General features: G+C 48.4%; 6 protein-coding genes across 9 annotated transcripts; 2 read left to right on the top strand and 4 right to left on the bottom strand.

The window, feature by feature from the left end:
* Positions 1–19,282: 19,282 nt before the first annotated feature.
* LOC144719480 (anaphase-promoting complex subunit 15-like) lies at positions 19,283–23,443 on the top strand. Its single transcript, XM_078595439.1, has 4 exons — positions 19,283–19,605; positions 21,246–21,305; positions 21,771–21,905; positions 22,812–23,443. Exons 1-4 carry the CDS (start codon positions 19,486–19,488, stop codon positions 22,854–22,856), a joined length of 360 nt encoding a protein of 119 aa, XP_078451565.1. The 5' UTR covers positions 19,283–19,485; the 3' UTR covers positions 22,857–23,443.
* Positions 23,444–24,829: 1,386 nt separating this feature from the next.
* Positions 24,830–123,583, bottom strand: DNHD1 (dynein heavy chain domain 1). The gene is made up of 44 exons (XM_078595453.1): positions 123,253–123,583; positions 120,446–120,531; positions 113,114–113,366; positions 112,340–112,498; positions 111,505–111,708; positions 111,053–111,163; positions 110,326–110,482; positions 109,672–109,923; positions 108,060–108,203; positions 107,206–107,311; positions 105,723–105,889; positions 104,465–104,699; positions 97,313–97,470; positions 96,485–96,610; positions 95,882–96,158; positions 95,431–95,558; positions 94,646–94,844; positions 93,964–94,055; positions 93,051–93,243; positions 91,931–92,056; positions 82,298–82,395; positions 79,007–82,063; positions 78,386–78,656; positions 76,926–77,031; positions 75,699–75,888; positions 74,241–74,586; positions 72,071–73,784; positions 71,357–71,571; positions 66,715–66,913; positions 65,959–66,061; positions 63,962–64,111; positions 63,305–63,496; positions 59,910–60,873; positions 59,157–59,261; positions 58,287–58,487; positions 57,063–57,244; positions 55,589–56,626; positions 37,629–37,809; positions 36,527–36,622; positions 35,641–35,911; positions 34,500–34,591; positions 29,742–29,894; positions 28,257–28,951; positions 24,830–26,563 (listed from the first exon to the last, which is right to left on the bottom strand). The coding sequence occupies exons 2-44, from the start codon at positions 120,525–120,527 to the stop codon at positions 25,889–25,891; spliced, it is 14,463 nt and encodes a 4,820-aa protein (XP_078451579.1). The 5' UTR covers positions 120,528–120,531; positions 123,253–123,583; the 3' UTR covers positions 24,830–25,888.
* Positions 123,584–126,869: 3,286 nt separating this feature from the next.
* On the top strand, positions 126,870–155,946 carry LOC144719502 (uncharacterized protein C21orf58-like). The gene is made up of 10 exons (XM_078595491.1): positions 126,870–126,967; positions 127,926–128,070; positions 130,964–131,036; positions 132,033–132,103; positions 142,500–142,748; positions 148,276–148,396; positions 151,003–151,124; positions 152,563–152,804; positions 154,016–154,092; positions 154,725–155,946. Exons 2-10 carry the CDS (start codon positions 128,008–128,010, stop codon positions 154,748–154,750), a joined length of 1,044 nt encoding a protein of 347 aa, XP_078451617.1. The 5' UTR covers positions 126,870–126,967; positions 127,926–128,007; the 3' UTR covers positions 154,751–155,946.
* A 10,001-nt stretch (positions 155,947–165,947) lies between these two features.
* Positions 165,948–195,419, bottom strand: GARS1 (glycyl-tRNA synthetase 1). The gene is made up of 17 exons (XM_078595479.1): positions 195,088–195,419; positions 192,044–192,145; positions 190,985–191,087; positions 190,481–190,622; positions 189,389–189,477; positions 188,784–188,860; positions 176,700–176,845; positions 175,511–175,660; positions 174,654–174,816; positions 173,759–173,923; positions 172,989–173,095; positions 172,169–172,315; positions 171,155–171,240; positions 170,376–170,485; positions 169,675–169,768; positions 168,226–168,416; positions 165,948–167,374 (listed from the first exon to the last, which is right to left on the bottom strand). Exons 1-17 carry the CDS (start codon positions 195,382–195,384, stop codon positions 167,252–167,254), a joined length of 2,292 nt encoding a protein of 763 aa, XP_078451605.1. The 5' UTR covers positions 195,385–195,419; the 3' UTR covers positions 165,948–167,251.
* A 6,914-nt stretch (positions 195,420–202,333) lies between these two features.
* Positions 202,334–245,810, bottom strand: LOC144719463 (uncharacterized). Of its 4 annotated transcripts, none has more exons than XM_078595397.1 (6): positions 245,588–245,807; positions 244,383–244,564; positions 219,992–220,126; positions 214,522–215,010; positions 206,721–206,884; positions 202,334–204,083 (listed from the first exon to the last, which is right to left on the bottom strand). In XM_078595397.1, the coding sequence occupies exons 2-6, from the start codon at positions 244,414–244,416 to the stop codon at positions 204,003–204,005; spliced, it is 903 nt and encodes a 300-aa protein (XP_078451523.1). In that variant the 5' UTR covers positions 244,417–244,564; positions 245,588–245,807; the 3' UTR covers positions 202,334–204,002. The 4 variants fall into 4 exon arrangements, with proteins under 4 accessions (XP_078451523.1, XP_078451544.1, XP_078451533.1 ...); XM_078595418.1 differs by having other exon boundaries at positions 245,681–245,807; XM_078595407.1 differs by lacking the exon at positions 245,588–245,807 and adding an exon at positions 245,531–245,587.
* Positions 245,811–249,232: 3,422 nt separating this feature from the next.
* NUP35 (nucleoporin 35) lies at positions 249,233–259,927 on the bottom strand. The gene is made up of 9 exons (XM_078595385.1): positions 259,755–259,927; positions 257,557–257,724; positions 256,964–257,076; positions 256,213–256,288; positions 255,509–255,659; positions 254,718–254,787; positions 254,125–254,253; positions 253,081–253,242; positions 249,233–252,449 (listed from the first exon to the last, which is right to left on the bottom strand). The coding sequence occupies exons 1-9, from the start codon at positions 259,765–259,767 to the stop codon at positions 252,372–252,374; spliced, it is 960 nt and encodes a 319-aa protein (XP_078451511.1). The 5' UTR covers positions 259,768–259,927; the 3' UTR covers positions 249,233–252,371.
* Positions 259,928–260,202: the final 275 nt, after the last annotated feature.

Raw genomic sequence — 260,202 nt, 5'->3', positions numbered from 1 at the left:
TGTGGCGCGGAGTACGGAGTGCGGGACAACCCAGGTGCCCGGACCGTGACCACGCCGCCACTGCCTTACCCGAAACCCCCGCTCCTCAAGCCAGTGCGGCTGCGACCCGCACCTGCGGCGCTTTCCCCCCCCAAAACATATGATCGTAAAATAAATGTCGGGCAGCTGCGAATCCGTGCAGAGCGAGGGTCACTTGGGTGCATATCGGGGGTACATCGTAATGTCAGGACGTGTTGAATCGTGAAGAGTCTGTAACGGGCGCATGCACTCATCCGCGCGATTAGAAACTCTGCCATTCATTTGACTGACCACCAACGCCTATGAACATATCATCTGGAATGCGACAAATCGCAGATCTCGAAAGTTAAGCAGGTTGAGCCTGGATAGCGCTTGGTTGAGCGACTGCCAATGTTCAGCAGGCGTTACAGGCAATGGCTGCAGAGACACGTGGTTGATAGCAAAGGGCATTGCAGCAGAATATACGTTACTGTACTTCTATGCTTCCATGTATTCAGCAACCGACACTGACCAACATGGTGGTAGAATAACCAATGACTGGAACCAGCTGACATAACTCGCCTTGCTCATACACAATAGGCTGCGCAGGTTTTAATAGCAAACAGCAAAATTACTACATAGGCTTTCGCGACCAATACCATCCATAATAAAGTTTTTGGGTTAGATCGCGTAAATATATAAATGTGGAAGCGATTAATCAAATAATACATTGTTTAAATGCATGTCTATGAAGGGCACCATACTTCAACAGGGATTACCGTTGGTACGGCTATTTTAATACACACAATGGACAGGAAGGACAAGATAAAATGGCTTGCACAATGCGCATGCATAACGTACGTTGACTCATTAATCTCCCCCCCCCCCCGAAACGTGGTGCAAGAGCGCAGAAGCGTGGTTACCACATCTACGCCTCTATATAAGGAACGAAACAGGTGGACATCTCCACAAATCTGTCTGTCGCCTGATGAAGCTAGTTGTAATTACTGGCGAAACGTCGTGCTAAGTTTGTAAATGTTGTGGCTTGGCTCTCCAACACACCGGTGTGCTATACTAGTGACAAATTGGCATGTTCTGTTTACGTGACAACCCTTACTAGTTGGCTGTGTCGGGTGGTGGCGGGTTTTAACGACACATTTATATATTTACGCGATCTAACCCAAAAAACATATATTATGGAGCAAGATTACCATTCAAACTCCTGAGTTCAAAAGCGCGATGGATCACGAGGTGATGAGGCATGGCAACTACATTTGGGAAGCCTTCATCCAGAAGTGGATACATCATGGCTGATGATAACGATAGTCTTAAATCACTTTCCCTTAACATTTTTTTTTCATCAAAGTTGCGTGGATTTATTTATTTATTAACAACATTGCTTACATTTACTTACTGACCAACTCTTCCTCTGACCTTACCGAGGTGTATGCCCAGTGGCAACGCATCCTTTTCGGTCAACAGACAGATGGGGGAGGGGTGGGATGGAGTAGGAAGGGATGAGGTTACAAACTTTGCATTGCACGCTGGGTGTGTGCATATTAGATCGATGTATGGGGCGCAACTGGTGGTTTCCCCCGGGTCAACACAGGAAGGGTCAGGGCACTTTTAAACAGCTCTTGAATGTTTTGATTTAAAGCTTTCGTGACTACAAGGATTCATATTCTTGGTTCTTTCGGTAAAGTCACGTAGAAGGGAAACAATTAAAAAAAAAATTTTCTCACGACGTTTCGATTGCAACACAAGGAATCATCATCAGGTGTGAAACCCACAGCAAGAAAATTTAAAATAAAATAAAAAATATTGCTGTGGTTTTCACACCTGATGATGATTGCTTGTGACTTTACCGAAAGAACCAAGAATATGAAGCTCTTGAATGCTTAGCAGAAATCACAGTTGTCGCAACCAAACACTCCCAGATTTCTCCCAGTCACAATATGCGGGACAGTGGTTTATTACCATTTGGTTCATTCAGTACAGAATTTGGATGAGACATATCCGATAACTGCACACGTGTAAGTGGTAATCTGTGGGACAAATTCGCATCTCCGTGTTTTCAGTTTTTAACAGCATTCGTGGAAATTTCGACAGTTTTTACGTGATAACGTAACTCTAATCTAAACGTATGTTCGCCAAAATCCCGCAGTGCTCTTATCGTTGTGTTTTACTCTGGAACAATAAAGCACGTGGGCTCTAAATATAGGCGGCTGTTATCTCTGAGTCGGGATTGCAACGTGGCTCAAGAAGCGTGCTTCAATTCTGGGCGTGAGGGGTGAGGCTCAAAAGACAAAAAACTCCATCACATTTGCGACTGCACGCAACAATTTTTTGTTAAAGTATTGTCTGAGTTTTATGCATTTCTATGAGAGATTGTTCTTGAAATATCGTGAGATTTCCCTCCTTTTTTGTCCAGTGTCAATACGTTTTTTGTTGTATTTGTAATTTCACTTGGTTTAAAATAAATAGAGATGCATTGCGTGTACTTGTAATTATTATTTTTTGCTTCATCAAAAAAACTGACAATGCAGGTTTCGTGGTTTCCGTGCGCACCTGCTGCGACTGTGGCAGTACCGCACATATCCTAGAGTCCCCTCTGCTGCGGCGAAAGGCTATAATGATGAAGTCAGATTCAAAATAAATATTAATTGAAACTGGAGGAATCCGATGAGCTATGAAGCTCTTTTTCACAGATGTCCAGCCGAGGCGGGGAAGAACGTTACAACAACAACAAACAGTACAAACACGTGATAAGAGTGCACAAACGCTGACCGTAACCCAGGTGTTACACTTGTCGTAACACAGCTCAGCGTTCTTGACCGAGTTCAGTTGTCTCAAAGCATTGCCCGCCCAACTGGACCGCGATTGTTCAAATCATTCACTCCAAAGTCACACGAAAATAAAGGTTATTTAGTGTATAACGGGAGACAAACAATTATCAAGTAATACCGTGGAATTATGCTCCCCCCCCCTTAACCGTAGAGTTGTCTCGAATACAACATGTTATCTAATCCGTGTACTATTCACAACGAGAATGCAACGCTTAATTCCTGGTTCACCGCTGCCCCCGGCGAGAAGTTACCTGCCGTGTTGTCGCGATCAGGTGCACTGCTGACTGTGTGGGGGCCCTGGCCACCCGCGAATACACTGGGATTTTACTCGCATCTCTGTGAACGTGTTCCAATGCCCTTGTTGGTGATCCGCGTGTGTCATGAGAAAATACATTCACTGTTACTGCAATTTTTGTATTCACCAGGTAAGGCTCGCTGAGCTATATATAGGAGCTCGACTGGCCATCACAAACTATAGCTCAACGAAGTGGCTTTATCAAACACGTGAAAATTCATAACAACCAAATATTCTAAACGCATGTTGATCCCAACAGTTGGGGAGAAAACCCCGAGGACACGTAGAAAACATCCACACGGCGTACGGGGCTGCAGCCGATCTCTGATTAGATTGATGAAGCAGGTTTTTATTGTAAAATACGAGTCGACGACTCTCACTTCTTTGCAGTCAAACTATCCGTGTCTCGATTGACCTTCCCTGCCCCTGTTACCAGGTGGCCAATCCACTCGAAGACCCAGTGAGAAGCGATTATATTTGTTAATGAGTGGATGAGCCCGCATAGTTAGAGAGCAATTGAGGGAGATGTGGCCACGGCTTTGTCGACATTGCATGTTCTGCTGTAGTATTACGCCACCGATTTGGCACGGTTGGCTACGTACATACGACCGTGTGACTTCAACAATCCAAGGGAGCCAATGCGTTAAAGGATCAACCTTTTTTTAAATGTGGAAAATCTTGGAGTTGGCATTGATCCTGAGCTCTCGTGCTCTTTCCACATCTCAATTCTGCAAGACCTCAACCTTCCATCTGCACAACATTTGCATCCATGCCGTAATCGCATTGCAACTCCCTCCTCTAGCTCTTCCGAAAAATCCTCATCTCTAAAAAATCCTCATCTCTGAAATGCAGGTGATCAAAAATGCCGTTGCCATATCCATTACCCGCACACAGAAATTAGACCTCAACACTGCAATATTCCCTCCACTGACTGCCAATTTAATCTCAGATCAATGCCACGATTGTCCTCATGAACTCGCCCCTGCTTACCTCTCCCCTCTCATCTCACTCTACTCCCCTCCACATACTCTGAACTCCAGCAACCAAGAATTTCTGTCGAAGCCCCCAGTCAACCTTCGCTCAGTGGGAGGTCGCTCAATTCTCCTCTGGAACTCCTGTTCCCCCAGCCATCGGTGCTGTCCACTTCCTGTCCTTCTTTCATCAGAATATTTATTCTGGAGGAATCCGATGAGCTATAAAGCTATTTTTCACCAACAAACAATACAAAAACGCGATAGGGGTGCAAAGTACTGTCTAGGAAAGGTATACAAATCACCTTCCTTTAAGCCTCTGTCTATAAATTAAACATGCCCACTGTTTATGTACACCGTCTTCAGACGCGGTCGTATTTAGATACTTTATGATTCCAAATTGTATTGTATTAATTCTAGATTTGAAGCTTTTGTGACTGCAAGGATTCATATTCTTAGGTTTTTTCGGTAAAGTCACGTAGGTAAAAAACATTAAAAAGTAAAATAAAATGAAATAAAAATCACGACGTTTCGAAGGCAACACAAGCTTCCGTCTTCAGGTGGTACCGTCACAGCCACGAAAGCTGTATCAAGTATATTGATGTATTTTTGCGGTGGGCAATCTGATGTTTAATAAACTCTTGTGTTTGAAATAAAACCCCGAAACAGCTTGTTTTCGTGCCGCACGCCAAGTCGACATGACCCTTGCACTGCATAGACATGAAGCTTTCCGGGGTAAAACAATATATTTGTTTACCAAAATATTATATCGTTGAGTGTCATTCCTCATTTTTAAGTATGTTAATGTTTGCATTTTTATCCAATTCCTTTTTTGTGGGTAACGTTGTGCGTGGAAGGACCCCCCCCCCCCCCCTACGGGTGCAGCAGTTCGAGCTCAAAAACATAATTGGCTGTTTACACCATTGGAACCTCATTTGTCAGTAGCAAAATTGATAATTGTTTTTTTTACCCTTTTATCTGGCAACAAAACTGACACCTTTCTTTACAAGGAGTCATGTTTGCATTGACCACAATACCTGCAGTCGAAATGCAAACAAAAAACATAACTGATAATATATGCACTGTCCTTGAAATTGATTGGTCCACACCCGAGACAGCTTTCCTTAGAGCCTAGTCTCACATGGTGTTGGACCAGATGACTAGGCTCTAAGAAAAGCTGTCTCGGGTGTGGACCAATCAACTTCAAGGACAGTGCATATCATTATCATCATCATAGTTGTTTCTTTTTGTTTGCATTTTGACTGCTTGTGTTGTGGTTATTACAAACATGATGCCTTGTATAAAAGTGTCAGTTTTTGTACCAGTTGCAAGGGTAAAAATCAATTACTATATTTTTCCACTGGTAAAGGAGGTCTCATAGTGTGGCTGTGTTCTCTCTCACACGAACAACACGTAGCCCGGCAAATGTGCATCTCATACACGGCCAATCTCTGCGTGATCCATAAACCCTGCATTCAAAGTCGCCGCATTATGGACCGACGTCACGAGAATTGCAAACGCTCAAAAGGGGCAGCACTGTGTCTCCTAAATGGGCTCAGCGGCCAACAATTTTGCTTTCTCCGACTACTGGCGTGAGCCGCAGACGTCCTGGCTATTGGCTTCGGCAGAGGTTCAACAAAGGTCACTACAGGAGCTCCTAAAACGCCTTGTTATTCTGGACAACAACAAGGCATGAGTTTCATTATAGAAGCGAAATGTTAGCCAAAACACTACAGTCACCACACTAAGCGCCTGTCTGGGAAAAAAAATGGCCAGCCAAACACATGTTATTAATTGAAACGTCCATTAATAATGCTTTCATCATGTTCATTGCCCGCTGCATGTTTGGGATCGTTATTGTTGTAACCATGTAAACCCGCATTGCCTTCCTAGGCAACTGTGAACGTAAACTGTAATGTTGACATTGCATCGTACGATTTCGATTGACATGCACGCGAAGACAGGGGGATTCAACATAAAACTATAAACAAACTAAACTTTTTTTATTTTATCAGGTAAGGCCCACTGAGCTATATAGCTCTTTTTCAGAAGCGACCTGGCCACAAATGATAGCCCAACGAAATGGATTATCATGTGAAAGTGTATAGCGGCCAAATACTCTAAACGCATGATTCTAAATGTGGAGGGAAAAACCAGATGACCCGGAGGAAAATCCACGCGACCACGGGGAGAACATGCAAACTCCAAATATACTCCACGAACTCCTGCATCTCGCCACCTTGGCGTCAAATAAAAATCCGCACACCCCAGATGGCATAGGCCCCGTGCTCACAACATGTCATAAAACAAGCTCGTAACCATTGGGGCAATGTCTCCTTTTATTGTCCAGTTGGGGGGTCCTTTAGCGCTCATTATCTGTTTCGCTTTGGAAACTTATTGTAAAATGTACTCTGCACGTGCCAATAAATATAGCTTCACGAATTCAGTTGTGGCTATTTTAAGCCACCGATTGCCATACACTTCTAAGAAATCCTTAAGATGCAGTAACCCGAACAGCATTGGAGCACAACCGTACGTGGGTTGCTTTGACTGCAAAGTGACTTCCATAAAAGGAAACATGGGCCACTTGAATGGGTTGTATTGGAGGAAATGAAGATGAAGTGAGAGAAGCGTGTATGGTTTCTGCAGATGTTCTCCTAACAGCGCCAATGTTTGTATCAATTCGTTTAAAAACAACAACAGCAACACATTCCCGTCATCCATTCCTGTTCCACGGCTTCACAAAAATAATAGTAAAGGGTGCTTCACAATTGTTTTAACACTTAAATGGAAAAAGAATGGATAATACACTCTAACATGATAACAAATGTGATGTTAACAGCTTCAAAAGGTCAAAGAGTCTCCACTTGTTCGCCATCATTGTCAACACGTGCCTGGAATCTTCTCCAGGTGGTCTCCAGAGCCCGGAGGCACATTTCTTGTGGTTTTGTTGCAAATTCTCAGAAATGTTCACATTTTTTGAAGCACCCTGTATTTAAAAAATATTATTGTATTAAATTTCGATTTAAAGCTTTCGTGACTGCAGAGATTCATCTTCTTGGTTCTTTCGGTAAAGTCACGTAGAAGGGAAATAGTAAAATAATAAAAATAAAACATAATAAAATACAATTCTCACGACGTTTCGGCCACAACGTAAGCATCCGTCCTCAGGTGAAGAACAGGTCTGTCGGAAAGACAGCGTCTGAATGAACACCACCAAGCTTGGCAGCGTAACCCAGCTTAAATATACGCTATTGTATTGTTATAAAGGGGTGTCATTCATGTTCATTGCTTCTTACATTTGCTGAGGAACTACAGACACGATGAAAGGCAGCAGCTAGGCAGTGAGCCGGCGCCAACAATTACCCAAACTTTGCTGTCCTTTAGATAATATTAAGATGTTTTTAGCCAATTAATGAGTGTTCATAAACGTGGGAGGAAACCTGAGCAGCTGGAGAAAACCCCACGCGTTCGAGGGGGCAGCACTTGTCCTGCACAGAAGGGACTTAAGATATGAGCCCGCACTTTGCTGTATCGCCTGTGTCTCCTTTCGACCCCATGGAATGGCACCTCTTGGACGACCCACGCTGGGGGCGGTGGGGGGAGGTAGTTTCGCAACCTTTGTGCAATCCAACAACTATCGCTCGGTGACGCGGACGGATGACGCTCGGCAAGCCGCGGGTGTGACGCGCGCTGGAGGTGGTGGACGAGGCGGTCGAGGTGACCGTGAGAGACTGAGGTCTACGTAGATCTATCCGCTGTTGTTGTTGTTGTTGAGGTGGAAGTGGTGGTGATTATTGAGGTGTAGACGGGGGGCGCTGTAGCCACGCACAGCCATAGCGAAAGGTATACTGGATGTTCATATTCTCAGGTTTTTTCGGTAAAGTCACGTAGGTAAAAACATTAAAATTAATGAAAGTAAAATAAAACAAAACAAAAATAAAATTCACGACGTTTCGGAGGCAACACAAGTCTCCGTCATCAGGTGGGACCGTCACAGTGTTGAGCACTGCGTGCAGTCTTTGATCACCGCTCCTCCTCCCTCCCGATACGTTTCCATTCATTGGCTACCACAGCCTGATAAGCTCCCCCCCCTCTCCACCTCCCTTCAACTTGCTTATAAGGGATTACATCTTGAATCATTGCTTCACTTGATGCAGCTAATTCGGCTGTGACGGTCCCACCTGATGACGGAGACTTGTGTTGCCTCCGAAACGTCGTGAATTTTATTTTTGTTTTGTTTTATTTTACTTTCATTAATTTTAATGTTTTTACCTACGTGACTTTACCGAAAAAACCTGAGAATATGAATCATTGCAGTCACGAAAGCTTCAAATCTAGAATATACTGGATGTGGTGTGTGGAAATATCTTCTTGGGTCACCGACCGGATAGTGAGATGTAGGTGATGGTGGGCAACTAGGTGTATGTAATGGTTGATATCTGTGAAAAAGAGCTTCATAGCTCATCGGATTCCTCCAGCATAAATATTCTGATTTTGATGTGTAGGAAAATATAAATGGGTGGCTATTCCATCGCTGAGCAGTGGCGTTTCTGGTAAGCCTCGTATGGCGGAGTATGCATGGGCAGTGGTTGCTGTCATGTGATTCCTGTACTTCTATACTCTTTGGTTCTTTCGGTAAAGTCACGTAGGTATAAAATAAAATAAATTAAATCACGACGTTTTGGGCGCAACACAAGCGTCCGTCATCAGGTGGGACAACCACAGCAAGAAACAATTGCTGAAGTGGGCAAAAGGGCTGCTGTAACAAGAGGCTATATAGGTAAGAGAGGGGGGAGGAGCCAGGGAGGAGAGATAGAGAGGGGGGGGGGACTTCTCTCCATGATTCGCAACCACCCCCGGGTTTAATTCCTGGTCACTGGCAACTGACGTGCGACCGTGGAAGAGATGGAAGAGACCTCTACCAAGATCGCCCCAGACAAAGATGAGTACCCGACAAGACAGCGTGTCCAACGTTGGTAGTGTGGAGACAAGGGCAGCAGGAATTGGTCCTGTCTTTCCAATCTACTTGTCTAGCTTAAAAAAAAACCTCAAGGGCCACTCACTACAACTCGCCCCACATGCGTACATGTACGTATTTATATCTATCAAATATACAATTTGAAAGCCATCTGCTTATACGTGTACATTATAGGCGAAATTTCGGGAAATGGTCCTTCTTCACAGCACACAGGCCAGAGAGGTAGTAGAGTCACATTTCCGTCTCTGGCCTCTCTCTCTCTCGACTTTGACTTTTAAACAACTTTTATTGCCGCCAGCAGCAACATCACTGGAGGTGATTTCGATATGAAATACACAAAGTCACCAGCAAACAAATGAAAATAAACGCTACAAATCCATGCGCTGTGGCGCTAAAAGCACCGCGCACAACACGAAAGAAAAGCCACGTGGTGGTGGTGGTCATCGCGCACGCCACGGTGACGAGCGAGCGCTTCAGAAGGTGAACACGAGGGTGCCGTCCACGCTGGTACAGAGGGCTTTTCCGGCTCCCCAGCGTTTGAAGAAGACGTGCACATCACCGACATGTGTGTGGTACGCGTGCTCCAGCCAGAGCCGCGCCTTAAGCAGGCCTCTTGAACACTGGAAGCACAGAACAGCCGTCAGTGTCACCTTCCAGCATCTTTTTTCTCATTCTGTACATCGCCATTTTCGCCTGAGCACAGGCGAAGTTGGCGAGGTCATGGCGCTTGTTAGCCAGGTAAGGCATCACCCCATATACGAAGCTGCTGTTGTAGAAGGTTTCCTGAAGATGTCCCCCAAAAGGCGGAACATTGGTTTGAGCCGCTGGCAGTGTAAGTACTGGTGGGGCAGATCCTCGCGAGAGAGAGACAGACTCTCTGTACCTCTGGCTTCTCGATGTGATATAAAGAAGGGGCATTTCCCGAAACGCCGCCTATCATATACATTCTTATTTTCATTTTAAGGTCGCGGTGTTACCGACGCATGCGTTGAGTTGTCTGTTTTTGTTTCTTTTGTTATTTGTGCTCGTGGACCAACTACCAACGCAGCAGCATCACCCAGTAAATAATTTGCTTGTACACATGGGTGTGGGTGGATGGGAGCGATCGGCAATCGGCGAGAGGCGGCACGTGGTTTGGGAGGGTGGGGGGTGGGTGGAGCGCTCTCCTCGTGGGTTATGACCGTCGTTAATTAACTGTTTTCAAATTAATTATCGTTAGAATGAAGCACTCAATGTTTTTGTTGTTCCCGACTCGCTCGCCAGGGCATTCACTCGCGGCTCCTTTTCAGTTAACAACGAAACATAGAACAACATTTAAATCCCACACATGGGATGGGGGGGGGGGCATGATGACGACTGCAGCTTGGATGATTATCCCGGCCACTAAAACCCGGGATCGCCGTGTAAAGTGCGCGCGTGACACTTGAGCGAGCGGATGGGCCATAATTAAGGATCGAGTCTGGATTATAGCGGTTTTGTTTAATAAGTGCTGTTCTCTTGCAACCGGGAATGTATCTCGAAATGATCCATTAAGTAAAGCGATGCAATCACCCAATGAGTGGTAACAACGCGTTCTCTCCTGACATTGGGGTCGCGCTGCAAAGTGCCTGCTCTGCCCACCGTTTCCTCCCGACAATCCGCACGCAGCGCACACTGAGATGCGATATGCCTACGTACGTTGAACTTCTTTCACACCGCACGTAGATAACCGTGCTAATCGGAGGTGCGGGAGGTAAGGACAACAGACATGCTCAGAGGGATGACGGCAGCCGAAGGCCGGTGTCCTTTGTCATCACAAAACCACCCCACGCGTATCCGATGGCACGGTTTCTCAGAATATGACGCGGGGGAGCGAGAGATGGACAGGGAGGGAGGGCAGGAGTGCTGGCCGCCTGCAGAGATCGTCTGCGAGTGGCTACAGATGCCAATCCCCAAGTTCGGCGATGAGATTTGCAATTAGTTTAGTTTACAGTCCTTTGTCAATCTATTGCCGGAGGAAGGCCATTGGGGCGGTTTGCCGTGGCTGAGGTATAGAGAATTGTGCTAAACACTCCGCAACCGTTCGCCCGTGCGTATGTCAAAATAATGTTAAAAACAACAAAGGGAATCAGAGTGCAAGGTCTAAGTGTGAAAGTGCACCCGGAGTGTAGTGAATGAACATAATTCAAAGGGGCTGCAGGCATTACGTGCAAGTGCGGCAAAAATAATTTGACACGTTTACTCAGAGAAAACGTGTTTTTTATGCGACACTCCGAACCTCCGACGGCGTAGCTATCGAGTGTGCAGGCGGTGCAACTGCACCAAGCGCCACGCTTTGAAGAGAGCGCAAATTGGACGGGGGGCCCCACTAAAGTCCTTAGGCCAGGACTCATGCCAACCAAACTGCTTCACTGCTAAACTCACACCGCCCTTCGGGACTAGAAGTTGGCGGCAGTGATGCCCTTACCGATAGCGTAAGAGACATCGCCGTCATAATTCATAATCACACCAAGAGCTATGGACTACTGTTTTTGTTGTCCTTCTCCCGCACCTTCGGTTAGCATGATTTGATACGTACGGTGCGAAAGAAGTTCAACATACACACATTACATACAAGTATTTTGCTGTCTTTTCCTGGATTTTCTGTTTGCACATAGCCACATAGTCACTTTAAGATGTTCTTGGTTCTTTCGGTAAAGTCACGTAGAAGGGAAGTAATAAAATAATAAAAATAAAACATAATAAAATAATTCTCACGACGTTTCGGCCACAACGCAAGCAGCCGTCCTCAGGTGAAACCAGGTCTGTCGAGGCGACAGCGTCTGAAAAGCTTTAAATCGAAATTCACTTTAAGATGTTTTCTTGTTCTTGTTTTTGTTTCTTGCGGTTGCACCCGATTCAAGAGCCGAATGGCTCACAGGGCTATACCAAATAAATGAAACTGAAAAACTGAAAAAACAAACTGTTCAGCTCTGGTGTTAAGTCTCTTGTGCCTTCCAGTGATAGGACCACCCCACTGCAGTAAGTTGAGCGCATTCCATCTTGGCCATGCCACAGTCGCTTCCCGCACTTGTTCCATGAATGCACGATACCGCCAGTAATTTACAATAGACCCTGATGGGTGCAGAGATATGCATTCTAATGGAAAGCTGTTTAAGCTGTTTTGTGGGTTTTTCCCCCAAACGGTAGATTATATTCGCAAAGACAGTGTCAATTTGTATCCCAATTGTCAGAAATTAATGACTGATGAATTTAAAAAAGTTACATTTCATATGAGCAGCATCGTTCATGAAAATTGCATTTCACAAATCGCTGAAAACTCACAGACAAGCTGAAAGGTAGCAGCTACAAGGTGAGCCGGTGTCAACATTAGTCTAAGCTCTGGAGTCTCCTATATATTAAATGCAATCTATCAGGGAGAACGCACATACACACCTTGAGATCGTCCCTGTTCCATCTCCAAACAAATGCATCAGCAGGCTCAGTGACCACATGCACATTACATCTTAACTACAAATAACCTATTGCCTTTCTCTGGATAGTGGGTGTGGATTTGCTATTCAGAGATAACTGAGACACGCCTGACGGTTATATTTGACCAATTCTAAAAGTAGCGATCTATAAAACTTAATATAGTACGAGCAGCATCAACATCATCAGCAGCAACACACACTCCACTGTTCAATGCAGGCCTCCTCATGAAATCGCCGTCTCTGACGGTCCTGCAATGCACCACAGGAGCAGAAGTTTCCCCCAAATATAATTGCTGAGGGTACAGTGGGTGTTGGTGGGCATGATTTTCCATATCCGCAAATGTAGCTTATATTGTGCATACAAATTGAACAACACAGATGTGCTTGTATATTGAACTTATTTCGCACCGTACCGCGCTAATCGGGAGGTTCAGGGGAAGAACAACAATTTAAACACAAAAAGCAGTTCGAAAGAAATGAATTTTCAATCTCGATTTCAAAGTAAATAGCTCCAGTGGCTTCCTAATATCAAAAGGAAGAGCGTTCCAGACGGCCGCAGAAGTGCATCTGAAAGCGCGCGATGCAGTGACCGTCTTTGTTCGATGGTCAGCGAAAAGTCACTGTGAGTATGAAAATCCGCTGCATCTCACAGAGACTCTTCCATTGGTCCGTGCCACGTAACTAAGAACGATACCAACCACTAGAATCACAGAGTCTCATGGCACACTATAAGCAGTTCTCCAATATACCATTAATGAGTGATTGTCATGTGGGAGTGATTGAGTTGTAGGCAACCATGGAGATCTCTTTGGTGTTTTCATAACAAGTTACGTAGCCACATCACTGGGGAAACACGTGTATCAGATATGTATGAAGCTAAATCCACTGTTTATCATTCTGCTCTCTCGCTGAAAATGACCCTTTTCCCACCAAACTCTTCTCTCCCATTTCCTGACTCCAGCGTTTCCCCGATCCTTCTTTCTCATTTTACGTCTCTCTCTCCCTTCCACTCACTCACTCACTCAGAATCACCGCAAAGCTGACAATATCCTCATCTGTTTGTTCCAGCGCGAATCCAATTGCGGGAAAACACACGCACTCAAGTGAACGGTTATTACACCGGCAAATGCGTCCGATGCACCGAATAAACGGATCAATAATAGCCAATGCCCTGTGTGCCCATGCGTGCAACGTGTAAATGACATTGCAGGTTTCCCAGGCAACCTCGGAATTGCTACTGGAGGTGTAGGCCCAAGATTTTACAGATTATCTTTCAGCGCTTACGCGTACGGTCTTATGGTGAACAAGTGTCTCCTGTACTCATTCTCCGGAAACATCTCTGAAATCACTCCGCACATCTCCTGAAACACTTAACCGGGTACGGAAATTCAACGTCATACCGAAACAATATTGCTATTCCTCCATTCGGGGTCATCACTTACGCTCTCTCTCTGTCTGTGATAATGTGCTGCAAGCCAGGTGCATTATCCATAAGTGTGCTTTCCTCGTGGACAATAAAGATTGCATTTTCCTGCCTCCCCACGGCAGCGTTAATCGGAGCGATAATAACTCGTTTTTCATCGTCAAGCAATTCGAGTCCAACTGAGTGCACCGGCGTGGGCCTGATGTCTCCCACAACTTTGAGTTGCTAGTGATTGCACGAGTTACTCTAGAATTGAATTTGTGCGAGTTTAAAATTAAACCTGTCTGCAACCTACAACATTTTAGATCGACAAGTTTGGTGATGCGTTTCCCGTCAGCCCAAATTCAATTCCGACATCGGATTCAAACCAACCCGAGATGATATTTTTTGGGCTGCTGCCAACTCGAGTTGTCTAAACAAATATAGAAATGTGGTGAGTGGAGGTTAGGTGGATGGAGGGGGGGCATTGTGTAAGCGATGTTTAACGTGTGAATTTGAGTTAATATTTGTAATGGTTCATTTCACTGGGTTGCGAGTCTGCATGTTGAATTTTGATTGGCCTTCGTTTTGCTGTTCATTGTTTGACACGGGTTTTCCTTTCATCTGTGTGCATATAAAGCATCTATTTTTCAGATTAATGAATGCAAACAATTGCCCGACACGATTATTGAATTCATTTCGTTGAAGGCGCGTTCAACAAACGGCGATACATATTTCATACAACGCAATGTCTGAAATGCACAACAGAAGTACAATTACATACTGTACAGCGAAACGATAAAGGGCTGGGACAAAGAGTATCAATTCATGGATTCGGACTCCTTTAAAAATTGTGGCTGTCCCTATAAGCCAGCGAGATTCGGATGATTATGCCGGTGAGAACATCGTCAAGTCCTCACGACCAACATCACACGTGGGAATAAAGGTGAGACTTTGAAAACAAAGATTTTCGTGTTATCCGATTAGTCGAGTAGCCGTACCAATAATCGGTAGCGTTATCAATTTTATAAATGATTCTGATAGGTCATTTCTACAGCAACTTAAAACAAACAAATCTAGATTGAAAACGTATTTTTTTAGAACTACTGTGCGAAAGAAGTTCAACATACATACATAAAACTTCTATGCACATGGCCTGGCCTGCTACTTCGTGACCTGACCCAAAAGCAAATATGAATCACCTGTGCACATATTGGGCTTAATAATTATTTTGTATTATTCAGGGATGCAACTGCCATTGAGGTACATCGTGGTCCCTCGATCCTATCCCTGCCAATATGTGATCCATGGTGAACTCACTGACCCCCTCCTGATGTTACAGAACAAAAAACAAGAAGTGATATCTTGAAGTCACGACCCAAAGAGAGGCATTAAAAATGAACTGCTTATGCATCTAACATCGCTGACACACGACACCGTATTACGTTTCACCCGTACGTATTTCGTGATGCAAAGTATACCCATTTTATTTTTTCACTGGAGGCTACATGATATCCCTAACAAAGAACTGTCCTCAGTTTGACCTATTAGGAGGGGACAACACACTGTCATGTTTACTTCGTGCTCATAAACTTGTCGTTGACTAGCGGGATGTTGAAATGTGCCTGTTGGACAAAATGGGCAAAGCAGGCGAGCAGAGGTCAAGTGGGAAATTTGCATGATCAAACAGACGCTATTGGGGTGAAATCGGAGCCACGCTGTAATCGAGGTGTTAAAGTCCAGCTGATAGGTTGTGAGCATCAATTAGGGCCATATGACCTCACATTGTGGGTGGAATTCTCTAAAAAAAATACTCCCGCACACATTAGATCTAGTGCCCATGATCATGGTGTTAGTTGTGGCCTGCAATCATCGCACTCAGGTCGGCTGGGCTCTTAGCGCCGTGGGCTATCCACCGCGCCTCCTCTCCATCCCCCGAGTACAATAGTAATGTCATTTATTTGCTCACGAAAGCCTGACCCGAGTGTCCGAAATTATTTTTTCAAGAGGATCATGGTTCGGAAGTTTGACTGATTCCTCATTGGATGATTTGTATCTGGAGTGAAATCAGAGTATCCGCAGAATGGCAACTCGTGTGAGGGATTAACTTTAAAATATATTGAAGAGACGGATCAACAACCTAACTTGTTGTTCACAGGCCACCACATCCGTGCCTCCAAAGCACATGAGTACAGGTGTGTGTGGGACTACACGTGCAATCGAATTGGTAGTCACTTCGTCACTCATAATTAAAAGTAGAGGCACACAATACATTCTTTGGTGAGCAACGTTCCACGATTAAAGGTAAATGCAGTGTTTCTTGCATCTGATCATGTACGTGACTGCAATTTCTCAGTGCGCTCGCAGAATGGGCCTGAGTACAAGCACGCATTACACAGAGTACAACTCCTCTAACCGCAATGACGTGCACATAATAGGGACCTTCTCTCTATATCGTCTAATACAGAGGTCGGCAACCTGTATCTCAGGAGCCGCATGCGGCTCTTTAAGGACTGGAGTGCGGCTCTTGATATTCGAAAGAAAATGCTCTCCTTGTTATTTTGGTTGCCGAACCCTGGCCGTCATACCTGTCAACCCATACGATTTACCCGTATTCTCGTACAGGGAAATTGAGTAAAACACTTGTTTTGTGTGTTTCTCCCTTGTGATGCGACTTTTTAGGATGAACGTTGAGATGTATAAGGGCACGGGGTGATCACTACGGTCTGAATTTGTCTGTAATATGGTAGGAACTGCTAAGAGGTTGACAGGTATGGAGCATGGAAGTCCAGTTTTACCATAGACAGAGGTCGGCAACCTGCAGCTCCGAAGCCGCATGTGGCTTGTATTCACATGCATTGTGGCTCTTGAAATATTTGTTTTACTGAATTCGAAAAAAAAAATCTCTTCTTGTTGTTTTGGTTGCTGACCCATGGTCTAACACGTACACGAGCAGCCCCTTCTGCAATCCACTCCTGGATGATGGCCTCGTCACTCCGTGGTGGTTATTTTTTTTTACCATATTTCACCACACTGGTTGGTGAAGGTAGGGAGGAAAGAAGTACAGCAAAATGAATGGACTTTGATGCACTGCCCTCTGCTACCCACCACGCAGCATATATCTACGACAACAGCAATAACCACTGCTAATCTCAGGTGTTACATAAACTGTTGCTGTGCTCACGCCTCTGTGTGCCAAAGTGTGAATTGACAAGATTTCGCCTGGGCGCCAGTGTGTTTGTGCACTTAGGTCAACACGCACACACAATGACAGCTAGCCTGTCTCAATCAATGAACCTTACTTAGAATAGAACCAAGTTGACGGATGGATCAACAGAAGAAAAAGTATATTGCAAGCGCCTCCTTCACCAGCCCCCAATGACAAGCCAGACTAGTAAGGCATGGTCAATGCTCACTCCCGGTGTCGTGTGAAGATGCATTAATCCAGCAGTGTGTTGACAAATGGTCTTTAAATTATATTTATTCAGTACTTTATTTTGCAAGGGAGAATACAGAGTAAATTTGTTTGAATTTTTTTTCCGTACAAAATTCGGTGCAGATAGTCAGAGCCGGGTTCGTAGCGCGGCGTAGCGCTAACCGCTGTGCCACCGCTCCCCCCCCCCCCCCCCCCCGACTTACACACAAACACGTGTATACCAACACACACTCAACTCTCGTGTAGATTATTATTCAAAAGCCACGAACACTTCCTGAAGAGCTGCACTGTGATCGTCTTGTCACTATCAATTAAATCTGATCGACTTGAGACCGGTTTGGTTATTATTAGGACTAATCGGTGTTGTGTTTTTTGTTGGTTTTCAAACACAGAACTCGATGGAAAGAGATGACATTTGTATAACTCGATCTTGCGAATCTGTTGCCAAGCGGCATACAAAAGTGCCTTTAAGCTGACCCTGCCTATACTGGGACATCTGTGATACAAAAAGAGCTTCATGGTTGTTCGGATTCCTCCTGGAGTCGAAATCAAGATTCCGCCTCCTGGGAGGGTGTAACATCTCACCGCCATCGATTAAAATACACAAGAACAACTGTGGGCTGGTTTCCAACTTCAGTGTCTCATCAGCAGAGTGAGGCTAACTTGAATCAATGCCGGTGAACTGTCAGATGTAATAAGGACATATTTCTTAGAGCGCTATATTTGTTCCTGCCTCAGCAGTCCGCCTGCTGTATTTTTTCACCTGAAGACCATTGCTTGTGTTGCGATCGAAACGTCGTGATTTTATTTTCTTTTATTATTTTTCTTCTATCTGCGTGACTTTATCGAAAGACCCAAAGAGTATGAATTCCTGCAGTCACGAAAACTTTAACCCGCCACCACCCGACAGAGTCAATTCATATTCTTGGTTCTTTCGGTAAAGTCATGTAGAAGGGAAATAAATATATTTTATATTTGTATTACTTTATTATTTCCCTTCTACGTGACTTTACCGAAAGAACCAAGAATATGAATCCCTGCGGTCACGAAAGCTTTTAAATCAAGAGTCAATTTAGTTATTGTTTTGTCAAGTAAACAGAACGTGCCAATTCGTTACTAGTACAGCACACCAGAGGTCGCAACCGGGTACCCAATACCCGTACCCTACCCGATACCCGTTTGCAACCCTGGTGCGGCCGGGTACGGGTAGGCCGTGAGTCACTGGTGAGTAACCGTTTGTCACTCATTTCCCAACGTCTTGTCTCTTCTCACAATTCAAGTTCCTAGAATCAACCCATCCGTACCTGCAACATGGCTTCATCCCAGAGGTCGCAATCAGGTACCCGATACCGGGTACGGGTAGGGTACGGCCGGGTACGGGTACCCGTTTGCGACCCTGGTGCGGCCGGGTACGGGTAAGGAATCAAAACCCGTTTGCGACCTCTGCAGCACACCGGTGCGTTCGAGAATAAATCCACAACATTGTGAAATCTAAGCACGACGTTTCGCCAGTAAACACAACAACCAGCATCATCAGGCGAGAGCCAGATGTCGATGGAGGGGTGTAGATGTGATGACGTCACTTGTGAGCCCATTGGCCGTGGCACCTGAAGGGGTCTCACAAGTGACGAAATCTTGTTGATTTATATTAACGCGATCTAACCCCAACAAAACAAACAAAGCTCTATTGAGGATAATAATGGATCGCGAAAGCCCGAACGACTTACGCGTTAAAGTGAACGTTGTTTGACAGCCTAAGCCGCTTGCCTATTTACAAATCGCGTTTTATCATTTCGGGGGGAGGGGGGCGGGGTTATTTGTTTTAAACCGACGATTTTTGCGCAATCGGCTTTCCGTACGAGAGAAACGTTGTGGATTCGTCGAGACGCCCTGGGGGCAAACTTCCCCGTTGCGGCGATCCGAGTCGACCGTCGTAGCCGCCCCCGAGGCGCATTGCGTGGCCAAAAGTTCGCTCATCGACGTCCGGCGCTGTTTGAATTTCGCGTTGAGCGGCGCGCGTTGTGGGGCCGACGGGCTGGGGTTGGTTTTTATTGTTTGACTCGGGGTAGGCGAATCATTGTTATTTATCGGTTATAGGTCGGGCAATGTCCACCCTGTTCCCGTCGCTGGAGCCGCGCCTGGTGGAGGCGCTGGGATTCTCCACGGACGCGCTCTGCGAGGACGAGAGCGACCTCCTCAAGCGAGAGGCGCAGCACCACGCATGGGTACCCGGGGCGGGGTGGGGGGGCACGGGGCATTCATGGGGCATGGGCAGATAAATCGTGGGGCATTGGTCCCGGGGCCATGGGCAAGACATTCAGGAGGCATTTACAGGGCATTCAGGAGGCATGGGTACCGGGGGTATACGCAGGGCATTCAGGAGGCATGGATACCGGGGGTATAGGCAGGGCATTCAGGAGGCATGGATACCGGGGGTATAGGCAGAGCATTCAGGAGGCATGGGTACCGGGGGTATAGGCAGGGCATTCAGGAGGCATGGATACCGGGGGTATAGGCAGGGCATTCAGGAGGCATGGGTACCGGGGGTATAGGCAGGGAATTCAGGAGGCATGGATACCGGGGGTATAGGCAGGGCATTCAGGAGGCATGGGTACCGGGGGTATAGGCAGTAAAATCAGGGGGCATGGACAGGGCATTCATGAGGCATGGATACCGGGGGCATAGGCGGATAAATCAGGGGGCATTGTTCCCGGGGCCATGGGCAAGACATTTAGGAGGCATGGATACCAGGAGCATGGGTAGGGAAATCAGGGGCCACGAGCACCAGGAGCATGGGCAGAGGGCAATGGGTGACTGGGGCATGGCATTCAGGGGACATGGGTAACTGGAGGGGGAATCGGTGAGTGGGGCAATCAGTGGCATTGGGTGTCTGGGGTGGTTTACTCAGAAAAATCATGGGAGATAGGGTATCTAGAGGGCATGGGTACACGGGGTTAGGCATAGAGATAACCAGCAGGGGGGGGCATGGCCCTGTGTAGCAAGGAGTAGGTCCGGGTACCCCAGGACATGTCTCTAGTCATAGTCGTACAGACAGACAACCGTTTTGTCAAACACTGGATGATGACCTCTCCACGACGTGCCATTCTCGCGGGTTGATTTGGCCACATTTCATCACGCTGGTCCGTGCAGGTTGGTAAAGGCGGAGAGCATACATGTATGAAAAAATAATAGGTTTTACCCTTTATGCCAATAAAACAGGTGTTAAGATATTGAAACACCAAATATAAACCTTTTGCAAGGAATTAAGTCTGCATTAATCACACGTACTTGTGGTGAACATGCAAACAAACATGATCTGATATAATATGCATTGTTTTTTAAACTGATTGGCCTACACCAGAGAGTCTTCTCTAGGGCCTAGTCTCACCAGTTTCAGACCAGAGAACGCCAAAAGGCGAACAGTACAAAGACAATGTCACTGCCAGAGCATTTATAGCTTGGGGTGAGCAGCTACGAAATGGGACCCTTTTGCCTGTATCAAAGTATGAAAAAATAAGAATAGGTTTGACCATTTATGGAAATAAAACAGGTTTTCTATTCGGTGTTTGAACATCTTAATACCTGTTTATTGCCAGAAAGGGTAAAACCTATTCTTATTTTTTCATACTTTGATACTGGCAAAAAGGTCCCATTTTGTCGCCTACATGTACTTTACAACAATAAATTTCACTTGCTGCCATCTGATGCCCACAGCATATGCATATGCAGACCTGGACAGTGGATACCATAAATGAAGAATGGAAGGTTACTTTGAGTGTTAGTGTCAACATTTATATCTCTCAATCTCCTATTTATTACAGAATTTTTCCACAATATTCTGAAAGGCTGGTTTTTGTGTTCGCAGCTCCGTGGCATCGCGGAATGTAACAGCAATTTGGTGCCGATTGGTAAAACAGCCTCGGAGGTACTCTAGACTGCATGTTTGCACACATCATACTGAATTGTGTTCAAGATTTGATCAAACAAAAACATTTATATAAGTGTCCCATGTATGGGTAGTTTTATGTTTGACCAATTTCATGAATGAGTTTTTGGCTTCTGGGAAGAAACAGGGGTAATGTAAATAAAAATCCCATGCATGTGAGGGGGTAACATGCAAATCTTCACACAAATAGTTTCAATAATCTTATCACTTTACATTTATTGTCCAACTCACACTCTAACACTTTATATTCCCATGCAGCCTCCTCTCTTAATAACCAGGCTTAACTCTGCTTAGTTCCCGGGATCTGATGAGATCGGATGCATTCAAGGTGATTTGGCCATAAGTAGTAACGCCGAGGTGGATTTTCCCCTCTCGTTATACTACAGACAGCACGGGGATGGGTTTAATCTGAACTACTTTGATACCTGGCCATGTGTGCAAAAGCATTACGAGGAAGAGGAAGAAGAGGAGGAGGAGGATGAAGACAGTGAGGAAGACTCTGACGAGGAGGCGGAGATAGACGACATGGACGAAGTCAACGGCTACACAGACTCCCCAGATGATGCAGAGATCAACGAGGTGTGGAGAATGGCATGTGTTTTTGAATGTTGGATTTTCTTCATCATCACAGCATAAATATAAACAAAACCTGGCTGCACAAAGTTAATTCATTTACTGTTGCACATCAATTCAGTGTTTTTAAAAGAGCCCATTGATAATTATTTGCAAGGGAAATGTAGTTTGTCTTCTTGGTTCTTTCGGTAAAGTCACGTAGAAGGGAAATAATAAAATAATAAAAATAAAACATAATAAAATAATTCTCACGACGTTTCGGCCACAACGCAAGCAGCCATCCTCAGGTGAAGAACAGGTCTGTCGGAAAGATAGCGTCTGAATGGGCACCACTATGCTTGGCAGCGTATATTTAAGCTGGGTTGGAGGGGGGAAGGGGTGCCTTGACAAAGGAATTTGCATATCAAGAGGAATTTATCATATTTATGGGAAATGCAGATATGGGATTAGTCACTACTTGTGGAATGCGTAGGAGGTGGGGGGGGGGTTTCAAAGTCATATTATACCCGTGCATTACGCAGTATGCAGGATTAGCAGCATCAAAGGGAGGGAGTAGGGTTAGCAGTAATAGAGGGAAGGAATTTTAATAGTAAGGAGCTGCAGCAGCTAAACCACCATGTAAAAAACTAAAATATAAACTACATCAGTATCATCAATATACTAAATATACTCTCCAATAAGCTGAGCTACTAACAGTAAGTCATACATTACAATTCTATGTCGCAAAAAATATAATATGCCTCCAGCTAAACTTTTTTCTCTTACATCACACGGGTCTACCCCGTACTATATACTGCCATAGATAAACCCAACATTTAATTATATACTGCATTACTATACACCAATGTTATGCATTACTATACACCAAAGTTATGTCACATGGCCTTTAACGTAATATTTTGTTGTCCAAAGGTCGACATGGAAGGGAATGAAGACCAGGATCAGTGGATGATATGAAAGCATCCTCCCACATATGGAGTCAGTGCCGGGTCCTCTGGGTCAAATTGATAGTTTCTCAATCTCTGGTAACCTCTTACGCCACATGTCCACTTCCTAATACTACTGGCCAAGCCGTTACCTGGGGAGTAGATGTAACTTATGGGTTAGCGTGGTGATGTAAGCCTGTATGTGTTTTTTTCCAGTGGCTTGCCATGCAACAGTGCGTGATGAGTGAAGCTCTTTATCATGTGTCGATTACTGCTACGTCTCCATGAAATTTTATCTTTGTGCAATGAGTGGACTGTGACAAGAGTAAAAGAGGTCAAGAGCTTTTTTGTTATCTCTGGAAAAAATGTCACCCTTCAGAACTGTGCAATTCACAATAGAAAAAATATGAACAAGTGTGTGAATCAGCCAAGTATTGTCCCAAAAATGTTTCTTTGCAAAAGTGAATATATTGCCCAGAGGGATTACAAGTTTTAATGACGCTGATAACAGTTCATATATTTATTTGTATTTTGTATTACAGTATGTTACACACATACGTGGCATTTTGTTGAGCCCGTTTGATATGTAAACTATGAATAAATGTTATTTTATTGCAATGTAAGAGTTTACACATTTTCCTGTGCATATTACAAACACTATACCACTCGAGTGGAGACGAATTTCTCTCCAAACTGTTTACAGCACAATTATAGTAGACATTGACCAACACTGCGAGCACTGGGAAAATGGATCATCAAACACATTTGATTTTCTAAATAAAGACCATTCAGTGGCAACAATGGCACAAATTGCCTCAATGCCAAAGTGCTGGTACATGCTTTGTGCGTTACCAACAATGAACTGTTAATAAATAAGTACATTAATACTGAGTGTCAGTCGTAGATTTGTATGAAGCAATGAAAAAAAGTGGTCATGAAATAATTAATTTATGAGCACACAAAAGACAACGCCAAATGGAGAGCGGTAGTGTAAATGAATTCACACACAACGTGATTTATTTGTGTTGGTGTTCTTTTTGATTGGCCCTGATAATAACAATGAGCATTCTAAACTCCACATTCAAATGTTCCCACTACATGGCACATTGGAAAACAGCCACATGAGCAATTCAAAATGGCTGTCTAATTAATTGGTGCACACATCAAATTAACTGATTATTATACGTTTTAATTGGTCTGCATTGATGTAATTGAATCATTGTAGTCTATTAGTACGATAATACATTACATTTTGTTTACCGCTGCTGTTGATTTACAGGCTATTGAATGAGAGAAAAGCAATGCATTTTGGCTGAGAACAGCCCTAGAGCTGTGATTCTCTAAGTGTGATCCCTGAACCACCAGTGAGTCGTCTCCGATGGCTTCCATGTGGCCCACAGGCTGTTGCAAATGCAGGCTGGTCTAAGAATTGATGACAATATTTTACTTATATTCTCTGGGTCTTTTGGTAAAGCCACGTAGATAGAAAAAATGATCTAAATAATAATACCACGAAGTTTCGATCGCAACACAAACAATCGTCTTCAGGTGAAAAAAGAAGGGAAAATCTGCCGAGGCAGGCTGTTTATAGAGGTTTAGAGATGGACGGGGCAGCTAATGCCAATGTGGGAGAGGTCTCCGTAACCTGCAGGAGGTCTACACCAATCAAAGAGCTGTTTACACATGGTTTAGAGATGGACGGGGAAGCTAATGCCAATGTGGGAGAGGTACTTAAACGGAGCTGTGGGGGGTGGCCATTGTATTGAGAGATTAGCATGTCAACATAAGTAATTTGAAGCTCGGCGAGAGCTCGGACAGCGCAGTGGCCACATGGAGGTGGAAAAGAATGGCAAGCCGCCATTTACTAACGCAGCTATCGGTGGCTGTGTTACATTGACATGCTAATCTCTCACAATACAATGGCCACCCCCCACAGCTCCGTTCAAGTACCTCTCCCACATTGGCATTAGCTGCCCCGCCCATCTCTAAACCATTTATAAACAGCTCTTTGATTGGTGTAGACCTCCTGCAGGTTACGGAGACCTCTCCTACATTAGCAGCTGCCCTGCCCATCTCTAAAACTCTATAAACAGCCTGCCTCGGCAGATTTCCCCCTCTTTTTTCACCTGGAGACGATTGCTTGTGTTGCGATCGAAACGTCGTGATATTATTTTGATAATTTTTTTTCTATCTACGGGGCTTTACCGAAAGACCCAGGGAATATGAATTCCTGCAGTCACGAAAGCTTTAAGTAAAAATTTTACTTATACTTAATAAAAAAATTAAGTTAGGTAAGCTACCATGATTAAACTACTCTAAGGTTTAAATGCCCCCCCCCCCCCTAAAAAACCTGTATAACTGTTAAACATATTTTTTTTATGTTCCGGTGATATGAATAATTTTGTATTACTGGTATTTTAAGACAGAAGTGATTGCGTTTTGTCACCAGGGGTGAGGGGGGCTGGGTGGTCCACAGAAATGTTTGCATTGGCTGAGTGATCCGCGGGCCAAAAACGTTTGAGAAACACAGCCTTACAGGGATAAAATAAGTCCATTTGTTCTCAGGCAATTATAGGTTGTTGACTGCTCATAGTTGATCTTCCTTCAGAGCAACACAACAATACTAATATGAAACATTCTGAAAACTATAGGAGCTGGTTATTGAAAATATATTTTTATATTGGAAGTTTTTTAAATCCATCTTTGGCTTCCCAAGACATTAATCCCCAAGGCTTGCCTGACATGTAAGAATGAAAACCACCTGTTACTTTTAAATTACAGACAGCACTTAGGGGTAAAGATTACACTAATTACTCGTATTACAGCTCTCGCAATACTAGCTGGTGGGCTCTTTTCAAACGCACACCTTCGTCACTCTTTTAAACAGGTTTAAATATAAATTCTGATGGCCTCGGTTTGGCTCTTAAGTCAACCTCTTCAAATAGTATTAGCCAGCCAGCCTGAGGCAGATTGACAAGTGGTACAGCACCTGCTCTGATGGCTGCAATTTGCTGCATTAAAGCTGTAAATGCATGCAGCGCTGCACGTTCACCAAGCGCGGGTTCACTCAAGGGAGCAGGTAAGATGAACCCTCCTCTGGGCGCACACTGCGGGATCGACCATCGACGGCAGCTCAACATAGGCGACGACGTGAGACCCCGCAGGGCTGCCTCGGCACGGCGAGAGCACGTGCAGAGGGCAGCCGTAGACCGGGAAGAGACGAGCCGTGGCCGTTTCCCCGCTGCAAGCAGTTCCCTTCCTCCCGAGTGAACCTGCGCTTCTGGAGGTCGTCCTTTCCATCGGCCGTTGGTTATTCTGGAACCTGCCTTCCATCCTTTGCCTGTGGCATTTGGTTGACTGTGCGCGCCTTCCCTCCGGCAGTTCGCTGCTCGTGTTGGAGGCTGTGGCCGTCGTCGCGTGCAGTGTACCCGCCCAGGGGTCTTGATGGTGGCGCGATTCTCGGGTCCCATCCGACCAGACCTTAACGATCAGTGCGTCTACCTCCGCCCTTGTTTTCCACGCTGCCCCTACTGTCCAGCTGCCACCACTGCTGTTGCTTTTCGCTTGTGTGAGCGTGGCGCAGCGTAGCCATACAAGGGGCATGGCACAGGGTTGTGCGGAAACGGTCTCTTGAAGCGCACCAAATCGTGTATCCCACAGAGCGTTGTGCAGGTGCAGCCCCGTCAGGTAAACTCCTTCTGCAGGGGCAGCGTCTGGTGCAACAAACCCACTCAGAACCTGTACCCAACAGGAAAAACAAATCGCATCAATTATCAACAAAGGGACTACATCAAGTGGTGCACAAATGAAAGAAAACAAAGCGATTATTCATTATCGCTGCCTTATAACTAAAGTAATGGCAAATGACCCTCCTGCAGAGCACAAGGGAAGGACCACATCCAGTGTTGGCCTCACAGGTAAAAGACTTAATGATAAATGTGTTGAGGTCTTTAAATTGATTATCAGGCCTATGCATTCAAGAAACATTTGTTAGAATGTAAGTGCAGTATCTAAATAATCGTAATTTATGAAAAGTACTGGCATATTGCATTGTGACCTTGGTAGACACTTCATTATTGGCCCACAGGCCTGGCTTCTGTTCAGGAGATAAAATAAAGCAATGCTGTGGTCCATTTGTGTATAGATTGTTAACAATTGGGTTAACCACCTGTTTTGATGCACTGTGATGCAAAAGTATAGGGAATGTCTCAAAAAGCAGATACGGTTTAATGGGCAACACTGGGGCAGCGTAACACTCCAGTGATGCACACATCCCATAGTACAAATAATTAGTTCAAATTTTTGTACATATTAAGGATAATGCATTAAGTCAGCTGAGGTACACCACTGAGAACTTGGGTGTTTTTTTTATCCCAAAAGATTGTATCCTCACATGAACGAAAATACAGGTACAACTGCATAGCACTTACCAGTAAATTGAATTAAAATAAACTTCAACAATAAACGTCAATAACACATCAGAGAAAGGGGAGACAGAGCTATTTTTGTTATTTGCGTTTGTGCACGACCAACAATACAGCATCACCAAAAAAAATAGTACATTATAATTCATTTGGCAAAAAACAAGTTCACTGTTTCGAATCAACGTACAAATAACCGCGGTCATGTCAAAGCTTTTAGCGTGACATCATACGCGTGCAATTTACAATGAATGATTTCTTAGTTGACCACTTTTATTTCAAAGACGCATGTCACGGTAAATCACAAGCCAACGCACAATCACCAAGATCCACTCTGCAACCGCAATGAACGAGTTCTCCAAGACATCTCGGTCTTTTTAAAAAAATAACTAAGTGAGCTTATGTGAAACCGGTCAAAGCGCTGCTTTGTTGTGTTTAGTTTGTTGTCCTTCCCCTGCACCTCATATGAGCACGGTTGATTACATATGGTGCGAAAGAAATTCTACATACAATAAAAATTGAAGATACCTTTTTTGGATGTGGTATGGAAACGGGTCCACTTTCCGAAACATAGCTTTCAGTTTATGAGCAGATTTCATCAGTGACAACCACATTTCATCGCTGTTTGTCTAATATTTTCAGCTAAGTTAAATAAAAGAATGACGAGATCATTTGCACGCATGTCTGAAGTGACTGAACAAATCAATCAAAATCGTCAGATTTTGGAACTTCCACAGGGTTGAGCCTGGACGGTGCGAGGATAGGGGAGCCTCATGCACAGCAGGTGTTACACAATGTAGGGCTAAATTGTGGACAGCAGAGTGACTGCAGCACAATCCATTATTATATTCAACTTTTATGCTCCCATATCTATGCTCCTCGGCTTCAACAACCCACACTGACCAGCGTGGTAAAGTATGGTCAAAACAACCTCGATAACCTGCTCCATGTTGGGAGGTCCTCATTTAGTAGTGGACTACAACTATTACTACTACTGTATTTAGTCTCACCTGTGCATGAAGCACGCATCGATGCGGAAGTGTTTTCTCCTTGTACGCAGCAATTCTCATCAAGGAGATCAGGAACGTCTCCGGTCTGGAGAGCGCGGCGAGGTTGTACGAGACCACGTGGTCCGTGGCTGCGTACGCGCTCAGCAATTCCGACTGCCGGCTGAGCAGCCGCACCACAGGCTCTGTTTCCAGCTCGCGACAGCCGCCCAGGGCCCAGGATGGAGCCGCCTCATCCTCCTCATCGTCTTCTTCCACAAGCGGACACACTGACCGTTTCCATCCATCTTCTGACCGCAGTGACCACGCTCCTTCGAACGGCGCCATCGCGTGCAAACGAAAATCTTCGAGCTCCGATCGGAAGAATGACTTCAACGAAGGCCGAGTTCCCTCCACAAAGGATGCAAGGCCTGTGTGCGTTTCGTCCTCGGTTTGCCCAGGTTCTTCGGCCATGCACGCGTAGCCTCCTAAATACTCTGAGTGGCTGTCAACGGCCAGTCTCGGTAGCCACCGACGTTTCGGCCCCGGGTGGGAGGCTGGCATGGGCCAGTTGTCAGAAGTGCACATGCGGAGTTGTTCCGTTGCTTGGTGGCTGCGGTGCCTGGCATCCTTCTCTTTTGCGCCGTCACACAGTCCGAAATTGGACGGCTCTGGCTCAGTAAAGAAGCCCAGCTCAGAGGGAGAGAACGACGATGATCCTGGGAGTGATGGAGAAAGAAAAATAACAACAATTGTTAACTGTAGTACACCATAAGATCAATGCCTGTCCACTGACTTGATCCACGCTGTCACTTAAGACAAATTTAAGCCAATTCAGTGTAATTTTTTTTATCTGGAACAAGTTAATATATTTGATATCACCAACACAATAAATGTTTAGCTTTATGTCTGGTAGTTAACGTTAATTTTATTATTGTACATTGATCAGGATTGTTCACCAGATGAGGGCATTGTGTGTTTTGCTGTGCTTCAATTAGCAAATTGGTCCTTCATCTAAACACAAAAATTCTCCATAATAGAGGTTTTTGGGTTAGATCGCGTAAATATATGTGTCGTTTAAACCCACCACCACCTGACACAGCCAAGAAAATGCCAATTCGTCACTAGTACAGCACACCGGTGTGTTGGAGAGCCAAGCCACATCATTTACAAACTAAGTACGACGTTTCGCCAGTAATTACAATTAGCTTCAGAAAAAAATCCTCCTATAGTAAATGGAGGGTGTTCTCTGGGCAAAAAACTAATAAAAGAAAACATTTTATCTGGATGATGATGATAATGGTGAAGACTGATGAAAACAATAATAATAATGACATCCATTGACTGATGCCCTCTCGCCAGGTGAGGGCTTGATATTCATTATCCTTATGTGCAGACCTAGGATCCTATAATTAGACATTGTCTTGTAATCTCGTTGTGGAATATATTCCAATTTGGAAAACGTGACATATATACGAGTTTGACATGGGTGTCTCTGTCAAGAGCTACCTGCTGCGGCCGTGAGTGCACGGACGAACGCGTACACCCCACCGGCATGCAAGGCACCGCCCGGTCTGTGGCTTGGCAGGCAGTGCTTTACGATGCTCTCAACCACCTCCAAGTCCTGCCGGCGTGTGATGTACCCTCCATACACGACCGAGCCTGGGCACAGCAAGATATGAATGAACAGACAACAAAGATCTCCCGTATAGATTTAACAGGATTTTTGGGCAACTACTGTAAGTGAGCACCAATTATAATCAAAATCTTTATGAAGGCCGACACGGTAGAAGGAGTGGTGCGGTGACCACGTTTGTCTCCCCAGTGCTTATGTTTATACACTGCACCAGGTACCAATTTGAGGATCGGGGGAGGTCCAGGCCTGGTTCAGATATTCGCCACTGATGATGGCCAAATTCATAGCACAGTGAGTCAACTACTACACTGCCACTCCCTACACAGACACAGTAACCAATCACCATCCTGTGCCACTGAACTCTCTTTCAAGATCTCCCCTCATACCTCTCCACCATATTTACTCTACTCACGACAACAAACCGCCGCGTTCTACGGGGAACATCATAGCCAATTATGATTTAAACTGGTTGATAACATCCTTCCAATGATTGCTCAGTTTGTACCCATCTTCTTGGTTGATATTGTGTCTGTGTGTATATGTAGTATCTTCAATAATGGCGGGAGACGAGTTGACGGGGCAGCACTCTTTATTCACAACGGTTGCACACGTAACAGTCCCAACCGAGATAACACCTATGTCAGACGTGCCTGACTCGGCCACGTACTCCGTCTTCCCCGTGGGGTACGCGCACCTATCTCTGCCTCGACTCAGGCTCTCCGGCTACGCTCTCCCCACGGGGAGCTATCAGACCCCTCTTGTCAGACTACGGGTCTCGACCACTGGGCTACACAGCCCGAGCCCTTACAAGGGCGTCGGACCGTGAATCCCAAGGCCTCGCCTCTGAGCCTCTCAGAACCCCGGCCCTTACAAGGGCAGCGGGGCTAGGGGTCCCAGGGCCTATCTCTTCCTCCGTCTTCTGTCTTCACCGGTTACCAACTCCCCGAGTGCCCGCGCGCATCGCCCTACATAGCCCTCCGCTCCCGAGAGGGCGGAGCCTATGCGGACCGCGATGTGAGCACCCACTCGATGTAACCAATCACCACGCGCTGCCTCACGATCCCTCCTGCCAGCGCGTATCACCACTACATATATATATGGATGGCTTCATGAACGAAACTTTGTTGATAGCCAGTGGGCTTGCAAAGTACCTTCGTCTTAGAGAAATCAATTTCGTGTGAGCCCACCACATTAAAACAATGTTCCCATCCTACCACCTTCCGATGTTTCACACCAACACAGCCACTTCCGATGTTTCACACCAACACAGCCACTTTGCGCGCCGACTACCCCTCGGTTGCGGCTCTGCGATGTTCTGTTAACATGCTAATCTCTCATTAACATGCAAATTTTCACCTGGCAGCCCTTTGATTGGTGGAAAACCAACCACTGTCAGGGTGGCTGCCCATCACTTGCATTAACATTGGCTACTGACATTTGGGCTACGCCCATTTCAAACCCTTATAAAACAGTTTGCCTTTTCCTGAAGTCGACCGCTTGTATTGTGATCGAAACGTCGTAGTTTCATGTTATTTTCTTTGAACCTATCTACGTGACTTTACCGAAAGACCCAAAGAATATGAATTCCTGCAGTCACGAAAGCTTTAAGTCAATATTTATTCTCATGTTTATTTTTCTTTCATTTCTGTTTATGTAGGTTTCGCACGCATTTGTGTTATATAGTTACTGTAGTTATTTACATGTCCGTTTTTATATTTACTGTAGTTATTTGCATGTACTTTATTCGCCGGCCAAAATAAATATGCAGGCTAAATAAAGGCTCTGCTTTGTCATTCGTCCATTTTTGACTTTCGTCCATGCTCTGGTTCCTAACCAGACGAAAGTGCAAGGTATTCCTGTACTGTTATAGCTGAGCATCGTTTCTACGTGGCCGAACCAATCATTTTGAACTCTCTCCCACTGCACAAGTGCAGCATTCAATCACCATCCACTTTCAAACAGCAACTCACGGCTCTCACCTGTTCAGCCTGCCACCTGTTCAGGCCATCACCTGTTCAGGCAGTTTCCAGGCTACCGAATGAGGGACTTTTGAGCCATGGCGCCGTACCTCTGAGTTCTTAAATGAACATTCCGTACGATTCCAGAAAAATGTGCGAGTTATGAATCGCGTTTATTATTATTATTTCACCGGTTTGTGTATATTTTGTCACATTGGGGCAAATATTAAGAGAGAACACCTATTTAGGCCATCACAGTACACATCAATTCCATACACCCATCCATCAAATTCACCATGGAAGTAGAAAATGATGGCAAGCTACCATTCCTGGATGTTTTAATTGAAAAGTGACCTGATGGCTCGTTGGGACATTCTGTCTACAGGAAATCCACCCACACGGATTCCTATTTAAAGCCGATTCCCACTACCATCCAGCCCAGAAGAACTCCCTCATTAAAACACTACACCATAGGGCACGTTGCATCTCCGACCAGCAACACCTAGCCAGTGAGCTGGAGCACGTACACCAAGCCCTCAAGATGAATGGATATTCAAACCGCACAATACGCAAAGCTGTCTCCCCAACCATGGGGAGAGAACCATCTGAAGACCCAATCAAAACCATCACCTTGCCATACATAGCAGGTGTTACCAAAAAGATTTCCAAAATCTTGAACAAACACAAGATTCAGGTTCGATTCAACACAGTACACAAAATCCGTGATTTGATCCCATCTGTGAAGGATGTGATTCCTGACATGCAATACCCTGGTCTCTACAGACTAAGATGTGTCTGCGGTAGCAGTTACATTGGGGAAACCAAACGACATGTCTCGAACCGTGTTCGCGAACACAAGGCAGACTTGAAACACGGCAGAACCAATACCTCTGCCGTGGCTGATCACTGTTTTAACGCGGTGGGTTCACACGATATTGCTTTTTTCCGAGACCAAGCTACTCTGCAAACCTTCGAGCAACCATCAAAGATTTGTCCATCAAGCCATCCAGATATATAAACACAGACACAATTTCAACCGAGAAGATGGGTACAAACTGAGCAATCATTGGAAGGATGTTATTAACCAGGTAAAGTCATAACTTGCTGTGATGTTTCCATCCTTCCTGCCGTTGTTTAGCAGTTATTTCCGACTCTCTGAATTACATCACCTTATTAAATGTCTTTACAATAACAGACTAAGGTCTCACTAACATAGCCACCGCTGCTCCCTTTTGCCTCGATATAACGGTAGCTCTCGCTGTATAATAGGCTGTATTTCTCACTGGCATGGCCACCGTTACGGTGGTTCTCTTGCGTTGATACGCTGGCCTCTCACTGTGCAGCAGCCAACGCCGCAGCTTGTGTTGCCCACGAGGTGGCGCTATGCCCGGTCCTCTGACACAAACACGCTATCTTCCCATTAAACTTGTCTACATTGACATGCCAATCTCTCCCTTTGACGCAGCTGTTGTGCATGCGTGCGGCGACGGGACTCCTTTCCATCTCTGACCCCGCCTACTTACCCTTGGGTGACACCCACCTCAAACCTAAATATCACCTCTTGTTGCAGCAGTCCTTTCCTGTTCAGCAGTTCTACTGCACTATCTTTCCACCTGATGACGATTGCTTGTGTTGCGATCGAAACGTCGTGATATTGTTATTATTTTTATTATTATTTTTATATCTACGTGGCTTTACCGAAAGACCCAAAGAATATGAATTCCTGCAGTCACGAAAGCTTTAAGTCAGGATATTTATTGTCATGTATTGTGGCTTTAATGCGCGTGGTGGAGGCGGGGGGGCTGTGTACACGGGAGTGGGGTTGGGGGGGGGTTGTGAGTCGCGTGTCGTGTTGTGTGTTCATTGTTGCGTTCTGCTGCCCCGCATTATAATGCCGATCTCTCGAGGGCCCTTCGGGAGCTCCCTCGAGTACCTTCTGCCAGCTGTGGCGTGAGCGAGACATTGCGGAGCCTGCATTAATTATCTTTAACAACGCAATTGTTTATTTAACGTTTTGGGGGTAAATGTTATTTCATGCCACAATCCGGCTCAAACATGTTAGTGTGCTGTTAAGCATTTGGAATGTCTGTGCTTTGTTTCATGTGTGTTGGTTTTTGTCTTTTTTTGTATAATTTTGCTCTCTTCTGTCCTTCCCCCAACACCTCCGATTAGCACGGTTGGCTACATATGGTGCGAAAGAAGTTCAACATACATACATACATGCATTGTTTGCTTTTATTTTAACGTTTCACGAACTAAATTTACGAACCATTCGTGTATTGGTCTAAATTATTTATTTTTATACCTTACGTGACTTTACCGAAAGAACCAAAGAGTATGGTACACAAAGGGTTGAAGTGTCCAGCACCACACCCAGCAGTCTTTTTTTTCCTCTCCATTGCATACGCTGTTGACCACACCGCACAATATACTCATATTGGTTTGAATCGACCGAGGTTAATAGGAAGGTGGGCCGAGATAGTAATGGTCATTGAGGGTTTTCTTTAAAAGCCTGGATATTTGAAAATGGTTTTAAAGAGCATAGAACACATTTGCGAGCATGCAAGTACACATATTCAAACGCCCTTCAATAGTGAAAGAGAAACTCGGTTGAATAAAGTCAGATTTCTCCAGCTGAGGCTCACGTATATTTCGGCAACGATGACCACTTACCCAAGAGATACTCCAGTGCTGCAGAAAAATCCTGACACGTTTCGTTAAGGTGAGTGAATAGATTCAGCGCCATGATCAGATCTGACCGTGACCTTAGTTGGGGACAAAATACAAGTTATTAACAAATTAACAAATAGTATTACTAGAAAAGGAGAATTGTTATGTGCATTAGGTGCCAATACATTTGAAACCTTATTAGTGAAATGTGGAAGAGAAGGCCTAATATATCGTTCCATAAGAGCCCTTTGTGAATACACTGTTTGGATGAAAGTCTCCTAATGCCGTGTTGGTCATGGTGATGGTTTGACCATACGTGTTGGTCAGTGTGCGTTGTTTAAGGGGGAGGCCCAGACCCAGTTCAGATATCACTCGCCACTGATGTTAGCCATGATCCTGAATCAATGGGTTATTAGCGCAGTGCAATAACCACTGCGCCACCACTCACCCCACCCACAATAAATACACACAACAGTACGCAGAATTGCACATTATTACAAACATGCATAACAATTTAAAACACATAAAATCATACCTACATCTAAAATACACAGGTATATGAAATCCCAATGCAAATATAATGCATATTAAGAGAGCAGGTATAGATAAATGTAGCTTTACAAGATTTCCCAAGGTTCTATCAGATGACATTTAAAAACAATTTAACACATAGGCTTTCGCGACCAATATCACCCATAATAGAGGTTTATGTGTCGTTAAAAACCACCACCACCCGACACAGCCAACTAAAATTATACAATTTCACCACTCCAACATTCAACACCCTTATCCCTGGGATTTGGTGAAAGATTCAGAAGATCTGGTTGAAAAAATGTCATATGTTCCATAGAGTTTGGTGTTTTAAAACTAAAAAATACTGATCTCAGTGAGCATCAGCAACTATACTATACTCATGAGTCCTAATAAGGACAAAACTAGTCTGCAGTTCTCTCTCTCTCTCTCTGTCACTGCTGTCTGTCAATGAGTCAGATTTAGCCAAATGTATTTTATGGTGACCTCAGACAAGAGAACCACAGTGCAATGCTTCAGGAACGATGTTAATGGTTTTTGCATAATGCAAGAGGCTGAGCTTATTGTACACGGGTTTGTGCGTTACTTGATACGCATGGTGTGAGAGACGCACCACGAATACGGGCGCACGACCGCCGGGCGTCCGTAGCCTCGCCTGTGCAGTAGCACGGCGTGCAGGCGGGCCAGTGCCGTTGACCAGTCACGAGGGTGCAGAGCATGCCCGGTCCCCCCTGTCACCCTCCGTCCCTCCCAGCTGACCGCACTCGAGACGCCTATGTTGCTCGGCTCGCTGGTCTCGACGCAAAAAAGGCAGCTTGCCAGCTTGCTCGCGAAACGTGGCTGCGCACGGCACACGAACCTCAGCGCTCGCTCCAACACGATGCCTGTGGTGGTGAAATATGTTCCAAGGAAAAGCAAAGCAATGTTCCAGGCAAATATGCAACATTTTCCAAAGGTGTCAAAAATATGGCATGTCAACCACTACCAGTGTGAGGGGTGACTTTTGGTCCGCGCCTCCGATGAGCACGGTTGACTACGTACGGTGTGAAAGACGTTCAACATACATACAGCAAGCCAGTATGTTGCTAACATTCCATTGATTAATAAGTCGTTTGAAGTGGCCAAGTGGTTAAGAGGTCAGAGTGCAAAGCCAGCACTGCTGAGATCCTGGATCTGATTTCAGTTACCCATAGTTAAAACTGGTTCTAAAGCATAGCAAGTTTATGGGCTCAGACCAATCACCAATTAATTCAATAAAATAAACCTTTGATAGAGAAGACGTTTTATTTCTAAGCCTATGTGTGTCCCCCACCAATCACAATTCACTTGTTAAATCTTTGAACATACTCTATGCTGTAAAATATGGAGCTGTCACTTTCACAGTATTCAATGTCCTATTGAGACTAAAAAGAGCCATTATAAATTAATGGGGTATCTATACATGAATCAAACTGTAATATTCCAGGGCTGTCAAGGATGTGCGCAGAGATACCAAGCACCTGGCAGACGTGCGGCGCTGTCAGTTGTGGCAATGAACCACAGCCTGAAATCAGGGTGGACACGAGCATCTTCCTGTCCCAGCACAGTCTCGTCTTCTGCCAACATAAACACACGGCTCACGCATCAGCTACCCCTAAGACATCGCAAATACCTAGGTGACAGTCAAACAGTGTAATTTCACTCACAATCTCCACCAGTAGCGTCACAACTAATGGCAACATCGTGACCGCTGCTGTGAACTGCCAGCTCACAGTTTCACCCCTTGCCACGTGGATTTGATGAATCGTCATAAATTCACCAACATGATTTGTTTCAAGAATCAATTGTTTTCGTTTGCCTCATTTTAACCAGTCACCTGTATTGTTTATAGCAGTTTCTGGCTCATTACTACAGCTTTGTATCACCCCCCATTCGCCTAAATGTAATATTAGAATATCATTCTGACATCATTTGCATAAATGATGCATTCTTATACATGCAATTCTATGCGTGCACCTTGGGTGTAAATATTTGTTTTAATTTATGAATCGCTTCATCCTTTCACGCCAGCTATTCACAGTTGTGAGCCACCTGCAGGTTAAACAATTATCACGAGCTCCGATCTATCTACTCCATCGCTGGATGAAGGTCTCCCCAAGTCGTTTCGTGATACAACAAAATCTGTCTAGCTCCTGCATATCAGCTGATCCTCTTCTCCATCTCCTTGGTGGTCGTCCTCTCCGGCGTGTTCCTTTCTTTGGCTACTACTCGACATTAGCCTTGAGCGCTGGCCATCATCCCTTATAGCGACGTGTCCTGCCCAAGCCCACTTCATTTTCTTCACAGTCAATACGTCTCTCAAATGTGTTTGCGCGCCAATCCATGCGCTTCTCTCCCCGTCTTTAATGCAACTCGACACAAGCATACCTCTCCACGCTTCTTTGAGCACGTTTCACATTGTTCCATTTACTTTGTTGGCGACCACGTTTCCAACCTGTACGTCGTGGCGACTAACGTGCACCGATGTGATCACTCTCACATCGCTAATCGTACCGCTCAGCGCTGGCTGTGAATATCGCGGCCGTAACTGCACGTTACCGCTGGCATCGCCGTGCACCGCACCTCCATGGGTGAGCACTCGCTGCAGCAGCGACGCGGCGCGCGGCGGCCAGTCCCGCGGTGCGTGGCACAGGCCGTGCAGAACGAGCCACAGGCCCCGCTCGGCGCAGAGGTTCACCTCCTCTGCCAGCCGCTCAGCGAGCCGCTCACCTCTCCACCCCAGCGACAGCATCCTCACCGTGCCCTGCGCACCATTCAAAAGCAGCGTTTGCTTTCCTCCCTGCTACTTAGTTGTAGCCCTGGGGTTAGGGTGAGGAGTTAGGGTTCGGTTAAGGGGGTGCGGTTCATGGTTATGCACAAGGGTTTAAGGTAAGTGGGTAGCGGTTAGGGGCATGGGATATTACATTGGTGAGGACAGTTATAGGACCTAAGAGATCCTATGAAAACCTAATACTATACTCTCCCAGGCATCTGCTGTGGCTCCAACAATGGTATTATGTATTTTTACCACTGCCTTTGTATGACGCTGTTAGATGTCTAAGTCATATCAATACATTTTGACACTATATAGATTTTTTTTGCCAATTAGTATTTAGATTTTTTTCATCACGTGGGAAAAAGCCGGAATGGCTCTGAGAATTCCGCCACATATAATATAACGAGAGCAAATTTGTTGTTTGTACTCGGGTCATTATGCACTTTGTTAAGAGACATTCGGGATTTGGCTTCAATTGAGATTTTTAAGTCTCAACTTAAAACATTCCTATTTCAGAAAACTTGCACCTAATTTTATCTTCAGGCTCTTTCCCTCCTTTTTACTATTACCATTTGTAAATGTAATTGATATATTTTTATGCTTACTGTTTGTTTTATGCATATTGTGTACATGGCTCTGCGTTCCATGGATGAAGGGCACTATCCAAGCCTAATTTATTATTATATATGTGGCCCATCGACACCCTGGACACCCTTGAAAATAAGATATTCCATCTGAATGGATTTCCCAAGTGAAATATCTAACCTATATAATTAATTTTTTGTCTGTCTGTCTGTCTGTCTGTCCGTCCGTCTGTCCGTCTGCGTACGCTCCCTTGCGGGGGATGTAGCTCTCGGACCGTGGGGTTCGCCGAGATTAAATTTTGCAGGTGGGCATGCCCCCGGCCCCGCGGTAAACTTAGGCATTTCCGATTTTTCGTCTCTAAACTTTAAATCGGACCGATTATCGATTTAGTGTGATTTCTCTTTATTTGTTTATTTAACTCTTTATTTCTTTATTTACTATTGCCGACCGGCGCGGACCACGGCGGTTGCCCCTGGCAACGGGTAGCAACGCCTTCGCTGCGGGGTGGACGCCATTTTTAATTCCCGTTAAAAATATGTGCACGCATTAACACGCGACTCTGAGGTAAATTCATCAAAGTTTCACGTCCTCTTCACTCCCCCCCCACCCCAATGTGTGCAATTACTATCATAGGGTCGGTAGATAATAAAATTATAGCGATTAGACAGTATTATTGTAGCGCGGGGGGGGGGGGGTAACGGCCCCAGTACCCAGCCTCAGCCGGATGGGAAATCTAGGCGAGGTACTAGGCCTCGACACCCCACCCGTGTCAAGCAACGACTTTGTGGTATAAACTCGATATACCCAGCGTTGCCCGGGGGGAAAATACATTTAAAATCTTCTGAACACTTTAAAACATTACATACCAATGAAAATACAACTGTGTAATTACTTTTAAACCCGACGCGCCAAGAATCGATTCTCTGAATCGCGCAAAGGAATCAAAGGTTGTAGATTCCTTTAGAATCGGACGATTCCCGTTTACTATAAGTTGGTTATAGTCGATATAAACTGCTACGAACGGGAAATATCCGGCGTTGACCGGGGCAGAAATGTAATTAAAAACTCCTGAAAACATTAAAACATAACATACCAATGAAAATAAAACTCTGTCATTCAAAATGTAAACCCCCAACATGCCAGGAATCGATTCTTTGAATCGCACAAAGGACTAATCGAAGGTTGTAGATTACTTTAGGATCGCGCTGTTCCCATTTAATATAAGTTGGTTATAGAGTTGATATAAACTGCTACGAATGGGAAATATCCGGCGTTGACTGGGGCAAAATATAATGGTGAGGGTGTGATTGGTGAGGATGAGTAGTGAGTGGTGAGGGTGAGTGGCGGTTGTGAGTGGCGATTGTGAGTGGTGATTAGTGAGTGGTGAGGGTGAGTGGTGAGTTGTGAGGGTGAGCGGTGAGCGTGAGTGGTTGTTGTGAGTGGTGAGGGTGAGTGGTGAGGGGTGAGAGATTGGTTAGTGGTGAGGGTGAGTGGTGAGGGTGAGTGGTAAGGTTGAGTGGTGATGTTGAGTGGTGAGGGTTAGTGGAGAGTGGTGAGGGTGAGTGGTGATTGGTCAGTGGTGATTGGTGAGGATGAGTGGTGAGTAGTGCGGGTGAGTGGTGAGGGTGAGTGGTGGTTGTGACGGTGAGTGGTGAGTGGTGAGGCTGAATGGTGAGTTGAATGGTGAGAGGGAGTGGTGAGGGAGAGTGGGGAGTGGTGAGGGTGAGTCGTGAGGGTGAGTGGTGAGGCTGAATGGTGAGGGTGAATGGTGAGAGTGAGTGGTGAGGGTGAGGGGTGAGTGGTGAGGGTGAGTGGTGAGGGTGAGTGGTGAGTGGTGAGCAGTGAGGGTGAGTGGTTGTTGTGAGGGTGAGTGGCAGTTGTGAGTGGTGATGGGTGAGTGGTGAGTGGTGAGCGTGAGTGGTAAGGGTGAGTGGTGAGGGTGAGTGCTGAGTGGTGAGGGTGAGTGGTGAGAGAGTCGTTAGTTTTGAGGGTGAGTGGTGAGGTTGAGTGGTGAGGGTTAGTGGAGAGTGGTGAGTGGTGTTTGGTCAGTGGTGATTGGTCAGGATGAATGGTGAGTAGTGAGGGTGAGGTTGAGTGGTGAGGTTGAGTGGTGAGGGTGAGTGGTGAGGGTGAGTGGTGGTTGTGACGGTGAGTGGTGAGGGTGAGTGGTGAGGCTGAATGGTGAGGGTGAATGGTGAGAGTGAGTGGTGAGGGAGAGTGGTGAGGGTGAGTGGTGATGGTGAGGGGTGAGTGGTGAGGGTGAGTGGTGAGGGTGAGTGGTGACGAAGAGTGGTGAGGTTGAGTGGTGAGTAGTAAGGGTGAGTGGTGATGGTGAGGGTTAGTGGTAAGGGTGAGTGGTGAGGGTTAGTGGTGAGGGTGAGTGGTCAAAGTGAGTGGTGAGGGTGAGTGGTGAGGGTGAGTGGTGAGCGGTGAGGGTGAGTGGTTGTTGTGAGGGTGAGTGGCAGTTGTGAGTGGTGATGGGTGAGTGGTGAGTGGTGAACGTGAGTGGTAAGGGTGAGTGGTGAGGGTGAGTGCTGAGTGGTGAGGGTGAGTGGTGAGAGAGTCGTTAGTTTTGAGGGTGAGTAGTGAGGTTGAGTGGTGAGGGTTAGTGGAGAGTGGTGATTGGTCAAAATGAATGGTGAGTAGTGAGGGTGAGGTTGAGTGGTGAAGTTGAGTGGTGAGGGTGAGTGGTGAAGGGTGAGTGGTGGTTGTGACGGTGAGTGGTGAGGGTGAGTGGTGAGGGCGAGTGGTGAGGCTGAATGGTGAGAGTGAGTGGTGAGGGTGAGTGGTGAGGGTGAGTGCTGAGTGGTGAGGGTGAGTGGTGAGAGAGTCGTTAGTTTTGAGGGTGAGTGGTGAGGTTGAGTGGTGAGGGTTAGTGGAGAGTGGTGAGTGGTGATTGGTCAGTGGTGATTGGTCAGGATGAATGGTGAGTAGTGAGGGTGAGGTTGAGTGGTGAGGTTGAGTGGTGAGGATGAGTGGTGAGGGTGAGTGGTGGTTGTGACGGTGAGTGGTGAGGGTGAGTGGTGAGGCTGAATGGTGAGGGTGCATGGTGAGAGTGAGTGGTGAGTGGTGAGGTTGAGTGGTGAGGGTTAGTGGAGAGTGGTGAGTGGTGATTGGTCAGTGGTGATTGGTCAGGATGAATGGTGAGTAGTGAGGGTGAGGTTGAGTGGTGTGGTTGAGTTGTGAGGGTGAGTGGTGAGGGTGAGTGGTGGTTGTGACGGTGAGTGGTGAGGGTGAGTGGTGAGGCTGAATGGTGAGGGTGAATGGTGAGAGTGAGTGGTGAGTGGTGAGGTTGAGTGGTGAGGGTTAGTGGAGAGTGGTGAGTGGTGATTGGTCAGTGGTGATTGGTCAGGATGAATGGTGAGTAGTGAGGGTGAGGTTGAGTGGTGAGGTTGAGTGGTGAGGATGAGTGGTGAGGGTGAGTGGTGGTTGTGACGGTGAGTGGTGAGGGTGAGTGGTGAGGCTGAATGGTGAGGGTGAGTGGTGAGGGTGAATGGTGAGAGTGAGTGGTGAGTGGTGAGGGAGAGTGGTGAGGGTGAGTGGAGATGGTGAGGGGTGAGTGGTGAGGGTGAGTGGTGAGGGTGAGTGGTCAGTGGTGAGGGGTCAGGGTTAGTGGTGAGGGTGAGTGTTGATGGTGAGGGGTGAGTGGTGAGGGTGAGTGGTGACGGTGAGTGGTGAGGGAGAGTGGTGAGGGAGAGGGGTTAGGGTGAGTGTTGAGGGTGAATGGTGAGGGTGAGTGGTGAGGGTGAGTGGTGAGGTTGAGTGTTGAGTAGTAAGGGTGAGTGGTGATGGTGAGGGTTAGTGGTGAGGGTGAGTGGTGAGGGTTAGTGGTGAGGGTGACTGGTCAGGGTGAGTGGTGAGGGTGAGTGGTGAGGCTGAGTGGTGAGCGGTGAGGGTGAGTGGTTGTGGTGAGGGTGAGTGGCAGTTGTGAGTGGTGATGGGTGAGTGGTGAGCGTGAGTGGTGAGGGTGAGTGGTGAGGGTGAGTGCTGAGTGGTGAGGGTGAGTGGTGAGAGAGTCGTTAGTTTTGAGGGTGAGTAGTGAGGTTGAGTGGTGAGCGTTAGTGGAGAGTGGTGATTGGTCAGTGGTGATTGGTCAGGATGAATGGTGAGTAGTGAGGGTGAGGTTTAGTGGTGAGGTTGAGTGGTGAGGGTGAGTGGTGAGGGTGAGTGGTGGTTGTGACGGTGAGTGGTGAGGGTGAGTGGTGAGGGCGAGTGGTGAGGCTGAATGGTGAGAGTGAGTGGTGAGTGGTGAGGGTGAGTGGTGAGGGTGAGTGCTGAGTGGTGAGGGTGAGTGGTGAGAGAGTTGTTAGTTTTGAGGGTGAGTGGTGAGGTTGAGTGGTGAAGGTTAGTGGAGAGTGGTGAGTGGTGATTGGTCAGTGGTGATTGGTCAGGATGAATGGTGAGTAGTGAGGGTGAGGTTGAGTGGTGAGGTTGAGTGGTGAGGGTGAGTGGTGAGGGTGAGTGGTGGTTGTGAGGGTGAGTGGTGAGTGGTGAGGGTGAGTGGTGAGGCTGAGTGGTGAGGGTGAATGGTGAGAGTGAGTGGTGATTGGTGAGGGAGAGTGGTGATGGTGAGGGGTGAGTGGTGAGGGTGAGTGGTGAGGGTGAGGGGTGAGTGGTGACGAAGAGTGGTGAGGTTGAGTGGTGAGTAGTAAGGGTGAGTGGTGATGGTGAGGGTTAGTGGTGAGGGTGAGTGGTAAGGGTGAGTGGTGAGGGTTAGTGGTGAGGGTGAGTGGTCAGGGTGAGTGGTGAGGGTGAGTGGTGAGGGTGAGTGGTGAGCGGTGAGGGTGAGTGTTTGTTGTGAGGGTGAGTGGCAGTTGTGAGTGCTGATGGGTGAGTGGTGAGCGTGAGTGGTAAGGGTGAGTGGTGAGGGTGAGTGCTGAGTGGTGAGGGTGAGTGGTGAGAGAGTCGTTAGTTTTGAGGGTCAGTGGTGAGGTTGAGTGGTGAGGGTTAGTAAAGAGTGGTGAGTGGTGATTGGTCAGTGGTGATTGGTCAGGATGAATGGTGAGTAGTGAGGGTGAGGGTGAGGTTGAGTGGTGAGGGTGAGTGGTGGTTGTGACGGTGAGAGGTGAGGGTGAGTGGTGAGGCTGAATGGTGAGGGTGAATGGTGAGAGTGAGTGGTGAGGGAGAGTGGTGAGGGTGAGTGGTGATGGTGAGGGGTGAGTGGTGAGGGGTGAGTGGTGAGGGGTGAGGGTGAGTGGTGACGAAGAGTGGAGAGGTTGAGTGGTGAGTAGTAAGGGTGAGTGGTGAGGGTGAGTGGTGAGGGTGAGTGGTGAGGCTGAATGGTGAGGGTGAATGGTGAGAGTAAGTGGTGAGTGGTGAGGGAGAGTGGTGAGGGTGAGTGGTGATGGTGAGGGGTGAGTGGTGAGGGTGAGTGGTGAGGGTGAGGGGTGAGTGGTGAGGGTGAGTGGTGAGGGTGAGTGGTGACGAAGAGTGGTGAGGTTGAGTGGTGAGTAGTAAGGGTGAGTGGTGATGGTGAGGGTTAGTGGTGAGGGTGAGTGGTAAGGGTGAGTGGTGAGGGTGAGTGGTGAGGATGAGTGGTGAGCGGTGAGGGTGAGTGGTTGTTGTGAGGGTGAGTGGCAGTTGTGAGTGCTGATGGGTGAGTGGTGAGCGTGAGTGGTGAGGGTGAGTGGTGAGAGAGTCGTTAGTTTTGAGGGTCAGTGGTGAGGTTGAGTGGTGAGGGTTAGTGGAGAGTGGTGAGTGGTGATTGGTCAGTGGTGATTGGTCAGGATGAATGGTGAGTAGTGAGGGTGAGGTTGAGTGGTGAGGTTGAGTGGTGAGAATGAGTGGTGAGGGTGAGTGGTGGTTGTGATGGTGAGAGGTGAGGGTGAGTGGTGAGGCTGAATGGTGAGGGTGAATGGTGAGAGTGAGTGGTGAGTGGTGAGGGAGAGTGGTGAGGGTGAGTGGTGATGGTGAGGGGTGAGTGGTGAGGGGTGAGTGGTGAGGGGTGAGTGGTGAGGGTGAGTGGTGACGAAGAGTGGAGAGGTTGAGTGGTGAGTAGTAAGGGTGAGTGGTGATGGTGAGGGTTAGTGGTGAGGGTGAGTGGTAAGGGTGAGTGGTGAGGGTTAGTGGTGAGGGTGAGTGGTGAGGGTGAGTGGTGAGGGTGAGTGGTGAGGGTGAGTGGTGAGGGTGAGGGTGAGTGGTGAGGGTGAGTGGTGAGCGGTGAGGGTGAGTGGTTGTTGTGAGGGTGAGTGGCAGTTGTGAGTGGTGATGGGTGAGTGGTGAGTGGTGAGGTTGAGTGGTGAGGGTTAGTGGAGAGTGGTGAGTGGTGATTGGTCAGTGGTGATTGGTCAGGATGAATGGTGAGTAGTGAGGGAGAGGTTGAGTGGTGATGTTGAGTGGTGAGGGTGAGTGGTGAGGGTGAGTGGTGAGGGTGAATGGTGAGAGTGAGTGGTGAGTGGTGAGGGAGAGTGGTGAGGGTGAGGGATGAGTGGTGAGGGTGAGGGTGAGTGGTGAGGGGTGAGTGGTGAGGGTGAGTGATGACGAAGAGTGGTGAGGTTGAGTGGTGAGTAGTAAGGGTGAGTGGTGATGGTGAGTGGTGAGGGTGAGTGGTGAGGGTGAGTGGTGAGGGTGAGTGCTGAGTGGTGAGGGTGAGTGGTGAGAGAGTCGTTAGTTTTGAGGGTGAGTAGTGAGGTTGAGTGATGAGGGTTAGTGGAGAGTGGTGATTGGTCAGTGGTGATTGGTCAGGATGAATGGTGAGTAGTGAGGGTGAGGTTGAGTGGTGAGGGTGAGGGGTGAGGGTGAGTGGTGGTTGTGACGGTGAGTGGTGAGGGTGAGTGGTGAGGGCGAGTGGTGAGGCTGAATGGTGAGGGTGAATGGTGAGAGTGAGTGGTGAGTGGTGAGGGTGAGTGGTGAGGGTGAGTGGTGAGGGTGAGTGGTGAGAGAGTTGTTAGTTTTGAGGGTGAGTGGTGAGGTTGAGTGGTGAAGGTTAGTGGAGAGTGGTGAGTGGTGATTGGTCAGTGGTGATTGGTCAGGATGAATGGTGAGTAGTGAGGGTGAGGTTGAGTGGTGAGGTTGAGTGGTGAGGGTGAGTGGTGAGGGTGAGTGGTGGTTGTGACGGTGAGTGGTGAGTGGTGAGGGTGAGTGGTGAGGGTGAGTGGTGAGGCTGAATGGTGAGGGTGAATGGTGAGAGTGAGTGGTGAGTGGTGAGGGAGAGTGGTGAGGGTGAGTGGTGATGGTGAGGGGTGAGTGGTGAGGGTGAGTGGTGAGGGTGAGGGGTGAGTGGTGAGGGGTGAGTGGTGAGGGTGAGTGGTGAGGGTGAGTGGTGAGAGATTCGTTAGTTTTGAGGGTGAGTGGTGAGGTTGAGTGGTGAGGGTTAGTGGAGAGTGTTGAGTGGTGATTGGTCAGTGGTGATTGGTCAGGATGAATGGTGAATAGTGAGGGTGAGGTTGAGTGGTGAGGTTGAGTGGTGAGGGTGAGTGGTGAGGGTGAGTGGTGAGGGTGAATGGTGAGAGTGAGTGGTGAGTGGTGAGGGAGAGTGGTGAGGGTGAGTGGTGATGGTGAGGGGTGAGTGGTGAGGGTGAGGGGTGAGTGGTGAGGGGTCAGTGGTGAGGGTGAGTGATGACGAAGAGTGGTGAGGTTGAGTGGTGAGTAGTAAGGGTGAGTGGTGAGGGTTAGTGGTGAGGGTGAGTGGTGAGTGGTCAGTGGTGAGGGGTCAGGGTTAGTGGTGAGGGTGAGTGGTGATGGTGAGGGGTGAGGGTTAGTGGTGAGGGGTGATTGGTGGTGGTGAGGGTGAGTGGTGAGGGTGAGTGGTGAGCGTGAGTGGTGAGGGTGAGTGGTGAGGGTGAGTGGTGATGGTGAGTAGTGACGGTGAGTGGTGATGGTGAGTGGTGAGGGTGAGTGGTGATGGTGAGGGGTGAGTGGTGAGGGTGAGTGGTGACGAAGAGTGGTGACGTTGAGTGGTGAGTAGTAAGGGTGAGTGGTGAGGGTGAGGGTAAGTGGTGAGGGTGAGTGGTGAGGGTTAGTGGTAAAGGTGAGTGGTTAGGGTTTATGGTGATGGTGAGTGGTGAGGATGAGTGGTGAGGGTGAATGGTGAGGGTGAGTGGTGAGGGTGAGTGGTTAGGGGTGAGTGGTGGGGATGAGTGGTGAGGGTTAGTGGTGAGGGTGAGTGGTGAGGGTGAGTGGTTAGGGGTGAGTGGTGGGGATGAGTGGTGAGGGTGAGTGGTGAGGGTCAGTGGTGAAGGTGAGTGGTGAAGGTGATTAGTAAGTAGTGAGGATGAGTGGTGAGGGTGATTAGTGAGGGTGAGTGGTGAGGGTGAGTGGAGAGGGAGAGAGTGAGTGGTGAGCGTGAGTGGTGAGGGTGAGTGGTGGTGGTGAGGGTGAGTGGTAAGCGTGAGTGGTGAGGGAGAGGGTGAGTGGTGAGGGTGAGTGGTGAGTGGTGAGGCTGAATGGTCAGGGTGAATGGTGAGAGTGAGTGGTGAGGCTGAATGATCATGGTGAATGGTGAGAGTGAGTGGTGAGGGTTAGTGGTGATTGGTGATTGGTGAGGGTGAGTGGTGAGGGTGAGTGGTGAGGGTGAGGGAGATTGGTGAGGGAGATTGGTGAGTGGTGAGTTGTGATGGTGAATGGTGAGGGTGAGTAGTGAGTGGGAGTGGTGAGGATGAGTGGTGAGGGTGAGTTGTGAGTGGTGAGTGGTGAAAGGTATTGTCAAAGCCCACCGGGATTTGACAATACCTTAGTAGCTGTGTATATATGTAAGGTTATTAAGAAATATATTTTTCACCCGGGCAACGCCGGGTACTTCTGCTAGTATATCAATAAAATTGAGATATAAAAACTCAGCGCCTGTAGACAGTCAGAAACCTACTTCCTTGTACTGCCTTCTGTTAGTACCACCTCCTTGTGCCGTAGATGGATGTTTCACATAACAGGACCCTGCGGGGTGGGCTGGTAGGACCGAATAACCAAAGAATATAAACATAATGTATTATTACACTTATTTAGCCAGGAAAGCCCCACTGAATCTAAAGGTTTTTGTAGGGTCCTGCCAAGTGTTTGCAGTAGGGGGCGATGTTGCTACACGGACAGACGGACGGACGGACGATAACAGGACCCTGCGGGGTGGGCTGGTAGGAACGAATAACCAAGGAATATAAACATAATGTATTATTACACTTCGATTTAAAGCTTTCGTGACTGCAGGGATTCATCTTCTTGGTTCTTTCGGTAAAGTCACATAGAAGGGAAGTAATAAAATAATAAAAATAAAACATAATAAAATAATTCTCACGACGTTTCGGCTACAACGCAAGCAGCCGTCTTCAGGTGAAGAATGAGACACTACCAAGCTAGGAACATATATATAAGCTGGGTTGGAGGTGGAAGAGCGCCTTAACAAAAAGAATGTGCATATGAAGAGGAATTTAGCATATTCATGGGAAATGCGTAGGAGGTGGGCGGGGGGGTTTCAAAGTCATATTATGCCCATGCATTATGCAGGATCAGCAGCACCAAGGGGGGGGGGTGGTGCAGGAAGTAGCATTAACAAAGGAAAGGAATGTTAATGATATGTAGCTGCAGTTACTAAACAACCACGTAGAAAACTAAAGTATAAACTACATAAAAAACTAAAGTATAAACTGCATAACACCATCAGTATACTTACTATACTCTACAATAAGCTGAGTTACTAACAGCAAGTAATACATTACAATTTTACGTCGTAAAAATTATATAATATGCTTCCATCTAAACTATATTCTCTTACATCACACGAGCATATACCGTACTATATACTGCCATAGATAAACCCAACATTAAATTATATACTGTATTGCTATAAACCACCCTATACCTTATACATTTTAATAAAACACTATGTATTATTTTACCCACCCTAATGTGTATCGAAATGGTTTATTACGTCCTTCCAATGATTGCTAAGCCAGAATCCATCTTCTCGGTTAAAATTGTCTCTGTGTTTGTATATGTGGATCGCCTCATGAACGAATCTCTCATGATAGCCAGATGGCTTGCAGAGAACCTCTGTCTTGGAGAAGTCAGTGTCATGTGAGCCCACTGAGTTGTAACAGTGATCTGCCACGGCTGAGGTGTTTGTCCTACCGTGTTTCAGGTCAGCTTTATGTTCACGGATGCGGTCCGAGACATGTCGTTTGGTTTCCCCAATGTAACTGCTACCACAGAGGCAACTTAGTTTGTGGAGATCTTTTTTGTGACCCCAGCAATGTAGAGTAAGGTGATGGTCTTGAAAGGCTCCTCAACAGGATCCTTCTTGATGGTTGGAGTGATGGCTTTGCGGATTGTGTAGTCGGAGTAACCATTAGCCTTAAGAGCTTGGCGTACGTGTTTGCGTTCACTGGAAATGTGTTCATGGTCGGAGATGCATTGGGCTCTATGATATAGAGTCTTGATGAGGGAATTATTCTGGGATGGATGGTGGTGGGAATCCGGTTTTAGGTAAGCATCCGTATGGGTGGCTTTCCTGTAGACAGAGTGGCTCATTGAACCATCAGGTCTCCTTTTGATTAGGACATCCAAAAAGGGTAGCTTGCCATCTTTTTCGACTTCCATGGTGAATCTGATGGCTGGGTGTATGGAATTGATGTGGTCGAGAAATTGGTCTAGAGCAGGCCGGCCATGTGGCCAGATGACAAAAGTGTCGTCTACGTACCTCTTCCATAAGGTCGGGTGTAGAGTGGCAGTCTGGATGGCGTCCGTCTCAAATTTCTCCATGAAGATGTTGGCTACAACCGGAGATAGGGGGGAGCCCATTGGGGTGCCCTCAGTTTGCTTGTAGAAAGTTTCATTCCAGGTGAAGTATGTATTGGTTAAGCAGTGTCTCACCAGGGGGGGTACCCCAGCATTCAGTCCTTGATGAACCAAGTCTTCAATGATTGCGATGGTGTCAGGTACAGGAACCTTGGTGAATAAGGAAACCACATCAAAACTGACAAGCTGGTATCGACAATCAAGGGGATTGCCCTGTCTCCAGACGACCTGCTTGTCAGTTTTGATGTGGTTTCCTTATTCACCAAGGTTCCTGTACCTGACACCATCGCAATCATTGAAGACTTGGTTCATCAAGGACTGAATGCTGGGGTACCCCCCCTGGTGAGACACTGCTTAACCAATACATACTTCACCTGGAATGAAACTTTCTACAAGCAAACTGAGGGCACCCCAATGGGCTCCCCCCTATCTCCGGTTGTAGCCAACATCTTCATGGAGAAATTTGAGACGGACGCCATCCAGACTGCCACTCTACGCCCGACCTTATGGAAGAGGTACGTAGACGACACTTTTGTCATCTGGCCACATGGCCGGCCTGCTCTAGACCAATTTCTCGACCTCATCAATTCCATACACCCAGCCATCAGATTCACCATGGAAGTCGAAAAAGATGGCAAGCTACCCTTTTTGGATGTCCTAATCAAAAGGAGACCTGATGGTTGAATGAGCCACTCTGTCTACATGAAAGCCACCCATACGGATGCTTACCTAAAACCGGATTCCCACCACCATCCATCCCAGAAGAATTCCCTCATCAAGACTCTATATCATAGAGCCCAATGCATCTCCGACCATGAACACATTTCCAGTGAACTCAAACACGTACGCCAAGCTCTTAAGGCTCATGGTTACTCCGACTACACAATCCGCAAAGCCATCACTCCAACCATCAAGAAGGATCCTGTTGAGGAGCCTTTCAAGACCATCACCTTACCCTACATTGCTGGGGTCACAAAAAAGATCTCAAAAATCCTGATTAAACACAAGATCCAGGTTCGATTCAACACAGTACATAAAATCCGTGATCTGGTACCGTCTGTAAAAGATGTGGTTCCAGACATACAGTACCCTGGCGTCTACAAACTAAGTTGCCTCTGTGGTAGCAGTTACATTGGGGAAACCAAACGACAGAGGTGGGACAAAGTCATTTTTATGCAAGTCCAAGTCGAGTCGCAAGTCATCAAATTCATGACTCGAGTCTGACTCGAGTCCAAGTCACATGACTCGAGTCCACATCTCATAGGTGGGACAAAGTCATTGTTATGCAAGTCCAAGTCGAGTCGCAAGTCATCAAATTCATGACTCGAGTCTGACTCGAGTCCAAGTCACATGACTCGAGTCCACACCTCTGCCAAACGACATGTCTCGGACCGCATCCGTGAACATAAAGCTGACCTGAAACACGGTAGGACAAACACCTCAGCCGTGGCAGATCACTGTTACAACTCAGTGGGCTCACATGACATTGACTTCTCCAAGACAGAGGTTCTCTGCAAGCCATCTGGCTATCATGAGAGATTCGTTCGTGAGGCGATCCACATATACAAACACAGAGACAATTTTAACCGAGAAGATGGATTCTGGCTTAGCAATCATTGGAAGGACGTAATAAACCATTTCGATACACATTAGGGTGGGTAAAATAATACATAGTGTTTTATTAAAATGTATAAGGTATAGGGTGGTTTATAGCAATACAGTATATAATTTAATGTTGGGTTTATCTATGGCAGTATATAGTACGGTATATGCTCGTGTGATGTAAGAGAATATAGTTTAGATGGAAGCATATTATATAATTTTTACGACGTAGAATTGTAATGTATTACTTGCTGTTAGTAACTCAGCTTATTGTAGAGTATAGTAAGTATACTGATGGTGTTATGCAGTTTATACTTTAGTTTTTTATGTAGTTTATACTTTAGTTTTCTACGTGGTTGTTTAGTAACTGCAGCTACATATCATTAACATTCCTTTCCTTTGTTAATGCTACTCCCTGCACCCCCCCTTGGTGCTGCTGATCCTGCATAATGCATGGGCATAATATGACTTTGAAACCCCCCCAGCCCACCTCCTACGCATTTCCCATGAATATGCTAAATTCCTCTTCATATGCACATTCTTTTTGTTAAGGCGCTCTTCCACCTCCAACCCAGCTTATATATAAGCTCCTAGCTTGGTAGTGTCTCATTCTTCACCTGAAGACGGCTGCTTGCGTTGTAGCCGAAACGTCGTGAGAATGATTTTATTGTTTTATTTTTATTATTTTATTACTTCCCTTCTACGTGACTTTACCGAAAGAACCAAGAAGATATTATTACACTTGTTTAGCCAGGAAAGCCCCACTGAGTCTAAAGGTTTTTCTAGGGTCCTGCCAAGTGTTTGCAGTAGGGGGCGATGTTGCTACACCTAATCGGACGATACGAAGGGAGAGTGTGAGGCCTAGTTCTAGGCTTTACGCCTAGCTGTAGGCTTTAGGCCGCCGTGAGTTAATTTTTAATTTAAATGTTTTTATTATTTATGTAAAAGCTTTAAATTTAAATGTTTCTATTTAAAAGCATCAGGGAATGTAACATTGTTAAACATTAACTCCCTTGCACACACGCGGGGGTACAATACGAAGGGAGAGTTTGAGGCGTAGTTCGAGGCTTTAGGCCTAGCTGTAGGCTTTAGGGCGCTGTGAGTAAAATTTTAATTTAAAAGTTTTAATTAAAAGCTATCTCAGGGAATTATAAGGGAATGTTACACTTGTTTAGCCAGGAAAGCCTCATTAATTTAAATGTTTTAATTAAAAGCTATCTGAGGGAATTATAAGGGAATGTTACACTTGTTTAGCCAGGAAAGCGTCACTGAGTCTAAAGGTTTTTGTAGGGTCATGCCAAGTGTTTGCAGTAGGGGGCGATGTTGCTACACGGACGGACGGACGATATAATCTGTTGTAGGCTGGTCCACTTCGTTCCTACCAGTATAATCTATTGTAGGCTGGTTCACTTCGTTCCTACCAGTATAAGACTCCCACATATGACCGTTCCACCAAACCACTCCACTATCAAGCTGGATTAGAGACCATAATAGAGGTTTTACTGGTAGGAACCTCCTGGTTACACCAGCCCCCAGGAGATGATTGTGTCCGTCCGTCGTGCAGGGAGGGGCTGGTGGGGAGGGAGGGGCTGGGTGGGGAGAGGAGGGTGGGGAGGGGCTGGGTGGGGAGGGTGGGGAGGGGCTGGGTGGGGAGGGTGGGAAGGGGCTGGGTGGGGAGGGTGGGGCTGGGTGGGGAGTGGGAGGGGTGGGGCTGGGTGGGGAGAGGAGGGTGGGGAGGGGCTGGGTGGGGAGGGTGGGGAGGGGCTGGGTGGGGAGGGTGGGAAGGGGCTGGGTGGGGAGGGTGGGGCTGGGTGGGGAGTGGGAGGGGTGGGGCTGGGTGGGGAGGGGCTGGTCACCCCATGGTGCCCTCATAAAACTCAACGTTTAACCTACTCACGCCGGCTTGTGCCCACCCTCACAGTCGAGCATATTTGTGGAATACACCACGCCGCCATTGACCCTGGCCATTGACCGAGCAACCCAACGTTCCTACCAGCTCACTCCGCAGGAATGTGTTTTTGGGTTAGATCGCGTAAATATATAAATGTGTCATTAAAACCCGCCACCACCCGACACAGCGAACTAGTAAGGGTTGTCATGTAAACAGAACGTGGCCAATTCGTCACTAGTACAGCACACCGGTGTGTTGGAGAACTAAGCCACAACATTTACAATCTGAGTATGACGTTTCGCCAGTAATTACAACTAGCTTCATTAGGCGACAGCCAGATTTGTGTTGAAGTCCACCTGTTTCGTTCCTTATATAGAGGCATAGATGTGGTAACTACAGTTCTGCGCTCTTGTGCAAAGTGGGGGGGGGGGGGAGATTAATGAGTCAACGTACGTTATGCATGCGCATTGTGCGAGCCCTTTGAACTTGTCCTTCCTGTCTATTGTGTTTATTAAAATAGCCGTACCAACGGTAATCCCTATTGAAGTATGGTGGCCTATATCGGCGTGCATTTAAACAATGTATTATTTGATGATTCGCTTCCACGCAGCACTAAGTCGATAGCTTTTTTTTCAATTTCGATAGATTATCTAATTAGTCTTGGCCAGTAGTAGCTAGTTTTCCAAAGAACTTCAACATCATAAAAATCAATTGAGTGTCCTTGTTGGCACGCGTGTTCTGCTATTGCTGACAGTTGTATTTTGGAGTATTTTATTATTCTCTGATGTTCTTTTAGTCTCGTGATGATCATTCGTCCTGTTTGCCCAACAGAGCATTTGCCAAAAGTGCAGTTAATTCTGTACACACCTTCTGTTGATAGCTTGGGTAATACATCTTTTGTATCAGATATTAATTTCTGTATTCTATGTACCGTGGCAAATCGGACTCGGATGTTTTTTCCCCAAACATCTGGCTAGTTTATCAGTTACTCCCGCAATGTACGGTATTTTGGTCGTTTTAATTACTTGGGCAGTTTCAATGCTCGTGTTATTTGATTTGGTGTTAAACTGGATTAGAGGCGTTGGTATCATTTGGCTATCATGAAAAAAAATAGACAAATACTATTGTGACTTGTGGGAAATCATAATATTAAATAATATTCTTGGTTATTTCGGTAAAGTCACGTAGAAGGGAAATAATAATAAAAATAAATATAATTTTTTTCCCTTCAAATTTTATTTTTTTCTTCAAATTTTCTTGCTGTGGATTTCACACCTGATGATGATTGCTTGTGTTGCAGTCGAAACGTCGTGAGAATTTATATTGTTTTATATTTTTATTATTTTATAATTTCCCTTCTACGTGACTTTACCGAAAGAACCAAGAATATGAATCCATGCAGTCACGAAAGCTTTAAATAAAAAAATATTATATCAGTGCAGTATCTTCTACCAACAGGGAAGTGTGCAAGGGAAAGCACAATAGTTGTGGAACATTTTCCGACTCGGGGTTTGAACAAATGGTCGCCTTTGTAAATGACATCCCAGGATCTTTACATCTGTTCGGCAAAAAAGGACACACTGTCAAAGCTCAGCAACGTAATACTGGTAGGAACCTCCTGGTTACACCAGCCCACAGGGGATTATTGTGTCCGTCCGTCATGCAGGGAGGGGCTGGGTGGGGAGGGAGGGGCTGGGTGGGGAGGGTGGGGCTGGGTGGGGAGGGGCTGGGTGGGGAGGGTGGGGAGGGGCTGGGTGGGGAGGGTGAGGGGTGGAGCTGGGTGGGGAGGGGCTGGTCACCCCGTGGTGCCCTTATAAAACTCAACGTTTAACCTACTCACGCCAGCTTGTGTCCGCCCTCACAGTTGGGCATATTTGCAGAATACACACACGCCGCCGTTGACCCTGGCCATTGACCGAGCAACCCAACGTTCTTACCAGCTCCCTCCGCAGGAATGTGTTCAGACGACAGGATTCACACCACTAGGCCACTGCAACACTGCCTGATTGGTGAAGGTACGTATACGCACCAGCCTATGAATCATCACCACAACAACGTATATTTTGCTGCCTCAGCGATTAAGTACGCGATGATTGAAATTGTGTTAGGATGCCTTGCATGTGATGTTAAACCATATGCAGTAATGGTGTCACCTCAAAAATACTGTTGAGGAAGGGAGCAACAATTAATGTCAAACTATCCCTCTCTAATTCTGATTCAAGACACGTAGATGAGGCATGGAATTGCGTGCTGGAGATGGGGCATGGGATCAGTTGGATATATATGATTATTTTTGAAGGGGCAATACTGAACCAACGTTACAATCGAGGGAGAGATTTTTTTCAAGGGGTGTTCAGAGGTGGCTGATGATGTGGTTTCACTCCTTCTTAATTGGACAGGCTGCCCTCAAGCGGCATGGAGAGCTCACCTCAATGCCTTTACACTTGTTCTATTAGATTTTCAATTTCAACCGCATTATGTGTGATACCAATGTCATCAACATTCTGTGGCTCATCAATACAGACTGCTGTGTTTCTACCAAATCAAGTACACTGCGCATATTAAAGTCTGTCTTGAAAACTCACCTCTTTAAACTAGCCTTTACCCCTAGTCCTGGTCCTATACCCTGGTTCTCTTTATTCACTGCTTTCCATACACAGGGCACATTGGGATCTAAGGATGAAATGGGCCTTACAAATGTAAATTATTTTTAAAGTGAAACTGTTGCTGCCCCAGAGACAATATTTGAAATAAGACAAACACAGATGAATATTTTCTGAGAGAGAAGAAGTTGATAGTTTAGCCACATGGCTCTCTTCTGGATGCAGGTGTTATTACACAATTATTTTTTTGAATAAAAAACAAAAACAAAGCAGAGTAAACCTATACTAGTGTCAAAAATGCTAATTAAGTAAAAGCTCGCCTCAAAATTGTCGCCTTCCCATGCGTCATTCTGCTCCTCACCTGCACACTGCCACTAAGTTCCTGAAGGAGCTGCATCGGCCCAACGTCCGCGGTTTCCACCTCCTCCACCAGCAGTAGAACAGCGCGGGAACGGTTCGACGGTGCCGCAGCCAGCATCTCTGCCAGACTTGGCACATTCCGCTCTGCCACGTCCCCGCCCAGCCGGCTCACGGCCACGGCCGAAATCACGTCGGCGACACTGTCGGGGCGGAACGCTGTCCACAGTACGGCTCTCTGGAAGATGTCAAGATGCTCAAGCTCACGGGAAGGGACGGGGCCCAGGAGGGTCGTGCAACCACCCCGGCGAACGCCACCGCCGTGGCCGAAATACTCGCGCCACGCTCGCTCGTCCTGGGCCAGGCACCGTCGGAGATCGTGGAAATGCGGCAGGCGTGTCTCCAACTCACGGCACGTCCGCCACAGCTCACAGGGAATCCATCCTGGCCGCTCCCTGTGGTCCGATGGCACCGTCCCTTCCTCGCCCTCCCTTCCAGAGCCCTCTTCTTTCTCATCGCCCTCTACTTCACTGCGATCCTCATCGGCCAACATTCGAGCGAATAACGTCAGCTCTGCAGCGCTCACATCGAAGTCTTCAGCTGCGATCAGGAACGCGAGCATTCTGGCGTGCGCGTGCAGCATGCCAGGCGCGATCCACGCGTACAGCTTCTCTGTTAGCGTGTGGATGAGCTCCAGCGCTCTCACTTCAGGCACCGACAGCGCGGTGCCGTCGGCAAACACGAATGAATCGCACGCCGGTAACGCCCGCTTCACGGAGCTCAAAAACTCCGCTGCCGGCATGAAGTACAGCGCGTTCAAGTGGGCGGTGCGACGAAGCGCCGTGAAAATGGCAACGCATCGCCGGGCGACCGGCTGGTATGGGCGACGCGTCGCCTCGTGCCTCGCGCAAAGCAACTCCGTGTCAGACTGATCGTTGCGAGTCTGAGCCGAGTTTTTCTCTGTTGATTCTATAAATGGCACAAGCGATTTGTTTTCGATGAGGCTCGTTGGCGAATCTGCTATTTTTCCGATCAAATTGTCCTGAAATGCAAAGGGAAAAAAAACTCGAAAGTATACACCATTCTACTACTATAAAAATTAAGTTTAAGATACTTTCAGTTTGCACTGGTATATATGTATGTATGCAGACTGTATGTAGCCAACCGTGCTAATCGGAGGTGTGGGAGAAGGACAACAAACTGAACTCTAAAAGCAGTTCTAAATATGCCTGTTGCTTTCTAGCTTTCTTTCTCTCTATTTAATGAAAACAACAAACAATTATGGAATTAATAAAAGAAGCTCGTAAGCCGCATGAAAACATTTGACAAATACCGGACAAACCAGCACTGCAGCAAGAAGTTGGCCTGGTTACACCAACAAGGCAAAGTCACTGTCTGGAGAATATCTGACAGCGATGTCGACAACAGGCCATCACTTAGCGGCGGATCGAGAATGCTCGAGCGCATGCAGTGGTCACCTGCTGAACGCACGCCTGCTTGTCCAGGAAGAGGAGGTCGCGCTTGAGCGTGTGTTGCTCCCCAGAGTAGCGTGGCCGCTCAGCGCAGAGTAGCTCCTGCAGGACGAGGTCGTGCAGCCCCTCCGCCTCCACGGACACGTCCAGCACGCTCGTCACCTCCAGCAGCGGCTCCAGGAATCCCGCTGCAGACACACACACACAAAGACAGAGATCCCCCGTATAGCGTTTAATAGACGGTTGGGGCGAGTGCTGTTCGTGAGCGCTCATGAAGTACGGCATGGCGTACGAAAGGGGTGGTGTGGCCTGCACCGTGATCGGGCCGCCTATGTCTTCCCAGTGTGGATGTTTACACACCACACCAGGTACTCAATTAAGGGATAGTCGACCTATGTACTAGCCAATACAACATGGCACTCCCCCTGGTCATCATTAACAGTGCCTTATAACAGAATAATATATAATCGGCTAATGTTTCAGGCAATTGGCCCGTCTGCCAACTCTGACGCTAATGCAGTCCCCTGCATTTTTTTTTAAGAGGACTATGTCTGCGGCCTTGTTAAACACCTGCCCATCTCAATGTTTCTCCATTCAACGCTGCCGGGTCCAGAAGCAGGGTCACTGGCGCTGGCAGTGAGTCAGAGACAATGTACTGACTATATTCTAGGTTCTTTCGGTAAAGTCACGTAGAAGGGAAATAATAAAATACAAATATAAAACAATAAAATTCTCACGTTTCGACTGCAAAAAGTTATTGCTGTGGATTTCACACCTGATGACGATTGCTTGTGTTGCAGTCGAAACGTCGTGAGGATTTTATTGTTTTATATCTTTATTATTTTATTATTTCCCTTCTACGTGACTTTACCGAAAGAACCAAGAATATGAATCCCTGCAGTCACAAAAGCTTTAAATCAAAACGTACTGACTGTTAAGAAAAGTGAGCTTGGGACCTGACACATTGCGAGAAGGGATAATGGCCGGTGGTCGAGACTAATCACAGAGTGGCAGGCAAAGGAGGGAACATGCCCAAGAACCCGTTCCCCACGTAGGTGAAGGGATGCAATCACGCTTGTGTGCAGGTGCTCGACAGATTGTTGTATTGCAAGTCTATAATGGATGGTGACGGCTTGTGGAGGCCCTCATTCAGTAATGGGTAGATCATAAATAATTATAATTATTACGATGGTATGAAAACGATGACAGTAACAAAATGCCCAGGCTTACCTCCACGAGCAGCATGCAGTGCCAACGGCAGCGACGTGGCTAAGTAGAGTCTAAAACCAAGGCGGGCTGTGACCACCTGGCCCCCGAGTGTAAGGCTGCGCTCGCCCTCAGTCACGCCCCACGGCCTCTCTTGCGACAGGAGGTCCCTCAGCCAGGACGTGATATCCTCTCTCTCCACGTGGGTTATCAGCACAGTAGCTCCTGGAGTGCATGGGTACACAAAACATACAATGTAATTGGTAGCTGAATAAAGTGGCAATTTATAAGAGAAGCCCTGTGAAGTTGCACGTCAATCGTTTACATCTTTTACGATCCAAAGTCATAATGGGCAGGCTGTACTATGCACGCATTCAAGGTGATGTAAACCACTTTGCTGGCAAACTATGCCCTGCCGAAATGGATGCGAACCCATGAACAGTGTGCGAAATGACTTAAGTGTACATGGTACAACTATTTGGTCAATCCACTGGTGGATAGGGCCTCCCTACGCCATGCGGATCATGCGGGTTTTTTGACTACACTGAAATACGCTGGTCAGTGCAGGTTAGTGAAGGCAGGGAGCATAGACATCGGGACATAGTACAGTAAAATAATGGTTTCTGCTGCACTGCCCTCTGCTGCCCACAATGTAGCGCCACAGCCGATTATAGCACCTGTCTTATGCATGGTGGTCACCCATGAAAACTCAATTCAGGCACCCCTTCTTATGTTATAAAATTGTATGAGATTGGGTGCACTCTCGGTGATTTGGTCATATTATCAGAGGACTTAGTAAAGTGCGACAATAATTATATTTTGGTGGACAGAGAGCAGACACAATGTTCATCTCTAAATGTAGATGCACATCCACACGCATGCACACAAGATCACCTCTCTCTGCAGCTCCCACAAGCCTTTGCTCCAGTGCTGGATCTGTAACCATGAGCACCTGCAGATCACTGCCTTGCTGCTCCTCACCGCTCACACTGGTAGCTGCTGTGCACATGTACAAAGTGCACATAAGCACCCAATTAAGAGAAGTGGCTAAGCTTAAAATCACATATCACAGCAGCAGCATCATCATTATTAACCATGTGCGGCCTCATGTCTGAAAGCAACCCATCAGGTCTGCTTCTGTGGGTTTATTATAGATGTTATTCTTGCTCTGATTTAATTCATCCATCTGCTATTTAGTTATACCATCATGCATTTTCCTGTTTTTGGCTGCCATTCCACAGCGAGTTGTGTATAATAGAGACATATGTCCTAATCAATATATATCTTAAGACTTTTGTGTGTTGTAAGGTTCACCCACTCCTATTTAATTTAGTAAAGTGTCTACAAATGTGAGCAACTGTTGAAAACGTCATAACAACTCAAAGCATGTTTTGGTGGAGATTAAAAACAATGCCGTTTTAAAAGAAATTACTTATAGTGCACTGAGGTGATAATTATGACTTCCCCAGGAGATATTCTGTCTTTGTAATATTAGGAAGCCACTGTAACTATGCACTTTTAAATCTAGATTGAAAACTAATTTTTTTACAATACTTTTTGTGTTTAGTTTGTCGTCCTTCCCCCGCACCTCTGATTAGCACAGTCGAAAGAAATGCAACATACGTACATAGACATAGACAAATTTACCTGCGCTTGCACTCCGCTGTTGATCTGCTGCGTTTCTCTCCGAGGCCACTTCTCGCTCGATGAGCCGCACCCAGGTCGCCGCCTGCCCGTCAGGGTCCAGAAAGAACAGGCATCGCCGCCGTCTCACGTGTCGCGCGCACACGTGTGCCATCAGGAACGCCTCCCTGGCGCCAGCATATGACGGCAGATCTTCCTGATGCCATCTCTCATCCTCCTCCTCCGAACCCAGTACGTCTCGCAGTGAGAACGGCGTCCGCACGGGGATGACAGCGCCCGGTCCCGTCGTCGAACCTCCCTCGCTCACGTTTGACGTGACGTTTTCTTTTGGGTCGCCGTCACATGTCACCTGCTGGGCTCTGCTGGGAGGAGCCGGCGTGGAGTCTCCATCCTTGCCATCACCATCGAGGCAAAGTCGAAGCCACGCCACCAGAAGCCGCTGACGGGAAGCACCGTCGAAGGGCGCCGCATACACCGCGCTGGCCGACGCCAAGAGGGCGTCCCCGGCAGCGGCGCTCAACAGCGCCCCCGCCTCTCGGTTCAGCGACTCCCAGCCGCCCTTGTGCCTCAACAGCGCGGTCCGCAGGTGCGCGCCCTCTTGCAGGCGCGACCGAGCATCGTGGACGCGGGCAAGCAGCCCGTCCCGCGCCAGCGCGGCGCCTTCCAGCTCCTCGACTGCGTGCCGCCGCTCGCCGCTCAACTGCTCGGCGTGGAGGCGCCGGCGGCCCAGCGATCGCCGGGCCGTGGCCAGCGCGGCCTCGAGGGCGGCGGCCTCCAGCTTGGCGGGGCGTAGGAGGCGGCGCGTGCGGCCGTAGGCGTAGACGGCGCGGAGCCACGAGCACAGCGAGTCGGCGGCACGGCTCGACTCCCGCACTAGCGCCGGCGTGAGGCCCGGGTCGAGCACTGCCGCCTCCAGCCGCTCGAATGTCTCGTCTGTGATGCCGTCCTTGTCTAAGAACTCCAGGTCCTTGGGTGATTGCAAAATAGCATTCTTTCAAAAAACATTCAGTAAAAAAAACTCACCAATTTTCATGATTATCGGTGCCTTTTATATACTACCAACTCTTTGTGAATCCACTGCTGTATGGTGGCCTCCCCACCAATGGCGGAGCCAGGAATTTCAGGTGGGGGGGGGAAACCCCTCCAGCAATGAAAAATGATAGAGGAGTTGTTAGTAAGTAAGGACTTGTCCCTTGCTTTTTATTCGACGCGTGTGCGCGGATGGCGCAGCCATCGATCGAGGGTCGAATTCGAACCACGTTGTGTGATCGGCATCGCGCTCGCCTTCAAGGAAGTCGTGTACTGTATACGCAACTGCACACAATTCTGTGAGTCACTTATAACTGCTTTGCCATTACTTATTGCCAATTATGGACTCAGACTATTGTCCTATCATCTCATAGAGTCCCTGGCAAGTAATAATATGCTACACAGTGGCAGTGGGGGTCGCAAAATGCCAATGATCATTGGGGGGGCATGTGCCACCCCACCCCCCCCGGCTCCGCCAGTGCTCCCCACGCCTTGGTGGTCAGGAAGTTGTTTGACAGTACTTGACCACGCTGGTAAGTGCTGGTTGGTGAAGGAGGGGCCCCAGGACCGGGTCAGGTATCACTCGCCACTGATGTTAAAAGTGGCTGGGAATTGACTCAGGTCTCTGGGTTCATGACTCCATGCTAATTTCGTTATTAAATCGGTGGCTATTTCCTTATGCTCTAAACTTTTCTTTAAAACCCATCAGTTGACTTTCATATTGAAATTTACACGGGTCATAATGTAATGTATGCATACGCATCATGCTAAACACGGTTTAAATGTTGTATAACTCCAATAATTGGACCTAATTCATGAAGGAAAGATTCCACGTTCATTGTATCTATGTTTTATTCTATAAATATAATGGGCAGTTAAATGATAAAAAAAATACATCGGAGTAATGAATTAGCCAAGAAAATAAAATATCTATCTCTCAGCATTTGTAAATAAAATTACACAACAAGTTAAGCAGCAAGCCTCCTATCATTGTCATTATCATTGTCATCATCTTCTTGATTATACCCTGAAAGTCAGTAATAAGAGCACTATCTGTTAAGACTGCATCACTTTGCTAGTGGCGAGTATTGGTGATCCTATGGAAATTCTGGTTCCTACTTCATGAATTAAAATTACTTCTTATATAATCGATTAATGACACGTGAATAGAATCGTGTGAGAGTTGATAAATTGAGTATTTTATGCAAATGACATGAAAGGCACACTCTTGGGTTAGGTTTGTGCTCATAGAGTGAACAAAACTGCATAAACCTAACAGACAATAAGTATAACCCGTAAAAACAAAGTTTTTCACTATAAATCCTTTATATGCGTGGCAGCGAACTTAATATAAAGGATTTAAAAATATATTCGCCTGTGGAGGACGCGGGGATCGATCCCGCGACCTTTGGCATGGGAAGCGAGGGCGCTACCAACTGCGCTACTCCGCCACGGCGTGTGGAGGGGTTACGCTCTGGGCTCTTATACTGTAAAGACATGAATGCGTTCTATTTGAATATATGTAAAATACATTTTTTTTGCCTAAAAAGTGTAAAATTTTGGGAATTTTTTTTCACGAACATGAATTGTCTCGCACAACGAGTCTGTGTGCAAAATGTCAGCTCGATTGGATCACGGGAAGTGGGTTAAAAAACGACCGAAAGATTTACACGGTCGTAAGCAAGCAAGCAAGCACGCAAGCAAGCAAGCGAACTTAATATAAAGGATTTAAAAATGAGAAACAATACAAATGATGCAGTAAAACCAAGACAAAAAAGATTATTGGATTGAAATGTCACCGCAGATAATGAAATTCATAGATCCTCTGAAGGGAAACAACATTTTAAGTGTCTGATTGGAACATTGAAAAAAATGATGAATCTTAAACTAAAATGAACATCGCCAGACACAACACCTCAACATGGCAAGAGGAAAATGTCAACAGAAGGAACAATGGGAGAGAAAGGTGAAGCAGAGGACGAGAGGTCCTTTCATGCGAGCACTCACCTCCTTACTCACTCAAGTCCTCGCTCAGGAGCGCACTCCCACACATGTGCACACGAACAAAGACAAAGATCCCCCGTATAACCTGAACAGACTGTTGGCACAAGTGCTGTTAGCGAGCACCTATGACGGGCGGCACAGCACACGAGGGGTGGGTGGCCAGCACCACGCCAGACCGCTTTTATCTTCCTGGTGGCGATGTTTTTACACACTGCACCAGGTACTCATTTGAGGCTGAGTCGACCTAGGGGAGGCCCACGACCAGTTCAGTTTTTCATCACTGCAGCGCAGCATGCTAACCGCTACACTACCGCTCCCCACTCGCGCACACGGGCGCGCTCACGCAAGCTACCATGGGCACGCACCTGCAGGAAGTTTGGGCGCAGCATGAGTATACGCGTGTCCTCCCAGCCAGCGTGGCATCCAAAGAGGAGGCCCACGGCGTCCGCCACAGCAACTACAGGGGGTGGCGGAGCGCGGTACGAGCGCAGCTCCTCCACGTCGCGCGGACGCAGTGCGCGCAGGGCCCGCAGGGCCGCCTCGTACACCGGGCTCACCTGGAAAGGAATAAGGGGGAAGGAGAGACACAACATTACACGGCTCAACTGGGAGCGACACATGCCTCTAACTGCCTCATATGGCAGGCTCACCTGGAGGCAAACCGGCGACGGGACTCACGTGGGGTAGATTGGAAATGTGGCTCATCTGCAGGAAAAATGGGCTCACCTGGGAACAAAACACTGTTGTATGTTATTGTAACTTTCTGAACTGCCCCTACTGGACATCTGTAAAAGAGAACTTCAGAGCTCATCAGATTTATCCAGGATAAATAAAGATTCTGATTCACTGGCTCACTCGGGAACAAACCACACTCACCCAAGAGCAAAAACCCAGAAGCTGGACCAGTGAAATCTAGCACACACCAAACCAGAGGGGATGAAACTGTCGCTAAATGTATCTTATGTGTGTGATCAAAGAGGCATGAGCATGCGTGCCAGCCTATGTGATGCTACGTGGCCAACCTGGTTGAGTTGAGCTCGCATCTTCTTGCGCAGTGCTTCCAGCTGCTCGTGCAGTGCTGAGATGTGCTCCTCTGTCTGCCGGCATCGCTCCAGGGCCTCCTCTAGCTCACGGTGCTTGCAGTCCGAGGTGCTCTGCAGCTGCTGCACCAGCTGTGTGTATGCAGGTGTACGTATGGGGAACGGGAGTGCAGTGGTTAGTGTGCTGCGCTATGAACCTGGCGACCCGAATTCGATTCCCGCTCATGGCCAACACCAGTGACGATTATCTGAATCTGTCCTGGGCCTTCCCTAGGTCGACTCGGCTCCAAATGAGTACCTGGTGTGGTGTGTAAACATCGCCACTTGGGAGACAAAGGCAGCCGGGTGTGAAGCTGGCCATCCTCTCCCTCGTGTGCCGTGCCGGCCTTCATAGGTGCTCGCTAACAGCACTTTCCGCAACAGTTTGTTCAGGCTATAAGGAGGGATCTTTGTCTTTGCATGTACAGTATGCGCATGTGAGATTTTGTGGAGAGTGGTGGCGCAGTGTTTTGTGTCCTGCGCGTGTCCTGACTATGGCTAACATCAACAAAGGCGTTCGGGCGTGGTCCTGGCCACACATGACCTTTTACACTGTTCCGGCCTATATAAGAGCTCTTTAGTCTGTAAAGGTTCCATCGATGATCATTGATTTGTTTTCATGAATGTATTTTGTTGCGTAAAGAAATCAGCACCCAGGAGACAAAGGCTGTGGGTGTGCTAATAAAAATCGCCGAGATGACGGTCAATCCAGCTGACCAAACTGGATTTTTCATGTGTAAAAGCTGAAAACAACCAACTCAGCAGAAGCATTGCTTGCAGAAGTTTCCACTGATTTGTCAATGCTATTCAATGTGTAGGGGTGTCAGGGGAAGGATTCCCACCAATAGGAGGGTTAGTGGCAGGGGTGATCGAGGAGATATAAGGGGAGAACGGGCGGGAAGAGGGGGCCTTTGGCGGGAACGAGATTGGGACGGCTGGGGACAGGTGTGGATGGGAGACAAGGATTAAAAGACGAAACCCCTGCAATCTTGTGTCGGCTCTCCTTTACAAATGCATTCGCGTAAAAATGCACTCCAATCTCTGCAGAAATATTTTGCACATACATTAATACATTGCTAAAGCATATAAATACTGCATACACATATTCTAGATTTGAAGCTTTCGTGACTGCAAGGATTCATACTCTTAGGTTTTTTCGGTAAAGTCACGTAGGTAAAAAAAAATACTAAATTAAATCACGAAACGTCGTGATTTAATTTAGTAATTTTTCATTCATTATTTAAAAAAATTACCTACGTGACTTTACCGAAAAAACTTAAGAGTATGCATACACATACATCAACTTTAACAACCACGCACCACCTATGGTGTAGGTATGAGGAACCAAATAATGAATGTGTTCCTTTGTTGAAACATGGCGAGAGCCTGCTGAGATGTAATAGACAATTAACTGTTAATAGCAATCACAAATCCATACGTAACATTTTGTAGAATTGATGTGGCCTTGGTGACTGGAACAAACTGGTATGACTTAATGCATATGAGTCATTGCTGGGGAGGACACGGGCAATTTGAGCAATGAGGTGGGGTGTTTATCACTGACCTCTTTTGTCTGGAATCACCAAATTAGAGCTGCTCACTTATAACGCTTGTAAAGAAAAGAAAATCGTGCATACAGGACAAGGTCATGTCGTTTGTTCCAGTTTAAATGTGCATCCGGCATAACACAGTGCAGAGGTCGGTGCACTGGATGATAAGTCAGTTTTAGCAGAATTCATGTTCGGTTTCAGTCACCCACTGACTTCTCCAGAAAATGAACAAAGCACGCTTGTTACCAAATAAAGATTATAGACTATGTGGCATCACCATTTGTAGTCGGTAGTTGCATACCAACAGTGCCATAACACAAATTATATATTTGAAAAAATCAGCTTCAACAACAGTCAATACAAGTAGGTGTCCTGTGGGACGTGTGTCACCTCCTGAGATGATTCCAGCTCGGACTTCAGCTCGACCATCTGCTCCTCCCACTCCTCGACAGTCCGCTCCACCTCCTGTACTCGGCTCAAGGCAGTGCCGAGCCTGTGGATTAAAACAAGCGGTGATATGGACGTATGTATGTACGTTGAATTCCTTTCGCACTGTACGTAACCAACCGTGCTAATCGGAGGCGCGGGGGAAGGACAACAAACTAAACACAAAAAGCAGTTCTAAAGAAATTCGTATTCAATCGAGATTTTAAAATGCAAACCTTGAATGGCTTCCTAATATCGGCAGATCTGGGCTCCGATGGCGAGTCCCCTTCGATAACAAACATGATGACCTGGGAGCGTCTTTATCAGTAACTGTCATCAAGACCGTCCCCTCTACTCTCTTTCTCTTCTTGCCAATTATACCAGTTTTTTTCAGTGACTACTTTGAAACGGCTTTCTGTTAATACTGACTTGTAGAATATCACGACATTTCAACCACCAATACACAACACAGCGATTGTGATGTTGGATGTACCGTACGACTTTTTTCATGTTTCAATAAATTAATGTATATGAAATAAATAAAAACAACCAATGATAAGCGACAAATGGGAAGCATCGTTTGCTCAGTGGTAAATCGCATGCATTTTCAAAGCAAATACCAATTCCTGAGTGGTTTGCAGTTTATATTTGAACTTTTAAGATCATCATTTGAAAGCATGCATATTTTAAGTTTAGTTTTTACTAAAAAGCAGAAGTTACCGATGAATGCGCTCGTGCCGGTGCCTGTCGATTTGGTTGTGCAGAGAGAAGAAGAGGTCGACCGCGTCCAAAAATGCCTCGGGCGGGAAGAGGGCCTGAGCCCAGTTTCCGAGCGACTCCGACGCAAGAGTCTCTGCCGACTGGTGAACGCTCGCCAGCACGGCGCAAATCCTGTGCTGATCATACGCGGGGACGTGTACTGCACGCACACGTAAACGGTGATTACCATACGGGTGTGGACACTGACGATGTGGACACTGACAAAGGAAACTGAACAAAAATCTGAAGAGTGCACAAGGATGCGTGGAAAGGTGCATGCTTGTAATTAGACTGAGACGGGAAGCAGGACATGTGGATTAGAGAACGTACGCAAGTTGGAGCCATCTGACTGCTAAGTGCGGTCTGGTAGGACGCATCCTTGGAAGAGATGTTGTAGAGACGAACTACTGAGTGGCAACCGAAGGAGGGAAACATGCCCAGGTGGCCAACCACCATGGAGACGGAGCAATAAAATAAACTTGCGTGCAGAAGCTAGATGGATAATTACATTTGGAGACCATGAGCTGGTGACGGCTTGGGGAGACCTTCATCCAACAGCGGATAGATCATGGCTGAAGATGACGATGACATACGTGCACAAAGGTTCCCCATTTAAAATTAATGAAAGTAAAATAAAACAAAACAAAATAAAATTCACGACGTTTCGGAGGCAACACAAGTCTCCGTCATCAGGTGGGACCGTCACAGCCGAATTAGCTGCATCAAGTGAAGCAATGATTCAAGATGTAATCCCTTATAAGCAAGTTGAAGGGAGGTGGAGAAGGGGGGGGGGAGAGCTTATCAGGCTGTGGTAGCCAATGAATGGAAACGTATCGGGAGGGAGGAGGAGCGGTGATCAAAGCCTGCACGCAGTGCTCAACACAATGAATGGAGACGTGTCGGGACGGAGGGCGAGCGGCGATCAAAGACTGCACGCAGTGCTCAACACAATGAATGGAGACGCGCCGGGACGGAGGGCGAGCGGTGATCAAAGACATCACGTAGTGCTCAACGCAATGAATGGAAACGTGGCGAGCGGTGATCAAAGAACAATGAAGAGATTACTGTTAAACACTGTGGATGTTAACACTCGGTGAAGTAAATTAAAATAGTGCCTGTCAGATAAGATGGTCCAAAAAGTGTAATTAAGTCTTTTTTGCGTGGTTAATAACATCTTTCCAGTGATTACTGAGTTTGTACCCATCATCACGGTTGAAATTATGTCTGTGTTTGTATATTTGTATGGCTTCGTGTACAAACCTTTGATGGTAGCCCGGAGGTTTGCAGAGAACCTTGGTCTCGGAAAAGACAATTTCATGAGAGCCCGCCGAGTTGTAGCAATGATCGGCAACGGCCGAAGAATCAGTTCTGCCGTGTTTCAGATCTGACTTGTGCTCGCGGACACGATCAGCAACATGACGTTTTGTTTCTCCAATGTAGCAATCACCACAAATGCAACTCAATTTGTAGACTCCAGGATACTGTAAGTCAGGAACGACATCCTTCACAGATGGAATCAGATCACGGATTTTATGCACTGTACTGAATCGGACTTGGATCTTATGTTTGTTTAGAATTTTGGAGATCTTTTTGGTCACGCCTGCTATGTATGGTAACGTGATAGTTTTGGTCAGAGTTTCATGTGGTTGTTTCTGTCTCTCCCACCACACAGAAACAACCACATGAAACTCTGACCAAAACTATCACGTTACCATACATAGCAGGCGTGACCAAAAAGATCTCCAAAATTCTAAACAAACATAAGATCCAAGTCCGATTCAGTACAGTGCATAAAATCCGTGATCTGATTCCATCTGTGAAGGATGTCGTTCCTGACTTACAGTATCCTGGAGTCTACAAATTGAGTTGCATTTGTGGTGATTGCTACATTGGAGAAACAAAACGTCATGTTGCTGATCGTGTCCGCGAGCACAAGTCAGATCTGAAACACGGCAGAACTGATTCTTCGGCCGTTGCCGATCATTGCTACAACTCGGCGGGCTCTCATGAAATTGTCTTTTCCGAGACCAAGGTTCTCTGCAAACCTCCGGGCTACCATCAAAGGTTTGTACACGAAGCCATACAAATATACAAACACAGACATAATTTCAACCGTGATGATGGGTACAAACTCAGTAATCACTGGAAAGATGTTATTAACCACGCAAAAAAGACTTAATTACACTTTTTGGACCATCTTATCTGACAGGCACTATTTTAATTTACTTCACCGAGTGTTAACATCCACAGTGTTTAACAGTAATCTCTTCATTGTTCTTTGATCACCGCTCGCCACGTTTCCATTCATTGCGTTGAGCACTACGTGATGTCTTTGATCACCGCTCGCCCTCCGTCCCGGCGCGTCTCCATTCATTGTGTTGAGCACTGCGTGCAGTCTTTGATCGCCGCTCGCCCTCCGTCCCGACACGTCTCCATTCATTGTGTTGAGCACTGCGTGCAGTCTTTGATCACCGCTCCTCCTCCCTCCCGATACGTTTCCATTCATTGGCTACCACAGCCTGATAAGCTCTCCCCCCCCCCTTCTCCACCTCCCTTCAACTTGCTTATAAGGGATTACATCTTGAATCATTGCTTCACTTGATGCAGCTAATTCGGCTGTGACGGTCCCACCTGATGACGGAGACTTGTGTTGCCTCCGAAACGTCGTGAATTTTATTTTGTTTTGTTTTATTTTACTTTCATTAATTTTTATGTTTTTTACCTACGTGACTTTACCGAAAAAACCTGAGAATATGAATCATTGCAGTCACGAAAGCTTCAAATCTAGAATTCCCCATTTAACATTGCTGGATGCAGGGGCAAGTGATGTCAGTGAGTATTTACATCAAGGCAGCCGAAGTACCGAGTGGGAGGTGTGACCAGCCTTTAGGTCTGCAGCACTGATGATGACCACACCCCGTACGAGGTACTCACGTTAGACTGAGTCAGCTTCCAGATGCTAACTGCTATGTGTTCTAACAATCAAGCCTCGATTACAAAAAACTGCAACACAGTACGCTAACCACTACAATACTTCTCTGGACATGCACATATATAATGTTATGAGGGGTGCTTAATAAGGAAATTATATGGCACAGCAGAGAGCCCAATGTCAGCGACAAATAAAAATTGTCACCGTGTCTTTCAGGCATATATCAATTCATCCCTTATGATTAAATTAATGATCAGAATTGGGGGTTGCAATTCCATTCAAGAATAAATAAAATAAATAAATTATGACAAGTATCACTGTCTCCACCATTAGCCTAAATCTAACATTAGCATATACTTTCCTTGATAATTAGATCAAATGTAAATAGTAGATTCTCCCACAATTTGATAAGTGAATGCGAAGCATAAGAATCCATTTTTATCCACGAGGCAACGCATTGTTACATGCCTGCAGCCTTCTGTGCAGTACAATTGACTCTGACAATAGTTATTCGGGATCTGTGTTCAGGGATGCCAAAGAATGGATTTAGTCAGACAGAGAAAGACATCACGGACTGCGGTCATGTCGTGCGAGTCTCACAGGGGGCCCTATTGCCTCGTCATCTCCGTGGAAGCATTGAACGTAGAAGGGCAAAAGACAAAAATGAACAAGGGTGGAACAAGTTCAGCATGGGGAAGGAACATCGTGAGAACTTGCACTGAGAGAAAATATTGGCCTAAATTGAACGTCGACCTCCGAACTTGGAGTTGACACCGACAGATGGCTGGATGGCTGAATGGTAGCACGGTGGCGAGATGTTGACTACCTCGCCTGGTATACAGGAGGTCGTGGGTTCAATCCCGACCCTGACGCCTGTATATATGGAGTTTGCATGTTCTCCCTGTGATCACGTGGATATTTCTCCGGGTCCTCTGGTATTTCCCTCCACATTTAGAAAAATGCGTGTAGAGTATTTGGCTGCTATAAATTTCCACGTGATAAGCCACTTCATTTAGCTATCATTTGTGGTTCTGAAAAAGAGCTATACGGCTCAGTGGGCCTTACCTGGTAAAATAAAAAATATAGTTTAGTTTAAAATTGTGTAGTGACGTAGTTCGGAGACAGTAGTAGCGGGAGGCACTTTCTTTTATTCTTGCACACAATGGCGACTATACGCACCCTACGTGGGTGTACACTCTATATTTTACACACACAACCATCTATCGTCGGCGGCACTATCTAGCTAGAACAGTTGGCAGGCTGTCTAGCTAGCGGCGCCCAGTGATGGTGAAGACGGTGGCGACAATGGTGGCGAAACAACAGCACGGCGCGGGGACCCACTTCCAGCAAAATCCCCGAGCTCTCGCTCAGGACTCCCTCTGATGCTCCCGGCGTGGCCTTGCTCCGCCCTGGCCACGCCCCCTTCTAGAACCTACTAGCAGGTTCCTGGGGCTTCCAGATGGACCCCTCCATGAACTCTGCCCTAGTTATCTTCCCCCCGTGTATACTGTCGCCTGCTGACGTGCGTACTGCCGTACACTGCAGTTATCACTTTATGTCAGCAGCCAGCGCGATTACTCTACAATAGTAAAAATATATATATATACTGTAGTTTGGAATGGACGTTCAGCCTCATTCATGGCAGTGATTTTAAACAAAGTGGCGACCCACCTTTGACGGTCGCGTGCAGGAACTCAAGTCGGCGGCGCGCCACGTGAACGAGCGTGCGGCGCCCCCAGCGAGAATGCACGCTCACAGAGGTCGCCATTGTCACCAGGGACGCGAAGTTGCATCCCCGCGTGAGCTCAGCCTCCTCCTCGTCCCCGCTCTGCCACGCGTCCACCAGGGTCACGACGTGCAGGTGGTTTCTCACACGCCGAAAAAACCTTGCGGGGTGAGACAACGGTTCAATGTGGGCATTGACTAAAACAATGAAGTGAAATTTGAAAAGAGTGCAAAGCGTGGAGAGATGCATGCTTGGAATTATACTGAAACCGAATAGGAACACTGGAGTTCGAGAGCATACGCAAGTTAAAGACATCATATTGCCCGTTCAGAAGGTAAGTGGGCTTGAGCAGCCCAAGACGCTACAAGGGATGATGACCGGTGGTCGAAACTAACGATGGAGTGGCAGCCAAAATAGGGAACACGCCTGAGAGTACATCAATCACAGAGATGGAGAAATGAAATCAGCTCGTGTGCATGTCCTAGATGGATTGATGGTGACAGCTTGGGAAGGCATTCCTCATAGGCAGTGGATGATCATTGCAGATGATGACAATGACTATGTATGTGCTCTCCGAGATCAGACAATTTTTGTCATATGGATGCTGGATAGGTTGTGTGTGCTAGAATGAGTCTGAGTTGCACGCACGGTCAGCTCACCTTTCCACAGGGCCCTGCGATCTTCTATCGACCTTCGCCAGCCGGTCTTTGCTCATAGAGCTGCCAGACAGCTTTTCCGAAATCTCCTTCAGGTCGGCACTCGAGTATAACTCCGGGAACATCCCTTCCCTTGCCAGCGCGACAAGTTGTGCGTGCCACCGCCGAACCACCCAGTTTGTCGCCAACAAGACGGCTGGTTTAGCCTCGGCGCCAGCATGCCAGCAGGCCATCTTGATTTGCTGCCTCAGAGATTCATCTATGGTTGCACGACCCCCAGCGCTCGCGCCCTCCGCGAGTTCAAATACGCTGGCCCGGCAAGCGCCGGCGGCTAGCCTCACCAGCGCCCGACGGCCGGTGCAGGGGCCAATGCCGATCAGCAGAGCGTGGGAGGCTGGGCGGCAGAGCGCGCGGCACAACGCGGCCGCACGGCGGGTGCTCTCCTCCGTCACCCCGTCGTCGCCGGAACGCTTCTCCAGCACGTGGGCCAGCTCCTGCCACCCAACCTCTTTGTGACGAGCTCTTCCCCTGTACGGCAGCAACCCCGTGAAGGTGGGTGCAAGGACACTGCTGTCGCAGTAGAGGATGTCCCTGAACTGCTCGCCGTGGTGGAGGATGTCTCCCATCGTTAGTGGCAACTCTTTGCTGCCGGTCGGTGGCTCGTCGGCCGGCTTTTTTCTACCGCTTCTCTTGCCTGATCGTGAGTGGGCCATGTTCACGCCTGATTTGTTGCCGCTCGTACAGGAGTCGTAACTGCTCCGCACGGACCACCCTGTTAAACGTGGAGTTGTCACCGTGGCGGTTGTTCTTTCGGCACGCTGTGCATCAACCGACGCTGGTTTTGCTGGTTCATCTTGAGCGGCCAAAGAGTGGCCAGCCCGGAACAAATGGCTCCTCCCATCATCATTATAATCATCATCTTCAGTTTCACTGCCAGACATAGAAGAAAGATGAAAATATGTGGACATGTTGGCTTGCAGAGTGCTGGAAGAAGCCGCTGCAGATAATGCAAGCCCAGTATCTAAACTCAGCGCTGCTCTTCTGTGGTGTTGGGGTCGCTGGTTCGGAGACTCAGTTGAGAACTCCCCACTCATTGATGAAAGTCCAATAATTACATGTTTCTGCACTGCTCCGAGCAGGATGCCCTGGAAAGCATCCTCCCCCTCTGCCGTGCAGAGGCCGTCTCCGAGCGTGCGCCATGCCTCGTGGCTCCACAGGCGGACGAGGCGACAGGCAACTGCAGAAGGGCTCTCCGAACTTCGCATGCACGACTTTGGCGACACCGAGAGCAGGCTGCTCAAAACCTCCCCAACGGAGCTCAGAGAGAATGGACAGCACACTTCAGCTTGGGAGAGCTTTAGCCATTCCCTCATCTGCGAGATCACCTCCCATGTAGCTCTGACCAAGGCATCGGCCAGGCGCTCGGGGTGAACCAAAGTATTGGTCGGAAGTTCCTGCAGCCAGACTAGTAGCGATGGAACGCAGACCGTGAAAATGTGCTCCTCTGTCACCGCCGGCAAGGTGAGTGTTGTGAAGAGGTGGGCGAGACGTGCTGGCACAGTCCGGCTCTGCTCCCCATTGTTCACCCACGACGCCAGGATATTTAAAGGAGCTGAATAGAAACTCGCAGACTGCATGCGTTCAGGGTCGTACACAGATTTCATCGACAGCAGCTGCCGGGTAACTTCTACCAGAGGCTGGCTGCTAGACTTGACATCTGCAGAACATCAAATATTTGACTCCCACGATGCACACAGTTATGCATCACAATACACTGAGGATGAGCACCACTCGGTAAATAATATTGTGACCATGGGGCACCGTGTTTGTACCTTGGCGAATATTGACTCGGGAACAGACCAGATAATATCGCATGTTTTTCATGACGAAACATTTTTTTCAAAATAGATGTAACGAGTAATCAATTTGCCAGAAGTGCAAAGCTCCAAGAATCATTCAACTGAAGACGAACGTAATTCCAGCCAAATGGTCTTTGACACACAATACTATCATTTGATCCTTGTTGGACATATCCTATGTTAAGATTTCGTCATTGTGTTCTGCTCTGCTCAGACTCCTACCACAGCCAATTTAGGAATACACTTCTTATCTTTATAACCACAAATCCCGTGGAAATCCTACAATGATTTCAAAACAGAACATAATTACGTACCAACTTTAGCCAGGTGGAGATCATCCAGAAAAACCAGGAAGGGTGCTCGCTCTGCTCTAGATCCAGAGCCCAAAACGTTTTCTCCTTTGGCGCTCAAATTCACCACGCGGCTGAGGGACAATTTCTCCCGGAGAACCTGACGGAGGCGCGACGCCTTCAGGCAGGGCGACACGGCCACACGGTGCTGCTCGCCGCCCTGGCCAAACAAGTTCCTCCCTGGAGTGCAGAGTGACCGGAAGAGCCATGTGGCAGCCGGCTCCTTGTTGAGGCTGCCCGCCTGAGACAGCAGGAGACACGGGGAACCTGCCGACACCAGCATCTCCACGAGTCGCGCGTACCACTTGTGCTGTGGGAGGTGGAATAAGATAGTAGAATGTAACAGTGCATCGCGCTGTTCATTTAAACAAATTCCTATGCTCAGGGTACATGCATTGATATGTATGTGTGTGTGTGTAAAAGGCAATTGATTTAGATATAAGCAAATGTGATCGCAATGACATGACCATGTTACTTATGAAATAAAATTTTATTTTACGTAGCGTATGAATGTGCTCACATGTCAAGACGCTGTATAGAAACAGTGGGCATATTTGTTTTGTAGGCAGGGAAAAAAACGTTCTTGAGTCGGAACTTAAATTGGGGAAGCGTCAATAGCACAGATGGCTGGGGAAAGGGAGTTAAAGACTATGGGGATAGCAGTGGAGAAAGAGCAATCAACAACTTTAAAAAAAGTTACGCTCTTGCTCATCAAGAACACAAACCATGCAAATAAGACAGAAAAAGTATGATAAATAATACAAATAAAACAATACAAACGAGACAGAAACAAAACGAAATAGTATTGATTTAAATCACAACCCCAAACAGTGACATTTTGTTGAATTGCTTTGGGGGAGGTGATTTATCACACAACTAAGAGACATGCAACATAGCACTGTGCATGACTGTTACTGTAATCATCATCTTTATTTACGAAGAACCTACCATAGCAAGATGCTGTGATGCACAGAAAGTACATGTCATGCTTCATAATGAGTACGCATGTGAACACTTTTTTCATTTTGATTCCATGGTTAGCAGCATATTGATTAACTCGATCACTACCATAAGCACATTTTAGACTTTGTGAACATCAGAAGAAACACACTGCGATGAGAGACATGCACTCATATTCAAGTCCTAGTTTAACAATGAGTGTCCTAAATTTAGTTTGAAAGAGCTCTGGTTCGTGATCCGGAGTCATTCTGTGCCGTATCCAAATAGCCATTAATTACTGTGCGTTTTAAAAGTTTGTAGGCAGCCCAAGATCTTTAAGAAGCGTAAATTAGCCCCAAGGGTGGCATTACGCTACTTAACAGAGCGGCTGAAATAAGTTGAAATCAATAAACCAAATAATGTGGTGAAGCTGGAAACCTCGGGATGGATTTTCACATCGGCACTGGAGGAGTATCACTGTACCTGTGGAAAGGGAGCGAATCCATCCCTGGGGTTGCTTGTGGCCGACGCCTGCGAGACTTCCCAAACGACAAGGCGGCCCTCGGGTGGTTCAGGCCACAGCTCAAACACCGTGCCACATTCCGGCAGCGTGACTCCGTGCCGGCTCGTGCTCAAAACACGCCGGGCCACCGAGTCAAACTCGCCCCAGTGTCTGCCACCGCATGACGCACACACACCCACACAGGACATTTTGTTTTTTGGGTTTAAATTAAGGCCACTTTTAAAGTTAACATCATGTCTGGATCGCTAACAGCGATGAAACTAAGCAATTTATCTATATTTGTTCAAAGATTCAATTGTTGTTTTGATACAAATGAATGGTAAACGAATTGCGCTGTTATGCAATCACATGCAACAATAACAGATTCGTGCACACAATACGTACGAGTGAACATATAAATGCAGTGCGAGGAGGGAAGCAGGCAAGTGAGTCATGAGTCGGTAGAAGAGGGCTTTGTGGTTGGATAAATGTGGATTTATTCCACATCAAAAATAGATATTTTTTCAATAGTTTTTTGGTAAAGGTTTATTATAAAGATATATTAAATAAATGAAATATACATAATTGATTCAATTAAACAAGCCCCTATTCTATACAAGAGAAAAGTAACCTGTGGTTAAATACTCAAATGGAACCTAATTGACAGATACGGATGCTTTTTTCACATAATTAATTAACATGTATCCATACTCATGAGATTCAATGTGAATAAGTTATATTATTGTGAGTGTATTTCGTCACCCCTGCCCCCCACCACCATGTCAGCCCCCCCATTGCCCCTCCACACACAAAGACACGTGCCCATCTGCTGTAGGACTTGGAACATCACTCGCTTCACATGATAGGCTGTTGCAAACGGTAGTGGCCAAGCAACAAAGGCAACCAAAAAGCTCATCAGCTGAAATATTGTATCAGCCAATTATATTCCTGACATGTAATGGCACCTTAACAAAACACACGCCACTCCCGGTTACACAACGAATGGACTCAACGCGTAAACAACTGGGTCTTTATTTCCACGCAGGAGGGAGTGCAATGTGTTCCAAGAACTCGGATTCACAGAAGAACACAATTTCCTTTCCAAAGGGGCGAGTGTCATTGTGTGGTTCCACTCCTGCGTGCGGAATCGGTGAGCTGCAGTGCCTCTGGTAATGAATGCCCTGTTAGAGACAAAGCTTCCTGCTGACCTTGTCTCCAGGCGTCCTCCGAAGCCCCACACGTAGGAGAAGAGGAACAGCGCAACGGCCCGTTCGGCGCTGCATGACCACCCAGGAACGTCTTGTGGCGGTGAAGCTAATTACATAAGGAAGTCATTTCCACCCCCGACCACCGCCCAAAAAAAACACACGCAAATGAAACAGGGCAAATTACGAAAGATCGCTGTCTTTAAACTTAGTGATCAATGTCCAAGATTCAATTAAATTTGTTACATTTAGCATTTTTTTTATTCAGCTAGCAAGAATAGCAACCCATGTTTACTGGTGCAGAAGACGCAAATATAGCAATTAGCATGTAAGTTATTGATGTAAAATAAAAAAATAAAACGACCCATCAAAATATTGTGTCATTTTAGATGGAGGTCAACTGTTATAACCCTCCATTTCACCCCCATTTAAAGAGAGCACCATGCAATTTTGCCAGGATAAAAAATAAGACGCATTTTCAGTTATATATATGTATATATAAAACAACTTTTAAGCGGCTGAATCTCATCCAAGAACATATTAAAATAAAAAAATATATTTGCAATTAACTGCCAATTACACACAGATATCATAAACATTTTTTCCATCACCTTGGCTGAAATTACCATTAAAGATCGATGGCAGGATATTCTACTGTGACTGATTGGACATCACAGCTAAATGCAGTTCACGTGCCCATCCTACAGCTTGCGGGGTAATTGGAAAATGGAGCTGTGGGTGTATATCGAGTTAGTCATCTGACAGAGATGGGGGCACATAAAATAAATCATGTTCACTAATATAAATTCAGCCGTGTCTTCTCTGCTCAGCATAACATGATGTGACCTCTTCGTCAGGATTGAAAATCTAGCTGGTGCATCATACGGAGATGCCTCCACTTCATTGATTGAAATTAATGGGGTTGAAGAAAAGCGATGCGTGATTGTCATCTAATGATCTGGAGGAAGGGTTTGTGGATCACGTAGAGATGATGTGCAGTGTGAAATTTGACCTGTGTAAGGTTTGAGTATTCTCCACTCATATGCTGGGTGTCTCCTGGCATTCTAGTGCCTACCCATATTCAAAAGGAATAACATGGAATAAGCCTATCATTCCAATCAGAACTCAGAGTTGTAAAAGTAATGGATGCTTTGCTGAAAGGTAAATTGCTTTATTATTTACAGGCCTTTGTCAATTTGACTCTCCTTAAAATGAATGTGTTGTTTGACCGTACTTCAGCACACTGATTAGTGGAGGTGGTGAAGGAGTGGTGGGGGTACTCCCAGTACTGTTTAAGATATCACTCACCACTGATTTTAAGCGTCGATGGAAATCAAACTCAGGCCGCCAGGTTCAATGCGCAATGCACTAACCAATGCACCACCATTCCACCGAAGTAAACATTAAACAATTAAACATTTCTGGCCAAGTAATTTCACTAACAGCCGAGGTGTCCGCCTCACCTCCAGCAAGGCCCTGCTCATCCTTGGTGCCACACTCCTCTTGCCGCGGTGCGATTGGAAACGTCTCCAAGAGGGCGGTGATGAAGCCGAGGAACGACGCGACCTCCTGCACGCCGTCCGGCGCGGCGCTGCCACCACACGGAGCCAGGGCCAGTGGGTTACTCCGCAAGAACGCGAGCGTTGGTGGGAACACGTCCTCAGCCAGAGACCTCCAGGCTTGCGCTTCTCCGTGAGTCACACCGAGCTTAATGGACTCCCCCTCCAGCCATGACTGGGAGGAGACATTCACGAGTTATAAAACACATCAGTAGAGTGAATTCTACACCTGCATTTACAGCCCTTTTTGTCAGTCCACTGCTGGATGAAGGCCTCCCCACTCCTTGTAGGTCTTGGGGGTTATTGGACCGTACTTCACCATGCGAGTCAGTGCGGGTTGGTGAAGGCGGCGAGCATAGACATGGGGGCACAGATAGTACAGTGCAACAACTTTTAAAAAAATTATTTCATAATGCGTACCATGGAATATGTGAAATGTTGCCTGTGTCATACGGCTGTCAATTGAAAAATGATGCGAGAATTCAAATTGGCCAGGAATTGCGTCAACAGAAAGCTTGTGCTCACCTCCAGGATATTCCTCCACTGGTCTTCCCCGCAGCAGCTGACAAGAGGCAGCCAAGCGAGAGCCGCAGGGGACGCGTGGGCCAAGTCGCTCGTCTCAAAGATGAATGAGACCTTGTTGAAGCCTTGAGCCTTTGGCCAGTCACTCAGGGTGGAGGAAGAGCCACAAGCTAGCTTAAAATACGTGGCCAGTGCTTCCGTCAGGTCCTGATGAAAGTTTCCATCGAACACGATCCACGTCTGTCTGAAGCTCCTGGCTTTGTTAGGCATGGGCTTGTTGGTCAACGATATATTCAAGGTGTTTCCTGGAGCAGCTAAGCCTGCATCAGATTCTTCCTCTATACCTGCACTTCGTAATAGTTTTTGCACAATTCCCTGCCGCCCAGTTTTGTTGTTATAACCGCTGCCTACAAGGTCTTCAAGTGACAAACAATTTGGGAAAATCACTGAAGTTCTGACCAAAATACTGTCAGAAGGACTTTCAACATCCTCCATGCCACGACTGCCAGCATTCTCAAGCTCATCACTCTCACCCCGAAAGCCAGCAGAAGAGCACCCCGCTGTTTTAAGTCCAGAACCATGCAGTCGGTTGATAACTTTTGCGAGCGTCTGGTACGCCGTGGTCTTGCCACTCCCCGGACGTCCCAGTAAGATGACCCCGGGGGCCGCCTGCAGCGACTGATGCAGCTGTTGCACGCTCAGAACACCGCTCGCCGTCACCTGCAAGTTGTCCTCGCGGATTTGGCTATGGACCGCGCTTTTAAACTCCAGGCATGACTCGGAGGAACGTCCTTCACGTGCATTAATGAACGACGGCATGAACTCCCCGAGCAGGTCCTGCGCCTCCCGCAGGGAGTCTGCCCTGAAGAGCACGTTCACTCCGTGGAATGCAGCGCACACGGCACGCTCCTCGTGCAGGCTCTTCCTGTAGGAGAGCCCTGGGTTGGTCGACAGCGGGGGATGCCGAGGGCTGCAGGGGTAGAAATCTGTGCTGTCACCTTTGGTTGTGCTCCCGTTGCCATCCTCGATATTATCGGCAAGAATTCTGGCGTGATATATTTTGGAGGCTTCCTTAAGAATGCACTTAATGGCTAGCAAGTGGCACATTTTACCCACAGGGCGCAGGAACCCACACTTATCTGCAGCCTGACAAAAAGACGAAACTTTGGCCGCGAGTGAGAACGAGTCGCAAAATCCTTCCGCCAGTAGGAGGACCTCGACAATTACGTGGATGCTGGGCGTCAGTACGGAAACCGACCGGAAAGCTGAGCTCATGAGGCTCCCAGGGAACCCAGAGTTAGTGGGGCTTTCAATGAACGTGAGGAAAAAACCAAAGCTTGGATTTACATGAAGACAGGTGTCCTCAAAGTTCACTCGTCTGAATGACTCAGAAATTGAACTTTTGTTTTGTGCGTCATGAGTTCCACAAGCGCAGTTTCGTAAAGGAAGCCTCACTGAATCATGGTCACCGTTGCTTGGTACGGTATTCTTGTCTACACAGTGGCTTGTGTGTGAGTGTGCGCTGCTGTTGTCACGCTTAAAAAGCCACGCCTGCTTCAGAGCTGCCTGCAGCTCCAGGATCTGCTGCGATAGGATGGACAGAGTGCCGGCCAGTAGCTGGTCGGCATGTTCCAACACGAGCAGGGCGCCGCACCTCGCCGCTCCACGAACAAGGCGCAAGACATCACCGGGGAGAAGCTGCTGGGAGCACCGTGCGCTCACCAGGAACCTGCCAAAGGCGAATGCTAGCTCCGAGGCGATCGCTGACTTCCCTACCCCTGGGCGCCCAAAGAGAGCGGCAGTCGCGCAGTCGCTGAGGGCCAGCACCAGGCCGAGCAGGCAGCGCTCCGTCATGGGGGTCATGACGAGGCGAGTGGCGCACGGCCCCAGGTATTCGTGCTCGTACGAGAAGCGGAATCCCAGCTGCTCCACCCAGCAGCTCCACTGTGACTCAGCAGACATGGTCGAAGACGGGCGGCACCCCGGCCCCTCCGCTCCACCACCGTAGCCTCCTCTAACGTGCTTGACATCGGCGTCAACGTCGGAGCCAAGGTAATACTTCATCAGCTTCTGCCACTCAAAGCTGCCCTCCGAACGGACGGAGGCAAGGCTGTCCCTCTGGTTGCAGGTCCTTGTAATGAGGCAACTCAAAAGGAGGTGCAGCCTGGTAGCATCTTTTGATGTTGAACCTTGGCTCATGTGCCATCTCAGAGCAAAAACCAGGCGACCGAGTTGCATGTTACAGACGTCTTTTGCTTTTTGAATTTGGTTTCCATTTCCCCTCAAGGTAAGGACGATAAATTTGGTCCACAAGACCTCAGATGCTACAACTATGTACTGCACTGAAAATTTTGCCAACAAAGCATTCCATTTAATCAAAAACTCCGTGATGTCCTCCTCCGGTCCATTCCAAATGCCAAAATTACATCGCCTGACAATGCAACTGTTTGCTATCTCTGATGGGTCGAGAAAGGGCTCGCCTGACATGAACGCAACACATTCAACCAACTGATGGCAGCCAGTGGATGCGAGGGACCTTTCAAAGTCCTGCAGCCAAGCAATTGGGCAGTACCGTGGCCGAACGTCTTCTCGCAAGCGTAAGACTTCCCCCACCTCCCCGTGAGCCGCGACAATGGAGAGAGGATCTGCACAGGCGCGTAACGCTGGGTCAGCAGCCTCAGAGCCATCGCCAGCGCTGGGTGGTGGACACGCGTCAAAGCCCAAGCCAACCACGCCGGGAAAACACCGCGTCACAAATGGCAGCAGCCTGTGAGCATCAAAAGCGCAGGAGAGCAGACCCATGATGTCTTCATCTGGGAGGAGGAACAGCCGAGCGAACCGCTCCCGGGAAGAGTCGGTCAGCCGCGTCAACTCGCCGAAGACTTGTTCTGCGGTGGATATGCTGCTCGCGAGCATTGTGCGGAGCGCGAGTCCCCACTGGTCGCGCCGAGTCGCGTACTCTCGCCGGTGGCCCAGCACCGACAGCACGGAGGGGTCGTCCAGAGCGGCCTGCACCACGTCCCGGTAAACTTTGTCCACCTCGCTGTGAAACTTCTGCGCCTGCAAGAATCAAAAACACAACATAGCCAGAGGTGTTTCATACACTGAGCAAAGGGGGCAGATGAAAAGCTGTAGATTTGTATACAAACAAGAAACTGTGAGATAATGATAGCACACATCTTTTTGATTATATTTGTATGACGTCAGCATCTATATGGGCTCGTTAACATGAACTGCAGTTTAAACGTACACGAGTAGGTGTGCATTCGTAATTTAACTTAATTCGAAACTTACGAGTTGAGGATGATCTCTCTGAAGGCCCATCTCATTGAAGACCTTGCTGAGAAAGAGCCACTTTGACTGAAGAGTGACCCACAAATCCAGCATATCATCTGCCAAATAGCACGACATTCAAAGGTAAACTTGCATATTCCTCCATTATTGGTTAAATAACTTATATACAACTGAAAAAATATAGCCTCATTCAATTACAAAAACCAACTGATTTCAAACATAAACATTGTAAGTAATTTTTATTTAAAGCTTTCGTGACTGCAGGGATTCATCTTCTTGGTTCTTTCGTTAAAGTCACGTAGAAGGAAAATAATAAAAAAATAAAAAATAATAAAATAATTCTTACGTTTCGGCCACAACGCAAGCTGCTTGCGTTGTGGCCGAAACGTCGTGATAATTATTTTATTATGTTTTATTTTTTATTATTTTCCTTCTACGTGACTTTACCGAAAGAACCAAGAAGATTGTAAGTAATGTCCCGCATTATTTTTGTCATCTGGGAGGCAGCCCGGCATCCCTAGTAACAGCAGGGATGAGGTCACACTGCAATGTCAACCATCAAATGCGATCTCCTTTCAATCTACAGGACACTTGAAAGATCATTTACAGGTCTTTCCTCAGTTTAACAAAACAACGCTTAGGACAGAGAATAATTCGCAGACTATTTCCTACCAAGAGTGCCTTACTGAAAAAACGTACTACAGGTTATCAGCTAAGCAACACCTTACAAGCTGCAGTGAGAGTCAAGCGATAGTGGTACACACCACACCACGTATCTTTCAGCTCCTTTAAGAGTCAAAGTGTTAATTTGCTCAAACGAGCAGTGGGGAGATACTCATCTCCATTGGTAGCCCCGAGCTATCGGTGAAAATTCCACGTTCAAATAACAACACATTCACCAATAACACTGCCTTAAAAGGAAAGAAATACATTTCGATTTAAAGCTTTCGTGACTGCAGGGATTCATCTTCTTGGTTCTTTCGGTAATGTCACGTAGAAGGGAAGTAATAAAATAATATAAATAAAACATAATAAAATAATTCTCACGACGTAAGCAGCCGTCCTCAGGTGAAGAAACAGGTCTGTCGAGAAGACAGCGTCTGAATGACACGCCCCAGGCTTGGAGTGTCTATTTAAGCTAGGTTGGAGCGGGAAGGTGCGCCTTAACAAAATAATTTGCATATCAATAGGAATTTAGCATATTTATGGGAAATGCAGATATGGGATTAGTACTGCTTGTGAAGTGCGTAGGAGGTGGGAAGGGGGTTTAAAGTCATTATGCCCGTGCATTATGCAGGTGTAGTAATGCTTATGACTCGTTGACACCGGAGTTGGAGGCACACTTGTTTATTTGAATACCAACTTTGTGACATACACAATTGAGGGGGTATCGGCCCCCTCACCCGTCTATCTGAGGACACACCTCTAGGCTAACCTTAGCCTGCCTCTGAGTCCTCCACTAATGGGCTAGGGGAGGCTATCTTGGCCCGACACTGGTCAGTCGGGCCCGGTACCCAGAGTCCAGACCAGCACTGGCTCTGGCTCTGGTACCACGCCACTGGCTCGAGCCTGCGCGGTCCTGATAAGGACGGCGTACCAGGGGGAGTCCAGGGCTCTATCTCAGACGTCTTCCGCCTCCTCTTCTTTAGCTAAACATCACTCCCGAGCCCCCCGATACATTCCCCTTTTATACACCCCCCTCCCTGAGGGGTGGGGCCCCGGGGGATCGTAACGTCCGAAGCGCGGACGTCGTAGAGGGCACCTGCCCGTGCACTGACGTAGCCCCGCCCACTGTGCTTGTTTACCATAGGCTGCCATGCATAACGGGCTCTCTGTAACAGCCCTACATCACTCCCCCCCACATAGCATGCAGCCGTCCCGGCTGCCAACATACAAAATTTGACAATAAAGGTGCCTTCACCCCCTGACGTGTGCCTCACTATTTTTGAACCATAACAGGAACCAGAACAAGACACAACAACAAGATGAGAAACAACCCGTCGCACCCCCCCGAATAAATACGAATTCCGTAAAAAAAACAGCTTATATACAACCAGCAGGGAACCCACCCCGCACACACAACAAACGGTGAACCCAACATATGTACATCCGAGGAGCGGGAAACACACCATCCACACAACAGCCAATAAACACAACAGCTATGTACACATTTTCCGGCCTCACAACAGTTTGCGCATTTTAGCGCGCGTCCTTGCAGCGGGCCCCTCACACGGGGTAACCCCGCGTGGCGGACCATCAGGTGGCGACTGTCCGTCTTGAGGTGAGCATTCCTCTGACTCCGCGTGACCCTCGGTATCCGCAGGAGGGGTGATCGGGCGTGAGCCCGTCACTCCTGATGCTCCTGAAGGTGGCACAGCCGGCAAGGCATTAGGTGAGAGCGACAGAGACGGACCCAGCAAGTCGGCCGACCCCCCACATGTTTGGCCACGCGCGTGTGAAGTGGGGTTGTGTACCGCAGCGAAGGGTTTTAATCTGGAGGGGTGCACGAACCATCGCCGCTTCCCCCACTTGATGCGCACGCACTGCGGACGTAACACCTCCACCACTTCCACAGGGCCCCGCCACGGCCGCACAAGTTTAGAGGAGGTTGCCAGTGGCACCTGGGGGCAGTGCAACCATGCCTTGTCCCCCGGCTTCCACTGCAGCATGTGCGCTCGACTCAATCTGAGGCGCTCATTTGCCTTCTGACGGAGGTCAGAGTTTTGCATTGCAGCATCCCGTGCCTCGGTCAATTTGTCCAGATTAAATTTAACGTGGTCAGCCAGATTAGTTTTTCCCTGCGGCACGAGGATCCGCAACTGGGCACGAACAGGCGGGTCTGGTTCTCGGCCGTACATGAGGTAAAAGGGAGAAAACCCCGTAGCCGCATGGGGTGCCATCCGGTACGCCGCCAAGACCCCCTGAATTTGTAGGTCCCAATCCGTTTGCGAGTCCGAAACTTGTTGTGATAACATGGACGAGATGGTGCGATGCAAACGTTCGACCATCCCGTCAGTTTGTGGGTGATATGGGGAGGTCCGAATTTTCTTTGTGCCCAGGAGATCGCAGACTTGTCTGAGTAGTTTACCGGAAAAATTTCTGCCCTGGTCGGTCAGCAGCCTCTTTGGAGCACCTTTGTCCAGGACATAACCCTGAACAAAGGCCTCCACGATGGCTGCTGCCGACTGGTTGGCCAAAGGCCAGGCCATAGGCCAGCGTGTAAAATACTCGACACCCGTCAACAAATATCTATTCCCTCTGGGGGTGGCGGGGAATGGTCCCAAAATGTCCAGAGCGACCAGCTCGTTTATCCTGGACACTTTGATCGATTGCAAGGGCGGGTTAGACTCCCGTGCCGGCGGTTTGCGTTGTGCACATTGAGGGCACGATCCCAACAAATCCCCCACATCCCTCATCATGCCAGGCCAGTAAAAATCAAGTTGCAGCAAGGCGAGAGTCTTTTGGGTCCCCAGGTGTAGGAGGCGCTCATGAGCGGCCCATACCACCCTACCCCGCAACCCAGTAGGGACAACCAGCCGATGTCGACGTGACTTCCCATCCCAATGCATTAGCAGACCTTGGCACATTTCCCATGCGTCGGAACCACCTCTTTTTCCCCCCGCCGCACCGCCAACGCGACGTCGCCACCCGAGGAGGGAGACATCCTCCATCTGGAGGCGCCCCCATTCAATGACGGGCAACCCCAACAGGGAATCTTTGCCCTGTTGTTCGATCGAATTAGGAACCATTGCATCGTCGTCGTTGGCGGCCGCCAAGACAGGTACCGATGTGTCCCCTGGAGGCCTGCAACGTCCAGACCCCAGGAGGCATGCACACTCGGAGGTGGTTGGCAAGCGTGACAGAGCGTCCGCGTTGGTGTGGCGAACGCCCTTACGGTATGTGGTTTGGAAATCGTAATCCTGGAGGACCTCCAACCATCGGGACAATTGTCCCGATGGCTGTTGAACCCTCAGGGCGTACTGCAGTGCCGCATGATCTGTGCGGACGGTGAAATGCCGACCGTACAGATATGGGCGATACTGTTGGACGAAATGGACAATTGCCAACAGTTCCCTACGGGTGACACAATACCGTTGCTCCGCTGGAGACAACACCCGACTGCCGTACGCAACCACATGTTCCACGCCGTCAACCACCTGGGAGAGCACGCCCCCAATACCCGTGTTGCTCGCATCGGTGTCGAGCAAGAACGGTTTTGAAAAATCAGGGTAAATCAGGGGAGGAGCGTTTACCAAAGCATCCCGAAGGGAGCAAAAAGCAGCCTCCTCCTCCTGACCCCAGCAAAACCGAACCCCTTTAGATGTTAAAGCATGTAGGGGTTTGGCGATAGTCGCAAAATTAGCGACGAAGCGTCTATAATACGACGCAAACCCAATAAAACTCCTAACCTCTCCCACTGAGGTGGGAGTCGGCCAGGAGCTTACACACTGCGTTTTGGCGGGATCGGTAGAAATACCTGAGCGCCCCACGATGTGCCCCAAATAACGCACCGACTCGCGTAACAAATGGCATTTTTGGGGCTTAAATTTCAAATTAGCAGCCCGCATCTTTAGGAAAACCGCCCGCAACCTCTGGAGATGTTCCTCAAAAGTTTTGCCAAAGACAATGACGTCATCCAAATAAATCAGGCACGACTCCCATTGCAATCCAGCCAAAACCAATTCCATCAACCGCTGGAAAGTTGCCGGCGCTGAGTGTAAGCCCATCGGCAACCGGTTGAATTGAAACAGGCCGTGCGGAGTACGGAAAGCAGTTTTAGGCTTTGAATCATCGTCCAGAGGAAGCTGCCAGAATCCCGAAAGTCCAATGTGGAGAAGAATCGCGCTCCCGCCAAGGCGTCAAGCGATTCGTCCATCCGTGGGAGCGGGTATGCGTCGGCAACCGTAATTTTATTAAGGCGCCGAAAGTCAACGCAAAACCGCAACGAACCGTCCTGCTTCTTAACCAGGACGATCGGCGCTCCCCAAGGGCTGTTGGAGGGAGAAATTATGTCGGCGGCTAGCATGTCATCAACAGCCGATTTGACATGGTCCTTTTCGGCGGGACTCAACCGAAAAGGATTTTGGCGTATTGGCGCGCTGTCACCCGTATCAATATGGTGACGCAGCAGATGAGTGCAGCCCAAATCGTATTTATCCCGACTGAAAACGTCGGAAAATTCCCTCAGTAGTGTCTTAAGACGTTGGCGCTCTAAATTTGACAGGTCCGTCGATCCCGCGCAAAGCGCCTCGAGCCACCCTTCATCGCTGTCTGAATGTGGTCGCGGTGCAGGGGCAGCGCCGACATGACTCGCGACGGGTTCCTCACAGGGCACCGGCGTTGCGTGAGCAAGCACGGTCCCCTGTGGGACCACCACCGTCTGCGAGCCCACATTGAGGACCGCGATGAAGGGTTCTCCATCCCCTCTCACTATGGTCTGGGCCGGGAGTAAATTAGGTCCACTGACCCCGGCCCTAGACGGTCCCAGCAAAACCCCTTGAGCCCCAATGCCCTTAGCGAAGGGCCGCCGAAGTCTCAAAGGAATTAACATTTGCGCCCCCGGAGGAACGCGCACCGTTCTATCTACGAACGCCGGCACCGTCGCGAACGCCGTCCGGCTCGTAGCGGGGGATGGCAAAAACGCCATGCGTCGGCCCGATGGGAGCTCAATGCATCCCTGGTCGATTAATATCCTAATCGGCATTTTGGCCAGGAAATCCGTCCCCAGCAGGCACGGAACCGCCAGCGAGGAGGAAACAAAAATCGGCCCAGATAATTTAATATCCCCGACACAAATTTGGGCTCGAATTTGTCCGATGATGCCAAGTGAACCCCCGTTAGCAGCAAAGAATGGCACATTAACAGGCATCAAAGGACGGCTCTGGGCAGGGAGAATGTTATAAATCAACTCCGAAATAATGGTCGCCGATGCTCCTGTATCGACCAAGATGCGAACCTCCACCCCATCGATGTGACCCACAACGGCCGACGACCCCGACGACGCGGCTACAACCCGATGGGCCAACACGGACCACTGGCTGGGTTCAATGTGAGTACCCAGAGCGGTGCGTGTTGGTGCCATGGTACGCGATATTGGCCCCCCCTTCGCTGCGGTGTTTAAGTGTGCGACGGGCGTGTGCGTGGGCCAAACGTGAGGGGTGCCGCGACTCGCCGGATTATGATGGTGGAGCTTGTGACGAGGGCCGGCGTCCCGTTGAGGTGTCGTCCCGCGCTGCCGAGGAGAGCGGCACCCCGAGGCGACGTGGCCCCGGATGCCGCAGTTGTAGCAGCGTGGAAGCGCTGGTGGCGACGATGGACGTTGTAGATGGCTTGAACCGGCCCGGTCCCCCCGCGCTCCCGCTCCGTGCTGCCGTCGATGGTTGATGGCGCAAACCTCTTCCGCCGGGAGGGTGGCCGCAGCGACGGCGCGCCCGCTCGCCGCCTTGCTGGCCTTCCGTCGTTGAGAGGACAGGTTTGCGTGGAGGAGACGGGCCGCTTGGAGGGAGCACATTTCTGCATCGTCCTGTGCGACAATGACGATGTCTAAGTCGTCCGCCAGCAAAAGTATCTTTTCTGTCACCATGGCGTCGATCCCCTCGTCGTCCATTCGTGGAAAGGCTTCCTTTGCCAGCGCCAGGAGGCTTGTACGGTACGCCAGGGGCGACTCCTTCGTCCCCCGCTGGCGATCGTAAAAGAGTTGACGACAGTCCGATGGTGGCCCATACACAGCGGACAGCACTTGCATCGCCTTCCGCAGCGTGGAACGCCTCTCCTTCGTTGCCGATGTTAGTGTGGCGAGGGCGTCGCTGTCGAGGAGTGCTGGCAGTGCTCGGAGAGCCTCGGCGTCTGTCCACTGTGCCATCTCCTGGTGAGCGAGGAAGCGCCGCTGGAAGCCGCCCCAGTCGCCCTCCTCGCCCACAAATTCTTTGAGCGGCGGCAGTCGCTGATGTAAGGCAGCGGCTGCAGAGGACGATCGCGCTCCCTCGTCTCCCTCACTCGACTCAGCGTCGGCCCGAAGCAGCGATGGCATCGCCGGTCGCACCCGTGGTGACGCGGCAGGTACTGTACTCCCGCCGTTGGACGCGATGCTTAGAGCGGCCACGCCCTCAACAGCAGCTGCGGCGATGGCGGGAGTTTCAAAATGTTGCTCCGTTGAAATGGCGGGAAGGCGCTGTGGTCGTTGGCTGCTGTCGCCTCGTGGCGGTCCCGCAGCCCCCAGCCGTGTGATGTTATCGAGCATGGCGGCTGCGGCGTACAGCAGCTCGGCCAGCTTCGCGTGCGCCTGCCTCAGCCCCTCCGTCGACGGCTCCCCTTCCTCCAGCTGCTGTGGCGTGGATGCACCCAGCCCCGGCTGCTCGATGGCATCTTCAGCCGTCTCGGGCTCTCCAACTGCAGCGGTGTCCTCCGCTCCTGGTACTCCGACTCGAGTCGTCCGGCGTGTATCCATGTTCGTACTTTGTTTCACTTCTGACGCCAGATGTAGTAATGCTTATGACTCGTTGACACCGGAGTTGGAGGCACACTTGTTTATTTGAATACCAACTTTGTGACATACACAATTGAGGGGGTATCGGCCCCCTCACCCGTCTATCTGAGGACACACCTCTAGGCTAACCTTAGCCTGCCTCTGAGTCCTCCACTAATGGGCTAGGGGAGGCTATCTTGGCCCGACACTGGTCAGTCGGGCCCGGTACCCAGAGTCCAGACCAGCACTGGCTCTGGCTCTGGTACCACGCCACTGGCTCGAGCCTGTGCGGTCCTGATAAGGACGGCGTACCAGGGGGAGTCCAGGGCTCTATCTCAGACGTCTTCCGCCTCCTCTTCTTTAGCTAAACATCACTCCCGAGCCCCCCGATACATTCCCCTTTTATACACCCCCCTCCCTGAGGGGTGGGGCCCCGGGGGATCGTAACGTCCGAAGCGCGGACGTCGTAGAGGGCACCTGCCCGTGCACTGACGTAGCCCCGCCCACTGTGCTTGTTTACCATAGGCTGCCATGCATAACGGGCTCTCTGTAACAGCCCTACACAGGATTAGCAGAATCAAAGGGAGGGAGGGGGTAGGAGTAGCATTAATGAAGTGAAGGAATGTTAATAGTATGTAGCTGCAGTAACTCAACCACCACGTAAACAACTAAAGTATAAACTACATAGTATCATCAGTATACTAAATATACTCTCCAATAAGCTGATCTACTAACAGTAAGTAATACATTATAATTCTACGTCGCAAAATTATAATATGCTTTCAGCTAAACTTTATTCTCTTACATCACACGGGTCTACCCCCAGCTATATACTGCCATAGACAAACCCAACATTAAATTATATACTGTAAATTATAATGTATTACTTACTGTTAGTAGATCAGCTTATTGGAGAGTATATTTAGTATACTGATGATACTATGTAGTTTATACTTTAGTTGTTTACGTGGTGGTTGAGTTACTGCAGCTACATACTATTAACATTCCTTCACTTCATTAATGCTACTCCTACCCCCTCCCTTTGATTCTGCTAATCCTGCATAATGCACGGGCATAATGACTTTAAACCCCCTTCCCACCTCCTACGCACTTCACCAGTAGTACTAGTCCCATATCTGCATTTCCCATAAATATGCTAAATTCCTATTGATATGCAAATAATTTTGTTAAGGCGCACCTTCCCGCTCCAACCTAGCTTAAATAGACACTCCAAGCCTGGGGTGTGTCATTCAGACGCTGTCTTCTCGACAGACCTGTTTCTTCACCTGAGGACGGCTGCTTGCGTTGTGGCCGAAACGTCGTGAGAATTATTTTATTATGTTTTATTTTTATTATTTTATTACTTCCCTTCTACGTGACTTTACCGAAATAACCAAGAAAAATAAATACATGAATAGGTAACGTATCAGGCTTTTCTTTTTAGTTGTGCTTGTGCATCATAGCTGTATGTATGTAGGTTGAACTTCTTTCACACTGTACATAGCCAAACGTGCTAATCGTAGGTGCGGGGGTAGGACAAAAAACTAAACACAAAAAGCAGTTCTAAAGAAATTAGTTTTCAATCTAGAATAAAAAGTGCATAGCTCCAGTGGATTCCTAATATCATAAGGTTGAGTGTTGCTGACGGCCGCAGAAGCGCATCTGAAAGTGCGTGATGCAGTAACCATCTTTGTTCGATGGAACACCACAATACAATAGACTGGGGGAAGTCTCTTCATAGGACGAGGTCACCTTTTAGTCAATAAAAATGTCTCTCTGGAGTACAGAGACCATGTGCCTTGGCCCTACGGTGTTGCTGGATACGGAGACGTCGTGTCACAAGAGAACCCAATTCACGTGAGTTCTGCTGCTATGGTCACGTGTGGGTATGTAGCGTGGGAGGCTGTGCACACACTGGGAATATTTTCACCCCCTGCAGAGACTTCATGAATTGGCACAATTCACGGTTTAATTCGATAAAAGATAATCTACATTTTAACAATGCGATGAATGTAGCAGTCTCCGGCGGCTGCAGGGGTCATGTCACCTCATTGTATACAAAATACACAAATCGAAAAACACCGCATCTTACACACGCGTGATTCAACGCAGGTACAGCGAGCTTAAGAATAAATATTAAGCGACACATTATTACACCGCCCCGTTACCCAGGTGGCGAAGCACATCGATCCAGGTTTCCGCCCGCCCTTGCAGCTCCTCTTCGTGCACGGGCGGTGTCAGCACACGCAGTGCCATCATGTCGTCCTCAATCAGAGCCCTCAAGTCGTCTATGCCTGTGGACACCATCGCGGCAACAAACTCACCGTCAGCACTCAAGAAGCTGCTAACGAATGCGAGCTAATGAGTAACAAAGGGCTTGGCCCCCGTGAAGATGAGTGAAATTCTAGAGGCACTGGGGAACGTGTGACCTCAGACTATTGACTCAAGATCCCATATACACGGACATATATTCTCATGACCTATAGGCATGCTGATCACAAGGGAAAAATCATGCATTAAATTACAATTAGCATATAGAGATGTGTCTGACCTCGTCAGATCTCGGGAAATAAGCAGGTTTGAGCCCGGATAGCACTTCAATGAGTCACCGATATGCATAACACAGTACAAGCATTGTAATCTGCTGCAGACACTGCTTTGTGGCAGAGGGCAGTGCAGCAAAATATATTGTTGTATTGCACTATGTTCACATCTGTGTCCCTCATCTTCACCCCTCCGCACTGTTCACCATGAAGAATAGTAAACAACCCCCATGAATGGCACCGGCAGCTGAGAGGAAAGGGATGTGTAGTGCCATAGCGCTGGCTGCTGGCGAAAAAGGGGATATGCGGTGTACGGCAGTACTGACGTCAGCAGGCCACGATATACATGAGAGGGGGATCTAGGGGAAAGGTCACAGAAGGGGCCCATCGGGAAGCCTCGGGAACATGCTAGAAAGGTTCCAGAAAGGGGGCGTGGCCGGGGCGGAGCGAGGCCACGCTGAGAGTATAAGAGGGGGCCCTGTGGGGGACCTCGTGGCTGTTGCTGGAAGTGGGATCTCCGTCGTGCTGCTCAAGTCCATCGTCACCATTCTTCTCGTCGTCGTCACCGTCATCACCAACCCGGGGCTAGTCAGACAGCCTACCAACTGTTCTAACTAAGTAGTGCCGCCGACAATAGACGGTCCTAATAATAGCGTGTTATCCTGATGGAGCCTCCAAGTCTTACTGTCTCCGAGTTAGTCACTCCAGATGTATCGCATTATATTTTAAATTATTAAAGACAAACCGGCGAAAATGAATGTGCCACTGGGGGTGGCCAAGCGCTGGTGTTGTTGCCCTCCAGGAGAGTTGCCGTGCGGTTCCGTCGGTGGCAGGAACCACATGTGCGCGGCAAGCACCAGATCTTGCTGGGCCCAGGCGGCGTGCTGCCGCCTCAGATCCATGTCCAGGGCATGCTCCGCACGCGCCATCCGCCACACCTGGAACGTAAAAAAAAAAAAAATCCGATTGTTAATTTTTTTTGCGTTTTTCGGTTACCAACATCACCAACCGGCACTGACCAGCGTGGTGAAATTATGATCTAACAACCCTGATGACTGACACCAGCGTGGGGAGGCCTTCATCCAGCACTGGACTGAAAAGTACATTTTTATTTAGATGTAGTTTGTGTGCAGTGGCTTGTCACTTGACCAATCGCAGTTGAATGTGCCATGCGATTTAAACCTTCGATTATCACTAAAAGTTAATTGAACTCGAGTATCGATATCATGGCTTTTTGAAACAATATTCAATTTGATAAATAATTACTGAAAACCCTAAATCACAATCAAAATTGCAGAGTTTTTGTCAGGAATTGGAAAATGCTTCACAGCAATCCCTGGACTATTCCCCCACTGTAACAAAGTTAAGATCCCTCTTTTACAAAATAGTTATCAGCATGCTGATATCAAACGCCTTCCGCCCATAACAGAGTAAGACGAAGTAGAGTGTTGATTTAAAACGAAAATTTTGTGCGGGCCTTTGATCCACGTAAGAAATTGCTCATCATTGAATTTCAACGTTTCTGAATTTCGTGGCTGGTAATCATCGCCTGGCACCGGCTGAAGCACTAAGAGAGAATTGTTCCCATGTGTAAAGCACTTCAATTGATGATTTGACAGTAAATCACGTCTGCACACATACTTTTTTAAGCAACTCACCTGCACAATAGAATTATGATGGTGAACCAGGTTAAGGGAAAGAAGTTGTGTGATGGTGAAGTCTGCGGCAAATTCACCGCGGTGTCCCATTCCTGCAAAAACATGCGCATGTGTGCACACAGATGACATGGGGTAATTTGCCTTGGTGGATCTTACCCTAGCCTTTGCCAAACATACTACATGTACATCACATCGTAAAAGGAGAAAGTTGTAAATCATACAAATGATATCCATCACATTTGTTTAGGTAACAAAGCACACAATTGTGTGTTTTTAATTCATGTGTTTTTACAGAATGAAAAATACAAAAATTCCAGCTACTGCTGGAATAACCTCATAGATGGAAAATGCATCCATTGCATTGATTCTTGCTCTCACAATATATGCATCGAGAATCCAGTAAGAATTGATGACACTATGTATGATTTATGCAAAATATATTAAAGTGACATAAAAAATACATTTAGGATAATAAACAATATGGAATAAATCAGACACACCATAGAAGACAGCCAAATCAGAGGGAAAACCCCGAGGACCCGAAAAAATATCCACGCGACCACGGGGAGAGCATGCAAACTCCAAATATACAGGCGTCAGGATCGAGATCGAACCCACAACCTGCTGTATACCAGGCGAGGTGGTTAACATCTCGCCACCGTGGCGTGCATGTGCAGCGTACTGGCAAGCATTGCCTCCCAGTGCCGGTCCTTGAAGAAAGTGCTGCCGAGTTTCTCCAGAAGCTGCAGGTTAGGAGTGAATTCTCCAAGGAGGCTTTGGCATGCAATTAACACCGCGTCGTCCGACACCAGAGAGCCTTCAATGTGCAGCAGTGCAGCCTCCCAGCGCTCAACTTCGTCCTTTGCAGAGCCAACAGAAAACTGGGAAGGATAGGTGATATGTTATTATAACTGTTAATATGGTTTTAAAAAATGTGCCTTCTTCGTCAATATGTAAACTGTACAAAGTGTAACTACAAGATACGGCAGTACACACGTCAAGAGACGACAGTACATACGGGGAATAAAACATATAGGTAAGGGTTCATGGAGGGGGCCATCTGGAAGCCCCGGGGGCCTGCTAGTAGGTTCCAGAAGGGGGGCATGGTGAGGGCGGATCAAGGCCACGCTGGGAGGATAAGAGGGGACCTTGACCGAGAGCTCAAGGCCGTTGCTGGAAGTGGATCCCCTTGCCGAGCTGTTGTTCATCACCACCGTTGCCGCCGTCTTCACCATCAATGGGCGCCGCTAGCTCGACAGCCTGCCAACTGTTTAGTTAGATAGTGCTACCGACAATAAACTGTTGTGTATATGTACAGATTAATATAAAAGTGGGCAAACACGTAGAGTGTGCAAAGAATAAAGAGGTGCCTCCAAGTATGACTGCCTCCGATCTGCGTCACTACAAATACATCCATACTTCACAGCTCTTTGGAGAGCAGTGATTTATCAAGGTGACCAAACCAACCTGTGAAAACGGCTGGGCTGTCCAGTCCCTGATGGACTCAGAGCTGTGGTGAAACACTTTCCACAGAAGCAGCCTCGCACTGACCACCTTCTGGTGGGTTTGTACTGCAAATAAACTCACTGGCTCCCCTGTAATGGAACATATAAATGACAAAAAAACAGCTGCATTCATGTTAAATGCTTATTTGGATACAAATAAATGCATGAGGACATTTTTTTTTGACAAAATAAACTTACGTAAATTGTTTTGTACACTCACAGAAAGTAAAAGGAACTGCCCAGAGCTTAATTTCTTACTGAATATTTTCCAGGTTATTGGTAGAATAGAGTACGCACGTGATTAGTAGTCACAGTCATAGCGAGAGGTATAATGGATGTATTTTAATGGTTCTGACGTTCATGCATGAGCACTAACGTTAATACACGCCCTGCTCTGTGATAATAAAACAAACCAGTAAGGAAGGCTTTGGCCCGGCTTAGCTCATCCACGGTGTTGGTGATGGAGTCAATCTCAGAGCCGAGCGAGCTCAAACGCGCGAGCTCGGCCGCTAATAGAGCCGCGGGCACCGTGTACGGAGGAGTGGATGCCTCAGCCGCCACTGCCTCCGCACGGGCCATCAGACGGGACAAGGACATGTCCGCATCCCGCACGGCGGCCGCCCTCATCGCCAGGACGAAGTTTTCGCCATCCTCAAGTACACGCAGGAAAGCCTCCCATGCGGTCGTTGTCTGGTTGCCAGAGTGAGAATGCAGGTGTTACAGAAGCGGCAGGGCAGTGAAGAGAGACGTGGAGCAGTGGATGTTGTTGTGTCAGTTTTGAGGCTGAGTGGTAATTCAATTTGTATACTCTGTGTTGTTTGACCAGATGTGCTGATATATTCAATTTAGCCTCTGAAGAAACTCCCAGCGGGCGAAGCGAAGAGTCGTACATCATGATAAACAACCCGCGGTACAACCCAAAAACACATTGGAAAGCTAATTTGCGTGAAAACCTCCTGACCAAGCTTTGAATTTGAGGCAGAGTTGCTCATTCAGCTGCATGTCCCTTATCTCACCTGCCTCTCCCGTTCCTCCTCTTCATTAGACAGAGGCCGGAAGGTAACTCTCAAGACTTCATGCAGGGCGTTCACGTTCTGCAGCTGCGCCTTAAAGCCTCCTGAGCACTTCTTGAACTCATGCAACTGTAAAAGAGTTCAACGGGGCCATTGTTGTCGAGGGATGTAATCAGGGTTTGTTATTCACGACCAAAGCAGCTCGTCGCATTGTAACATTGCAGGTAGGGAAGGAAAATGGTATGTGTAGTTGAAAGTAACTCACTACACACACGGTATGTTTATGATGAGATTATAATATCAATTTAAGCACAAGTAAAACTGTGAGTGTCAAAATCTGTAAACATATGGAAAGCGTGTGCAAAGCACACAGAGAAGGGAGGAAAGTGGTACTGGGAAAGGTAAAACATATTAAAAGCGATTTCCTGCTCAAATGAGCATCGAGGTAGTGTTCATCTCCTGTTTGCAACACTTAGGTAGTGTAAAATTTCGATTTAAAGCTTTCGTGACTGCAGGGATTCATCTTGGTTCTTTCGGTAAAGTCACGTAGAAAAGAAATAATAAAATAATAAAAATAAAACATAATAAAATACAATTCTCACTACAGAATTGTATTTTATTATGTTTTCTTTTTATTGAACATATTTCGCACCATACGTAGCCAACCGTGCTAATCGGAGGTGCACGGGAAGGACAACAAACGAAACACAAAAAGCAGTTCTGCCCTGCACCACCATCTCCGTAGCCTTTCTAAAGAGAATATAACGTAGTGCATGTAAAACTGTACGTGTAGAAAGTTATAGGCACATGGAAAATGCGTGCGTCGAGCACCTGTTCCACATATCTAGCAAACGCAACGCAGTCCGTGTCCCTGCAGAGGAGCGAGTGTGTGGCTCGCTGAAGATCACCCAGCGAACGCTCAGCGCCATCTCTGCACCTCTCCTCCAGCCACACCAGCACCTCCTGCTCCGCTCGCCTCAGTGGGAATACTGCACCCGTCGGACAGCGAGCACGCACCTACAGCGTTCATTGCACACTTAGCAACCTGTATGTGTGTATGTTGAACTTCTTTCGCACCGTACGTAGCCAACTCTGCTAATTGGAGGTGACTACCCGAAAACATATTTTTAGGTGTACACAGAGCTATGCAGTGATGACACTACCTTGAAGATTTGGAATGGTTTTAATATTTAAAACGATGCTATTACATTGAACATAATTAACAACCTTTACAAGTGTAATAAAGGACTCGATCACCGGGTCTGTCTCCGTCGTCCTTTATTCGGGTTCTTACACTTGTCCCACACGGCCCTCGCTCAGAGCCCCTCCGCTTGGCAGCTCCACAGCTGCCTTCGCTCCCGTAGCCTCCTCGTCTCTGCAGCTCCGCTGCAGATCCCCTGTGCAGTCCTCCGGCTGCCTCACTGCAGCTCCACCGCTGCTCCTCGTTCCCCCCGTGCTCGGTCACCGCTGGCCGACGGTGCCGAGTCTTACTCTGCGTGTGTGGCGATCTCGCCACTCTCCAACCTCCGCCCTGCGTGGCCTCACTCTAACTCTATCTCCCACACTCTCCCGTCTCTTCCGGTATCTCTCCCTTAAGACCTCACCCCTCTCTCCCACATGACCTAACTCCTCCCCCCCATGACGTCATATCCGCGAGGCCGTTTACGCCCGCATTACACCACCCTCCCCCATAGAAAAAATCCAGCCGACCTCGGCTGAACAATAACGAGACAAGTAATGCGAGCGAACACAACCATCACACATGCAAGGACAACGAAGCATACAATAAATATAACAACAACAACAAACACAACAGTAAAATTCAACGAAATGTAAGGGACTTTGAGCACGTGCGGGTCGCCGGTCCGTCCCGGACGAGCGGCGGCCCTCCTGCAGACCGGGAACGTGACGGGGTTTTAGGAGCGACAGGATGAAGTCCTCCTGTCGCTATTGGAGGCCCGTCAACGTCCCGGTCCCGTGTCCCTGAAGGCCCAGCGTCGGGGGTGCGTCGTGATCGTGTCTGCGACGGGGTCGGAAGGGCGGCGGGGCTCGGAGTCCCCGCAGCCGTGGTAGGCACACCCCGAGCAGAGTCTCCTGTCTCCAGCAATGTCACGGCCGGCTTGTCTGTAAAAGGCACGACAGGCGCTCTTGCAAGGTCAACAGGCACAGGCAAGGATGAGTCGGTAGCAACAGACCCCGGCAAGGCAACATCAGGAGATGACGCATCGTTTCGAGGGGCCACATATGGTTTCAAGCGCGACGTGTGAACGAACCAACGTCGAGATCCAAACCGAACACGTGCGGACTGTGGGTTGGGAACCTCCATGAGGCGAACCGGCCCTTGCCATGGTTTGTGTAATTTAGGAGAGGTACCTGGCTGCACCTGCGGGCAATGGCGCCAGGCCATGTCCCCCACCTTCCAGGGGCACTCCCCCTTTGAGCGTCGAGCACACCGCTCGTTCCGGGCCTGGGCTTTGGCAGTAGCCATGCGGGCCCCTTCCCGCGCCTCAGTAACCCGGCGAACGGTATCCTGAATGTAATCAGGAAGAGGCTTAGCAGGTCCCCTCACTCCAGTTCCCAACTGCACATCCATTGGCAGCACGTTTTCGCGACCGTACATAAGGAAAAATGGCGAATATCCTGTAGCCGCATGCGGCGTCATCCGGTATGCCGAAAGTACCCCAGGGATATGCAAATCCCAATCCGATTGTTTTTCACTCACGGTGTGACACAACATGGCGGACAAAGTCCGATTTAGCCGTTTGACCATACCATCCGTTTGTGGGTGGTATGGAGATGTCCGTATCTTTTTAGTTCCAAGAGCCGCACACACCTCCCCCAACAATTTAGAAGAAAAATTCCGGCCTTGGTCTGTGAGGAGCCTCTCCGGCGCCCCCTTGTCCATAACATACCCAAATAGAAAGGCGTCTGTGATAGACGCCGCTGACTGGTCAGGCAAAGGCCAGGCCATCGGCCAGCGGGAGAGGTACTCCACCCCAACTAGCAAGTATTTATTACCCTTAGCGGATGGCGGGAAGGGTCTCAAAATGTCCAACGCCACCAATTCGTTAACTCTAGACACCTGAATAGACTGTATGGGCGGCACATATGGTTGTTTAGGTGGTTTTCGCCGGGCGCAATCGGGACACGCGCGAACGTGACCGACGACATCCGTTGTCATGCCGTGCCAAAAGTAGTCTTTCTGCAACGTCAATAGGGTCTTCTGCACCCCCAGATGTAAAAGCGTGTCCCCATGCAGAGTCCTAATCAATTCGTACCGCAAGGATACCGGTACAACCAGACGCCAGCGTTCCTGTAACCCTTCCCTCCACATCAGCAGACCATCGCGGAGAGCGGTTTCCGGCATACCCCCCGTACCCAGTCCCCCACTCTTCTTCGCAGTCCGATTCCGTAACGTGACCAATGAATCATCCAACATTTGTTCCCGAATCCACACAGCCCTTGGAAGATTCAAAATCCCATCAGCCGGTCCCGGCTCCTTTGGAGCTTCAGGCACCTCGACCGCCAACGCAACAGGCTGAGGGGGTTGCTGAATCGGCGCACATCTATGCATCCCAGACGCGCACGCGCAAGGAGATCGCTGCGGCAACCTAGAAAGCGCGTCCGCATTCGCGTGACGCAACCCCTTCCGATGGTGAATTTGGAAGGAAAATTCTTGCAGCGTGTCCAACCACCGCGCCAACTGGCCGGATGGTTGGTCCATCTTGAGAGCATACTGCAAGGCCGCATGATCCGTGCGTACAATAAACGAACGACCGTAGAGATATGGTCGAAATTGGCGGAGAAAACAAACAATTGCCAAAAGTTCCCTGCGTGTGACGCAGTAGCGGGTTTCTGCGGGAGACAAAACCCGGCTACCGTACGCCACCACGCGCTCCACACCACCTTTTGACTGAGACAACACGGCCCCAATGCCCGTGTCACTCGCGTCCGTATCCAGAATGAAGGGGTGATCGAAATCAGGATAATCCAACGTCGGTGCCGTAGCCAGTCGATCGCACAGGCCCTGAAACGCCGCCTCTTCTGGCGGACCCCAAGCAAATTTCCTTCCTTTACCCGTAAGGAGGTGCAAGGGCCTCGCGATCGTCGCGAAATCCGGAACAAACCTCCGATAATATGAGGCAAACCCCAAAAACCGACGTACATCCCCCACCGTGGCCGGGGTTGGCCAGTCACGGACGCATGCTGTCTTGTCCGGATCCGTGGCCACCCCGTCCGCACTGACGATGTGTCCCAAATAGCGCACGGACCGTTGCAGTAGGTGACATTTCTTAGGCTTAAATTTTAAATTTGCGGAACGCATCCTGGCGAACACCGCCTCCAACCGCAGTAAATGCTCATCAAATGTGCGGCTGAAGACGATAATATCGTCTAAATATATCAGACATGTCTCCCACTGCAACCCCGTTAACACCAACTCCATCAACCTTTGAAATGTGGCAGGGGCAGCATTCAACCCCATCGGAAGACAATTAAATTGGAATAACCCCTGCGGCGTACGGAAAGCAGTCTTCTCTCGCGAGGGCTCATCAAGGGGAAGCTGCCAGAATCCCGAAGAGAGATCTAGCGTTGAAAAGAACTTCGCCCCCGACAAGGCATCAAGGGAGTCGTCCATACGCGGCAGGGGGTACACATCTGCCACAGACACTTTATTCAATTTTCGAAAGTCGACACAAAATCTCAATTTGCCATCCTTCTTTTTAACCAAAACAACAGGCGCGCCCCATGGGCTGTTAAATGGAGATATGTCCGCAGCCAACATGTCATCCACTGCCCCTCGAACCTGATCTCGCTCCGCCGGACTCATCCGATGCGAGTTTAGCTGAATAGGGGCAGCGTCCCCTGTGTCAATATGATGGTAAAGCAACGAGGTGCGTCCCAAGTCCAAATCGTCGGAGCTAAACACATCAGAATAACTCAATAATAATTTACGAAGTGCGCAACGTTGTTCACCGGAAAGGGAAGAATTTTCCCCACACAATTCGGCGATCCAGCGATTATCTGCGGCACCAGGACCTGAAACACCACCAACCATGACCTGGCTGCCCAGATGATCTTATGCCATAAATGCCGTAGTGAGATGTGCCACAACCGTACCAGCCGGCACACACACATTTTCGGTACTTGCATTAAGCACCTGCGGAAACGGCTGCTGGTCTGGCCGGACAATAGTTTGCGCCCCAACGAGCGCCGCTCCGCCCGTTATGGTGGCGGACGGCGACAACAAAACCCCAATTGCACCCTGACGACCAGGTACAGGCTTCCGATATCGCAAGGGGATAAGCATCTGTGAGCCAGGTGGAATATCAACAGATACCTCGGACAGCGCCTGCACCTGAGCGACCGGAGCAGGTCGTCCCCAGGGCGACTGTAGAAATGTAATTTTTCGCCCACCTGGTAATTCAATGCAGTTTTGATTAATTCGAATTAGAATGGGCATCTTGGCCAGGAAGTCAGTTCCCAACAAGCAAGGAACCGCGAGAGACCTCGAAATTAACACAATTCCCGAGGCCGACACTCCCCCGATAGATATTTTAGCGTCCACCTGGCCCACAATGACCATGCTACCCCCGTTGGCGGCGACGCAGGAATCGTAAACTGGACGCACGGCCTCAGGTGGGATGTCCAACAGATGGAAAATTACATCCGATATAATGGTCGCGGACGCCCCGGAATCTACTAAAATACGCACGTCCACCCCTTGTATAGAACCAGGTACAGTGGACGAACCAGTAGCGGCCGCGACGACCCGCCGTGCCAATTTACGCCACTGCGTTACCGAGCGACGTGGCCCAGTCGATGGCCTCCCCCCGTTATTAACAACACCCGGATCGCACGACAACGGTGATGAGTGAGGTGTCAAGCCTTGCCGAGTGTCTGGTGCGCACCGACTTGCCTGTCCTGGACCTTCCGTGGCACGTCCGCTGTCGAGGCCTCCTGCTGGGGCGGACCCGAGACCCGGGCCCAGCAGTCCCTGGCGTAATGGCCTTTACGGCCGCAGCGGAAGCAGTCGATGTCGTTGCGCCGCGCCGCAGGCCCCCCGTCCCGATGCTCCCGTGGCGGCGGCGCAGATCGCGGCCCCGGCCTACTGCGGGCCGACCACTGAGCAGAGGCGGCTGTCAGCTCCTGCGGGCCCCCCCCGTCAGGAACGTACACTGCCTTCTTGGGATCCCAACCCGCAGCACCTCCCTCGACGATGGGCCTCCCCGTCCACGCCGTGACTTGCTTCCAACGGCGCAGGTTGAACTGGGCATCAAGACATTTAGCGGCCGCCCGGGACGTGAGCTTTTCGTGGCCACACACCGGCATAGGAATCCCCAAATCCCGGGACAGCTCGAGCATCTTACCCAAGATGAGAGGTTTGAGCAGGTCAGGCTCCGTCTCCGGGTATGCAGCCATGGCCAACTCCAATACCGCACCCCTGTATGCCACCGGCGACTCTTCGGGTGCTCACTGACGTTGAACAAACCGGCGATGAGCATCATCCGGTGGCTCATATGCATCTGCCATCTCGTCGAAAACTCCTCTCAATGTTTTCTTCTTCTTGGCCTTTATAGAACGGAAGAATCTCACCGACTCGTCATCGAGAAGAGTCGGTAAAACCTCCAATGCCTCAGCGTCCGTCCACCTTGCTGAGCGTACCGCCGCCAAAAATCTGCAGGCGAAAGCACTCCAATCGCCCCCGATGGAGAATTCTTTAACGGTCGTGAGATGACGACTGCGACTCCTTGTTGCACCGTCCTCAGCCGATGACTCACCAGGCGGCATATTCAAAATGGCATCACATCGCAACGTGTTCAAGATGGCGGCCCCTCGCCGCGGAGAGCACAAGATGGCGGCTTCCCGCCGTTCTTCTCCTGCCACGCCCAAAATGGCGTCTTCTCGCCGCGTGGCCGATGGCGCCGACAATGGAGGCAAGGCAGCAACCTGCGGACCTCCATCGGCTCTCCCCAACGCCGTCCTCGGCGTGACGAGCTCGCACAATTGCGCGAGCACGATTTTCAGTGTCTCCAACTGCGCCGCCATCTGCCTCCATCGCCAATCCGCGTCCTCTGGTGCAGACGGGTCCACTGACGCGGCGACATCTTGGACTCCGGGAGCCGTACTCGTTCCCGCACGGATCTCCTCCTCCATCGCAGGCAAGTCCACCGCCTGAGGAAGGTCGTCATCGTCGGATGATGATGCAGATGATGGCGCAGGAATATTCTTTTTTCTGAGCTGTTTTGACATGCCGTTTCACTTCTGACACCAGTGTAATAAAGGACTCGATCACCGGGTCTGTCTCCGTCGTCCTTTATTCGGGTTCTTACACTTGTCCCACACGGCCCTCGCTCAGAGCCCCTCCGCTTGGCAGCTCCACAGCTGCCTTCGCTCCCGTAGCCTCCTCGTCTCTGCAGCTCCGCTGCAGATCCCCTGTGCAGTCCTCCGGCTGCCTCACTGCAGCTCCACCGCTGCTCCTCGTTCCCCCGTGCTCGGTCACCGCTGGCCGACGGTGCCGAGTCTTACTCTGCGTGTGTGGCGATCTCGCCACTCTCCAACCTCCGCCCTGCGTGGCCTCACTCTAACTCTATCTCCCACACTCTCCCGTCTCTTCCGGTATCTCTCCCTTAAGACCTCACCCCTCTCTCCCACGTGACCTAACTCCTCCCCCCCATGACGTCATATCCGCGAGGCCGTTTACGCCCGCATTACACAAGTTTGCTTCATATCAAGGTATTTTTACTCGAAAAATATTATGTTTGCAACACTTCTGAGATAATGATGCTGGTATCACAATACCTATAAGTTTCACCAATCCTGGTATCGTGGGCTACGGATAAGACGATAACCACAGGTACTGCCCGGCAGTGTGACATCACGGGCACTGGCCACTCATCATCATCAGCCATGATCAATCCACTGCTGGTTGAAAGGCCTCCCAAATCCGTCGCCACACGGCTGCTACTGCCCACACAAGCACACCTATTTCACGCCGTACGACGGAGCAGTCGACGTGGAAGGTGTTCTCCGGGGTGAGGAAGGAGCCCGGAACAAGGGAGGCCTTCTGGACCCAGGCCCGCAACTCTTCCACATCCCCACAAAGTTGCTCAGGAGTGGCTCCTGCCAGGGCTGTACCGTCCCAGGCCTGGGCCACACGGTGCGGCTCACACAACCAACGGTGCTCCCGGCAAAACTCTGTCACGTGGCTCAGACACCACTGCTGAGGCAAAAGAGGGAGGAGAGGAATTGCCTGGTGTGATAATTTGTCCATCGAAGCGAGTAAAACTAACGTGGTTGTTGCATCCAAACAACTCTAGGTAAGGAAACAATTCCCCCAAGAAGATGCAACTCCAACTGGGGTAATTTCATCTTAAGACACCTCAACAGCCAATCATGAGACTTTTAATTCCTGTCAGTCCACCGGTTTCCGAGCGTTAACTGTCAAAGATACTTTCACAATGCACATGCCGTCCTATTCTGCAGAGAAATTGAATGTGGTGGCCACTTATGTCTGTCTTTATAATAGCACAAGGATTAATGCTCTCTGCTGTGTCTGTGCCTGAATGTCCTTGTGTCGAGGTGTGGATTGTTACAGGAACTTTGTATTAACGTGACACACAGCCTTGGTCATAGCTCAAGTTGCATTCCCACTGACTCTCAAAGCTGTTGGCTCTCAGCTAACAAAATGAACACACATTACTTCATGAGTATCAATGTAAGGCTCAACAATATGACATCCCCTATGTGTCCTCACAAAAGAAGAAATCAAAGGGTATTGAGAATGGGTTGTGAAATGTACTCAGTAGGGCACTTTGTCTCACAATATGGTAATTTCTAACATCAAACGTGATTATTCATTGACGTGAGGATGCTGCTTTAAGATGAATAAGAGGAAATCAAAGGGTTTGAGAATGAGATATGAAATACAATCATCATTGTCTCACAATATACGAACGTCAAACATCAATTCACGTATTTGTTGATGCTAAGATGATACTTTAAAATGCAGCTTTAAAATGAGTCAAACTTTACACTTGTTCGACTTTATTTTTAATAAGGATTTTTCTCAGAATAATTTCATCATCTCCGGTTGGTAGGACCAGTAAACAGCAACGACACTCGTACATCTCGACGCAACATCTGAACTGTCACCGCAGCGTCCACTGAGACACACGCTGCATCACAAATGGACGGAATAATTGACGAGCCGTTGCAGTGCATGGGTAGCCTGAATGCTCACGTGCACGAAGTCCATCTGCTCGCTACGAGCCCGGGACACGGTTCCGTCGCCCTGCAGCGAGCCTTGCAGGCGGTGCGGGGAGAGGGGGCAGAAACGAGCCCTGACGCGCGTTCCTCGCACTGACAGCTCGCTCGTCTCAGCCAGGGTTAACAGTGCCCCACTGCCTCCTGGAAACCAATCACATAGCAAAATATATATATAAAAAAACATGAAGGTAAAAGTGCAGCCCTGCAATTGCTTGCTCATGTCACTGCTGATGGAAGGACCTCCAGTCGAGGAAGCTAGAAAATAGCCCCTCTAAAGGGTATTTGGCCTACACTTCCACGCTGGCCAGATGTCTTGGAAGAGGTGGGAATACACACTTTGCGCCATGACAGACGTCCTGCCGATCGACTGTAGTGTTGAAACCATTTATACGACTGGACGGGCAGAGAAGGGGTAATTAAAGAAACTTGCACCATTGTTTCAACTGCTGCGCCAGGAGATCATACCAACAACCTCTTGATTGCAAGCCGAATGTCCTGACCATTATAACACAGCAGTTGTCCCTATGTGTTTCGATTAAAATACCAAGTTTGATTGGTTGAAAGTGAATATAAAAAATGAAAATCACACACAAACTGGGATTTGCAATAATCGAGTCATGTTCACTTCCATGAGCACAATCAGAAAGAAGCAACAGAGGAATATTTCTATTTGCTTCAGATAAACCAATGCTATGTGAACTTCGTATTCATCGAAGGACATTGGTGAGACGCAAGAGCCCCTATAGCAATAAACAATCTATTTTCTCAAAGCTCTCCTTTACTCTCCTCATAGCTCTCCATCACTACATTGTGTAATAAAGGTCGTTGAGGTGACTTCTGGAATCCGTCTTTTATTCAACTTGCATTACAGCTTTCCTTCACGCTGCTGACAGGCAGCGTGAGAGGGATAGACAGAGAGAGAGACGCACTGCAACGTGGCAACCCGGAGCCCTGCTCACGCGTGGCCCCTTCCTCCGTTCGTTCCCGTTCTGACCACGTGTCGTTCGTCTCCACCCCTATTTAATACCCGGGTCACGTGGTACGTTTCCACCAATCCTGGTTAGCCTCCATGGAATATTCCAGGCTCCCTCGTAAGCTCCCGGGACCACGCCCCTGACTCATCTCCCCATTGGCTGTGGCCAAAGCCAGCAGAACCAATCCTCTACTTACAGCTGTCGCCTTTCCATTACGTCAGGGCCACGCCCCTAGGCTTCCCCCCATTGGCTATAGACCAGGACCGGCAGAGCCAATCATCATGACGAGTTGTGATACGTCAGTGAGCCGGATATATCCTCACATTACAATTGTATCCCTAGGCAAACTGCACAGGCAGAGGCTCATTCTAATGATACTTTTGGTGTTTCCTCAAAATAAATTGTATTAATATATTGCAAAGAAAATCAAATTCATGGTAACTAACATTAGCAGAGACACTCCTGGTATCTCTGCTGACTCACCCAAGTGGCCGGTGACCGACAGGTTGGCAAGTTCATCTTCCCCCATCTCATCAGCATTGCCCGTGGAGTCAGGTGACTCGGTGTCTTTGGTCATGCAAGTGGCCACCTACGTTGAGAATTGACACGCGAGTTTTGTCCATGTAATTTTAAACCCATTTATGCTACCAAGACGCACTAACCAGGTGAACTAGACATTGAAGTTTTACCTTTAGATAGTTAGAGCATATTATGTATATGAAAAATACACATGTTTCACATAATTCTCCTGATGCTCAAATGGCACTATTTAAGCGATTCCTTGAAAAAAAAATGCAGTCAGACGAAGAAAGCACAATTGTAAAATTAAATCTATGAAACTTTGCAAGTGCTATGCACTCAATGCCCTCCGTTGTCGAACAGGTTTGGATTGGCTATGGACTCCATCTAACAGATCAGCTGTTCGCACACTTGCAAATAGTAACATAACCCTTGACCGTGAGACACTGGGCCCTGATAAGAGGAGGCACCAATATGAAGAATGCCGTTTTAAAAACATGCGCTTAGATTATTGATATTGTTTAATTGCTATAAATTTCCACATAAGCCACTTCATTGAGTTATCATTTGTGGCCAAGTCGCTTCTAAAAAATAAGCGAACAGCTCAGTCGGCTTCACCTGGTAAAATAAACAGAGATATATACATATATTTATAGTGATTTGCTTACTTTTCCTATTCTTTGCACTCCTATCGTGTTTTCATATTGTTTGTGGTTGTAACTATCTGACCCAAACCCTAGTGGACATCTGTGAAAGATAACTTTATAGCTCATTGGATCCCTCCGGGATAAATACAGATTCTGAAACCCCTTTTGTACCTGTAGCACAGTTTGAGTCATGTTATCCATGGCGGTCTCCAGTGCGTTCACGAAGAGCCCCCCTGTAGGTGTGAGCTGTAAGTGCCCCTCCGCATCAAATTCCAGCACGGCGTGGAATAAGGGAGTCTGTCCTGAGGCTCTTCCCTGGATGGGACACAGGGACTATCTTCATAATACTCCCTGCAAATATGTATGCTGTGACATAGCCCAATACATTAAACATAGGCCAAACGCAAAGTTTGAAAACTGCTCCACAACTCGATTGCAAAACGATAGTAACCGCTGCTGCTGCATGATTACAGCGAGATTTAACATCAAAGAAAACTGTAAATACTCTTTGGTTCTTACGTGACTTTACCGAAGAACCAAAGAGTATGGATTCCTGCAGTCACGAAAGCTTCAAATCAAAATTGAAATTGTAAATATTATGGTCTTTTCGCGTAAGTAAGAAAAGGCACGCATTGCAGTAACAGAAATTAAATGGCAAATGGTTGATGTAAATTTGGCTGCTATAAATTTCCACATGATAAGCCACTTTGTTGTGCTGTTGTTTGTGGCCAGGTCGCTTCTGAAAAAGAACAATATAGCTGAGTGAGCCGTACCTGCTAAAATAAAAAATAGAATAAGTTTTAGTTTCATAGTATTTCACAGATTTTATGAAATATTTCACATTACAGGCCTACTTGGGATAAAAAGGCATGCATTCAGGTAAGGCTCAATGAACTATAAAGCTCTTTTTCAGAAGCGATCTGGCCACAAATAATAGCCCAATGAAGTGCCTCATCACGTGGAAATTTCTATCAGCCAAATACTCTAAACGCACGTTGATTCTAAATGTGGAAGGAAAAATCAGGTGACCCAGTCAAAAATCCACACGACCATGGGGGAGAACAAATTCAAAATATGTAGGTGTAAGGGTCTGGATCAAACCCACAACCTCCTGTATACCAGGCGAGGTAGTTAACATCTCGCCACCGTGGCATGCATGTGTTGTATAGTACTTCTCGACACCCAGGAGACTTGTAGAGCCAGACGGAGACGAAACTCATGTCAGGGCTTACGCCGTTAATTCACATCTGTTACACACTCTTATACACTCTGTTACCCTCTCTACACTCGACGCTTACGCCCGTCATGGCACACGTCAGAACTCTGTCCTTTACGCGGACATCCCTCGGCTATCTACGCCCCGGTACGGCTTCCCTTATGTCTACCCCCTCGACTGCCCCGGGCGGGAGCTCACCCATCACCGCCCGGCGACGAGGTGAGACTTCTACATCTCTAGCCCTTCTTCGGCGGCGGCTGGGATGTCTTCCACGCAGGCACTCGTTCCTCTCTCTCTCACTCCCCTACGGCGACCACCTCACACTCCCCACGGCGACCTCGCCGTCGTTACAAGGGTCCCCCTTAAGTACCCCTTGGTGGCTCTTCCCCTTAGCTCGGACCTGCCCTTGTTCCCGAAGGTGTACCCCCTTACAGCCCCCGTGACATCACGTCATCCCACTACTCCTCTACACACGTGTAACGTACTGGCAAGCACTGCCTCCCAGTGCTGGTCCTTGAAAAAAGTGCATCATAATTTATTTTCGTTACGGCCACCTCTCGTACTCGCCTGCACAACGCCGCGTGTGAAGCGTGTCGCCTCGCACTGCATCTTGCCGCGCAGTCGCTGCAGGACGAGGGCGTCCATCAGGTGAGCGAGACGGCCTAGGCGGCGCACCGCCCCCTCAGCTGCGCTCCGATCGTGCGCCGCGAGGCGCAGCAGCTCACGACGCTCGGCCAGACCCTCCCGAGGATTCGACCGCTCCGCCTCGGTACAGCGCACCTCGCACACCTCCAGTTGGCGGTACGTCTCTGCATGCACCTGTCGTGCGCGCGGCCCAAAGCGTGAGATGCTTGGAACAATCGAGCAACTCGTAATATATCTCTCTCTGATGTGTCATTGCGTCGTACCGCGTGTTGCTCTGCATAATATCTGATGTATCAACAAACGTGCTGGGAGTTTCTTTGGGAAATGAATTGGGAATCTGTTGCGGTCATGGGGATTGTTTGACCATACTTCACCACGCTGGTCCATGCAGGTTGCTGAAGGGGGAGCCCAGAACCAGCTCTGATCACTCGCCACTGATGGTAGCCGTCGCCGGGAAGCAAACTTTAATTTGTAAAAGGGTTTCAAAGGTTGCTGCTTGATTGTGGCATGCTTTCTCTTAAATACCAGTTCTGCGGCAGTTGTTAATATCTCAACGGCTGATATTCTGGGCCTCACCATACGGAAGATGACTTCACGGCAGTGGAAGAACTGGATGACTCTCTCCCGAGCCTCAGCCACGGTGTCCGCAAGCGTCTGCTGGAACTGAGTCAGAGTGTACGACCGGTGCAGGTCCCATGGCAAAAATGGGACCTGGTCCAGCTCCTCCAACAGCCTAACAAAGCAAGAGAACCACGGGGCACCACACAGAACCAGCATATAACACAGCAAATTGCATTTGCAATGCATTTTCAATGCAATTTAACCACATTGGTCAAAGTGGTGAAGTACGGTCAGGTGAAGGTGGGGACCACATACTTAGGAGCATAGAAGTACAATATAACAATTATTTTTCTGCACTGCCCTGATGCCTATTCAGCTTGCAACATCTATTATGCACGGTATTCACCGAGCTGAGCATTATGCCAGCCCAAATAGCTATGCTTCCGAGATCTGATGAGATTGGGTGCATTTCGAGTGACTTGGTCACTGACAAATTAACATTCAGCGCTTTTTAAAATTCCATATCAGTTAAGGCTTTAATGAACACTAATAAGTACCATGTTCTACGTTCTATAGATCACAATGATTTATGTCACTGTTCACACTCTGGCCCAATTGTCCCATTCTCTACACAGATAATGAACAGGTTGAGATGTCTAATACGATTCCCAAAAGGTTAGAGTTCGACGTCAATGCGCTATAAGATGTGTGTGACACAGCGTGAGGGGGAAGGATCCTCCACCTAGAAACCTGCAGCAGCGCAGTGCTAAAGTGACCAACTGCATGCAGCAGAGTACACTCCAGGTGCTCCTTCCTCCGGTGAAACTGCACCCATCGCACATTTCTGTACCACCTGGAAAGTAAAAGGTCAACAATCACTTGTATGACAAACTATATCGAATCATTGTTTTGCTAAAGTACCTTTAATATGTTTCGGCACTTAATACACTTAAAGGTAGAGTATTCAACTGAATAAAAACTTCACTCCACCGGTCACCAATCCACACTGATCAGTGCGGTGAAATACATGGCATGGGGAGGCCTTCATCTAGTAGTGGGTTGACAAAGTGCTGTATGGTATGGTACGGATGACATCAGTAATCACAGAAATGCACCGAGTAGAATTAGCGAGGACAAGTGCTTGTTAAAATACTGCTGTAAAGAATACGATCGACTCTGTCAAATGTGTTCTACCTGTGAAAGGCCTTGCGCAATAAGAAATGGCGAAAGTAAGGGATGGATTGGACGGCTCTGCAGAGATCAGCATGCTCACGCCACTCAGCCAGAGGCTGGCTCTCAGCGATTCCATCCGCCTGCACGTGCAGAGCACCCAGCGGCGACAGCACCCAGTGCTCCTGGTGGCTTTGCCCAGCGCGCACAGGCTGCAGCTCATAAGGCCTGAGCGTAGTCACAGACACCCCGCAGCACAGTGACAAGGACTGCTTGAGAAAGTGCTGCTCATGAGCAAGACCATTGATGACAAGTAAGACACGTGCACATGCAAAAATTATATTTTTCACCTGAACGTACTTGTTAGACAAATGCCATTAGCGAACTTCATTAGGCCAGTATATGACTGAAGAGGGTGCAACCAAGCCCAGCCACCTTTGTCTTCCCAGTGGTGGCTCTGACAAACTACACCAGTCTGAAATAATATGTAAATGTATGGACCTTTCGTCATTCCACTGCGAGATGAGGGCCTCCCCACAATGTGTGGGTCATGGGGATTATTTGATCATACTTCACCATGCTGGTCAATGTGGGTTGGTGAAGGCAGGGAACATAAACACTGGATTATAGTACGGTACGATATCATGTGCATTCTGGGTGATTTGTTCATAGGCGAGCTTATATAGACGTAAGCGATGTTCTACATGTCATTTATCCATAATTATTTTTGTTGTATTGCCTATGTCAAGTATGCTTTGGTACAAAGTCCAGCTGTGCATAGCTTGTATGGGAAAGAAATTTCTAACGAATGTGATGATCAGGAGCTCTTTAAGGGTATAGCATCCAGACAAGGCCACACCTGTCGGGGGAGGTAGTGAAGCGAACAAACTTGAGCAAGCCCATGTGGCCGTCTCTGGCCAGGATCTCTGCAGCTTCAGTACCAGAGAGATGTTCCCGATCCAACCGCTTAGTTGTACGCGTATTGGAACGCTTGGCTCCGTCTGCTAGAATAGGTGAGCTGCACATGTACACACATACCACGCAAACAGACATACGAGCACTCTGGCACAAGTACAATGAATCCGCTCATGTCCACAACTCCAATATGTATGATACGGTACATCATAATCAGCCATGATCAAGCCATCACCATCACTCACAGTCTTGTGCTGTAACAAACCATCTAGCACCTGCATATGGTCCCTACCTTTGGCTGCGACTTAATAATTAGTGTTCTTCTCAATACACTAGCTCACTCACAAATGGTAGTAAAGCAGATGTCTTAATCTCCATCTGTTTCCATCTGTACTGAGATTAAGTATTGCCCCCTCGCACATGTGAGTTTTCTCTGGGTACCCTGGTTTCCTCCCACATGTAAAATCGCTTATGAATTGAGTTAGCAAACATCTCAATTTAGGGCTACAAAGATTGTGCAATTATCGATTTCGATTCTGGATGCCTTCCTGCGACACTGAAGCTAAAGAACACCGTGCGCATTACAAATGTGTAACTTTTTTACTTTCATATGATGCATATTTTGGCATTTCTAATTCCTCCTTTTCTCATAAAAAAAATCCATCCTGTTAACAAGTCCACCATTGTGTGTAGGATGCTAGCCCCGTCTCATAAGAACCTCTCAGCCGGAGGTTCGGGCACATCCACAGTCACAGGAGGAGCCTTTGGCGGCGGAGGCAGCTGCACGTTGAAGGCGGCTGCCATGAGCCCCGGGCTGCCCTGCCACACAGCCTCGGCACGAGCGGTCTCCATGCCCACCACGCCCACGGAGGTCTGCAGTGAGCCGAGCGTGACGGGCCGCGGGTTGAACCAGCTGTCAGGATCGTCAGCCGCACACTCCACCGCAAACCGCTTTGCCAAAACATCACCACCTGGTGACAAAAACACAACAGTCATTCGAGAAGAGTACCCACAATCATTATTAGGGACCATACTCTTGGTTCTTTCGGTAAAGTCACGTAGGCAGAGTCTAGAATCATTAGGGACGTAACAAATCACTCCTTCCACAATTTGATCAATAATCACCATTATATTGAGAAATATTATTTTTGCCTTCGTGGCGTATTCATCATATTTTGTGGTAAGAGTGTACTGTATATAATGTATTGCAGTATACCAGGGAGCAATGGTGCAGTGGTTAGCACACCGTAGTATAAACCCGGTGACCTAAGTTTGATTCCAGTTATAACTAACGTAAGTGGCAAGTAATATCTGAATTGGTCTCTTGGTCCTCCTTCACCAATCCACAATGATCAGAGTGGTGAAGTCTGGTCAAACAACACCAATGACCAACATGACATGACGAGACCCTCCTTAAGCAGTGGATTGGCAAAGGGATGTAAGAAAATCGTGGCATAAACACAGACCCATATCGGTCAAATGGAATATTTCACAGATTACACTGGTCAACACACTTTTTCTGGCATAAGGTATTCCAACGGTTTTAATGTAATTTTGGGGTGCTGATTCCAAATCTGGCATCAGTTTTGTCTATCACATCAGGTTTTTGAGATATCAATTATTGCATTTTCAATAAAAACTGCAGAATAAAAATATTAAATAAATGTGGATATCTACATAAAATGGTATTATAAACACACTATCCTAAAAATACAGCACCATATTTTAACACTAAAGCAGTCACTGACTCGCAACAACTTGCAATCATAAGTGACAGAGTTAATTTCGGGTAAAATCAATGAAAATGGGGTATGCAGATAGCATAAAATGACATGTGATAGAGCAAATCTGAGATCAGATTTGGAATCAGCACCCTGAAATTAGTCTAAAACAGCTGCAAAAGTCCAGGCCAGAAAAAAAGGTTTTTTTTTTGACCAGTGTTATTCAATGTGTAATGCGGGCGAAAGCGACCTTCCGGATGTGACGTCACGAGGAGGCGGAGCCAGGTGACGTGGGTGAAAGGTTGGGGTCCTTAAGTGGGTAAACCGGAAAGAGAAGTCAGTCGGGTTGTGAATGGAAAAGGGTGAGGCCACGAGGGCGAACGAGAGGAGGGGGGCACCGCCGGCGAGCGGGAGCCGACCCCAGAGTACAGCCAGGAAGGCTGTGTGTTAGAGGCAGCGGTGTGGCTGCAGAGAGTCGCAGGAGCGACGAAGAGAGAGGAGAGTACAGCCAGGAAGGCTGTGTGTTAGAGGCAGCGGTGTGGCTGCAGAGAGTCGCAGGAGCGACGAAGAGAGAGGAGAGTACAGCCAGGAAGGCTGTGTGTTAGAGGCAGCGGTGTGGCTGCAGAGAGTCGCAGGAGCGACGAAGAGAGAGAGACAGCACGAGTCTGTCAGAGCGCTGCGGAGTAAGCAAGAGCGAGAAGAGCAGCAGCGATTACAGCCAAGGGGGCTGAGAGTGAGTAACAGCAGCGGAACTGCTGTGGGGGCTACAGGAGCGACAGAGGCCAACAGAGGGGCTGCTGGTGGAGAAGAGAGAGACATCGGAGTCAGCACGGTGGGGACTGAGCAAAGAGGAGACAGCCGTGTGGGTAATACAGTACGGACCAAATAAAGGACACTGAGCCAGAGATCGTGGTCAAGTCTTTTATTACACTGGTGTCAGAAGTGAAACGGCTTGTCAAGACGGCTCGGAAGAAAGAATATTCCTGTGCCATCATCTGCTACATCATCCGACTTACGATTGAGACAGATGGCGCAGCTGGAGACCTGGAAAATCGTGCTGGCGAAACCGTGTGAGCTCACCACGCCGACGACGGCAGTGGGGAGAGCCGATGGTGGTCTGCAGGCCGACGCCTTGCCTGCGCTGCCAGCGCCATCTGCCACGCGGCACGAAGACGCCATCTTGGGCGTGGCAGGGGAGAAACGGCGGGAAGCCGCCATCTTGTCTTCACCGCGGCGGGGAGACGCCGCCATCTTCAACATCGCGGCGGAGAGGCAGCCTTGCGCTGCCATCTGGAGGTGCCGTGGGGAGAGCAGCCTGCTGTGAGCTGCTGTTTTGCGAGGGGGAGCTGCGAGGAGAGGACGACGACGCTACAGCTGCTGGGGCGGGAGCTCTCCCGTCCTGGCTCGGGCGCGTGACAACGGAGCAGTCAAGTCGCCGAACGAGTTCTGCGAGACGACTCAAGTTGCCGCCCTGCCGTCCTCTTCTTGCTGCAGCCCCGGGCGGGTCGTAACGATACGCACCCGGCCTTTACACACACCTCTCCCATCTTTCGAGGGCCGGGGGGGGGCGATTTTGTTTCTCTCATGACTCGATTGTGCGGAGCGCGGTTCGGACTGTGGGTATGTGTGTGTAATAACGATGAACGCGCTATCTGCTTGTTGCTCGGTGTCAATTAAAGTGTGTACGTGTGTTGAGAATGGACGGAGAGTATGCTGTGCTTGCTGAGTGTTAAATTGTGTGTGTGCGCTGCGGTGTGGAGTTGTTATATTGATGGCGAAGTTAATTATTAACTCGGCAGCGTCGGGTATCTTGCGCTGTATCATCTCGTGGGTTACCTTGTGCGATGGGCTTAATTGAAAAATATATATTTTTTTGTGTATTGTGCTGCGAGGTGCTATGTGCGATGTGGTTGTTGCAAGAGAGAGAATATTTGTGTTGTTGCTGCAATGTTACGACTGGATTAATGGTGTGTTGGTTACCTGCAGATCGGCTTGCTATTGTGCTTAAATGTGCGCGTGTGATCGCGATATGCTGACTGTATGTGCTGTTACACCGTTCTGTACGGTTATGGGGTGCGATGCATTGATTGACTATTGGGGTTGGGATGTTATTAATTGTGCGTACCTGTTTGGAAATTGGTGACAAATTCGAGGGGGACCCTATTATTTGGTCGTATGGATGTTATGTACACGCGATTTTGTGTATATTATGGGTAACGGCGCTTTGTGAGAAAGAGAGCGCGCTTTGAGGGTGCGTGATGACGCCGCTGTGGGTGTCTCAAAGGTTAATGCTAATGGGACCGTGAATTGGCGCCAAGTTGCGTCGCGTATTCGGTTGGTCGCATGCAGCCACGAGTTGCTTTGCGAGTTGGGTTGTGTAACCAATGTGGTTGGTAAAATATTGGTTAAAAATTCCCCGATATGACTGCTGCGCGCAGCAAGCTGGGGCTGTGCGTCTATCGTTGTTGGGATTGTTACAATAAGACGGGGGATGCAATTTGTGACCCCCAGCAAGGGGAAGCTGGGGTGCACGAATGGAGAAAACTGGCCACGTGTTCGCACGTTGGGCCGCCATTTTGCGCACACGCGGGGTATGGCGTCGATGCGCTTTGCGGAAAGGGCCGCCATTTTGAGTGCGCGCGAGATATTGCGCGAACGCGCTGGCCGAAGGGGGCCGCCATTTTGAGCGTGCGGGAAAAACCTCGGTGGGGCAAATATTCCATCTGTTATGCCTGCCATTGTTGATTGGGTGATGCACGAGTGGTGGTCACGTCGGCCTATGGCTGATGGCTGACCTGACAGCCCGGAGGCGAAACCTCCGTGGTATGTCTTAAACTAATGGGCCGTGTGCTCATATGGCTCGGGGAGTCATGGTTCAGTTGTGCGGTGGCAGACTGAACCTGGTGTGCCGGGGGCTCACGGGTTTTGGGTTAGGGCGTTATTGTCTCTATAAGAGAACATTACCCCGTGGGGGGGGTCGTTGATATCTGGCCTTGCCGAGGGATTGATCTTCCCTTGGCTATGAAGCGCATTTCAAAGATTGATGGAGCTCGTTTGACGGGGTTGCAGTGGCAGACGTGTCTTATATATTTGGACGATATCATTGTCTTCAGCCGCACATTTGAGGAACATTTAACACGGCTGGAGACAGTGTTCATGAGGATGCGCTCTGCGAATTTAAAATTTAAACCAAAGAAATGCCACCTACTGCAACGGTCCGTCCGTTATCTGGGGCACATTGTGAGTGCTGAGGGGGTGTCCACGGATCCGGAAAAGACGGCGTGCGTCCGGGATTGGCCGACTCCGGCCACCGTGGGGGATGTTCGGCGGTTTTTGGGATTTGCCTCGTATTACCGAAGATTTGTGCCGGGTTTTGCGACGATTGCGAGGCCCTTGCATCTCCTTACGGGTAAAGGACGGAAATTTGTTTGGGGACAGCCGGAAGAGGCGGCCTTTCGGAGTCTGCGTGATCTATTGGCTACGGCTCCGACATTGGATTATCCCGATTTTGATCGCCCTTTCATTCTTGATACGGACGCGAGTGACACAGGTAATGGGGCGGTATTATCACAGTCTAAAGGGGGCGTAGAGCGCGTCGTGGCGTATGGTAGCCGAGTCTTGTCGCCTGCGGAAACACGCTACTGTGTCACTCGTAGAGAACTTTTGGCGGTTGGTTTTTCCTACGGCAATTTCGACCGTACCTTTACGGTCGTTCTTTTATTGTGCGTACGGATCATGCGGCCTTGCAATATGCACTTAAAATGGACCAGCCATCGGGACAGTGGGCACGTTGGTTGGACACGCTACAGGCATTTTCCTTCCAAATTCAACATCGGAAGGGAGTGCGCCATGCGAACGCTGACGCACTTTCCAGATTACCAGGGCGCGCCCCTTGTAAATGTGCGTCGGGGACGCATAGGTGTTCGCCGATTCTAAACCCCCCTCAGCCGCTTACGTTGGCCGTCGAGAAGTCGGATACTCCGATGGAACCGGGACCGACTGACGGGGTTTTGAATCTGCCGCGGTCTGTCTGGATTCGGGAACAAATGATGGATGAGTTGTTGTTGTCCATGCGGAAGCGGTCTATGAGGGACAATGGGAGTCCGAGTACGGCTGTGGGGCCGCGAACCGCTCTCCGAGATGGTCTGCTTATGTGGCGAGAAGGGTTCCAGGAAAGCTGGCGTGTGGTGCTACCAACGTCCTTGCGATTCGAGTTGATTAGAACTCTCCATTGTGACACACTATTGCATTTAGGGGTGCAGAAGACTTTGTTGACGTTGCAACGTCATTATTTTTGGCAAGGCTGGTGTGTGTCCATCGCTGATGGGATAGTAAGGGAGGAGCATGGCCGAGTGCTGCTCATCCCCGAAATGGCACTAGCTGAGAGTATGGTAAATGGATGTTGCCGTGGGTTGACGACCACGGTGAGGGTTACGGCGAATTAAACGTTACCGCTGGGGAGCGTGGCTCTCTCCACGCGAGGGTGTGCGATTAGGGGTTTTGTTGGTTTGTTGAGAGTGACTGTGGGTACATGCTGTGTACGTCTGAGGTCTGTGCTGGTCCTCAAGGGAGGACTGCTGGTGGGTAAGAGCAGAAATTTTTTTTGTTGTTGTTGTTTTCACGTGTAAATAATATTGTTGTTAAAATGTAAATACTGGGGCGTCCATCGCGGTTATTTGGGTAATTATTGGGGTTTTCTTAAGCGGGCCGGAATTACATCGTCTCCACTACCCTGGGGCCGGGTGGCTGTCGTGTACGACATGCGGATGTGCGTTGTTGTGCTTTGTGCTGTTGTTGTTCTTGTTGTTATATTACATGCTTAGTGTCCTTTAAGGGGGAAGGTCGGTTCACCGCATTACGCTTTGGTATTGTTCAGCCGAGGTCGGCTGGGTTTTTTCTATGGGGGAGGGTGGTGTAATGCGGGCGAAAGCGACCTTCCGGATGTGACGTCACGAGGAGGCGGAGCCAGGTGACGTGGGTGAAAGGTTGGGGTCCTTAAGTGGGTAAACCGGAAAGAGAAGTCAGTCGGGTTGTGAATGGAAAAGGGTGAGGCCACGAGGGCGAACGAGAGGAGGGGGGCACCGCCGGCGAGCGGGAGCCGACCCCAGAGTACAGCCAGGAAGGCTGTGTGTTAGAGGCAGCGGTGTGGCTGCAGAGAGTCGCAGGAGTGACGAAGAGAGAGGAGAGTACAGCCAGGAAGGCTGTGTGTTAGAGGCAGCGGTGTGGCTGCAGAGAGTCGCAGGAGCGACGAAGAGAGAGGAGAGTACAGCCAGGAAGGCTGTGTGTTAGAGGCAGCGGTGTGGCTGCAGAGAGTCGCAGGAGCGACGAAGAGAGAGAGACAGCACGAGTCTGTCAGAGCGCTGCGGAGTAAGCAAGAGCGAGAAGAGCAGCAGCGATTACAGCCAAGGGGGCTGAGAGTGAGTAACAGCAGCGGAACTGCTGTGGGGGCTACAGGAGCGACAGAGGCCAACAGAGGGGCTGCTGGTGGAGAAGAGAGAGACATCGGAGTCAGCACGGTGGGGACTGAGCAAAGAGGAGACAGCCGTGTGGGTAATACAGTACGGACCAAATAAAGGACACTGAGCCAGAGATCGTGGTCAAGTCTTTTATTACAAATGCATGCATCACAACAGACTTCAAACGAAAAGACTGGATGGCATAAAGGTCAGAATGCTGAGCACCACTGAAGACTTTGTTCTAATAATCCTGGCAGGCGCCTGTGATTCTCCAGTGCGGTAAGTTGAATAGTAACCGCGCCACTTATGAACGATAGCAAAAAATAAACCATTAAATTTTATGTGCACTTGATTTGGCAAAATTCTGGCAATGAGAATAAAAAATTGCACTTTTAACACTCGTATGATACACATTAATCTCTGTAGCAGGATGGGTGAGAAAGTGCTCCCCCTCATGTGTGGTGGACAAAAGGTCACTTTGAAGGGATTTCAAAATTAGTTATTAAATCCACTCCTGTGGGCTGTTCTCTAACACAGAGGGTTGCACTGCTCTCTGCCAGAGATCCAAATGGATGCGTTGTCTCATGGCACAATAGGGATAGAACGAGGGGAAAAGGCAAAGAAATTATCGTGAAAAAATAGAACAAATTCTAAAATGACAATGCGTGTCTTGCCGACGCAGTCTTGCACACTGTAGGTACTGTAACTCCACAAGCTAATTTAAATAAATGCCACCACATCACTATCTGTCCTTAACCTCTGACTTACCAGGCCAAGACGCACTTTGTGCAAGTTGAGGTTTTCAGCAGTGTCACTTTGTGAATACTACTCTTTTTTCAAAATACTTGCATATCACATAAAATACTGCATTACCTTTTGTTGGGCGCAAATCCACTTGGCCGTGAGATGGACTGTCATATTTCGTAGAAGCCTCCTCCTTTTCCACTCTGCTCATTTTCCTACAAAGATATATCAAGTGTGCAACTTAATAAAACAAATGTGCAACTTATACGGACATCAACAATGTACATAAGCAAACACATTTTGTCACAATACAAAGCCAACTTAAACAGTGTGTGTGTGAATTTTTTATGTGTACGTTAAGAGTACATCCAAACAAATTATTTTTTGGGAAATGTCTAGTTCACAAAAGCCATGCAACAAAGGTGGACCAATAAATTGTACGATATTTACATTCATAGCAGTGATTGGCTGTGTGCAGCCAGGAGAGACGTTAATATCGAGTGTTGTACTCAGTGGGAGGAAGAATAATAATAAGTGTTGGCCTGTGTTGTGCCCAGTGTGAGTAATAAAGGAAGTGATCTCTACACGATTACACATTCACGACGGCCGTCTGCATGCAGTAAAGCCTCTTTATTGGGAATGTTTATGGCGAAATAATGGCCACGTTACACACCTCATGTCTATACTGCAGCACATATACGACAGCATATACAAGCCTATGATACAGGTGGGGGATGCTGTGTGCAGATACATATCACACAGAGTCCTGTACGTGCAGTACGGAAATACTGTAGTGAATGTACACACAGAACACTGCGGTAACAGCAGTAAAGCAATTCAGCAAATGCAGTACTCTTTGGATGTGTATGTTGGGTAAGATACCATACTCTTGGTTGTACATTTGCACATGGTGCATGCTGAGTCGCTACCATACATTGCCATTAAACTGCAGTCCTAGTGTACTGTGGTTATACTCAGAGCTGTACCCGATGCCCGAATGCTGCCCTTGGTTGCTGTTGTGCCGAATGTGGGCATTTGCAGAGCTTGCAAAGCACTCGTGGCCGTGATCGGAAATGATGTGAGTCGCTTTTGTGTCCAGTGTCAACACGTGGCGTGTATAACAAACATAAGAATAGGTTTTACCCTTTCTGGTAATATAACAGGTGTTAAGATGTTCACGCGCCAAATAGAGAAACATTTTCGCAAGGAATCAAGTCTGCATTAACCACACGTACTTGTTGTGGTGAACATGCAAACAAAGCATGCTCTGATAAAATGATGAATTGTCTTTGAAACTGATTGGCCTACATCAGAGCCTTCTTCATGGCCTAGTCTCGGAGAACAACGCCAAAAGGCGAACAGGACAAGGACAATGCCACACGTATCACAGAGCATGTATAGCTCGGGGTGAGCAGCTACAAAATGGGGACATTTTACTTTGATGCTGGCAAAGAGGTCCCATTACGTGGCGTGTAGTAGTGCACTCCTCAAACAGCTGGTGAGCGCCAGTTGGTGAAGGAGAGGCTGTGTACCGCATGCATCTGGCAGCATTGAAGTGTAATTTATATAATTTATTTGCTCACATTAACCTCTTCCTCACCCCCCCCCCCCCTTTTGGAACTTCGCACCTGATTGACCCACAACTGACGATATCACATTTACCCCCATCCCCCCCCCCCCCATCTATTTAAGAACGAAACAGGAGGAGGATTTCTCGTCCACAACTCTGTGGCTGCCCTACCTGATGATGCTGGCTGCTGTGTGTTTACTCTCCCAACACACAACCGGTGTGCTGTGCTGGTAAACGAACTGGCCATTTAGCAGCATTTGATGCTGCTAATCCTGCATAATGCACGGGCATAATGATTTTAAACCTCCCGCCCACCTCCTATGCATTTCACATGTAGTACTAATCGCATATCTGCATTTCCCATAAATATGCTAAATTCTTATTGATATGCAAATTATTTTGTCAAGGCGCTCTCCCCCCTCCAACCCAGCTTAAATAGACGCTCCAAGTCTGGGGTGTTTCATTCAGACGCTGTCTCCCCGACAGACCTGTTCTTCACCTGAGGACGGCTGCTTGCGTTGTGGCCAAAACGTCGTGAGAATTATTTTATTATGTTTTTTTCCATTCGACGTGACTTTACCGAAGGAACCAAGAAGATGGCCACGTTTTGTTTACGAGACAAAAACCCCCCTTACCAATTGGCCGTGTCGGGTGGTGGCGGGGTTTAACGACACATCTATAAACTAGATCAGAAGCTTTCGTGACTGCATGAATTACTACTTTGGTTCCTTCGGTAAAGTCACGTAGAAAATACAATTAAATGATAATCGAATTACGACGTTTCGATTGCAACACAATGATGAGCGCGATGACGATTTGCTTGTGTTGCAATCGAAACATTCGTATTCTATTATTATTAAATTTGACTTTCTCCGTGACTTTACCGAAAGAACCAAAGAGTGGCACATCTATATTTACGCGTTCTAACACCACCCCACTCTATCGCGAAGCATATTAGTACCGTACAACACAACAACAATGGATTTTTGCTGTCACCAACAATTGGATGTATCCCTGCCACACGCCCTCTGTACATCATTACATTTTGATTTAAAGCTTTCGTGACTGCAGGGATTAATATTCTTGGTTCTTTCGGTAAAGTCACGTAAAAGGGAAATAATAAAATAAAATAAATATTTTTTCACGTAGAAGGGAAATAATAAAAATTCATTTTATTATGCAACGAAGCACTGCGTTAGTGCCTATAGGTGCGTGCATCACAACACGGGCCAACGTGTCCGTAAGGCACAAGCCACTCGCAATTGACTTTGTACACACGGAACACGCTGCGCTGTACTATAACACACAACAACGCTGTCCTCTAGCCGCGTATCCTATATCGTACTGAGTAATTAGACCGACTTACTCCGGCAATTGCTGTCCGTCGAAGTATAATGCCGTACGCACACCGCAACGGTGACGACGAAAGTGGTCTCCGTCCGCTGCGATTCGCTGTTAAAGGATATGTAGGGAGATTAAAGTCTTCAATCTACGAGTCACTGGTACATTGGTAGTACGGTGTCACACGGTACGAGTATGTTAAGCTACAGTGTGCGAGTCGCATGTTGTGTGTGGTAAGAGGGTAAAGGGCTGGAGACGTGGAGTCGCTGGTCAATGGATTCCGCGCGTTTCGTTGCTAGGCGACGCGGAGTGGCAGCACAGAGCACACACACATACACACATACATACACACACACATATACACATACATACACACATACACACACATACACACATACATACACACACACACATACACACACACATACACACATATACACATACATACACACATACACACACATACACACATACATACACACACACATACACACACACATACACACATATACACATACATACACACACACATACATACACACACACATATACACATACATACACACATACACACACATACACACATACATACACACACACACATACACACATATACACATACATACACACACACATACATACACACACACATATACACATACATACACACACATACACACATACATACACACACACATACACACATATACACATACATACACACACATATACACATACATACACACATACACACACATACACACATACATACACACACATACACACATACATACACACACATACACACACACACATATACACATACATACATATACACAAACATACACACACATACACACACACATATACACATACATACACACATATACATACACATATACACATACATACACACACATACATACACACACTCTCACACACACATACAACAACAACAACCGCCATTCGCCACTAAGTGGCGGTGACGTCACCACGACGCTTGTGCCAGGCCAAGTGCACCTTGAGGCCACGTGAAGTGTCGAACGCCCGCTGACAGGAGGTCACGGGGCAGACCCAGCAGGTGCCACGGGTCGACTGACCGAGATGACCGAGACGACTGGCTGATGCACCACCTGTGCCCCCCACTGTACCAACTTGCTGTGCTTTAGCCACCCGGCGCTCCGCTCGTTGTTGTGAGCGTCGCTCCTCACACATACACACACACACATATACACACACATACACACACACAGCACATACACACACACATACATACACACACATACATACACAGTACACACACACATACACACAGCACACTCACACATATAAACACACAACAACAACCGCCATTCGCCACTAAGTGGCGGTGACGTCACCACGATGCTTGTGCCTCAGCAAGGAAAACATACACACACACATACACACACAGCACATACACACACACAGACTATACACACATATACACACAGCACACACATACACACACAGCACACACATACACAGTACACACAGCACAGTACACACACACAGGACACACAGTACACACAGTACACACACAGCACACACACAGCACACACACACAGACTACACACATACACACACAGCACACACACAGCACAGCACACACAGCACACACAGTACACATACACACATAGCACACGCACAGAACACACATACACAGTACACACAGCACACACATACACACACAGCACACACACAGCACACACAGCACACACACAAACTACACAGCACACACACACACAGACTACACACAGCACTTGATACAGTCTATACAGCACATACACATAATACACACAGCACACACAGACTACACAGTACACAGCTACAGTATACAGCACACACGTACATCACACACCAACGCAATATACATCACGAGTCTACAGTACACACCTATAGCTCATAGTACACACACACATGTTCTAGAACAGTGATTATTAACCTTTACTGCACCCTTGCACTCCTTTGGTTCTCAATCGTAAAAAAACACATGTGAATAAATACATAAAGGTTTGATGAAACAAAGTAGTTGTACTTCCGTTGCCCGTGCTTCATTTGTGTTTCGACGATTTACCTTCGAAACAACAAATCTGGTCACGCCTCGCACCTCCAGAAAGGGCATCTCGCACCCCCAGTGGGTGCAACGTGCACCACAGGTGAAGAAGAAGCAACACTGCTTTAGAATAATCTAGATTCATAAAATCACACAAAGACGTAGTTCCCACGTCATGTGCCTTTTTTTAACAGCAACACAGGAACACCCCGACAGCATACTCCTACTGCACACAGTATACACCTGCAACTCTTGTCAATAAAGTCAGTAAACCCTATAAGCCGCCTTAAAGTTTCACCCCTAAACGAGTTCATGGTTCAATAGAGGCTATGTGTTTGAGGATTTTAGTGCTGCGTAATAATTTTAAGCGGTGGTTATCAGAGACTAACGTGAAGCAAAATCCATCATTGTACTGTGCGTCTAATCTCTTTGCCATCACCAAGCCACACTGATCAGCGTGGTGAAATATGGTCGGTTAATCCCACCCCTTATCAGTGCCTACCTTATTACAGACCAATTCAGACATTATTGGTCACCCAGTGCCCTTATAAATCACAACGTACATCCTACAAAGCCCCATCACAAGGGAGAAACACAAATAGACGAAAAAAAATGTGTTACCCGTATTGAAACGGCTGTACGCAGTATGGACCTGAAAACTGAATTTCCCTGTACAAGAACACGGGTAAACCGTATGGGTTGACAGCTACGTCGTCCCCAACCCATCGCATGCCATGGGTAGGGCTTCATATCAAGCAGTGGATTTTACAGGGTAGTCCAGATATCTTGTGACTCACATTTAATGATTTGAAACGTTATATTTTTGAAGAAAGGTTTACTTAAAACAGAAATTGATCAATTAAATCATGACGATTGGTTTCTACGTGATACCATAGTTGTTGAGTGAATTCAGTGCCTAAGTGAAAATCTGGACTTTTAAAGCTTCAATTAAACTATTTAACACGTAGGCTGTCGCAACCAATATTATTCATAATAAAAAAAATGGGTTCATTAACCTAGCTTTACCTGACCAGCTGAAAGCTCATTGATTATATTCTATAACGGTAGAGAATTCTGAGCACATCTGTTAATTTTACAATTTCCCAGGTGAGTAAATATTTGTGATTTGGAGGAAGTTACGATACTTGTACAGTACACAATTACACTCTTACGAATAATAATGATTACATCATTACACACATGATCTTCAGCAAAGGTCCATTATTATATAGCAGGCAGAATGCTTGCTCATCTCCGTTATAGCCCTGAGTCAAGTCTACCCCCCAAGATTATACTCATTTTATCGAGGGCAGATGGGCTGAGTAAACGCCTGACTCGGATTTAAACTCAGATTTACAGCTAATACTCTAATACTGTAAAGTAAAATAAAAGTTGTAATAGCAAGCACAAAATACTCTACTGGACTGTGCCATGGTTCGAACCGTGGTTTTGTTGCTTAACAGAAAAATCCGAACATTATAGGGGCCGGTCGAGATAAGATGTGACACGTGATCAGGTATGCCCCCCCCGCCCCATTTTCAGCCGCACAGGTAACAACCGTCTCCAGGAAAAACATAGCGGCTCTGCCAGCAGCTACCACACACACCACGCTCACCTGGCTTACAGCACACCCAGCTCAACAGCATACAACACACCCAGTGTACAGGTAAGCACACCTGGCTTACAGCACACCTGATTCTCGAAGTACACCTGGTCACAGCACACGTGGATTAAAGCACGTACACCTATATACACCTAGTATATCGTACAGGTAGGCACACCTCTTGTTACAAGTACACCTGGCTAAACTACATGAGGAACACACAGTGTCCAGGTGATCACATTTGGTTCACAGCACACCTGGCTGACCACACATCTAGTTATCACAGTAGACATGGATCACAACACACCTGACTTAAAATACGGCTGGCTCAGTTACTTATAACTCAGCCAGTGTACAGGAATACACACGTAATTTTACAGTACACCTGGCTAATACGTACAAGGACACAATATACAAGCACACCTGGCTGAAAACAATCTTGGCTTAACTATGTAAGGCACACTCAATGTACTAGTGGTCACATCTGGCTTACTCAATGTACTAGTGGTCACATCTGGCTTACAGTACACCTGGGTAAATTGCATATACTACAACCAGTGTATAGGTATGTTTACCTGTCTTAAAAACATGGCGCTCAACCTGGTGTACATCTAAACACACCTATAAGAGCCTAGAAAATCTGGCTAAATTACTAGACATTCCATAATTAATTGCACACGGCAAACCTAGCGCATAGGTGGACTGCCTTACACATGTTAATTGGCTTTATATCATACATTCAACTCCAAATGAGTTGACCAGGAGATGGCAGTACAGACAATGAATTAATGATCCCATCTGTGTGGACCTTTGAGAGTTGTTTGCATGTATTTTCTTCAGCCGCTCAACTTTCCTTACACATGGAAAACACTAAACACTCAAACAATCCAATGTGGACGATGCTCCTGAATAACAGTTTTGAGTCACAGGCTTTCCTTGATAAATACATGGCATTATTATGTAAACGATTATTACTGTATTAAAACGTTACTCACTTACATGTTATACACCTGTCGCAAAGGTATATACACCTGGTTGGTGGCACACCTGTGGGAAGCTGGCATCACTCTGACCTGGGAAGCACGCTGAAGCTGAGGGGAGACATGGAGGTGGGAAGCTCGATGCTGGACGACATGGCGAGGCTGCAGCTCCGATTCCTCGAGAAGGTGAGGGAGGGAAACGCGAGGTAAGGTGAGGGAGGCCCTCACCTTACCTCGCGTTTCCCAATGTCAAGTAGGTGCCATACCAACAATAATACAGCTCAATATCAGGAGTCTAATGTGATAGCAGGGCTGCCCATCAATAAATCAATCCAAGATTTGTAACACGTAAATATAAAAAAAAAAATCTGAGATGGAAACGCGGGTGGCACAGTAAAATTTTTTTACTAAACAGCAGGAGATAAAATAAATGTTTTTAGTCCGGTCTTAAGAGCACCGTTTGTCACAGCTGCCGAAAGGTTTTTGGAGACCCGGGGGGTAATGCCAGATGAGGCCCGATCCTTGGCCTTCCCGGCCATTTTTGAAGTCCCCTTGGACCTGAGGCCCGAAACAAAATGCCCCACCAGCCCTCCTCTCTATGGCCCTGACTGAGCCTCCATGACACACACACACATGTATGGCTAGGTCATTGTGAATGATATTGAAACTGGCAGGATATGTAGCCAATGTGGGTCCATGTTGAGTAACCAAGTGGGCCCTTGCGGGATTTTTCAAAGATACAAGCATGTGGCTTCCACTTACTGTCGAAAAGCATAGGGGCAGCGGCTACTCTACTAGGGTTGCTACCTCTCCTGGTTTGACCGGGCGGTCCGTCCATAGGTACTGGTGTAGAGACATACACAATGTACAGACATTAGCAACAAGAGGCTGGCATCGATAATGAAAATTACTGCGTACACACTGTATAATTACCCATTGATTCATCCTTTACATTGAACACACTGTTGCAAAACAGCATCATGTGCAAGAGTAAAGTCATCGTGTACTAGTACCATAGTCCATAGTTAGTAAACATGCAGCCCTGAGTCAATATACTGCTGGATGCAGGCTTCCCCATGCCGTGCACGGCGTGATGGTTATTTGACCATACTTCACTGGTTATTGGGGGTTGGTGAAGGGCAGGGTGGACCTGGTAGAGTTAAGATGTCACTCACCGCTGATGTTAGCCATGGCGAGGGATCGAACTCGAACAAGGTTCGTCACGCGGTGCGCTAACAAATGCATCACGGCTCCCCAGCGAGAATGTGGATGAGTCATCTGCCACATGCCAGATCGAACCAATGGTCTCAGCAGTGCACCGCTAACATACTAATATGAGTTACTCCAGCTGAGATAGGCAGGGGGGGAAAATGCTTGACATAACTTGTCATTAGTTCAATGAGGTCCTGAGGGAGTGCGCCATTCCATATCGACCAGTGCAACCATCGTCGCATGGTTGACCTTTGGTTCGCACGTTCTCAGTCCTACGAATCTCGGCTGCTAATGGCTCACGATCAAAGCAAACATCTAATTCGAGCTTTGATCAATGGTTTGCTCTCAGCTCCGTCCATTGATGTCGTCGTGCGTGACCACGGTAACTGTGATCACAGGAAATCCATGGCCTTGTGGGTGCACACTTAGGGCTGCTCAGCCTGAGAGGCTCACCCAATTACGAAACTCCTCTGTCTGCCCAACTCGACCTGAATGAACAGATCTGAACACCCCCCCCCCCCCCCAGGTCAACTGAAACTGACGTGAAATCGAATTTCTGAAAAGGAAAAAAACATGGTCAAACTTACCCTCCATTTCTCACCATAATGATGGTACAACGGTGATAACGATGATAATGGTGATGATGATGATGATGAGGAGGAAAGTAAGGAGGTGGAGAAGGTGGATGAGGATAACTCCGGGAGCCAGACTGAGCCATATTGGTCAGAGCCCAGCTACCCAGCAGTCAGAGCCAACTCTTGGCGAGGTACCTTGCAGAATATTCAGTTGTCAAGGCAAGATTTCAGGAATTAATATTGAACCCAACGCTTAGTTCTGGCTTTAAATGACAGTAATCAACAAAGCTCAACTTTATTTCAGTCCGTATCCAGACATCAATTTTGAAAGTTAATCACGAAACTGTTACTTCAAAACTGCAACGTCAATTGTAGCCATTCAAGTCATGCCCCCTCCCTTCTCTGACATCATGGAAAAAAGGTTGAGGGCAGTTCGTGTTGCCATTTGGTCTTGGTCTATACAAACGCACAGAGCACACGAAGGCTTTCCATGACGGAACCTAAAGAATATGACTACCTGTACGAATATATTATCGATTATGAAAATTTACATTCTGCAATAAAACCTGACCAGCTGGATTCGAACCCGGCCCACGTCCCACATCAGTGGCAAGAGTGATATCTGAACTCCGACTAACACGGTTGGCTATGTACGGTGCGAAAGAAGTTCAACATTTTACATGAACTGGTTCTGCTCCCTGACCCTATCTGTTCCTCTTCACCAACGCACCATCCCACACTGACCAACGAGCAGTGTGGTCAGGTAACTTTCACGATCAGCACTGTGTGGGGATACCTTAATCCAGCAGTGTATTACGCGAATAGCTGTAAATTATTGGTGTAAATAACACAACTATTATTGTTCTAAATAACATCATCTTCAATTTTGATTTAAAGCTTTCGTGACTGCAGGGATTCATATTCTTGGTTCTTTCGGTAAAGTCACGTAGAAGGGAAATAATAAAATAATAAAAATATAAAACAATAAAATTCTCACGACGTTTCGACTGCAACACAATCAATCACCATCAGGTGTGAAATCCACAGCAATAATTTGTTTAAAAAGTGGCGGTTTTTTCTATTTCTTGCTGTGGATTTCACATCTGATGATGATTGCTTGTGTTGCAGTCGAAACGTCGTGAGAATTGTACTGTTTTATATTTTTGTTATTTTATTATTTCATTATTTCCCTTCTACGTGACTTTACCGAAAGAACCAAGAATATAACATCATCTTCACCAATGGCCTATAAGGCTAAATTGAGGATCTCTTGTATATGTCTGTGTGTAAAGAGGTTGGAGCAAGAAGCACAAGATGAGGACGATGTTCCTGATGATTCAAGTCGACCCGAAAGCCCAGAGCCAGGTACTGACGTCTGCCCTATGACAATAAACGGAGCCGATGCGTGCAAGGGACATCCCGCACTTCTTATTTGGCATTGGAGTCAAGTGCATTGTCGCTGAACAGAAGCAGAGTTAAGTTCTGTCAGAGAGGAGTGATAGCCCTTGATAAAAGTCAGGGCCTATTTTCAGTTGGGTATGTCCGGTCCAGTGACCCTGAAAACATTTCCAACGTTCAGTATACCTCTCGAGATGACTGTGGCTGACTAGTATAGTGACATAGAATTGGTCACTATGTAGCATAGCACTGGCTGCTGGCAGGGAAGGAGATCTGCAGCTTGAAGCAGCCTTGACTGACAGCAGCCCACGTGATAGACCCCAGAGGGATCTAGGGGAAAGGTTACGGAAGGGACACGTCGAGAGCCCGTTAGTAGGTTCCAGAAGGGGGGCGTGGCTGGGGCGGAGCGAGGCCACGCTAACAGGATAAAAGGGGACCCCGAGCGGGAGCTCGGGGTTGTTGTTTGGAGTGGGATCCCCGTCGTCATCGTTGCTGCTGAAGATCGTCGCCATCGCCGCTGTCGTCTTCACTTGATAATTGCGCTGCTCGACGTAATTGGCTGTCTTAGTTCAGCGCTGTCAGTGTCAGACGGCTAGCGTTGTGTTGTAGGCTAGCAACCAGTGTAAAGTTGCGTATAAGTGAGAGACAGAGAGTGTGGAACAGTGTAGGGTGCTCGGTGTTTAATTAAATAATTGCCTCCAAGAACTTACGTCTCCAAGTCAGTCACTATACTAGTATCGTGCCTACTCTAAAGGTTACCAGCAGTCTGTAAAATATGCCGTGAAAATCTTGGATATAGCAGTGGAGAGGAAAAGGATTATGTATATATGTTGAACTTCTTTCGCACCGTACGTAGCCAACCGTGCTAATCGGAGGTGCAGGATGATGATGATGATTTGTGGCAATGATTATTATCGATGAGGACAATGTGGTTTGTGCTGTTGTTGCCCATGACGCGGGCAGGAGCTCCGGTGGCACGAAGGGCACTGCACAGTGCACTTCAGCGGCGCTCCGAGCTCCTCCGTGACTTGCGAGTAAGCCCATGTGCATCCCCACTGGCATACCAGCCAGACTTTACACATGCAACACAACACCACGCAGACGTTACGCATGCAATACAATGCTCCACAGACCTTGAATACGTAACGCATTACTACCCAGACCTTACACTATCACACCACATGTTACAGGCACAACACAATAGCACCCGGACATTTTATACACAATACAATAGCACGCAAACCTTACATACAATTACAGCTGCAACTTCCTTTAAACATCACATCACTCAAAACCTCGCACACAATTCCACAAAACAAGACAGACCATACATACATGCCATCTCACATTCGTCTCTGCTACCCATACAATACAAAATCATGTCACGCAGTAGGCCCCGTGCACAACTAGAATGCTACTCAGATCCAATGCCAATACTACTTTACTACATACACACATAGCACGCAGGGACACTGGGAACAATGATTAGACTTAAACGAGCTTGTGAATGTAACACAGGTTGTAAGTGTGCTGTCACTCAGGACCAAATGTGAGTATCATGCACATGGGTTCGACTGGTCAGCGGAAGAGTTGGCATTAATATGTCTGTACTGTAATGCGTTCACCACTCACCGTGCCCCATGCTATCCTGGGGAAGCTATTACTTTTACGTGTATGTATGTACCGTATGTTGAACATCTTTTGCACCATACGTAGCCAACCGTACTAATCGGAGGCACGGGGGAAGGACAACACACTAAGCTTCGGGCAACCCGGCAGACTATTTATGTAAACTGGTCACACGCTGCTGATGAGGCTCACAAAGTTTAGATTAAACCCGAGTTTGCATGCTTGAGCCAACTCCACTGGAAAACAATCGATCTGGAAGGCATGTAGGCTGATGGATTCAATGTTATTTTCGTTTTACATGGAGAAATAGACCATTGTCAATTATTGTACTGTATTACTTACAATTCACCGCTACATCACGTCGCAACGCATGTTGTGTAATAAAAAAATATGTATTTCATACTCTCTGATTCTTTCGGTAAAGTCACGTAGGTATAAAATAAAATAAATCACGACGTTTAGATTGCAACACAAGCAATCATCATCAGGTGGGAAAACCACAGCAAGAACAATTTTACGGCATCTCTCTCCCACTTCAGCAAAAAAAAAATCTTGCTGTGGTTTTCCCACCTGATGATGATTGCTTGTGTTGCAATCGAAACGTCGTGATTTATTTTTATTTTATACCAACGTGACTTTACCGAAAGAACCAGAGAATATGGATTCCTGCACTCACGTAAGCTTCAAATCTAGAAATATGTATTTGTAAATGAATCAATCCACTGTTGGATGAAGGTCCTCCCCACGCTGGTGTCGGTCATGGGGGTTGATTGAGCATACTTCACCACACTGGTCAGGGCAGCTTGGTTAAGGGGCTGGGGAGGGGGCAGAACTGGTTAGGATACCCATCGCTGGTGTTCTAGCCTAGATAAGAAATCGAACTCAAGTCATCACTGGGTTAACGGTGCGCTCATCGCTGTGCCACCCATTTCTCGTAGTATGGTACGGCACTTTGATTTCACCCGTTCTGCTGTTAGTGATTTGAGCAAAAAATTGCAATGAAGCAATCGAATTTATTCAAATCAATTCGTATGCTCAGGATACATGCTTCAAACCGTGATTGTAAAATATTATATGCAATGAAAAATTCAACAAATTATTCAATAACGCGACCTTAAAACACATTTCGCACAGCGGCCCATCTTATTTTCTATAAAGAAGGGTAATTGCCCGAAACGTTGCCTATTATATATTTTTTATTTTAAGTGTTTTTGTTGTTATTATTCATTGTGCGTGTGCACAACTGCCAATGCAGCAGCATCACCGAAGAATGTAAGTATAATGGGTTTACGCGGACCTTGCAACCTCTCGTGGCGTTACGTTTAACAACATTTTAAACAGAATCGATCTTTAAATGGAATGGCCACCACACGAATCTGGACAATTCATCGAATGACACGTCCAGTATTGATCACGTACCCCCGACAGCTGCCCACCCCCGGGGCTGATCGGTAGAGGGCGACTCTTGATCACACATCCAGCCGCGGCAGCAGCGTGGAGTCTACGATACTCGCAGAACCATTTATGGCAGCCTCGGTCGATTCATCGTGACATGCGCACCGGCACCTCATCATCAAAATCAGCAATGATCCATCCACTGCTGGATGAACGCCTTCCCGAGTTGCCACCATCCTTCACGATCCAGCATGGTTGGCCACGTACGGTGCGAAAGAAGTTCAACATACCGTACTTATTTCGATTTAAAGCTTTCGTGACTACAGGGATTCATCTTCTTGGTTCTTTCGGTAAAGTCACGTAGAAGGGAAATAATAAAATAATAATAAAACATAATAAAATACAATTCTCACAGAGAATTGTGAGAATTGTATTTTATTATGTTTTATTTTTATTATTTTATTATTTCCCTTCTACGTGACTTTACCGAAAGAACCAAGAAGATACCGTACATACACGAGCCGATTTCATCCTTCCATCTCTACGCAGGACGTTTTCCCCCCAGTCTTAATGTGGAATTATTAGTTACACAAACACTCGCCGTGTGCGTCGAATGGCAGCTGTTGGATACGTGAATGTCGTGTTTGAATCGCATTCGATATTAGTTTGATATCGGCTAGAACCTAGACAATTGGCATCAAATGTGAAATAATTCGACCCGTTGCCGATCCACTGCTGGATGAGGGCCTTACCACGCGGTGTCGATCATGGTGGCGGGAGGGTTTGTTGCACCATACTTCACCACGGTGGTCATTGCTGGTTGATCCACAAATACGAAGGAGACGTCACAGCGACGATACAACTCCGCTGCTCCTGCCGCGGCTGTCTGGCTTGACCGCCTTGATTGTGAAATTGTTGTCGTTGCTCTGCATCTACATCAGCCGTACGAAAGTAGAAGAAGAATAAGTACCGGTTGATAAAGGGGATCACCAAAGCTCGTTCAGATATCACTCACCACTGATGTTAAGCCATGGCTGGGAATCGAACTTCGGTTTCACACAAAACACATTCCTGCGGAGGGAGCTGGTAGGAACGTTGGGTTGCTCGGTCAATGGCCAGGGTCAACGGCGGCGTGGTGTATTCCGCAAATGTGGCCGACTGTGAGGGCGGGCACAAGCCGGCGTGAGTAGGTTAAACGTTGAGTTTAATAAGGGCACCACGGGGTGACCAGCCCCTCCCCACCCAGCCCCACCCTCCCCACCCAGCCCCTCCCTCCCCACTCAGCCCTTCCCCTCCCCATCCAGCCCCTCCCCACCCAGCCCCTCCCCACCCTCCCCACCCAGCCCCTCTCCACCCAGCCCCACCCAGCCCCACCCCTCCCCACCCAACCCCTCCCCACCCTCCCCACCCAGCCCCTCTCCACCCAGCCCCACCCCTCCCATTTTTGGATGCACGGCGGACGGACGGACACAATAATCCTCTGTGGGCTGCTGTAACCAGGAGGTTCCTACCAGTATAACCACTCACTGCCCCCACGTGTTGCTGTAAAAGAACAGATCCTATATCAGTTACGTTGGTGTCAAGCTTTTGCTATAAAATGTCACGTCTCTGAGTTGTCACCTGGCTCAACAAAATGACCCTGAAACTCTAATACTGGTGTTTGTTACGCGGTCTTTGATCAAGTTTACATTTGACACGAAGTTATCGAACATCTAATCAGTTACCTTGATAGTTTATCGGATTACAAGACTGCATGTACGGTGCTAACATTACCAAAGCAAGTAAAGGATAAATATATTACAGTAAGTGGTATGTTAATCTTGATGCAATAACACAGGTGGTTTTAAAAGTTGGTAACGCTCTCCGTAATGTGCTAAGAATTAGTATCCGATGTTGGGCGTTTATTGGTGTAGGGTAGAAGGTTAGTACAGCGGTAACACGTGTGCCTCATAGCTAAGAACCACCTCGGTTCGATTCCCGACTCGGGTACATTTCTGTGTGGAGTTTGTATATTCTCCCCCACGTTCTGCATGAGTTTCCTCCTGGTTTCATACCGTAGCTAACAAAAAGCGCACACATACACACAACGTAACTGGCATTGGCCAAGCCACCCCCAATGCTGAAACAAATACCAGCAATTCACTCAACTGCATGATATTACACAGCAGCAACATCGCCCACTACTGTGGAAAATCGGCAGGACTCTCCCGCGAATAGGTTTTGTGAGGCTTCGTGAGGCTTCCTTGAGTAAACAAGTATCATGATATAAATCTTGACTTAAAGCTTTCATGACTGCAGTAATTAATATTCTTTGGGTCTTGTGGCTTTTCCGAAAGACCCAAATAATATAATGATATAGTGATTTATACTGCATTTAGCGCAGTGCACTTTCACCGCCACACCGCCTGCAAGGTGTGTTGTCGGGGGCCCGCGCTAAAGGCCACCAGGGGCCACCAGCGGGCCTTGCGTCGCACTCCACAGGAGGCGAATTACGTAGTCGACTGACTTTGTAAGCTTAGAGTATACAAAAATCAAGCTACGTAATATTATAACTTTTTAATGCGCCTGCCCCATAAGTGAACCCGTTCCCAAATTCCAAAATGCTGGTTTTCAAATAATTTCTGTTTTATAGATGGACTTGTGCCAGATTTCTATACCTTCTCGAATAACGCTCGAATTTCAATCAGTTGACTCACGCTCGTAAATATCAGACAGGAACATGAGTACTTTATGTTTGTCGTGTCAAAATCAAAGCAACGACTGTGTGTGTGTTTTATAGCGCGGGCCAAATTCCAGATTGATAGCCAGTTACACCAGTCACACGCGATACGTATCAGACAAAGTTAAAGTGCTGTTGGCGAGTACCTATTGAAGCCGTGTATGTATAAGCATAGACAATAGTTGACGATGTGTTTGCTAGCTTGTGTCGGAACGCCTGGCAACTCGTGCAAACACCACGGTGACGCGTGCGTAGGTGGAGGTGTACGCGTGCGCGCGTGCGTGTGGAGAGCGGTGGCGGAGTGATTAGCTCGCTTTGCTACGATCCCCGGCGACCCGAGTTCGATTATTTGAAACGGTCCGGTGGACTTCCCCGAAGTCGACTCAGCATCAAATGAGTACCTGGTGTGGTGTGTGAAAATCACCACTAGGGAGATAAAGACCTTCTCTAGGCGTTCGCGAACAACACTTTCCACAATAAGTCTGGTAAGGCTATACAAGGGAATATTTGTATTTTGTGTGTGCATAGGTAGGTAGGTGTGCGCGCCGCTGACTGATTGAAGTGGGTGCTGGGTGTGCGTTGAGGTGTATCTGTGTATATGATATCACTGCACAAGCAGAGTGGAGCGGTGGTTAACAATCAGTGGCGATATCAGAACGAATACTTGGTGTGGTGTGTAAACATCACCACTGAAAAGGTCAAAAGTTTGCCCGCGGGCAAAGTTACTCTGGCCACTCCAACTCCTTCGTACTCTCGCCGCGGCGTTAAAAGGCACTTGCTAACAGCACTTGCCCAAACAAGCTGGTTGTATATACGGGGGGATCGTTGTCTTTCTGCAGATGTATGTATGTAGTGTGTACACAGGTGATTGAGGGTCAGTGTAGGTGGGAGGCTCGGTATTGTCTATTGGTGGGTGGCTGGGCGCGGGTAAGTGATTGGTAGGCGTGGGTAGGTGGGCGCAGGGTACGAGTGGGTGGATTCCGCGTGGGTCTAGGTGGTCGCACTTGTGTCGTCATGTCTTGGCAGGGCAACACATTCGTTGCTGCGACCCTTCGTCAGGTCTGTCGATAAGACAATCGATCGCCATATTATCTAATCAATCACATCGCCAATGATATTTTTCCCCGAGCCGATGATTCAACTGAAGCGCTCCAGTCATTGAATACGACTCAACATTTCGCTTCAACTCTTGCGGTATTATTTTTCCACCACTGCACAAGGACAATCAAAACCGCGCGGCACCACACAGTAGGTGAGTATGCAAGAGAGGTTTCTCCCTTACTTGTGCTGATCCTACTGCCTTCGTGATGCCTTCCGAGGGAATATTTAAGTACGTTCTGCAGAGGGGGGGGGGGGGTGCACCGTGAGAGTGAGGAAGGGCGAGGATAGTGAAGATAGTTCTAGATTTGAAGTTTTCGTGACTGCAAGGGTCCATACTCTGTTTTTTTCGGTAAAGTCACGTAGGTAAAAAAGAAAATAAATCAATTAAATTAAATCACGACGTTTTTTTGATACAGTAATTTTGCTGTTACGGTTCTACCTGAAGACGGAAGCTTGTGTTGCCTCCGAAACGTCGTGATTTAATTTAATTTTTTTTACCTACGTGGCTTTACTGAAAAAAACCAAAGAGTAGTGAAGATAGTCTCAAAGGCCGAGCTACCGGAGGAGTTTGAGGTTTAAGATGAGGCGTGGAATGGAGACAACGTTACGAGGCCAAGAGGCGACGCAAGAGAGAATTGTAAATTGTTATTAGCAGTACAGCACTCTATGTGTTTTACTGCGAAATATTTCGGCTGCAGTAAGTTTCCTATATTTGATTCAACACGCGGCATGTTAATGAGACCTAAACATTTAAAACTAGGCCAGCATGCGTGTTTACTGTCGTAATAAAATCAGTCCTTTCCCAACGATTTAACATGAATAACGGATACGTATATGTATGGTAACTACGGTTGAATAAGATGCCCTCTTTTCAAAATACGTAATCTCAGAATGCTTTCATCTGGCAAATGTTACAGAAGCCATGTTTTTATATAATTATAATCATTGTATATTTTTAGTTTGCGTATTCTCTCTCCCCTTGGTCACGTGGATTTTTCTCCGGGTCCTCCGGTTTTTCCCTCCACATGTAGAATCAAAATGTGTTCAGAGCATTTGGCTACCCTAAACTTCTACACGATGAGCCACTTCGTTGACCTTTAATGTGTGGCTAGATGGGCCTTACCTGGTAAAACAAAAAAACGGTTGAGTTTAGTTCAAGGAATGACATTTTTTAATAAGACTTATGGAGGTCTTCGTACATCAGTGGATTCATCGTGGCTGCTGATGATGAGGCTTAGAGAGAAACATGTTCACGCGTGTTTTTGCTCGTGGTTCGCAGTCTCTAAGATCGGGCATGCAACGCGCCATGTGGCGGCAGGCTGTCGTGATGGGCTCTGATATTTGATGACAAGTAATGGACATTATAAAACAATAACTCAAGAGTCTGACATATCGAACTGCGACTCGCTACTTTCACACTCGCCGTGAATAACGAGTACATAGGAAACACATCGAAACCTTCATGTGATTACGCCTATAATCATTATTGTGCCGTTTCGTGAGATGCAATGAACACGAACGACACTATAAAACTTAAATTATAATTAGTGTTATAGAATGGGTAGTAGAACAGCTGTAGTTTTGTGAAGATTGCAAGGACCTCGCTGTAAATTCTCCCCCCCCCCCAAAAAAGTCTCCTTTTTTCTCTCAAGTCGGCTGGCTCGTTAAAAAAACGACCGTCATCGATTCATGAATGCAGCGCCTCGCATCACTTCTGCTATTGACGGGTGTTCCTGCCACGGGGCTCGGTTTTAAATCGAAGGGTCCTAGTTTTCATCCTTTAATGAGGCTTTGGAGAAGTGTTGTGGTGAAGAAATGTATCCGACGGAAGGGGGTCCCCAACTGAGTGGAAGATATCGAAGCAAGCGGTAGAGGAGCTGTCGCTTTGGAAGAATTCTCGAAAAATAAAAGCGAAAGGGCTGCGATTGAAATGGAGCAGGCGCGTGATGGCGTTGTGGCTATCGAGTGCGCAGGCCGTGCAACTGCACCGGCGCCCACAGGATGGAGGAGGCACTGGCACGGGGCTACGAAGGTGGGAAAATTGAACAGGGGGCTAATTTATTCGTCGTACGAGGAGCCATTCCAACCGCGCTTGAATTGGAAACTATACATAAAGCAGGTGTTATAGGCTGTGTCGGGGCTACGTAGCGCAGCAGAGTGCATTGGCTGTACTGTAAATCTATGCTCCCACGTCTGCGCTTCCCGTCTTCACCAACCCGCACTGGTTAGCCTGGCCTTAAAATCTAAGCTAATTATTTGCTGCTGCGTTAGCGGTAAAGAAGCACAATTTACAACAACAACAACAAAACACTCAACACACTCGCCGTGGCGTATGGCCCACACGCCGTGGGGAGGCTCTCATCCAGCAACAGAATGACAAGCACGGTTTAATGCACATTCGCTTATTAGTTTATCCTTCTCACGTTGTTACTGCCCGTCTTCTGTGTACGGACGGACATATACGCGCTTATCTCCTTAAGTATGTTTTCGCGATTGTATGGCTCTCCGATGTGTGTTCGGCTTGTGCCGCTACGTGGTGTTGTTCGGTACGATGTCCGACGTTTCGCTCCACGTGCTGGGAGCTTTGTTTGGGAGCTAAATTCCTGCCGAACAACAACAACGCGGTACAGCCCGACCAGAAAAAAAGAAACACGCACCGCCGAGCGAACGAAACACGCGTGTCGTTTTGTCGCACTGCTGCTCCACGCAAACCCGGGCGCCCTCTGGTAACCGATCAGCGCTGCGATCGTTGTGGAGGCGGTGCGTGGGCCGGGTCACGCGCGCGCGCATCAATTAACATTTCCCTCGACGTGGAGCCACGACCACAAAGATCAGAGGGTTCGCGGTGACCCTGGGGTTGAGTCACGCGTTCGTGCCCCGTGAGAGGTCGTCATTCCAGGTACATCCTGACGGCACCTCTGTCATGCCTGCGGCTTTGATATGGGTGCCTTCCCCTGTCTTGTCGAATTCCCATCGTTGGCTACGTGTGGCCCGTATTGACGTTTATATTCTTAAAATATGATATGCTTTTAATGCAAACAGTGTTCTTTTTTTTTCTCGGCAATCGAAATGCGCGTCAGTGTTTTTTGCGTGGCTGGGCTGCGTATGGAGAAGTATTTAGAGCAAATTACACGCGAAAAGAACAACATTTTGTACATGCAATGTTTTCCTCTTTCATTGTTTATGGATGTAACTTGCGATAACGGTGAGCTCTTCTTACGATCCAATCCGTAGGCCTAAAGGTCAACAGTCATAGATTCACACAATTTCGCAACCCAAGAAAACATAAATTGCATCAAATTTCTATCACAGCGAATAGAGGAACAGTGCTCTGGCATTTAACTCGCAAAGAAACAATTACGTGCTTATCCATTGCTTTTTGCTGCTACGTAATATAATAATTCGATCAAGAAAGAGTATGACTTTTCATTTACATAGTGTTAATAATGCATGTTTTTAAAAATTAATAACCGTTAATTTAAAATAAAATATTTTCAGTGAAGCATGGAGAGATGTATGTATGTTGAACTTTTTTCACACCGTACACAGCAAAGCGTGCTAATCTGAGGTGCGGGGGAAGGCCAACAAACTAAACATTTTGATGCGTGAATAAAGACCAGTTTTTATATATATATACAGGATCATAGATCGTCCTCAAATGTGTGAAAATAACGAGGGCAAACAATTTGCTAAATGCGGCTTGACATTTTGACGAACGCGTTTCGACGTAACATTGACGTAAATTAATAAGTACGGTGTCTCTATTGTGAATACACATTCAACTTATATAATAATCAAAACTTTCACCTTCATCAGGTAATGAACGTAGTTTGAGTGAAATGTTGTATGCTGATGATAAACTCTATCATTGAAAGTTTTAAGTCACCGGTGGACTTTACCGGTCATGATTTTAATCAACACATTGGCACGCTCTAATTAATATCTCTGTAAACGTGACGATCTTGTCGGGTAGTTGAGGCTTAATGACAGGATTTTATTTATCTCCATAAACCCACCACGTGACCTAAAATAAACACAAATATGAATCACGGACCAAGTGGTTTGTCTAAATCACCATCTTCTCATTCACCAGCCATAATCTAATAATTGATGGATGAAGATTTCCCCAAGCCATTCCCATCTCACAGCCTCGCCATACATCACTTCCACCTCGCCCCTGCATACCAGCCGAATCTCCGCGGTGGGCATCTGCTCAGGCGTGTTCCCTCCTTCTGCTGGCACTCTGTCTCCTCTTCCTGTCTCTAAGTATAGGGGCTTTATAAACGATATATAAACGCTGACTTCTATGTATGTATGTTGTTGAACTTCTTTCGCATTGTACGCAGCCAACCGTGCTAATTGGAGGTGCGGGGGGAAGGACAACAAACTAAACACAAAAAGCAGACGTGTCAATCCCGAGATCACTCAGGACTTGGCGAGCTTAAATAACCTGCAATGATCCCTGCGCACGACCCAAGGCCCTCTGTGGAGCTGGGCGAGAGGCCTGGAGTTTGAAGTAATCCACGTGTGTGCGTGCGTGCGTTTGTTCGTGCGTGTGTTTGTTTGTACGTGCGCTTGCTGTACAGGATCACGAGATGCTGCGGGAGATGCCCCGGCCACGCACGTGGGGCGGAGGCTCCGGCTACCGGCGCTACCGCAGCCTGGAGCCGCTGGAGATGCCCTACTCCCAGTTCCATCCGATGGAGGCTCACGAGCATATGGGCTACCACCCTCCGCCGCAGCAGCAGCAGCCGCAGCAGCAGCAGATCCTGTACCATCACACGCAGGAGTCGATGCCTCCTGAGCATCAGCAGCCACGCATCATCCACCAAACGGTGAGTGCGTCCGCCGGCTTGTGCCACGGTCTCGGTGGCGAGCGTGCCCCGGCTGACCAAATCACTTGGAATGCACACAATCTCATCCGATCTCAGAAGCTAAGTGGAGTTGAGCTTGCGATAGCTGTGTCTAATATATTTGATTGAAGACCAGGCTTACAAGAAGTGACATAATAGGGATGGGGCCTTTGACCAAATAACTTGGGATGCACTCGATCTCAGAAGCTAAGTGGAGTTGAGCCTGGATATGTGCTTGGATGGGCGACTGCCACATATAAAAAAAAACAGGTGTTGTGAGCTGCTGGGTAACAGAGGGCGATAAAGCAACCATGCTCCCAACTTTGCCAACCCACACTAAGCAGAGTTGTGAAGTATGGTCAAATAATCCACCCGACCGGCACGGCGTGGGGGAGGTCTTCACGAGAAGTGGATTTATAGAGGGCTGTACATGTGGGATAGTTTGAGGCGTATCTGCTCGTATGCATCAGTTATCGTGAGGTGCTTTGGTTCCCTAATCCCGATTTGTAAAACATCTTCAAAGACCTGGCGTAGAAACTCCAAAACAGGCTTAAGAGTCAGTGAGGCCTTCCTGAGCAAGCAATGGATGTGTTGCTATTACTCTGTATTCCTGTATTTCTCGCAGTTTGCATTGCGTATTTGCCCGTTTTACACTACTAACTGTAAACAAATTTTTTTTTTATTCATCCAGGTAGGGCCCACTGAGCTATATAGCTCTTTTTCAGAAGCGACCTGGCCACAAATGATATCTCAACGAAGTGGCTGATCATATGGAAATTTATAGCAGCCAAATACTCTAAAACACATGTTGATTCTCAATTTGGAGGGAAAGACCAGAGGACCCAGAGAAAAATCCATGTAACCACGGGGAAAGAGACACGCAAAATCTATGTGACCACGGGGAAAGAGACACACAAACTCAAAATATACAGGCGTCAGGGTCTGGATCGAACCCACGATCTCCTTCATACCAGGCCAGGTAGTTAACATCTCACCAACGTGGTGCCCAACACTAACGCACAGCAAGTAGTTGGCGAATTGATAAACGTGTGTAGAGCTGGGATATCAATTTATTTATTCTGTCGGCTCAATGACTCGACTGATAGTATAACAAAAAGGCATTTGGCAGGCTTGACGACTTCATTGGCATAATCAACAATGGCATGCTAGTCGTGGCTTGTAGGGGGGTTTCTTGCCCTTGCAGGCAGGATGTATATGTGTATGTTGAACAACTTTCGCACCGTGCATAGCCAACAGTGTGTAGATCGGAGGTGCGGGGAAAGGACAGCAAACTCAACACAAGAAAGGAGTTATGAAGAAATTCGTTTTCAATCTAAATTATTTAAAAGTGCATAGCTCCAGTGACTTCCTCATATCGGAAGGAAGAGCATGTGTTGTAATCGAGAACAAAAAGTAGTCGATTAAATGTTGTGTGATGTAATCGACTTAAGGGACCAATTGTCCCAGCTCCCCTTCACAGGTAATGGTATTGTGATAAGATAGAGATCCCCCGTATAGCCGTAACAGACTTTTGGGCTGGCCAGCACCACGTCTGGCCGCCTTTGTCTCCCTAGCGGCGATGTTTATACACAGTTTGAACAGTTTACTTAGAATTGCCCTGTGAGCTAAGACGCTTGAATCGGGTTTCATCAACAAAACAGAAAACTGTAAAATTAAAAACACGTTTGCAACAGGTCTCATAAAAATTATATACATATATATTTTTTAACACCATACCAGGTATTTATTTGAGGCTGAGTCGACCTAGGGGAGGCCCATGACTGGTTCAGATAATCGTCACTGGTATCGGCCGTGAGCGGGAATCGAACTCAGGTCGCCGGGTTCGTAGCCCAGCACGCTAACCACGACACGACACTATCCCTCCAGGTACACACTTTCAGATCTCATAGTCCACAATAATTGCACACCGAAATAATTGCTGTGAGAAATTTAATAAGGAATACAAATTGGGGCATGTACCATGAAAGCGTTCAACAATACAAATCCTTACATCTAAACAAAGCAGCACGAAGGAATATACATTCCTTAAGAAAGGAATAGAATGACGGAATCTCCGTGAAGTGAGCGGCTTAGTGCTGGTGAACAGACTCAGAGTCGGGTGTGGGTTATGGGGCTCAGTTTGAAAAAGAACTCCCCGCGGCTTGTGGCTTCAGCACTCAAAAGGTGTTTTCACACCCTGGCGTTGCCTAGGAGAACGGCGCTTGGCGGAGGGGAGGGTGTGGGGTGGGACGGGTGGGTGGAAGGGGCTCGTATACCTGTGCCACACCTGTATCCCACCGACATCCTTTGTGAAGGCAGTTGCACGCAAACCGAGCGGCCTGAGCTGGGTCATGTTTAATCCCAGACAACAAAATAAGCACACGGAGATGAGAGAAGCCATGTTAATGTGGGTGATGTTCTGGGTTTGTTGTTGAATAACACGTGGTGTCCAACACGTGGTGTCCAACACAAAAACACATGGAAGAGCTACCCTGGGGGTGTTGCTTATAGTCCCATGAAACCTGCCGGACGGTGCGCAGCCCTGCGGGAAATGGTGTTTTGTCCCAGATGCTAGTTTTGTTCCCCGTGGGCTGAAAATTAGATGGTTCGTGCTTTTAGTGATGAAGTCGGCTCGTGTCCAGGCGCTGGGTGGATTGTAACGACGCGGGATGGTGAGAGATGGTGACGGCGTGGGAAAGCCTTCATCCAGCAGTGGATGAAGGGGAATGATGGGTTTTATGTTCAATCAGCAATTTTTAAGATTTGGGTCCTAATATTTTCTCGGTAACTGGAATGATTAAATTCTGTTAGTGCCACTCAGGTGACTTTCTCCCCCACGGGGAAAGATCGGGAATGAACAGAGGAATATTTTACTTTATTGTCTTTGAGCCAAACGTCTTTCCTCAGAATAGATACACATTTTAAAGCAGAATCTAATACATTTAACAAATGTATTTGGTAAAAAAAAAATTGCCCAAGCATTCTGAGTGAGACATTCCCGAAAAAATATTTGAGGTAAAATAGCGAAAGTGTTACTGGGAAGAGTACAATTTATGTTCTCTACTTATAGACAAACCACTTTGTCCATGATCTGTATATATTTTTTTTAATTTAGGCCACATGGTGATTTTATGGAAACAAAATCCTGTCATTAACCCTCAAGCACCCAACAAGATTGTCACGTTTATAAAATGTCAAAAATATTTGGCCCTTAGCAGTTACTCAAAAACGCTGGCTCCCATTTATGTACAAACAAACTGACCGAGGCTGCCACAGTTTGCACGCAGCACCGACACACACCTGCTCACGTTCGCCCGCCACATTTCCTCCTTGGAGAACGCGAGTCCGCTTAGGTGTGGGGAGCCAGCTCTGCACAGAGCAACAGAGTTCACGGTCTGTTGTTTAAGAGATCTGGGTCAAGAAGGTGCTCAGGAAGTGCTTGGAATTCACTCCCGAGCACCGTGAAGGAGAGAGCTCTTGTGTGCGTGGCCAATATTTGCTTGGCCCAGCAATGAGCTGAGAAGGGCTTTGATCTGGAACCACTCAGCTGTATGACTCAATGTGCAATTTGACTTTTTTTACCTTTACCAGGAATGACCCACTGAGCTATGTAGCTGTTTTTCAGAAGCCACACATTATATCTCAACTAAGTGGCTTATTACGTTGAAATGTATAGTAGCCGAATACTCTAAACACATGTTGATTCTAAATGTGGAGGGAAAGACTGGAGGACCCGGAGAAAAATCCACGCAACCACGGCGAGAACATGCAAACACCAAATATACAGGCATCATCAGAGTACGGATCGAACCCACGACCTCCTGCATACCAGGCGAGGGAGTTAAGATCTCGCCACCCCAGTGCCCACGCGGTGACGAGATGTTAACTTAGCCATGCGGTGAAGCTTAATCGAGACTTTATGCGTGGGTATCTGTGTGTGGGCGGGTGCTTACTTACACTGTGCTAGGGAGTCGAAACAATACCTGAAGAGAATGGTGGTGAGCCAGTGACGGTAGTCTTCTACTTTTCTACGGCTGAAGTATATACAGAGCAACAACTACAATTTCACATTCAGGTGGTCAAGCCAGACAACCACGTCATGTCTGACGGTAGCGACGGGTGGATTGCGCGCAACCAACCTGGCGTCCTGAATTCAATACCTGCTCGTGGCTAACATCAACGCTGGGTGACATTTGAACTGGGCGCCCCACTCCACCTTCGTAAACCCTCGCTGAGCAGGGTGGTGAAGTATGAACCAACGGTCCTCACCACTCACATTGTGTGGAGGCCTTCATACAGCAGTGGATTGACAGAGGACTGCAAATATTTGTTTTAATGTTGCAAAGTGGCTCACGAATATCAATATATATAGTTTTTGAAATCGTTACAAACACCGCCCCTTAACAGAAAAATATATCAGGTTAATGTTTGTGGGAAAGGCCGTCCTTCATCGCAGAGAAAGAGAGAGGGGACAGACTCATAGTTGGAGATTGCACTTCACACCGAGGGCCTGTGAGAGAGCTGGGAAAGTTTTTCACATTCGTGAGGCGTGGTGAGACGATGGCACATACGAAATGTTTAGGAAACGTTTGAGACGAGTACCGGTGCGGACATACCGTGTACAGATAAACTTGACTTGTTAGGGGTTTGTCAATTATTCCATGTGCACCGGTGTAAAACTGCGCGTACACTACGCACTACATTGGCGGAAGAGTGACTATTCTTTTCGATGTAAAGCTTCCGTGACTGCAGGGTGTTCATTGGGACGCTGCCTTTCCGACAGCTCTGTTTCTTCACCTAAGGACGGCTGCTTGTGTTGTGGCCGAAATGTCGTGAGAATTTTTATTTAATTATGTTTTATTTTTATTATTTTATTATTTCCCTTCTACGTGACTTTCCGAAAGAACCAAGAAGAAAAAAAGTTACTATTCTCTTCCCCTCTCTTTGTGAAAGACATGAAGAGTTGATAATTGGTCTTTAACCCTTCTATCTGGCAACAAAACTGACACCTTTTTTTACAAGGAGTCATGTTTGCATAGACCACAATACCTGCAGTCATAATGCAAACAAAAAACATAACTCTGATAATGTATGCACTGTCCTTGAAGTTGATTGGTCCACACCCGAGACAGCTTTCCTTAGAGCTTAGTCTGACATAGGTTGGACCAGATGACGCCAAAAGGCGCACAACTCAAAGACAATGCACCATTAGAGTATGAGAGCTCGGGCAAAGCATTTACACCATTGGAACCTCATTTGCCAGTAGCAAAATATGATAATTGCTTTTTTTGCCTTCTATCTGGCAACAAAACTGACACCTTTAAAAAAAAACAATTATCATATTTTTTACTGGCAAATGAGGTTCCAATGGTGTACATGAAGAGTTACCGATTTTTTGCTACCTTTCTGGACATCGTCTTGAGATGTGGTCGCATGTAGATGCTGCTATCTGTTAACACACACACTCTGTCGTAATTGTACATTGCACGTTTGTGATCGATACCCGCAGATGCCCGGACCTCCAGCCACAATCATCCAGCAGCTCCCACCGCAGCAGCCGCTCATCCACCACATCGCAGCTGCCCTGCCGGCACAGGCCCCGCCACAACAGCGCGGCAGCATCAAGGAAGGTAGCGGCAAGCAGCACCACCGCTTCGTTATTCCACCCCCTGCCCCCACCTGCCCCCACCCCTGCCGCTATCCGCCCAGGAGGAAAGGGGGGTTATACTGGTAGGAACCTCCTGGTTACACCAGCCCACAGGGGATTATTGTGTCCGTCCATCCGTCGTGCAGGGAGGGGCTGGGTGGGGAGGGAGGGCCTGGGTTGGGAGGGGAGGGTGGGGAGGGGCTGGGTGGGGAGGGTGGGGCTGGGTGGGGAGGGGAGGGTGGGGAGGGGCTGGGTGGGGAGGGTGGGGAGGGGCTGGGTAGGGAGGGTGTGGCTGGGTGGGGGGTGGGGCTGGGTGGGGAGGGGCTGGTCACCCCGTGGTGCCCTTATAAAACTCAACATTTAACCTACTCACGCCGGCTTGTGCCCGCCCTCACAGTCGGGCATATTTGCGGAATACACCACGCCGCCGTTGACCCTGGCCATTGACCGAGCAACCCAACGTTCCTACCAGTTCCCTCCGCAGGAATGTGTTTAATCCACAGGTCACGCGCGGTCGGGTAATATGTAGGTAATCGCACTCTTTCGAAAAACGTTTGCAGGCTAGGGTGACAGATTTAGGGTTAGGTGATACCAGGGGTCGGCAACTGCGGCACCGGAGCCGCATGTGGCTCTTTAAGGACTGCTTCGTGATGTTATTCTCATGCATTGTGTCTCTTGAAATATTGCGTTTTTTTTACCGATTTCGAATAAAAAAAAATTCTTCTTGTTATTTTGGTTGCCGACCCCTCGGCTAGACAATAGTCTCCAGTAGAGGGGTTCTCTAAATCTCCCTATAGCGGAGGCCCTTCCGCCAGCAATGGCATGGAGCGAGCAATTTCAGGGCTCCACCTTCAGCTCTGTGAAAACAAATCCGCGTGAAGAGGGTGACTGCGCCGTTCGCATGCATTGGCCGGAAAAGAAATCGGCACCACCAAAGTTTTTTTCCCGGCTCGGGTGGCGGTACAGACAAGTGAGATCAGGCGGACAACGATGCCGGATTCTTTTTTTTAGACCCTAAAATGTGCGCAGACACTCACCGCGCGTTGTTAGGAATCGTGCCGGTTGTACGCATGGGCGCTCACGAGAGCTTCCCCTTCAGGCTATTGTGTTCACCGCTCTTGAGCTTCTGAATGGCAAACCTACTGTCTGGATAATAGCGATGCATCTCGTTTATAAGAGGGCAAATAGGCTGCAAATACTGAGACTGCTGTGGAGACAGGCGGTTCCTCACTACGAACGGGATGTTTGTGCAAGGCGTTAGTGTGCGCGTGTGTAAATGTGCCTGGGGATCGGTAGGGTAGCGGTTAGCACGCCGTGCTACGAACCAGGTGAGCCGATTTCGATTCCCGCAAACGGCCAACACCAGTGGCGATTATCGTAACCGGTCCTGGGCCATCCCTAGGTCGACTCAGCCTCAAATTAGTACCTGGTGCGAAGTGTAAACATCGCCATGAGGGAGATGAAGGTGGCAGGGCGTCCCGGCTTTCATAGGTGCTCACTAACAGGACTTGCCCCAAAAATGTGTTAAGGCTATACGGGGGATCTTTGTTTGAGTTGGTCATTGTGTCTACTCAGTATTTCTAGACAAGTGTCAAGTGGATTCATTTTTTTATATTTATAGGTATACGTTTTGTGCCTATGCACATGTAGATTTTTACATGTACGTGCACAGGAGTGGATTTTAAAAATAATAATAATAATAATTCAGTAAATATTCGCAGGGTGTATTTTGTACGATCGTGCACACGCCAGCATCTCTGCATTTCCTGCGAATAAAAACAGAGCCTCTGGAATGATGCCATAGGAACAAACCAAGAAACATAACTTAGAGAAACAAAACTTTCCTTGTTACTCAATAGCAAGATGTATTTTCTAACAACTCATGCCTGATGAGCAACTGTGTTAACGTTTGGTCCACCAATCAGAATATGTATTTATACTGGAGGAATCCGATGAGCTATGAGTGCAAAGTATAGGAAAGGTAAACAAATCACTTTAAAATATATAAAAAATTTAAACTGAACTTTTAAAACAAAATATTACCAGGTAAAGCCCACTGGAGGTATTCACTTATTTTTTAGAAGCAACCAGGCTCAACAAAGTGGCTTGTCGTATGCAATTTATAGGTATTCTAAAAAAAAATTTGGCCCTGGGTAAAGAAAAGGTTCCCCAGCCCAGTTCCATAACAATCACGTGCAATGATGATTATCACTACGGTAATATTATAATTATTCGTTACCATCGTGGATGGCCGCACTGCGCGCGCATAGAGGCACACAAACACTCCGTTGCTGAGCAGCAGAAAAAAAACGTGCGTGGAGTCGCGGCGCATTGCGCAACTCTGTTCTTGAGTAGGAAGCACATCGCTCTCTCCTTGCAAGGGAGCTTTAGCGCGTTTGTTGTGGTGGTCGTCAGCACAAAGCCCATCGGGAATTCCTGTTGGGTCCGTTTATGGCCAAGATCCCCTGTGTTCATTCCTTGAATGCGGTGTAATGGTAAGAAGTGCCCTCGATACACGGGGCTCCACTGAATCACACACAGCGTGAACCTCCTCCTTCACTTCCTCATTCTTACCTCCCTGTGCTGCAGACATGGTGGAGATGATGATGTTCCAGAACGTGCAGATGCACCAGATAATCATGCACAACATGATGCTCAACGCCTTTCAGCCGCACGGTCTGGGCCCCCCTTCGACACCGGCTGCCACGCAGGTAAGACGGCCGGAGCACGGAGGTTCGAAACTCGTTCGCCTCGAGTGGGAAAAACTTACATGCTAGCGAGTGGCCCTCTGCGAGATGGCGCCCTCCCTGGCATGGCTGAAAACGTATTTCTTTAGAACTGCTTTTTGTGTTTCGTTTTTATCGTCCTTTCCCCGCACCTCCGATTAGCATGGTTAGTTACGTACTGTGCCAAAGTTCAACATACATACACATGTAGTGAGTCCAGCTGAGTCGCAGACGTTGTTCTTTAGAGGCAACACTTTTATTGTAACATCAACACGTAACACTAAGGAGTAACTGCCCCTTCACCAGATACAGCCTAGGGTGGTGACCACCCAGCTAACTACACTATACATAGGAGTTACAGCTACGAAGGGTCAGACCCTCACTCGGGTCCCCGACCACGTGTTGATGCCTCGTAGGACGTAGAGCTTCCAGCTTGTAGACGTGGAGCTTCAGCTTGTAGACTTGGAGCTTCCAGCTTGTAGACGTGGAGCTTCCAGCTTGTAGACGTGGAGCTTCCAGCTTGTAGACGTGGAGCTTCCAGCTTGTAGACGTGGAGCTTCCAGCTTGTAGACGTGGAGCTTCCAGCTTGTAGACGTGGAGCTTCCAGCTTGTAGACGTGGAGCTTCAAGTTGTAGACGTGGAGCTTCCAGCTTGTAGAATGCAGCGGCCCCGGTCCCTCTCAGGGACCCACCTTATATCCCCCCCGGGTCGGGGCCGCTCCGCCCTTGGCCCCGCCCACCTTCTGGAGCCTTCTAGCTCCCTCTCGATCCCCCTAGAGAGCTCTGACACGTGATCACCCCCTAGCCCCCCCCCCCCCCCACCTGGGGGCCTCTCTGTGGACACTCCGGATCACGTGTCTATGGGGTCAATCAGAGTGCCATGGCCCGGGGCAACCCTGCCCCTGGGCTGACACTCTCCCACTCCCCCCTGTGGGAGCCCGCACTGCATGCTATGCGTGGTGCCCGCGCTATCCCAGCGTTCACCAAGCCCCGCTAGGGCTGGTACTACACCCACCTACGGGGTGTACGCGATGACAGTGCATCGCACGCGTGCTGTGCTCGAGCCGGCCTCACACAGCAACCCACCCAGTCCTGTCCGCGATGTAGGGACATCGCACACCACGGCCCTCTCAGGCTGGTACCATACAGTGACATCCCCGATTTCACTACACATACTAAAAAAGCTGTGGCATCGCTATCACTGAGCCAGCTTTGGCACAGCACCAGGGCACAGAGGCCACAGGCGTTGGTCTACAAAGATGGGGATGTGATGTTGGAGAGGGGAGTGCCCTCATTTCATTCCGTGCACCAGGGCACGTGCCACCCACGCTGCACCGCTGTAGATTTGCACAATCGTTCACCAGGGTGCAGGCATTCATCTACGATCGCTTCCTCGCGTCGTCCCTTCTGTCATTGATGCGCAGGAGCCCGCCGTGCCGGCAATGAGGTTCGACAAGCAGAGGCAGTCGTCAGTCCACCACCACCACTACCCGCCACCGATGCTGCCGCCCCTGCCCGCGATGCCTCCGATGCCCATGTGGCCGGCGCCACCCATGGCCCCACTGCCACCGCCACCGCAGCCACCGCCCCGGCCTCCATCGGCGAATCTCCCACCGATAATCCACCACACGATGGGCGCGACGCGCAATGTGGCTCCGACGCATACGTAAGCACCGCACTGCAACCGGGACGCGAGCGCACAAGCCCGCTAGCCCAGCGTGGGGAGGACAGAGGGGACCATCCCCGACCCCTGGCCCTCGTGCCTGGAGACGACGGTGTGGGCCGTCACAGCCGCCCAAACAGTCGGCACGTTTGTTGGAGCGATGGCGCAAGTCGGGATTCTTCACCTGGTGGCCCACGGGCTAAAATATGGCCCGCCAAAGGCTCTTGGATTGGGCTGCCGAGCTATGGCCCGTCGACTCATCGCTTGCAGAGTCATGGGTATATAGAGATGAAAGAGCTGTCGACGAGGGATAACGATTAATTCCAAATCTGGTTGATTCAAATTGGATATCAATGCATGCGTATGCCTTATGCGTTCTTTGCACTGCATCCAGTGGTGTAACTATCGAGTGCGCACGTGGTGCAACTGCACCGGGCCCTCATGGGCTAGAGGATCCCAGGCTACACACTGGGGGAGGGAATTGGACAGGGGGTCCCATTTTATCATTTGAACCAGGGCCCATGTCAACCGCACCGTGCCATTGACTTGACGGAATGTACTATATTGTACCAGTGGCCGTACGTACCGGCACTTGGTTCATGGAACAAAAGTGTTGACGTGTCCCTGCAAGGCCAATGCCGGTGTTGTCACGAGTGATTATACAAGACACTCGCTTATCAAAGCTCACCATCACAGCGCATCAAAGCGTCAGCTATGTTTACAGCCCCTTCGCTGCCCAGAAACCAAACAAGAACGCAGGCTTGTTAAACAAATGCTTCAGGGTATATTGCTCTGGGAAGCCATGGGCTTTAAAAACACATTTGCTTATTTTTGAGTTTAGTTTGTTGTCCCCCACCCCCATCACCTCCGATTAGCACGGTTGGCTACCTATGGTGCAAAATAAGTTCAACATATGTACACACATTACATTTATAATATTCATATTCTTAGGTTTTTTCGGTAAAGTCACGTAAGTAAAACATTAAAATTAATGAAAGTAAAATAAAATAAAAATCACGACGTTTCGGAGGCAACACAAGTCTCCAAAACAACGCGTCCAGGGTGTGTGTACTCGATCAGTGGCGATCCCTGGCGAGTGCCCATGAGGGCACAAGCCAGCTGTACAGGATGGACTCCTGCGGTAGAAGTTACCGTTCGCTCAATGGCTGGTCTTGGCAGAGCTTTACACGTGCGTGTGTTGTTTTTAAGTGTAGTAGACGCCAGGCCATCCCACCACCTCCACCACCAAGCGCCACTGGGACTGTAGGCGCCAACGTCTTGCCGGCACAAGGTGAGTGACAAGTTACAAGCAACACAGCCAGGATAAAGACAAGACAAAGATCCCCCGTATAGCCTTAGCCGACTATTGGGGCAAAGTGTTGTAGCGAGCACCAATAAAGGCCAGTACTGCACACGATGGGGGGTCGGTGGCCAGCACCACGCCCAGCCGCTGATGTTTACACACTGCACCATGTACTCCTGTTAAGGCCGAGTCGACCTAGGAGAAGCCCAGGACTGGCTCAGTTTCTAACCAGTGATGGTGCTTATGAGTGAGACTCGAACGGGGATCACCGGGTTCTTAGTGCAGTATGCGAACCACCGCACCACCGCCACACGCAGCGATATACAGCCGGTGCACACAAAGACAATTAGCTCGCCTTAGCCATACACAACCAATGCCTGGCCACACAGCCATATATCGCGAACACCACCAGCGATACAACGGAAACGAACTCCCTGAGGACATACATCTGGCAAATAATATATGCAAGCTGCACATGTTAACCTGTCACACATCCCCTGCATGCAGCAGAGACACCCCTGATGCACAACACCAGATTAGATAAATGACCACACGTGTACCCACACACGTAGATTTTTGTTTCTTTCATCAAACTGTTTATTTTTTTTCTGCCATTTCAGAATATTACGACTTCTCGCAAGATTGACAGCAGCAGCAGCAGCCCAAATCACCAAGCCTGCGACAGGGCGACGACGCAACAGCGACGCACGCTGGCTCAGTGGCCGCCCCACGTGCAGTGGGACACTCGACAGCCGAACATAATCTCCGTCTTACCCTTGTTGTCAAACACACATTCCACCTTGATAATTGTTTTTTGACCCTTCTATCTGGCAACAAAACTGACACCTTTTTTTACAAGGAGTCATGTTTGCATAGACCACAATACCTGCAGTCATAATGCAAACAAAAAACATAACGCTGATAATGTATGCACTGTCCTTGAAGTTGATTGGTCCACACCCGAGACAGCTTTCCTTAGAGCCTAGTCTCACATGGGTTGGACCAGATGACGCCAAAAGGCACACAACTCAAAGACAATGCAGCATCAGAGTATGAGAGCTCAGGGTAAGCATTTACACCATTGGAACCTCATTTGCCAGTAAAAAATATGATAATTCTATCTGGCAACAAAACTGACACCTTTTTTTTTATTCCACCTTGGCGCGAGTAAAACAATGTCAAAACGTGCCCGCGCTGTGTGCGCCTGCATGTGCGTGCGCAGACTTTACACGTGCCAACAACGTGCGGCTCTTCCCTGGGCCTTCCACCAGCTGCTCGGCTCCACACATTCCCGTTCAGCTGGATTTTCTTCTCATTTTTATAACCCTCCTCAATTTGCCCCAGTATTATTGTTGTTCTTCCCCACCTGGTACCTCTCCGTTAATTGACAACGTACATCCGTGCAGTTATTATTTATCTCCGTCACCCATCATTACGCACCTCCGATTAACACGGTTGGCTACGCATTGTGCGAAAAAAGTTCAACATGCGTACATTCGACACTTTTTTTTTTCCACGCGCCCTACAACTCTCTCTCTCCGTGATTTGCCGACACGCCTGCCCGTTATCCCTTATTACTCACACTCGCCTCTTATTATATCAGTCGCTATATTTGTATGGAACACAATTTTGCGCTGCTCACTCGCTAGAAACACATTCCTGTGGAGGGAGCTGGTAGGAACGTTGGGTTGCTCGGGCAATGGCCAGGGTCAACGGCGGCGTGGTGTATTCCGCAAATATGCCCGACTGTGAGGGCGGGCGCAAGCTGGCGTGAGTAGGTTAAACGTTGAGTTTTATAAGGGCACCACGGGGTGACCAGCCCCTCGCCACCCAACCCCACCACCTCCCACCCCCCACCCAGCTCCACCCAGCCCCTCCCCACCCAGCCCCTCCCCACTCTCCCCACCCAGCCCCTCCCCACCCAGCCCCTCCCCACCCTCCCCTCTCCACCCACCCCTCCCATTTTTGGATGCACGATGGACGGACACAATAATCCCCTGTGGGCTGGTGGAACCAGGTGGTTCCTACCAGTATAATCGTGATATCCAACGACCTACCTCGGATGAGCTGAGAACAGAACGCTGCTGTCTGGCGGCTGTGACGCGCGGCGTCGGCTGCATCACGCATTTGCCAAGAATCACACCGACTGCGCACGTTTTCTCGGTTGTGCTGTTACGACTCTCTAATGTGTTATCCTGGCTGTAGCGCTGTGTGTTGTTCAGCACGGTGTCTGTGACGTTTCGCTCCTAATGCACGTGCAGCAATATGGCAGACAATGCCAAACAGCACGCGGTGCGTCTGGGAAAAAACGCATCTGAAAATAACCCTTGTCGGGTATTTATATCATGAAAATATTGAAAAACCGTGTGGTTACCAACCGATGCAAATTTTTCCATTGAAAAAATATCACTTCAGGGAATGGAACTGTTTTTGCAATAGGGTGGATTGTCGACTCTGGACTTTTCAATTGCTCCGGAAATTACCCAACCACTTAATCGGCATGTATATGTTGCGGGTTTGCTCTCTAACACACCAGTTAGTGCTAAAGTACTAATTGGCACATTTTGTTTAAGTGATACACCTTTTTCGATTTAAAGCTTTCGTGACTGCAGGGATTCATCTTCTTGGTTCTTTCGGTAAAGTCACGTAGATAATAAAATAATGAAAATTAAACATAATAAAATACATTTCTCACGACGTTTCGGCCACAACGCAAGCAGCCGTCCTCAGGTGAAGAACAGGTCTGTCGGAAAGACAGACCTGTTCATTCAGACGCTGTCTTTCCGACAGACCTGTTCTTCACCTGAGGACGGCTGCTTGCGTTGTGGCCGAAACGTCGTGAGAATTGTATTTTATTATGTTTTATTTTTATTATTTTATTATTTCCCTTCTACGTGACTTTACAGAAAGAACCAAGAAGATGATACACCTTACAAATTGTCTGTGTAGGATGGTTGCGGGTTTAACGACGCATTTATATTTACGCGATCTAACAAAAGAAACCTTTATTATGGATAATATTGGTCGCGAAAGCCTGCGTGTTAAACTGACTTAATCGACATCCATACAGGGTTACTATAAAGGACGTTCGTGCATGGTTACTATGGCTTAACACGTGAAATACACGATCGCTGTGGCCTCATGTTCATTTGGTACACGACCCACCCCACCAAGGGACCCTCCAACAACCCTTCGGTAAGTGGTTATCTGCTCTCAATTTGAATGGCCCGGTATTTCGCTGGTGTCCGCTGTACGTGTGTGCATTTTGTATGACGTGGCCCTGTAAAAGTGTGCACTTTCATTAAAATAATTACGATTTTTATTGCCGTTTTCTCTTTGACTTTGACACCGCAGCAGTGGCCATTACGTTCACCTATCAGACAGGATTCTGTCTCGAGCCACTTGGCCAAATGCGCCTTTTGGCGTCATCTGGTACAACACCATGTGAGACTAGGCTCTAAGAAAAGCTGTCTCGGGTGTGGACCAATCAATTTCAAGGACAGTACATACATGATCAGAGTTGTGTTTTTTTTTGCATTTCGACCGCAGGTATTGTGGTCAATGCAAACATGACTCCTTGTAAAAAAGGTGTCAGTTGTATTGCCAGATAAAAGATTAAAAAAACAATTATCATATTTTGCTACTGGCAAAGGAGGTTCCAATGGTGCAAATGCAACAGTTATTGAAATCACTCCCGTTGTAATTGATGACCAGAGTGATTAAGATCATGAATTATCACTGGTCTCAAGAGGGAGAATCAAACAAGAAGCGTCAGTGGTGTTGCGGTATGATTAGAATTGTTATGCAATTCATATACGAGAATCAAATATTGTCGGTGAAAAACAAGGTATGACTACTGGGTTGTGTACTGGTAGGAACCCACTGGTTCCACCAGCCCACAGGGGATTATTGTGTCCGTCCGTCTTGCAGGGAGGGCCTGGGTGGGGAGGGAGGGGCTGGGTGGGGAGGGTGGGGCTGGGTGGGGGGTGGAGCTGGGTGGGGCTGGGTGGGGAGGGGCTGGTCACCCCGTGGTGCCCTTATACACCTCAACGTTTAACCTACTCACGCCGGCTTGTGCCCGCCCTCACAGTCGGGCATATTTGCGGAATACACCACGCCGCCGTTGACCCTGGCCATTGACCGAGCAACCCAACGTTCCTACCAGCTCCCTCCGCAGGAATGTGTTTCACACGTTCAACGCGCCATCAGTCGGTGGTTAACGCATAAATTGGAGCTGCGGGAACCCGGGGCGGTTGTATGGATCTGTGGGGTTAAAGGTCAGCAATTATCAGCTTCCGGATGTTCCAGGCACAATTGAAGTTAAAGTTACTTCACCCCCTCCCCAACCCGACAAACGCACTGCCCCCCCCCCCCTCCAAACGTCGTCACGGCACCGGGAAACGAGGAGTCGATGTGCTCCGGGGATGTTCGTGCACCACAGCCGTTGTCTTATCACTGTGAGCAGTCACCGCTATTGATTCAAAGAAATATAATAATCCACTCCCTTGACAACAGACGTTGCAAGCGCATGACGTCTATGGCCCAACCGAGAAAACAAAACGTTGGGAGGACAACCGATGCAGCTTCTACAAACTTGTTGGGCTTAGAAATGTGTTTATGCCAATCGCTTAACTGTGTGAGGGCCGTTGGCCCCCTGGGTCTCTCCCTCACGCATCCCCTATTCCGGTTGCGTTGCCGCACCGCCCTATTACCCGCTAGGGTTTCGCCGGCATTCGAACGCGACGCCCCTACTGTTACAGCCTCGCGCAGCACTCCCACGCTGCGAGCATACGTACGCACAGCATCATCAATCAAACGCCATACACCGCCACGTACAGCTCTCTCACGCTGCGAGCGTGTGCCCGTCTACCACCCTGTGCAGCACTCGTCTCCACGTCGAATAACCACGTTACGAATCGCACCCGTATCCGACACGTAGCGAACGTACGCGCACTCACGCACCCAGCTCCCCGCGGGACTCACTCACCACTGAATACTCACGTTGTGATCGCGCACCTGTATCATACACGTAGTGAACACACGCGCACCCACACGCGCAGCTCCGCGCAGCGCTCACTCACCTGGCGAACCACTGTGTACACAGCACCACACACGTTCACACCTTTCAACGAGATCACACGAGGCCACGATCAGCTATTAATGATTTATTGTCTGCTACCTGGGACTTGTTGTTAAATCAGTACGTATCGACGAGGCTGGCCTATCCTCCTTCCCCTGGACCTATTCCCTATTTATCGGCTTACGATACCCTTTCACCTTGCTACTCACGGTTCGAAGTATTCGGCGTCCTGTGGCTTTTCCTCTATGCTCGTCTGGACACGTCACGCGGACGTCCGGAGGGCAGAGCTGGGAGCCGACTTGAACGCGGGCCTCTTGAAGAGAAGTGAGAACGCTCTACCTCGCTACGCTCCCTTTTATCCTAATTCCCGGACTCAGGCCCCTCCCCCCCCCTTCCCTCGTACTCTTCGCTCCCCCTCCTGCCATGTGTGGGGCATGTGCTGTTCAATCGCTTTTTTATGCAGGGTGCCTTAGTTATGCACATTATGCGTCGGCGTCCATCACAAAGGCTCGCCGTCAGATGCGCTGCGTGTGTGGCGTGTGTGTGTGGTGCGTTTCACTCGCGGTGGCCAAATGGCCCCTTGCTGCGACCTTGCAATCTTAATGCCGGTCGCAGCACCGCGCAGTAGCATCGGGGGAGGTCGTCCAATTCCCTGGTCACCGGAAACCGTGAAAGTTATCCCGATAAGGGCTTCTCGGATTAAATCTGGTCGGCCAGGTGACCTCCCCTCGGAGCTCTATGGGGGGGGGAAATGCGTGCGGGTGTGTTCATGTGAGGTGAGGTGAGGGGGACGCGGGGTTGGCTCCGTCGCTTGGTGGTGGCGAGGTCAGAGATGGGGCGCCTGCCGAACGGCTTCGTGGCGGCGGCATCACAACTGCAAGTTCTCCATTAGGGAAGGTGGGGGGGGCAGCCACCAGTGTAAGCATTAACACATCGATACACGGATGCCATATAATAGTCTGGCAAGATATTTAATTTCGACGCACGCGCGCACAATTGTATTGTGCAGTGCTACTTCACAGAAAGTGACAAACGCCAAAGAGATCGATGAGGAATCTTCACAAAGCCAAATTGTCTTTACAAAAAGCTGCGTTTCCACGGTGACGATGACCTCCCCACCTCCCCCGTTATTCCTCACTGCCAAGTTACTGCCTTGCGCTAAATTTCGATTTAAAGCTTTAGTGACTGCAGGGATTCATCTTCTTGGTTCTTTCGGTAAAGTCACGTAGAAGGGAAATAATAAAATAATAAAAATTAAACATAATTAAATACAATTCTCACTACGTTTCGGCCACAACGCAAGCAGCCGTCCTCAGGTGAAGAACAGGTCTGTCGGAAAAAAAGCGTCTGAATGAACACCACCAGGCTTGGTAGCATATATTTAAGCTGGGTTAGAGGAGGAAGGGCGCCTTGACAAAGGAATTTTTTAGAAAATGGGCCGTTTCTATGCGACACAGGCAAGATGCCTAGACAAAAAGCAAACGTACGCGTGCAGGACGTCAGAATGTTTGGCTGCTGCAGCTCCTTACTATTAAAATTCCCTCCCTTTATTACTGCGAATCCTACTTCCTCCCTTTATTACTGCTAATCCTACATAATACACGAGCATAATGACTTTGAGACCCCCCCCCCCACCACCTACACATTCCACTAGTGACTAATCCCATATCTGCATTTTCCATAAATATGCTAAATTCATCTGTTGATATGCAAATTCCTTTGTCAAGGCGCCCTTCCTCCCCTAACCCAGCTTAAATATATGCTGCCAAGCTTGGTGGTGTTCATTCAGACGCTGTCTTTCCGACAGCGCTGTTCTTCACCTGAGGACGGCTGCTTGCGCTGTGGCCGAAACATCGTGAGAATTGTATTTAATTATATTTTATTTTTATTATTTTATTATTTCCCTTCTACGTGACTTTACCGAAAGAACCAAGAAGATGCCTTGCGCTAGTTACCTTTTGCATTCTGTAGGAAAACTGGAATTGTCATATTAAATTCTCCCAAGCCACAAATGAACCACAAACTACCTTGCCCATCTCGTCAAGGGGCCGTCCATAAATGACATCACGCGATTTTGGACGATTCCCCCCCCCCCCCCCTTTGTCACGCGGCGTCACAAAAAGTCAGACCCCCCCCCCCCTCAAATATGACGTCACAAAGCTCGACCCCCCCCCCCCGAAACCATACTTCCATTTTGAGAATAAAACATGGTTGAAATCGCTTTAAACTATTGTAGTGCGTATTTAATGTGGCGCTGCACTCTGATGTTGTAGGAGTGTTGTTATAACAATTAGTGTTGTTATAGCAATTCGATATTTATTAAAGTTGCGCATTTTGATGTGACGTCACATTTCTCAAACCCCCCTCCTCGTCACAAATGTCTGACCCCCCCCCCCCAGGTGCGTGACGTCATTTATGGACGGCCCCTAAACCATGACGCAAACTCCGGTCATCTTCACAGCAGCGGTTTTTGGCTGACCATCGAATAAAGATGATCACTGCATCGCGCGCTTCCAGATGCGCTGCTCTCCTCCTCCCACCCAGCTTAAATACGCTGCCAAGCTTAGCAGTGTTCATTAGGACGCTGTCTTTCCGACAGCTCTGTTTCTTCACCTGAGGACGGCTGCTTGTGTTGTGGCCGAAACGTCGTGAACATTTTATTGTTGTATTTTTATCACTTTATTATTTCCCTTCTACGTGACTTTACCGAAAGAACCAAGAAGGTGTATTATTCGAATTATTGGAGTGCAGAAAATGTTGTAGGCAATAGGTTAAATGTTTTGCCTCGCGGCAGATGGGGGGGGGGGCGTATGTACACAGGAATTTCCTGTTTTTGATGCAAATTTTGGTCACGTGACCAGGAAGTTACGATTTTAGATTTCCACTAAACCACGCGGGCGTCGGCCATTACACAGATAAGTCAAGATGGCGGCACACATCGCGTCTTAGTGAAGCCAGACGCAGTTGTCCATCGTGGGACTTTGAGAAGCATTATCTGTAAGTTTGTTTATATTCTTATAATATTGGCAATGCTGTTGTAATGACCGTTATAGTGATGTAAATGCCTTTATGGTGCCGTTAAGTTGTTGTGGTAAATACGAGGCCTAGTTAGCAACGAAACCTGCAACTTTCCTTATTGTGGATGTTACTTGTGATTTAGTAGGTCGAGTCAGACTTGTGCCCAGGTGGCTCTGTTGTGATCCTCAGAGCAAAGATGACGAAGTATCTCATCCACAGTTTAGTGTTATGTGTAATGCTGGACATTTGGGGTGCAGTGGGATGAATACACGATGTGCCTTTATGCAACGCACCGGCTCGTGCTCTTGTGTAGTTGTTCAGTGGTAATGTAGGGGCCTGGTCCGTCCAGGATCAATTGTTATCTAAGACAATGTTATAATTGGTTCTTTACCCTTCTATCTGGCAACAAAACTGACACCTTTTTACAAGGAGTCATGTTTGCATAGACCGCAATACCTGCAGTCATAATACAAACAAAAGAACATAACTCTGATAATGTGCACTGTCCTTGAAGTTGATTGGTCCACACCCGAGACAGCTTTCCTTAGAGCCTAGTCTCATATGGGTTGGACCAGATGACGCCAAAAGGCGCCTTTTGGCGTCATCTGGTCCAACCCATATGAGACTAGGCTCTAAGGAAAGCTGTCTCGGGTGTGGACCAATCAACTTCAAGGACAGTGCACATTATCAGAGTTATGTTCTTTTGTTTGTATTATGACTGCAGGTATTGCGGTCTATGCAAACATGACTCCTTGTAAAAAGGTGTCAGTTTTGTTGCCAGATAGAAGGGTAAAGAACCAATTATCATATTTTTACTGGCAAATGAGGTTCCCATAGTGTAAGACAATGTTCTGATGCTGTGGTGTTCATTGTGTAATAAAGGACTCGTTCACTGGGTCTGTCTCTGTTGTCCTTTATTTGGGTTCTTTACACTTGTCCCACACGGCCCTCGCTCAGAGCCTCCCCGCTTGGCAGCTCCACAGCTGCCTTCGCTCCCGTAGCCTTTCTCGCTCCTGCAGCTCTGCTGCAGGTCCCCTGTGCAGTCCTCCGGCTGCTCTCACTGCAGCTCCACCGCTGCTCCCCGTTCGTCCGTGCTCGGTCACCGCTGGCCAACGGTGCCGAGTCTTACTGTGTGTGTGGCAATCTCGGCACTCTCCAACCTCCGCCCTGCGTGGCCTCACTCTGTCTCTATCTCCAACACTCTCCCGTCTCTTCCGGTATCTCTCCCTTAAGACCTCACCCCTCTCTCTCACGTGACCTAACTCCTCCCCCCCGTGACGTCATATCCGCGAGGCCGTTTATGCCCGCATTACAATTGTGTTGGTGTTTCCGGGTTATAACAGATGCTGTATGTGTTTTCTCACTAGTTTTACCCTGTTAAAGTCAATAAATGACGATTGGAGTCGGACGTTCATCCTGGCTCCGAGGGTTTATTGAACGCAAGGTTATCTACTCGACTAGCGGTGCAACGCAGCGCACAGCGAGGCCGAGATATTAAACATATTAAGCGTTTATTGATGCATGCTTCAAAAGCTCGCAGGGTGTGGTGGGTTACTAATAGGCCTCGGCAAGTTAAGGTAAAAACGACGAGCCTACCTTTACCCTACCTTTTACCTTACCACAATACAATCACTCTACCCTACCTTTAACCCTTTAGCAGGTAAGGTAAAAAGCAACGAGCTTACCTTTACCCTACCTTTTACCCTTACCCCATACAAATTACCCGATTACAGGGTAATTACTAGGGAACTACTACACATGAACAAGGTTTATAACGGTAAATGCTATAGGTAGAGTGCTTTAATCAGAGAATACTCTCGATGATTCCAATTTTACACGCTTTCTTTTAACGCACTGTCTGTTGTTATTATTGTTGTTGTATCCTCAAATCTTGAAACTCAATTTTTACCCACTTCCTAATGTGGTATCGACTGCAAACTTTGTATACTTAGGTCATACTGATGGCAATACTATATTCTATCATAAAAATATATATTTTTTAAAACATCCTTTTGTAAATGTTGTTTCGGCTTGGGTCTAATTGTCCACGCTCAACTGACGTTGGCTGCAATTGGCCACGGCCCCCTTACGTTACGGCAAGTTTCGGGGCCACTTTCTGGAGTCGTGGAGTTCTTCCATTACTAGTACATTTCATAAAAGCGTGTTTTTAATAACGTTTGTTTTATTGGTAGGAACGAAGTGAACCAGCCTACAATATATTATATCGTCCGTCCATCCGTCTAGCAACATCGCCCCCTACTGCAAACACTTGGCAGGACCCTACAAAAACCTTTAGACTCAGTGACGCTTTCCTGGCTAAACAAGTGTAACATTCCCTTATAATTCCCTGAGATAGCTTTTTAATTAAAAAAACCTTTAGACTCAGTGACGCTTTCCTGGCAAAACAAGTGTTACATTCCCTTAGATAGATTTTAATTAAAACATTTAAATTAAAATTAACTCACAGCAGCCTCAAGCCTACAGCTAGGCCTAAAGCCTAGAACTAGGCCTCAAACTCTCCCTTCGTATCGTACCCCCGCGTGTGTGAAAGGGAGTTAATGTTTAACAATGTTACATTCCCTGATGTTTTTAAATAGAAACATTTCAATTTAAAGCTTTTACATAAATAATTAAAACATTTAAATTAAAAATTAACTCACAGCGGCCTAAAGCCTACAGCTAGGCCTAAAGCCTAGAACTCGGCCTCAAACTCTCCTTTCCTATCGTCCGATTAGGTGTAGCAACATCGCCCCCTACTGCAAACACTTGGCAGGACCCTACAAAAACCTTTAGGCTCAGTGAGGCTTTCCTGGCTAAACAAGTGTAATAATACATTGTTTATATTATAATTTTTCCGAGCTACCTTTACCTACCCTTTACCTTACCCCTTGGCATGTAGACACCTTTACCCTTTTACCCGGTAAAAAGGGTAATTTACCTTACCTTGCCGAGGGCTAGTTACTAATATTGTAACAGTGAAGAAAAAACATGCATATGCATGGGTTCTGCAATGCTTTACAACATCCTTTGTCCTTAGAAGTATTTACAGATAAGAATTATTGCGCTCACGCCACAGGCGAAGGACGCAATCCATTCAGACACCCCCCCCCCCCCCCCCATGAGCTAATGGGCCTCGAACGGAGCCTCTGCCAGGGAGTGAGAGGGCATCTCTTTGATTAGTTTGGGCAGTTTTCTGCAGAGCTCTTATTAGCAACACTGCTTTATACGACGTCTCAATAGTATTGCATCATCTTCATGCGTTATGTTCCTCTGTTCCGGGCGGACACAACTAATGTTTCCAACCTTAATCATGAAGCGTCAAAAAATACCCTCGATTCTGCAGTGGACCTTGTGACCTGAGGGCGAGTTGCATGACCCCTAAACTGCTGTAGCGTCCCACTCGGCTTGTGGATGCGATCGCTTCTAAAAATCCAAGTGAACTCAAGTTCAGAGTAAATGCAATCACCAGCGATTCTGACCAGTGTGTTAAAAGCCATGAGCAGTCTACACAACAGGACATGCAAACCGGCCCTCTAAACCAGCAATGTTAGAATATGCAGAGGGTGGAAGTTGCCAAGAATGAGGGTCATCAGCCTTCTACCATTTAAATGTAAAGGTTTCCCTATTTGACAGATGTTTGACAACCCGGTGCAGAATTATATCCAAAATTACTGAAAGTTTCTTACATGGACGGCGGGACTTGTGTTCACGAAAACGATCGATTCTCAAACACGGCGACAGCAGCCCGAGCAAACCACGTGCCATTTATTTATGAACAATCGGCATAAAATGGAATGAGCCCAAATAATTGTGCGTGCCCGAGATTTAAACCAGCAGGAAACGGAGCGCTTTTGATACACGGAGCAAAGAGGCGGAGGTCAAAAATGGCAGCACACAGACCTGTCGACATTGCACTTTCAACCATCTCCCCACGAGACACCAATCAATTTCCTTCCTAAAAACACAAAGTCATTTAAACGCAAATTAACAATGCGATGCACAAACGTGAAGGGAATTGTTGATGGCATAATTTCCCCCCCCCCCCCACTCCACTAAAAAGAATAACGTAAAAGTATTATTTTGAAATTCGCGCGAGAGGCGGGACGGGGGATTTTTTTCACCAAGGGAATTTCACGTGGCGACGGAACACACGAGAAAGGTCGCTTGCACCCGCGGTTGGCCAAGGCCCTGGCAGGAAAACCACGGTCACGTCAACAAAAGTGCGAGACAGCCATGCAAGCGTTGGGTGTGGGGGCTAGCAGAGTCTAAGCCCACCCCCCACCCCTGCTGATGGCACAACAGCAGGGACACAACTGAACAATCATTTACTAACACTTTTTATTTTACCAGGTAAGGCCCACTGAGCTATTAGCTCTTTTTCAGAAGCAACCTGGCCACAAATGATAGCTCAACAAAGTGACTATTCATCATGTGGAAATTCATAGAAGCAGCCAAACACTCTAAACGCATGTCCATTCTAAACGTGGAGGGAAAAACTGGGGGAACCAGAGAAAGAAACATGCGACCACGGGTAAAACAGGCAAACTCCAAACATACCACAACAGGCATTGCCAGGGTCAGGATCGAATCCATGACTTCCTGCATACCAGGTGAGGGAGATAATACCTTGTGCCACCGTGATGCCACAACTGTAAAAATGCTGACAACGAAATAAGCATATTTGTTTGCACGTTGCCACAATTTTGCGTCGTCAATGCAGATGTGATGGCTTGCAATAGGCGACGCAATTGAGCAAAATTAAAAGTCGAATTTTTCATATACACGAGTAAGAGAACACAATATGCATGATAGACAAAGGCAGACAACGTCATTACTCAATGCGTTCGGCGCTTAATCGTTTGAAGTTTGTTTAACGTTGACCGTGTCGTGCGTCCCCCTGAGTTGTTTATCGGTCATCCCTTGTAAACAAGGTCCCGCTACGGGGCTGGGGCGAGAGGAAGCGCGGGGGGGGGCGGCGGAGTGGCTGAACGTGACAACGAGCGGGCGCCCGAGGAGGAAGCTGCTGCTGTGCCCCCCCCCCATGCCCTCTCACTCCTCCACATCCTTCTTGCCCGTCTCCTGGCCCTCGAAAAGCGGGTGGCGGGCCTCCACCTCGGCCCACGCGAGTACACCGTTGGACAGGTCCCGCACCAGGCCCGGCAGCTCGTCCACCTGATCCAGGAGAGGGGTAGGAGGACACAGAGATGACGGGGGGGGGGGGGGGGGGAGATGTGTGGATCGGAGGGGATAGGGTGCGGAGTGGAGCCCCGGAGGAGGTGGATGCAGGGTCAGTCGTAGGTTTTTTTTTTTTGTCACGGAAGTAGGAAGAGGTGGGCATGAGGTGGTGAAGGGTTTGGCAGTTTGACGACATCGTTTGGATAAGTGGGAAGTCAACACGAGTGGGGTGTGTAACGGGACAGGGGAGGTGAGCGGCACGGGTGGAGTAACATGGCCCAGACGACCCGATACACTGCCCACTTGTGTCATACGCAACATTGCAACTTGTTCAATAAAAGGCAGTCGTGTAATAATGGTGTTCCGATGCCAAAGAACAGCATTATTACACGACCGATAGTAACTTTAAAGACCCTTGTTTGTATCAATGAAGCTAAAACTTGTCGCACAGCCCGGGAATTTACAAGAACTATGGAGTGAATGCCTTTTTAACGTGGCGAAACACTCTGGTCTATTAATTTATCACGCTTAAGTAATTATCAGCAACAACGCATTATTAGTTTTGTACAAGGTAGATCAATTTGTCTCATTATGCAGCCTTCGAACAAAGTATCATTTCGTGCGGTTGATTTACAGTGGACGCTAAGACATCAGCAAATCTCAGACTCGTGAATAACTTCTCGGGTTATAAGACTGTAAAACAAAAAATGTGGGCAACAAATTGGAGAATTATTCATCCATAGCCGGCGACGATCGACGATGGCTTAAGATGACGACGACAAGAACCATTTAACCTTCATCCCTTGCCTTCCTTTGACAAAATCAGGAGCCCCTGACCACGCACTCACCTCGGCGCGAATCTGGCGCATGGAGTCGCGCTCGCGCAGCGTGGCGGTGTGCGGCTGCCGGTTGACGGTGTCGAAGTCGACGGTGATGCCGAACGAGATTCCGATCTCGTCGGTGCGCGCGTAGCGGCGCCCGATCGACCCCGACGAGTCGTCCACCTTGTGCGACACTCCGTTCCGCGTCAGCGCCTCCGCTGCGGGCAAGACGGCACGCGCATCACGCGTAAGGGGGTGTGCGTCACGCGTGGTGCGTGTCACGTATGGCATGTCACGCGTTTGGGGAGCGGTAGTGTAGCAGTTACAGCGTGCTGCTGCGCGATAAATCCGGTGAGCCGAGTTTAATTCCCACTCTTGACCAACACCAGTGACGATGATCTGAACCGGTCCCGAGCCTCCCCTAGGTCGACTCGGCTTCAAACTAGTACCTGGTGCGGTGTGTAAACATCGCCGCTGAGAAGACAAAGGTGTGGTGTTGACCAACCATATCCTCCTCGTGTGCAGTGCCGGCCTTCATAGGTGCTTGCTAACAGCACTTGCCCCAATAGTCTGTTAAGGCTATACGGGGGATCTTTTGTCTCGTCACCTGACAATTGATTCGTCGAGACCAAAGAGGGGGAAGTGGGCAGTGTCCCACGTCTCACGCGGGTGACAGTCTCATTCGTCACACGTGTGTGACACACCTGTTGCACCTCCGATTAGCACGGTTGGGCTATGTACGGTGCGAAAGAATTTAAAAATACATACACTGTCCTCCCCCCCCCTCTCTTTCCCCCTGCTGATTAAACAGTCATTAGGTAACGACTGTGTAATTAAAGCACTGCAGGTGCGGCAAAGGGACTACAATTTGAGTGAACGTTTGGTCTACGAATGGACCACTAATAATGGTTCCTGTAAAGCGTTATTAATGTCTGAAAAAACATTTAAATTCTGATCTTATTCTTTCCAAATTACCATCAAGTATCTTAATAATAATAATTGACAAGCCTTTGGTCAATCCACTGCTGGATGACGGCCTCCCCACGCGGCGTCAGTTGCGGGGGTTTGTTGCTCGTACTTTACCAGGCTGGTCGGTGCCAATTGGTATCGGGATGGAGGCTAAGGACCGGTCCAGATATCACTCGCCACTGATGTTAGCCGTGGCTGGGAACTGAACTCAGGTCACCAGGTTCATAGCGCAGTGCGCAAAACACTGCGCCACCGTCCCACTCTAGTGACGTTTATTAATTCGGTTTAATATAACTTCATTCCTCTGTATGTACGGTGCCAAAGTGAATTGTTAACATGGACATGAGAGCCACCTGCAGGCTATCGACGCCACATGCGCAGGCGCGGCGTCGCTCACAACACAAATGCGCAGGCATGCGTGCGTGCAATCCAGCGCGATGGTGCCTGTGTGCTCGGGGTGGCCACCCACATGACCAGGCCCGCGCGGCGCAGCACACGCCCACTCACACAGCATCTTGACGAAGGGCGCAAACTCCGGGTTCTGGCTGAGAGGCAGCACGGAGCACTTGTAGGGAGCGACGGTGGGCGGGAAGGAGAAATACTGCAAGGAACAAGGAGGGCACATGGGGTTGGTTGGGGGGTGGGGGGGGCAACATCAAACTATTAAAAAATGTAACTATTAAACGACGTAATTTTTTTCACCAGGTCAGGCCCACTGAGCGAAATAGCTCTTTTTCAGAAGCGACCAGCCACAAATTATAGCTTAATCAAGTGGCTTTTCATGTACAAATTGACAGCAGCCAAATACTAATGCACGTCGATTCTAAATGTGGAGGGAAAAATCCACGCAAACACGGGGAGAACATGCAAACTCCAAATATGCAGGCGTCAGGGTCGGGATCGAACCCACGACCTACTGCTTACCAGGTGATAAAGTTAACATCTCGCCGACCGCGGTACCCCCCCAGCTCTGTCTGCACCTCTGGTGGAACGGAAACTCGTTCAGCACTTCGATTCTTGGCTGCAACGGCGCCAGGTGATACATTTCCAGCTTTACAAGGTTCGAAGCTATCGTCACAGTCATTGTTCTATGAGGTTTTGTATTCTTCGCAATTTACGGTTATATTTGGTGTATACATGCACACTTATGCATGTTGAACATCTTTCGCCACGGTACGTAGCCAACCGTGCTAATCGGAGACACGTACCGTCCGCTGTTCGTCACCCTCCCGCACGCGGAAGCTGTGCTCCAGGATGGTGTACATGATGCGGCCGATTCCAAACGATGGCTCAATCACGTTGGGCACCACCTCCTCCACTGGGGGAAGAAAGCAGCAACGAGCTTAGACGCGTGCCCTTTAAAAACCGCTGCCCAAGGCGCGTTTTCAACAAAGCATCAAATCATGAGAACATTTGGTATTTGTGCCATTCCTGTCATGTATGTATGTTGAACTTCTTTCAAACCGTACATAGACAACCATGCAAATCGGAGATGCGGGATCACAAAGGTGCCATGTTTCAAGCACTATAGTCTGCAGGGGTTTCACAGTAGGTGGCGACGATTGTCCTGTGGCTTCACCCACTGAGGTAAGTTGTGGGTTATAGGGGTTATTTTGAAATGCTTTACTATGTTTATCAGTGTGGATTGAAGGTGGGGAGCATAGATATACGGGAGCACAAGCACAGTACAACAATGGACTGCACTGCCCTCTGCTGATCGCCACGTAGCACAGCGACACAGCTGCTCATGACAACCCGGTGTGCATGGTGGTGTCCCATCCGAGCATTTATGCAGGCAAAATCCTGCTTGGCTTCGGATCTGATGACATCAGGAGCATTCTGGCTGATTTGGTCACGGCGACTGTGACCGAACATGCCTCTCACGTCAGAACCCCGCAACTCCACTTCCCCAACCAAGGACGCTGACATCTGACGGATTACAACGCCAGCCAGAGACGCACACAAGAACCTCACTGCCGCCACTCACCGAAGAGTGTCTTCTGAAAACGCTTGACAGTCACCATGTCCTTTGAAAGAGTGAAGCTCTTCCCTTCCACCTCAAAGCTGAACTCTCTGCGAGAACGGGGAGATCAAGCATTCACGATTATTTAATATGTAAGTGGTTGCTATTGTTGTATGGCCCTGCGATGCGTTTCCGGTTTTTATTTTTGGCTAGCCATCGAACAGAGATAGTTTTGCACTGTACAAAGCCAACCGTGCTCAACGGAGGTGCGGGGGAAGGACAACAAACTAAACACAAACAGCAGTTCTAGCTCCAGTGACTTCCTAATATCGGAAGAGCGTTCCAGACGGCCGCAGAAGTGCATCTGAAAGCGCTCGATGCAGTGACCGTCTTTATTCGATGATAAGTCAAAAGCCACTGCGAGGATGACCGGAGTTTGTGTGATGGTTTATGCTCCTTGACAAGATCAGCGAGGTATTTTGGTTAATTTGTAGCAAGCACTTTGTGTAAAATGAGTGCGACGTTAAAATGTATTCGTTTGGATGAAAGCCTTCCCGTGCTGTGTCCAGTGGTGGGGATTGTCTGGATTATTATAAAATATTTGTTCCAAAAAGCATCAACAACGATTTTTCAGGATTGTCCTATACCAGGATGTTTGGCCAATTCCTTGAACGTGTTTTTAGAACATGGGAGCAAAAAGGAATTCTTGGAGTTATAAAGGGGGTAACACTTAAAGGCCCACGCAGATGGATTTTTGCTGGTCTGCCAGTGGCCACTTTTCATCCCAATAGATTTTGATGTTTCTCATATTTAGGCGATCCACCAAACTTTGCCACCAAAGCGCTGGATCACAGGTGTTCGCCAATACATATCAATAGGCAGCAGAGCCAGACAGAACATGTATACTCCGCAAGATGATCACACCTCGCGATGCATTCTGTGATCCTGTTATTAGTTAGCATCCGATACTTATTAATGCTATGTTATACAGATTACTTGGCCGTTGATGAACTTTGTTCACCGAGCAACTGCTCTTACCCCTTCTCTGCAAGCTGCTTCTCCACCGATTCGATATAGAAGCTGTCGCAATCTTCCAGAAACTTGTTCACCAGCCGTGCATCTTTCTTGAAGGCCTTTCCAACGATGCCCTTGTTAGCTTCCAGCTGCACCACCTCCACCACCTTGTGAGCTGATCGGTCAAGGATAGCAATTCCTACCCTTCAACACGGCCTCTCCCATCATGGGCTTTTCTCAATGGGGGTCACTCTACGTGCTGTGTTAAATGCGAGTAAGCCTGTCAACGCGGACCTAACCACGCGTTCATATCAAGGACGGCTTCACAAAGTTAACATCCCCCTTAAATAGGATTGTCACGATTGTGCTCTACCGCTCCCAGCACATGAAGCTAAACGTCAGACATCACGCCGAACCAAAAAACGCATCGGAGAGATGTCTTCCAATGGAACGTAAAGTTGACCTCTCATATTCTTAGGTTTTTTCGGTAAAGTCACATAGGTAAAACATCAAAATTAATGAAAATAAAATAAAACAAAAATCACGACGTTTCGGAGGCAACACAAGTCTCCGTCATCAGGTGGGACCGTCACAGCCGAATTAGCTAATTCGGCTGTGACGGTCCCACCTGATGACGGAGACTTGTGTTGCCTCCGAAACGTCGTGATTTTTGTTTTATTTTATTTTCATTAATTTTGATGTTTTACCTACGTGACTTTACCGAAAAAAACCTAAGAATATGATTCCTTGCAGTCACGAAAGCTTCAAATCTAGAATTGACCTCTCATATAATAACAACCCCCGCACCTCCCCCCCCCCCACCACCAGCGCCGTGAAGGATATGGGCTCTTTGAGAGGCTTCTCGGCCACCAGTGGCACTTTGGTAGCACGGGAGTGGCACTGGAGGTCAAAGCATGAGCGGTCGGCGCAGCCCACCACCTCGATCCATCCCTGGTGAGACGACACACGCAGCGCGCGGCGTCACCGCACCGCCAGCGCGTGCCGTCAATCGGCCAGCCACACATGCGCCATTACATTTACTAAAACACCCACCGAAGAAGTGCGTGTCGACACACGCAGACTTATGCCGCACTCCACGCAGACTTATGCCGCAGTCCACCTGTCCACCCACGGAGTCACCGTGTTGAGCGTTTATACCAGGGTTGGGGAATCCCCTTACCTACCCCTACCGTGGGATTAAAAAGGACTTTCAAATACTTTTGGCGGGAACCGCATTGACACCTTAGCATCGTCCAAAAATGGGGGGGGGGGGGGAAATAATAATAATGGGTGTGTCGACCAAGTGCGAAGAGCTCCTTGCGGTGGCAGAAGTGACTTGAGTGCGTTAAAACTTGAAACAGAGTCTGGTCAGATCAAAAAATGTTCCCCCTCTAGTACTCCATTAGTGCAGCTAATGTTTCAGTGATGGACAAAAGCATGCCGGCCGTTTCGAAGCGGTAACACCTCGTGTGGCTGCAGGCATTATGACATTAAGCCACGGGCCATATCGGGCCCACAGGCTGTACACCCCTCACCCCTGGTCAAAACGATTCGGGGCTCTACACCCGCACGTCATTTAGAAAGCACGTGCGTTACGCAAGTCTGGGCACGCACGTATGAGGTCTTCGTCTCGGCGTCCCAGCAGTCGCAGGCATAGTGCGCCATCTCATTGTCCATATGCTGGCGGAAGCGGAGGTGCTCGTCCTTGACGCCGACCTTCACCAGGAACTGGTAGATGCGGCCGATGAAGTACCCGAGCACCGTGTTGTTTATGATGCCCTGCACAGGTGCACGCACGAGCGCACGCTTGTCAAGGGGGATCAAGCGGCATTTGCACGACAACTCCTCGTGTCGACACGCGACCGCACTGCTTGCCGTCATGTGCAAGCCGTGCTCGGACGGAGCACGTTGGAGGCGAGGGGCAAGTGTTTACGTGAATTGCGTCGTAATTATAATAGGATACATCCAGTTCGTGTTCTATTCTTCATATTAAAGAATATATTACGAGTTCACTTCCGAGTGAAAACATCATGTAGTTGTAGAATCTTTGAGCAAGCAATCAAAAGGAGTTCAACCTATTTCTAAACAGATTTATTTATAATAAAGGTTGAGTAAGCCTGACCTAATTTTAGTGCAAGACAATATGGAGGCGTTTTAAAATATATTTCCCAATACCAAAAAGTCAGACAAATTGTACGGACTTTGTACAGTACAAGGTTAAGTTAACCTCGACTCTGGACCGATTTTGGATTACGTTCTCATCCCATTCACCACGCATGGGTAGACTTCCCACCATTCCACTTCGACTATAGTTCCGCCAAAACACACGTCATTCTCCTTCTAGCTCCCGTTGACAAAACGCAGAGATTCCGGCACGCTTTCCAGTTCTCGTCGGCAATCACAACACCGGCGACGAGTGCCGTTCAGTACTCGCGCCGCACCGAGTAGCACAGTGCATGAGGTGCGGTGCGTGCGATTTTCCTCGTCACTATGGCACAACAATTGGCACCTGCTGCACGGCGTCGCCGAGGCGCATGCGCTGCGGCGAGCGCCCGCTCGTCTGCGCTTGTCCCGAGTAGAGGGACAGCTCCAGGTCAGCCATGTTCTCAAACTTGGGGTGATGCTTCTCGGTGGGGTCCACAAAGTGCTCGATCTCTGCCATCGTGAACTCCCTGCGTAAACCACAGCGACTCTCGATGAAGCCGCAGCGGCAATTGTAACTCAGGGAGGGGGGGGGGGCGGTTAGGAAAGGAAGGCCACGGTCTGACTATAAGCTCTCAGTTGAAAGACGCAGCATCGGACTGCAAGTCAATCTTAGTGAAAGAAACAGTTGTGTCGCGATGACGCATTAGAAGAACTCGTACACCGCCCTACTTTCGTCAGCATGGCTCTGTCAGGTTACACAACACACGTGTCACAAAACCTCCATGCGAGCAGAGGCTAGGGCCACCCCTGACCAAGCTCTACGCATGCTCAGTCCAACGGTCTTTAGTTACAAACCTCTACCGAGTTGCACAACACCAACTCTTACATCAGCCATGACCTATCCACAGCCGGCCTCCCGGAGCTGTCGCCAGTGACACAATGATCCACTTAGCTCCTGCCCACGATCCGATTTCGTAGCCCCATCTCCGCGATAAAGTCTTCTAAGACAGGTTCCCTCACCCCTTATGTATGCACGCATGCTGAACATCTTTTCACACCGTACGTAGCCAACCGTGCTCATCGGAGGTAAAGGGGAAGGACGAAAAAATGAACAGGTACGGTAAACTGCAGAACCATCTCTCCGCGCGTTGCTAGGCGACCATGGCAGCATTCAAGTCGGGTTGCGGTTTGCGTGCTCGGAGAGTGGCATGGGCACCGCACCTGACACGGATGAGCCCGGAGCGTGGAGAGATCTCGTTGCGGAAGGAGTTTCCGATCTGCGCGGCAGCGAAGGGCAGCTTGCCCTGGTTGAACTCCAGCAGCCGCTTGTAGTTAAGGAAGATGCCCTGGGCCGTCTCGGGCCGCAGGTACCTATGGGTGGAACGCGCCGCACGTCGGCGTCACTCGCACGGCGTGCAACGGGGGTCTCCCTCATCGTCGCTGTGCCTCATCAGTCGACAGGTCGTCACTCTTACAGGATAGAGCGGGTCGCGGGGAAACCTTGGTGGCGCGATTTCGGAATCAGAATATTTATTTATACTGAAGGAATACGATGAGATATAAAGCTATAGTAATAGGATTTTACCCTTTCAACTGGTACAAAAAAAAAACTGACACCTTTATACAAGGCATCATGTTTGCAATAACCACAACACAAGCAGTCAAAATGCAAACAAAAAGAAACAACTCTGATGATGATGTTTGCATTTTGACTGCTTGTGTTGTGGTTATTGCAAACATGATGCCTTGTATAAAGGTGTCAGTTTTTTTTTTTTTACCAGTTGAAAGGGTAAAATCCTATTACTATATTTTGCCACTGGTAAAGGAGGTCTCAGTGTAAATGAGATATAAAGCTCTTTTGTCACAGGTGTCCAGTAGGGGCATGGGGTCAGGAAATTACAAAAACAAACAATATAAAAACACGATTGGAGTTCAACGTATAAAAAAGGTAAACAAATCACAAAAAAATATACAAATAAAACTCAACAATTCTTGATTTTACCAGGTAAAGCTCAACGAGGTATTAATTTCTTTTTCAGAAGCGACCTGGCGACAAATGATAGCTCAACAAAGTGGCTTATCAACTGGGAATGTATTACCAACAGCTGCGACCGTTGGCAATTGTCCATCTCGGGGCAAAGGGTCAAAGCCAGGTAGCGGTTAACGAATCATTCTAAATACTGCATGGCATGGGATTTTCAGATGGGATGCTAACATTTCCGAGTCGAAAGGCCCCAGTGAAAATGAACAATGAAGAACTTCACAACACGACATCTCATACGGCTCATGGCCACATAAGGCCTACCGCATCGGTAACGGCCCACAACAGCATCCTTAGCCGCGCTAGCAGCGGGAAAATTTGCAACGTCGCAACGCTCGGTCACTCCGGAGCTCCCGCCCGCCGCCTCACCCGGGAGTCTGCCCGCCCGGCCCAATGGACGTCTGGAACATGAGGTTGAAGGCCAGGGGAGGAGAGAGGTCGTTTCCTGTGACGGGCGACTTCACGGCATAGTCGGTGAACAGAACTGCCAGCTGCGACTGTTGGTAATTGTCCATCTAGGGGGCAAAGGGTCGAAGATAGGAAGCGGTCAACGAATCATTCTAAATACTGCATTCTGAGTCAAAAGGCCCGAGTCAAAATCAAAAGTGAAAAACTGAATAACATGATATTTGTTTAGGTCATAATGTATTGTACGGGTGTTAGAGGCTGCTGCAAGGCGACTTTACCAGTATGGGTCATTGCAGTAAAATCCATTTTATTCTATTCTGCTCCAACATCTATCCTTTTCCAACCCGCACTGATCAGTGTGAAGTATGGCAAAATAACTGCTATGAAAGACGGCAATGCATGGGGAGGCTCTCATCCGGTGGTGGATTTAAAAGTGGGGCCGCGTTTGAGCGTGCGCACATCATTAGAGGAGCAGATTACGTTTCTTTTATCAACAGACGTAACACATCTAGAGGAACATGGGGCTCAGTGAAATTATACTTCTGCTTGGGGGACAACAGCTTTCTGAATGGTAAAAATCAGTTCCACCTTTAGCCTACCCTTCTCCCGCACCTCCGATTATCACGGTTGGCTACGTACGTTGCGAAAAAAGTTCAACATACATACATGCCCCGGCATGCTAACGGTATGAACTCAAGTGCTCAAGGAATTCACCCGGCTCCTAACTCTGTCAAACCTTGCTAACCAACACTACACACCTCCACTGCATGGCCCCAAACTAATGTAATGCGAGCGTAAATGGGCAGGCCGGATGTGACGATCCGAGAGGGAGGAGTCAGGGTCACGTGGGAGAGGGAGGAGTCAGGGTCACGTGAGAGAGAGGTTATAGGAAGGAGACCGGAAGACATCTGGAGCAGTCGAGGGAGTGAAGAGGGAGACCACGTTGGGTGGCCGCCGTGCCCTCAGCCGCGAGGCTGATAGGGCTCGCCAGACGGCGCCAGCCAGCGGGGTGCAGAGAGAGTGGAGTGCGCGGGGCGCACAGGGCGTGCGAGGTTGCACGGAGCAGCAGAGTAGCTGCAGAGCTAGCGGAGGGCTAGCAAAGGGTGTGAGGTTGCACAGGCAGCAGAGTAGCTGCAGGGCTAGCGGAGCAGCAGTGTGGCTGCAGAGCGGAGCAGCAGTGTGGCTGCAGAGCGGAGCAGCAGTGTGGCTGCAGAGCGGAGCAGCAGTGTGGCTGCAGAGTGGAGCAGCAGTGTGGCTGCAGAGCGGAGCAGCAGTGTGGCTGCAGAGCGGAGCAGCAGTGTGGCTGCAGGGCGGAGCAGCAGGGTAGCTGCAGAGTGCGCAGGGCGCAAGGAGAGACGACGCTGGGCCGAGGAGGAGGCCAGCGGGGTGAGGAGGAGAAGAACATCAATAAAGGACCAACGGAGATCAACATCGTGTGACGGAGTCCTTAATACATTGGTGTCAGAGTGGACTTTTTCAAGGCAAAATAACATCGAGGAAGAGGGCCGAGAACTTGAAAAAGCGTAACCCACTTGTTACGTCTTCCGACGACGAAGAAACGGCCGCCGGCGCACGTCCTCCAGCGGCCACGTGGCGGTCCAACTGAATCGCTGCGGGCCGTTCTGCTGGATTTTGTCACCCTGGTGGCGCCGGCGACGGGGCCGGATCGGGGCCTGAAAGCGGTGAGCCTCCGAGTGGGGCTGAGCCGTCCGCCATTGGGGCCTGGCTCACGCTTCCCGCCCTCTCCGACACGCGGCAGGGCGCCACCATCTTGGGTGTGGTCGGGGAGGAACGGCGGGAAGCCGCCATCTTGTCGTCGTCGCCGCGGCGGGAAGACGCCGCCATCTTCAACATCGCGGCGGAGAGGCGGCCGTGAGCTGCCATCTGGAGGCGCCGCGTGGTGTGCAGCCTGCTGCTGAGCTGCTGTTTTGCGAGGAGGAGCCGCAAGGAGAGGACGCCGACGCTGCTGCTGCTGGGGCGGCAGCTCTCCCGTCCTGGCTCGTGTGCGAGACACCGGAGCAGTCAAGGGAGGACGCCGCGCTCACCGAACGAGTTCTGCGAGGCGTCTCAAGTTACCACCCTGCCGTCCTCTGCTCGCTGCAGCCCCGGGCGAGTCGTAACGAGATGCACCCGGCCCTAACACACACCTCACCCATCTAGCGTGTGCCGGGGGGGCGATTGTTGTCATATCTTGAGCATGCGGTGAGCGGTTCGGGCTGTGTGTTGTGTGTTGACGATGGATGCGCTATCTGCTTGTTTGCTCAGTGTCAAATAGTGTGTGTGCGTTGCGGCGTGGAGTTGTTATCTTGATGGCGAAGTTAATTATTAATTCGGTTGTGTCGTGTATCCCGCGCTGTAACATCCCGTGGGAGCAGTGTGCGACGTAGTTAATTGAATTTTTTTTTTGTTGCTGCAAGGTGCCGTGTGTGACGTGCTTAATTGGAAAAAATAATAATATTTTTGTTGTTGCTGCAAGGTACGACAGGGTTAATGGTGTGTTGGTTGCCTGCAGATCTGCTTGTGATTGTGTGTGAAATGTACGCTTGTGATCGCGATATGCTGACTGCATGTGCTGTATACACTGTTCTGTATGGATACGGAGTGCGGTGCATTGGTTGACCATTGGGTTCGGGATTGTTATTAATTGTGCGTACCTGTTCGGAAATTGGTAAAAATTCGGGGGGGACCCAAAAATTTTGGTTGTTGGGTGTTCATGCACACGAGATTGCGTGTGTGTTCATAGGTAATTGCGCTTGTTGAGAGAGAGAGCGCGCGATGAGGGCGCGCGATGACGCCGTTGTTGGTGGCTCTGCTGTTAAGGGTGATGGGGCCGTAAATTGCCGCCAAGTGGCGTCGCTCATTCTGTTGATTGCATGCGGCCAGGGGTTTCTTTGCGAGTTGGTGTGTGTAAGCAATGTGTTTTGGTCAAATATGGGTAAAAATTCCCCCGATAAGACTGCTGTGCGCAACGAGCTGCGGCTGTGCGTCCTATCATTGGGGGGTTGTTAAATCGTGACGGGGGATGTGTGTTGTGACCCCCAGCAAAGGGCAGCTGGGGTGCACGCACGGGGAAAACTGGCGACGTGTTCGCACGTTGGCCCGCCATTTTGAGTGCGCGGGGTATTGCGAGGATGCGCTTTGCGCAGGGGGCCGCCATTTTGAGTGCGCGCGAGAAATTGCGGGGATGCGCTTGGCGAAGGGTGCCGCCATTTTGAGCGCGCGGGAAAAAACTCGGTGGGGCAAATTTTTCATCAGTATATGCCTGCCATTGTTGAGTGGGTGATGCACGAGTTGTGGTCACAACGGCCTATGGCTGATGGCTGACCTGACAGCCCGGAGGCGAGACGCTCCGTGGTATGTCTCAAATTAATGGGCCGTGTGCTCATATGGCTCGGGGAGTCGTGGTTCAGTTGTGCGGTGGCAGACTGAATCTGGTGTGCCGGGAGCTCACGGGATTCTGGAGTAGAGGTTCCATTACGTGCCAGTGATCGGGGTGACCTGGCTAGCATGGAGTGGGGATTCTCTTTGCGGGTCCTCCAGCGGGAAGGGCCGCGGACTTGTTCCGCTCTGGGTTAGGGCGTTATTGGATGTGTAAGGGAACATTGCCCGTGGGGAGGTTGATGGGGTCTGGCCTTGCCGAGGGATGAACCTTCCCTTGGCTATAAAGCGTCAGACTATAAGATGCTGGTGTGTGTCCATCGCTGATGGGATAGTAAGGGAGGAGCATGGCTGAGTTGTTGCTCATACCCGAAATTGCACTAGCCGAGTGTATGGTCAGTGGATGTTGCTGTGGTTGGACGACCACGGTGAGGGTGAAGGCGGGTTAAATGTTACCGCTGGGGAGCGTGGTTCTCTCCACGCGAGGATGTTCGGCTGGGGGCTTTGTTGAGAGTGACAGTGGGTATGTAATGCGAGCAAGGATTGAGGGGGGGCGGAGTCTGGGTCACGTGGGGAGAGGGAGGAGTTAGGGTCACGTGGGAGGGAGGAGTTAGGGTCACGTGGGAGAGAGGATTTAGGGGGAGAACCGGAAGGGGGAGTTGAGACGGAGTGAAACAGGAGGAGGCCACGCTGGGCAGGACGGAGAGAGTGGCGCGGTCGCCACGCGGTGGGAGACGTCGACACCGTCAGCCATCGGTGTCAGACGCAGAGAGCAAGCGGCTGTGGGAGGCTAGCTGTATACGGGGCAGCAGTGAAGCTAGAGAGTGGAGCAGCGGTGTGGCTGCAAGGTAGAGCAGCAGGGAGACTGCATATCGGAGCAGCAGGGAGACTGCAAATCGGAGCAGCAGGGAGACTGCATATCGGAGCAGCAGAGTGGCTGTGGAGAGATCGTCGGGAGAGACGCGGGCCTGAGCGAGGACGCCGTGGTAACGAGATTCTACGAACCCAATAAAGGACAACGGAGATCGACATCTGAGAGAGAGTCCTTTATTACATTGGTGTCAGAAGTGAAACGGCATGTCAAAACAGCTCAGGAGGAAGAACGTCCCTGCACCATCTTCTGCAGCATCTTCTGACGACGACCTCCCTCCAGCGGTGGTGCTACCGACGATGGAGGAGGAAAGCGATGCTGGGACGAGCGGGGGTCCGGGCGTGCAGGACGTGGCCGCCTCGGTGGGCCCATCCACGCGACTGGACGCTGAGGACGGATGGCGACAGGTGGCGGCCCAACTGGAGGCGCTGAAGACGGTGTTGGCGTAGTTGTGCGACCTTGTGACGCCGGCGACGACTTCGGGGAGGCCCGGCGGGGAACAGCGGGCCGGGGCCTTGCCGTCGCCATCAGCCCTCTCGACCACGCGGCACGAAGACGCCATCTTGGGCGTGGCCGACGAGGAACGGCGGGAAGCCGCCATCTTGCGCCCTCCGCCGCGGGAAGCCGCCATCTTGCGCCCTCCGCCGCGGGACGCCGCCATCTTGCACACGTTGCGGAGTGACACCATCTTGTCACCATCGGCGGAGGACGGCGAGCAAGGACCCGCAGCCGTCATTTAACAACGGTCAAAGAATTCTCCATCGGCGGCGATTGGAGCGCATTCGCCTGCCGTTTTCAAGCGGCCGTACGCTCTGCCAAATGGACGGACGCGGAGGCCCTGGAAGTCCTACAAACACTTCTCGACGACGAGTCCGTCCGGTTCTTCCGCTCCATCAAGGCCGATAAGAAGAGGACGCTGCAGGGTGTCTTCGAGGAAATGGCGGATGCGTACGAGCCTCCGGACGATGCCCATCGTAGATTTGTTCAGCGGCAAAGGGCGCCTGATGAATCGCCGGTGGCTTTCAGAGGCGCAGTTCTGGAACTGGCGATGGCAGCATACCCTGAGACGGAGCCGGATTTGTTGGAGCCCCTTGTGTTGGGCAAGATGCTGGAATTGTCTAGAGACCTGGGGATCCCCATGCCAGTGTGCAGTCATGATAAGTTGACGTCCTGTGCTGCGGCTAAGTGCTTGGACGCTCAATTTAATCTCCGACGCTGGAAACAGGTGTCAGCTTGGACGGGGGGCCCCATCGTTGAAGGCGGTGCTACGGGGTGGGATCCTAAGAAGGCGGTCTACGTTCCTGACAACAAGGGTCTGCAGGAGTTGACGGCCGCCTCCGCCCAGTGGCCTGCTCGGGGGGGAACGGGGCCGAGGTCCGGCCCGCCGGCGCGGGAGCGTCGGGACAGAGGGGGTGCCGCGCGCCGAAACGACGTGGAGTGTTTCCGCTGCGGCTGTAAGGGCCACTTCGCCAGGGACTGTTGGGCTCGCATCCCGGGGCCGCCCCAGCAAGAGGCCTCGACCACGGACGTCGCGCGAAAAGACCAGCCAGGACAGGCAAGTCGGTGCGCATCAGACACCCGGCAAGGCCTGTCACCTCATGCATCACCATCGCCGCGCGGTCCGTGTGTCGTTAACAACGAGGTGCCTCCGATTGACCCGTGTCGCTCGCTGACGCAATGGCGCCGATTGGCACGGAAGGTAGTTGCGGCCACTACGGGGGTCGTCCACGGTACCGGGTTCTATTCAGGGGGTCGAGGTGCGTATTTTGGTGAACTCCGGTGCGTCCGCGACCATTATTTCGGATGTCATTTTCCATCTTTTGGGCATTCCGCCAGGGAGAGTGCGAGCGGTTTATGATTCATGCATAGCGGCGAACGGGGGAAGTATGGGCATTGTGGGCCAGGTGGACGCCAACATATCGATTGGGGGGGTGTCGGCTTCAGGGACCGTTTTGATCTCTAGGTCCCTCGTGGTACCCTGTTTGTTGGGGACTGATTTCCTGGCAAAAATGCCCATTCAAATAAGGGTTGATCAAAATTGCATTGAATTACCAGGGGGGCGGAAAATTTCGTTCTTACTGTCGCCATGGGGCCGGCCTGCCCCTGTTTGCCAGGTACAGGCGCTGTCCGAGGTATCTGTTGACATTCCACCTGGTTCGCAGATGCTTATCCCGTTGAGATATCGGAAGACAGTACCTGGCGTTGAGGGAGCGGCGGGTGTTCTGTTATCGCCGTCCACGGCTATAACGGGCGGCTCGGCGCTGGTTGGGGCACAAACGATTGTCCGGCCGGGCCAGCCCCCGTTCTTACAGGTGCTGAATGGGAGTGCGGAGAATGTCAGTGTCCCGGCCGGAACGGTTTTGGCTCACGCCACGACCGCGTTCACGGCCCATGACAACCAGGCCCGCCAGGACATGGTAGGGGGGGTTTCGGGGCCTACGGGGCAGGAAGATCGTTGGGTTGCCGAGTTATGCGGGGAGAATTCATCCCTGACCGTATAACAACGGTCCGCACTTCACGCGCTGTTACTAAATTATTCCGACGTGTTCAGCTCGGATGATTTTGACTTGGGACGCACCTCCTTGCTTTCCCACCACATTGAAACGGGGGCTGCCGCTCCGATTCGGTTGAACTCGCATCGGTTGAGCCCGACGGAGCGGGATCAGGTTCGCGGTGCAGTGGAGGACATGCTGGCCGCTGACATAATATCCCCATCTAACAGTCCATGGGGCGCGCCGGTAGTCCTTGTGAAGGATGGGAAATTGCGATTTTGCGTCGATTTTCGAAAACTGAACAAGGTGTCCGTCGCAGACGCGTACCCCCTGCCGCGTATGGATGATTCCCTCGATGCCTTGTCTGGGGCGAAGTTTTTTTCGACACTGGATCTCTCCTCGGGATTTTGGCAGCTTCATCTCGATGAGTCCTCGAGGGAAAAGACGGCTTTCCGTACGCCGCAGGGACTGTTTCAATTTAATTGCCTTCCGATGGGCTTGAATGCGGCCCCCGCCACTTTTCAGCGGTTGATCTCCATCAACCGCTGTTAATGGGTCTGCAGTGGGAGACATGTTTGATTTATTTAGACGATGTCATCGTCTTTAGCCGCACATTTGACGAACATTTGCAGAGATTGGAGACGGTTTTTGCTAGGATGCGCTCCGCCAATTTAAAATTCAAACCAAATAAGTGTCACCTACTGCAACGATCCGTGCGTTATTTGGGACACATAGTCAGTGCGGACGGGGTGGCCACGGACCCGGAGAAGACGGCATGCGTCCGCAACTGGCCAACCCCGGCCTCGGTTGGGGACGTACGTCGCTTCCTTGGGTTCGCCTCATATCGCTAGGCCCTTGCACCTCCTTACGGGTAAGGGTCGGAGGTTCAGTTGGGGTCCGCCGGAAGAAACGGCGTATGAGGGCCTACGCGATCGGTTGGCGACGGCGCCGACATTGGACTATCCGGATTTTGATTGACCTTTTATTCTGGATACGGACGCTAGTGACACTGGGATCGGGGCCGTTCTGTCACAGTCCAAGGGCGGCGTGGAACGCGTGGTAGCTTACGGTAGCCATGTATTGTCCCCGGCAGAAACCCGCTACTGCGTTACTCGCCGCGAACTATTGGCTATTATCTATTTTCTCCGTCAATATCGTCTGTATCTTTACGGACATTCGTTTATTGTACGCACGGACCATGCGGCTCTGCAATATGCCCTGAGAGTTGACCAACCATCTGGCCAACTGGCACGATGGTTGGAGACCCTGCAGGAATTTTCCTTCGACATACAATATCGGAAGGGGTCGCATCACGCGAATGCAGACGCGCTCTCCAGATTACCGCAGGGGTCCCCTTGCGCTTGCGCGTCGGGTACGAATAGGTGTACGCCGGTTCAGCTACCCCCTCGGCCTGTCGTTTCAGCTGTCAAGGTGCCTGGGGCTCCGGTGTGTCCAGGACCGGCCGATGGGGTTCTGAACCTGCCGCGCTCGGTATGGATTCGCGAACAATTGCTTGACGACTCGTTGGGGGCTTTACGGAGTCGGGCTGCGAAGGGAGCGGGGGGATTGCTGTCCGGTGGGACGCCGGGGGCCGCTCTCCGGGATGGTTTGCTCATGTGGAGGGAGGGATTGCATGACCGCTGGCGTCTGGTAGTACCGTCGTCGTTACGGTACGAATTGATTCGGACTCTGCACGGCGACACTTAATTACATCTCGGGGTGCAGAAGACCTTGTTAACATTGCAGCGAGACTACTTCTGGCACAGCATGACGACGGATGTCGTCGGACACATTCGGGCGTGTCCCGAGTGTGCCCGGCGGAAGCCGCCTAAAAACCCTTATGTGCCGCCGGTGCAGTCTATACAGGTGTCTCGAATCAACGAGTTGGTGGCGCTGGATATTTTGGGACCTTTCCCGCCATCCGCTAGGAGTAATACATTTTTGCTGGTCGGGGTGGAATATCTTTCCCGTTGGCCGATGGCTTGGCCCTTACCCGACCAGTCGGCGGCGTCTATCACGGACGCCTTCCTGTTTGGATATGTGCTGGACAAAGGGGCGCCGGAGAGGCTACTCACGGATCAGGGGCAAAATTTTTCTTCTAAATTGTTGGCGGAAGTGTGCGCTGCTCTGGGAACCAAGAAGGTTCGTACGTCTCCTTACCACCAGCAGACGGATGGCATGGTGGAACGGCTTAATCGGACGCTGTCGGCCATGCTATGTCACATGGTTGACGAGAAACAAGCTGATTGGGACTTGCATATACCTGGGGTACTCTCCGCGTATCGGATGACGCCTCATGCGTCCACAGGGTATTCTCCATTTTTTCTAATGTACGGCCGCGAGAATGTGCCGCCGGTGGAAGTACAGCTGGGTACGGGGGCGAAGGGTCCTGTTAAACCTCTCCCCGAGTACATTCAGGACACTGTTCGACGCATCGCCGAGGCACGGGAGGGGGCCCGATTGGCTACTGCCAAGACCCAGGCGCGAAACGAGCGTTGTGCCCGGCGCTCGACCGGTACATGCCCCTGGCGAGTGGGGGACATGGCATGGCTGCACTGCCCGCAGGTGCGGCCGGGGACCTCCCCTAAGCTTCACAAACCATGACAGGGGCCGGTTAAGCTTATTGAAGTCCCTAACCCGCAGTCCGCGCGGGTTCGGTTCGGATCGCGGCGCTGGTACGTCCATACGTCTAGGTTGAAGCCCTACGTGGCCCCGCGGACGGATGCGTCATCCCCTGATGTTGCCTTGTCGGTGTCTGTTGCCCCCGACGCACCTCTGCCCTTGCCTGTTGACTCTGCAAGCGCTCCTGTCGTGCCTTCTATAGACGAACCAGCCATGACGCAGGCGGATGTGGCGAATCCTGCTCTGGGTGGGCCTACCACGGCGACGGGGCCACTTGACCCCGCTGCCCCTCCAACCCCACCACAGACACGGTTGCCAGAGACCCCGGACTTGGGTCTCTCTGGGGAACGGGACCTTGGCGTTGACGGGCCTCCAACAGCGGTGGGCGGTTCTACTTCCGTCGATCTTAAAACCCCGTCGCGTTCTCGGTCTGTGGGGGGACCGCCGCCTGTTCGTGACGGGCCGGCGACCCGCATGCGTTCCAAATCCCTTTCCTTTCGTTGATTGTTCTTGTTCTTGTTGTTCTTGTTATCATTGTTATATTCTCCGTTGTCCAGTGATGCCAGATGGTTAAAATGTTGCTCGCATTATTTTATTATATTTATTGCAGCCGGGGACGGCTGGGTTTTCATCAGGGGGGGGGGTCGTGTAATGCGAGCAAGGATTGAGGGGGGGCGGAGTCTAGGTCACGTGGGGAGAGGGAGGAGTTAGGGTCACGTGGGAGAGAGGATTTAGGGGGAGAACCAGAAGGGGGAGTTGAGACGGAGTGAAACAGGAGGAGGCCACGCTGGGCAGGACGGAGAGAGTGGCGCGGTCGCCACGCGGTGGGAGACGTCGACACCGTCAGCCATCGGTGTCAGACGCAGAGAGCTAGCGGCTGTGGGAGGCTAGCTGTATACGGGGCAGCAGTGAAGCTAGAGAGTGGAGCAGCGGTGTGGCTGCAAGGTAGAGCAGCAGGGAGACTGCATATCGGAGCAGCAGGGAGACTGCATATCGGAGCAGCAGGGAGACTGCATATCGGAGCAGCAGGGAGACTGCATATCGGAGCAGCAGAGTGGCTGTGGAGAGATCGTCGGGAGAGACGCGGGCCTGAGCGAGGACGCCGTGGTAACGAGATTCTACGAACCCAATAAAGGACAACGGAGATCGACATCTGAGAGAGAGTCCTTTATTACAGGTACATGCTGTGTACGTGAGATGTCTTTGCTGGTCCTCAAGGGAGGACTGCTGGTGGGCAAGAGCAGGATATTTTGTTGTTGTTGTTGTTTTTGTCATGTGTAAATAATATTGTTGTTAAAATGTAAATACTGGGGCAACCATCGCGTCTATTTTGGGTATTTATTGGGGTTTTCTTAAGTGGGCCGGATTTACATCATCTCCACTACCCTGGGGCCGGGTAGCTGTCGTGTTCGACATGCGGATGTGCGTTTTGTTGTGTTGTGCCTCAGGGGGTTGGATTCTCCTTCTCGTCACAGATCTTCGGCGCCTGCCACACTGGGTGTTACTGGGCGTGCTAACCGGATGTGGACTTGAAGGAAAAATTGAGTGCCCGTTCGTCACTCCTGCTCTACCAGTTGCTCTCTGACGTTGGACTTGAGCCGAGCGGATGGAACAGCAACACGGACACGCTCTAAGACACCGCATTCCTGGGTTATGCGCGTCGGCCGTTCTTGCGTGTCGGTTGCCGTTGTGCATTGTTTCATTCTTAATTCTTGTTGCTTGTTGAGCGGAGGACGGGCCAGTGTTCTGTTCCGGATCCTGATCCCTCCCCTTTCGTTACTTGTGTTGTTGTTATAATCTCCGTTGTGTCTGGGGTGATTCCTGATTGTGATGCCTTCGCTCGCATTATTTTGTCCTGTTTTAGCCGAGGACGGCTGGATTTTTCTTTAGGGGGGGGGGTCATGTAATGCGAGCGTAAATGGGCAGGCCGGATGTGACGATCCGAGAGGGAGGAGTCAGGGTCACGTGGGAGAGGGAGGAGTCAGGGTCACGTGGGAGAGAGGTTATAGGAAGGAGACCGGAAGACATCTGGAGCAGTCGAGGGAGTGAAGAGGGAGACCACGTTGGGTGGCCGCCGTGCCCTCAGCCGCGAGGCTGATAGGGCTCGCCAGACGGCGCCAGCCAGCGGGGTGCGGAGAGAGCGCAGTGCGCGGGGCGCACAGGGCGTGCGAGGTTGCACGGAGCAGCAGAGTAGCTGCAGAGCTAGCGGAGGGCTAGCAAAGGGTACGAGGTTGCACAGGCAGCAGAGTAGCTGCAGGGCTAGCGGAGCAGCAGTGTGGCTGCAGAGCGGAGCAGCAGTGTGGCTGCAGAGCGGAGCAGCAGTGTGGCTGCAGAGCGGAGCAGCAGTGTGGCTGCAGAGCGGAGCAGCAGTGTGGCTGCAGAGCGGAGCAGCAGTGTGGCTGCAGAGCGGAGCAGCAGTGTGGCTGCAGAGCGGAGCAGCAGTGTGGCTGCAGGGCGGAGCAGCAGGGTAGCTGCAGAGTGCGCGGGGCGCAAGGAGAGACGACGCTGGGCCGAGGAGGAGGCCAGCGGGGTGAGGAGGAGAAGAACATCAATAAAGGACCAACGGAGATCAACATCGTGTGGCGGAGTCCTTTATTACACTAAGAACGATGCCAGCGGTACGGACAGGCACGCGCCGGGGAGTGAAATTGAGCCCTGTTTGCGCACGCGAGGAACACACACCTGTGTGATGACGTTCTTCATCTCAGCCTTCTTCTCCTCCGAGCACTTCTTATCGGACATGAGCTTCTCCAGGTGAGCTAAAGGACAATCAAAGTACCACCCCATCACTCTCACCACCATTCAGGACCACGTTACAGACACTCCCTTTCCTCCGGTTTGAAAGGTTGATGCTGGAAGACTCCATCAACTTGAACTGTGCATTGACTGATTTCACAGGGACTAAAGTGTTGCCCAATTAACCAAAACATAATGTGTGATACTGTGTTGGAAATGGTGCACAAGCATGCAAAAAACTCAACACGTTAGTCGTTCACAGTGCCATAATTAGCATCACTTTTGTGGGCAAGTCAAAGAGTGGTTGTCTTATGGATATACACGTTCCTGTCACAGGAATGTGGAATTTCCACTGCCTCAATGCTCATTTGAGCACTGCCTCAATGCTCATTTGAGCAGGAAACCATGAACTTTTATGAAAAGAATAAAACATATTTTTTAAGATTTGTTATATATTTAGGATCAATGGTCCTTCATATTAGAATAAAGGTGTACAAACACACAGCACCACTTGATAAAAATAAGCCCTGGTTTGTAATGCGATAACCCACCTTTGAGTAGGTGGTCAGCACGGAAGCACTCCCCATTTTTTAGGTCCTTCACCATGAAGTCAGCAAACTTGTCCACGTGCCCTGACGCTCTAAAGGTACACACACACGAACCGAAGCGTTTTCAACACATTTAAATTAAATGTTGTTGAACTGCGAATTATTTATCAAACGCGTGAGGAAAAAATCCTGCATACGCGTGGAAGATGCAACACTCTCCTACACGGGATTGTCTTCGGAAGTAGTATATTGATAATTAATCAGTATGGAAGCTACAGCTAGCTAGCTGGCAGTAAAAAAAAACGCTTGTGCATTTGCATACAGTTTTAAGTGGATGCGGCTCCAATGCTCTAGGTTTTCCTTTGAGAAATTTGGACGGTACCGAATACCAATGCAACTTTATACTGCAGGTCATTCACATCGAATCATCTTTACGAGAGGAGATTGATGGACAGAGCCGATTTGCATGATTTGCCCCGCAGGGAATTTTATATTTACACTTTGATTTAGCATTGATTTATGTTTTATATAAGCTTGATAAAGTGATGGAGCTTTTAGTGTATTTTTTTCATTATTCACTTTTTTGCTGTCATTTTTTTGTAATTTTAGTGACCCAGGATCATGCTTGCAAATGAGACGAACCTAGGTCTCTTGAATTCTCACCCAATTAAACAAAATAAACTAACGCAAAAACGCTTTGAACCGTATTGGGAGAGCATAAAAACACTAAGACATGGCACCACATTTTTCTTAGCAAGCACGGATTTCGGAGCAGCATGCACTCTCTAACTAAACAATTTTTTATTTTATTAAGCTCACCCAGCTATACAGCTCTTTTATAGAAGCCACCTGACCACAAATGATAGCTCAACAAAGTGGCTTATCATGTGGAAATTTATAGCAGCCAAATACTCTAAAACACAGCTTGATTCTAAATCTGAACGAAAAAACCGGAGGACCCGGAGAAAAATCCACGCGACCATGGGGAGAGATTACACGCAATTACAAATATACACACGTCAGGGTCAGGATCGAACTCACGACCTCCTGTATACCAGGCGAGGGAGTTAACACCTCCTCGCCACTGTGACTTACTTGAGGACGGGCTCAGGCGTGAGCATGGTACAGTCAATCTCCAGGATCTGCTCCTCCTGGATGAAGTGCTGCCTCCACTGCTGGATTATGTTGTTTTTGAGGGCGCAACCCACTGGCCCAAAGTCAAAGAGGCCACTCACACCTGCAGCACAAACGATTGGGGCCCTGTCAGGTCTTCAGTACCTACAGATTTGAGCCATTGTGATGGTGGCAATGCTACACACATCAAGGTTATGTAGTCATTCAAAGCACATGTTTCGATTAGTTCCTCTTCCTTTTGTATTACGTTTGTATGCGGTTTCAGTTCTTGAGATTAAGGGCTTACTTGGAAAATGAGTCTCAACTCTCGTTCTTGTCCCTAATCAATTGCTTGACACTGCCGACCTCAGTGTGAAACAGCAGTGGCAAAACCACACCCCCTACCAAGACCCACTACCAGACAGCCCCACAGAGAGGCCAAATTCGGAATGACCAATTAAACGGGGCCCGCGGAGTTGAGCCCACCTCCATAGATGGCGAAGGCCTGGTCGTAGAAGAACCGCCTCTTAAGGGTGTCCTCCATCTTGGCCCGGTCAATGATGTCGTCCTTTGGCTCCAAGGCAAGAACCTGTATGGAGGCCATGTCACCATTGTGCACATCAGAGAGAAAACGTGCGATACGCTCGCAAGTGGCAAAACACTCATGTTCATCAATAACACTGCATTAAAAGGACATATATGCGTGTACGTATATGTAATAGACAACAATTTTTGGCTATGGTCCTTCTTCACAGCACATCAAGAAGGGCAATTGCCTGAACCATCAAATATTATATATTTTTCCTCTTTAGGCAGTGTATTCATGAATGTATTGATTTTTTTTGTGGTTGTGTACCACTCCTCGCAAGCACGGTTGTTAATTGTTTTTTTTCCATGAAGCACTGCACGCCAAAATGTGCTTGGAAGATGACACCACTTCAAGTACTTGTGTACTACTTGAGAATGTGTTTGATCTTGGTTCAAGCCCTACAATTAAATTAATTTATTATTCAGTATTTGTTACATGCATTCTCAGAAATAGAGATTGATTTGGAGGCGGAGGAAACCACAGACCAGCAGGGAAAACACCTAGAAAGAGTGAAAACAATTTCTCAAGCTCTGTGGGTCCTATGTGGGATGCTTTATTTATATTCAAGAATACATTCCTATTTGTATCATTTGTACAATTTGTTCACTCCATTTGCCAAAATCTCACATTCGCATATACATTTTATACAATGACCAAAATAATAATGTCAAAAAATGGCACGCAAAATTTGATGCATTTATAGTGAGCGCTGCAAACCTTCAACCGATTATGTTCCAGGACAGTGTTCTCCATTGCAAGGCCCGCGAGTCACTCGCGGCCCCTGGTGGCCTTTAGTGCGGCCCCTGACGTGCAGCCCCTGATAATTCACAGCTGTGAAAACACCCCTTGCAGACTGTATGGCGGCCCTCACACCAATATGTCTTATTGGCGAAAGTGGCCCTCCCTCTGAAAATTAGTGAAGAACACTGTTCCAGGACAAAATGGCCTTCTCTCACCTTAGCCTCCAATATCCTCTTGCGATTCTTCAGTTCTGTCACAGCTTTATCCACGTCCACCTTTGGGGCCCCATCCGTCTTTAAATTTCTCACCAGCTCACCCTGCACACACAAATGTGTAGGTTTACAAGTAACCATGTTCTGTTATGTATTCGAAATATACAGCTCTCTTGTCAAACCACTGCTGGATGAGGGCCTCCCCACCACCCCCACGGGGGTGGAGCGATGAAATAAGTTTGTGTTGAGGTGCTTGGCAGATTATTAAACCGCGGAAACCATGAGGAATGGCGTTTACTTTAGGAGACCTTCATTCAGTAGTGGAATGACAATGGACGGACCAATGTTGATGAAGTCACAAATAACGGCCTTGCAGAAATGGGGCTCCCAGAGGTACACTATGAGAAATGCAAACTACATCTGGTCCACAGAGCTGCTTGGACTACGCTCAGCAATGTATGTTGCCTTGTTAATTAAATTCACATTTCACGTCAAAGACAGTGGCATATAAATCACTGAAAATGCAATCCAGACTAAATTACCACATATAAGCATTGCACTCTCACATAGAAAGCACCGTATGTCGCCATACACAAAATGTAAAAATGATAACCCGTGTAGCTTTTAACAGACCGTTGGTGCAAGAGCTGCTAGAACCACGCCCAGCCATCTATTTCGCCAGCACTGTTTACAACACAGCAGCTGAAACTCATTTAAGGTCGATAAGACCTAAGACTACGGTAGTTCTGATGGCGCTCTCGACTGACGTTAGCCACGTCATGGAATCACACTCAGGGCGCCAGATTCGTACGGCAATATCCTAACCACAGCTGCGGCGGCCGATATCCACACAACAAAATAATCTAAAAACACCCACACAACAGTTATCGACAAACACAGATGCCAGTGAGTCGGCCTGGATTACATTAAAAGCACTCCTTTCTTCTTACTGTCTCAATTTGTCCCAAGCTGTGTCATTAAAAAAAGCGAATGGTCCATCCCGTATCACTACGTCTAGCAAACGCTTGGAAACTGTCCCATTTCTGCTGTATGAAATACTGGCATGAATATCACACACAATACGTATCTCAGTAAATAACTTTAATTGGCTTGGGCAATTTGATTTATCATCATCTAATTACATAATTGCAATTTGATGTTTGAGATTTAACAACAGTTTATTCCACTAAAATATGCACGACAAGTACAGCCTTCTTTGCCAATCCAGTTCTGGATGAGGGCCTACCCACCTGGTATGGGTCACTGGACCGATTTTACCTAATTTGATCTCGCTGGTCAGTGCACGTGGTGTGCTACATTCCAAAGATATCGACAAGCGTCGTCGCTGGACTGTGCGAGTTTGTGCTAAATTCCAACGATGTCCACATGTGCATTAAAACTGAAACCAAGAAGGTCGCCTCGGCGTGTGATGGTGGGGTCAGAGGGCGTAGTTGTCAAGGCCGCTGTGCGACCAGGCACACCGTATATACATGGAAAGTGTAGTTGGGAGTACAGGGTCAGAAGGGTGCGTGTGTGATGTATTTGGTGATGTGGCATGGGCGGTGCAAGTATGGTCGCTGTGTACAGAAAACAAAACCATTTGAAACTAAAGATTTTTTTATTTTACCAGGTAAGGCCTACTAAGTTCAGAAGTGACCTCGCTATCACAAATGAAAACTCGACGACGTGGCTTGTCACGTCCAAATGTATAGCAGCAGCAGCAGCCAAAAAAGACGATTCTAAATGTGGAGGGAAAAAATCCACGCGACCACGGGGAAAACTCGCAAACTCTAAATATACAGCAGGAGTCAGGATCGCGGCGGCAGCGAAGTAGTTAACAAGCTCGTCACCCACCATACAGTACATTGGATGTGGCGATTCATATGGTGTCCGCCTATGTTTCAAAATGATGGACCCGATTTGAAATCGCTATATTTCTGCAACCACGAACCGCCCATGAATGAAACTCTTACCACTTGAAATGGCGTGGCATAGAGTTTCAAATGATTACTGCTAGATACCTCTCCCAGCACACAAACAGCCTCTTGCCTCAGTCATTGGCAAGACGGTGACCCCTCAACACTCAAGGGGCGTTGTGCCTTCTGCAGTTCAGCAAGACTGAATCCGTAATTGCGGTGCAGGGTGCGTTTCGACGGCGTTTTGGCATTGATCCGCCAATGTCAAAGAGCTTTCGTCGTTGGTACCGACGATTTGAGGAAGCGTGGCTGCTGTTTATGTAAGGGGAAGAGCACAGGGCGACCACGCACCTCAGAGGAAAACGTGAGAAGAGAGGCGTTTGGGACGAATTCAACTATCATCTCGATGTTGTCCGTACAGCAGGTGGAGGGCAAATAGAGCATTTATAAAATGGTTAGTAAAACTTGATAACTCATTAAACCGTTTGTAACTTTTTGTGTAATTGTAACATGTTGTCATCGTGAAATATACTGCTTTTAAATTGGATCCATCGTTTTGAAACAACCTGTATAGTGATTTAGCTCGGCGGGTACGATTAAGGTGCTGTCATGATGTGGTTGGTGTGTACATGTGCAGCCTCTTATTTTCCAAACCACCCATATATGAGGGTCTCTTGACGCCGTGCTAGTTGGGGGGGGGGGGGGGTTATTTGGCCATACTTAACGCTGGTCAATCGTGAAGGTAAGAGAGGAGGAGGCATTAGAAGCACAGTCCAACGATGGCTTTCGCTGCACTGCCCTCTACTGCCCACCACGCTATGGCGAGCGTGATACGATGTGGCTGATGCAATCTGGAATGGCCGGTGCAGTGAATACGATGCGATTGATTTGACCCGACGTGGCATGGCGTGGCATGGCATGGCTGGCTGGTGAAGTAAACAAATATGATGTCGGCGTGGTCGGTATGCAGGGTGTGATGCTGCACGTCTCCTGTGCAGACTGCAGACGAGTCTGACATGGTGCATACGCCAGCCGAATTACAGTGCCCTTGGTTGAATGTTTTAGTCACAAGTCTCGTAGCTCAACACAAAGCAGACACCATCACCTAACCACCCCCCTCCTCCTCCTCACCTGCTCCTTCACCGCCGCCCTGAGCGGGGCCAGCACGGCTTCCCTCGCCTCCTCGTCTCCCATCTCGCGCGCCGCTCCTTCGCCTCCACCCCTCGTCGCCGACAACGACGACCACCGCTTGAACTCGAGCGTCGCCGTGAGCCTCCGCCCTGCCGCCTGCGCCGCTTGGAATCTGACGTGCGAGCGAGTGGCGAGAGAAGACAGCGAGGGAGGTCGTGGCAGCAGCGGCAACAGCAGCGGCAACAACAGCGGCAGCCGAGGGCGGCAGCAGCAGCAGCTCAGCCTGGGCAGCAACATGTGCGCTCGTCTGTATGGCCAGGTCGCCTGTGCGCGTCACGGGGCTTGGCTACTCGGCCGCCATCTTTGGTGGGGGTCGTGTCAATGAGTTCTCCTCCGTTCGCCCCGCCCCTTCTCCTGCGCCCCCTCCAACGTTGCCGGGGCTTTCTCACCCCTCCAATCCCCCCCCCCCCCTGAGCAAGATGGCGGCGGGAGCTTCGCATCGGCTCACGAGACGCTCGGCGGAAGCAGCGGCTGATGAAATCCCCGTGGTCAACGCGGCAGTTGTTTTTATTTTGTCGGCGGATACTGTGAATCGTGGTTTTTGTAGATTTTTTTTCTTAATCTACGATTCAAATTAATAAAAGTAATATTGGTTTAAAAAAATATCGGTGATTTTATAGGATTATAATTTTTATTAAGGGGGCGGGGTGGGGGGAATTTAAGTGGTCAATTATTATAAAAGGCCGAATGTGCACGCTTGTGAAATGAGAAATTGATGAGTTGGCGTTTACTCGATGCTTTAAATTACTTTGGCACGTGTTGTCTTTCGTGATGTTTTTAAAAAAAATGATAGTTTTAAACAATGCCGTTCAGAAATTTGTGTTGATTAGCAGAGATTGATTTTTCTTCTATGCGGTACGTGCAGTATTTCGTTTTTTTAATTCCCCTAATTATTTTCATATCATTTGCGGTGGGAGGTTCCATTAAACGCCTTTAGAAATGAATAAATGCACGACCACTGGAGTTCGTTCCATTGTCGGCACCACCTAAGGCGACAAAGCTGTCGTTGTCCCACTTTAAATTTACCTGGCCGATAGTGAATTAAGTGATTGCCATCTGAAATGAGTGGGTTAATCTAATAATTCGCTCTAATTTGCAATGCAAATAAATCGATAAAGCTGCTTTGGTGGCACCGACATCTTTTACTGGCCCAATGGACCATGTCGTAGTGGTCTCAAGGTTTTCACCACGGTTGACCTGTACGGCTCTTCCGATGTCTTTTCGGGTTGTGCCGGCACGATGTCCGACGTTTCGCTCCATGGAGCGAACGAATAAAGTGCAAAACAATTTCGATTTAAAGCTTTCGTGATTGCAGGGATTCATCTTCTTGGTTCTGTCGGTAAAGTCACGTAGAAGGGAAGTAATAATAAAAATAAAACATTTTATTATGTTTTATTTTTATTATTTTATTACTTCCCTTCTACGTGACTTTACCGAAAGAACCAAGAAGATGCAAAACAATTGTAAAGCACGTGGCAGAGTGACGTACGAGCTGGTGTCTTATTTGCAGGGGAGTGGACATTGAGCTGCTGCTGATGATGATGCCGATGGTGTTGCCACGAGGTGGCGCCAGTCACATTTACGACTGCAGGGAGATGTTATTTATGTGCTGAACACAAGGGGGAGACAGACTCCCAATATTTAAATCTGGACATGACGAGACATCTCCCATCACAGCAGTTCAAGTTTCATTTATTTGGTATAGCCCTGTGAGCCATTCGGCTCTTGAATCGGGTGTAACAGCAACAAACAAAAAACATGAACAAGAAAACATCTTAAAGTGACTATGTGACTATGTGCAAACAGAAAATCCAAGAAAAGACAGCAAAATATTGCAGAAAAAGCACCGTACACCAACGCTGTGTGCAAAAATCCCAGTGGGATGCAAATCAAACAACAACAACAACAACCACAAGATAACTTAGATTAAGGCCATCAGTCTAACTCTGTACTACAACAAACAAACATGGCCAAACCAAAAAACTTTTCGAAAATCACTAAGCAGTCATGGTACAAGCCGGAAAACCATACTAAACACTTTTTTTTACCAGGTAAGGCCCACTACTGAGCTATTGTGTAGCTCGTGTTCAGAAACGACCTGGCCACAAATGATAGCTCAACGAAGTGGCTTGTCACGTGGAAATGTATAGCCGCCAAATACCCGAAATTCACGTTGACTCTAAATGTAGAAGGATAATCCGGAGAAAAATCCACGCGACGACGGATAAAACATGCAAACTACAAATTTATAGCAGGCGTCAGAGTCGGGATCAAACCCACGACCTCCTGGATACCAGGCGAGGTAGTTAACATCTCGTTAAACTGTACATAACGCACTCGACCTCTGTGCATTATACAGAAACTATCATCAGTTCCTGAATAATAATTGTATTGTGGTATTTTTGTTTATTGTCTAAGGTCACCATGAAATAGATGTATTTCATGACCTAAGACAAAGAAGACCACAATGCAGTTATTCAGGAATTGTTGGTGGTGTTTTGCATGAGGCTCAAAAGGCTCAGATTCCTCAGCAGCAGCATTCCTTACTTATCTGAGCCTGCGGTAGAGGGAGGAGGCCGCAGTCAGAAGGGCCATAGATTTAATTATCTTTTGCACAATTACAAAGTGGAGATGAGTGCCTGCTGGGTATGGGGTATGGGGGGGCAGCAGAGCCTGAGCGATAGAGCCGATAAAGATCAAACAGTTGGTGTGGCTATCGAGTGTGCAGGCGGTGCAACTGCACGGGCTCATGGGTCCGAGTGACGTCCACCGCAGACATGGATCATTGACATCAGCTCGCGTAGCTCACGTGCAGGAGCTAGATGGAGCGTTACATCGCAGGACAAAATAAGAGATGGCGACGATTTGGAGAGGCCTACATCCAGCAGTGGACAGATCAATGCGGAATGATGAAAAAACCAAAGATCACATGACATAATCTCCTTTTGCACAGTAAAGAATGGACTATCACTTTACACCTTACTCATGCATAACATTACAATATCCGCATTTTGCATTTATGCTTCTCAACTTCAACCTACACCGCATGGAGAGGTCCACATCCAGCAGTGGATTGACAATAGGGATGTTCGAATCGTGTGCTAATTAAGGTCTGTGGGAAGATACTGTTTATCGTTCAAATTGAAAACACCGTAACAAATTTGTATTTTTATTGGTCCTGGGTAGTAAGTGTCATTTCCTCATTGCTTAGACCTCAAAAGTACAGAAAATGGCTATTATTCCCCACAAACTTTGCTTTTGTGACCAGGACATTGATATTTAGAAAGTTACCTATTTTCCAGAACATTCCAGATAGATTCAGTTAAACTTGAAGTAACTTCTAGAACATTCTAGAACTTTCCAGTAATATAAATAGTAGTATAAATGCAGGGGCCTTAAGCCCACCAGTTCAGTTTAGTTCCAGCTGCTTAAGTGGATACATATCTGCATTTTTCTGAGACGGCATCAAGAGGCTGCAAGCATCCGGCAGACGCATTTTGCTATGTCTGCGGCCAATTTATCAAGACAAGAGCGAAAAAGTACTCTGTGGAAGCATCTGCTAAGATGTGTGAGGCCTACAAGGCATATTTCAGCTTGCCTTTCGGGGATTAACACAAACCCTGGGCACCTCATTTCACCTGCGAGCAATGCAAAAAAAACTCTGGAAGGTAAGATGGACAATTGTTGCTCAGAATTTTATGTTATAAAATTTGTTACAAAATTTATAATTGTAAAAATATTTTTTTATGTTTTACAACTTTCAATGTTATTGAAAAAATATATAATATGAAAAATGTTTGCGAGAATCTCTTACACATTAGTCATGGGTGAAATCTATTTATTTTTGTAGGATGGTACAGAGGGGAAAATAAAGCCATGAAGTTTGCTATCCGAAGAATTTTGCGGGAACCCACTGACCACTCAAGCAACTGTTACTTCTGCATGGTCGACCCTTCCAAACATCGGACTGGCAGGAATGCACCTGTTATCACGTATCCGGACCTTCCTTCATCCATCGCCCCGGTGCCACACTGCCATGAGCTTCCCGTACCCACTTCTCCGGAGAGAGAGCAGCCGTCTTTAGAAGAGAGCAGCAAGCCAGAGAGCGAGAAAGACGACGTAGATCCAGATGACAATTTCAGAGGTGGAGCTGAGGAGAGAAACCCATACTACCCCAACCAAAAAGACCTCAACGACTTGATCAGAGATCTTGGTCTCACCAAGTCCAATGCCAAGCTTTTGACGTCTGGGCTCAAGCAGTGGAACTCGTTGGATAAAAGTGTGCAAGTCGCAGATCAGAGGAAGCGTCACCAACCTTTTTACAGCTTCTTCAACCATCAAGATGGGCTCTGCTTCTACCACAATGTGACCAGTCTGTTCGAGGCAATCGGAATCGCCTGTAATCAAAATAAGTGGCGCCTCTTCATTGACAGCTCATCCAGGAGCCTCAAAGTCGTGCTGTTCCATAATGGTAACAAGTACCCGTCTCTTCCCCTGGCTCACTCGGTGCATCTCAACGAGGATTACAACAGCATCAAGACCTTGCTGGACGCCTTGAACTATGATGAGTATGGCTGGGAGGTCATCAGAGACTTCTAAATGGTGGCATTCCTGATGGGTCTCCAAGGCTGCATATGCTACAACTAATCGGAGAGTGCTTATTTATGTTAATCTGTATCCACAAACGCGAACAGAGCCTTGGTCTTTGAAATGTTGCCTTTGTTGACAAGAGTACTTAATTCAGGCATTATTACAAAGATAACTTCATCACTGTGCATTACTGCGAAGCAGACACACAGAGCACACCTCCTGGAAAATAGTCTCACAAAATTGGCACAACAGTTAAAATACCAAATGGAAAAGTAAACCACAAAAGCTCAAGTTACATAAGTGAGTCAATACACTAAACACATATCAATTAATTATAATACGAAAGGGGCTGGAGTTCTCGGGCGCAGTGGAGAGCGCACTGCACTGCGGTATTAATTAATCCAGCAACCTGAATTTGTAGTGATAAGTTTCTACCCTTTCAACTGGTACAAAAACTGACACCTTTATACAAGGCATCATGTTTGCAATAACCACAACACAAGCAGTCAAAATGCAAACAAAAAGAAACAACTCTGATGATGATAATGATATGCGCTGTCCTTGAAGTTGATTGGTCCACACCCGAGACAGCTTTTCTTAGAGCCTAGTCTCCATTGGTGTTGGACCAGATGACGCCAAAATGCGTACAACTCAAAAACAGCGCACTATCAGAGTATTGAGAGCTCGGGGTAACCTGAATTTGATTCATGGCCACGGACAACATCAGTGGCAAGTGATTTCTGAACTTTACCAACAAGCGCTGGTCACCGTGGTGAAGTATGGCCAAGCCTCGTGGCCAATATCTTGGGAAAGCCTTGAAATAGCTGGAGATTGTCAAGTATATACCTGCCTTTGATAGTAAGACCTTGCCATTATTACAGCTTGCCTACCAAGGTTGAAGGCGTTACAGCGTGACATTATTTAACTCTTGTCAATTTGTCCGTCCGTTCGGTCGTCTACTTTTTGCCACACTGAGCTCTATAGCTCTTTTTCAGAAGCGACCTGACCGCAACTGATAGCTCAACGAAAGTGGCTTATCATGTGGATATGTATAGCGGTCAAACATTCTAAATGCATGTTTCTATATGTGGAAAGAAAAAGCGAAGGATCCGGATAAAAATCCACGTGACCTCGGGGAGAGAGACACGCAAACTCAATATATACAGGTGTCAGGGTCGGGATCGAATCCACGACCTCCTGTATACCAGGTGAGGTAGTCAACATGTCGCCAACGGTGGCAACAAACAATTCAGCGCTAAATAAAGAAGTATTTTGGCCAAGGCAATAGTGTCACACATCACGTGCGCGCTTCTCGTTAATATTATTGATTGTGATGTCATCTTACAACATCATCTCTTTGCGGCTTGGAATATGACAGTACCATCATCATCATGATCAATTCACTGTTGGAACGAATACATCTCTAAGCTGCCGCCATCCCCTCGGATTCTGCAATGTAACGATTCACCGATTAGCTGCATGAACTCATTTAATCGCTCTTGGCTGCCACTCCGTCAATGTCCGACCACCGGTCATCATCTCTTCCAGCGATGTGTCCTGCACAAGCCCACTTATTTTACTGAGCAATCAAAAGAATGTCTTTAATCTGGGTATGTCTTCGAATCCATGGGTTCCTCTTTTTGTTTCACAATGTAATTCCAACCATACCCCTCTCAATCTTGATTTGCAGCTTTCGTGACTGCAGGAATCCATACTCTTTGGATCTTTCGGTAAAGTCACGTAGATATAAAAATAAAATAAATCACGACGTTTCGGGCGCAACACAAGCGTCCGTCATCAGGTGGGAAAGCATGGCTTGCTGCTATACCTACGTGACTTTACCGAAAGAACCAAAGAGTATGCATACCCCTCTCCACGCGTCTTGCACACTCTCTCTACCTCTCTCGACTTTCCAATATTTGCACACTTTTACATTTCATTAATGTCAACGTTTCTGATCCATGTCAGAGCAGGTAGTACAAAATTCATCATTATACTTTCATTCATACTTTCAATGACAGAAGCACGTTGGAAAGCATTTTAGAAGCCTAGATTAGAAGTTTTTGTGACTGCAAGGATTCACTCTTTGGTTTTTTCGGTAAAGTCATGTAGGTAAAACATTTAATGAGAAAACAACTAAATTGATACAGTAATTTTGCTGTGACGGTTCCACCTGAAGACGGAAGCTTGTGTTGCCTCTGAAACTTCGCGATTTAATTTAGTTGTTTTTTCATTGAATTTTTTACCTACGTGACTTTACCTAAAAAACCAAAGAGTATTTTAGAAGTCATCCTTACGCATGGCTCATCTGGTGGACCCGAATCGCATGAGAATAATTGTCAGACCAGGGTTTGGCGAGTGGGGTGTAACCATGTTAATTGTCAAGGCAGCGTTTACCTGGGGCTGGGTTCACTCACAGAGACAGAGAAGTAAAAAATATAATCGGGTGACTGCGTTGAGTATTAAAATACTTCGTAAATTAGTGCTGTTCAAAGCACTTATATTGACCGCAATAGCACCGCTATGCAGTGTTTTTGCACTCTACATCTCTCCAAAAAGCATACCATGTCTCAAAAAAACTCTGAACTTCAAAATCAACGTTTGAGAACGTTATTCTTTAATGTCATTTTACACACCGGTATTGGGGGAAACAATGTGCACAGGGCAGGGGGAGCACACCGCCCCACACATCGCAATTAGCGGAATGCCCATTACACTGACCTCCGCATACAAATTGGCGATTCATATGTCCGACTGGGTTAGCAGTGCACACAGCTTTCCATACATGGCAGTGAGCCCGGATTTAGTGGGGGGGGGGGGGTATTACATTCGTAGAGGGCACAAATTACCAGAGGCCCAAAAACAGAAATAAAACACATTTTATTTATTATAATAATAAAAAAGTCAGACTCTTTATTAATATTATAATTTTAAGATGAACAATACAAACAACACTACCGTAATGCTACCTTAATTAGGCTATTTTAATTGAATCCTCAATTTTTTCCCATCTTCCACATATTGCATTGGAGTGTTCCAGCAGCAAGGGTTAGGGATTTGTGTAAGGGAGAGGGCCGGGGGGGAGGGGGTCTTTTCTTCGCTTGTGTCCTGTGGGCAAAGATATCTTAAGCAAGCCCTGGATGTGTTTATATTCTGCATCAACTAATTGTTGAATACTTAAATGCCTTTCATCGGGAAAGTTTCAAAACAAAAATCACTGGAGCAAATACAAAGTGAAGTGTCCACTGGTTCACCCTCATCCCCCACAGCTGCTCATTGCATTTTCTAACTCTTACTCCGGTTTTGTCGAGGTGAACTATTTTGGATACTCAGAATAACACGAACTTTTGGTGCTCCTGTTTCAGGTCGTTACTGGCCGATATCGGTTTTGTAGACTAAGACACGGCGTTCATGACGCCATATACATTTAAAACCAGTTTTCGCTTAGGCAGCCGCCCAGGTCTGAAACCTTTCACCATTTCAGTCAGAGGGTATGGAAGGAGGCCCTTGCCACCTGTGCCGGTTGTCCCAGTATCGTCCTCGTTGTGAACTACCCGTCCTGGGAAATCTGTGAGTCTTCCGAGAACATTAAAAGTCCCGGTTTTTTAAATTGCATAGAAAATACACAACTCACACTTACATGTCGATCACCTCGCTGCCGATACTGTGAAATATTCTTCTTGCCGTGATATTTATTGTTCTTTTGAAGCCCTGGAGATGGCAACCCTAGACATAGGTACCGTATGTTCAGCTCCCGGTGTCATCTCCTTGCCTCCTTTTGCGACGTCATGTCTTTACCGCTCATCACGGCAACATTGCACCTAAAAATCTCATTTGTAACTCAGAATAATTGTGTTGAACCCCTCCACCATTGGATACCTTATGGATGGCTGGTGTGCGGCCATCGCTCACTGAAGGTCGATCAATTCAACATCAACTTCACATCCAAGCTGCCTGGCAGTGCAACCATCACGCTCATTCATATATATATTTTAAGAAATCCAAACAAACGAGCCATTTTAAGTCAGTGCAGAATCTGTCCACAGCATCTTACTGTCTTTGAACACGCATTAGATCTGAGATTGAAAAAATATATATTTACAAAAACTCCAGAATTCGAGTGCAACACAAAGTTCGTTTCCGGCGAGCTGTTGCCGCCGCAACGCGCCGCAGACACACAAGCGGAGCGCTGCTACGCCCCGGCTGATGGTGCCGCACCCTCACCGCCTCCCGCAAGGCAGCCGGCACCAGCGGAGAGGCCGCCGCTATGGCACGGAGTCCCCTACGAGCTTCACCTTGGGGACGTCGAGTCCTCGCTTTTTCCTCACGTGGTGTATCCTCGCCGCCTGCGAGCACGCGCAGAGAGCAGACGGAGCGTTCTGTGAACAGGGCAACTCTTAATTCCAGCATTTTGCTGTCCGATGTCACTCGATCGCTCGATTGGCACGTCGTAGAGTTCAATCACATCTGCCAAGTCCAGCTTCGAGCCGTCGCCACCGCCAAGGGGCAGACCTCAACAAAGTGGCCGGCTATTTGGGTGGGCAGCACCGCAGCCGTGTGTAGTAGGTTTAACACATAGGCTTTCGCGACCAATATTATCCATAATAAATGATATTGGTCGCTGAAGTAGTAACTAATTGGCACGTTTTGTTTACGTAACAAAGCTTACTAATAGGCTGTGTCAGGTGGTGGCGGGTTGAACGACACATGTATATTTACGCGATCTAACCCAAAAAAACCTTTATTATGGACGGGTTAGCAAATCAGTGGGCCAAATCAATCATAACCTTTTAAATCTTTATAATCTGCATTGAAAGCTAATTTATTTGGAACTGCTTATTGTGTTTGGTTTGTTGTCCTCCCCCGCACGGTTGGCTATGTACGGTGCGGAAAAAGGTTGAACATACGTACATAGCCACGCACCAGTCTAAGCCTGGGGCCTATGCGCACGTGCAACCGATTTGTCGTGGAAATAAGTTCGTGTCACGGCCTGTGTGGCACTGTACACAATACAGGAGCAGAGGTGGCGCAGTGGTAACGTGTGTGCCTCACAGGAAGAAGGGCTTGGGTTCGATTCCCAACTCGGTCCCTTTCTGCGTTAGTTTGTGCTCCCCCATGTTCTGTATGGGTTTCCTCCGGTGTCATCCCACAGCTACAATATACATACAATGCAACTGGTATTGGCCAAAACATCCCAATACTGAAAAATTATATGTCTGCAAATGACTTAATTGGGATTACACGCAGCAACATCGTCCCCTCCTGTGTAAAACCTGGCAGGACCCTCCTGAACAAGGATCTTGAAGCTCAGTGAGGCTTTCCTGGGTGAACAAGCAGAGTAGTTAATACTTATGAGCAGAAACCTGTTGAAGTCCGAAAATCTTTTTTTTTATTTAAAGCTTTCGTGGCTGCAGGGATTAATATTCTTGATTCTTTCGGTAAAGTCACGTCGAAGGGAAATAATAAAAATACAAATTAAACAATAAAATTATCACGACGCTTCGATTGCAACACAATCAATCATCATCAGGTGTGAAAACCACAGCAAGAAAATGATGATTGCTTGTGTTGCAATCGAAACGTCGTGAGAATTTAATTGTTTAATTTGTATTTTATTTTATTTTATTATTTCCCTTCTACGTGACTTTACCGAAAGAACCAAGAATATGAATCCGAAAATCATGCTTGTGATTTATTTTAAACGATCAGCTGATATCGATTGTTGATGCCAAGTTCACAAGGGCCTCGAGGTATAAATTCAATGCATCCTTGGCGGAGAGTTTGTTACAGCCACGCTTAAATTGTGCTTTGCCATCAGTTCTGCAACGAGAAAAAATAGAACAGCTGACAAAACGGGTAATGTACCGCAAAAGACAGCACGCTCGCACAACGACGAGATTGCAGATCTTAATCTAATCTCAACGTGAAAAAAATCCCTGACGCGTACGTGTTTTATTTCAGCACTTTTTTTGTACAAAAACAACACAGTCGTGCAGTGCTTCAAGCATCTTCGTAGAATGAAACGGAGCGGGGAAATGCATGGGGGGTTTCCAGTATGGTCTCCTGCAGCAGACATGGAAATAATTCCAGGGGGCAGAGCCTCCGATTCGACAAAAACAATGTCGACAGGGCCAAAAAAACACAAGCAGGTATGTAGCCGACCGTGATGGAAAACATTTAAAGAATTTTGCAGGTCAGCAAGTGTGCAGCAGCCCCGCTGGCATAACCAATGCCACATCCATCGTCATCAGTCGTCTCGTGAGGTGGGAGAAGTGAGGGAGCTACCTGGGGAAAGTAGACCCGCACTTGTGATCCCAATGACCAAGCTTGAACTTCGGGCCACGCAGAAGACTATAGGCAACTGGTATTTGAACTTGGCCTTAGCATGCCCATGGCTTAATGTTTATTTCTTACAAAAGAGGAGCTGATGTTGTAATTGTGCGTGCGTATGTGCGAGCGCATACGCACGTGGGCTCGTGGGCACACATGTGTGCGCGCACGTGTGTAGTGATGCTTGCCTATGTGCCTTTACACATAAGTGCATGTCAAAATGTGTATACATGCGTGCATGTGAGTGCATGTGCGGGGCGGTGGGACAGTGGTTAGCGCACTGCGCTACGAATCTGGCGACCAGATTTAGATTTCTGCTGACGGCCAACACCAGTGACAATTATCTGAACCAGTCCTGGGCTTCCCCAAGGTCGACTCAACCTTAAATGAGTGCCTGGTGCAGTGTGTACAACATCAGCACTGGGGAGACAAAGCCGGCTGGGATTGGTCTTGGCTACCGACCCCTTCGTGTAGCATCCTGGCCTTCATTGGTGCTTGCTAACAGCACTTTCCCCAACAGTCTGTTGAAGACTATACAGGGCGACCGTTGCCTTTTTTTTGATCCCGTGCGCGCATGCGTGCGTAAGCGTCAGCGGCGCTCGTGCGCGCGTGCGTACGAAAACGTGCGTGCGTGTCCGCGTGCGTGCGCCAACCTGCATGAATATCTGGACGAGGAGGATGGCTCGGCACAGCAGCAGCAGCGTGAGGGTGCACAGGTACACGGTGTCGCCGGCGCCGCGTCCGGCCATCACCAGCCCGCCGGCCGCGTACGCCGTGAAGGCCAGCGCCGAGTAGCCGCAGCTGCCTGCGATTCCGGCTGCGGGGCACCCAGCGAGAGATGCGCAAGTGGTCTCGACAACACGCGCGGCGCTACGGCGCCACCGACCAGCTCAACCGTTTAGCTCACGATGCTGTTCGTGTTAAAGGCAGCGGCGCAAATGGGGTGCCGGCCCTCACGTCGAGTGTTATTTGGAGCTTTCGTGACTGCAGGAATTACTCTTTGGTTCTTTCGGTAAAGTCACGTATAAAGAGAAAATAATAAATGAAATAATAGCATACGACGTTTCGATTGCAACACAAGCAATCATCATCAGGTATAAATCAAAGAGAAAACAAACATAGTTAACTTAGAAATATTATGCAATACCACACAGAGAGTCGGCGAACACAACAGTCAACACCCCACCTGGTTGATTACGTTCTTCCAAAGAGTGCTACATTTGAGAGAGAGAGACAAAACACAGACACGGAGACACAGACAGACACACAAGCAGATAGTGTCCGTGTTTTGTCTCTCTCTCTCTCAAATGTAGCAATCTTTGGAAGAACGTAATCAACCAGGTAGGGTGTTGACTGTTAAGTTAGCCGACTCTCTGTGTTGTATTACATTATATTTCTAAGTATACTACGTTTGTTCTCACGTCGAGTGTTATTTGGTGGCATAGGCATTGAGTGGGGGGGGGATGCACTCGGACCCATGTCAACCACACTACGCCACCGGTGGTAATATTTTTTTCTTTGTATTGTTGTATGTAAGAATGTATGTATGGGTTTTCTCTGAGCATTATGGTTATCTCTCACCGTGGAAAAATAGGACTGCAATATGCAACTTCCAAAACAATCTCAATCGGGAGCTTCCCATAGATTAGTCCACAATGAGGCTTCCTATCGGTAAATAAACAGCTAACTATTTTAACACACACACAGCGGTTAAGTCAAACATTTAAATCCCTAAATAGGCTCCTCTTATTGTATTCACGAGCAGGAGAAACGCTGGATTCAAGTTCATGAAGCCATTCTAAAATCATCTTCACGTAGAAGTTTACATTCTCCCATTCATGAATTGAATCATAAAATGTCTCACTAATATTTTTGCTGAATAGGCTTGCTGGCTTTTTTTACCGATTGAAAAAAAAAATTGGACGATTTCGAGATAAATTTTTTTTTAACATTTTTCACCTTTCTGGTCCAGGCAAGAACCACGCACGACACCGTTCACAGTTGAAACTCGAATCTGGTTTAACAGCGTGCATTTTGTCGTGTATCCGTACATAGCTACGTGTGAATTATTTGCCTAAGTGTGTTTGTGTATGTTTGTGTGTCATTTATGGCGAGTGGTAGTGCAGCATTATTGCGCTGCGCTACGAATCCAGCGACTAGGGTTCGATTACTGCTCACGGTCAATACAAGTGACGATTCTTCTTAGGTTTTTTCGGTAAAGTCACGTAGGTAAAACATCAAAATGAATGAAAATAAAATAAAATAAAATAAAAAATCACGACGTTTCGGAGGCAACACAAGTCTCCGTCATCAGGTGGGACCGTCACAGCCAGATTAGCTGCATCAAGTGAGGCAATGATTCAAGATGTAATCCCTTAAAAGCGAGTTGAGGGGGGGAGGAGAGGGAGGGGGGAGCTCATCAGACTATGGTAGCCAATGAATGGAACGTATCGGGAGGGAGGGGGGGCGAGGCCAAAAGGGTGGGCGACGGCGTGCAAGCGATTGTGCGCAAGCGGCTAATTACTGCACACGCCAACACAATGGAGCGATTATGCGCAAGCGGCCAACTGCCGCACACGCCAACACAATGGGCAGAGAGAGGGAGGGAAGCTCTAATACACATGATAGACAAAAGAACGAAAATGCCCATGTTAATACTAGGGGTCGGCACGGTTTGGCTCAAACCACCAAACCGCGGTTTGAACCGAACCAAATCGGTTTGGTTTGGCTCTGTTTGAACTGGTTCGGTTTGGTTTGGGGCTACGAAAACCGACTCGGTTTGGCTCGGACAGGGTGGAACCGGCTCAAACTAGTTTGGTTCAAGCCAACTTAAGAGGTTTGGTTTAGCTTAGTTTGGTTTGGTTTTGGTTTGGTTTGGTTCAGTCGTCGCTGGTTTGGTTTGGATTGCTCAATTTGAAACCAGTTTGAGTCGGTTCAAACCGTGCCGACCCCTAGTTAATACCAATGCTGGCTGAACAATGAAGAGAGTACTGTTAAAAAATAACTGGGGATGTTAACACTCGGTAAAGTAAAGTAAAATAGTGCCTGTCAGATAAGATGGTCCAAAAAATTGTAATTAAGTCTTTTTTGCGTGGTTGATAACATCTTTCCAATGATTACTAAGTTTGTACCCATCATCACGGTTGAAATTATGTCTGTGTTTGTATATTTGTATGGCTTCGTGTACAAACCTTTGATGGTAGCCGGGAGGTTTGCAGAGAACCTTGGTCTCGGAAAAGACAATTTCATGAGAGCCCACCGAGTTGTAGCAATGATCGGCAACGGCAGAAGAATCAGTTCTGCCGTGTTTCAGATCTGACTTGTGCTCGCGGACACGATCAGAAACATGACGTTTCGTTTCTCCAATGTAGCAATCACCACAAATGCAACTCAATTTGTAGACTCCAGGATACTGTAAGTCAGGAACGACATCCTTCACAGATGGAATCAGATCACGGATTTTATGCACTGTACTGAATCGGACTTGGATCTTATGTTTGTTTAGAATTTTGGAGATCTTTTTGGTCACGCCAGCTATGTATGGTAACGTGATGGTTTTGGTCGGAGTTTCATGTGGCTGTTTCTGTGTGGTGGGAGAGACAGCTTGGCTGATAGTACGGTCAGAGTATCCGTTCATCCTGAGGGCCCGATGTACATGTCTTAATTCACCAGTCAGGTGGTGTTTGTCAGAAATGCCATGGGCTCTGTGGTATAGCGTTTTGATGAGAGAATTCGGCAGTACTCAACTCAACCCAATTAGTCTCTATGGTTAAGGACATGGTACTATCTCCTGATGACATCCTCGTCAGCTTTGATGTAGTATCTTTGTTTACCAAAGTCCCAGTACCGGACACCCTAACAATAATTGAGGACTTAGTCCAACATGGATTGAATTCTGATGTACCTGCGCTGGTTAGGCATTGCCTCACCAACACCTATTTTACCTGGAATGGCACCTTCTACAAACAGAATGAGGGTACCCCTATGGGCTCCCCTTTGTCACCAGTTATAGCCAACATGTTCATGGAAAAGTTTGAATCAGACGTCATCCAGACATCCACCCTACGTCCTTCCCTGTGGAAGAGGTATGTGGATGAAACTTTCGTCATCTGGCCACATGGCCTCCCAGCATTGAACCACTTCTTGGACCACATCAATTCCAGACACCCATCCATCAGATTCACCATGGAAGTGGAGAAAGACGGTAAACTACCATTCTTGGATATTCTGTTTGAGAGGAGGCCTGACGGATCCTTGGGACATTCTGTCTACAGAAAAGCCACCCACACAGATTCCTACTTGAAACCGGATTCCCACCACCACCCATCTCAAAAGAATTCTCTCATCAAAACGCTATACCACAGAGCCCATGGCATTTCTGACAAACACCACCTGACTGGTGAATTAAGACATGTACATCGGGCCCTCAGGATGAACGGATACTCTGACCGTACTATCAGCCAAGCTGTCTCTCCCACCACACAGAAACAGCCACATGAAACTCCGACCAAAACCATCACGTTACCATACATAGCTGGCGTGACCAAAAAGATCTCCAAAATTCTAAACAAACATAAGATCCAAGTCCGATTCAGTACAGTGCATAAAATCCGTGATCTGATTCCATCTGTGAAGGATGTCGTTCCTGACTTACAGTATCCTGGAGTCTACAAATTGAGTTGCATTTGTGGTGATTGCTACATTGGAGAAACGAAACGTCATGTTTCTGATCGTGTCCGCGAGCACAAGTCAGATCTGAAACACGGCAGAACTGATTCTTCTGCCGTTGCCGATCATTGCTACAACTCGGTGGGCTCTCATGAAATTGTCTTTTCCGAGACCAAGGTTCTCTGCAAACCTCCCGGCTACCATCAAAGGTTTGTACACGAAGCCATACAAATATACAAACACAGACATAATTTCAACCGTGATGATGGGTACAAACTTAGTAATCATTGGAAAGATGTTATCAACCACGCAAAAAAGACTTAATTACAATTTTTTGGACCATCTTATCTGACAGGCACTATTTTACTTTACTTTACCGAGTGTTAACATCCCCAGTTATTTTTTAACAGTACTCTCTTCATTGTTCAGCCAGCATTGGTATTAACATGGGCATTTTCGTTCTTTTGTCTATCATGTGTATTAGAGCTTCCCTCCCCCTCTCTGCCCATTGTGTTGGCGTGTGCGGCAGTTGGCCGCTTGCGCATAATCGCTCCATTGTGTTGGCGTGTGCAGTAATTAGCCGCTTGCGCACAATCGCTTGCACGCCGTCGCCCACCCTTTTGGCCTCGCCCCCCCTCCCTCCCGATACGTTCCATTCATTGGCTACCATAGTCTGATGAGCTCCCCCCTCCCTCTCCTCCCCCCCTCAACTCGCTTTTAAGGGATTACATCTTGAATCATTGCCTCACTTGATGCAGCTAATCTGGCTGTGACGGTCCCACCTGATGACGGAGACTTGTGTTGCCTCCGAAACGTCGTGATTTTTTATTTTATTTTATTTTCATTCATTTTGATGTTTTACCTACGTGACTTTATCGAAAAAACCTAAGAAGATGATTCCTTGCAGTCACGAAAGCTTCAAATCTAGAATCAAGTGACGATTATCTGAACTGGTTCTGGGCCTCCCCTAGGTCAACTCTAATGAGTACCTGGTGCACTGTGTAAACATCGCCACTTGGGAGATAAAGGCAGCCGGGCGTGGTGCTGGCCAAACACCCCCTTGTGTGCTGTGCCGGCCTGAATAAGTGCTTGCTAACAGCACTTGTCTCAATAGTCTGTTTAGGCTATACGGGGGATCTTTGTCTTATTTGTCATTGATGGCCGCCCACCCCCTTGTATGCCATGCCGGCCTTCATAGGTGCATGCTAACAACACTTGCCCCAGCAGTCTTTAAAGGTTACACGGGGGACCTTTTGCCTTCTTTGCCAGTGTGAATTACTCTGCTTCATTTGACATTTTCACCACCGGTTGGAATCGCTCACACCTGTCACAGAGAAGTCATTCAGCTCTCGATAAATCTACATCACGTCACCCGGTCGGTAACCATGTAATTTCTCAAGGGCAAGCACGGGGAGTACCCCGCCGGCGAGAGAAGCCCTGTTTGTACGTCAGCGCACAACGGCCCAATGTTGCGGTCGGCTTTTGGTTCAGCCTCTGATATTTTTACGTGTGGATTCTGGGCAGGCGGGTGCTGGACGGGCAAGATGCGGACTTGAAGACTGTGCTCACCTTGCGAATGCGACAATTGCAATGCACCTACTCGTACAGCCCTATTGCCAATCTACTGCTGGACGTGGGTCTCACCATGCCGTGCGGGTCACGCGAGTTATTTTGATTGCGTTTCGCACCACGGTGGTGTGAGCGCAAGTTGAAGGTGGGGAGCATAGATGCAGGAGCACAGAAGGTCATTATAACAATGTTTTTTTCCGCACCTCCGAGGAGCATGGTTGTATACGTACGATGCGAAAGAAGTTCAACATGCATACATACAGACGTACATTCTACTGCACTGTCCTCTTGCTGCCCACCAGAGAGCTGCACAACCTACAGCGTACTGATAATACTGGTAGGAGCCTCCTGGTTACACCAACTCACAGGAGATTATTGTGTCCGTCGTGCAGGGAGGGGCTGGGTGGGGAGGGGAGGGTGGGAAGGGGCTGGGTGGGGAGGGTGGGGAGGGGCTGGGTGGGGAGGGTGGGGCTGGGTGGGGGGTGGGAGGGGTGGGGCTGGGTGGGGAGGGGCTGGTCACCCCGTGGTGCCCTTATAAAACTCAACGTTTAACCTTCTCACGCCGGCTTGTGCCCACCCTCACAGTCGGGCATATTTGCGGAATACACCACGCCGCCGTTTACCCTGGCCATTGACCGAGCAACCCAACGTTCCTACCAGCAGCTCCCTCCACAGGAATTTGTTTTGTGACGGTCACCCATCCAAGTACGGTCAGGCTCAACCCTGGATCAATTGCAATCTAAGCTCAATTACCATACATCACCACGAATGCTGTCGCACACTCAACTGCCCATCCAGAGCCAAATTTCCAATGTCGTCTTTAAGATTTAGCAAATTGCTTTAAGGCCAAAGTTTTTCCTAAAGCCACACGATGACCCGATGCTACGACCATGTGCATCATTGCCTTTAAACGCAGGTAAAAATACACGCTTGCTACGTGTTTCCGAGAAAATGAAGCAATACTTTCAAGTTTTGTAGTTTAATGGCAAATTTGAGGGCAAGTTCAGGGGTCGACATATTTGGGCTGGTATTTTAAGAGCAAGCGTTTGCATGAAGGATATAACGAATGGTCACGTTACATTTAATATTACTGCTATATTTTCAGTGGGGTGATGGTTTGCCTTGTGGTTTTGCAAACATTCAATGGTAAGGCATTAAAGTGGAAGCTATTATAAGGGTTAGGGTTGTGAACAGGGGTTTGGAGGTTAGAGTTAAAATGTGAGATTTATTTATCAAGGGAAGATAAAATTAATATGAAGACTCTTTTTCAGAAGGATACTGCGTTGGGACATTTGTCCAATTTCATTAATCTCAAAAGTAGTTCTGTGATATATCCTTCCGCTGACCATTCTCAAAGGCATGGGGGGGGTGATGCACTGCTCGCTGTGAGAATTTCAAATGGACACTTTGTCGTGTGACGCTATGGCAACAGCCGTTTGAATAAAAGTGGCCAAAAAAATCAAACATTGGCATAGATTATATAACTCTTTGCAAGGCGCATTTGTCCTTATATTTGTAGTACTGAGGGTAGCTGTCACGGAAACACGCGCTTTCATATTTGCGAATATCTTTTGCCTCTGGTTAATGCCCTCCAAGTGTTGCAAAACTCTTTGATAGATTTGGCCAGTTTTCACTCTCTCTGGGAAGTTCATATTCGCAGCACTGCGTCAATCTCATGTTTCATTCATATTGGATCGTCTTTACAGCACCCCCAAACCCCCACGTTATGGACGCTTTCAACCTTAGTTGTAAAGCGTAACATCAAGACGGACACACACACACACCTCCGATTAGCATGGTTGGCTACGTACAGTGTGGAAGAAGTTCAACAAAGACAAAGATCCTCCGTATAGCCTGAACAGACTGTTTGGGCAAGCGCTGTTAGCGAGCACCTATGAAGGCCGCATAGCACCACGCCCGGCCGCCTTTGTCTCCCTATCGGTAATGTTTACACATTGCCGCAGGTACTCATTTGAGGCTGATTCGACCTAGGGGAGGCTCAGATAATCGTCACTGGTGTTGGCCGTGAGCAGGAATCGAACTCGGGTCGCCGGCTTCGTAGCGCAGCGTGCTAACCGGTGTGCTACTTCTCCCCGTAACACACACGCGTGCACATATTTGGCAAAACGATGGAATGTGGCAGGGCTGGGCACACGCGAGGCCTAACGAAGTCTCACTAACTTCAGTGACGGGGTGGGGGGTGTGGGGGGGCGACACCTGTGTAGGTGGCGGCGTCGATGACGAAGGGGTCCTCGCCGGGGTCGCGCACCCTGCTGCGCCTCGTCGGCAGCCTCAGCTTAGTTCGCACGAACCAGAACTCGGCGCACATGCGGCACCCAGCCAGCGCCGCCAACGTCTTGGTCAGCACGGGTAGCACGTGCAGGGCGAGAGCCAGCGTGGGACCCGGGTGGCCGGGGTGTGCCGCGGATTCCGGGAGGCTCCGGTGCGGTGCGAGCTCAGGGAGGCCCTGCTGCGGCATGGGCTCCGGGAGGCCGGGTTGCATTCTGAGGGCGGCCAGCGGCACTGGCGGTGGATGCGGCGGCGGCGGCGACGACGACGGTCGCGGTGGTGCCAGCGGTAGCGGCTGTAGCCGGGAGAGCGGGGGTGGGGGCAGCGGCGCGTCGAGCGCGGCCACCAGCGCGATGATGCCGCACGCGCCGCAGTAAACGCAGCAGATGCCGGACCACACGAGCAGAGACAGCCATGCTGTGGTGCACGCACGGTGGGGCGGGCGACACGGGCAGGCAGACGAGGCGGAGGGCTTGAGTGGAGCGGACGACAATTGTTGGTGTAATTATACAGACCATACAGCACATAACAACGCAATGCCCACTCCACAAATGTGAAGGAGACATCACGGGGGATACACTCCACTGCTCCTGACACGGCTATCTGGCTTGACCACTTGAACGTGAAATTGTAGTCGTCGATCTGCATCTACGTCAACCATATGAAAGAAACAAGATAATAGCGGCGATATTCAATTAAATGCCCTTGTCGGTGCACTGCTGGGTAAAAGTTACGTCCGTGCCATGCCAGTCGTGAGCCCCGTCGAGTGGAGGGCCCTTTGGCCAGCCAGGAACCGCAGGGCTGTACATTATACTGGTAGGAACCACCTGGTTCCACCAGCCCACAGAGGATTATTGTGTCCGTCCGTCCGTCGTGCATCCAAAAATGGGAGGGGTGGGGCTGGGTGGAGAGGGGAGGGTGGGGAGGGGCTGGGTGGGGAGGGTGGGTGGGGGCTGGGTGGGGGGTGGGAGGGGCTGGGTGGGGAGGGAGGGGCTGGGTGGGGAGGGTGGGGCTGGGTAGGGGGTGGGATGGGTGGGGCTGGGTGGGGAGGGGCTGGTCACCCCATGGTGCCCTTATAAAACTCAACGTTTAACCTACTCACGCCGGCTTGTGCCCCCGCCCTCACAGTCGGGCCATATTTGCGGAATACACTACGCCGCCGTTGACCCTGGCCATTGACCGAGCAACCCAACGTTCCTACCAGCTCCCTCCGCAGGAATGTGTGTTTCAGCTTCTACCTCTACCGTGACCGACCGCCGTGATCTCTGGGGTCCCCCTGCTCGTGCTACGACCGCGTGGGCGTCACTGCACGGCAGCTGACTCGTACACCGGCTCCACTTCACTGGCTCTGTGTGGACACCGGTTTTTGGCGCTCCTCTATGGTGTGGGGCAGTCTAATTGTACATTGGGTACGTGCAGAGCCTCTTGTTGATATTCCACCGCCGGGTCGTTGGGGTTATTTGATTAAAATCAATTTTTTTTTAAAACTTCACCACACCGGTCAGTGCAGGTTGGTGAAGGTGGGGATATTAAAAAAAAACTTTTTTAAAACACGCTTTAATTAAATGTACCGTACTAGCAATGGAAGAACTCCACGACTCCAGGAAGTGGCCCCGAAGCTTGCCATAACGTAAGGGGGCCGTGGTGATTTACAGCCAACGTCAGTTTACCGTGGACAATTAGAGCCAAGCCAAAACATAACGTATGGAAAAGAATGTTTTCAAATATATGTTTTTTTTATTTTGTATGATAGAATATAGTATTGTCATCAGTATGACATAAGTATACCAAGTTTGCAGTCGATACCACATTGGGAAGTGGGTTAAAATTGAGTTATAAGATTTGAAGATACAACAACAGAGTGAGTTAATAAACAGCGTGTAATAATGATACAAATAGGATGTTATTGCACTGCCCTTTGTTGATAATAGAGTCTAGCAGCAGCCTACGACACCTGTTAAGCATTGTGGTCACCCGCCAAAGGACTATTTCCAGGCCCTATCCTGCTTAGCTGACGGAATCTGACTAGATCGGGTGCATTCTGTGTGATTGGGTCAGAGACGATGTCCGTGTCTACATTACAGTGCACAAATCATCAACAATTGGACTCCCATGAAGTGGTACTAATATCATTGACCCCAAATGGGTGTTGGGTTAAGTTTCTCACGCACTGAATTCACAACCTTCTGATCGTGATGAGCTCTCTAGCGCAGTAACACTTAGCGACTGCGTATTAAAGTATTTTTTGATAAATGACCGTAGCAAAGTAGGGAACCGTTTATCGTTTCCAGTGGAATTTTAGTGACGCACGCATGGATTGGCATACACGAACATACAAATAGGTGTATTGTGGTCCTATGCGTAACAAGAGTGAGAATAGGTGTATTTAGTCCCGTGTGTAACGGTGTTGCGTAAAGTGTAGAATAAACGTTGTTGCCTCCTAAATAGCGTCTCTGAACGACTCACTACACTTGTGTAAAGGCCATGAATCATAAACAGATTAAAGAAATAAGCTGTTCTACCAGCAACCATTCATATATAATATTAATAATAATTTTAATTCATATTTTACAGCACTTTGCAAATCCGCTGTTGGATGAAGGCCTCGCCATGTTGTGTCACAAGCGTTGTTTGCTGGTCGGTGCAAGGTTGCTGAAGGGAGGGGAGAGTTTTCAAGACTGTTTCAGATATGGCTCGCCAGTGATGTCAACCACGAGCAGGAATTTAACTCTGGTAGCCAACGCTTAATGCAGTTCACGAAACCACTGATCATCCATATTATATTTTATACAAAAATAAATTTTCACAAACAAGTAAAAATAGAAACCCAGTTTGCCATGTCCCCCTCAGTTATAAGTGTTGGCTTTTAAATATTTTTTTAAAGAGTAAATATGACGAATAAATTGTTGGCAGGGGCACGTATTCACCAAGGTGTATGCAATTATAAATATCTTGGAAATTACCCTCCCTTAAAGATCCATCGACGTTTATTGTTGTGCGGGGAATAGAAATGAGGGTGGGTGTCATTGTGATTGTGCTGACGAGAGTTGGAGCGGTGGCACAGCGGTTAGCACAATGCACTCTGAACCCGGTGAGCTTGATTCCCGGGTGATATCTGAACTGGTCTTGGTCGATCGCCCAACCCTTAACCCACGCGCACTGACCAACGTGGTGAAGTACGGTCAACAAGTCCCCATGACCGGCAAAGCTTGAGGAAACTCTCATCCAACAATGAATTGGTGAGCACCTATGAAGGTCGACATATTGCACGAGGCGGTGGTGTGGGCAGTGCCATGCCCGGCCGCCTTTGTCTTCCCAGTGCTGATGTTAATACACCACACCGGACACTCATTATTTAAGGCCGAGCAAACCTAGGGGAATCCCAGAATTTGTTATAACTTGCCGCTGATGTGAGCTATGGCCAGAAATCGAACTTAGGCCACCGGATTCTGAGGCCCAGCTCCCTAACCATTGCGCCACCAATCCACCTGCGCAACAACAACAGCTACCATTCGCCACTCAGTAATGCTGACGTCAGCCAGAGTGGGTTGTGCCAGGCTAGGTGCACTTTGAGGCCAGGTAAAGTGTCGATAACTCACTGGCAGGAGGAGGTGTCTGGACAGACCACAGGTGTTGTGGGGTGAACTGACTAAGATGACTGACAGGTTCACACACGCGCACGCATGGACACTGCAGCAGGCGTCTCGACGCAGTGACGTTGCGGCAGGATTGCGGTAACCGGTTCTCCCAAACACACCGCCCTGCGGCTAACCCGTCAAGGGTTCTCATTCCTCCATATTTCCGCAGAGTATTTGCCAAAACTGTTCCCTCTTCGCAGAGGCCTGGCAGAAAGCTGTATCCGTCCGTGTGATTATCAAACGAAGGGCCCTCCTCTCAAAACTGCCCGACTCCCCCCCTCCCTCCTCCCACATGTCACAACGACACAACACGTTGCACTCTGTGAACAAAAAAGCTCTCACAACCTTAACAATTATTATTTAAAACCACCAGTTCCTGAAGAACTGCATTGTGGTTATCTTGTCTTCAGTCACCATTAACAAATTGAGCAAATGTGACAGACCAACAGGTAGCAGTGAGACGAAAATATTGCCCGTATACTGGTTTCGTACTAATGAGGACTCACCAGTACTGCACAGTCACCAATGCTCACTGCTGCCAAGGCTGCCTCGCCGCACGTTTGTCTGTGCTGTCGAAACGTTTAATTTTCGGGCCTTGCACTCACGTTTCTGTTCTGTTTGCTTTCCTCGTCTATTACCGATTTGGATGAGAGAATTGTAGACACAAATGTAGAAATGCGGTGAGATGAGAGAAGCCAGATCATGCAAGAGAGGTGTGAGAAAGATTAAATGGCTATTTATGATACTGTTATTAGCTTGGTATGTGTATGAGGTATCTAAGTTGATATTTGATGTGCCCATATTTTTTCATGAATTTGGGGAGGGGTCCTGAGCTGCTTGGGACTCTACGCATTTGCTTGGTTTGTTTGGAGAATCTCCATGGTAGCGAGATGTTAATTACCTCGTCTAGTATGCAGGAGGTCAGGGGTTCGATACAGACCCTGACAGTGCCTGTATATTTGTAGTTTGCATATTCTCCCTGTGATTGCATGGATTTTTATCCGATTCCTTCGGTTTTTCCCTCCACATTCAGAATCAACACGCATTTAGAGTATTCGGCTGCTGTAAATTTCCACACGATGATAAGCCACTTCGTTTAAGCTATCATTTGTGATAGCCAGGTCGCTTCTGAAAAAGAGCTATACAGCTCAGTGGGCCTTACCTGGTAAAAGAGAAAAGAGTCTATTGGAACCTCATTTGCCAGTAAAAAATATGATAATTGTTTTTTTACCCTTCTATCTGGCAACAAAACTGACACCTTTTTTACAAGGAGTCATGTTTGCATAGACCACAATACCTGCAGTCATAATGCAAACAAAAAACATAACTCTGATAATGTATGCACTGTCCTTGAATTTGTAAAAAAGGTGTCAGTTTTGTTGCCAGATAGAAAGGTAAAAAAACAATGATCATATTTTTTACTGGAAAATGAGGTTCCAATGGTGTAAATGTTTACCCTGAGCTCTCATACTCTGATGGTGCATTGTCTTTGAGTTGTGCGCCTTTTGGCGTCATCTGGTCCAACCCATGTGAGACTAGGCTCTAACGAAAGCTGTCTCGGGTGTGGACCAATCAACTTCAAGGACAGTGCATACATTATCAGAGTTATGTTTTTTGTTTGCATTATGACTGCAGGTATTGTGGTCTATGCAAACATGACTCCTTGTAAAAAAGGTGTCATGTTTGTTGCCAGATAGAAGGGTAAAAAAACAATTATCAGAAAAGAGTCTAGTTTTAGCCTCCGACTACTTTGTGCTCACCCTCCGAGTGCTTGCCGTGCAGCCTGGTGACGCGGAACACCAGCATCCCCGCCACATACATCGCCTCCAGCAGGAACGTGCACAACAGCAGGAACAGCTTGCCGGTCACAAGCCCCTCTGTTCCGCCAAGCAATCCTGCGGTCCAGGCAAACCAATACATCAAACAGACGATAGCGGTGGCGTAGTGGCGGTTGGCATGGGCCCTGCTACAAGGAATTGGGGCTCCCGGCCCAATCCCCCCCACCGCCGTCTTCGTAGCCCCAGAGCCTGGCCCCTTCTGACCTCTGGTGCCACGGTGCAGTTGGACCGCCTGCGCACTCGATAGCTACGTCAATGATCAATCGGTCAAGGGATATATCTGATGAAACATAACGATGGTCACTTACATAATCACCGTAATTGTTTTAAAAAACAGTTACGTGTGTTTGGTGATCCTGCACCAGCGGTGGAATTTCCACATTCTTAGAATCAAAATCTTTATTTATCCTGGAGAAATCCGATGAGCTGTGATGCTCCTTTTCACAGAGGTCCAGTAGGGGGATGGGGTCAGAACGTTACATCAACAAATAATACAATAAACGTTAGGAATGCAAAGTATAGAAAAAGTAAGCAAATCACTAAAAATAAATACGTACAATGGATACAGTATATAATAAGTTCATATTGCATAAGTACACCAATTGCCAAGCTCGGTCAAGACAGCAAAACAACAGCAAGAACGGTACCAGACCACACCAAGACAACAATACACAGTCGTCCCTCAATACAATTGCACATTCAAATTGGACAAGGGCAAGTGTATTCATTGAACAACTTGTTGGATGATGGATTCAAGTTGAGCATAATTTTAACTTTGTAACTCTTCCATTGTGAGACAGGTGCTCTCACACTCCCACCCGGGCTGGATTCCGTCATTATTGACCGCAGTTAAGTGTCACTTATGGGATTGCCTTCAAAATAATATTACACTGTCAACGCAAATTATTCCCATCAGATAAGAAAATCAAAAAGTTTAAAAATAAAATTTCTGGCCCGGCCTTCCTTTGTGATGGAGAATTCCCACCCCAATTATTCCTCCCTTTTGGATTTTATCACGAAAAAATATAGAGTACGGTAATTATTGATCTTCTTGGTTCTTTCGGTAAAGTCACGTAGAAGGAAAATAATAAAATAATAAAAATAAAACATAATAAAATAATTCTCACGACGTTTCGGCCACAACGCAAGCAGCCGTCCTCAGGTGAAGACCAGGTTTGTCGTGGAGACAGCGTCTCCCCGACAGACCTGGCCGAAACGTCGTGAGAATTATTTTATTATGTTTTATTTTTCTTATTTTCTTATTTTCCTTCTACGTGACTTTACCGAAAGAACCAAGAAGATGAATCCCTGCAGTCACGAAAGCTTTAAATCGGTAATTATTGACTTACATGAGTGTAATTGTTTAAGCAACTGACGACTGTTAAAATAAAACAACATCATCGGTAAGCAAAACTCATTTTTATTCACCAATTGCACACAAAGATAATCTCAGTGGCAGCAATGCTTTCCCCCCTCCCTCCCGATGGATCAAAGGTCCACTCGGTACAAAAAATGCACTTCGTTACCTCCCCTTCGTTTTTCTGATGGAAAATGCTGAGCCGGCATCCTCCCTCCTCCGCGACCCTCACGCCGAGACAAACTCGCGCGCCAGTCCCTTCCCCCTCCCTCGTGTGCCCTTCGCACACCAAGGCCAACAGCACCCGTGGCGAGATACGCACTACAAAGCGTTTCGGACAAAACGATTAGTCGCGAAGAGCATAGAGGGACGATAATCGAGGGCATTGTGAGAAATGCCGGGACGTGTCTGGAAGAGAGATCGGTGATTCAATGGACAGTCTCGTGAGGTCCCACAGTCATAATTGATCGCTTGGTTTTTCGCGCTTAATTATTGACGATTCCGATTAGTTATTTATTAGGGTCCCGTTTCTCGTTGTGATGTATTACAAGCGTCCACATACGAGATAAGAGGTGCAACCATTTTGGCATTCTCGGAATTCTTACACGGCCAAACACGAAATTCCACTTAGACAGAGGCATCGCGCCGCGTTATCTTCAGGATAAAGATTCACATTGTAAATTATATTCTAAAACAAGTGATCAGTGCAGATTAGATGGGCGGAGGGGGTCGTCTCGAACAGACAAGCTTGGTTCGAGGAGACAACGCTACAGCGGCTGTTAAATATTAGCCAGCTCATTGATGCAGACATTCACAACGATTAAAGTACGACCCTAAAATGTGTCATTACGATCTCATTTCTGAGACTTTTTTTTTCTTCTGAGAAACCAATTTGTTTAAAAAACATTTCTTCTTTGCTGTACTTTATTTGTATTTGCTTTTCTTTTGCCATTTTGGCGACTCTGAGACAACTCTTCCACATGCAACTTATCCTAGTCTCCTGAGTTATTGCCACGTTCAACAAAACAAACATGAAACTTGAATCCTGACCTAGCCCTTTCGTTCCCATGGATGGAGAAGATGATGCGCGGAGTTCCAGTGTTGTTTATTTTTAACGCGTTGTTTTTTTCCTCTCTTAAATCCAACACATTCCTGCGGAGGGAGCTGGTAGGAACGTTGGGTTGCTCGGTCAATGGCCAGGGTCAACGGCGGCGTGGTGTATTCCGCAAATATGGCCGACTGTGAGGGCGGGCACAAGCCGGCGTGAGTAGGTTAAACGTTGAGTTTTATAAGGGCACCACGGGGTGACCAGCCCCTCCCCACACAGCCCCACCCCTCCTACCCCCACCCAGCCCCACCCTCCCCACCCAGCCCCTCCCCACCCTCCCCTCCCCACCCGGCCCCTGCCCACCCTCCCCACCCAGCCCCTCCCCAACCTCCCCTCTCCACCCAGCCCCACCCCTCCCAATTTTGGATGCACGACGGACGGACGGACACAATAATCCCCTGTGGGCTGGTGGAACCAGGTGGTTCCTAGCAGTATTATTATTATTGTTGTTATCCAGTCCTTGTGTTGTGCAATTTTCGAACACGCTTCTGGTGCAAACTCTAATCCTAAAAAATGGGATGGAGCAGTAGCTGAGTTATCACGCTGCACTAACAAGCGAGTGACTAAAGTTAGATTCCCGGCCACAGTTAACATGAGCGGCGAGTGATCCCTGAATTGGTCCTGGACCCACCACCCCTTTCATCAACACGCACTGACCAACGTGGTCAAGTATGGTTACAACAACGCCCACGACTGACACGGTGTGGAGAAACCCTTATCTCGCAGTGGATTGACAGAGTCCTGCAAATTGTTATATAGTAATTACAGTATTATCCTTAAAAGAACTCCATACATTTCCGAAACAATATAACCACATACACACTGATAATTATAAGTGATCAATCCCTAACATACATTGATATCACGGCCAGTAGATGAATACTACATATTTAGTGGAGGCAGCGGGAGTCGATTTGAAGGTCACGTGTGATGTTTCACCAAGCGTGGAAGAGTAGGCAAACCTATTCCTCTCGAGGAGTTCTCTATGGAGTTTCCTCTCATGGAGACCCTTCTGCCAACAGTCGCGTTATCAAGCATTTTCAGGGCTGCACCTTTGCTCGTACCCATCGGTATGGCGGTCGTGAGTTCGAACCCTTCCCTGAAGCCTGTATATTTGGAGTGTGCATGTTTTCCCCGTGGTAGCGTCAAATTTCCTCCGGGTCCTCCGGGATTTCCCTCCACATTTAGAAACATGCGTTGAAAGTATATGACTGCTGTAAATTTGCACGTGATAAGCCACTTTGTTGACCTATTATTTGTGGCCAGATCGCTTCTGAAAAAGAGCTACATAGCTCAGTTGGCCTTACCTGGTAAGATAAAAAAAATAGTTTATAGGTGACTAGCGGAAGTACCCGGCTTTGCCCGGGTGAAAAATATATTTCTTAAAAACCTTACATATATATACACAGTTACTAAGGTATTGTCAAAGCCCGGTGGGCTGTTTGTACATTTCTCCACCAACAAATATATAAGAGGCTTTCACAAGTCCAAAAAGTTGTAGAAAGTGTGGGGTAAATAGTTGATGTCAAAAGGTTTCCGAAAATTGCGGTCTCCCCCCCCCCCCTCAAACAATATCTTTACCCCTCGTAGGTATATATACTAACAACACCTTACATACAACAGAGGAAGTGGTATCTATTGACTCTGTAGTAGTATTTACTGACTGTACCGTAGTATCTACTGAGCCAGTAGTAGCTACTGACTGTGTAGTAGTATTTAGTGACTGTAATAACTACTGACCCTAGTAGTATTTACCAGAGGTGTGGACTCGAGTCATGTGACTTGGACTCGAGTCAGACTCGAGTCATGAATTTGATGACTTGCGACTCGACTTGGACTTGCATAACAATGACTTTGTCCCACCTATGAGATGTGGACTCGAGTCATGTGACTTGGACTCGAGTCAGACTCGAGTCATGAATTTGATGACTTGCGACTCGACTTGGACTTGCATAACAATGACTTTGTCCCACCTCTGGTATTTACTGGGCCTACAGTAGTATCTACCGACTATATACTCGTAACGACTAACTGTATAGTATCTGCTGACTCTATAGTTGTATCCACTGACTATAGCAGTAACTACAAAATCTATAGCAGTATCTACTCACTCTATAATAGTATCTACTGACTCTAGTAGCTACTCACCGTGGTAGTATGTACTGACTGTATAGTAGTATATACCAGAGGTGTGGACTCGAGTCATGTGACTTGGACTCGAGTCAGACTCGAGTCATGAATTTGATGACTTGCGACTCGACTTGGACTTGCATAACAATGACTTTGTCCCACCTATGAGATGTGGACTCGAGTCATGTGACTTGGACTCGAGTCAGACTCGAGTCATGAATTTGATGACTTGCGACTCGACTTGGACTTGCATAACAATGACTTTGTCCCACCTCTGGTATATACTGACTGTAGCAGTATTGACTGACTGTAGCGGTATATACTGACTGTTTTAGTATTTTCTATAGCGGTATCTACCAACTCGATAGCAGTATCTACTATCGCTACAGCAGTGTATACCGCTGTGTTGGTACCTGTTATGAAGACAGCAGTGCATATTGTGGTGGAACCTGCTATGATTACAGCAGTGCATACTGCTGTGGTGGTATCTGCTATGATGAGGGGAGTACATATTGTGGTGGTGGTAACTGGTATGATAACAGCAGTGCATATTGACTGTACTCATCATTCACCCTCACCATTCACCACTCACAACTCACCCTTACCACTCACCACTCCCACTCACTATTCACCATTCACCCTCACAACTCACCACTCACCAACCTCCCTCACCAATCTCCCTCACCACTCACCCTCACCACTCACCCTCACCCTCACCACTCACCAATCACCACTCACCCTCACCACTCACTCTCACCACTAACCCTCACCACTCTCCCTCACCACTCTCCCTCACCACTCTCCCTCACCACTCTCCCTCACCACTCTCCCTCACCAGTCACGCTCACCACTCACCACTCACGCTCACCCCTCACCCTCAACACTCACCCTCACCGCTCACCACTCACCCTGACCACTCACCACTCATCCTTACCAAGCACACCCTCACCAATCACCACTCACCCTCACTGCTCACCCTCACTGCTCACCCTCACCACTCACCCTAACCACTCACGCTCACCCTCACCACTCACCCCTCACTAATCACCACTCACAACCGCCACTCACCCTCACCACTCACCACTCACCCTCACCACTCACCCTCACTACTCACCACTCATCCTCCCCAATCACACCCTCATCAATCACCACTCACCCTCACCACTCACGCTCAACACTCACCCTCACCACTCATGCTCACCACTAACCCTCACCACTCACCCCTCACTAATCACCACTAACAACCGCCACTCACCCTCCCCACTCACCCTCACCCTCACCACTCAACCTCACCCTCACCACTCAACCTCACCCTCACCACTCAACCTCACCCTCACCACTCAACCTCACCCTCACCACTCAACCTCACCCTCACCACTCAACCTCACCCTCACCACTCAACCTCACCCTCACCACTCAACCTCACCCTCACCACTCAACCTCACCCTCACCACTCAACCTCACCCTCACCACTCAACCTCACCCTCCCCACTCAACCTCACCCTCCCCACTCAACCTCACCCTCACCACTCAACCTCACCCTCACCACTCAACCTCACCCTCACCACTCAACCTCACCCTCACCACTCAACCTCACCCTCACCACTCAACCTCACCCTCACCACTCAACCTCACCCTCACCACTCAACCTCACCCTCACCACTCAACCTCACCCTCACCACTCAACCTCACCCTCACCACTCAACCTCACCCTCACCACTCAACCTCACCCTCACCACTCAACCTCACCCTCACCACTCAACCTCACCCTCACCACTCAACCTCACCCTCACCACTCAACCTCACCCTCACCACTCAACCTCACCCTCACCACTCAACCTCACCCTCACCACTCAACCTCACCCTCACCACTCAACCTCACCCTCACCACTCAACCTCACCCTCACCACTCAACCTCACCCTCACCACTCAACCTCACCCTCACCACTCAACCTCACCCTCACCACTCAACCTCACCCTCACCACTCAACCTCACCCTCACCACTCAACCTCACCCTCACCACTCAACCTCACCCTCACCACTCAACCTCACCCTCACCACTCAACCTCACCCTCACCACTCAACCTCACCCTCACCACTCAACCTCACCCTCACCACTCAACCTCACCCTCACCACTCAACCTCACCCTCACCACTCAACCTCACCCTCACCACTCAACCTCACCCTCACCACTCAACCTCACCCTCACCACTCAACCTCACCCTCACCACTCAACCTCACCCTCACCACTCAACCTCACCCTCACCACTCAACCTCACCCTCACCACTCAACCTCACCCTCACCACTCAACCTCACCCTCACCACTCAACCTCACCCTCACCACTCAACCTCACCCTCACCACTCAACCTCACCCTCACCACTCAACCTCACCCTCACCACTCAACCTCACCCTCACCACTCAACCTCACCCTCACCACTCAACCTCACCCTCACCACTCAACCTCACCCTCACCACTCAACCTCACCCTCACCACTCAACCTCACCCTCACCACTCAACCTCACCCTCACCACTCAACCTCACCCTCACCACTCAACCTCACCCTCACCACTCAACCTCACCCTCACCACTCAACCTCACCCTCACCACTCAACCTCACCCTCACCACTCAACCTCACCCTCACCACTCAACCTCACCCTCACCACTCAACCTCACCCTCACCACTCAACCTCACCCTCACCACTCAACCTCACCCTCACCACTCAACCTCACCCTCACCACTCAACCTCACCCTCACCACTCAACCTCACCCTCACCACTCAACCTCACCACTCAACCTCACCCTCACCACTCAACCTCACCCTCACCACTCAACCTCACCCTCACCACTCAACCTCACCCTCACCACTCAACCTCACCCTCACCACTCAACCTCACCCTCACCACTCAACCTCACCCTCACCACTCAACCTCACCCTCACCACTCAACCTCACCCTCACCACTCAACCTCACCCTCACCACTCAACCTCACCCTCACCACTCAACCTCACCCTCACCACTCAACCTCACCCTCACCACTCAACCTCACCCTCACCACTCAACCTCACCCTCACCACTCAACCTCACCCTCACCACTCAACCTCACCCTCACCACTCAACCTCACCCTCACCACTCAACCTCACCCTCACCACTCAACCTCACCCTCACCACTCAACCTCACCCTCACCACTCAACCTCACCCTCACCACTCAACCTCACCCTCACCACTCAACCTCACCCTCACCACTCAACCTCACCCTCACCACTCAACCTCACCCTCACCACTCAACCTCACCCTCACCACTCAACCTCACCCTCACCACTCAACCTCACCCTCACCACTCAACCTCACCCTCACCACTCAACCTCACCCTCACCACTCAACCTCACCCTCACCACTCAACCTCACCCTCACCACTCAACCTCACCCTCACCACTCAACCTCACCCTCACCACTCAACCTCACCCTCACCACTCAACCTCACCCTCACCACTCAACCTCACCCTCACCACTCAACCTCACCCTCACCACTCAACCTCACCCTCACCACTCAACCTCACCCTCACCACTCAACCTCACCACTCAACCTCACCCTCACCACTCAACCTCACCCTCACCACTCAACCTCACCCTCACCACTCAACCTCACCCTCACCACTCAACCTCACCCTCACCACTCAACCTCACCCTCACCACTCAACCTCACCCTCACCACTCAACCTCACCCTCACCACTCAACCTCACCCTCACCACTCAACCTCACCCTCACCACTCAACCTCACCCTCACCACTCAACCTCACCCTCACCACTCAACCTCACCCTCACCACTCAACCTCACCCTCACCACTCAACCTCACCCTCACCACTCAACCTCACCCTCACCACTCAACCTCACCCTCACCACTCAACCTCACCCTCACCACTCAACCTCACCCTCACCACTCAACCTCACCCTCACCACTCAACCTCACCCTCACCACTCAACCTCACCCTCACCACTCAACCTCACCCTCACCACTCTCCCCCTCACCACTCTCCCCCTCACAACTCTCCCCATCACCACTCTCCCCCTCACCACTCTCCCCCTCACCACATGTTAAGGGCGATCCTAAAGGAATCTACAACCTTCGATGATTCCTTTGCGCGATTCAAAGAATCGATTCCTGGCGCATAGGAGGTTTCCATTTTTAATTACAGAGTTTTATTTTCATTGTTATGTTATGTTTTAAAGTTTTCAGGAGTTTTTAATTATATTTTAGCCCCGGTCAACGCCGGATATTTCCCATTCGTAGCAGTTTATATCAACTCTATAACCAACTAATATTAAACGGAAATAAGGCGATTCTAAATGAATCTACAACCTTCGATTCCTTTTCGCGATTCAGAGAATCGATTCTTGGCGCGGTCGGGTTTAGAGTTTTAATTACACAGTTGTATTTTCATTGGGATGTTATGTTTGAACGTTTTCAGAAGATTTTAAATGTATTTTTCCCTCGGGCAACGCTGGGTATATCGAGTTTATACCACAAAGTCGACGCCTGACAGACTTGCATGTCGAGGCCTAGTACCGTGCAGAGCCTCCGGCCTCGCCTAGATTGCCCACCCGGCTGAGGCTGGGTACTGGGGCCGTTAACCCCCCCCCCCCCCCCGCGCTACAATAATACTGTCTAATCGCTATAATTTTATTATCTACCGACCCTATAACAGTAATTGCACACATTGGGGTGGGGGGGGAGTGAAGAGGACGTGAAACTTTGATGAATTTACCTCAGAGTCGCGTGTTAATGCGTGCGCATATTTTTAACGGGAATTAAAAATGGCGTCCACCCCGCAGCGAAGTTGTTGCTACCCGTTGCCAGGGGCAACCGCCGTGGTCCGCGCCGGTCGGCGATATTAAATAAATAAATCTTTAAATAAATAAATAAATAAAGAGAAATCGCACTAAATCGATAATCGGGCCGATATAAAGTTTAGAGACGAAAAATCGGAAATGCCTAAGTTTACCGCGGGGCCGGGGGCGTGCCCACCTGCAAAATTTAATCTCGGCGAACCGCACGGTCCGAGAGCTACATCCCCCGCAAGGGAGCGTACGCAGACGGACGGACAGACAGATAGACAGACAGGTAGACAGACAGACAAAAAATGAATTATATAGGTTAGACTAGCGGAAGTACCCGGCTTTGCCCGGGTGAAAAATATATTTCTTAAAAACCTTACATATATATATACACAGATACTAAGGTATTGTCAAAGCCCGGTGGGCTGTTTGTACATTTCTCCACCAACAAATATATAAGAGGCTTTCACAAGTCCAAAAAGTTGTAGAAAGTGTGGGGTAAATAGTTGATGTCAAAAGGTTTCCGAAAATTGTGGTCTCACCCCCCCTAAAAAAATATCTTTACCCCTCGTAGGTATATATACTAACAACACCTTACATACAACAGAGGAAGTGGTATCTATTGACTCTGTAGTAGTATCTACTGACTGTACCGTAGTATCTACTGAGCCAGTAGTAGCTACTGACTGTGTAGTAGTATTTAGTGACTGTAATAACTACTGACCATAGTAGTATTTACTGGGCCTACAGTAGTATCTACCGACTATATACTCGTAACGACTAACTGTATAGTATCTGCTGACTCTATAGTTGTATCCACTGACTATAGTAGTAACTACAAAATCTATAGCAGTATCTACTCACTCTATAATAGTATCTACTGACTCTAGTAGCTACTCACCGTAGCAGTATGTACTGACTGTATAGTAGTATATACTGACTGTAGCTGTATTGACTGACTGTAGTGGTATATACTGACTGTTTTAGTATTTACTATAGCGGTATCTACCAACTCGATAGCAGTATCTACTATCACTACAGCAGTGTATACCGACTGAGGTCGTACCTGCTATCACTACAGCAGTGCATACTGCTGTGTTGGTACCTGCTATGATTACAGCAGTGCATACTGCTGTGGTGGTATCTGCTATGATGAGAGGAGTACATATTGTGGTGGCGGTACCTGGTATGATAACAGCAGTGCATATTGACTGTACTCATCATTCACCCTCACCATTCACCACTCACAACTCACCCTTACCACTCATCCTCACCACTCACCACTCCCACTCACAATTCACCATTCACCCTCACAACTCACCACTCACCAACCTCTCTCACCAATCTCCCTCACCACTCACCCTCACCACTCACCCTCACCACTCACCCTCACCACTCACCCTTACCACTCACCAATCACCACTCACCCTCACCACTCACTCTCACCACTAACCCTCACCACTAACCCTCACCACTCTCACTCACCACTCTCCCTCACCACTCACCACTCACTCTCACCATTCACCCTCACCATTCAGCCTCACAACTCACCCTCACCACTCACCCTCACCACTCACCGTCACAACCACCACTCACCCTCACCACTCAACTTCACCCTCACTACTCACCATTCATCCTCACCAATCACCAATGACCAATCACCACTCACCACTCTCCACTAACCCTCACCACTCAACCTCACCACTCACCCTCAAAACTAACCACTCTCTCACCACTCACCCTCACCACTCAGCACTCACCCTCACCACTCACCCTAACCACTCACCCCTCACCGCTCACCACTCACCCATCACCACTCACAACCGCCACTCACCCTCACCACTCACCCTGACCACTCACCACTCATCCTCACCAATCACACCCTCACCAATCACCACTCACCCGCACTGCTCACCCTCACCACTCACGCTCACCCTCACCACTCACCCCTCACTAATCACCACTCATAACCGCCACTCACCCTCACCACTCACCACTCACCCTCAACACTCACCCTCACCACTCACCGTCACCACTCACCCTCACTACTCACCACTCATCCTCACCAATCACACCCTCAACAATCACCACTCACCCTCACCACTCACCCTCACCACTCACTCTCACCACTCACCACTCACCCTCACAACAACCACTCACCCTCACCGCTCAGCACTCACCCTCACTACTCACCCTCACCACTCACCACTAATCCTCACCAATCACACCCTCACCAATCACCACTCACCCTCACCACTCACGCTCACCCTCACCACTCACCTCTCACTAATCACCACTCACAACTGCCACTCACCCTCCCCACTCACCCTCACCACTCACCCTCACCAATCACCACTCACCCTCACCACTCACCCTCACCATTCACCCTCACCACTCACCCTCACCATTCACCCTCACCACTTTCCCTCACCACTCTCCCTCACCACTCACCCTCACCACTCACCAGTCATGCTCACCACTCACCCTCACTACTCACCACTCACCCTCAACACTCACCCTCACCGCTCACCACTCACCCTCACCGCTCACCCTGACCACTCACCACTCATCCTCACCAATCACATCCTCACCAATCACCACTCACCCTCACTGCTCACCCTCACCACTCACCCTCACCACTCACGCTCACCCTCACCACTCAACCCTCACTAATCACCACTCACAACCGCCACTCACCCTCACCACTAACCCTCACCACTCACCCTCACCACTCACTAATCACCTCTCACAACCGTCACTCACCCTCACCACTTACTCTTACCACTCACCCTCACCACGCACCCTCACAACAACCACTCACCCTCACAACAACCACTCACCCTCACAACAACCACTCACCCTCACTACTCACCCTCACCACTCATCCTCACCAATCACACCCTCACCAATCACCACTCGCCCTCACTGCTCACCACTCAACCTCACCACTCACGCTCACCCTCACCACTCACCCCTCACTAATCACCACTAACAACCGCCACTCACCCTCCCCACTCACCCTCACCACTCACCCTCACCAATCACCACTCACCCTCACCACTTACCACTCACCCTGACCACTTACCACTCACCCTCACCACTCACTACTCACCCTCACCACTCACTACTCACCACTCTCACTCACCACTCTCCCTCACCACTCTCCCTCACCACTCTCCCTCACCACTCTCCCTCACCACTCTCCCTCACCACTCACCCTCACCAATCACCACTCACCCTCACCCTCACTACTCTCCCTCACCACTCTCCCTCACCACTCTCCCTCACCACTCTCCCTCACCACTCTCTCTCACGACTCTCTCTCACCACTCTCCCTCACCAGTCACGCTCACCACTCACGCTCACCACTCACCCTCACCGCTCACCACTCACCCTCACCACTCACCCTGACCATTCACCACTCATCCTCACCAATCACACCCTCACCAATCACCACTCACCCTCACTGCTCACCCTCACCGCTCACCCTCACCACTCACCCTAACCACTCACGCTCACCCTCACCACTCATCCCTGACTAATCACCACTCACAACCGCCACTCACCCTCACCACTCACCACTCACCCTCACCACTCACCCTCACTACTCACCACTCATCCTCACCAATCACACCCTCAACAATCACCACTCACCCTCACCACTCACGCTCAACACTCACTCTCACCACTCATGCTCACCACTCACCCTCACCCTCACCACTCACTAATCACCTCTCACAACCGTCACTCACAATCACCACTCACTCTTACCACTCACCCTCACCACTCACGCTCACAACAACCACTCACCCTCACAACAACCACTCACCCTCACTACTCACCCTCACCACTCATCCTCACCAATCACACCCTCACCAATCACCACTCACCCTCACTGCTCACCACTCAACCTCACCATCACCACTCACGCTCACCCTCACCACTCACCCCTCACTAATCACCACTAACAACCGCCACTCACCCTCCCCACTCACCCTCACCCTCACCAATCACCACTCACCCTCACCACTCACCCTCACCACTCACCCTCACCACTCACCCTCACCACTCACCCTCACCACTCACCCTCACCACTCAACCTCACCACTCACCCTCACCACTCATGCTCACCACTAACCCTCACCACTCACCCTCACCACTCACTAATCACCTCTCACAACCGTCACTCACCCTCACCACTCACTCTTACCACTCACCCTCACCACTCACGCTCACAACAACCACTCACCCTCACAACAACCACTCACCCTCACTACTCACCCTCACCAATCACACCCTCACCAATCACCACTCACCATCACTGCTCACCACTCAACCTCACCCTCACCACTCACGCTCACCCTCACCACTCACCCCTCACTAATCACCACTAACAACCGCCACTCACCCTCCCCACTCACCCTCACCCTCACCAATCACCACTCACCCTCACCACTCACCCTCACCACTCACCCTCACCACTCACCCTCACCACTCACCCTCACCACTCACCCTCACCCTCACCACTCACCCTCACCACTCACACTCACTCTCACCACTCACACTCACTCTCACCACTCACACTCACCACTCACACTCACTCTCACCACTCACACTCACTCTTACCACTCACACTCACTCTCACCACTCACGCTCACCCTCACCACTCACCCCTCACTAATCACCACTAACAACCGCCACCCACCCTCCCCACTCACCCTCACCCTCACCAATCACCACTCACCCTCACCACTCACCCTCACCACTCACCCTCACCACTCACCCTCACCACTCACCCTCACCACTCAACCTCATCCTCACCACTCACCCTCACCACTCACACTCACTCTCACCACTCACACTCACTCTCACCACTCACACTCACCACTCACACTCACTCTCACCACTCACACTCACTCTTACCACTCACACTCACTCTCACCACTCACACTCACTCTCACCACTCACACTCACTCTCACCACTCACACTCACCCTCGCCACTCACCCTCGCCACTCTCCCTCGCCACTCTCCCTCGCCACTCTCCCTCGCCACTCTCCCTCGCCACTCTCCCTCGCAACTCTCCCTCGCCACTCTCCCTCACCACTCTCCCTCACCACTCACCCTCACAACAACCACTCACCCTCACTACTCACCCTCACCACTCATCCTCACCAATCACACCCTCACCAATCACCACTCACCCTCACTGCTCACCACTCAACCTCACCCTCACCACTCACGCTCACCCTCACCACTCACCCCTCACTAATCACCACTAACAACCGCCACTCACCCTCCCCACTCACCCTCACCCTCACCCTCACCACTCACCCTCACCACTCACCCTCACCACTCACCCTCACCACTCACCCTCACCACTCACCCTCACCACTCAACCTCACCACTCACCCTCACCACTCATGCTCACCACTAACCCTCACCACTCACCCTCACCACTCACTAATCACCTCTCACAACCGTCACTCACCCTCACCACTCACTCTTACCACTCACCCTCACCACTCACGCTCACAACAACCACTCACCCTCACAACAACCACTCACCCTCACTACTCACCCTCACCAATCACACCCTCACCAATCACCACTCACCATCACTGCTCACCACTCAACCTCACCCTCACCACTCACGCTCACCCTCACCACTCACCCCTCACTAATCACCACTAACAACCGCCACTCACCCTCCCCACTCACCCTCACCCTCACCAATCACCACTCACCCTCACCACTCACCCTCACCACTCACCCTCACCACTCACCCTCACCACTCACCCTCACCACTCACCCTCACCACTCAACCTCACCCTCACCACTCACCCTCACCACTCACACTCACTCTCACCACTCACACTCACTCTCACCACTCACACTCACCACTCACACTCACTCTCACCACTCACACTCACTCTCACCACTCACACTCACCACTCACACTCACTCTCACCACTCACACTCACTCTTACCACTCACACTCACTCTCACCACTCACGCTCACTCTCACCACTCACACTCACCCTCGCCACTCACCCTCGCCACTCTCCCTCGCCACTCTCCCTCGCCACTCTCCCTCGCCACTCTCCCTCGCCACTCTCCCTCGCAACTCTCCCTCGCCACTCTCCCTCACCACTCTCCCTCACCACTCACCCTCACAACAACCACTCACCCTCACTACTCACCCTCACCACTCATCCTCACCAATCACACCCTCACCAATCACCACTCACCCTCACTGCTCACCACTCAACCTCACCCTCACCACTCACGCTCACCCTCACCACTCACCCCTCACTAATCACCACTAACAACCGCCACTCACCCTCCCCACTCACCCTCACCCTCACCCTCACCACTCACCCTCACCACTCACCCTCACCACTCACCCTCACCACTCACCCTCACCACTCACCCTCACCACTCAACCTCACCACTCACCCTCACCACTCATGCTCACCACTAACCCTCACCACTCACCCTCACCACTCACTAATCACCTCTCACAACCGTCACTCACCCTCACCACTCACTCTTACCACTCACCCTCACCACTCACGCTCACAACAACCACTCACCCTCACAACAACCACTCACCCTCACTACTCACCCTCACCAATCACACCCTCACCAATCACCACTCACCATCACTGCTCACCACTCAACCTCACCCTCACCACTCACGCTCACCCTCACCACTCACCCCTCACTAATCACCACTAACAACCGCCACTCACCCTCCCCACTCACCCTCACCCTCACCAATCACCACTCACCCTCACCACTCACCCTCACCACTCACCCTCACCACTCACCCTCACCACTCACCCTCACCACTCACCCTCACCACTCAACCTCACCCTCACCACTCACCCTCACCACTCACACTCACTCTCACCACTCACACTCACCACTCACACTCACCACTCACACTCACTCTCACCACTCACACTCACTCTCACCACTCACACTCACCACTCACACTCACTCTCACCACTCACACTCACTCTTACCACTCACACTCACTCTCACCACTCACGCTCACCCTCACCACTCACCCCTCACTAATCACCACTAACAACCGCCACCCACCCTCCCCACTCACCCTCACCCTCACCAATCACCACTCACCCTCACCCTCACCACTCACCCTCACCACTCACCCTCACCACTCACCCTCACCACTCACCCTCACCACTCAACCTCATCCTCACCACTCACCCTCACCACTCACACTCACTCTCACCACTCACACTCACTCTCACCACTCACACTCACCACTCACACTCACTCTCACCACTCACACTCACTCTTACCACTCACACTCACTCTCACCACTCACACTCACTCTCACCACTCACACTCACTCTCACCACTCACACTCACCCTCGCCACTCACCCTCGCCACTCTCCCTCGCCACTCTCCCTCGCCACTCTCCCTCGCCACTCTCCCTCGCCACTCTCCCTCGCAACTCTCCCTCGCCACTCTCCCTCACCACTCTCCCTCACCACTCTCCCTCACCACTCTCCCTCACCAATCACCACTCACCCTCACCACTTACCACTCACCCTCACCACTCACCCTCACCACTCTCCCTCACCACTCTCCCTCACCACTCTCCCTCACCACTCTCCCTCACCACTCTCCCTCACCACTCACCCTCACCAATCACCACTCACCCTCACTACTCTCCCTCACCACTCTCCCTCACCACTCTCCCTCACCACTCTCCCTCACCAGTCACGCTCACCACTCACCACTCACGCTCACCACTCACCCTCACTACTCACCCTAACCACTCACCACTCACCCTCAACACTCACCCTCACTGCTCACCACTCACCCTGACCACTCACCACTCATCCTCACCAATCACACCCTCACCAATCACCACTCACCCTCACTGCTCACCCTCACCGCTCACCCTCACCACTCACCCTAACCACTCACGCTCACCCTCACCACTCACCCCTCACTAATCACCACTCACAACCGCCACTCACCCTCACCACTCACCCTCACCACTCACGACTCACCACTCATCCTCACCAATCACACCCTCAACAATCACCACTCACCCTCACCACTCACGCTCAACACTCACCCTCACCACTCATGCTCACCACTAACCCTCACCACTCACCCTCACCTCTCACTAATCACCTCTCACAACCGTCACTCACCCTCACCACTCACTCTTACCACTCACCCTCACCACTCACGCTCACAACAACCACTCACCCTCACAACAACCACTCACCCTCACTACTCACCCTCACCACTCATCCTCACCAATCACCACTCACCCTCACTGCTCACCACTCAACCTTACCCTCACCACTCACGCTCACCCTCACCACTCACCCCTCACTAATCACCACTAACAACCGCCACTCACCCTCCCCACTCACCCTCACCCTCACCAATCACCACTCACCCTCACCACTCACCCTCACCACTCACCCTCACCACTCACCCTCACCACTCAACCTCACCACTCAACCTCACCCTCACCCTCACCACTTACCACTCACCACTCACCCTCACCACTCACACTCACTCTCACCACTCACACTCACTCTCACCACTCACACTCACTCTCACCACTCACCCTCGCCACTCTCCCTCGCCACTCTCCCTCTCTCTCACCACATGTTAAGGGCGATCCTAAAGGAATCTACAACCTTCGATGATTCCTTTGCGCGATTCAAAGAATCGATTCCTGGCGCATAGGAGGTTTCCATTTTTAATTACAGAGTTTTATTTTCATTGTTATGTTATGTTTTAAAGTTTTCAGGAGTTTTTAATTATATTTTAGCCCCGGTCAACGCCGGATATTTCCCATTCGTAGCAGTTTATATCAACTCTATAACCAACTAATATTAAACGGAAATAAGGCGATTCTAAATGAATCTACAACCTTCGATTCCTTTTCGCGATTCAGAGAATCGATTCTTGGCGCGGTCGGGTTTAGAGTTTTAATTACACAGTTGTATTTTCATTGGGATGTTATGTTTGAACGTTTTCAGAAGATTTTAAATGTATTTTTCCCCCGGGCAACGCTGGGTATATCGAGTTTATACCACAAAGTCGACGCCTGACAGACTTGCATGTCGAGGCCTAGTACCGTGCAGAGCCTCCGGCCTCGCCTAGATTGCCCACCCGGCTGAGGCTGGGTACTGGGGCCGTTAACCCCCCCCCCCCCCCGCGTTACAATAATACTGTCTAATCTCTATAATTTTATTATCTACCGACCCTATAATAGTAATTACACACATTGGGGTGGGAGGGAGTGAAGAGGACGTGAAACTTTGATGAATTTACCTCAGAGTCGCGTGTTAATGCGTGCGCATATTTTTAACGGGAATTAAAAATGGCGTCCACCCCGCAGCGAAGTTGTTGCTACCCGTTGCCAGGGGCAACCGCCGTGGTCCGCGCTGGTCGGCGATATTAAATAAATAAGTAAAGACTTAAATAAATAAATAAAGAGAAATCGCACTAACTCGATAATCGGGCCGATTTAAAGTTTAGAGACGAAAAATCGGAAATGCCTAAGTTTACCGCGGGGCCAGGGGCGTGCCCACCTGCAAAATTTAATCTCGGCGAACCCCACGGTCCGAGAGCTACATCCCCCGCAAGGGAGCGTACGCAGACGGACGGACAGACAGACGGACAGACAGACAGATAGACAGACAGACAAAAAATGAATTATATAGGTTAGATATGTTCGCCTTGTCCCACATAGGGTCAGCTACCACAGAGGGGTCCGAGATGTCCCAGCGTATAGGACGCTCTATCAAAAACAAATCATTCTTGTTAACCAACGTGCCACCACTCTGCTCCCCTTACTAAATCCAACGTGTATGAATTATAATAATCATACCATTTGTATTATTGTTATTCTTACAGCCTTGGTTACTACGCATGTGCTTCTCTATGGAGTTGGAAGCGGGCCCACTTGCCCCTGGACAAGGAAAAAAGCAAACTAGTTCTGGATTGTCAGGCGGCGATTGAAAGAGGTTGCCACTGCAAGTCTCGACTTTCAAAACTACCCGAGGGATCCACCCATTGCCATCTTTGAGAGCATAACAAAGGAATGGCGACTCCCAATAAGGCGGTCGGACAGGATTCCTCATTGCTCTGTCCATCTTGATTTCAAGACAAATTCCTTTCGAATTGAATGTTAAGAAGAGTAAGTGGGCTTGGGCCCAGCGGGACGTGCCGCCTGAAGGCACGCTGATTAGCTGGTCGAGACTAAGGATGGAATGTCGACCAAAGAAGGGAGCGCGTTAGAAAATGCATTAACAGCGGAGATGGAGCAATGAGATCGGCCCGTGTGCAGGTGCGAGAGAGGGATTATAAGCATTGCAACATCGTGAATGCCGAGCGGAACAGAAATGAAGGGCTGGCCAGAATAAGATACCACCTGGCACTGGTGCACGTGATCGTGTGAGGATAATCCCGGAGTTAACATGTAGCTTCGGTTGGACGAAGCTCACCTCTGTTTGTGCATCGCATTAAACCGTACCTGATTGCCGTTCTACGCATAGGCGTTTATCCCACTCGGTGTGAAAGTCATAATCCTTTTAGGTAAATGTACAGATTGGTCCAGGTATGTCGTGACCCATATTTAATCATCTAAAACTTTTTTTAAAGTAAGATTTATTTTAAACATAAATAAATACGCAAAGGGAAATGTTTTTAAGGGTCAATTAATTGGCGGTCACAAGATATCTGGACCACTTTGTACATAGCCATTTTAGGACATCTGTTGCTATTATATCTAAATGCAACATACGGTATTTGTGTTTGATAATCGAAAACATATTTAAATGCAGAATGTTTATAAAAAATGGTTGATGATTTTACATGTTTAATATCTGTTGATTTAATGTGTCCGCGATTATAAAACCTATAATTTCTTAGTTATTTTTACGTGTGCAACAAACTAAACACTTGTAATTCTTAAAAATTATTGAATGCTGTCAATACAATTAGGACATTAATTAAGCTGTTTAACATGTTGTCGTTATTTGAGGATATATTAAATAAGGTCGGGAAATGTGTTGTCCGTTTATGCACGTATATAAAGAATCACACAATACCGACAAATATCATGCCGTACATCTCTCCCGCACGTCTTCCTTACAATTTTTTTTAAAATTGTCATTAGCGACTCGCATTCCCAGTTGAACTGCTGGCCGCACTCAAACGGCACTTGTGCGTGACAAACACGCGTCATAAAACTCGACAGGTAACCAAGAACTTGTAAAAAAACACATTCCTGCGGAGGGAGCTGCTGGTAGGAACGTTGGGTTGCTCGGTCAATGGCCAGGGTCAACGGCGGCGTGGTGTATTCCCTAAATATGGCTGACTGTGAGGGCGGGCACAAGCCGGCGTGAGTAGGTCAAACGTTGAGTTTTATAAGGGCACCACGGGGTGACCAGCCCCTCCCCACCCAGCCCCACCCCTCCCACCCCCCACCCAGCCCCACCCTCCCCACCCAGCCCCTCCCCACCCTCCCCTCCACCACCCAGCCCCTCCCCACCCTCCCCTCTCCACCTAGCCCCACCCCTCCCATTTTTGGATGCACGAGGGACGGACACAATAATCCCCTGTGGGCTGGTGGAACCAGCTGGCTCCTACCAGTAAAATTAGAATAACGTTTTATCCTTTCTGGCAATAAAACAGGATGTGTTAAGATGTTCAAACACCAAATAGAAACCTTTTGCAAGGAATAAAGTATTGCATTAATCACACACTGTACCTGTGGTGAACATGCAAAGGAACACGCTCTGATAATCCATGGCATTGTATTTGAAATCGATTGGCCTACATCAAGCAACCCCTTTTGCCCACTTCAGCAATTGTTTCTTGCTGTGGTTGTCCCACCTGATGACGGACGCTTGCCTGTGTTACGCCCGAAACGTCGTGATTTAAGTTATTTAATTTGATACCTACGTGACTTTACCGAAAGAACCAAAGAGTATTGAGCCTAGTCTCTTTACAACCAACATCTTGTTACAAATGTCTATTTTATTGGATGCTTTGCCTTGACCGTAAACGCCACAAGAGAAAGGATCTCCAGCGCAATGCGACCTGGCCGTTAGCGCGAGTTTTTTTTTGCCAGATGTTGCTGCCACTCTGTCCTCCGCAAACTTGTTGAGAATACGTGACGTAAAGCAAGCGATCTATCAATTTTTTCACGGTCACTTATCGTGAAACGTTAATATTAACCCTGCATTTTAACTGTGTGGCCTTCGAAGTGGACAATGAACGAACAATAAGCAGGTTTCCCTCACTTTATGCGGGTTTGTGGGATTTCGCGTATATCTGTCGACCTATTTCCACCCAAAATTCGCTCAGATGCGGCTATGTGTGTGTGTGGGGAGTGGTAGTGTAGCGGTTAGCGCGCTGCGCTACGAACCCGGCGACACGGATTCGATTCCCGCTCACGGCCAACACCAGTGACGATTATCTGAACCGGTCCTAGGCCTCCCCTAGGTCGACTCAGCCTCAAATGAGTACCTGGTGCGGTGTGTAACCATCGCCACTGGGGAGACAAAGGTGGTCGGGCGTGGTGCTGGCCACCCACCCCCTCGTGTACCGTTCCGGCCTTCATAGGTGCTTGCTAACAGCACTTGCCCCTACAGTCTGGTCAGGCTATATGGGGGATCTTTGTGTCCTGTGTATGTACTATGTGTACTGTGAGTGTGTACTGTGTGCGCTACTTAGCAGGCAGCTGTTTTACCGTGCGGTTGGTTTCTTTTTGTGCGCCTTTTTCTTTGAATGCATCTACTACTACTACCGCATAAAGCGAGGGAAACTTGAACAGTATTTACATTTGCTCTTTTACGGCGACGCTACCGCGGTGGAGTGAAATGGTGAGCTCTCTGAACTTGCAAATCCAGAGATCGACAGTTCGATTCGATCTCCCGGAGCGGCAGTTCACACACAATGCCTCTGTATGGGTACTCCCATCTCTTCCAAGAAGTCTGGAACAGCATGGAAGAGTTGGCCAAAATAACCTCTACAGCTACCTGGAGTGTGGAGTACCTTCCACAAGCGGTGGCGTGAAGCGTGCCATTGCAGGGCTGCACTTCTTCTTTCGTACGGCTGCTGATGGAGTGAAGAGCAACAACTACGATTTCACATTGAGGCGGTCAAGCCAGAAAAGAACCGCGTCAGGATCGGAGGTTTCGTCATTATACGCTGTACGGTCTGTTCTGGATGACCACAGTCGCACGCTACCAACTGAATTTTTTTTACATTTTTCATTTGTGCATCAGTGCTGGACCTTTTATGTCCCTGTGCACGCCCTACGGAGACGCACGTGCACAGCCATCCCTTGAAAGCTTGGCAGCGTTGGGGCCTCCACTGTCGCGGCTGTGAAGCGAACAGTGCTGGCGAGAGGAGGTGACACGTTTCCTGAGAACAATGTTGCACAAACAAAGGGAATAGAGAGCCAGACGGTGGCGGAACGCCGTGACCGGGGAAGGCGTGTATCTCTGTGTGTGTGCTGTGTTTGGAGCGACGGGTGGCTAAAGCACAACAAGTTGGCACAGTAGGGGGGGCACAGGTGGTTCATCAGCCAGTCATCTCGGTCATCTCAGTCAGTCGACCCGTGGCACCTGCTGGGTCTGCCCCGTGACCTCCTGCCAGTGGGCGTTCGACACTTCACGTGGCCTCAAGGTGCACATGGCCTGGCACAAGCGTCATGGTGATGTCATCGCCACTTAGTTGCGAATGGCGGTTGTTGTTGTTGTGTTTGGGTCGGGATGACTCTTGCCTCTGCGCAATGCACAATGCAACCCACACCACCACCACCACCCGACACCCTACCCCACCCATAGTTACAGAGGGGCACTGCGGTTCACCCGTGAATCAGACGCAGCATCACACCTCCACACACCCCGAAACACAGCATCACACCTCCCCTCCGAAGACCAAGATGCCCCGTATAGCCTTAACAGACTGTTGGGGCAAGTGCTGTTAGCGAGAACCAATTAAGGCCAAGGGGTGGGTGGCCAGCGCCACGCCCGGCCGCCTTTGTCTCCCCAGTGGCTAACCGCTACACGACCACTCCGCACACCTCTCCTCCAGACACAACACAACGTGACTTCCACACACACACAGCACGCAGCAGCAGCAGCACACCACCATTCCAATTGTCACGTTTCACAGAACAAGTTCGGCGCAGACTCGATGTACATTTTGTTTCCTGGTCAAACAACAGCGCCGTGAACCCGCCATCCCGAGTTTAACTCCAGACCACGGCTCAGTGGCAGCAGCGGCGAGTGACATTAGAAGTTAGAACAGGTCTTGCCTGGCCTTGGGTAATGCATTTCATCCAATAGTGGATTGACAAAAGCGCTGTCAAATGTTTCCTAATATCGAGGTCAGATTCGTGGGCTGTGACTGAAAGACTCGAGGCATGGATGGACACGCATCACCGTACAGTAAAGTAGATCGTTATGTAATTACAGTTGTACGTTCGCAACCGCGAATATGGTCCCGCCTTGTCTGGTAATCAAACGAGCACTTTGGAATTCGTTAAAACTTCACAAGCAAGTGCACTTCCACCAAGAACTCAAATGACTCTGTCACAGAGTTTACTTAGCTTTTCCACAAAACGATGAACTCAAAATTCATCCAACATCGATATTCTTGGTTCTTTCGGTAAAGTCACGTAGAAAATAAACTACAAAAAGAAAAAATAATTTTACATTTAAATAATAAATAGAAAATAATACTTTTCTATCTACGTGACTTTACCGAAAGAACCAAGAATATTAATTCCCGCAGTCACGAAAGTTTAAAGTCAAAATCCATCCACATCGAGGTTCTTGCATTACCTGCAGGATGTGGTAAGGAGTTTGCGGTGCGCATGACGGGACCGCCCCTGGTCGCTTTATCTCCCAAAATGGTCCGGAACCTGGTCCGTCTTTCCAGCACCCGCTCTTCAACTGGTTACTTCCCCCTCCAGCACCGAGTCTTGAACTGGAATTCAGTACCTGGGCTGGATCTGGTTCTGCATCTGTATCAAGCCAGTGCGGAGAGAAGGTCGCCCATGATTGGCATCAGTAGCCCGGCAGCTCCTCTACGACATAGCCTGGGTTGCGATTGTTTGTACAGAATGACTAGTGTATAAAGTAGCCTGTGTGTGGCTCCAGTAGAGTCTGTGTTGACCCTGGGCTGCGTGTGCAGCGGCTATAGCTCGTGGCGTCTGCACTGAGCTCACTGCTTGCCTCCTTCCTCCAAGTGGCGACGAACTGAACTCACAACAACTTAACCAATGCATGGTGTGCATACGAAATGCAAACCGCTGAGACAGCACTACGCTCACTCAAACACACACCCACTCATATGTTCAGTGATCGAATACATCTGCCAGGAACTGCAACCCTACAACTAACGCTGGGCCGATGCTTGATTTGACATGCGGGTTCTTATCTGTGTATTCTCACCCGTACATTCCAACCTGTGTGTTTTTTTCATCTGTACACTCGAACCTGTGTTTTTACTTGTACAATGCACCATGTGTACTTTTACCTATACACTCCACCTGTGTATTCTCACCTGTACGTGAGCCCATGTGTGTTCTCACCTTAACATCCTGTGTGTTCTCACCTGTACACTCTACCTGTGTATTCTCACCTGTACACCCTGTGTTCTCACCCGTACATTCCACCCTGTGTTTTTTTGATTTGTACACTCGAACCTGTGTTTTTACTTGTACAATGCACCATGTGTTCTTTTACCTGTACACTCCACCTGTGTATTCTCACCTGTACGTGAGCCCATGTGTATTCTCACCTGTACACCCTGTGTGTTCTCATCTACACCCTGTGTGTTCTCACCTGTACATTCTGTGTATTCTCACCTGTACATGCGACCCTGTATATTCTCACCTGTACATGCCACCATGTGTGTTCTCACCTGTACATTCTGTGTATTCTCACCTGTACATTCCACCCTGTGTGTTTTCACCCGTACACTTTACCTGCGCGCTAAACACCTGTACACCCGACCTGCAGCCTTCTCAACTTTGCGCTCTCACCTTTGAGCTCTCTCTCTCTCGTACAGGCTTCTCTCGCGCGTTCACGTCACCTGCGCGCCGTCACATGGACGCCTTTGCTGCCCGTCTACCCACCTTCCCCCACCACCCCGCCGTTCACTCGGCTGTGCCGTCTTCCCCGAGTGCTCTCTCGTTGATTGCCGCCCTTGGGACCCTCCTCCTCCTCGTCACGGCCGCTGCGATAACTGGATCAGCGTCGGGGCTTCTTCACCTGCGCTCCGACTCACGGTCCCTCCCCATCGCCCGCCCCCACCACCACCACCTCCATCCATTCATCCAGCCACCACCCCCCACACACCCTCACCCTGGTCGTCACCATCTCCTCCTGCACTCGGCCACTTCGCCAATCACGCCGAGCCCCACGCCGTGCGGAGGAACGGGTTTTCAGTTTTGTCTCACACCACACACGGGGACCACACAAAAGACGAAGATCCCCCCCGGATAGCCTTGAGAAATACTCTCCTTGGGTGAGCGTGGAGAGCGCCGCCCTATGAAGGCTTGGCACGGCACACGAAGGGGTGGGGCTGGACAGAACCACGTCCGAACGCCTTTGTCTTTTCCCTCGTGGCGAATGTTTACGCATCGCATCAGGTTACTGAGTTGAGGCTGAGTCGACCTAGAGGGTGGGGCTCAGGACCGGTTCAGATAACCGTCACTGGTGTTGACCGTGAGCGCAAATCGAACTCGGGTCGCCGGGCTCGTAGCACAGCGCGCTCACCACAGCATAGTATAACCCCCCACAATACACACACCACAGAACTCTAGAAGAATTATCTACTCAGAAAATGCGATTTGTGCCGAACCCCTCAATTTCAGCGGAGGTAGGTGTGGGGGGGTCATGATTAGGGGATAATGGGCCAAACACATTCCTGCGGAGGGAGCTGGTAGGAACGTTGGATGGCTCTGTCAATGGCCAGGGTCAACGGCGGCGTGGTGTATTCCGCAAATATGCCCGACTGAGGGCGGGCACAAGCCGGCGTGAGTAGGTTAAACGTTGAGTTTTACAAGGGCACCACGATGTGACCAGCCTCTCCCCACCCAGCCCCACCCTCCCCACCCAGCCTCTCCCCACCCAGCCCCTCCACACCCAGCCCCTCCCCACCCTCCCCACCCAGCCCCTCCCCACCCTCCCCACCCAGCCCCTCCCCACCCTCCCCAACCAGCCCCTCCCCACCCTTCCCTCCACACCCAGCCCCTCCCCACCCTCCCCACCCAGCCCCTCCCTCCCTACCCAGCCCCTCCCTGCACGACGGACGGACGGACACAATAATCCCCTGTGGGCTGGTGTAACCAAGAGGTTCCTACCAGTATAAATTTGTGTTTCTGTCTCTCGGTCGTGTTGCCTGTGAAGAGACATTCCGGGCACAACGCATGGGTCAAACCGCAGTCAGAGCCTTGTAAAGCAGCAACACAAGAGGGGGGTTGGAACTATGGACAGTGGTTACTCATCTCCTAGCTTCAAGGTGTCTCGTTTAAAACGAGGCACAGGCGCGCGCGGTCGTTGACGTGAGCACTTCTTCTTTTGAGTTCGTGCTTGAAGGCTTTTGCAGGATGTGTGCAATCCTCGACTTCTTCTTTCGTATGGCCGATGTAGATGCAGTGCAACGACTACAATTTCTCATTCAGGTGGTGGAGCCCAGAAAACCGCTGCCTGGAGCAGCAGAGTTGCATCATCGCTGTCTTCTTCGTATTTGTGGCTCTGGCATTGAACTGTTATATGTTGTATACGGTCTGCTCTGGATGAACACAGTCACATACTGCAGAGTTTTTATTTTATTTCCCATTTGTGCATCATGTTTCCGCATCCGCCATAGTCTGTGCGGATGCGATTTAGGGTGGACCATGAGCTTCGTGGAATATCAAAGCCGAAAGATCTCCTGCGTAGGGTCTTTCACGAGGTATCGTGTGAAGTGTGTGGAGAGCGGTGGCGCAGTGGTTAGCGCGCACTGCGCTATGAACCCGGCGACCCGAGTTTGAGTCACACAACAGTAAGCAGTAGATTCGTTATTATAACGCTTGTTTTGCCAAGAAAGCCTCACCACGTCTTTTTCAAGGTGGGGGGTGGATCCTGTCAAGTTTTGGCAACAAGGGGCGATAATTGCCGTGGCGTAGATTCAAATAAGAATTTGCAGGTAATTTTCGAATATGGACCATGGCACCAGCAGTGGCCTACTCTTGCGAATTACGCCACGGCATCTTTAACGTCCACTGTGAAACGGGTGGCATGTTTTTGTTTTGTTGAATGGTTATTACACACCGCAGAAGTAACCAGGGTGGCCGCAAAATTCGAACCGTGCACCCGTGCAGCAGCTGGGCGGTATCATCACCGGATTGATCATGGATGATGTTACTGCGCAGCTTTGAGATTATTAATCGCGTGTCCCAAGGGTGGCACAGTCGGGTTTTTTTACAATCGGATTCAATTGTCTTTTTAAATTAAACCCGATCATCTGAGATTGGGAGAAATCCGGTTAAATTGGTTTTAATTGCAGAACCGCACTTCTCAACGATGGGCTTCATCCATTCCAAGCTAAGGAACTCACTGGCGCCCACGATTGTGGAGAAGCTCGTGTTCATCACGACCAACCTGCCCGCCGCATTCTACGACTACCCCGTGCCCGACGGCCCCGAGTACGATAGCAGCACCGACGAGGAAGCAGCCTAAGCCTTGGATCAGTTTCGTATTCATTAAACCAGGTTTTAATTCCCCGAAATCAGGTTTAATTGTATTAAAGAAAAAAACCCGATGCCTGCTGCTGGAAAAATCGGGTTTTTTTCACCCATGGCGTGTCCCAGAGGCCTTGCGCTGACACTGCAAAAACAGAGTGCGTTTATAACTGTCATCCCACAAGTACCTGTAAATCCATTATTGACAACGGCTATTACAGAGCAGAGCAAGTTGAAAAATGAACCCGTAAAAACAAAGTTTTTCACTATAAAGCCTTTATATGCGTGGCATCGGTTTTATTTTATTATTCATTTCTGTTTTTCTTGAGTAAGAGTTTCATTTTATCACATTGGTATTTTAAATTAAATATGAATTTTTTTTTTTTACCTAAAAAGTGTACAATTTTGGAAAAAAAATTTCACGAACATTAATTGTCACGCACAACGAGTCTGTGTGGAAAATGTCAGCTCGATTGGATCCCGGGAAGTGGGTTAAAAAACGACCGAAAGATTTGCACGGTCGTAAGCAAGCAAGCGAACTTAATATAAAGGATTTAAAAAGAATGTCAATTCACACATGACTTGAAAAAAGAAAACAACTATTCTCTGCATGTTCCCATTTCAAGTAAATCAGATCAATTATAATTTGTAGAATAGTTGATAAATGTCCAGGTCTCTCACGTGAAATATACTTTGTAATAGCGGCAAAGTTCTGTTAGACCAAATACACAATTTACAAACCTAAGAATTTAAGGCATGAAGTGCTTACGAAAGATTAAATATCTGGCCATTACTTATTATGCGTGTGTGCCGGTTCTGCCTACTCCACACGTGACTGCCATGGATCACGTTAAAGGTAAACGTTAGGTCTCAAGCACAAATGCAAACACTGATTAAGCCCTAAAAACGCACAGCTGTATAAAACCCACACAATAAATCCCAAAAGTAATCACCACCAACTGAAGTCAATCAATCTTTAATGTTGACGTAACATAAATATACATTGTGCAGTTAAAAACTCCCACCCCTTCAGCAAAATCTGACCAAATGTACAGTGGGGACGGTAAGGATGAAAGCATTACAATCAATTCTCTCGGCCCATCTATGCCAAGTCGAGACAATGTTCCGATGTTGACGTAAACACTTCGGCGATTACAACAGAAACACAGGTGGTTGGCAGCATCACAGTGAAATGTAAACGTATTCCTGTAAATCCCCGTCAACGTTGGATGCTCAGTCACTGGTAGATGAATCGGCGCTGCTTTAGCATGTGTGTCAGTTTGTAGACACACGATTAATTATGCTTCCAATTGATCAAATAGCCTTTGTAAAATAACGGGATCGTGAATGTTCACTTAGAAACCACACATCTCTATTGCATGGGGAGGATGTGCAGCAGTATTAATCTGGTTTGTCCAGAAAAATAGCATGAGAACCATCTAACATGATGTCCATCTACAGAGCAATGTCTACCTACCCATGCCATATCAAGGGTGGCACAGTCGGGTTTTTTACAATCGGGTTTAATTGTCTTTTTATATTAAACCCGATCTGAGATTGGGAGAAATCCGGTTTAATTGGTTCTAATTGCAAAACCGCACTTCTCAACGATGGGCTTCATCCATTCCAAGCTAAGGAACTCACTGGCGCCCACGATTGTGGATAAGCTCGTGTTCATCAAGACCAACCTGCCCGCCGCATTCTACGACTACCCCGTGCCCGACGGCCCCGAGCACGATAGCAGCACCGACGAGGAAGCAGCCTAAGCCTATCAGTTTCGTATTCATAAAACCAGGTGTTAATTCCCCAAAATCGGGTTTTTAATTGTATTAAAGAAAAAACCCGATGCCTGCCGCTGGAAAAATCGGGTTTTTTCCATCCATGTGCCATATTACCAATCCAATGTCACTATTAAATTGAATTAACAAATAAAAAATTCACTCATGCATGGTTTTTAATTCATGTTTTTCCAAGATTCAAACTCCCCCCCCCCATATTTTACTAAGTATGAATTTTAAAACAGGCCATTTTGATTATAAACCTAAAGTTATATTCACATGGTTCATTCTCAACGGAGGTAATGGCGTTTGTGAGAAAAGAAATGCTCTTGAAAGCACGCGCAGGACATCCCCATCCACAGCTGCCTGCAGAATGCCAGCTGTGAGTGTGGTTGTTGGGCATGCTTAAAGCTTAATAACATAATTGTATTTACACAAACATGCATACTGTCGAGCTGAAGATGTCGATTTAAACAACCGTTTGTTAGCACTCACAAAGGCATAAAAACATAGAAAAGATTGCCCCGAATTAGGTATAGAAACATTCAACCGACAGCTCTGCTGTTGTACCGCATCAGACCCACATCCTCCAGCATGGAAAAACACTCCCTGGTATCCAACGCGACACGGCAACATTTGCCGCTGCACATAAGCGGAGATAAGGCGGTACACCATAAGTGGGAGCGTAGTTTTGTTACCATCCATCGGCTTCTTTCACAATATCTATTATAAGATGTTTTTTAAAACTCCCATTACTTTAATGCAGCTTAGGGGAAGTGTTGCTTTCGAGTAGTTAACCCAAGCGGATAGAATGAGTTGTCACAAGCTGTATGGCATAACAAAGGCTGTAAGTGTTCTCTGTAGTAATTAAAATAAGATTTCTTTTCTCCCCGAGCAGCCCAAAGACAATGGGACCGAGATGAAGCTCAAAGTTTTGTTTCAGCGGCACAAGCCTCGAGAAATCAGCAGTGGTTTCAAATATTCGAATTCTGGCGGTCACAAGAACAATAACTGCTGCCTCTATAAACTGGATTCCAAAGCTGTAACAACACTGCTAAAGCGAGTGTCCAGCAGTGATTTCAGTTGTAACAGACGGATGTCGGAATAGGTCTTTGAGAAATGGTTTAGACAAGGCACACTGGAGACACTTTTCTGAAGTCGAAACAAATACCGAGAAATTGGGAGACAAAGCTCAAGATGAGTGAACAATTCAGTGGCCTAAGTGACACTGGCCTAAAGCAAACTTATAGGAACAGAGAGAAGCCAATAAACTTGACTAATAGAGAGGTGTTATATTTTTTCTGTGTTGCAAAAATACAATTTTACAATTACACATGTACGGGATGCTTTCTCGAACCAACGTATACTTAGTGTGGTTTCTATTCGATTTCTGAGAGAATTCCACTTATAATTCAAATCCATGTCACAAAACAGGCTTGTCAATAACATTACCATATAAAAAAAGTTATGTACGCAGCCAATTACGACTATTGTCGCCCGGTGATCTTAAGAGCATCCCATAATTGCGCCTGGCCTGCCTCAATCATCGTTATGTCCCTTTCTCAGGCAAAACAACATGCGTGTGGCTTTCACTTACAATGGCAATGATAGTGGCCAATAACGATGAAAATTAACCTACATTTTGGTTCTTGACAACCAAATAAATGCAGCTGCAACCGCCCACCCATATGCACCAGTGGGTGAGCAGATAGTAAGGTTTTCACTTCCTCCCGTGTCCGCTTTGTCTGGACGAAAACACCGATTAATACACCCACCGGCACACGCATGTCCATCCAACTTTGCAGAGGCAGCAGTTGTTATCTGCTCAACGATAAACTCGGGGTTGTGTGCGACCTCTTGTCCATTTTTGTAAATAGGGACAGAAAAATAGAAATTGCAATGATAATAAGCAGGAATCAAGATGCTCGACGGGACTTCATTTTGGGACAATCTTAACAAGCCTTTCACAACATTTCTGAACCCCTCCCCCCATAACCCTCCAGCAGCATGGAGCTCCAGTAACAGTTATTTAGTTTTGCAAAATTTATATTGGGAGTACAGTGTAATAGTAAAAAACACACAGGCTTTGTTACAACATGGGTCCAAGCATTTGGGAAGTTCAGTCTCATTGCATGTAACTCAATTAATCCAGCTCATGATAGCTATGAAGGTCGGATTCCCTCCTCAAGCGGACCAGTGTCAACATCGATGTCTGTGTATGTAGTTGTACGTTTGTGTGTGTGCGTGCGCGGCGCGTCTGTTCATGTTTTTAAAATGAATGTGAACCACGGCTGCAGTTTTGGCTACCGAAAGGTCAAGGGTCACCAGCCAAAGACATACTCCAGTGCCTTGGAGAGAATGCCATCATCCTTGCTGAGCACCTGCTTGTCGTTCACCACCTGTGCAGCAACAAAGCACACGAAAGACGTTCACGTTAAACCTGTTACATCTCCAGCTCAAAGCAACAAAAACTAGCCCATGTACAGCCGATCAGGGGATTCCATAGACAATACATTATTAACGATGACGGATCTGTAAACTGAAGCTCAAAAATAATTTCACAATTGGAGTATTCACAAGAGCGGGCTACCGTGTAAAAACGGAGCAGCTTAAAAGCAATCAGAAAAAAATATTCCTAAATAGATTTTTATTTGTCGTTCTTTAAAATAAAAAAAAATTCTTGAAATGTTAATGTGCACGAACAACACGCTATAAATAAAGTAAAAAATATGCAAAGCAGGCATGCATTACTGCTCGAGTATTTCTCCAACACATTCACAATAAATGATCCCATAGTGACAATAAATCGGCTTTGCATGTGAGACTTGGGCTGGAGGAAATGTAAAATACAGGGGGGAAACAGACACAGCTGTAAACAAAGATTTTTTTTTAAAACCTACCTAAGGAATGTGTGCCACAGACATACTTTCACTTGCCACAGCCTGAAGAAGCATTCCAACGAGCCCAACCATATTGGACACCAAGAGCATGTTGTGCAACTCCCACGTGTTCGTGCACTTGCGGCGTCACCTGCAGGTCGTTCGTGGTGATTCGCCCGGTCATGGGACGCATGGTGGAGGGCCGCGGTGTCGTAGACGCGATGGGGACGGGGGTGGCTGCGTGGGGTTGCACGGGGGTGGTGAAGCCCGAGAGAGGCGGGTAGCCGTGTGCCTCTCCATTCTCCATCACGTTCTGAGACACCCAACGCATACAGTGTCCGAGCACACAACAACAAAGATCCTCCCCCACATAGCCTTCAAACACACTGTTGGGGCAAGTGCTGTTAGCGAGGCAGCTATGAAGGCCGGCACTGTGGCACACCAGAGGGTGGCTGGCCAACACCATGCTCGGCCACCTTTGTCTTTCAAGTCTGATGTTTACACACCATACCAGGTCGACCTAGGGGAGGCCCAAGACTAGTTCAAATAATCGCCACTGTTATTGGTCGTGAACGATAATCAGAATCATCTCAAGAGAATGCAACGCATTGCCTTTAAAAGAAAAAATATAATTGGCAATGGCCCTTCTTCTTAAGAGACAAACAGAGGCCACAGAGAGAGTAGAGAATTAGAGTTAGAACGTGCACTTGACATCATGGACCCTAATGATAATTACATTTAAGAAAATTCCGATGACCAATTTTTTAATTGACATATTAATATTTTATCCATTAGTAGCTATTGAGTAAGACAAAATCTTCAATCATCCAAAAGCAATACTAAACAAATACGTTCGTATTAAATGTGAAACGATCAAATACTTCTAGATTAGAAGTTTTCATGACTGCAAGGATCCATACTCTTTGGTTCTTTCGGTAAAGTCACGTAGGTGAAAATCACGTAGGTGAAAATAAAATAAAAAATAAATTAAATCACGTTTCGGGCGCAACACAAGCGTCCTTCATCAGGTGGGGACAACCACAGCGAAAACAGTTGCTGAGGTGTAAAATACTGGCGTCAAATTGCATTACGGCTTGCTAAAGGCCACTGAATAACTGGCTAAAGCCACACCTAGCATAGGAACAATAAAACACGCGACTGCCATTGACACTCAAGATGCCGCACTCCGCCGTACCTTCTCTATGCACGGCTTCACTCCCACCATGATGCATTCCCCAAAGACCTTGCCGTCTTTGCTTAGTGCCTTCCGCGCCTGTAGGGTCGACTGGTACTGAATGTGCATCCAGTTCCCGCTGCTCGACATCTGCATACGTTCACACGACTCCCATTAACCACATGCTTCTGGGGTGTTGCTTGATTAGGTAAAATGCTGTTATGGAGAAATATAAAACTTAACAGACTGTATTGGCTGCAGCAAAATAATATCTAAAAAGGACACGTTATCTGAAAGGACTGCTGTGCATTCCCTTCAGCTGCAGATTCTCCATCTAGCGGCTGTTAATCTCTGTTAGTTGTTGTCTGTGGGTGATAGCTGGTGCCTGCCCCGTCTGGCTGCAGTCCTACCTTGCTAATTTCTCTCGACGTCAGCTAGCTGAAATCCAGAGAAATATAAACTAGTCATCCAAATGACGAACCAACGTATTAAGTTGAAAAGTGGCAAACATCACCATAAGCAATAAATTGGCTCCTCAGGCTGGGATCACAGAGTTGGCAACCAACATCACTAGAAATAGGGTTGGGAGTGAACAATCACTTAAATCAACTCACCACATGCTTGAGGATGTTCCCATACTGAGCAAACTGCATGAGAATGTAAGAGGCAGATGCAGGTGGGAACCTGTGAAGAGAAAACAGCACGTGCTTAAGTCAAAGCCTCAGTGACCACGTATCAGTTGTAATGTTGCCATAGGTGTTCTCTACCAAAAAAAAGCAACAAGAAACAAGGCCACACATTCTAAGGGCGCCATCTACCAATAAACAAAGGCCTCGTTAAGAAGCTGTCACCAACATTGGTCCTGCATAACAATGCACCCAGCACCAACGCATGAGCTGATTTCAATCGACCCATCTCCTCGGTGGCTGACATTCGCCCAATGGCCATCATCCCTTACAGCGACGTGTCCTGTCAAAGCCCACTTAGACCAATTTAAGTTTGGTTACGATACATCCGTGAACGTGCAGATGTAAACCCTTCGAGAGTGTGAGCTCTAACAATGGTCCACATATTAATAAACTAACCTTTTTATTTTACCTGGTAAGGCCAACTGAGCTATGTAGCTTTATTTTTCAGAAGTGACCTGGCCACAACTGATAGCTCAACGAAGTGGCTTATCATCTGGAAATGTATTGCAACCAAAGGCTTTAAAACACGTTTCTAAATATGGAGGGAAAAACTGGAGGACCGGGAGAAAAATCCACATGACCGCGGGGAGAACATGCAAACTCCAAATATACAGGTGTGAGGGTCAGGATCGAACCCACGACCTCATGCATATCAGGCGAGGTAGTTACATCTCGCCACCGAGGTGCCCATATGAGGCAGAGCAGGCAAGACGCACCCAAAGACGGTAACCCAGGTGTGGTCCAGTGTGTCGCTGGAGACCAGACTCTCGCCCTGTGTGTAGAACGGATCCAGCTGGGCTGGCGAAGGTGGTGTTGCGCGCGGCTGTGACAAGGGCACTGTTCCAGGACTGAAGAGGCTGCTTGAACCTGTGCAGCAACAACCAAAACATGGCAACGGGGGATTTCTACTTGCCCTTATGCAAAGCAATCAATGTGGAATCCAGTAAGAGACATTTTATATATACAGCGATTGCACGTGGGCAAGACAAACAACAGATGATATTAAATACAAAAATACAGCCAAATTGCCTTGAGCCATTCAGCGGCCTCTCAGCAATGTTCAGTTTAAGACGCATTTAATTAAATGGACAATGTACAGTAGATGTGTGTTTGTGCTGGAGAGAAAATTACGAGTTTATTTGTTGATTCACATTGCATCCACATCAAAATAATCCATGCTCAAGAAAAGTATTTTGTTTTCATTTATTTGCCATGTATTTTAGCACATTGTATTTTTGCTAAACACGCAGTTTTCGCGTTGCTGAACTCCCGCAGCAGCTAAAGAAAATAAACGATGTAAGAGAAACATGAGTTATTGTCAGCTATCTCTCACAGCTTGAAAATAACAAGTGTTCCCAGTCAGGATTTAAATAAATTATACATGGCCCTCGCGTGAATTGCAAGTGTGACTTTTTCAGACCGAGAGCTGTCTTGTTGGAGCCCGGAGTCCTGACCACACTGCCAGAGAGCGGCGTGTGATGCAGCGAAGTGTTTATCTGCAAAGTAAAACACAGCTTGTGTGGACTTTTTTGTACAAATTCTTTATCCCACAGGCGGTAGCTCAAGACACATGCCTAACTCGATGCCGAAATATACACAGGACTGGAATAATGCCAAAGGAGTTGTATTAAGCGTACGGTTAATATAGATTTTAACTTATAACACCCATTTCCTATACTTTTGAAGATAAATAAAATCTAATAATTCAAAATCTCGTTTCCAACTAAGAAAATACTTAAAATCTTTGGAACATAATTTGTGATAATAAAAAATTTTAGTTTGTCATTTATTTTTTGAGAAAACAAATTGTTGTCCAAGTAACAAAAGAAAGTGGTATTAAATGTGAAAGCAATGGATATAGTAAACCCTTATAACGTTAGTTGGTGCTTGCACTGTGTTCAGTGGCTAGATACAAGTACTACGGAAAAAGTGTTATTTCCATTTCAAAACTAAAACTAGTTTTCACGACAGTGTTTCTAATTTGAGTATTTCTGTCGAGGGACTTGAGAAACGATTGAATATATATGAATCCACACTGTCGTTGTTGTATGCAGTTCCTCTGAGTAGGTCATACTGCATTTTCCTTCCATACCACTTTCTAAAGGCTATGTTACGAACTGAAGGGCGTGTTCATAGCATACTTTATCGCACGCAGAGTGATGTGCCCGTACCCTGGTGCGAGCCTGCAGGGGCGAGGGCTGCACGTCATCGTAGAGGCTGCGCACAGGAGGGGCACCACTCTTGTCCTTAGTCACAGGCAGAGCTGCTTGTGGGGTGGAGCGACCTGTGAACAGAACAAGAGAATCAGCGGCCGATTCATGTGCATCGCTCCCAGTACATATTTACTAAACTATTTTTATTTCACCAGGTAAGGCCCACTGAGCTATATAGCTCTTTTTCAGAAGCGACCTGGCCACAAATGATAACTTGACGAATCATGTGCAGATCTCTCGCAGCCAAATACTCTAAACGCACATTTCTAAATGTGGAGGGTAATCCTGGAGGACCTGGAGAAAAATCCACACGACCAAAGGGAGAATATGCAAACTCCAAATAAACAGGCATCACGGTCGGTATCGAACCCACGACCTCCTGCATACCAGGCGAGTGAATTAGCATCTCGCCACCATGGCATCAAAATGCAGTCTACTGAAAGTGGCCGGGTATTTGTAGATCACAGCGCTGAGCTGGCTCCACCGAGATCCTGGCTTCAGAAAGCTGTGTAAATCCTCTGCTGTTGTAGCATGCCATCCTCCGTATGTACCTGTGAAGGGAGAGGAGCGCAACTCCAGGCCGGTGGTGGGGGTGTGGTGCGAGCGCGGCTGCCCAGTGGCTGGGGACGGGAGGTCCCCCAGGAGGAAGCCTGGCAGGAACTGTGTTCCCACCACGGTCTTGGGAGACGTGGGGGAGCCCAGTGTCATCGGTTCTGCTCCTGCACGTGCAAATTGAGAGCGATTGAAGCATGGATATTGGTGGTCAGGGTGGGTAATAAGTGGTCTTTCTTTCGTATGTCATATGGAAAACAATGGACGTGTTTATAACTGTATGCTAAGTACTCTTTGGTTCTTTTGGTAAAGTCGGTTAACACGACAGTCAGCACCTTACCTGGTTGATTACGTTCTTCCAAAAATTGCTAAATTTGAGAGAAACTAAACACAGATACACACAGACAAACATACAAGCAGAGAGACAACACAGAGACACACATGTTGTACCTGATGACACATGTTGTGTCTCTCTCTCTGTGTCACTGTGTCACTGTGTTGTCTCTCTGCTTGTGTGTTTGTCTGTGTGTGTCTGTGTTTAGTTTCTCTCAAATTTAGCAATTTTTGGAAGAACGTAATCAACCAGGTAAGGTGCTGACTGTCGTGTTAACCGACTCTCTCTGTGTTGTATTGCATTTCTAAGTTCACTAGGTTTGTTTTCTACCTGATGACGATTGCTTGTGTTGCAATCGAAATGTCGTATTCTATTATTTATTTTCTTTCTACGTGACTTTACCGAAAGAACCAAAGAGTAATTCCTGCAGTCACGAAAGCTTCCAATCAAGTTTGTATGCTAAGTTGAAAAATATATTTGATGGCGTCTGGGGTTACAAGATGCTTTCCATTTGTACCTCCTTTAATGTATTTGATATTGATTGGTGATGTCGACTTCAAATTCACAGCAGTCACAATTAGACGGCAACCCCCAATATTCCTGACTGATGGAGGTGGCCGAACATCTTCTGCATCGTTTCAACAAGGTCTGGTGCAGTCCATTGTCTCGAAGATAACACGCAGTTAACGCTGATAAATAGTACTGTACCCGGAGTGTGGTATTATATCAATGTTTTTTTAACTATTCATTTAAATGTTTAAACATTTATGTTGAAATGTCGTTCTATATCGACGTTTAAAAATATATATTATTTGGTAAAATACAGGCAACAGGGTGGTAGATGTGGATGGTTAGTGGTAAACGGGTGATGTTACGGAAGGTTGGGTGGCGGCTGATATGCTGGTGACATCTGTCCTTCATTAGCTGCTCACTAACAGCACTTGCTCCGGCAGTCTGTTAAGGCTATACGGGGATAATTTGTGTTTGTGGTGCAGTATCCACAATTGGAAAAGGCAGAAATCCTAAAACTGGAAGTGAAATCAGCCAATCATCGCTTCATGGTTGGTAGGCTGAGTGCACTACCCTGTTGGAAGTCAACAATGGCTCTCCGACTGGCCAAGCCCACTTATCTTAACAGCCATGACCAATCCACTGCTGGATGAAGCCCTTACCAAGATGTCACCATCTCCGCCTTAGCACCTGCACACGAGCTGATTATTTCATTGCTTCCGTCTCTACAGTGAATGTCTACCGAGGCGTGTTTCCCGCATTTGGCTGCAACTCAGTAGTCAGTCTCGCACGTTAGCTATCATCCATTATCGTGACGATAGCGCCCATGCCCCACTTGCTTTTCTTAACAATGTGTCTCTGAATAGCGCATGTTCTCTGCTCCACGTGTTGATCTTTCTGTAGCGTCATTCACAGCATGCATCTCCCCGGGGTTCTTTGTGTACCGGTCAACGGTTGCCGTCATCTTGTCATTTATAGCTTTAAAGTAGTTTTCTCACCTACAAGCTTCTCGTCATTAAGAGGAAAGTATTAGAATGTTGTGTAATTTTGTTTTACGTGTAATAGCGTGACAAGAGTTTATTGCTGTTACATTAAAATGGCACTCGGGTAACGATTTCCTAGTCTACGAGTACAATAATACGAACAATTGCCTCGTGCCCCCAAATCACTCTTGCGAATGAGACCATCATCTTGGTCCCTGGCGTCGTCGCCCAGTTGCTACAAGACAAACTACAACGCAGCTAACAATTACACAGAGTTAAAACTCCGCGCGACGCGAGGCCTCCTCGTCGTAGGCCCTAATCCTCGGGCCTATTCATACACCCTCACTTTAAACATCGCCCCGGAGCTCACCCGCAAACTCCATGGCGTCTCTGTACGACCCTCCGCACCTTGAAGGATTGAAAAGTGAGGGGGTGGTGGTGGGGGGGTAAAAGGAAATAGAACGACAATATTCTTTCTCGCAAAACTCGAGACCCCCCCAATTAGCGCCTCTGCTTTTCCCGCCCAGGCGCCGATTTTGAATGAGAACCGCGGTGACCCCTGAACCCGGACCCGGCAACGAGGTGACGTCAGACGCGCCCTGCGACGTCATCACGCACGACGCGCCGAAACGTGGTGACGTCGACACACACGGCTCTCGATCTCTGAGGAGGGGGGGTCAAGTTTCAAGTTCATTTATTTGATAGAGCCCTGTGAGCCATTCGGCTCTTGAATCGGTTGCAACCGCAACAGACAAAAAACAAAAACATGAACAAGAAAACATTTTAAAGTGACTATGTGACTAAGTGTAAACAGAAAA

This window comes from Lampetra planeri, chromosome 1 (assembly GCF_965212315.1).
Source record: "Lampetra planeri chromosome 1, kcLamPlan1.2.h2, whole genome shotgun sequence".
Classification (NCBI taxonomy): domain Eukaryota; kingdom Metazoa; phylum Chordata; class Hyperoartia; order Petromyzontiformes; family Petromyzontidae; genus Lampetra; species Lampetra planeri.
Note: the sequence above shows the minus strand (reverse complement) of the source record. Positions and strands in the feature narration are given on the sequence as shown.

Coding starts and splice junctions, on each gene's coding strand:
- LOC144719480 (XM_078595439.1), top strand. CDS start 19,486: ATGTCCACCCTGTTCCCGTCGCTGGAGCCGCGCCTGGTGGAGGCGCTG. Junction 21,306..21,770: donor TTGGTAAAACAGCCTCGGAG/GTACTCTAGACT, acceptor TGTGTGCAAAAG/CATTACGAGGAAGAGGAAGA. Junction 21,906..22,811: donor ATGATGCAGAGATCAACGAG/GTGTGGAGAATG, acceptor TGTTGTCCAAAG/GTCGACATGGAAGGGAATGA.
- DNHD1 (XM_078595453.1), bottom strand. CDS start 120,527: ATGAGCAGAGTGGAAAAGGAGGAGGCTTCTACGAAATATGACAGTCCA. Junction 109,924..110,325: donor GTGAAGTCATCTTCCGTATG/GTGAGGCCCAGA, acceptor CGCGCACGACAG/GTGCATGCAGAGACGTACCG. Junction 57,245..58,286: donor ACTGCATGCTGCTCGTGGAG/GTAAGCCTGGGC, acceptor GTGTGTCTGCAG/CGGGATTCCTGGAGCCGCTG.
- LOC144719502 (XM_078595491.1), top strand. CDS start 128,008: ATGGAGGTGGGAAGCTCGATGCTGGACGACATGGCGAGGCTGCAGCTC. Junction 151,125..152,562: donor CGACACCGGCTGCCACGCAG/GTAAGACGGCCG, acceptor ATTGATGCGCAG/GAGCCCGCCGTGCCGGCAAT. Junction 154,093..154,724: donor CAACGTCTTGCCGGCACAAG/GTGAGTGACAAG, acceptor CTGCCATTTCAG/AATATTACGACTTCTCGCAA.
- GARS1 (XM_078595479.1), bottom strand. CDS start 195,384: ATGTTGCTGCCCAGGCTGAGCTGCTGCTGCTGCCGCCCTCGGCTGCCG. Junction 174,817..175,510: donor TCCGGGCTCATCCGTGTCAG/GTGCGGTGCCCA, acceptor TGGTTTACGCAG/GGAGTTCACGATGGCAGAGA. Junction 168,417..169,674: donor GCCCTTCGTCAAGATGCTGT/GTGAGTGGGCGT, acceptor TCTTGCCCGCAG/CGGAGGCGCTGACGCGGAAC.
- LOC144719463 (XM_078595397.1), bottom strand. CDS start 244,416: ATGCGCACCGCAAACTCCTTACCACATCCTGCAG. Junction 215,011..219,991: donor GCACGGCAAGCACTCGGAGG/GTGAGCACAAAG, acceptor CGTGCACCACAG/CATGGCTGTCTCTGCTCGTG. Junction 206,885..214,521: donor CGACGCCGCCACCTACACAG/GTGTCGCCCCCC, acceptor GGTGCCCCGCAG/CCGGAATCGCAGGCAGCTGC.
- NUP35 (XM_078595385.1), bottom strand. Junction 254,788..255,508: donor ACCTGGGTTACCGTCTTTGG/GTGCGTCTTGCC, acceptor TTCTCTTCACAG/GTTCCCACCTGCATCTGCCT. Junction 253,243..254,124: donor TGAAGCCGTGCATAGAGAAG/GTACGGCGGAGT, acceptor TGGGTGTCTCAG/AACGTGATGGAGAATGGAGA.